The 279531-nt window shown below is 38.2% G+C and overlaps 6 protein-coding genes across 18 annotated transcripts in view; 3 read left to right on the top strand and 3 right to left on the bottom strand.

Annotated features, from left to right (window-relative positions):
* Positions 1-11212: 11212 nt before the first annotated feature.
* Positions 11213-62259, top strand: RUNDC3B (RUN domain containing 3B). 4 transcript variants are annotated; one of them, XM_088061965.1, is made up of 11 exons: positions 11213-11527; positions 18319-18434; positions 25955-26088; positions 28141-28226; positions 31286-31375; positions 34488-34568; positions 36323-36491; positions 41251-41408; positions 58010-58156; positions 58518-58633; positions 59647-62259. In XM_088061965.1, the coding sequence occupies exons 1-11, from the start codon at positions 11424-11426 to the stop codon at positions 59790-59792; spliced, it is 1347 nt and encodes a 448-aa protein (XP_087918091.1). In that variant the 5' UTR covers positions 11213-11423; the 3' UTR covers positions 59793-62259. The 4 variants fall into 4 exon arrangements, with proteins under 4 accessions (XP_087918091.1, XP_087918100.1, XP_014104272.1 ...); XM_014248797.2 differs by lacking the exon at positions 11213-11527 and adding an exon at positions 11587-11617; XM_088061983.1 differs by lacking the exon at positions 11213-11527 and adding an exon at positions 12250-12331.
* A 377-nt stretch (positions 62260-62636) lies between these two features.
* On the bottom strand, positions 62637-79181 carry SLC25A40 (solute carrier family 25 member 40). The gene is made up of 11 exons (XM_005519119.3): positions 79070-79181; positions 76899-76958; positions 75645-75751; positions 73824-73891; positions 72104-72228; positions 70723-70896; positions 67357-67466; positions 66969-67050; positions 65191-65271; positions 63402-63632; positions 62637-63280 (listed from the first exon to the last, which is right to left on the bottom strand). The coding sequence occupies exons 1-10, from the start codon at positions 79161-79163 to the stop codon at positions 63517-63519; spliced, it is 1017 nt and encodes a 338-aa protein (XP_005519176.2). The 5' UTR covers positions 79164-79181; the 3' UTR covers positions 62637-63280; positions 63402-63516.
* Positions 79182-80262: 1081 nt separating this feature from the next.
* On the top strand, positions 80263-94270 carry DBF4 (DBF4-CDC7 kinase regulatory subunit). 9 transcript variants are annotated; one of them, XM_014248417.2, is made up of 13 exons: positions 80263-80455; positions 81081-81311; positions 81548-81726; positions 83508-83702; positions 84834-84884; positions 85414-85483; positions 85622-85698; positions 87120-87150; positions 87423-87468; positions 88850-88981; positions 91354-91465; positions 91775-91902; positions 93034-94270. In XM_014248417.2, exons 1-13 carry the CDS (start codon positions 80410-80412, stop codon positions 94097-94099), a joined length of 2364 nt encoding a protein of 787 aa, XP_014103892.2. In that variant the 5' UTR covers positions 80263-80409; the 3' UTR covers positions 94100-94270. The 9 variants fall into 9 exon arrangements, with proteins under 9 accessions (XP_014103892.2, XP_005518836.2, XP_087922091.1 ...); XM_088065945.1 differs by lacking the exon at positions 80263-80455 and adding an exon at positions 80644-80927 and having other exon boundaries at positions 81551-81726; XM_088065935.1 differs by lacking the exon at positions 80263-80455 and adding an exon at positions 80644-80927.
* A 7279-nt stretch (positions 94271-101549) lies between these two features.
* Positions 101550-233053, top strand: ADAM22 (ADAM metallopeptidase domain 22). Its single transcript, XM_088054527.1, has 31 exons — positions 101550-101792; positions 117598-117674; positions 159581-159647; positions 173169-173251; positions 176830-176893; positions 177318-177387; positions 182434-182504; positions 183002-183076; positions 185154-185225; positions 186260-186426; positions 188348-188432; positions 188876-188966; positions 190817-190868; positions 192722-192821; positions 195521-195592; positions 196029-196121; positions 198422-198502; positions 198721-198771; positions 199042-199105; positions 199635-199740; positions 200811-200927; positions 201605-201773; positions 202748-202856; positions 203699-203789; positions 205128-205145; positions 207983-208090; positions 210980-211080; positions 211634-211700; positions 216674-216760; positions 224185-224308; positions 225553-233053. The coding sequence occupies exons 1-31, from the start codon at positions 101550-101552 to the stop codon at positions 225571-225573; spliced, it is 2796 nt and encodes a 931-aa protein (XP_087910653.1). The 3' UTR covers positions 225574-233053.
* A 2265-nt stretch (positions 233054-235318) lies between these two features.
* SRI (sorcin) lies at positions 235319-243543 on the bottom strand. Its single transcript, XM_005518780.3, has 8 exons — positions 243353-243543; positions 242578-242661; positions 239458-239527; positions 238714-238757; positions 237524-237671; positions 237258-237371; positions 236751-236809; positions 235319-236067 (listed from the first exon to the last, which is right to left on the bottom strand). Exons 1-8 carry the CDS (start codon positions 243398-243400, stop codon positions 236041-236043), a joined length of 594 nt encoding a protein of 197 aa, XP_005518837.1. The 5' UTR covers positions 243401-243543; the 3' UTR covers positions 235319-236040.
* A 16285-nt stretch (positions 243544-259828) lies between these two features.
* Positions 259829-279531, bottom strand: part of STEAP4 (STEAP4 metalloreductase) — a 19813-nt gene continuing 110 nt past the window's right edge. Inside the window, exons 2-6 of one of the 2 annotated variants that reach the window (XM_014248436.2) lie at positions 277742-277794; positions 264589-265044; positions 262719-263246; positions 262000-262164; positions 259829-261008 (exon numbers count right to left, since the gene is read on the bottom strand). In XM_014248436.2, the coding sequence (XP_014103911.1) occupies positions 260739-261008; positions 262000-262164; positions 262719-263246; positions 264589-265044 (1419 nt within the window). In that variant the 5' untranslated portion in view covers positions 277742-277794 and the 3' untranslated portion in view covers positions 259829-260738. The remainder of the gene's footprint in view (positions 261009-261999; positions 262165-262718; positions 263247-264588; positions 265045-277741; positions 277795-279531) is intronic. The other variant, XM_005518781.3, reaches the window with a different exon arrangement.

Genomic DNA, 279531 nt, shown 5'->3' with positions numbered 1-279531 from the left:
CTTTGGCCATCTCAGGTCAGCTGTCCTGACTGTCCTCCTCCTGCCCCAAGCTTCTCATGCAGCTTTTCACTGGCAGAACATGAGACACTAAGAAGTCCTTGAATTAGGGTAAGCACTACTTAGCAACAGCCAAAATATCAGTGAGAAACATCAGAAACAAATGAGCTCTATCCTAGCCAAATTCAGGACTACAACCTAGGATACAAGGACTAGGATACAAATGCCAGAATTGGTGCAGTCCCATCTTAGTCCCACATACCATGCAAGGTGGAAGTAAGCATGGTTTCCTAATTCTAGACTATCTGACAAAGTTATTTCAGTAAAGAAAGCTATAACCAAGTGTACCACCAAGCAGACATTTTTCATTGTATTTTCCAGATACAATTTAAACCAATAAATTTATTTGAGACAAGGAACATATTTTCCAGGAAAATCATCAAGGAATTACGTGGAAGTCTGTGAAGAAAAGAAAGGCTCCATGTAGCTGTGAATTTGCCATTCTAGGTAAATTGAATGGCCCAATGGGGCTATAAAAATAGCACTAAGCCAAAAGGTGAAAAATTACAGAAAGGTTTGGGATACTGCATCTTCTGGTCATTGCAATGACCTGTGAGTCACAGCTTCTCCCAATTTCATGTGATTTAGAGCTATGTCTGGGAGAAAAAAAGTCTGCCTCATGTTTTAACTGAAGAAGGGCTACTGACCCTATCTAAACACATAGAAAGAGATTAATGTTGCTATAGCAACTCAGATGGGAAAGAATGCTCAATGCACAAATAAACACACAAGAATGAACCACTACTGTGCAGAATGGCAAGGAGGATGGAAAGTAATGCTGCATATTTTCCACACAAGTTTACAGTCTAAACTGTAAATGGGATGAACTAGCTTCAATTATAAACAAAGCAGAACCTTATGTACATCAAGATAAACTCATAAATGGAAAACAGCCTAAATAGTTCCAGTTTTGATTTTAATCAAAGGTAAATAAGCTAACAAAAGCAAGAATGTTATGTTATAAATGTTGCTATTAAAATTTAAGAGTACATAAAGGAAGCCTCACCAGAATTATTGACAGCGGCTTTTAAAACAAGCAGCATAAATTAATAATTAAGTTTTGTCTGAGTAAAGTTTGCCTGTTTCTATTTTTATTATTAACTATGTTAGGTTCAAAATTGTGAATATTTGCTTACATAACAAGGGAAGTAGTAAGCACCCTTCACTTTATTGATAATAGACCTTACCTGTAGTGACAGTGGAAAACTCTTTTGTACCAAAGACAATGAAAACATTAGATACTTGTCTCCACTACTTTAAAACTGTGGGAGACAAATGTGAGGGCTAAATAACAGCATCTATGTTCCACGATGCCAAAAATAATCTTGTGATTTTAACAAATACCTCTGATTTTAAGGGAATGTATTATGGGTGCTTGAAGCAGCATACAAATTTAACTTGTGTATTTTATTTCTATTTACTTGGATAAAAATCAAATTAATGCACAACAATTGTGATGGAACCTGAACAACCTCAGCAACTGAAAGGCAAGTGGAAATCACAAGAGACAGTTAAACTAAGAAAAACCGAAGTGAACAGACTGTGAAAACCAAAAGTGAAACCAAAAATTAAAAAAAAAAAAAAAAAAGAGATTAAATATTTATTTCACAGCATTTTGTTCTTGGTGTGGTTAACTTTTTTAAACAGCTCCAATTGAGAAAAAATGAAAAAATTCAAAATTTTATGTGTACAAATACTATCCAGTAGCAACAAAACAATTAGAATGCATATTACTATGAACAAAGCACCTACTCTGACTTTTCTAAGGAAGAAGAGACATACTGCTTTTATTAAAGGGTCATTGCAACACTGATCCATAAATGGATTTCATGTGACTGAGTACAACCAAGAGTTTTTATGGATACCATTTTAGAGGGAGTAGAAATTGTGACTGGAATTTTGAACACTATTATGTAGAAACTTTGACTTCTGAGTTATCATAACTGGAATGTATTATAAGCAACATTCAAACCCCATGAAGTAAAAATACATATAAATAAATAATTGCATATTATTTGCCTGAGATGTAACAATGTCACAAGGGAATAAAAACATGGATAGAAGTAGCAAAAATATCAGTTTTAGAGAAAAAAAGGCACTGGAAGTAGAGAATGCTATTAACATTGTTAACCTACTAGTATCAGTAGAATCTTCAAGCCTTTAAGCAGTAATCACCAACACACACACATGGGACAATCAGAGTGTAGGATGGCTGAAGTGTCAACTATTGAAATGAAACAGAGCTGTAATTCTAGGAGAAATGAAGGCCAAGATCATATACTGAAGAAGGCATAGAGATGATTGTAAAACAGCACATGCACAACCCACATTGCTATTGCCTGAAAAGATGTATCAATCGGTGAAGGAAGGTAAGGGGCATTACTGATGGGCTTTTAACTGATTCAGAAAGGCATGTAAGAAACAGGGTTATAGTCACTGAGACCTGTCCCACAGACATGCAGTCTGAAGAAGGTTCCACAATGGAAACAGAGTACTGCCCCTACAACAGCAGTAGCTACTTCAGTGTGGACCTAAACAGCTAATGATTTGCGGTGGTTTCACATTGATTGACATTTGGGACAAAAGTAAGAAAACACCCACGGAACTGATTTCTTTGAGAGAAGCTGCTGGGAGCTTCCTCTGTGCATGGCAAAGGCCAATAGCTGGCTAGTTCTGAGAACTGACAACATTTTGCACCATTTAGAAATCAGATCCACCTCTGTGAGATCCACATTTTAAAAACCACAAGCCTGGGAACTTTCTCTTGGCTTCTGTCCTCAGAAGGTAGTGGAGCTCTGGTGAGGCTGGCTCTGCTCCTCCATGGCCTGTGCGGCCTGGGGGAGGCGAGGCCGGACCCCAGCGGCTCCCCAGCGGGGGATGGAGGCTGCAGGTGCCCCAGTGGCTCCCCAGCGGGGGATGGAGGCTGCAGGAGCCTGGCCCCAGTCTGGGCCAGCCCATGGCTGCTGACATCTTACTGACACTAAACCCACCCTGGCCCTCACCAACAGCTCCAGACTGAGCCAGGACCATCTGCCCCTCCCAGCGGCTGCCAGGCAGAGAAAGGCACCCAGTGCAGCCCGAAATACAGCACTGTGAGTACTGTGGCTGCTGGGCAAGATATTAACCCTTTCACTACACAGATGAGACCTGCAGACCTTGTTCCTCTCTCCAGGGAGAGAAAAAGAATGATGACACAGAGAAAGACAACATGAAAACACCAAGGTCAGTAAAGAAAGAGTCAAACCTCAGATGGAAGGAAAATGAGGACATGCTGAATGGGGCTGAAATATTCTTTTGGTAGGGCTGTGGAGATGGACAATGATATACTGAAATATCTCCTTTAATTCATGAGAGAGTATGGGGGGATGAAGTGTTCAAACTGTAGATGTGAGCAAAGGCATCCATTGATAAAGCCAAGCAGATGTTGAAGTATCTATAATCTCAGGAGAAGCTTAAACAGAGAGATGGGAGTGATGAAGATCCTTCGCCCCCAGGGAGAGAAGAAGAAAAACCGTTCCCAGAGATGATCACAGAGACATGAAGAGAACCTTTGCCTTTGAACAACTCATCCTTAAAATAATACCCCATGAGTTCATGTCCCATGGACACATCTCTAGGAGGGCTGTGAAAATGGGAGGAATTTCATGATGCAGAGCTTTTTTCCTGGGCAGCTGCTATTCATGGAAATGAAAAGGCACAGTAGAACTGTTTCTTGTGGAAAAGTCTCCATGGCATGGCAAGAAAAAACTCCTCTCCCTATGAGAACTGATGAAAGGCTATTGTATAGTTGGTATTGCTTTAACATCCCAGGTTTTGTCTCTATATTGTCAGTTGGGAAAGGAAAACGTTTGGCACAGGGAGGAAAGGTGTTCTGGAGGTTTTATTCTGATGCTTATTCTTGCAGTCCTGTTAATAAAGTTTCTTTATACCTTTTAAGTTTAAAGCCTGTTTTGCCCTTCTCCTGATATATATCTCACAGCAAGAAATGAGTAAGAGCACTAGTGATATTAGCCAATGCTAAACCCACCACATTATTTGGTGTGTTGGCTGGGAAATTCAAATTGGCAAATGTAAACCACTACATAATTCCAGGATCTATAACACCAGATACATACATGTAATTGTTTCTTTGTATTTCAGCAGACATTGTCAGAAGATTGTGCTCTGTGTAGAGAAATAAGTATGCAATGTTTCTCATCTATATAATTTTGGGTAAACACTTACAATGTTTACTTACACTAGCAGAATTATAATATCCAGAACATCAGCAGCCTGGGGCTAGCTGGAATCTTTATAATATGTACATTAAGGAATCCCAGAAAACTGAGCAAGTAGCTAAAAAAAAAAAAAAAATCATGAGTAGGCACCAAGCAGTGAAAGGATATATTACTTCAGACAACCAACAACCACTAAGGCCAGGAAAGAATGAAGAAACTTTGAATCTACTAAGGTAATTTTAGAGGACAGTCAAGCACTGTTACAAGAATCCAATATTTTAGCCATAAATCATTACCTGTGTATTAACTAGATGTCTTTTTGTTACAGCTTGCAATATGTCTTGTAGTGTGTGACAGAAGACCTGGGGCTATCTGGAGCTATTCAATTGCAAAAGACCTACATGGATTTTGTAAAAAAATTACAAGGGAAGACTGAAGCTGGGTGACAGTGCACTTTCTTGCTCTCAGGCAGTACCTAGTCTTGAGCAAGCAGAGTGTGAGACTGTGGGTTCAGAATCACAGGATCACAGAATGGTTAAAGCTGGAAGGTTGTTTGGTCCAACCTCTCTGCTCACACACAGTCCCCTGGAGTCCATTACTCAGTATTGCACCCAGATGGCTTCTGAAGAGGTGGTTTCTTTTCCAGGGAAGGAGATTCCACAGCCATTCTGGGAAAGCTGTTTCAATGCTCAGTCACCATCACAGTAAAGTTCTTCCCTCCATATTCAAGGTGCAATTTCCTGTGTATCAGTTTCTCCCGGTTACCTCTTGCCCTATTGCTTGTCCTATCACTGAGAAGAGCCTGGTCCATTCTCTTGACCCCCTCCCTTCAGATACTCATAAACACTGGTGAGGTCCCCTATCAGCTGCCTCTTTTCAAGGTTGAACAGACTCAGTTCTCCCAGGCTTTCCTTATAAGAGAGATGCTCTTGTCCCCCAGTCATCTTCGTTCTCCTCTGCTGGACCCACCCCAGGAGCTCCATTTCTTCCTCATTCTGATGAGTCCAGAACTGGACACAGCACTCCAGATGTGGCCTCACAAGGGCTGAGTAGAGGGGCAGGATCACCTCCCTGGAAATGTTGGAACTGCTCTTCTTAGTGCACCCCAGGATACCATTGGTCTGCAAGGTTACAAGGGCTGATTCATGACAGCTCATCGTCCACCAGGACCCCCAGGTCCTTCTCCTCAGAGCTACCTCCCAGCAGGTGAGTTCTTGCCCTGTAGTGGTGTGTGGGGTTATTCTTCCCCCCACAGGACCCTGCATTTGTCTTTGTTGAATTTCAAAAGGTTCTGTTCTTCCAATCCCTCCAGCCTGTCAAGGTCCCTCTGAAGGGCTGCACAGCACTCCAGAGTATTGGCCACTCCTCTCAGCTTTGTGTCATCAGTGAACTTGCTGAGGAGGCATCTGCCCCTTCATCCAAGTAAGCAATGAACAAGTTAAACAACTCCAAGATTGAACCTTGGGGGACATCACTAGTGACAGTCCAACTAGACCCTGTGCCACTGCTCAAAACCCTCTGAGACCTGGCCATTCAGCCAGTTCTCAATCCACCTCACCATCTACTCAACCAGCCTGCTATTATTGAGTTTGCAAGGCATGGGGAATTGACAAGAAGCTTACAAGGCAGAAGATTTTTATGAGTACATGTCCCAAGCACGATATAATAAATATTTGCTTGCCTTGAACCCAGATAGAAGTACACTAAACCAGCAAACCCAGCAACAACAAACTAGCATTTTGTAACACAGCTAATCATATAAATAATATGAAACCACAGAGACTTGGGGTATAGTTTCACAAAAGTGATACAGAAAAACATTTTCAAGTAATAAAATCTGAAAAATAAGAACTAAGGATGCAGAACAAGCAGGAAAGAAGCCTGGCAAAATCAGAACAAATTCCTGTACTAAAATAAAAAAAAAAGAGAAGTTAAATTATTGGTAGCAGACAAGATCCTCTGCTTGTTTTGATTGAGAAGGGGTGTGGAACATTAAAACTTCAAGGATGGGAGAGGAAGAATGGGGAAAAAATCATTCACTTCAGTTCTACCCTTACTGAGGAGCTCTTAAGTGTGACCACCCCAGCATCAGTGATTCAGTTGAGAACTACAACAGCAATCACCACAGCATTCACATATTCATTGCAAAAAGGGGTATATTGCTCCTGGATGTGTAGGAAAATCATGTTAAGGTTTGAATTGCACACCTGTGAAGAAAAAGGATCTTAACTTACATTTTTATCTTCTATTACTGATCAAATGAGGCCACCAAGTGGCAATGTAAATATTCTAAGTCACAAAGGAAAAGTGTAATAACTTTTAATAACACAACTTTAGAACATGTAAAAAGAATAATCAAGAGAAATGAACACAGATCAAATTTTATGTGCCATGCCATAAAGCAGTAACCTCGTTTATCTTGCAAGTAATCTCGCAAGTGTAACTTCCAAAAGCTACAGTGTTTAAGTAATGTTTTCAAATACATCTTTCTTACTCATTCCAGGCAAGCAACCTTAAACCAACTTGCAACAAGTTTCAAAACTCATAGATTGAAATTTACGTCCTTCCAATCCTAAATCACAAACATGTTTCATGTTTCAGTGTTTCATATTGCTTTTCCTTGGCCAACTCTACTATGATGATGTAATTTTGTAAAATTTAGGTTTTGTTCTTATTCTCCTTCTGTTCATGCCACTCAAGTATGCTCTAAAAAGGCATATGGTACTCTTCTTTTCTCAATTCCTTTCACTCCTTCCACAGAATGAAGTATCAGCAGTATGCCAAAAAAAGAAGGTGGGCGAAATTCCATCTTCTAACATGCCCTTAAACCTTTCTTTTAAAGACTCCTGTAAAGATTTTCTAAGACATAATGATAAGCAAGAATGCCAAAGTGCAAGATCTACAAATAATCCAAAAACCTGACCCATTCTAGAATTCTCATAGGAAAGAGTAATCTGGAAAAGTGCAACTACAACCTCAAAATATACCTATCTTGTTTCAGTACAAAGATGTTGGTAAATCAGATGTGCTGACAAAAAACAAAACAAAACAAAAAAACCCTAGCAAAGCAAAAAATAAGCCCAAACTATTTCAAACTACAAATTAAAAAGAGCAAGCATGTATGCCTCCTACCTATACAGAATCACAGAACTGATAGTGTTGGAAAGGGCCTCTGGCGATCATCTTGTCCAAACCCCTGCCAAGACACGGTCACCTGGAGCAAGAGGCACAGGAACACGTCCAGGTGAGTTTTAAATGTCTCCAGAGAGGGACACTCCTTGACCTCCCTGGGCAGCCTGTGGCAGTGCTCTGCCACTCTCAACATAGAGAGAGTTCTTCCTTATGTTGAGATGAAACTTTTTGTGGTTTAGTTATGGTTCATATACAAAGCTAGCCAGCTGACTGGAACACATGAGATGCATTCTATACTATCAGTACACTCAAAATTACCCTAAAGTGCAATAGTAAAATACATCACATTTCACACCAATTTGTGTTTTACTCCCAACTGAGGGAGTCTTATGAGGCAGCTTGAGATCAACTTAATTTTCTCCTACTATAAATGACAATACAGTGCCAACTTGTGGATTAATCCTGGTCAGCAGCTAAGGTCCATATGGCCACTTATTCACTTCTGCTCAGTGGGATAGGAGAGAGAATTGTAGTGGAAAAGGATGAAAACCTGTGAGCCGAGTTAAAGACAGTTTAATAAGTGAAGCAAAGCAGTATATGCAAGCAAAGCGAAATAAGGAATACATTGACTGCTTCCCATTAACAGGCAAAACTTTAGCCATTTCCAGGAAACATTCTGTTCTTTGTTGCAGCTTCTGGAGATTGCCCCTTGTCTGTTTGCTCTGCACTCCTCAGAAAAGCCTCTTCCTCTCTCCTCCCATTGGCTAATTGAAAGCAGTATGATTTTCCCTTAGTCTATTTTTCATATAGAGAGGCTTTAAAAATTCAAGACTTACCAGACTAAATTTCCTGATAGAGTTATTGAGCTTTCCAAAGCAGCTGATGATATTCAAATTATTATTTTTTATTCTTTTGAAGTCTTCTAGAACCTTTTTACATTTTCTGTTTTGATAAGATGGCAGTGGAAGATAAACGATACTTGAAAGAAAGCAACAATTTTCAAGGAAATCCATTTACTTAAGGACTAAAACCTGTTAATATTGAAACCTAAGGCTTGGTCCAGCAGAAAAGTCTGATTTAATCTTAAATCTCTTTCAAAATAAAATTAAATAACTTATAAAATTTTATAAAATAAAAAACTTGCAGTTTCTGGGAAAAAGGTAGAGGAGAAGAATGAGAAGATACCTCTGATACACATAGAAAAGTTCTCATGGTTTTTGTTGGTTTCTTCTCTTTGGTGGTGGGGTTTTTTTTGGGTCTTTTTGTTTGTTTTGGGTTTTTGTTTAAATATTAGTAATTATCCAGTACGTTTATCATCAGTTCAAGAACAACAAACCTTTCACCTGAAATTGCTCATCTGCAGAGATTAAATCTACATCAACCTTAGCTTAAATTTAATTGAAAGTTTACTGAATTTGCAGAAATCTCTTAACAGAAGCTATAGAAACAGTGTGCCTTACAAAAGCCTCCGACAAGCAGAAAGATGCCTGAAGACAGGCTTTTAATTTTTGAGAGGCAACAAGTAACACATGCAACATTTCCCCTTGATATTCTGAAAGAACAAGTAAGGAACAACAGCTTGTTTCAGTCTTGTACTAGTAGAGCCATTTAAAATTAAAAAAATAAGTATTATTATTGATTCCAGTGTAGAAAGGATATCTTCCTTCAGATTTACCTGTGCCTCCACTTCTTTATGATGTTTCTGGAGCAGGGAGGAAGAGAGGCAGAAACAAAATTATGAACTACCTTATAGTGAATTTGAATGTAAGATGCTTGGGAAAAAAAATCCACTCAAGCAAAGAAGCTTTACTATAGAGAGGGCAGAACAGTTTACTTACCATGTCATATCAAGTTCAACGAAGACAAAGATAAGGTCAAATTTATTCAATTACATGTTGGGTGAGGTGAGAATACAACATATCAAGTAATAGATGATCGTGGAAATTTTGGTAAGTGGTAATACTTGAATCAAATTCTGAGAGCTTCTGATGAAAAAATGTTTATATACTACTACATTTGAAAAAATGTATTACCATCTATATGGTAATTTACTTTTCAGGCTTCTTATGTCAACATAATTCCTCTTCATGTAGAAAAATTGTGCTGGACACAGTTCTTGTTTGACAGGAACTGTCAGAAATAGCTTCATATCTACAAGGGATATTCTCCAAAGAAACCATAATCCAGTGGGGATTTGCATGTCAGTGTTATAGATACATATTATACTGCTGGCTTTTCACAAATATTGGAATGAATGTTATATGTATAAGGTTAGAAAACTTCGTTGTATTAGTGTGGTTCCTTCTACTTCTGTTGTTGATGAAGCTTAGAAATGCTAGTATAATATACATATGTGTTGAGCTATGGCATGGTATTGGAGTGGGGACTACTTTTGTTTGTATAACCCAGGGACTAGGGGAGATGGTTGGAGACCCCCCATTCTTAGATTATATTGTCCAGATGAGGACAGCAGTAACCAGAGCTCTGGGGGAGGAATATATTGCATTTCTGTTATCAGGGAATGTGGAACTCGGTGGAGCCAAGAAGATTGATTTATTGAGAAGGGGGTGAATCAAAAATTAAACAAAGAAACATCCAAAACTTAAGGAGAATGTTTGAATCATGTATGAGAATTTATGAATATGTAGTTGGATTCTGTTTTTAAGGGACAATCCTTTGTTAGTAAGGTGTGCTCTCTTGGCTGAATGCAGAGACACCTGGCTGTATCTGTATACTTTATTTTTATCTCCTAATTGTCTATTAAACCTTTAAATTCTATTAAAAAAATATGTGAACCTCGTTTTTCACATCAGTAAATAGAAATTCTTATGTTTCATTAAATGAATGGGTAGGTTGGAATTTAACAGACACATTTAGGAGTACTATGTACATAACTCAGTAGAATGAAGAGGTGTGCCAAAATCTATTTCACCATTCACCCTCACTGCAAACAAAGTTTGTAAATCAAACAAAATTATATTCTTAGGCTGAAAGGGAACTTCCTCCCATAAAGGAAGCAAATCAAACTAATTCATACAGTTTCACACCTCCCCAGCTATCCAGCCAAATCATCCTGTCTTCCAGAATTCATGCAATTCTGTGTCTTGCAGCCAAGGCAAAGCTCTATAGCCAGAGCTCTTCCAAGCATGCCTTAGTTCAGAGCTGGGCCAGCTGTAGTTTGGAGGCAAAGTGTATTCTCACTTCATTCCCGAATTCCCACAAGCATGGCCTGTAAAGCTTGCCTATTTCACAAAGCATTGTCCAGCACTGCAACAGACCGCCCAGGGTGGCGATGGACTCTAGTCCTGGAGGAGTTCAAAAACCAACGTGGCACTTGGTGGCATCTAGTAGACATGGTGGTGTTCAGTCAAAGGTTGGACTCGATGATCTCAGAGGTTTTTTCCAACCTTAATGATTTTGTGACTCTATGATTCTAATTATTTCAAACTCCTCCAAACGCTACAGCCACGGAAGTTCTAACAAGCTAGACGCCAACGCGCTAAGAAGAGAAAGACCTGCTAACAATTAAAGGACAATTGTACAGACAGTCGTAGAGACGCTTGGAGAGCCGCGGGGCTCCCTCGAGGTTCCGCCGCCTCAGGCGCGGCCGCCTCAGGCGCGACTCCCCCCGCCCGCTTCCGCCGGGGCGCGCGCCCCCGGAGAGCGCCCCCCGCCCACGGGAGCGCCACCAGGCGGCGCCGGCGCCGCGCCCCGCGCGCGCTGATTGGCTGGCGGCGCCGGCGCTCTGCGGCGCTGTGGCCGCCCGGCTGCCGGGAGGGGGGGGGCCGCCCCCCCCCCGCCGCGGGGTCCCCGCGCATCCCCGCCCGACCCGCCGCTGCCTCGGGCGCTCCGGGCCGGGGCAGCGGGAGGAGGAGCGGGGAAAGCACGGGGGCCTCCTCATCCGCTTCCTTCTCGTCCGCGTGCGGCGGCGGCAGGCGCAGCATCCTGGAGAGCGGGAGGCCTGGAACAAAGGCTCCGCGCCAGCCCCGGCGGCTCCACCTGCCCTGCCCAGCGGAGATGGCGTCCCTCGGCTTAGGGGGGCTCAACGTCTCCGCCCGGAGGAAGAGCGTCCCGTCCCGCAACGCCGCGGTGGAGAGGCGGAACTTGATCACGGTGTGCAGGTGAGCCCCGGGCCTGCCCCGCCCGAGGGGATCGTCCCCCCTCGCTCCCGCCGCAGCCCGCGGGGCCCGTCCCGCCCCCGCTCCGCACAGGTAGGTCGGGGCAGGAGCGCGGGGGGCGGCCCCGCCGCAGCCCTGTCCGGAGGAGGGACGCCGGTGCCGGCCCCCGCGGGGGTAGGGCAGCCTCCTCCATCCATCCTGACTCAGCTCCTGCGGGAGCGTTCGCGGGAAGGTGTCCGGGGCGGGCCCACCGAGGGGCAGGGGCTCACCGGGCAGTGCCGCTGCTGTGGAGCGTCGAATGGCCTCTTGTGAAGCGGGGGACTGAGAGGTTCCTTCTCGGCACCATGCTTGCGTTCTCGGGCGAAAGGCGGTGCGGGAGCAAGGCAGGGCAGGATGAGCGCTCGGCAGGGCTGGACTCGTGCGGGAACAACTGGTGTAGCTGCCCTTGCATTGACGCGGCCCGGCCGCGGGTCGGGTTCGGAGTTAATGTGATGAGGTTTAGAGTTCATGGGATGGGTCCGGGGAAAGAGGTTCGAGCCGCCCTGGAGGCCGCGGACCGTCTGCTTCTGCGAGCGCGCCGGTGCCGCAGGAGCATCCCGAAGAGGATGCGCTCCGGGATATTTTTATCTACGAAATCTAGATCAGGAGATCTGCAGTACTAAAGCTACTGTATTCAAATTTCTTTATTTCTTTCTTTTTTTTTTTAAGCATCTCAGTGCTGAGCTTATGCAAGCTTAATAACAGTTCCTATGACGTTCCATTTAAGCGTTTCCTCTGCTGTCACTGGAATTCATGCAGCATTTCCAGGTGTGCAGTAGTGATCTGTAACGTCATGGCAAACTTTTAAATATGTGGATATGCTGGTAGCAATGGCTCCATTCGGTCGTTTGTTTAAAATGCTTAATTTTGAAGTTATTTAAGTAGTTTGAATATTATCTGGGAAAGGTCTTCAACAGATTCATGAGGGTTATGATATAATTGTAGTTCTTGCAAATCTTACTAAAGTGCCAGGACAGCTATTAGATAATTTTGTACCATCACCACTTAATGCTGCAGCAGGATTTTTAAAAAACCCATAGAACCTCCTCTTTTCCACTCTCATTTTTTTTCTTTTATGGTGTACTGTTAGTAGGTTTTACAAAGTGCAACTGTATCATTCATCTCATGAATTTTCTTCCGTATTCCTTCAAGTCGTAGTATCTGTGTTTGAGTAGCATCATTTCTATTCTGTCTTTTCCTGGACTTCTATGCTTATCTCTGCTCCTACCTGTGAAAAAGATACACAACAACAACAAAAAAATTTAAAGTTTTTTTATCAAACCTGCTGAAGCAGCTTAAATAATAGAAATAGAAGTTTTCAATTTCACTGTTGTTACAGAGATGGAGATATTTCTAATCTCAGGATGGTGTGCTCAGGAAAACACCAGTTTTATCAAGTAATGACACAATTGTACAGGATTTAAACAGTTCTTTTGAAAGGAATATATTGTATTCTACAGAATTTGTTATGTTTTTCTGCCTCCCACTTGAGAAGAACTCTTCTGTACTCTGTGCTGTCACACTGTTTTTTTGCTTTATTTGATGCCCTTGTCCTGAAGTTGAAATAATGGTGTAATGTGTTTAAAAACACTTAGAAATCTGAGGGAACTCAGTTAAACACATAAAAATAAAAGAGCTACTGCAGAAACTGCTTAAGATTGTGTATTTTCATTATTTTCAGTAAAGTGACTTACTTTTGCTTTATCTTCACAAAACCTGAAGTTCTCAGTTTGTGAATACACATTAAAATTTGGAAAGGATGTTGAGGAAAAAGGATTTGTATTATTATGATGTATGTACATTTATATATATTTTTATTTTGCCAGTATAAGAGTAAATATTTAAAATATTTTTGTGTTTTACTGTAGTTACTATGCATTTTCTATTTTAGGAAAGTGTTATTTGTTAGTAATAGCCAACTTAGTGTTGAAAACAGTAAAATAATAGTCCTTTCCAATCAGAATTCTTTGAAAATAAGAAATTGTTCTGCTAAAAAATAGTTCAATTCAATCAAATTTGTATGGTATGGCCTGCTCCCCAGTGAAGGGGAAAGATCACTAGGAAGATACTCTTCTGGGTTACCATCTATTAACAGTCTCTGATAATTTAATGAATTGTTTTTGTCAAAGCTCCAGTTTAGCATATTTTTCCTTAATAGTTATACCAGCCTTTAGGGTTTTCATCTTTTCTTAGAGTGGTGATACCTAACTCCTCCTGCAGATGTGGATAGTTTCTTATATTTACAGTTTTGGAAGGAACTGGTTTTTCCCCTGAAATGTTGAGTGTTACTGTAGCCATGGAAAGTGACATGAGATACTTAAGTTCCATAAACCAATTGCATGTGAAAATGCATGGCTGTGTTTTTGTAACTGCACAGCCATGATTTAAATTGGAATAATTCTTAGGACTTTTTTTTTGTTTGAGTACATAATGTATGTTCTAAGCTTAGTCTCTCTCCTTACCTGTTTTCCCTTAAGTTTGGTCCCTTCCATTTTCCAGTAAGTGGCACTGAGATTTTTTACTAGTTATAGATTGTCCAACTTGTTTTAATCTAGTCTTCAATAGGATTCATAGATCAAAGATCCATATACAGAACAACTGAGACAGGCCTTGGAAGTGGTGTTTGTAGCTTAAATGCAGAATGTTAGCACAGAGTTCAACAACTATTAGGAAATATGTTTTTAAAACAGTGGTTTTGCTAATGCACGTAAAACCTGTTGCAGTGACATTGAGCCTTAGCTGAACTGTCTGGGCCATGTTTAGTATAAGACATATTGTATCATAATCTTAGGGATTTTTCTGTAGTAATAGTTTGAATTCTTTAAAATAGTATTTTAATGACACTTTCCAAATTGCAAGCTAAATAATCATGACAAAATCCTTTCATTCATTTGAAAACTTAAAAGGAAATGCAGAATCTGACAAGGCAAAGGGACAGATTCATACAGCAGTCTAATTTCCTGCTTTTTTCTTTTGGTTAGAGGCTTGTTGCCGTTTTGGGAATAAGCCTATAGATATGGAATGCATCCACAAAAGTTTTGGTTTTGGTTTGGAATTATTCAAGAAACTTGGGAGACCTTCTTACACATCTTGCAAAACAGCAGAAGAAGCTTCCCTAAAAAGATTGGTTTAAGTCTTTCTTATTCAAGAATGTCTCCATCTTACATAATTCAGAAGGTCTGTTTAAGGTTGGAGAATGCTGCTGTTTCTACATCTTCTTTCTGGCTCAAGCAAGAGTAGATTTGTGACAGACAAAAACGTGTAATAATCCAAAAACATCAGAGTTCATGAAGGTCATTTAGAAGCACTGATACTGGAATCTCTTCGATGGCAGTTACTGTATTAAAAAAACCAGCAAAAGTTGGAGAGTAAAAGTTGTTGCAGTAACACAATGGGAAATGTTGGATAAAATACATTTTTAAAAAAAAAAGTCTTGAAGCAACAGGTATTATAGCAACAGAAGCTACATTACTCAGCTGCTCTTACAGTCCACTTAGAAGTTAACCCCTGATGTGGAAGCAGATTGTTGCTCCGGAGTGCAGTGCTGCTGTGGCAGCCCAGTGGAGAAGAGATGGAGTGAGGTGGTGCTTGGGCTCTTTTCCCAAGTACCAAACGACAGGACAAGAGGAAAAAGCTTCAAGTTGCACCAGGGAGGTTTAGACTGGATATTCAGAGAAATTTCTCTGGGGAAGGGGTGGGTGGGTACTGGAACAGAATGCCCAGGGAAATGGTAGGATCACCATTCCCAGAAGTGTTCCAAAAAAGTGTGGATGTGGCACTTGAGGGCATGGTTTAGTGGTGGACTTGGCATCGTTAACGGCTGGACTGCATGAATCATCAAGGTGTTTTCCAGCTTCAGAGATTCTGTGAAGATGGGAGCAATACAGGGAACCAAGGAAGCAGCTCTAGCTTTTTTTTTTCTTCATAGCTCTTGTATACTTTAGACCTGACCTTTTTGTTTCTTGACTTTCAGTCTCCATGTGGCTCCACATAACTGTGCAAGGCCATGGACTTTCTGGTCTGGGGCCCATACACTGGAAACAACTTCAATGGCTGAGGAGAATTGCTTACTTCGTACTTACACTGTAACCGCTTTTCAAAGGCATAACTTCTTTATAACCTTAATAATTTTTCCAATATACATGGTAAACATGGTGAAGTGTGAATATCTAATATGCAAAATGTGCTCATGACTTTTAACTTGCACTTAAATATATGTTTGGCTCTTTGTAGTATTTGGAGAAAAAAAGATAACACACAAGTACTTGCCAAAGAGGTTTTTTTTTTTTTAATCTCAAAAAAATATTTCTAGTGAATCAAATTCTGCTTGGTAGTGCTGTTATCTTCCTGGTCTATGGAAGTAAGTACATCCTTGCCCTCCCTATAAATTCTCCTAAAAGCAAATTTAACCAAACTTGACTACAAAGGTTTAGGGTTTTGGTGAAAGGGAAGAATAGACAGATGAAGATTAATAGTTTTGATATTATGGCAGTAATATGAGCACTTAAAAAGAACACCATTTTGATGATGAGTTCTTAGACTGTCTTTTAAAACCAGACCCTAGGTATATTAAAAAAAAATTTGTTTCCTGAAATATTAGATATTTTTTTTCTTCAGTTGAGTTGCAGAATGCTTTAAAATTAAAAAAAAAACCAAAACTTATCTCTGATTTTTAGAAGTGTTTGTAAAATTGCTCTTAAGTGTTTCTTCTCAAATACAGCTCCATTTCTAATTAGGTATTCCATACAACGTTAATTAGTGCACTCTCAAGTATGACATTGAATACAGGAAAAATAGACATAGCTTTTTATTGTACTCTGCTTGATTTTGGAGTTTGTGGATGATCATATCTCTGAGTTTTAAGATGATATTCCTGTATTCAGGGCAGTACATCACACTGCTAACTCACTGTCTATCTTGTGTATGGATCTGTGAGTGATATGCTGCACCATATCTTTTTCAGACCTGCATGGTGTGGGAGGACTCGTCTTGTTACAGTTAATATTAGCTTAGTCATGGCATTGCTATAGGCATTTGTTTTTCAAAATGAAAGGTTTTTTTAAATCAAAAATTTCTCAGCTCTCACGTAGCTTTGAGGAAGCAATAAGTTCTGCCATTAGAGGAGTCAATAGCAGTTAACTGGTGGGCATGCATGTCTCTCACTCAAAATTGGTTAAAAATGTGGAGGAGTTCAAAACTGACTCATAATTTGGCACTGCAGGAGAAGCTTCCTCCTCCACCCTAATTCACTCCTAATTCCTGTTCTGCAAAAAAACACAACAATAGAAGCCTGCAGGAAAGGTAAAATAGGGAGTCTTTATTCAGAAGTTTACTGAGTAAAACAAAATTGATTGGATACTCTTGAGCTATGTGTCAATTCAGTTTGAGCATTTTAGTTTTGTTCATCAGAAGGCTGTGCTGACTCCACTAAGGAAGCAGTTACTTATGTACTACAGAACATTTCAAAATAGAGCCATTGTAAGGAGCTTCATTCCTGCCCATGCCTATAATGCTGTGCTGCTTCTTCAGCTGTGCAATAGAAGTACTGATGTTGAGATGCTGTGAAGCATATTTTTAATGAATGTATCCATATTTAAGAGTCACTTCTCCTCTCCTTTCCAGTACTAGAAAATCTAGAACAGTTCGTAGTGAGCACCATAAAAAGTAGAACTGGCAAAACTGAGGAAGCCAGTGCTCTCTCAAGTGTAGGATCTGGGAAGAGCAGGCAGTGAGAACATCCCAAGTTGACAGTGTTGACATTTGGGTGTTGTGAAAATTATCTTCTTGGGCTGTTGCATGGCTCTTTTAATACAAATAAGATTGTTGCAAAAAAACATAATCAGTACCTCAGATTTAATACTTTTGAGTTTGAGAATGTGTGAAATTTGTCTTGAAACTGAAAACTGGAAGAACAAGTTGCAGAAAGGAAAATAAAAATGGATGATGATTAAGATCAGGAAGGCTAAAGAAAAATAATTTTTTGTCACATTTGTTGGAATTTAAACTATCCTCTGAATAAGAAGTTTGTATAAATGTAGGTGTAACTAAGCACAGCAAACTGGACAGTTGGCTAGTTACATCTTACCTGCTTTGTACAGTGACTTGATTAAGCCTTTCCAATTTTAAGTGTTAGATCACTGAAATGGAAGGCTTTTCTAGCATAATAATGAAGTAATATAGTGCTGAATAAGGATTACCCCATTCACAGGGAAATCAGTCTAAGTGAATGCAGAGTTAAGAATGCATAAAAATTCATTGTTTTATAATAGGTCTAGATTATTTTTGCATTAAGATGAAATTAGAGTATTCTCATAATAGGATAAAGTTTATATTTCTGATTATTGAACATGGATTTTGGGAATAAAAGGAGCACTGACAAAATGTCAAGCAAAAAATGGTTATGTTTAGGATTACAAAGAGAAACTGATGTTGGATGCTTTTGAGTGCTTGTTTTTCTACAACATCATTATAATAGTTTAGAGAAGAGAAAAATAATTAGCTCATTTCTATGTGAAAGGAGTGGGGATTTTTGCTTTCTTTCTGTTTTTAAGGCTTTATGCCTAAGACCAACAATGACAATTGCGCTTTCACGGTATATCTGAATGTTTTGTGTGTTCCTGTTGCTCTGACTGAACTTGAAATCATCAAGGTGGATTCTGGTTCCGTGCTCTTTTGGTTTATACAATCTACTGCCATGCTATAGAGGACCACTAATAATTCATATAATTTATTATTGTCCTATATTTTTGCTCTAGGTTTTCAGTCAAGACTCTGATTGACCGTTCCTGTTTTGAAACTATTGATGATACTTCCCCTGAATTTAATAATTTTGCAGCTATTCTGGAACAGATTCTTAGTCATCGACTGAAAGGTATGTTAATTAACTTCCTTACTGGTGATGATTTTACCACGAGCATTTGTTTATACAAAACCAATGTGCATCTGTATGAACTCCTTGATGCTGAATGAAAGCATTTGCTTTCTTTGTGTGTCTGGCCTATTGCTGCTACCTTCCATATTTTCTGCATTACTATATAAAAGTGAAAGCAGCTATTACTGTGAAACGTGTTTCCAATGATCTTGTTGGAAGCCTTCTGGGCTGGTAATTAAGCAAGTGAATGTTGCCATGGTGCTGAGCTCTGTCTGCTTTTCTGCTTTATGATAAGACTGTGTTCTAGGAGCCTAAAAGACAATTATGTTATCTGCATCAGTAGGAGCTAAAGAGCGAATCTGGTGCTGCTCCCATGTCTTTCTCCCTTCCTTGGTTTTGTTGCCTTCTTTTCCAGATACTGTTTTTAGGTCCTTTCATTCTATTTCCCCACCCCTTTAGTGAAGCTGGTTTTTCTGCTGGAATGTCCTGGATTAGATTGCTTTTGAGAAAGGTCAGTTGTTGGTTTTCTTCTTGTATCAAGTCAGGTGTTCTAATTCCAGATAATGTCTGTTTGCATTTTTCAATTGTTCTAGAGGAAGCTGCTTTGCTCAGAGAACAGAGTGTGCTTTAGCGGTAACAGTTACTAGAAGAGAACTTTGGAAGCGTCTTCTAGTTTCTTAGTTCTGTGTACAGTTTCTGAAATGATTTGAGGATTATGAAGAACATCATAATCATCTAAATATAGATGTCTAATATGACAATCTACTCATTTTCATACTTTTTAATATTCATAACCAAGCTTTGTGAACAATACTGTGTGTAGGCTGACATTTGAGTAGCACAATTACTACCTGCTGTGGTTCTGTCAGAGAAGGAAAAAAATGGTGCACAGTATGGTAGAAAGAGAGTTTGTCACATTGTGACAAAGATTTTTGGAGTGATTATGGGTACTTAGCAGCTTGACTCTGCAGGGAAATTGTTCTCTTTTCTCCTTCTCTCTTCTTTGCTTCACAGTCTTTTATTCAGGACAGGTAGTACAGAGAAGAAGCCTTGACAGGCTGGCAAATGGAATTTGCAAGTGAAAAATAATTTCAAGCGAGAAATGGAAAAATTCAAATAGCTAAATTTTTGTTTCTGTCTACCCCTTGTAATTGCTAGTATGGTTTTCTAAGTTTGCAGAGTTAAAATTACAGAAAAGGCGGGAACTTGTGGATTGTGTTGCAAACAGAGAATGTTTTGGTAATAAGCTAGTTGACGGCATGTAATTAAAAAAAAAAAAAATAATGAAAGAGAAATTGAGATAAGAAATGTACCTTTGTACACTTCAAATTTTAAGAGGGTATGTATTCTACACCATGGGGCTTGAAAGAAATTGTATTTTATTGATGGAATTGCCTGGTATATTCTGAATGCTTACTTTGTGTCAGTAGGAGTAGACTAAAAGCAGACTGGTGATTGCAGTGGGTTGTATAGTGTTTTGAACCTGGCAGAACATATTTGATCTGTTTATCTGTGGTAAGATAAATAGCTTGATTGTATCAAAGTTGTCAGGATAATCGCATGGCAGTGTAGTTAAACGGATGATCCAGATTTGAGAGTCTGAGTATACAGAATTTTACTTTCTTAAGGCCATGGCAACAGTTCTTAATCTTCAGCTTCTTTTGGAAATACTGGGTGAGGAAGGAAGAATAAAAAAAAAGTACTTACTTTATGTTATAACGTATAAAGTTTACTTTTATTAGAAAACAGATTACTCATTACATTGTCCAGTTGTAATGAAAATCTCCATGATGTTTCTTAAACTCAGTGTAGTTTGCTACAGATTTTTATTCTCTCCCTACTGCCCAACTTTCACTCTGTGCTTACCTTTCCTGGCTGTGGCCTTCACAGGGTCCCTTAGTGAGCCAGACCAAGAAGTCAGAAAACTGATTATTTTCCCCATAAATGCACTTTTTTAGCCCAGTTGCTTATATTCTTAAGAATATTTTACATACGGGTATTTTCTTAGTAGTAAAATGAGATTGGCAGAAACAAGCCAGCTCACACAACAGAGGTCTATAAATGCTGCTTGAATATGTGCATCTGTTGATGTGATACAGAAGACCTGGCACATATGGCACCAAAATAGTTCCAAAAAAAGGTAACATAATATGCTATGGCACTACCTTACAGCTAGCTACATGTACTGGCAATAAGTATCAGTCTGGAATAGGCCACTGTTGACAGTAAAAGCAATCTGAATTGCCCTAAGGATGAGAGAGTTTGAGTAAGCCATATTAGCTGTTTAAGGGATTGCCTTAAGCTGTTCAAAGTGGAGAGCTATTTCCCTGTACTGTGTAACACTACATGGGCAGTATACCTGGTACTTCCCACAGGTGCTGAGTGCATTGAGAATGTGGAGTAGACCAAAGATAGTAATGAGGAGGATATAAGGCATGTGTCCTTCATGGCATTGAAGTAAACTGCAGCATCCCTGCTGGGAAGATATGATACTACTGGACAGGACAATTGAAAGTCTTGAAAAGGGAAGAGAGACGAAGTAACAGAAAAAAAGATGAGTGACTAATTACTCTTGTATTTCTTCTCAGGAATAAGCTTTTTCATGGTTTTACAATACAGCAGAGATTAAGTGTTACTTTGAGGGGGATACAGAGACAGTGTATTTGAAGGTCCAAATAAGACCTGTAGTCTTGAAAGGGATTTTACAAATTAGTGTACAAATGTATGTGTGTTTGATAATCTTTAAAGCAAGGTGAATCATTTCAGGAGCCATTTTTTTCTCATATAGTTGTTTGGAATTTTTCCATTCTTGACCATTCTGTGCTATGGAGATGAAGCAGTATCTTGCAGTCATCTGTGTGGTTTCTTGTTTTCATTTCTAGCCACATATTTTTCAGGTATATTTCCTGCAAGCGGCTTTTTTATCGGATCAGCTAAGTATGTATGCGTAGTGCAGAAATTGTAGGACATCAAAAGTGTTCAGCAACAGTACTTGGGATTTGATCTCAGGTATATCCAAGCTGATTTAAAACCTGAAGTAATTTCAAAGTGTTGTGTGCTTTGTCTTTACTATATAACTAGGTTGTGTTATTTTCTGCCTTTTCTATCACTTTACGATAGTGTTAAGTGAGTTAGTGAAAAACGTGAATGACTACTGTAGATTTCTATGGCCATCATCTCAAAGATATCTCTGAAAACTAGTCTGCTGGATGTATTTACTGACTTCTGTGTTTTCAGTGTAATAACCTCTGTGCAGCAAAAATGTTTAATATCCAAACCGCTAGCCAGTCTGTGTGTTTAGAAATAGTGCCTGGTGTCAGTGTGTAAATGTATCTAGTGCATCTTGCTTGTGACTTGTGTAATTTTTGCATATCATGGTTACTGTGAGCACACTTGTCATCTGTATACTTACTTGCATTTTCCACCATGAGGACACAAAAAATATGCTGTGCCATGCTATTTTGACACTTTCACAACTTTGCGTGCCTATTTTCCTCTATGTTTAGGAGGCACTATAAACATATCAAGAGCTTCTCCTGGGGTTGTTCATGGAAGCTGCTTTTGTCTATCCAATCTATGTGACTCCTAAATTTTGGGAATTCTTTGAGTAAGTAAAATGCAGCTTGTAGTGCTCTTTGTTCTGAGAGAAACGGAAGTCTGCTGGATTAAATAATTAAGATAATTAAGGAGTGAAAAATGTAGGCGAAGGATATAAGAACTAAAGGTACTACTGTCATGAAAAATACAAAATAAACATACAGATGTGGTAGCCCTTTATTTGGTACAATAATGTTGTTAGCAGGATAGCTTTTTTTACTAGATTTAGTATCTATACACGTATAGTGACCCATTATTCTTTTTGACTAAGAAGAAACAAAAGAGCTCTTGTGTCATTTATAGTTTAGTTTATTCTTCTTGTATACAGAAAAAGTGTAAATGAATTTATAATTGTCTTGGAGGACAGAGTTGATGAACTACTCTAAGTATTCAATAACCCATTTTGTAGGCTTGAAATAAGGGTAGGTATCAGAAGTTCCTCAAAGATCACACCAGTTAATTAGCAAAAAGTTGTACTAAAACTTTTTATTGAATAGAAAAATTCGTTTCAAACTAAATAGTATTTAGTTTAGGGAAATCTGGAGAAAACATGTCTGTACCTTGGAGCATCTTATCATTACTTCTTTGCAACTGTTGAGCTTTGTAAATTAAATTAGACTGTGATTGAATAGGTACCAAACTGTTTAATCTTATTTGTGAAAAATTTCTTGGGCATGAAGAAGATCTCTGATAACTGTGGATGTTTGTATCTAGTTGTCGGAACAGAAATGGTTGTTGATACAAGCAGGTGTGTAGCAGTATGCAAAAATGTGGTGAAAGCACAAAAAAAAAAATCACAATATTATTTCTATTTGCTTTGTAGTTCTGTAGACAGGAATGGAATTTATTTGAACGATGTTTAATATTACACATGCAGCTTCCATGCATACCTAACAATTTTGTTTGGCTGACAAAACCAGCATAATTTCTGTTAGAATAGCTGTCAGCTTCTACATCTTCAGATGACACATGAGCTTGACAGCAAAGACCACATGCTCTTTGTTCTGTGCACCTCCTGAGAAACTTCCTCTTTCCTTAAGAAGTACTTTGACAGAATGATAGTTCTATATTAAAACTAGCTCTCAATTTTATTAAGATCTTTAAAAATTTAGATATGATTTTGAAATCATAGAACAGCCCAGGTTGGAAGGGTCCTTGAAGAATCATCTGGCCCAATTTTTGGGGATGGGAGTCTAGATGAGAATATTTGGAACCCTGTCCAATCACATCTTGAAAACCTCCAGCAATGGAAACTTTGCCACATCACTGAGGATGTATTTGGTTCTTTCTGTAAAAAATTTTCTTTCTTGGGATGAAACTTCTCACAGTGCAACTTGTATGTGTTGCTTTTTGTCTTCTGTGTGGCTCCTTGTAAAGAGGGAGCCTTCACCCTTTTTAAGGACTGGAAAACTGTGATGAGTTCCCCCATTGAGCCTTCTCTGCCCTAGAGAAAAAAAAATCTAATACCTTCAGTCTTTCCTCATGGGATGGGTTCAACAGCACTTTGAACATTTTTGTGACCTTCCTTTGGTCTCTCCAATCTGATCCTGCCCTTGAATTGTAGAGACCAGGACTGGACACAGTACTGCAGGCAAAGCCTGACAAGCACTGAGCAGTTGGAGCTGTTTCATTTCTCATTCTTGACACTTTTCATGGCTGTGTGCACTGAGTGCTTTGATGGACAAATAAAATTTCACATGCTGAAAGCTTTTCAAATTTTAGTAAATCTATACTTTAATATCTTATTTAGTATTTCTTAAAATACATTCTCACTATTCTCAATTAGTTTTTTCCAGCATTTTTCTGTGAATAGATAGGTTGAGAAAGTTTTTCTTCAGATTATATTAATTATGAGAGTGTGGGCAAGGTTTGCAGTTGTAGGGACAGAATTGTGAAATATAGGAGACCTTGGTTCACAAAAGGTGCTGAGCTTGCTGTGAGTTTCAAGTGAAGAAAATTCCTGCTGAAGTCTGAAATCCGTTGTACCCTCTCACAGAGCTGGAATGAGATGGGAGCCCACTGTAATATCACTGTATGTTGAATTATGGCCAGCTGGCTTTCTTAATCAGTGTAAACCAAGTAAGTGCTGTGTGCTACTATGGATTTCTGTTGTAAAGTTATTTCCTGTGTTAAATGACCATGTCTTTTTCAGGTGTTCAATTGTAAAAGGAATTGCCTTGCATTAGCAGAGAAAACTGGTGTGAAACTGTTTTTTGCTAAATATATTCTGCCCTTAAGATAGTTTGAAAAAAGCCACAAAAGTTAATATATCATATTGCCTTTATTAGATGGAACTGGAATTGCTGATATGGAGTCATCTTTACACCCTAGCTGCATTTGGTTTTGTAGGTACAATTCCTAGGGCAGAAATGTTTTTGGTTTGGTGAAGAATTTAAAAAATATCTGTAGCTTTTGTGTTGTTAAAATGCTGTAGAATTTTTCTTGTGTTCCTCTAAACTTGGTATTTCAACAAAAATAGTGAGTTTGTAAAAGCACTTACCTTGTGAAATTTCTTTTATTTTAACCCTTAGAGCTGAGCAGATCTAAAGCTACCATTACTGCAGCATCTTGGTATGCTATTTTTCTTTGGCATATTGTGTATTATCTATTAATTCTTCCTGCTTGTGCATTTTTGTATTTTTAAAAGGCTTTTATCATGCTTTGTATTTAATAAATGTATCTGTGGTGAAGAAAGGAGATGGACCACAGAGTCAAGTGACATACACCCTCTAGGGGAAGAAGAACCTGCCACTTGAATTTATTCAGCTCATAGGGGACAGATATTTGACACTACTTTGGCTATGCTTGAAGCTAAGTCTAGTCATGTCAGATAAAAATGCATATTTTGGATTTTATTTTCAGTATGTGTGATTTGCAGTATCACTTTCATATATTCTTTTTCTTGAAAACTGAGCTTTCTGCAAGAAAAGAATTAGAAGTCTTTCTCATACATTAGTAAAACTTCCTAAGTGCAATTCAAGATTTGAGATAAGACAAATTTAGCTTAAAAATAAAATATCATTTTATATGCGGACAAGGTTTTGCATATAGCAATGGTAGCAGTCACCAGAGGGCAATATTAACCTTATGTGCTCCATACCTGTTTGCAGGTATGTCCAAAGTGAGAACAGTGTGCTGTTCACTCTGAAAAATAGGGTTGAACTGTTGTACTGCTGCTGAAATTTATGTGGAGATGTTGCAAGTGCTGTGTAGTTTTGCCTTTCATTTTCTAAGTGCAATACATTGCAAACTGGGAGAAATGTCAAGCATTTTGGTTGTAGTTCCAGAAGGGGTAATAATCTGCTCAATTATTTTTGTTCAGCTTCTGAGGGAATGTTCTGTGTATACTTAAAAGAAATTGCAACAGAAAAACTTTTTTGCTTATGCATCAGCTTCTCTTCAAATGAAAGTACATTTTGAAAAATTCCAGTCTGCTCTTAAAATAAAGATAACACTACCACAGCAAAGTGGTATTTTTGTATTTTTATTTATATATTTTTTTTAAGAACAAAACTCTCTATTTGAGTGTATTAGTGAAATGTATATACTCCCTATAGAAATAGCATAAATACTTCTTGCCTCATATTTTTAAGTCACAGCTTTGTGCTCAGTTGTGATTGAAGTGTTCTGTGAAGGACTTTTGAGTATTATTTTAGCACAACAAGAAGAAATAACCCAAGAAAATGCACATATATACACAAAGCCCTAAACTTCTCTTTGTGCATCGCTTCCAAACCAGGTTGAGCTGCATAATGCAACTTTTTTTACATCTGTGAGTCAGTTTTCAGTAAGAATTCACGGACTTGTATGTATGAAATCCTTTCAGTAAGCGCAGCATATTAGGGAATATTTAATTACATTTATCTCCAAAAAGCAGAGAGGGAGGTTCATAAATCTTTATGTATCTTGTATTTTGATTTAAGGTCAGATCACCTGGTTCGGCTATGAAAGTCCTCGTAGTTTCTGGGACTACATTCGCGTAGCTTGCCGAAAAGTCTCTCACAATTGCATCTGCAGTATTGAGAACATGGAGAATGTCGGTTCTTCTAGAGCTAAGGTAGGGAAGAGAAAGGCTAAAGTGACTTTTTTATTGCATTGCTGTGACATTTCTGTACCTGTAAAAAAAAAAAAAATAGTACTTAGCTTACTCTACACATTTTTTCATTGTTTGAATTTTTTTTTAATGTGCCTAGTAAATATTTGCTTTTAAAAAGCCCCACTTTTGAATTGGAATGTGTTTCCTTTAAGATTTCTTACTCAGTAGAAAAAATTCTCTATTCAATGATTGTGTTATATTATAAAATGATTGTCCTCATATTTTTTTACTTTACATAAGTTTTTGAAAACACAGCATTTTAAGGGAAATTGAGTTCTTGTGGACATGCCAAAGAAATATTAAAATTGTAGAAATTGAGTGATTTTTTTCTTTTCCCTTCTAATCATTTTGTTTCGTGTAGAATATATGCACTGATAGGATAGGTGTGATCAGCTCTTAAGATTTATTTTAAAGGTATTTCTGAATTCTGAGATTTTAATAGCTATGCATATTTAAATTCAGTAGATAATAAGATGCATGGCTATTTTCTGAAATATTCTTATAAATAAATTAAAACTTTCTATTACTCTGTGGACTACTTCATGCCCAATAGTAGACAGAGAACCTAATTTGTGCAGTGAGTGTGGAGAACAGTGTTTAATTTTTTAGGGGATTACTTTGATTATTACTTTGGATATGAAAAGATGGAGAGCATGTTGACACAAATACCGATCATGTGCATCAGTTTGACTGGTGGTCCAAATAAGTGTCCTTCTTAGCCTGAAAGCTGTCAGCAAGGGTTTGCCAGTGCTAGTTGTCTATGCTTTCACTGGAGGTGCATAGGCTTTGGTCCTCAGCTAAGCAGCATCATCACTTTCGTGGTTTCAGTCATGTGCTAAATAAATGTGATATAAAGGCAGCTATCAGGTGAATGTCCTTTTAATTTCAGTGCAATCTATGTTAATTTTTTTTGCTGTGCTGTTGGTGTTTATGAAAGCAATTTTATCCAGTATTTCATAGAATCTTGGAATGGTTTGCGTTGGAAAGGATCTTGAAGACCATCTAGTTCCAATTGCCCTGCTATGGGCAGGGACATCTTTCTACTTTCTTTTAGCTTGAACCTGCTCCCCCTTGTCCTGTCACTACATGCTCTTGTAAAAAGTCTCTCTCCTGCTTTCTTGTAGGCTCCCTAGAAGGCCACAGTTAGGTTATGCTGAAGTAGGATTATCATCTGCTACTGGTTCTGGTAGAATGTCTGTAGTGATGTTCAGCTAGATGTCAATAAGCACTGAATATATAAAGCATAAAGACATCTTACTATGTACATAAATGTTTCTATGTTTCTATGGTTTACAAGAAATGTTCCTAATGTTCTCAAAAACACAGTTATAACTGTGGCAGCCATTGAAATGTCTCCCTCTTGTAAGCTAGAATCCTGTGCACTAGACCTGCAAACACAGGACAATGTGCTGTCCTAAGGGTTATTTTTTAAAGCTATTCCTGTTGTTTATGGAACTGTTTGAGTGAAGTTTTGCTTTTGGACTCTACAAGATTTAGGCCTCAAGTCTGTACTTTATATGCACCTTCTCTAATAATGTTGTTACTGAGAGGAAAAAATATTGCACAACTCATTTTTTTATGTAAACTCCTCAAATATTTGAAAGAACAAAGAGAATCACTTTGAGGACAAGTTACTGCCACTTTACTGTGGAAACAACTGGATGCTTCCAATATTATTGATTTTAAAATGTAAAGCTTTCTGCCCTGATCTGCTGCCTCTTACATACATGAATTTTTCAAAAGGCTGGAGCTTATAATTAAAGAAAAAATCCCTCCACCCTCTCCTTAAAATTTTAGATAACTTTATTTCACAGTAAACTTTGCGTACTTGTAAGAATGCATTTTTTCTTTTCATTATTTCTATAATGAAGTACATCCTAGCAACTGCTTCTGTTTAATGCTAGTTTTGTTAATCAGTCATTTAGTCAGGTAAACCAGTGGTATTGGTATTCAGATTGTAAAACTGTTTCTTTCTGTAATGCTTAAATATTTGATACCTGTTTCATCTTGCAGGGTCGAGCGTGGATAAGAGTAGCACTTATGGAAAAACATTTGTCTGAATACATTTCCACAGCTCTGAGAGACTTCAAAACAACCAGGTCTACAAGAATTTGATTTTTGCAATATTTTAGTAAATGTTGTTGAAGTGAGGGATTTATGTTTGGAAATGAATGGTTCACTTGATTTGTATAGTAAAGAATGTCATTAATGAAAGACCTGTAACCTAATGAAAGATGTCTAGAGTTGGTATGGGTTTGGTTTTAGTATGGGTAAAACTGCAAAATCGAAAATCTTTTCATGACTTAAAAAATGTGGAAATAAGCCTGGAATTCTTGAAAAGTCAGAAGCAAAGAAAACCTCTAAAGTAGGAACTAAATCTGAAACAGTGGTGTAGTAAGGATAGATGTAGTATTCCTTTCAAAATTGGTAGAAAGACTAAGGACTCAGTAAAAAAAAAAAATAATAATAGTAACTTTTTCTGAAGAAAAAAGGAAAAGAATTCCAGGAACATCTTGAAAACTGTAGAGTAGCAGAATTAGTGATCGGGCATGGCTAGTATTTTTGCCATGATAAGAAAAATGTGTAACAGATTTTTGTTTTAACTTCTAATGATAAAAACAGGGACGAGAATATGCTCTATGATAAAGAATACTCTGGCAGTTTTGGACTGGTTTTAGATAATGTAATTATTAGATGATATTTAATCTCATAACAAGTATGTCTTACAGATTTTAGATGAAATCATCTGAATATAAGTGGATCTGTAACCATGTACTTTGTTGAGCTCTGAAACTTTAGACATAACAAATGGGCTATTAAAACAGTAAGAATTTTCTCTGTAAGGACTTCTGTTCATTTAGAGTATAGTTTGTTTTAATACTATTTGTCCAAAGATCTCCATATATTTTGCCAGCTGACTTTTAAAGCACAACTCGGTAAACATCCCATTTCATTGCAGTTTCAAAACCTGTTGTCTTATTTTACCCAGATTTGCTTGCATTTATAGTAGACAAGAAGCACATAAAACAAAGAAAATCTGGAAAAAAATTGCTCATGCTGCTTCAAACTGAAAATTCGCATGGATTTTTAAGGAGGAGATGAGGAAGAGTAGGGTCACAAATTATGTAGTTAAGTAGTACATTCTTTGTCCCTGTTTTGGTAGTGTAGTTTGTTAGTGGATAGCAATGGTCTTATTTGATTAGCAGTTTCAAATTCATTTATTTGAACATGTTAATGTTTAATATATTTGAATGTTCTTTCAGTGGTATAGCTTTTGGAAACAACTTCTCTTGCATTCCAAACATAGTAAGTGCAAAGTTTCTTTTGAAGTAATATTTTAAAATACATCTAATGGAAATAAAAATTACATTTTCAGGTTTTGGTTGTGTGGATTTCAAAGTCGCAAACAACAATATGGACATATTTTCTTTTCCCATGTGGGATTTCAGATAACTAATAACTGACTTGATTTTTTGGGTGATGCTTTTCATCATTTATTTAGCATTTTAAATAACATATTTTACTTTATGCATATTTAATAATTATTTGTATAAACTCTGAATTTCTTGTGTTACACATGTATGTAGCATACAAGATTATCTATCATGCTGATAGCTCTTTTTAAACCTCACTAGTGTGTTTAGGTGCCTGGAGTTAGTTCAATGAAGCATCACATTCTTAGTGCTGTATGTGCATATTACACTTGGAAGAGGGGTTTGATTAAGCATGGGCGCAGAATTATTTTTCTAATGAATTGGTCAGACTCTTAAATTATAGCAGACTGTTGTATTGTGAGATGTCACGTGTTTAGCACTGAATGAAGATTTGTGGGTTTTCCAAGTTGGTTTGGCTGGATTGCTGCAGCTGTCTTTAGCACTGGCGCTGCCAGGCTAACTTCTGCATCTCACCATTGAAGGTGTGCCCTGTCCTTTTTGTGTGATTTCTTCCTAGGCACTATTTTACAAGAACTCAGTGCAGATTGGTGCCTGGCAGTGATTTTAAAAATGCCAGTGAAATGGCTGGTAAGATCTGCATGTACTGGAGGCACTGCTGTTCACAAATAAGAGTCACTGTGCTGAATCACTCTGTGCAGTCCCTCTAGCTCAGTGCTCTGGCTCAACCAGCTTAGCATCCCAGTGCCCTTCCTGAAGTAAGAGTACAGAGATGAGTTTGTACTTCCTAGCCTTACTATCAGGACTATAATTTCTGTCTTCTGAGATGAAGTCTTACAGATTTCTTCCTTCTACTGGGAACATCTGAGATCTTAGACAGCTCATCTCCTTACAGCAAATGGAAGTCTGTTAGAAAGCTGCAAAAGTGGGACTTTTCACAGCATGCATTATAACACAATTCAGTTTCTGGAGCTGTGCCTCAAAACATGTCTTTTCTGGATGTTCACCATCTCTGAACCATCCAGAAGCTTTCATGCAATTCTTAAAACAGATGGAGTTTTGCTAGGGCAGTATTGCTGGTAGTTGTCTGAAATATAGGTTGTATTCAGTAATCTGGCACCTTCTTGCACTCATTTGCTGCTAGAATGTAAAGGTGAACTGTGCATCTCGGTTCTTAGTAAGTGACATTTCAACCTTGCCTTTGGTACTGAGCACCTCTTGGTTTTCCTCTTACCAGATGTAATTCTCTGGTGAATTCTGGTGACCTTCCAGCAAAAATCTCCCCAGTATGCAATATTTTAAGAAAAGTTAAACTACCTGAAAAATAGCTGATTTGTGAAAATTTTTTTTAAAGAAAAATCAGCTATTAATAATGAAAATTGAAAATTAAACTTTAAAAGAACCTGCAAGTACAATTGTGAGAGAGAACTTCTTTTCATGTAATGGAATAATTATTTCTTTATGTACATGACATAAATTCTTCCTTATAGAGGTAAAGTATACCATACTTTCATAATTTTTTTGCATTTTATGCATCCTGTTCTGCTAGTTCATAGGTCTAATACTGAAAATTCTTTTTGCTTATATCTAAATTCTTCTGTGCTATAAGATTGTGGTGTTTTGTGCTATGCAGTCTATTAGTTTGCTTTATTTGAAATGAAATATGAATGACTCTGGGGTTCATGAATTGTTTTTATTTAAACTGGATTTCTTGAGTTTTCTGTTAAATATGAAAAATAGCTGAATTAATTTCTTTTTTGTTGAAGGAGGTTTTATGACGATGGAGCAATTGTTCTTGGTGAAGAAGCAAATATGCTTGCTGGTATGCTGTTGGGACTCAATGCAATTGATTTCAGGTACTGTATATGCTTCATAACAAAATGCACAGGAAAAGTATTTATAAATCAATGTATTATGGAAAACATTCTTAAATTCCTGTGGTACTTTGAGAGACAAAACTTGAGGCAAAGAGGAGGGCAAGAGAGAGATCTTGAATGGGTCTTCTAGATAAGAACCGAGTTATGCTTTTATATAACTGCATGATTATGGGGTAGTTTTTTCAGGTATCAAAATCCTAAAAGGAATCAGAAATCTAATTGCAGAAGTTAATTCAAACCTATTAAATGAAGCTGATAGGCATGACATCTTTTAAAGTTATTTTTAAACTGTAAGGAAAGCTGTGATTAAATACTTGATTATGTCCTGGTACTTGAGGACAGCATTGTAACTACATATGTAGAAAGTAATCTTTAACTTTATCACTTCCAAATTTGAAAAATGTGACCTACAAATGACTGCTTAATATCAATTTGTGTTAAAATTACCTGCAGCTGAACTGCTTACATTAATTGACCTTTGCAATTTCTAGCCAGGTTTTTGTAGGCTTTTCTATATGATTAATTCTGTGTTTTTGAGGTAACAAAGGTGCAAGTACACTCTAGATAATAAAAAACCAACATGGTATGTCAATGTACGTATATCTATTTTAAAAAAAAAACATCAGCATGATAGTTATAGTACCTATAAGAAGACAGAAACTGTCTGGTGCAAGACCTTGTTAATATGCCTGGTTGGGTCAATTTAGCCTCAGGCAGAGCCACTGGCAGAGAGTTTCATAACCCAGCACAAGGCAAAGGAGTTCAATAATGCTGTTCCTCATTCTTCTGTCAGTTCACTATTAGTATTTACCTTGCAGTAGTATTAATGCTTGTCACAAACCAGTATAGGAGGTAAACTGCCAGAAAACAGAATAGTAGCCTTGCTGGATGCATTGAGTGATTGACCACTGCCAAAAGGCTCTTCAGAGATTTACTGCTGTTTATGTACCTATGTGCCAGGCTTGTTAGACCCATCTATGAGCCAGCTTAAATTGTTGCAGAATGAAAAAACATGCCCAGTAAGAGGACCAGATAGTTCTTTCGATGTTAGCTAGTTTGGTTCTCAGAAGCATCTTATTAGTGGCAGAGATTATGGGAGAATAATGCTTAGAGAAGGAGCAAATAAGGAATGAGCAGAACATTTCCAGTGGTAAAGAGTATTTAGTTCAGCTGGCTGTGGAACTGCAGCTGGTTGGGGAAAAGAAAAAAAAGAAAACAGCCTAAAAATGCAGGTCTTGATGGCTGCTGAACCATCAAGGAGTCAGGTAAGTGCCAATACCATTTTAAGAAGGAGAATGTTACGTTTGCATTAAAAAAAAAAAAAGAAAAAGGAAAAATGGGTTAGGGAGAGGTTGAAAGCTCAGGATAGCTTATTTTTCCAGCACTGTGTCATTAGATTGGCTTAACTACATCCACAAAATATGTTCTGGAAGAACAGAAGTATGCTGCAGGATGGTAAGAGTGCTAGCCTTGTGTACAGCAAAATTCAAATCTTACCATATTTTATTAATTTAATAATTTGAAATTTAACTGCTTCTGTGTTAGCCCTGTACTTGGAGGGACTACAGCTATATGTGAATAAGTATTGCAAGATTAGGTCTGCAGTATGTAAATCCTCTCATAAATAGTCAACATCAATTTACTGTGTTTTTCTCTCAAAAGCCTTAGTGGTACATACTAGGGTATGAGAGCTTAGTTGTATGGCTGTACTTGTTCTTTCTTTGTCCTCTGATTCCTAATATAAAGCAACCTGTTAATGGTATTCAGACTACTACTTGGCTCTTGAAGACACATTTTGTGCAGCTTTTAAGAGTCCTAAGAATTTTCTGTGCAAAATGGCAGCTTAGTACTACAGGAGCATTTTTATTGTGCTACATATCACAGAATGTTTCAGGCTGGGAGGGAGCACAGTGGATTGTCTGATCCAACCTCCCTGCTCAGGCAGGGTTATCCTAGAGCACATGGCACAGGATTGTGTCCAGATGGTTCTTGAATATCTCCAGTGAGGGACTCCACAACCTGTCTGGACAGTCTGTTCCAGTGCTTGGTCACCTGCACATAAAGAAGTTCTTCTTCATATTCAGGTGGAATTTTCTGTGCATCAGTTTCTGCACTTTGACTCTTGTCCTACTGCTTGGCACCACTGAGCAGAGCCTTCATAGTACTGTGATTTGAATGGCTGAGAAGCCATAGCCATTCCTTGCATGTTATATATGATTTTTTTTTTCAAGTCAGTGTCTCTTATAAATGTTGGCTAGCTTATCTATGTGGAACTGTAAATACGAGTTTGGGCTGGAGATGAGCTTGTGTGAGAACATAGTCTGATCTTTTTTTTCTCCCCTCAGCAGTATGGAATTAGGTAATTGTGATCTTGGAGGGGTGCTTTTTTGCTTTCTTTGTTCTCTTTTTTTTGGGGAGGAAACAACAACAACCCTTTAGATGTACTTCCCAAATACCACTTAAATTACTACATTGTCAGAAATGGCACTTTGCAATTCAGTTAGCAAAAGCTATGACTTACTAGAATCTGTTTATCAATAACAGAGGTAGGAGGAATGAGGAATATGAGCCTTGTGGAAGTATGATCATTTTGTCACTTCTGTGATAATTAAACATGAAATCAATCATTTATTTCTAGTAAAAAAAATAATACAGTGTAAATGAAAGCTTTATAAAACTACAGCCATTTAGGGACATTTTCCAAAAGTTAGGTTCAGTAATGTACCTCAGCTTCCTGAACCTGATTACCTCTAAGTGTCTGAAAGGAGAAAGACCCTGAAATATTTTTGAGAAAATTACTTTTTACTTAGTAGAGTGGTTATATAAGCACTCTGCAAACTCTTTAAATAATGTTGAATGCGGAAAATTCCAAGCTTGTCCCTAATTCTTCTGTTTCTGCTGTTTCAGTTAGCTTTCCTGTTATTCTCTTGCCATCTCTTTGTATTATTAAGAATAAAAGTGAATGTTTAAAAATTAGGGTTTATAGCACCAAAAAATTACAAAAAATGAAGTTTCAGGTTGGTAATATTCAACTGTCACTGTCATTTAATTTTCTTGTAATAAACTTACTATTTTTGCTCTGTTTTATCAGTTTTTGTCTGAAGGGCGAGGGGTTGGATGGAAGCTATCCAGCTGTCATAGATTATACACCGTACTTGAAGTTCACCCAAAGGTATTTTTTAGCTTTACTCTGCTTTTTAAAATTCTATTTCTTTGGCAAAATTTTACTTTTTATTTGGCCTCTTATTTTTCATTTCATATGCACAATGATAATTATCTCTAAGTACAAACCCGTACACTCAGCTACCTTGCTCTTTCAGACTGCTGGAATTGTTACATGACTCATGAAATGTGAGTCATGCTAATTTTGTTTCGTTGATTCAGAATAACAGTTCAGTAGGAAACAAATGCTGCATCTCCTTTGATGATCACCAGACCAAAATGTCCTTTTTCTTAGGCCTTTTCTATATAGCCATAAAATTAAGAAGTAGTTATTTTGTAAATAAAAATTATATATACCCTGATAAATGTAAGATACGACGTAGGCAGTATAAGTACATAAACATAACATTAGCACATAAAAGAAAGTCGTGACCAATGGCTATGTAAACTGACTTTTTAGCTCCATTTTCCTCCTCTGATCAGCCTTATGATTAATAATAAAAAGAATTCTCACTATCTAATAAATCAAGTAGCAATTTGACATCACCACAAAGCATGGAAATTAATGATATATTTTCTGTTATTAGGTTTACCAAAATGAGAGAAGCAGTTTGGCATAGTCTTGAAGATGTACAACTGAGCATGAAACATCCTATTTACAGTCCTGAAGTTCTTACTAGCTTACATGTTAGTGACACAAAAATTGTGATTCAGTTTATATCATGGCAGGATCGTGGGGTTATGGAAATCACTACTTTAAAAAAACCTAGCAAACTCTGTTAGTGTAGGGGGAAATACAGTTGTAAGGGAAGATTTTCAAATGGGTACTGGGATAAATCAGAATCACAGAATTGTTAGGGATGGAAGGCACTTTCGGAAATCATCCAGTCCAAGACCCTGCCAAGATAGGGTCACCTGGAGCAGGAATGTGTCCAGATGTGTTCTGAATGTCCCCAGAGAGGGACACTCCACAACCTCCCTGGGCAGCCTGTACCAGTGCCCTACCACCCTCAATGTAAAGAAGTTCAGTTCATGTTGAGGTGGAACTTCTTGTGTTTTACTTTATGGCCATTGCTCTTCCTCCTGTCACTGGGCACCAGTGAAAAGAGCTTGGCGGCATCCTCTTGACACCAGCCTTTGAGATATTTATATGCATTGGTGACATGCCCTCTGTCTTCTGTAGACCAAATAAATTCTTGTCTTTGAGGCAGATGTCTGCATTCTCTAGCATGCATTGATTCTGGAAGATATTTTAACAATGAGTCTACTTGCTATGTAGGGAGATACATTCTGTGAAGTAACAGGCACAGGATCTTTGCTATAAACATAGATACACATTCTGATTTAAGTTTATCTAGATTTAACATAATAACAACCACTTTTTAGGGTTCCTGCTTTTTTATTTTTAAGAAAAATCTGGTTTTAGATATTACACTTTGCCCTGAATTTGTGCAGAAAAGGTTAAATCATCACTTCCTTAGATAGCTTATTGTAATGCATTTACCCTTAGTACTTAGCAAAGTAGCCCACATACAGTTGTCTAACTTGATGAAGATCACAAGCAAATTTTGCCCGTTTTTTAGGTGGCTATAGAAACAAAAGCTTGAAATACAAGTTGTGTTTAGTAATCCATCATATTCCAACATTTCAGGGCTTTTTTTATGTTTGCAGAGCTTTTTTAGAAATGCAATGTTTCAATTTAGACCAGAATTTGCATTTTTATAAGCACAGTTTTTGACTTGGCTAATAAATATGATTCTTCAGTTCTGACAGTATCAGCAGTGATGAAGAAGAGCTAAGAACGCTGGGCAGTAGTGGCAGTGAAGGCAGTACTCCAGAGAACATTGGTCCTCCTTTCATCACAGATGAAAACAGTTGGTACAACAAATGCAAAAGGGTAGAACAGAAGTACCGGCTTGCATTGGAACAGAAGGTAAAAGATTAGTTTTGTGTGGGGGCTATGGAACCAAAGCTCATCACCAGCCAAATGGTGACATATCCGTCTAACTAAAGGCAGGAAAATGTATTGTTAGATATTGTTTAGCTTCATGTAAGTGGTCCTAAATTTTATGATTCTCAGAGTATCCAAACATCTTTACTCCCTGATTTGAGGGAAAAGAGGCTTGAGAAGTTGGGGAAGAGAATTGCAGTAATTCAGAGCTCAGATTTCACAATCTGATATAGAAGTTTCGGCTTCTTTATCCAATCTTGGAGTTACAGACACTGTATCTCTAATGCTGTTAGGTTGTGAGCTTGAAGTTCACATGAATTTTCTCTTCCTTAGAAGCCACAGATTTTTATTGTTGTAGGTAGACTGACAGTTGAAGGCTTTTATGATGATAGTGATGTTAAACTTTAACACTAAGTCTTAAACTAAACAAAAAGGATCAGCAAAGTAATCCATTTAGATGAGAGGCAAAACTGTCTTCTCAGTGATACTGAGATGGGTTTTAGAAAATAGTTTTACAACTTGATTGAAGGAGAATGGGAAAGGAAAACACGAAAGGATGTGTTTATGTTGGATTTTAATTTAGGCAGCATATTGAATGTAATTGTAGAAGCCAAAGGTAGGTTTTCCATCTACCATCTGACATACCTTAAAAGTGAAATGAAATATGTGTCCAAACCTTTTAGTAATTTAGCATTTTCATATTAGCATTTCATGTTTAATATTAGCATATTACAGCTACGGTAATTAAAATGCATATTAGCTAGTAGAGAGAGAAGAGGGCAGACTGTTCACACACACTGAAGAAATAGTGCACAGAGAAAGAAAGGAGGGGTCAGGAAAAATTGCAGGAAAAAAATTTAACACCTGGTTGAGTTTTTTAAAATAACTATTAGTATTTTTAGTATTCTATTTTCCTAGAGTAAGAATCCGATTTTTATGAAACTCTGAATAGAGTAAACCATATGAAATGCTGGGGCCACACAAGGGTGCTTGGAGGTGTAATTATTTCCCTGAATATGGAACAGGTAGAATCAAAATCGGTTTATTTTAATGCACTTGAAAGAACATAGCTAGTTTTTCTATGTAACAGTGGAAGAGTCATATCTACTATGGAATAATAGATATTTAATATATATTTATATATTTTTAATTATGCATACAATTATTGCTTTTGTATTTTGGGTCTCTTAGACTTCTTGTTTTTGAAATATGACCTGAGCTGTTGCATCCAAGTTGCTGGTCCAATCTTCTCAGCTGGTATTATATTACTTTCCATATGGAAAGAACTCATGTTCCTGGGGCCCTCTCTTTATAAAGCAAAATATGCTATTCTAAAGGAATCTCTTCAAATACGTAAATGAAAACTTTTCTCTTGAACCACTGGAAGGAATTCTCATCCTTGCCAGACAAAAACATAGGATCAGTTTGAATGCACGCTCTTCCCCACCATGAGGAGAGTGTTGTCGGTTCTGTAGAAGCATTGAAGAGAACAAAATAGGGGGATATGTATTTTTCTTGGTACCTCCAAATGGTTCATTTCCAAGGATACTCCATCAAAGTTGTGACATACATGTGTAGAAAAAGTACTGAAACATGTAGCCCACATCCACAGTCAGAATCACTAGGAACCTTTATGTCTGCATAAGCACAAGGGTTGTCAGTGGCTGTAACAGCAAATGGTGATTTTGGTTTATTCATGAGTCTAAGATTTGGAACCATTCCCATTCCATGGAAGTTATTTCTGGTAACAGTCTCTTAATGAATTGCTAACTTCTATAGGTAACTAATGTAGGGGTGAATTTAATTCAGTTTTGGGATAAATCTTTGGAAAGTTTGGTGCATTTAAACAGTTTTCAAAATGGTAGCTACTCTGACAGCTGTTGACACGTTCCTAGTTGTTCTCCTTTGGAATATCTACTTGGAATTGCAGCAGCAAAATAACTATTTTTTTCCTGCAGTCAGAAAATTTTCTATTGTTTTCATTTGGGATGTGCCTGTCAAGTTTTTATGATTCACTTCAACTATATTGCATCTGTTCTATTACAACTTGAACAAATTACCATTAAGATGGACTAGGTAATAGAGCTCCTTTCCCAAGTGTTTCTGTCCTTTCCCTTTTTTTACAGTAATATGTTGCACCAACAACTGAGTTGCACTCAGTGCAGTAGGTACCAGTTAATCAGAGACTTTTTATTTGAACAAAGGGGCTTTCTGACATTCTGTGTGTTGGAAAACTGGGTGTGTGTAACAAGAAGACCAAGTTAAAAATAATGTCTTTAGTAACTGATACAGTAGGTTCTGGTGGATCCTACTTTTGCTCTATTGTCATTCATCTTGCCCAAACAGTGATAAATTCCTTTTGTGCCTCCCAAGTAAGTATGTTTGCTGCAGTCATTAATAGCACCCAGTTACAGTGTGACAAGCAATTGGATTGCAGCTAAGATAAAGGTCTCTCTTCTGAGCCATTTGAGAGTTACCATAGGGTCAGGTATTACTTTAGCAAGCTAAATCCTAGCATTGCTTTATTGGATCAGCAGCACTCCTTCTGGTTTTGACCAAGACTCCTTGGTTATCCTACTATCCTATCTTGGATATTTGACCAAAGCAGATGTGCAGGGAAGAATAAACAAAAAGCACACCATTATGCACCACTTCTTCTAATGCACTCGTGGCCAGTGTATATTAGCCGAGGGGCTTCCTGAAGCTAAAAGGTTTGTCTGTGTGGTAATCTGTGATAGATGTCTCTTCCAAATACTTGTCAAATATCCCCTCAATCCCATATAAAATTTCACCATCCAAACAATTTTTTTTGGCAAAGCATTCTGTGAATTTACTGTCTGTTGTGTGAAAAACTGCCTCCTGTTCTGTCTTTTGAATCTGGCTCCTAGGAGCTTGATTTCATGCAACCTAGCTCTTGTTTTTTGAAAAGTTAGGAATTGTCTCTTCCTTTCTGCCCTGCCCAGGCCACTGGAAATACGATGACTTCGTCTTTTCCAAGTTGTCTCTTGTCCAGATCAATGAGTCATACTTTGCACATTTGTTATTTATATGGGAGTTATTCCTTCCCTGTCCTGGAATGGTTTAAGCTGTTCACTTTTGAGTAGTAAACTAGTGAATTATTTGCGTACTGTTTATACTGGAATTTTAAATGCTTTTACTGATGGGATGTGCATCTCTGTGTCATTATAGATAGAGGTATTTATGTACATAGGATTATGTTTCTGATACTGGTGCTTCAGGTCTGAAATGGTTCTGTAAAATGGTTTGATTTTTTTGTTTTGTTGTGGGTTTTTTTGTGTTTTTGAGAGGCAGGAAATTAAATTGTTGTAACACATCATTTGTTACTTTTGAAGTGCTAGTTAGAACTCCAAGGAATATTTTAGGAGTCAAAATAACAGTTGTATTTGATGAGGCAGAACTAGGCATACTGAAAAGCTCTCAAAATTCCTTGGAATTTGTACTGAAACTAAAAAGTCCCTATCAAACTTAAATCTATCCAATGACTAGAACTATATTTAACAATAGGATCACAGAATAGTTGTGGTCAGATGGCATCTCTGGAGATTGTCTTGTCCAACTCCCCTGCTCAGAATAAAGTAGACTAGAGCAGGTTTTTCAAGGCCTTTTTCAGTCAGGCTGTGAATATCTTGGGGATACACATTCCCCAGACTGTCTGGACAACCCATCCCAGTGTTCATTTAATGAGGGAAAAAGGAAAGAGGAAAGAGGAAAGAGAAGTTTTCCTATAATTTAACTAGTTTTCTATATACTTGTATTTCAGGTTGTGCCCATTGCCTCTTTTCACTGGCTATCACTTCTGAGAAGAGTCTGGTTCCATCATGCATACACCCTCCCATTAAACTCTGATTCACATTGATACAATTCTTTTTCCTTTTTCCTCTTCAGCCCTTACCTGAGCAATCCCAGCTCCTTCTGTTCCCTCTCATACCGGAGATGCTTCAAACCCTTAACGGTCTTTGTGGTGATGAATTACACTAGTAGCATTTTGTTACCAGCTAATGTGAACCTGTTTTCTTAACAGGAGTTGAGAACAGACACACCTATTCTGTGTTTCTGAAAGCTGCCTTGTTTTTAGTACCTTTTTTAAAATGTGGGCACTTACAAAACAGTTGCACATTTTTCCACAGGTTTCGAAGGAATGTGCACAATTTTATGTACTGTAGACTTGCTGTACCTGGTTTTAATTGACAATTTCTAAGAAGTTACTAACATCTGACATGCTGGAACCTTCTTTGTCATTTTAACGTGTGATTCAGAAGTTCAAAGAAACTTTAAAATAAGATTGGATATTTTATTCATGGTAATTCTGGATCACATTCATTAACTATAAAGAACCACGTAGATATATTCTCCTCTTACCCTTGTGTATTCACAATGTTCAGCTGTAGAATTCTGATCTTTTTCTTGTACTCGTGACAGTTGTTTTTTAAAGATGAATTAGTGTTTCATGCTGGTGGCTTTCCTGTCTTGTTTTTTCATCCATTTTTCTACTCTTGTGCAAGAATATAAATAAATAATGATTTTCCTGTTACCTATTAGGAAATCTCAAACTACTCTAAAGTCAATTTACTAGTCTTTTTAAAAATAAATAATTAACAAGACCTACAGCAAACCCAAAATAAAATCATATACATCATAAAGCAAAAAATATCAACATGCATAATTAAAAGTGGTTCTGATAGTGTGTTCTTTAAAGTTTTCTAATAACTTACATTTTCAGGGTTATCTTGAAGAATTGGTTCGACTCAGAGAAAACCAGCTGTCTGAATCTGTCTCACAGAATAAACTGCTGTTACAAAGAATTGAAGATATGGATCTAGCCCATAAAATGGAGAAGGAGCAGCTGGAATATATCATTGTGGAACTGCAAGACCAGTTGTAAGTTAGCATAATGGAGAAGCATTGCTAGAGCAGTATTACTTAAATTATTTAATTTATATAACTATATAATATGTAGTTTCTGAACCTATGGAAATGAGTCAACATCTTAAAGAAATTTACGTATTTTGTTTTTGTTTTTTTTTTTCTGACAAGCCTTAGATTTGGGAATGGTTCCCTGGAAACTGCAGTAGTGTAAAACAGAATAATTCTGAGATTAAATACTTAATCTTTGTTTTAGATCTGAAACAGCTTACAGTAAACTTGCTTAAATTTTTTACATGTTTTTATACAATGTTCTTTGTATTTTATTACTTTCAGTTTTAAGGCTACCCCTGAAAGCATTGAAAACAGATAACTTTTGAAGATGATTTTTTAAAAGTTAGGCAAGAGAGGGTAAAATATATATTTATTTTCTTTGGCTAGATGTTAATTTATTTGTGATGGCTCAGACACAATAGAAGTTCATCTGGTAGTCCTAAAACAATTCAAACTGGAAAAACAGTTCACTATCACCCTTTCTTCAATGCAAGTCAAAATTCTATAACAGAAGAAAGCTTATTTTTTATTAATAGCATCTGCAATTTCTGGTATGATAAATATTTGAGTACCTTATGATCATTACACAGTTTATCCTCTCTGCCCTGTCTGTTGGGTAGGGAGGTTCTCTCCTTTGCAGAGACATTCCCACCTTGGATGGGTCTCTGAGCAGCCTGGTCTAGTGGAAGGTGTCCCTGCCCATGGCAGGGTGTTGGAACAAGATGATCTTTAAGGTCCCTTCCAACCCAAGCCATTCTGTAATTCTGTGTTTGAAGACTCAGGCGGATGGAAGACTCACTGTCTGGTGATAGGTTGCCATGAAATTGCCATAGGGTGCACCTGCAGCAGTCGAATGTTCTGTTCATAACAAATATAAACCAAGTTATTTTGCCACAAATCTGGATTAATTTATAAATGTATGAGCCCTGGAGTAACATGGCAGCCATCTGAGATCTTTGAAACAATCCATGGTAAAGAGAGTAGATGAAGACACCATCCAAAAGGATCTTTTCTACATAGTACTTCAAGCCTGTAGGTAAAGCTTTTTTTTTTTTTTCCTGCTGCTCTCTTTCTCATGATAGATCATTTTATTGCCAGTGATTAAAATAGATTTTATGAAAATGTTCAGAAGTATGGAATTGGCATTTTATTTAGGCCAAATGCAGAATTGAGTAAGAAAAAAAAATGTTTTTCCAAGTTATTTTTCCCCCTCTGATAGACTGCAAGTTTTTGAGACATACCTGTTCTTGAATTCTTCTTTGAACTTACTGATATGCCTAATGATTCATGTTATACTGCTTTGGCATCCCTGGTTATTTGGAGGAGGTAAGGGAAGGTGTGAAGTCATTTAAACCAACTCTGATACTGGAAATTTTGAAAGTTCATACCTGCTGTTAAATTTTAGCTGAGATATATGTAGTCAGATTGCTCTGAAGATCTCGGTCTTTCAGGTTTGATTTTGTTTGATGGCTTTAATATGTAAAGGCTCAAATTGTGGAATAACCTCTGTTGTATCTTGACAGTGTTCTTGTATATCTGTTTGTGAGACACTGCAGTCAGGAAGTCTGAACTGTATAATTTTACATTTTTATTGTTGTGAGTGCAGCGTGCCTGTCAGATGAAGGAAGGGAAGAAATATTCCTAGCAGGTTTCTAATGGTCAACATCAGTCATAATTAACTTATTCTAATCATATTTGGTATTTGTGTTGGGGTTTTTTATTCCAACCAAAGGTGACCTGGCAACAGAATGTGTTGTATCAGTAATGTGTCTGTAATGAGGCATGAGTTTTGGCCAACTGCTTTTTATGGTCCAGCCATTTTAGAATGATGTTAAAGTAATACCAAAACTTAGTGTTTTGTTACGCTACCATTACTAGCATTTTGAAGTAGTGAATGTATGCTGTAAACTGACTTCTTCATCAGCAGATAAGAGCAAGTTTGGGACTGTAATTTGGCCCAAGGCATACTGCATTGCTGTTTGTAAAACACTTTGGGATCTGGTTTAGGATTGTTCGCTGTATAATTGAAACTATTATAAATAAACATTCTATGCTTTTGTTTTAGTGATGCTCTTCTATTCTACTGGCTGCTGTTCTTAAGTTAGCAAGGTCTGTGACTCAAAACTTCTGTTGAGTAAGGTTTCGTTGTGGTTTCCAAAATGGTATTTCACAGGCTTGCAAAGCAAAATGTTTTATGTGTCTTGTCAGTGGACTTGACAGAATCTGAGTCTATATCTATTTCTGCCTTCCCCCACCAAAATAAGAAATGTAAGGTAAGGAATAGAGACCTGGCTTTATTGACAGTACAGACTGTTCTTGTTGCTGACTTAGAAACCAGTTAATCCAGGATCTACAGATCAACAAGGCCTTCAGGTTAAAAATTAGATTTCTTACACAGAAACTTTTCTGTATGCATGTTTACTAACAGGGTTTGCTGCAAAGCATGAAATAAATATGGGAATAGGAGGTCAGAAAAATTTGGAAAGAATTTTTCATTTACAGCTGCTATGTCTCATATTCTACAGTTTTCGGTATTCTTTGTCTCACACACTTGAATATTCAAACTATAATGAACAACATAGTTTCCAATTTAGTTAAAAGCCATTTTACAGATCTCATGAATACCAATATCTGGAAAATGGTGAAGCTGGAAATTTATCAATTAGTTATTCACAAAAGAGTAATCTTTTTTTGTGTCTCTCAGCTTAATTGAATTTCTTAGCAATATGCTCAGCCATCTGGGGATTGGACTTCTTACTTTGTTGGCATGTCAAATCAAGTTAGAAAAGTGAATATGCAATAGACAACTTGATTATTAGTTCAGCACATTTACGCTAATACACAGCTCATCAGGAAGAATGTTCTCACTGGACATTGGGAAACATTTCTTTACCCAGAGAGAGGTCAAACACTGGAACAGGCTTTGAAGAGGTGGTCAATGCCCCCAGCCCGTCAGTGTTCAGAGGCATTTCAGTTGTGTGAATTGTAATAATGATGAGCCACTCAGGGCCTTCATGTGTTTCTTCAGATGTAATCACTGTGATGTGTTTTTTCCTAGGACTTGTTGTAGTTGAACACTACAGAACAGTGCATTTGGCTCCATTCTTCTCTAAGAATAGTGTATTTTTACAGTGAGGATGAGGCAGTTCTAAAGGCCTTAAAGTACATAAAAACAGCAGCTCTTAAGTGCTTGAAAATAACAGCTCACAGGAGGACAGCCAGGAGAAGCCTATGATCCATGGCATGCCTCGATGAAGAAAATAGTTTGAATTCTGTAACATTCAAATTGCAGAATTGTGATTTGGAGGGAGAGAGATCCCAGATCATCAAGGAACTGCATCCTGGAGTATTCAAAATGTACAGAGGCAGACATTCCTTCCTCCTCTATGTTTCTGCAAAGAAATGTTGAATGTCTCTTAAAGCACAGAGAGACATTTGATCACACACCCCATTAAGAGAAAAATTCTAAGCACCCCCACAATGTAGGTATAATTATTTATAAATTATATAAATATTCTATTGTGCTATTTATTTACATTCTTAAACATAAAAAATACAAATTGAAGAGTATACGATAAAGATGAAAGAAACAAAATGTTACATTTAAAAAAAAATTATAGCGGTACAAAAAGGATTTTTTTCCAGTAACTCAAGGGATTATCTTCTGCATCTCACTTTAAGACCATTGCCTTGAAGGACTAGTTAGCTCAAAGATGTGACTGGGCAAAATCTGGAATCCCTGGCCCACAATATCCTTGCATTGAAACTCTTTAGCTCAGCTTGAACAGGCTTTTTCCCCCCTTAGGGTGATTCTTAGTCTTTTTTTTGACTAACACACTGCCTGTGTTACAACAAACTCTGCTTTTATTACTTTAAAGTTCAGATTCTGCATCTGAAATTGATATTTGTATATGTTAAATATTGATGTATGATTACGAGAGAGATTCCATCAATTTCCTGATTGGCTCATTTCCTGCATATTGATCTCACTGATGTTATAAAAATTGATCTCACTGATGTTATAAAAGTTTATCACTTTAACATAGAACATCCTTTTAAACAAGGTGAAAGGAAAAAAGAAAGCATTGTATGCAAAGCAGAAAAACTCTCAAAATGCTTTAAAAGTTTTTTCTTCTCCTTTGATTTTTGCTGAAATGAAAACAGTGATTTGCATTATGTTTACCGCTACAGGTTTCCTCCTAAAGAATTTCTTCAGGTTTTCAGGTTGGGGTGCCTGGTGTAAGATGGTACAGCCCCTTTGTCCCAACTGGTGTATTATTTTTATCAATTTATCACATTTATGTGAAATTTATTTTGTAAATTGAATGACTATGCTGTATTTTATACCACTCTGTTCTTTATCTCCCTCTACTGTTTCTTCCTAGATCCTTATCTTGATATAGTGTTCTGTGGAGGGAAGAAAAATTAGGGGAGAAAAAAGTCAGTCTTCCATGTTTGGAATTCTGTTACTGGTTAAGGCACAGATAAGATAATTATAATTAATCAATATAAGATTATCACAGATAATCAAATTAAATTGGAGGGAGACACATACTGAATTAAGCTTGACTGCAACTAAGAAATTTTTTTTGTGTGTTGTTAAATCTTAAAGATAGGTTTAATTTGTCTGGCTGTTCCTTCAAAATTAATTCAAAATTAGTCTTTTCTAGGTCCAAACTGCTTTTCCTCCATTTTTTATGTCTTAATACAGCTTAACTTTTTATTATATTAATACTTAATATTTTAATATCCAGCAATACTGCATTTTCTATCTGAATAATACAGATGTCTTTGTAAAGACAGGAAATGACAGTGTGCCTGCAACCCTGAGCAGCTGGTTTTTTCTCAGTGATATTCTTTAATTGCAGTCAATGTGCTGTGTATGCCTTCACACCTGAGGTGTGCACAGCCTGTCACGCTTCCCTCTTTTCCAGGCATTGTCTGCTGGAGTACTCTGTCCATACTTTTTCCTCTATGTTAGCTCTGCATGGAGCTCAGGGTAATGCTCCTTGCCTTTCAGAAAGGTCCATCAGCTCATTTTCACTTGAATGTAGCACCTGAATGCAAGTTCTGTGAGCAGTGTGCAGAGTAAATTCAGATGTGTTTACCTCCAGGCAAAATTAGCTTTTCTGTTTCAAACACACCGTGTCCTACCAGATCTATTATGGACTGTGTAAAGGAAGGTACGCTATGTTCTCTGTAGCAAAGATGATTTCTTTTCAATGAATGGTCATGCCCCATTTGGTTAAAAAACTTGCTTATGAAAATATTATCTCTGCTTGTCCTCACTTTGTCAAGACGCGCTGGAGTCTGCAGCGTGCTGCCTGTGAGCAGGCAGGGGAGGGTCAGAGAGGAAGGCACAAAGCTCTAGAGGATGTAGGCTATAGCTGTGCTGTCAGGAACAAAGCAGAGAAAAACTTCTCCAAGAAAATGGAAGCAGGAGGGTGTGAGCAAAGGCTTTGAAGTCTAGCTTGTGTTTTGTGTCTCCTTATGAGTAAAACTTTAATGTGGGTTGCCTGGCTTTGTAATCCTAGCTCAAAACCTAAATTGTCTGGAGAAATAGGAAAGCTGGATCAATTTTTTAGCCCTTTTGCCTTCATTTCAGATAGTCCTCTTTTAAGGCTTCCTCTTTTTTCAAAGAAACTGAATTCCTCAACTGCTTAAGTACAGTAAATCCAATTTGTTGCAGCTGCTTTATTTCCTCACTGAAAGGAAGTTGAAGATTAAAATTTAATCTTCGATCTTGGCAAGTTTCTTTCCTAGAATGTGAAAACTGAGAATACTAATCCTTTCCTTTTAAAGCTCTCATGGATCCTGCTATCAAACCCTAGTTCACATTAGCCATGCTTTTACTTGTAATGCTTCCTGTCTGTCCTCTGCTTCTCCCTCAAATTTGAGCAGCAGTTTGAAATCCTTAGTATTGCAGTCTGGTTGATTTTCAGGTCCTTTTTTCAAATTGTCTGTGTGTGTTTGAGGTTTTTTTTACAGCATAGAAAAAATATTACATATTCTGAGAAATGTTAAAACTTGTTTAGGCAGTGTTTTGAAATTTGTTTTTGTGTAATTTTTTTCTTTTCAAGTTTGCTGCAGTATTGTAATCCCATTCTGTTTTACAAGGGTGTGAGTTGAGAAGCAAGAAGGGAAGTTCTGTTTTTAGTGAGGTGGAAAACCAAGAAGACATGGGTGTTTCCTTTTTTGCAAATATAACTAGGAAAAGTTCAGCTGGGCGTAGGACATAGACAGAGAGACTCCTGCAATTCAGAGAGGAACATACAGGGCAAGGTACAGAACTATGCACAATTAAACAATTTGCAATCAAGCCTCCAACATGATTATTCTATTCTTAGAATACTACCACAGAATCCACGTGGGTTTATTGTGCAAGGGGAAGCCAAGTTCCTGGGTTGACAACAACCTGAAGAAAAGTGCTTACTCTAAAAGATGCAGTAGATAGGGAAGCATTTATTTTTAAACCCTCACATTTTAATATCTCATTCTGAACTATTAAAAAGGAGGGTTAAAAGGTTTATTTTAAAATAAACCTGAACATTGTAAAAAAAGTTTAAAGCTTTTGAAGCTATTGGTGTCTTCAAGGATGTGTTGGAATTTTTACAGCAAAATGTTTTCTGACTCCAAAATGAAAAATACTCCCTTTTGTGAGGAGTCTGCCTTCTGCTTCCTTCTTCCCTGCACTCCCCTTGGTGTGCTAGAGACCCAAAGGGACTTTTCTTTCACTATTTTGTATACTTAATGACATTAGCATGGCAGTGTGTCCCCTTCTAGGAGTCTAATATGTAATACTAACATTTGTTTTTGTAGTGGCATCTTTTCTCCCATAGCTTCACTTCTATGGATAAAGGCATTGCATAGAAGTACCAAGCAAGAAACCTTTGAATGAGTTACTTGGACATCAGCACCTTATGCAAAAATTCCAAATTCCAGAATATTTGTCCAATGTAGAATTAAAAGATTGGGAAGAGAGAAAAGTGAGGCCTTTCAAAATAATAATAATGGCAAGTTTTGAGCCTCTGAAGGCCTCGGTACAATGCAGTTGCAAATGATGTGCATTCACAGTTGGAAAGCATATTGTGTAGCTTAAGAATTTCTTCCTCTGTTAATACACCTGAACTGTGGCAGAAAAAGAATACTTGCTTTGGCATAGCAAGACAGCAGACATCATGTCCTCCTCTTCTAATTTCATAAAGAGAATTATCTTGTGTCTGGAGCCTCAGGTGAACCTGAGGCTTTGTTTTCATGAAAGTTTGAATAACTTGATACTGCAAATGGAGGGATTAGAAAAAAACAGGTAAAAATGATGGTAAGTCAATCATGGTGCATAATCATTAACTGCTGGATTGCAATCACAGAGCCTGAATTTGATCTCTTTGTGCTTGATCTGTTTAGATAAATAACCTTGTATTTAACCATTTAACAATTTGCTTCTGAGAGTCACAGGGTTTTGTGATTAATTTCTTAACCTTCATACTCATCTACTGTACACTTATTTCTATATTCCAGAAGATACTGATGGGAAAAGCAAGTATTTCATATTGCTTATACATAAATGAGAAAAGTTGAGCAGAATTTAATTTTTCTAATATATTTAATGCAAGTTACATGAATTTCAATACCAAACTAAATGGGCTTTAAATGAAAAATAGTAAGAAAAAATCATCATTTTTTTGAGGGTGAAAGAACAGTGCCAAGTTAGAATGGGGAGGAGAGACTACTTCTGTATTTGCAGACATTACTTTATCATTGATTTACTGAAGGAATGAGTATCTCTGCAATTCATCAGACAAAAGGAATTTATATTTAAATATAATCCTAAATTTTGAATTTATTTTACTAGATTTATTGGTTTAAATAGATCAGGAATTAAGTTTCATCAAATAAAAAGTATTAGAAAATTATTTTTATACTTTCATAACAAAATTATAAATTTCTCTAAAATACAAATAGTTTGTTCAAAAGAAGGATGAGTTCCAGTTCAGTGTGCATAGACACAATTGAAAAAATGTTGGAGGTTTTTTTAATTATGGGTGATATTTGTAAATTCAGGTTACAGCTTGTTTTTCCAGTTTTAACTTTGTGTCTTGTGTTTCTTCGATATTTTGTTAAAGTAAAGCACAGTCTAAATGAGTTCTGGAAAGGCTTTAAATAGATAAAGTGAAATGCCTGAAGTTATAACCAAGAAAATACAACCAGTGTACTCCCTGATTTCCTGAGCAAGAAGCTTTTAATAGCTGCTGTCCTGTTTTGGCAAGTGGTTGAGATATAGACAGGTGTTTTTTCTGTTGGTCATTGAGATGCTCTTATGCAACCACTTAACATTGTAATTTTTCATTATGTTGTTATCCAAATTATAACTCAAGTTGCTTTGGCAAAGATTTTTATTTGCAACCATTTACCCCCTCCCATGTCCCCATTTCTACTTTTACTCTCTGATTGTGGATTTTTATTTGGAGCTTTTTTTTTACCCCTTTGCCCTTGGATCAGACTTTTGCCCTCCTCTTTTTTTATTCTGCAATTTCTAAGATTTTGAAGCTCTGCCTTACTGTTTGCATAGTCTGGCAGCTCTGTGAATTCACATTCAGCTTCCAAGAAGGACTTGTATTACTCAAGGCTTGCTGCTAATATTTTAATTTTTTGTTTGTAATTAAAACCACGGCATTATGAAACAGCCTATATGTGCTAGTTTTGGCAAATAATTGTGTGTATGTAGAAGATTAATCTTCTAATTACCATGTTGGATAGCTCTTCTGAAACTCTTGCTGGCTTAACATGATAGCAAAATTTTAAAGAAAAAATGGTCATTCAGTCAACCCAAAGTTACTTATCCATTTTGCGGCTGTTTATCCTGTTTTTATTGAATTCAAAGGAATCAATTTAAAATGACAGAAAAGTTATTGAGAATACCAGTTTTCCTGATCTGTTGAGAAAGATCTTGATTTTTTTTTTCTCACACCCTTGTAGAAATGTTTTTTAAAAGGAATTCAGCTATAAACAGATATGTTGTATTTACATCCCTGACATAAGGGAAAAATAATCCTTGTATGACAAACTGAGTTTAAGAGGATATTTACAGAAGGCAAATTAGACAATCCGTCAAAAGAAAGTTTGTTTGCTAAGAGTCCTCAATTTCCCAGCAGAGAGGAACTGATAGTTGAAGAACTGACTTTAAACCTGCTCTCTGCTTTTTCAGTAGTTTGGTTGCTCATCAAGTTCAGTACTCTTGTTTTCTGTCAAGACCTACTGTCTGGGAAAACTGGCTGTGTTGTGCCTGTTATCCTCTTCCAGAGAATCAGGCCTGGTTATTTGTCCACAGATGTGAAGAGTGTCAGTCACTTGCTGCAGTGCTATTTTAGTGAGCATATGCAAAGATAACTTATTATGGTATGTTTTGATCCATTCTGCATGTCTGTGTTCAGAAACAAAATCTCCAGTTAGACTAGAACTCAGGAGTCCAGCTCCTGGTATTTCTGACAGTATAAACTTCCTCAAGTTATCCAAAGGTCAAGGAAATCAAAGGCTGTATAAAATTGATAATTAATTTTGTTAGGATATAGTCCAAGATCTCTCTAAGAGACAATAAAGGAGGATTAAAAAAATGCTGAAGAAGCTGCAGGGATGTCTGTTCTGTGGCACAGGTAGTGCCATTGCTGTGACACACGAAGATCTGTTGGTCAGAGTAAGAAAATATGTTGCAGTAGGACATTACTGGTTTTTTTTCACTGCAGCAACTGCCTTTAGAAAGTCTGCTGGGATCTAACTGCTCTGGCATCTAGTTTGGGGAATAGTGTGTCAGTGTACAGGGCACAAATCTGAGAGAGATGCTGTATTGCAGCATCAAAATCTACTGGTAAGTAACTCGTTTTCATACCTGTGATCTAATTTCTCTAAGTCCAATGACATACCAGTCCAGACAGCTCACTGCTGTGCTACAGTACTGACAGCTTGGGAGTTCCCTTTTTATTTTGGAGTTGCTTTTACAGATTTTAGTTATATTCATGTATGCTATCAATTTGAGTTTGCATTCCACATCTCCTGTCCTAAATAAAGGTTTTTAAAGCTTGTTCTTTCTTATGCAAATGTTTTTATTTTTTTTAAGCTTTTATTTTCACTTTTACTTTTCACTGCTCAGGTAGTTCTTGAACTGGAACACTCATCTGATGTAATTCCCTTTCTTAGGGAATTAGTCTGTTTGGTTTATTTCCTGTCTTCATCTGCTGGTAGGAGGGCAAATTGCCAACTGGACTGGCATTTTCTGGATTTGGAGAAATTAAACTTGCAGGTAAGAAATTACTAGTTTTTCATAGGTATAATTGGAAACAGAACTGACTTTTGTTTTATTGAACAAAAAAATCTATGTAAATGAAACTTCTGGAGTAGGCTTCTAATGAATTGAAATTGGAAATCTGGTATAGCTGAAATGAGACCAGAAATTTTATGTGGTTATGCAGGAAAGGCTTTTCTATATTAGCTAGGGCTAAACTTGAGATTAAATTTTATTTACTTATTTATTTTTAAATTCACAGAGATAATATAGTTACAGTATCATAAGTGCCCAGCTATAATCACTTATATAATTTCTGTTGTGATTGCAAGAGCCCAACATGCAGGTTGTCTTCTGTCCCTCTCTCACACTGTTAATTCAGGTCACACTTTCAAGGAGCAGAAGTCTTAGATGCATTAATTCAAAGCAGTAATTTCTTAATCTATTGAAAGGCAGCTGAGCTGCCAGAAGCAATACTAGTGGGTTTATCTTAAGATAATCTTATCTTAATACTTTGAGGGTTTATCTTAAGAATTAAATTTTAAAAATGTAAACACAAACAAAACAACAACAACCAATAAAGCTTAGTAAAAAAGAAAATTAAAATAGCTATTTTTGATGCTTCATTTACACAGTGGCCTCTAACACGATTGTGCCAGAACTGAAAGGCAGCAGGGTAGAAATGGGCAGTAATTTGTCAATTGCATTTTACTGTTTTGTGTGTACCATACAAAAATATATCCTTTATGTGCTTAATACTCTCAAAATAATAAATCATTAAATAAACATCTCAAAATAATAGAAGTTGAGGAAATCTGCAAGTAGATATTCTGGAGAGTACCCAACAAACACAGGGCAAGTGAACAGTAGAGGAGAAGGATGTTTATTGGAAGAGTTCACTAATCTCAGATTTTCCAGCTTCTTAAATACACAATTAAAGAACTGAAAGTCAAGAGCATGCAGCGGTATTTCTGGGAATAGCTGTGTAAACCGGACGAATGCTCTGGCTGCTCCTGTTATTCTTGAATAAACATCTAAATTTACAGGCCTGGAGGGAGCATATGTATCTGCAGACACTTATTTCCACCCTGGTAGTATGTTAGTATTGATTAGTTAATGATTCATCAGTAATCTTTTGTAATAGGCAGGAATTCTTTAGCAGGATGTTTTTACTGAACAGGTGGGTTTTTTTGTTTTTGAAGAGGAGCCTAATTTTAATAGTAGTTCTTGGTATAGACAACAAAATATACAAATGTAAGGCAAATATTTATTAGTTTTTAATCATGTACTTTAGCAGTAAGATGTTCTCATCTCTTTTGCTGATTGTTTGGCTAAACAAATTATTACTTGCAGTAGTATTTTCAATTTGTGTGGAGTTTTTCTTTTTTCAGATATTAAAATACTCCCACTACAGTTTAATTGTCATAAATGTTATCCCAGGACAACATGGCAAGTGTATATTATACTTCCCTTATATATATGCATTGTGGAAAAATCTATGCTCTGAAGGAGTACAAAGGTTGTTTGGTAATTTTAAAAGAAATGCCCTGGTTTCAGCTGGGATACAATTATTTTTCTTCCTAGTAGCTGGTACAGTGCTGTTTTGGTTTTTGTTGAATATTCTTTCTCTGCCTATCTCTTCACTATTTCTTTATTTTTATAATGTTTGCAGAACTTGAAATCCTAAACAACGTTATCTTACAGAAGTGTTGGTTGGGATAAAGACTGCTAAGGGTATAACTGTTTTCTTTTTGCAGATTATGAAGCAACTACTGCTACCTTTTGCCAACAGGACTGTAAAGAGATGGAAATAATTGTAGACACAGAATATACCAGTTAGTTAGATGAGAGAGGGGAAGTTCACAGGCTCTCAGACAGTCAAGAATTTTTTCATGTCTAGATTTGAGAATAAACCCATTTATGGTACAATCTCCCTGCTCTCATGATAAGTTCTTACCTAATCTTCCTACACTGCACAAAACTTTCTGCACTCTGCAGTCCCACTGTGTTAGTCCAGGACGCCCTGTTCAGCCATATCTCACACACTGCCTTTCATTCAAAAAACAGCCACTTGCTTAAAATTAAAAGCAATCTCTTACTAAGATCCACTGTATTCTCCATGTACCAACTGCCAACTTCTCAATGTACCAACTTCCTGAGAGTATTACTTTTAGCCACTGTTTTTGTTTTGTTTTCCAGATGGAGGAAAAGGAGTTAACAGCTTGGTGTATGTGCTTGTTTTCACACAGATTTAATTGTATTTCCTTGTTTTTTAACTTCTTCCTTTAGTAAATTTTTTTGCCTCTCTTACTTACCCTCTTTTTTTTTTTTTTTTTTGGAGTGTCCTTGTTTTTACTCCTATATTAAGTGGCTTAACATACCATCTACAAACCTTATCTTGCATCATCCTTCAATCCTCACAGCTACAAAACCAATAGAACCATGTTTTATTGAACTTTTTTAAAAATAGAACTACATACTCATTGCAGTCCTGGTGCGAGGAGAAATCCTGCCTTAAACCTTGCAGTGCCTCTGCACAGAGCTGTCCTGCCTGGTTACAGTGTTTGCATTCTGGGGAACAACAGGACTACTGTAGAAATTAATTCAATATGCCTTGGATAAAATAAGTTGTTCTCCTTTGAGAGCTCTTAACCTCTAGAAAACATTTATTTTGTCTGAACAAGAGCAGGACAGCACTAGATAGTCTTGCACAGCTTTTTTTCACATTGAGTTTTGGAATTTATATTTGCTTTTTTCATTAAAACTTGATCATATTTTCTTCCCTTTTAACTTTTTCCTGTAGGAAATGCATTTGTTTCCACCTGTTTTCCTGTATTTGAATATCTGCAGGAGGATCATTTTTCCTTATGGTGATTAAGCGTGTGCGGATTCTGTATGCTGTGTTGACATGGCACTTAGGGACATGGTTTAGTGGTGGACTTGGCAGTAGTGGGCTTATGGTTGGACTTGTTGATCTTAAAAAGTGGATTTAGAACCACCACCAGCCTAAGTGGTTCTATGTTTCTGTGCAGTTTAATACTTTGACTCTTCAAATAAGTCTGGTTAAAGAAAGGCAGTACCCATTTTTGCATGCCTTTATAATGGCTTTCTGCTGCAGAGGAATCTTACGATACTTGAAAAATGTCTGCATAAGAGCAAAGAGCTCAACAATCTACAAAGCTGATGAATTAGGTGGTAACTAGTAGCATCTGGTGTGAATATTTCATCTAACTTTCTATTGTCTGTGCTACTATTTTATATATATTTGATACTGTGTTAGGACTGATTTTATAATTTCAAATCTATTTTTACATATTTTTAAAGATTCAAAATAAAAGTGTTAAGAGGAGAATATTTAGTTCTGTGTTCTACTTGATGCCTGGTTTTCTTGAGCATGGTGGAGTGGTTTAAGAAGTGATTAACTGAAACTATCTTTAAATGTTTTGTTAAAATTCCTGGAAAAGTTTGGTGAATTTCTTTGTTCACACAGAAAAGGTGAAATTTCAGGTTAGTAGGGTGTGAAGATTTGTGTAATATAGAAATAGAGATATATTCAGTATAGAAACTTATGTCAAATGCAAAATTTCCACTATTAGCAAATTGTAGATGTGTGTCTGTGATAATGTGTCTGTGATAGCGTACAGGGGTTGTCCAAATGGAAATTTGCATGTACGTGTTACATGTGTAAATTTGCATTTAGGCACTGTGGGCATAGTTGCTCATATAAACTGTGTCCTGTTATGAAACTTCTGTGAAAACATTCAAGTTGTCCTTCTGAATAAGGAGGTGATGTAATGTACCTGGCAAACCTCATAAGAACTTGTTATCTCACTGTTTCAGTTTCCTCAGATCAAGAAACTGTAACAGCCCTGTGTAATGCTTGATGTTCCCCAGGGAATTAGGGTTATTATTACATGGGGAAGTGAATACCATGCAAAGTATTTGAAATTATTGAGAGCTTTGGGTTAGGAAAGTGGTTATTCCTGTAGACCTCTTGGAGAAGAGGATGAGGGTGTTGACCTCTGGGTAGAAAAGCTGATTGTTTACTTTTATGAATGTTGAGGGAATTAGTCATTGTGAGAGAAGTTTCTTGAAACTAGTTTAATCAGTTTTAATCACAGGTGTGCTTCATCCCCTTTTCGTGCAATAAAACTGTGAATCTGTCTCCTCTGTCAAACTCAGCTGCTAAAAGTTTCATACTGAGCTTTCTACTGTCTTGCTTTGTTTTGTGGAAAATTTTGGCTCTTTGGGCACTGTTATTTTTATTTGCCCTTACAGAGTTTCCTGTCTAAACAGTTCAAAATACCACCTGAATAAAAACCGTACTGTAAAAATAGACCTGTTGACAATGTTATTGGAAAATTCACAGAAATGTATGTGTGCCATAAATAGTTATTTAATTTGCTGTGTAGTTTGACATTTTGGATAGCAACATGGCATTTGGCTTTGAACTTCTGAGTACATTTCATGTGGAGATGAGCAAGTTAGCTTTTTGCTTCAAGCCAGAGATAGTCAAACTCCTTGTAGAGCAACATTTTACTATTGTCTAGTATTTTGTGGCTTGGAGGACTTACAAAATCCAATTACAAAATGCTATTGCTTTTCTTTCTAGTTACTCTACAGCAGCATAAGGGCAGATTAAAGGTTGCCTTGCGCTATTGGAAAAAGGCTGGTCTTGTCTTGAGCTTAAAAAACTATGTACTTATTTCGTTGTGACTTTTGGCAGGTGATTTCCAATACTGGCATATTGGTTTCTTCATTTCTAGAATTTAAGAAAACTGATTTGCTTTACTGGGAATATGAGACAAAACTAATTTGAGCATTTAAGGTATTCAGTTTACACTTTTTATATCAGTTATAGACATAGTTGCTAGAAGCTAAGGTGGTGGAAAGCAGAATAACTATGTGTTATATTTTGCCTTGAAAGCATACAGTGGAATTAACGTCTGGTTTCTAGTTCATTCTGGAAAAGTATTGAAGTGGGGATGCAAGGGTGTTGAAACTGCAAAAAAAATTGGTGTCAAGGGAAGCACATCACATTCTCATAGTGGGCTTGCAAATAGCTAGCCTGTTAATTATCATTATGGTGGCAGAAAGAACCTTTTAAATGCAGTTGCCTTTCTTTATTGCTTTTGTAGAAGGATTCAAATGTCAATTTTTATTTTTTTTTGTTCCTAAATATGTCTCAATATGTTTCTAAGTTGCTTCCCCTGGGAAAAGCGAACAGCTTAAGATGCTTTGTGAAAATTGCAGTCTGTTGGTCACTTGAAGTAGAACATCTGGATGGTCACTAGTGGTGTTCCCCTAGGCTCAGTTTTGGGGTCAGTCCTGTTTAACATCTTCATTGATGATCTGGATGTGGAAATTGAGATCACCCTCAGTAAATTTGTAGATGACACTAAGTTGGGTGGGAGTGTTGATCTGCTGGAGGGTAGGAAGGCTCTGCAGAGATCTGGACAGGTTTGATCAATGGGTTGAAGACAACTGCCTGAGGTTCAAGAAGGTGAAGTGCCAGGTCCTGCCCTTAGGTCACAACAACCCCCTGCAGTGCTACGGGCTGGGCGAGGAGAGGCTTGAGGGCCGTTTGGCAGAAAGGGACTTGGGGATGCTGGTTGACAGGTGGCTAAACATGAGCCAACAGTGTGCCCAGGTGGCCAATCCCATCTTGGCCTGTATCAAGAATAGTGTTGATTGTCCTGTACTCAGCGCTGGTGAAGCTGCACCTCAAGTACTTTGTTCAGTTTTGAGCCCCTCACTCCAAAAAGGACATTGAAATACTGGAGTGTGTCCAGAGAAGGGCAGCAGGGCTCATGAAGGGTCTAGAAACCATAACCTGTAAGGAACATCTTGGGGAGCTTAGGGGTGTGTTCAGTCTGGTGAAGACTCAGCAGAGATCTCATCGCTCTGTACATGCACCTGAAAGGAGTTTGTAGTGAGTGGGGGTCGGTCTCTTCCACTGTGCCTGCAGTGACAGGACCCAAAGAAATGGCATTGAGACTTAAGAGAGGAGGTTTTATATTAGAATTTTTTTTTCACTGTTCAGGTGGTCAGGCTGGAATAGGTTGTTCAGGAAGGTGGTGGAGTCACCATTCCTGGAGGACTTAAAGAGACATGTGGGTCTGACAGTAGGTAATGTGGTTTAGGGGTTACAATGGCAATGCTGATGGTTTGACTGGATGATCTTCAAGGTCTTCTCCAACCACAATGACTCTATGATCTTCTGTGTCCTGGTTTTCCCTTCACCTTAACAAATTGCGTTTAATAGACAATTGTTTTGTGTTTACAGAACTGTGCTAAAGAATAATGACTTGAGATCAAGACAAGAATTAACTACTCACCTCACCAATCAGTGGCCTTCCCCAGGAGCTCTGGATGTCAATGCTGTTGCCTTGGACACTCTACTCTATAGAAAGCACAATCAACAGTGGGATGAGTAAGTTTCATCTTTATTTTGATTCCCCCTTAGAGGAAGAGGGAAACTGAAAATTACTATTTCCCTCAGCATACTTTGAAACATATCCTATTGGAGTCACTTGTTACAATGCGCAAAGATCACTAGTAACAAAAATTAGTTTCTCTTGCTTGTCATAAGTTTTCTTCCTTTGGATTAATTTTTTTAAAAAAGGCAAAAAACTAAATCATTACTTTAGGAAAGAACTGGCTTAGGAAATAAAAATAGTGTCTAAGAGAAGAAAGATTAACTGCATATTTTTTTTTAGAAAACTTTTAAGGAGAGTTGAATATCCTAGTTAGACCTTTAAATGTGTTGCTATCAAATATTGCTTGCTTTGCAGGAAAAGTTTTCAAAGTCTGGACCAACTTTCAGCAGAAGTTAGTCTTTCTCAATCCTCTCTGGATCCAGGTCACTCACAGGATGGGAAGCAAGATGGAATTAACTTGTTAAATGAAGGTACAGAGTCAGTCTGATGTCTTCCTTTAATTTTTTTCTTCATAGCTCTGAACTCCAGTCCCTGTGAGACAAATTTTCGGTGTGAAGAAAACACACATTGAAAAACATATTTTTCATTTTTATGTGGAGGGACTGTGCTTCAAATAAGTTTGGATTTATGAAGATACCCATCCCACTCCTCTGTATTTAAAGCTGAGCTTCAAATATGTTGTACATCTCTTCTTTCTCCATCACAGAACCAGTCAGCTTCACTACAAGGAGGGCCTGCTGACATCTTTCTGTTGTAACAATCTTCTTATGTTTCCTTTTTTTGGTTTTAAAAGAATGATTAAATGCACTGGATTTGCAACTACCACTGTCATTCTTACATCTTGCATTTAACATTTATCTGGAGATACAGCCTGACATTAAAATAGAGAGAGAGGAACATTATATGAAGTGTCTATATAAATGTAATATATGCATACACCTCCTTTCAAATCTGGATGCTCTTATCAAAGCTTAGCTGCTCCATCTTCTGGGCAATTCTGAAAAATCAGGAAAATGTTGGAAGATTAGAAAAATAGTAGTATTTTGGGTATAGAATATAAATTGTTATAAAAGAATCCTTTTTGTATCTCATAAATTCTAAGCTTTAAATAGATTTACCAATATAAAATCTTAGTGTTACGTAACTGCTAAAATTTCTTTTTTTTAAATATAAAGGATAAAAAATTTTGGAGGTTTTTTTTTTTTTTTACTTGTATGCAGTATTCAAATGTCATATAATTCAAGACTGATTTCAGCCCAGCCTGGAAGGCATGGGTAGGGTTCTCTGTACCACCTGGAGAGGGAACATGTGGTTAGTGTAAGTTTTCTTCCCAGTCGCATTTATGAAACATGCCTGAGCTGTAGCATACTATGGAATTCACAGTAGTGTAGATTAAACAGCTTTTTCTGTTTTCTCATTTTTTTATGGTCATTTAATCTTGTGCCTCAAAACATATTAGCTTAATTCTTATTTTTCTTAACAGGAAAGGAAGACACTCCGTCATTGCTTGGTCTTTGTGGCTCTCTTACATCAGTAGCAAGCTATAAGTCTCTCACAAGTCTGAAATCAAGTGAATACCTTGCAAGTCCCACAACAGAGATGACAAGTCCAGGCTTAACACCATCTTGAGATGCACACAAGAAGGAAGAGCTTTCTGTTGTATGCATTTGGTTTATGTTCCATCAGATGACTTGTAGTGAAGACTGCTAGTTCTGAGTTAAAAAATAAGCTACTTTATTTTTTCTTGTCATGGATACCTTTATAAATCACAATTTTGGTCAGTTTTCATTTGCTTTTTCTTTTCCCCCCGATGACTTTTCAGATATTCTGTTTTAGTCTGAAGTTATTTAAATCCCTTGGTCAGGTACAGAATGTATAATCTGATGTTTATGACTGTTTTTTAAAATGAAACAGTTGGAAATCAGACTCATACTTAAATGCCATCAGCTTTGTTTCTCCTTGCACTAGCCTGGACTGGCTCTAGCCACTGTACTCTGCAGTGCTTTAAATACTTAACAACTTCTGCAGAGCAGACGGAATCATGAACACCAGTCTTTGTAGGCAAATAAATACCTAAAAATCCAGCTTTTCATCTGTGTATGTTGTGTAGGACCTCAAATAGCATACTTAATCTATCAACAGCTTTTCTCAAGTTGACTCAGTGTTAGGTTTGGCATTCCTGTTAATGTCATGGCACTTAGGAAATGTCCCAGTCACACTGAAACACAAACTCGTGAAATTGCATGTGAATAACAAATGTAACTTGGTCATATAAATCAAGCATACATAGCGATTTGTAAATGGTGAGCAAATTCACTAAATGCTTTTAAGTGGCCTGGGTTATAGATAATCTAACATACAAAAAGTTTCTTGCTGAAAAGATGGGGGCTATGAATGATGAGGGTAAGCATCTTGTGAGGTTTGGATTCTGTGTTTATTGGCAAGATCCGAAGGAGAGTGAAAAAGGGGAAACAATGTAATGAATGTATTTGTGCGTTAAAAGACTTTTCTCATCCCTGTAGTAGTGCAGTAGGTATTTTTCTTGCTTAGGTAATACAGCAGAACGTCTTTAAGTCAGTTTTCTCAAATTACTTGCCATTGATTTAAATTACTGATAGGAGAAAAAAAAAGGTAGACATTTTTTTAAATGTAACTAACTTTCCAGATTACCCAGTTTCAAAGTTTGCAAAATAATTTTTGAATTGCAAACTATATTCTTAATTCTTTGTAAGATACAATGGATCCTTTATCTATGAATTTTGCTAATCAAGGTAATGCTTATCAGTATGATTAGTAACTTTTTCAACAAAAGTGAAATGCATGTAAGTATGTCGTATTTATAAGTGCTAGGGGAAATGCTTTTTTGTGCCAAAGAAGTTTCATAAATTGTTTACATGAGTAGCTGCAATACAAGACAGATTTTTAATTATTGCTTACTCCTAGGTGTTTACAGTATGTCACTACACTCTGTACAGGTTTAGTTGATTTGCCTCTTGTGATGATACCTTGGCACTACTACTTCAAACTGGTTGTCATAGTGTGGGCTTGAAAAAAAGAGAATTCATTCTTACCTTAACTGAAATATTTAGTCTTTTTAAGTACGAGGCTATGCATTTCTGGAACTCAAGGAGCTGCTGGATTTAGCTAGAGGATAAGAATCCATCTCCTCATCTCTCTAATCCATGCTGCTGGAGGTCACTATATCCATGGCAGGGTACACAACCACTGATGCTATTTTAATGCAAAATTTTAAAGCAGTTTAACAAAACCACCAGGTCTTTCAAGCCCTCATGTACCCACACAGGTAATTTCTCTGTACTAAAACCATTCTGACCATTAAATCCTTTCATACATGTTCAGAATGTCCATTACTTCATGGAACTTTTTTTTGTTATCACATTAAGCACCTGTTTCTTGAGTAACATTATTAAATATAAATTTGTAAACTAGAGATGCATTTTTACTACAAATAAAATGAGGGAACTCAGATTCCACAAGTTAACATTCTGCATCAATGTACAGTGATTTAATCGGTCTTGTTTGCTGTTAAACACTTCTCACACCACATCAGTGTTTTGGAGGGGGCAGTAATCATGATCTTCAGTCGTGTTCACTGATGGCTCTTTTCTTAGAGCTACATGTGTCGTTTAGCTGAAGTCTTTTATGTAGTCTGACACGTGTTTCTGGGTGTCATTTTGTGCATGGGCAATCAGTTATGTGCATCTTTCTCAGTTCTAAACATAAACCATTTTTTAAAAATAATTTTAAACCACCAAAACTGTATGTTTTTGTTGCCTTGATGTTCCATAAATGTTGCATGTAAATTAAAAATTTTGTATCATCACTACTTACAAGTTGTTGTCTCTGTTTTAATCACACAGGATAAAGTAAGACCATTCAGTAAATTACAGCATTACTGAATTTAAGGCAAATACTTTTCTTGCACAAGGGGGAAGACTTGTTCTTTCACTGTATCATTCAGTGTCATCCAATATCTGCTGCTGCTGTGTTCCCCTAGGCCTTATTTTGTAAATTTACACTCAAAAGTCACAGTGGAAGAACAGTGTTAAACATTTCCTCTGGCAGCACCTTTTGCCAGCACCATGCTATACCTCATGTGGAACCTCATGTCTTTACAAGTAGAGCATTTTTCAGTGTGTGATGAATTTTCACCAGGGACTGAACTCCATTTCTTGTGTAAAGCACACTCAAATGTCAGTGTCTTTAATAATCTGACTACTGAGTTGCTTTTGTATCAGTACCCCCCTCATTAAAATACACAAAAAATGGAATTCAACAACGGCATTAAAAATGCACGAAAGGAGGGAGGTAGTGAGGGTAGTTAAAAAGTAATTTAAATCATACAGAGGCAGCTCCGATTTAGTAATTTGAGTGCCTACAGCCAAGTGCAGTGCTGCAGCTGCTCCTACCCGGAGTGCAGCACACTGGGGCAGAGGGTGGCTACGGCAGCAACGCAAACATGCTCTTCCCTTCAGAAGGGCACAGAGCTGAGTCAAGCTGGCACAGAATCAGGTGACCCCCACACAAAGTGTGCATGGCCTGGCCCTGCCCTGGAGTGTGGTGACAGTGACAACGTGCACCTCCCAGAAACATGCAAGGAATGTTCCTGCAGAGCACCTTTGGCTTCAATGCAGAGGTAGGCTTTATTTTCTTTGAGTATTACTTTAAACAAAAAGCCCCTGCTGTCCCTATCAGTGTATGCACCGTGCTCTCTCAGTGTCTAATGAGCATAAGTATTTTTCCAGTTTGACAGAATTTTTCTTTTAAAATAAACCTGAGAAGCTTTTATAATATGCACTTACACAAAATACAGATCTGCAAATAACAAATGTACAGAATGAAACACATAACAAGCAGCAAGAATAAATATTGAATTTACTCTGTATCAACCTCCTTACTGAGAAATAAATATATCTTACCATTGGAAACTCAAAGCATTTTTAAACATAATTTAAAAACCCAACTAAGATATTTAATCAAGACTGAAAATTTAACACAGTGGAAGTCATTATTATTCATTGCTATGTCCAGCCTCAATTTTTCGTCTCTTCCTCCTTTTTTCTTTTGTTCTTCATTCCTTTCTTTTTTCTCTCCAGCTGCAAGAAAAGTAATAAAATCTTCAATGATAATTTAAGGGTAATGTGTATTTTCTTAGTTTTAATAGAAAGAGTGAATTAATCCTTTGTGAAAGTTGAAAATGAAGCTTTATTTAGTTACCAAATGTAATGGTAGAATTCTAAATTCTATGGAAGGGGAGTTCTAAAAAACATCTTCACAGATATAAATTGGCACAACTTCTATCATTGACTTCATACAATTGGGCAAAGAAGAATTAAGGACGTTGATTCTTTTTTTCATTTAAATGAGAAAAGAAAGACTTCCCATATTCATACGTGCTGATCATTATGGCACAAGCAGGAGCAACTTTAAACAGCCGTGGAGTAATACCTGCCCAAAAGAGAAAGGGAAGTGTTCACTATTATTAGTTTTCAGATGCAAGTGCTGCAGTACAATGTGTTGATCACAGATATCGATACCATAGTATATAAGTTTAGAGCTGGGATTCTACCTGCTCACATGCCTCAAAATACTGAATTTACTGGCCATAGGTATTACCAGTGTAATAACCTTATGCCCTCACCTCTGCCACCTTGTGTGGTCTGCCTGCCTCAAGTCCATTGTGTCTCTGCCCCTTCTGACTCCACGCAAGTGGAGCACCTGGACCTGCAGGACTCATGTGCTGGAGCACACAAGAAGTGGACTCTACTAAAATGAAGAATCCTGGTCACATGTATAAATGATGGAATTTAGGTGTTAAACATCTCCCATTACTGTCAACTGTGATCTTGCCAGCAGAGGTTAGAAAATGAATCAGTTTAAAGGAAGGGAAATAAGGCTGAATTCCCTTGTCCGCACACAGCCAGCCCTCAGAGACATCTGCAGAGAGCCAGCACAGATGACACACAACCCATTGAGAACTTGTGTTGCTTTGGAACAGCAGCAAGGAGCCAGGCAGAGTAACCCAGTCATCTCAGCTACATGTGGCCAACTGAACTGAACTGGTGTCTGATCAAGAGTATCTCTAAACCCTGCTACCCATGTGCCAGGACTTAAGTGTAAGTGTTTTAATCTGTTAACTGAATTTAATATCAATAATATTGACACTTTGTGGTGTCTTGCATTCTTTAGCATCAGTGCTCTGAAATATACAGACCCTGTTACCCAGCTATGCCATCACTGTAGAACAAGTAAAGCAGTTTAATCTCTTTCAGCAAACCTAAGTCTTGCAAGGCTTAACCAGCTGTGCAGCCATTCATACAAGGGCCCCCAGTGAACCAGTGCAGTGCGGTGAAGTCTGGTAAGTATCCTGGATTTGGAATGTTTCTAGCAGATGGTCATTTTAGTATGAACTACTACAGGATTTTATCTCTATATCATTTTAATCTCAATATCTTTTGTCACTTCTACCTCAGTCATGCAGGAGAGGGCCAGTGTTTTCCCATGTTTTACCTCTGATCACCAGCATACCTATAGAAGCTTTTCTTGTTGCCCTTGACATTCCTGGCCAGATTTATTTCCTAACCTGATCTCTGTGTGCTTGGACCATTTCTCTGTGACAGGTTACCCATCCTTGCTTCCACCACCCTCTGCTGGCTTCCTTATTGTGTCAGAGTTTGTCCAGGAGCTCCTTCTTCCTCCATACAGGCCTCCTGGAGTTTTCACCCACCTTTCCCTTTGCAAGGGTATATTGTTCCTGAGCCTGGAGGAGGTGATCCTTAAATATTAACCAGCTTTCTTGGGCTGGTTTTCAGGGCTTTATACCATGGTTCTCTGCCAGGAAGATCCCAGGAGAGGCCAAAGTCTGCATGTGTGTTGCTTTATAGATGCAAACTATTGCATAACTGACAGTGTCCACAGAAATGGAAATATATAATTTATTCATGTTAATATCTATAATTAAAAACTCTCTAGTCTGAATTTTTTTTAGAGATAGGAAAAAGTTTACCAGCAAATAATCCAGACATCCCATTTCTAGCGACAATTTTCCTCATAATTGCCCAGGTTGATTTACTGTCCCTCTGTGGAACTCAATACAGAAAAAGACAACAGTGAATTAGGCAATCCATACAATGCCACAGAATAATATTTTTAGAAATCAAAGACAGTCACAGATGTAATTGTTACCTTTAACTCCTTTTTAGTTAATTTTATCCATCTTATTTATACAGTATGTTAAATTAATACAGTATGCAAATACACAATTTGAAACAGCAAGACATGGAAAAGACCTGTAGTAACACCTAGAGTAAGATATATGAACAGCTATTATAGTCTTTACTGGATTGCTGATACAGTTGAAAAAAGCCAAAGCAGTTTCATAGAATACATTCATCAGGAATATCCCACAGCCCTTGGAAGCCTAAAAAAATTTTTACAGTCACAGAGAAACAAAACATAAATGCACAGAGAGTGTCCAACTCTAACAGTAACTGGATTTGGAAAGTATTAAACTGGTAATCAAATAATTTTGAATTCCATTCAAATTCAAAAATTTTGAAAAAAATTGAAAAAATCAAAAATTTCAATTTTTAAAGTATTAAACTGGTAATCTTTAATTAAAGATTACCATAATAGAATTTTAAAAATATAAAGTAAATAGGTTACTATGAACCTAATAAATATAAGGCAGACTGTTGTGTTGCATACATGTTTCAAAGTGGTGTTATGAAAGAACTCTTACATTTATCAGCACAGGAAAATAATTTAAAATGGTAACTATTTATATTTAAAACTTTTTTAATACTTGTTCTGCAATCAAATAATAATACATTTTATTTATAATACATTTATATAATAATACATTTTATTGCTCTAGGAAAAAAAAAAAATTACCTGAGAGAATGAAACCTCATACCAAAAAGTGAGCACTTATTTTCTAAGCAGAAACTATTTGGATACTCAGCCTTTTTAACAGTTTGTAATCTTAAAACCATGATATAATATTTATTTATGGTAATGAAAGTCCTCCTAGTCCACATCCCAAGCAATAGGAAAAAAAGATATATATATGACTTCAATTTGTATAAAACAGAGCAGTGCTCTACTGAACAGAAACTTCCTCTTTCATCCTTTAAAGATGTTGGGACATTCATTAATTGAGACATTCATGCCCTCAAAAATAATTTCTTGAAATCACATGAAAAGAAGGTAAAAAATACACAACTTGAGCACAATACTTTCTAGTTTAATACTTATCACAAGAATATTGTTATGTAGGAGCAAGTGGTAGTGAATGTTACTTAGAAGACTTTTTCAATAGATCACTGTTCACCTGAATGTTTGCTATTAAGTTCATTTTTTGCCTATTTAAATACAACTTACTTCAATCATAGTTTGGGTTCAAAAGAACCTTTACTGGTCATCTAGTCCAACCACCCTGCAAAATAAGCAGGGACATCTCAAATTTCCAATTGGTCTGCCTCAATGTAATAGCTTTGGATTCCTTTGTATCAATCTTATACCATCTTAATAGGCTAAATTGTACTGAGCTCACACCTTTTCCCTCTTACATGCCATTAATGAAGTATGGTATTCTCCTAGGAGATAAAAAATATCTTGTCTAGATACTACAATTAGGGGAAGAAAAAATGCCTGAGTGATAAAATACTTACATATACTTTAGAAGTGGCAAATATTTAAAATTCCTACCAAGAGCTATACCCAAACACTAAGTTTTATTTTTTGGAACACTATAGGGTTTTTCTATTCTTACCAACAACTTACTTTTTAAGGTCTCACTCTCCCAAAGTTGAGTCTGCCTATGTGTTTTCACTACATCAAATGGCTGAGTTGTGACAGCTGCAATCTATCAGGAAATCTAATGTTAGTGCACAAAAAAAATTAAAATTTAACCCTAAATTTTGAAATTAAAGTGCACAATTTGAAACTAGATTTGATATTCCAAGGACATGATGTTTTTAAGTCTTGTATGTCAGAACACTGTAGTTTATTCAGATTTATTTAGTCAGCTTGAATGCCACACCATGTGTTTAAAGTACAAATACCCCAAAATACACATTTCTGAGAGAATCATCTAAAATCATACCACTTTTAAATAGTTTATTAGTGCTAATAATAAAGAATAGCATCAGAAAATAAATTATATACTTACAGAGCCAGATGCTGCTCCTGAAGTAAAAGAAACAAAAAATGTAGGTTCACTTGCACCAACTTCCTTACACATCATCTTCTTGAAACGTTCATAATTATACCAATACATTGCTATGGTTACAAAAAAATAAAATTACATTACAACAGATTTGTATGTCAAGTACAAAAATTCTTAAGTCTAGATAGAAGAATTCTACTGTGGCAAAAGAAGCAAAGCGAAACAAGAGCTGAAAGCTTAAGTGTCCTATGTGATAAATCATGGACAGATTGCTTCATTCCCCTTGTTCTTCATATCCCAAATTTCTTCATATGATACAAATTAGCCAAAAAATTTTGTCATTCCCTTAGGAACCTTAGTAACCTCTATCTTCATACAATCTAACCCAAGCACTATAAAACTCACATTCAATTTAACATAAATCATAATGTAGGCTTCTAATTACTTGCTATGTTTTCAGGCATATTTCATGTTTCACAGATCTCATTAATTTTATAAAAACACATTTCATACAAAATGAAATGTTGCTCAGAACTGCCTCACACTTTTTTGAAGCACAGTATAAAATTTAATTCTGAGAGAACCAAAAAATATGATTTTGCTCCCTGGAATTAGTAACAAGGGAATGCCTCTGTAGGGACTGTCAAAGGAAAGTCCAGCAAACAACTTTTAGGAATAACATCTGTTTCTGTGACCATCTGCTGAACTAAACTGCACTGCACTTTTTCTGCTTTCTGACTAAAACTTCAAACTATATACTACTGGGCTGAATCAGAGAGTAATTTGTCATTGCAGTTGGTCAACTAAATACTGCAAATGACAGCTCCATATCCTGAAGGGTAACTACGCCTCATTCAGTACCAAGTTCTGGAGGCTGTGGCAGCAGAAAAATTTCACAGCGTTTTCTTGCCATAAAGACTACCAGCACACGTGCCTGGCCTCCAACATTTTGCAAAAGTAAAAGTAGGCAGTATGTCAGAAGTCATTCTGAGTATTTGAGGAGAGCCTACTATTGAAATGTACAAAATCCTAATTTAATATAAATTATCTAAATCCAAAATTTTCTTAAGCACCTACAGAACTCATTTCCCTGAATACCATTTACATTTATGTTGTCTGTGACGCTGCTTAAAGAAGGATTCAAATATTATTAAATCAGTTTCTGTGTTTATAAACATTCATAACTTAAGTTTTGTTCAGTCTAGCTAGCGTCCCAAGGAACATGCTTGAAACACTTAGGCTAGGAATAGAGTGGAATTCTAATTATCCTTTGCTTCCAGAGTCATACTGTTTTCAATAGGACCTGCTTTCTCAGCTCAATGTTACACTCATTTTAACTCTTGAGACAGCTGACTTGAACTCCCTGCAGCAAAGGTGAAAACTGACAGCACCAGAGATTCAGTTGCTGTTCATCATTCAAACTGAAGAGCTCAGACTGAAGGTACAAAGGGAGCACATCATAGCAGATAGAGAGCAGTTACAATGAAAAAAATATCAGGAAACACAGTTGGAAAAGGCATTAAACACCTTTAGCTGTACATAAGCAGAATTTTATGGCATTTGGGTTTTTTTTAAAATACATTTTCCTTTATTCAGGCTTCTACTTGCCTGCTCAGTATTGGTTGAGTAGTTCTCAACATACAGCTACTGCCTTATAGGTTAACTTGTGACTCTACCATCATACCCACAAAATACTGGGCACAGATGAATGAGTGCACACTGGCTGTCCAGGGAATGCCAGAGCAGTGCCGAACTGACTAAAAATCAATGAGCCTGGCTTGGATCAGTGGAGGAACAGTAGGCATGGACACAAGAATCTGAAAAGGGCTGAGAAGAATGCAAGCACATCACCTTAGTGCCCTCTTCTTTGTGTACTCCCTCCCAGTGCTCTGATCTTCCCACTCTGTTAAAATCAGCAGGGGGAAGGAAGCTCACTAGCTCCAGCCACACTGCTACAGACAAAAATCAATAAAAGAATGAGAGTTTCTACTTGAAGACAGACAGCAGGAATCAGATGAAGAATTGGAGAGTTCCCTCACAAACCTTAGAGAACAGCCTAAGAGAAAATTGCATTTGGCAGAGAAGAAAAATAAGTAAATTAAAAATAAATATTGAACAGGAGACACTTCAGATAAAGAATTCAGATGAATTCCGGCAGTTGTCTTTAACTTCAGCCTTAGTGAAACCATGTTTTCATAGTTCAGTTTCACAGTTCCCTGTCATTGAAGACTAAATTAAGTCCCATCAAGGAACTGGATCTTTAAGTGAAATGCATTCCAATCACAGTTTTCAAACACCTCCCAGTAGCTAAGTGAAATAGAACAGAGCATTATAAATTCTGAAGACAGCTGAAATAACTTGGTTCAGTTAACCCACTTAACTACCAACTGAAATTGTTAAGTAAATATCCTCATTGCACCCCATTTATGTCTCAGTTTGGTTCACAGACAATTTAAAATTTACACTGGGTACACATATCCTGTAACAGCCCAAACCAATGACTGGCCCACTAGATTGCTTGGAAACACAAATTAAATTAGATATCAGATCATCTTAATAATGAAGTAGGAAAACAGAAATAGCAGGTCAAATACTTCAAGGGTTCTCTGACTCTAAAACCAGGTTTGAATAAGAATCTTTCCAAAAATAGGTTTGAAGAATTTTTCTGGGCCAACATAAAGTGTTTAAAGATGTTTTTCTTGGTCCTACCTCAACGACAGAAACTGCTTCAATGACAACTGATGTCTGATGATCCAAAAGAGCTCTGACAAAAACAGGCCTTAAAGGGACAGGGGCTTTCTGGTCCTTTAGCAGTCTCCCCTGTAACATCTGACCCAGTTATCTTAAGGAATAACCTTAAACCCTGCTTTGAATCAGACTTTTCTTCTTCTAGGCTTTCAGCTTTGGAGTCTTGCTAAAGAGTTTTTTTGGAGCAGTTATACAAACAAATTCATCTTGATTTAAAAAAAAATAAAATCTTGAAGACACTATGGTGTCACTCTGTACATGTTTCCAAAATTATGTAACAGAACCCTTAGATACAGCATTTATCAGAAAATAGCCCCTATTTCTGTCACAGAAAAAATTTCCAACTGAAACTCTTCAAAAGCAGTCATTGCATAAGCTAAAGAGGAGAATAAAGCATCTAAATACAGAGAAAGGGAATGTAACAATAAATCCTATCTGATATCCACAAACAAAACAGGGGGAGGGGAAAATCATATCTTCAGAAAATTTATAAATAAAAATACTCAAAAGAGAAAAAGTAAATCTCAGTCATTCCTAAAGCCAACCATTAAAAAGATCTAAAAGCAGAGGAAAAAATATATAGAAACATAAACAAAAAACTGCATGGAAAATAAACCTTACCTGAGAAAGGTACATCTCTCAGAATAGTAGAAGTCCAGCCCCGCCACAGGCAGGACCACCCATCTACAGCCACTTTGGTGCTGATTAACAGGTACAGCTGCTTATAGGACAACCTGCGATACTGCATTTGAGTTCTGATCAGCTCCAGGGGACTCACCACAGTAGCAGAATTGACTGCAAAGGAAACATGGCTTTTTTTAGAAAAATCAATACCCAATTGTACAATTTCCTGAACATTCTAGTCATGTCTCACCTTACTTTTTCAACTCTCCCATTTTCCTTGAACTAATTCCCAAAATAAGTTTCCTTTCCAGAAAAGAAAACCATGCCTATTCACAGTAACTATGTTTCCAGTTTAGGGTTTTTTTTCAATCCTAGCATGTTGTAATCAATGTAACATGTTGAGAATCCTCATTTTCAGATTTAGAACATAAATAGGCTGAAAATTTCAAGTACTTACTCAATTATTTTCATTAGTTGCCATTTTAAACTGTAACTTGAAGAAAGTGATCTTGATGTTTAAGGCTTTTTTTTTTTTTTGTGTTAAGGACAGAATTGTGGTTACAGATTAAGCTTTTATTGACTTCTAAGCATCTTTGCCACTCAGTTTAAACTATCAAGAACAATTAGCAGGCAATCTGTATCTGATAAAGTAACTCTTGCATCTTGCACAAAGGTCAATGAGTCATCATTCAGTAACAAGCTACCATCACACATCTAACAGACATTAAAAATTTTACTAGATCCAAGAATTTTTCTTCTGTTGCTGGAATAAGGTTTTACGCATAAATTTAAAATCTGGAACAGCCTAACAAGAACAACAAGCTACACCACCACAAAATAGCAATCCTTTTTCTACTAGTCTGCCAGTGCCCATGGTTGTCACAGGCAGAACATGGAACTGCATCATCAGACCCTTCTAAGAAAGCCCTAAAATATATTATCTTAGTTAATTCTACAAAAATAGATGAGTAAAAGGAAAAACAAAAGTAAGAAAATATACAAATTCCATTTGCATCATACAGCAGTATAACCAGTACAAGTCCAATTTTCATCTTTGTTATAATTACCTATGTACCTTCCATTATAGCAAATAACAATGTTTATTATTAGATTGATGGCAGAACAGACTTAAATTAAATTGTCCTTGGTAGAAATCTAGAAATCTAAAATTTTGAACAAATTGCAAATGTAGTGAAAGTATTTCAGCAAAACCAAATCTCATTACTTCAAGTTAGAGATTTTGTTGCCCAAGAAATACTGGGTGATGACAGTATTTCTTCCTATACATCATTTAAACCCACAGCATATTTAAATAAAAGTCAGCAAAACAAACTCAAGAAAACAGCACAGTTTTCTCTTTAAACAGAGGGCAACCTACATCTGCTTAAGGAACCTGCAATAGCTGGAATGTGCTCATCATGCTTTCCTAGTCTATTTTTCAAAGCTTCACACAGCTGGTCATAGCAAGTAAAATAGATTACTGTGGTAGGAACTGCCATTATTCTAAAACAGAAGAGAGGAAATTTAAATTAATACAAGGAAAGCAAGAGAATAAACTCAACTATCTTGTATGGATATTTTACTTACATTAAAAAAAAAAGGTTAAATCTCCAGCTGTGTGTAATGCATTAATAAAAAAACTACAACATTAATCCCATAGCTTTGACTCACTATTTCTAGTTCAGAGTTTCAAATCCACACATTTCCCAGGTTTTTGTTTCATTAGGGAAAACCATAAGTAAAATTATGGTAATTATCTCAGTCAAAATCTATTCCATACCAGCTCCAGAACTATTTTGATAAAGAATGGGAAGTGAAAGATCTGAAAATGAAGAACCCGCATGAAACATGACAGAAGTACTACTAACCTTAACTTTTATTTTATGTAACAATTGGATATTACACTCTTGATCAACAGCCATGATACTCACTACTTGAGAGACAATGTAGTATGCATAAATATCAGCTTTTTCCATACCAGCATAGTACAGACTATAGTAACGACAGGTAGATTCAATAATCATTCAGTGTAAGGGTAAAGCACCACATCTTGCTATAAGATGGCAATTATACTTCTGTGTTATGTGTGTACCAATACAGCATGTACCACAATTACCAAAAAACACTGAGGACCGTCATGCTTGGAAAGCCAACATGGCTTAGTTTAGATCTTCTCTTCTACTTGTGTGACTTTCCCCAGTAAAGAAGTTAGTTCTTTGCTGGAGAAGAATTCAGACAGGTCCTAAGGTTTATATTTTGAAATTGTCACATACTGGAGGGCAAACAAAGCTGAGCTCCACCATGCTTTGTTTTTTTTGTACCTATACACTGGGCACTATCTGCAAATCAGAAGTGTACCAGTGCTTCCACTGGGCACTTCCCACTTTGCACATTACAAGATACAAGTTTAATACACATCTTAGATTCAAAAACTTTCTTGGTTTATGACAGAGAACATAATTATAGAGGTCTTAATTTCTATCTGTACCAGGTTAATACGAATAAAAAGATAAAACAATTTGGGACTGTTAAGCCTAAAGAGAAGACCAGGAGGAGATCTGATTGCAATGTTTAAGTATGTAAATGGCTCTTGTAGAGAGAAAATGAATTATCTGTTTATCCAGACAGAATAAAACCCTAAAGTTCTTTGAAATAAAGAAGATGATTACAAAAATTAAGTGAGGGCAATGAGATGCAACACCAGAGTGTCTGTAAACAACTGTGCTGCTGATAGTAAGTCATTAAATAGCAAGATACAAGAAGAATGTGCAGAAGACTGGCCCTTTCCAGTGACCAGGTCAAACCCTGTGATTCAATGATGCTATCAAAGGAGTGGTTACAGTAGGAAAAAAAAAAAAAAAGCAGAATGAGAAGTCTATTGATCCTGTTTAACTACTGAGAAGATATCAGGAAATTCTAAAATCTGGGGAAAATTATACTGTTCATAGACATTTCTGATCAAACTGATTAGTCCACAACTTCAGAATTGACCACATTTTAAAAATAACTTAGAAATAAGCATAATTGTCAAAAATAATTCAGTAATTTTTTAACAATAACTTAGGGCATGTTACCAAAAAAAAATCCATTCCACTTACAGTGTTGGGGAAAGTCCACTCCACAGCGACTTAATTCCCTCTATTCGAATTATTTTCACAAATGCATCCTAAAAATATAACCAAAGAGCCATAATTACCTACAAACTTTTACAGTTGGTAATATATTTTAGCTGGCAGAACACAAAAACTAATGTCTTTGAAAGTATGTTTCTAAAATGGCTTATCATTCTAAGATCCCCATTTTGTAACTGTTTACACAAGCTATCACACTTAATCATGCAAACAGTTCCACTGGACTGAACAGAATAATTTATGTGACTGAAATTAAGAATTTCCTTCCATCTTTTAAAAGCTAAAGTACTAAGTGTTTATCAGTGACTGACAGCCCTGTGAATACTATTTTCAGAACTAATACGGCATTGCAGCAACTTGTGGAAACTTCTTCAAAAAATCCACCAAAATAATTTTTTTCAATATGTAGCAGAGTTTCTAGGCATGAAATAGCAACTAATTCTCAAAGATTCTTCAATACTTGCTTCCTCTGACAACATGACCCCATATATGTAATGTATATACACTATACCATATACAAGTTTGCAATTATTATTGCAGCTGTCTTCTATATTTGCAGGAGACTGACAGCAGAGGAACACTAAGCCTTGAAGATCATTCAACTGAAATCACAAGCAAAACCACAAACTTTGTAATGTCAGGATATCTCATTTTCTTAAAACATTTGGGGAAAGAGGTTGAGATTCAATGGATTAGAATATGCCTAACACCAGACATTATCATGGCCTCAAAAGACAGAGAGTCTGCAGACCACAGAAAGGACTTAGAGGAAGAAAAAAGCAAATATCTTTAGAGGAGACAGCCTTGATGGACTAATCCTGTGAGGTAAAAAGTTGAATGGGAAAAACAAATAAATGGTCTATTACAAGAAACCTGACTAGCTTTGAAAGGAAGCCAGGAATCCCGAGAGGTCCTAACATGGTTTAACAAAAAAAGACACTTTTATACTAGATAGTTAATATGTTTATAACCCAGCTTCAACAAGTTTACAAAACAGGAAGGTATAGATAAAGGATAGGACTCATTTTTTTATAAAATGAAGATAAAGTTACATGATAGTCACTCTTCTTTGAGAATCACCTTGTTATGGCAAAAACAGGCATACATTCAGGTCAAATAGAAAACTAAGTAACTTCCTGAAATTACACAGTAAAGCTGATTGAAAAAATTACAGTTGTAAAGTTATTAATTAAAATCAACCCTGTAAAACTGCTGAAGACACCTTTTGCATTAACATCCCATTCACAAGATTTTAATTCTGAAAAATCCTTGATCATAGGTTTAATTTCATGGCAGAGTCCAAAAAAAATTTTGATTAATGAAGTAGCATGACAGTATTTGCCAGCAAGTTTGTTTCAAGTGTCTGGGAAAATGCTAGTTCTATAAGTCTCAATGGATAGAGAACTTGACACATGAATTTAACTTTAAACACCATCTATACCATTAGTTAGCTCAGGAGCATATTGTGAGATATGTGGGTACAAGGGCTGTAAACAAGTAAGAGAAAATTATTACCTGCAATCAGTAACTACTGCAAATATAGCTGAAGTGGGGAAAATAAAGTCATAAAGCCTGTAACCTGTGAGGAGAGCTGTGCAGCTGCCTCCTTGTTCATCTTAAGGAAGGAATATGTACTTTATTGCAGACAGTAGAAGGTATCATCAATCAACAGTGTAACCACATGAAGACCCTCTCAAATGATAACAAATTCCAGTATAACCCAAAAAACCTGAAAACTTTACAGTATGCTACTTAATGCATAGTCTCATAGACGTAAAATATTCTTACCAATGTCCCTTTGAAATGCCCAGGTTTTTTATACCTGGCTTTGCTGTCCCCATTTTCACAAACATATACATGATCCATAAGGCCATTGGAGGACACCAAACACTTCCCTAATAAAATGGTATATAAGAATATAGTTAATGCTTGTAAGATTGTTTTTACACAGCAGCAATTTCAAATTGGATATAATGGCAACACAGATTTATCTCTGGTTAGACACAGAGGGGCAAAATAATTTTGGTAAGTCAGTAATGACAGATTAGGTTAAAGGAAAGAGGGTACAAATGTACCACTCAGACTGCTCAACTAAATGGAACTTCACAAGGCCCCAAGAGACATATTTAGGTTATACTACCATCTGCTGAAAAGTAAATCTAACACAAGACCTGAATGTCACTATTGCATGTAACTGTGAAGATCTTTCAGATTTTTAAATCTTTTATTAAGTAGCCTCAGCATCCACTTCAAGTGGAGGTATTTATCTTATCTATATTATTATTAGTAGTATTATATCTTATCTTGGTCTATATTTATACTAGATCATGCCCTCCATTTGTTTTTCATTTCTTCCACATCATGTAGTTTCAACCTGTTTGATAAAATATTATTGCCATTACAAAAAAATAATTCAGACTTTACATTTGCAGATTTCTGAAGGCTTTAGAACTTACTCAAAATCAGGATAGAAGGCTCAAGTATTTTTCTTAATTTAATTTGCAAATACTTCCACATTCAACATGCAAAACCAGTCATCTTCTTTCCTTTTTAATCTCATTTACTAAGTACAAGTAATTAGTAGGCACCATTAGCACACCTTTGAGAGCACAGTATCTTTATCTATTTAAGAACCCAAGTGGAAAGTGACTTGTTAAGACTTCTCCATTCCAAAAATCTCTGGATTCTGGAGGAGATGAACTTTGATTTAACATCCTGATCACATAAGCCCTCTGATGAAATATTTATTAATTTAGTAACAGCTTTTTATTGTTTGACTCAACTCAGTATTAGTTGTACCTTCTGCCAAAATGAAAATATTAAGACAGGGGGAAAAAAAAAAAGCCTGTTTAAAATGGTATGGATGTATGGGATTTTTTTCTACTGTGTCTGTTTAATATATAGTGGTGTGTTGCTTTCCCCCCCCCATTATACTGGAGAAACAAATTCAAACATTCTGCAAGTATCAGTAACTACAACTATCAGCTAAATAGAAGAACAAAGAGCAAACTGTGTTCCCATTACACTACACATTTTGTTTACCTTTACGGAACGGATTGTTTTGGGTTTGCAGTCGAGTTTTGATAACATCAAGAGGAGTTACTAAAATGAAACAGAAGTCATTTAGAAACACCCAGGATGCCCTGAAAATGTAGAAGTTTACAGATACCTTATCATGAACTTCTACAAACTTTTTTTTTGTTTCCAGAGAGGGGGAGGGAAAAACCTAACCGTTTTTACAGTGTTATCAGGCAGACAGTAAAGGGCTGTTAGCAGACAATGTTATCAAGGACAAAGGAGAACTATGCACCCTGTATAGTTTGCAAGACATCAAATCTATCTTTTCTAATTTAGTAACAGTTGCATATGCAACTGTTAAATGAAATTGTTTGTTGAAATTAACTTTAATGCAATATTAGAGATACACAAAGCTCATTTAAAAACCACTGTCATGTTGTTGGAAATTGCTAAAACTTGTAATATTATGTTCTGCTGCTAATCTTTTATAAGTAGTATATCATAAGGCATACAAAATCAAATTTTGGCCTCCATCATATAAAATAGCACAGCATTCTTCATGTGTTTGTTCTTTTTCAATAAACTTACCATAATACAACTTTTTTTAAAAAAAGTTAAATTCATTATGTACTTTTCTTTTTTGCTGCATGTAGCCAATATGTAAAACATTGGGGCTCTTGGAAAGTAGAAGTGAAGGTTTAGTGAACATTTCACTGCTTCCACTGCAGCCCTTTGAACTATCACAGGCTGAGACATGCTGAACACTGCAGTGGCTGGGCAACTGGACCACCTTCTTCTGATTTTATCGGCTGAGGGCTCGATTCAGCTGCCTGCATATAAGCAGCTGGTCCCATCTGAGTCTCTAAGGTATCCAAAATACCTACAGAGTTGACAGAAATGACACAAGATCTACAATCTTACTTACCAAGTGTCAACTAAAGTCAAACGCTCTAGTCCATGTCTCGCTAAAAACACTCCTAAGCTCAGGCAATGCAGTCACACCTTAGTTCTCTGGAGCTGCCTCAGTTGACTAACAGGTAACCACTGTTAGCCAAACCAAATATTTGGCTCACATTTCAGTACCTAAATGTAGGGATCTAAATGTGACTCCTGCAGTTCAACTATATTGCTTAAAATTCGCCATCTAGTAGCATTTCAGCCACTTACACTATTCTAGCTTGTCTCAGACTGGCACTTCAGACAGGAGCCAGGCTCCTGTACCTCTCTTGATCACCAACACCTTACCCTGTACTGGAACGTACTAGAATGTATGTACACCCAATTGAAATCCATCTTGGGAATTCCGCAGGTCTGATGTACAGGACATGTAGTGAAACAGAACAAAAAGACTTTGAATTTGACAGGTTCCTGGTAAGATCCTATTTTGTAAACATTTGGAGATTTTGTGGGGGAAAATCATACTTAGAAAATTGCACATTTCCCTGCAGCTTAATCCACATTAACGCCTAAGTCACAACTAAAGGCTATCTTAAAACAAAAAGTAACAGCAGCACAAAGTATGAGCTAATGAGCTTGTAGAATTCCGAGAGACATGAAGTGCTGGATGTAACCAACCAATGCCTCCTTAGGTATGCATAGGGAAGGAGGTCTTGAGTGATATGACTGAACCTGAAGCAGAAGATGAATTTCATCTACTATCCAGAAGTTTAATAGAGTAAGAAAAATGTATCCTTAAAAGCAGTGTTTAGGGAAAAAGGAAAAAAACCAAACTAAATCCAACAATAAAAGTATTCGATGGGGTAAGATATCAGAGAAGAACTGTTATTACTATGCCTCACTGGGACCAGCCTTGCAGGATTTGTGTGTTGTACTGTAAAGCAGACTTTTATCTAAAATATTTTTGAAGCAGCAGGAAATATGGAAATTAGTTTTTATTGATAACTTTGTTTCTTCTCAACAGAAAGCAATTAATAACTACACCAAATGGAAAAAAGGAAACAAAGTCAAAATTAGTAAATATTATTCTTATTTTCAGAAATAGTTAGACATTATCAGGGACACAAAAGATTTCAATTAACCATGCTTTTTAAAAGACAAAAAAATAAAACTATCCAAAAATATATTTTTTGAACATATTAGTAGAAACATACATAAGCAGACATCATGCTGAGTCAAACTGAAGAGTAATCACTTTGTAAGATTCTCTCTGTGGCCAACTTCATAGCTTGCCTTACCAAATAATGATGTAATTATAGCTCCACAACATGAGGCTATTGCTTGCTGAACAATGGTAAGTTTTTGTATATTGATATTACTCATTTCAGCCATGGCTTTATCCCTGGAAAAGAAGAACCTGTTAAGGAACAGAAAAACATATTGTAAGGCTATACTCAAAATTTGCAGAAAAAAATCAAAGGATAAATATTTTCAATTTTCATTACTAACTTATGTAGAACCAGCAATATTGCTTTTCTACTTACATACAAGCATCTCAATAATTTTTGAAATTTGAGAGTATTTGAGCCATGTTTTGCAAGTGACTTTTCTAAAGACCATAGATCTTCAAAATCCTTCTTACAGAATTACTACATTTATGTTCTTGCAAACCACATTAAATGTTTAATACGCATTAACTGCAACAAAGTGTTTATGAACATGCAAATAATCCTTACAGGGATAAACTCCGAGCCTGTGGCCCATAAACTGGAGCACTGCAGAATAATTAAGCCAGCTCTTCTCTTGCTCCTATTTCTCCTGAGATCCCAGGAAGGTCTCCTGGCTGATCCAACAGCCACAGCCTGCTAGTGATGACTTCGCTCCCTGGCATGCTCCTCGTGTAACAGGCAGATGGCAGCTACTAATAATGCTACCATCAAATGTTAATTCCTTGAGCAAATCCTGATGTATGGCTGCATAGGTAGGGTCACAGCAATTTAGGAATGTTTTCACAATATCTGTAACTAGCCAGGATAGGAGAAGACAGTGAAATTACTTCAGAAAATAATATCCCCAAATAGAGGTGTCTTTCAAAATGTACCACTGTGCTTAAGCGCAGCCCTAACTTTATTAGGAACACTGATCTAAGCTTTTCATTGGCTGTACGAGAATGCTTTGTTCTTTTCACTACGCTTCAAGTTGGATAAAAAAGGTTAAGTTACACAAACCGTCTCTGGCCTCTCAGGTGCTAACAACTGCAACGGTGGGTGGGGATATTGTTAAATTTTCATGTATCTGTAACTCCGAAGGGGAGCGCTGCCCAGAACCGCGTACAAACCCGCTTATCGGCTGCGCCCGCCTGGGGCAAAGGTCCGCACCACTCAAGCAGAGTCTGGGCAGTGCCGAGGAGGAAAGAAGGCAGCCACTCCTCCCCTGCCTCCAGAGGCAGGGCGCCGAGCTCCGGCCCCACCGCCACCTTCCCCTCCTTCCGCCCGCCCTCGCCGGGCGGGGCCCAGCCCGCGCGGGCCGTTGGTGAGGGCGCAGCCGCCGCCGTGCCGGAGGCGGGAAGGCGGGCGTGCGGCGGCCGTGCCGATCGGGAGGGCCGGCAGGGCAGAGCACGATGTGACTCCGCGGGAAGATGAAGCCGAGCGCTGCCGAGGCCGCCGACAAAGGAGCGCGTCCCCGTAAGTAGCGGGGGGGACTGCGGGCAGCGCGGGGGAGCTGCCGCCGTTCAGGCCTTTCTTAGCCGCTGCCGCCATCCCGGCTGGGGCTGTGAGGCGCCGCAGCCCGCCCCGTGCCGGGTTTGGGCCCGAGCCGCCCGCGGGCTGGCGCTGCGAGCGGGGGGCAGCTGGAGGGCTTTTGCGTGGGGTGGGGATTTAAACGTAAAAACGAGTCCCACATGTGTGGGAAGCGGCCGGGCCGCTGCTGGGCGAGCTGCTCCCGCCAGGCAGGGCTTCGCTGGTATTTGTATGGAGGGCTCCTTAGGCCCAGGGTGTGAGAATGCAGCTGCTTTGCAAGAGAGACTCTTGATTGCTATTGTAGTCCAGTTAGAGTGCTCCAAAGTTTAGATTATCCCTGAGAGGTTTCGTATGCGTGCTCCAGTATTAATTCCAGTGTTTATAGTATTAATTTTTGAATGGCCCTGGCATGTGTGTGGTGAGTATAACACCGTATTTGGTCCATGATCGTCTACAGAATTTTCCTTGCAAGCTTGCTTATCATACATATTTTTTGTTTAGATTCTAGATCAGTTACACCAACCTGTCTCCTCGTTTTCTTATTTCTCTAGTTTTTTTTTTTCTCTTCCAGATCCTACAAAACTGACTGCTGTTCCTGCGTTTTTTAGTGTGCTCATAAAACTTAGAGGATTTTGCAGCATGAGCAGTGGTTCTGCTCCCTTTCCTAAGACTGTTTCAGAGAGGGAAGGAATACTTAACAGAGGAACTGTTTTGCATGTTGCCTTGTTGTCTCCAGAAGAGGCCTGCATACTTCCTGTGGCAGCTCTCATTGTCTTGAGCTCCAGAAAAGAAGCGACTAGGAGTAAGGCATTGAGGAAGAAAAACCAATGTAAAACCAATATGTGGCATTGTGCTTTGAGCAACGTGTTCTAGTAAAAGTGAAACTGGATGATCTCTAAGGTCCCTTCCAGCCCAAACCATTCTATGGAAGCTTGCTCCATCCATTATCATAATTTAGAAATTTTCTCTTTTGAAAATAAAACCAAAGGCCATTTCTGTTTAAATTGCCTTTTTTTTTTTTTTTTTTTTTTTTCCCAGCAGATGGAATACAAGGAAAAACAGAAAAGATAAAATCTTCCCTGAAAAATGTGAGAAAAGACACAGGAAAACCAGAGAAACTCAGATTTAAGCCACTCACTGGGAAGGTGTTTTACCTCGATATCCCATCAAATGTGATCTCTGAAAAGTTAGGAAAGGACCTCAAAGAGCTGGGAGGGGTAAGTTAATGTGCACATGTGGAATGTCTTTTTTGTGTTGTTTGTAACTACATTTTAATGTTATTTGCAGTTATCTGAGATGGGGTCTTATTTATCTATGTTTCTCTTAAACTTCAGTACAAACAGTGAGCTTACCAACATATTATTCTGTGGGTTTTCAGGACAAGCTGCTGTACTGATTGGAAAAGAAGTTCTTAGTAGATTTTGTTTTCAGTTGATTATTCACCTGGCTTAAAATTTTGTCCAAATTTATTAGGTTTCATTGTTTGAGGTGATTTTTCTTCTGCTGCTTCTGACTATATTAACATGCTTACATATTACAACTAACAGTGTTTAGCTGAACCCGAATGAGATTAAATGAAGAGTTTTGTATATGCTTTCTGCAAGACAGTAACTTCACTAACTACTTTTTGCAGAGTATCTTAGTTTTTGAATACTCTTGCTTAAATTATAAACTTCATAAGCGGCTTACTAATTTTTTTCCTAGTTGTCCTTAATGTATGGAAGGAATTCTTTGATATAAGCAAGTACAGTATATAATAATAATACTAATTGCATTGCACCTTTTAAGCACAGAGGCAGAAGGGAGCTGCTTAAATTGCTAGCTGTTCTGAATATCGCTTTGGTAATACTTCTTTGACCTCAGAGGGACACTTAGCAGCTTTATGAAATTGCTGCTTGTAAATCAAGGTGCTGTCTGAAATAGTGTCAGTAAGGAATAGCAATAACATGGTTTTGAGTTAAATGTGTTGTTTTACATTTAACATCAAATAAGTGCATGTTCTCATTTGTCTTTCTCTCTAAACCAGAATTTTAGGCATTTGTATGTGAAAAGTAAGGTCAAAACTCAGAGACTGAAAAGGAAGGTTTTTTGGCTTATTCTGGGGAGTAAATGCCTCAACCTGAGGTGCTCAACAGCATCATGATCAATTACCACATGTTCCTTTGTTACTTGTGTGGAGTGCACTTAGAAGTGCCTTGCTCTGTATATCCCGTTTTTCTAAAAGAGCAGAATTGAAAGGCACAGTTTCAAGCTGTGTGATTTGTACTTTCCACACTGATTAGTGGAAAAGAGGAAAATACCTCAAATTATACAATCTGACATTAAATAACAAGGCACATAGCTGATAATCACACTATAGTTGGCAATGAAAGAGACTGAAGCAGCAAAATGGAAGAGAGTAAATGCAGAATGACCACATTTTTATATAGCTGAGTATGAGAATTTGTATCTACTTAAGACTTTATTTTATTGAGAAGTGTTATGAAAACTGTAGGTGTGAAACATGGTAGCTATCCTGAAATTTTAGTTTTTCTGCTGGTTCTAAACTCAGTAAATTTATAGCTTCTTTCAGACTGTAAATTACGTTTGCAAACATCTGCCTTTAAGTTTAGCTGAACGCTACTGTGTAATTTCTGATACATAAAATTAGAGAGTTGTTTTCCTTGAATTAGTCTGTTATTCCTTAATGCAGTGTTTGCATTCTTGTAATTGGAAGATATTACAGGTAGATAGTAAAAAATTGGCATAATCAGAACAAAGCAAAGCTCTTTCAATAACGATTACAAAAATTAAGAAATTGAAATTAGAATTTGTGACTGGTAAGATGCTAGTACAACTTAATTGTCATCCAGATATTTAGAAAATATTTTCTTGTTAACTCAGTGTTTTTGAACTTAATAGTTTTAGAAGTTTTATCACTTTCCCTTACAATAGTCAGTGTAAAATTGAGTTAATGATCGTCCTGGAATAATTATTTATTTTATATTTTTATATTTAGCGAGTGGAGAGTTTTCTTAGTAAAGATATCAACTATCTGGTGACTAATAAAAAGGAGGCAAAATTTGCATCAGCTCTTGGTCAGATTTCTCCTGTTCCAAGTCCAGAATCTGCATCTAATGGAGGAAATGGTTCACCTCATCCTAGCAACCGAAAAGATCGACCTGATGGAAGTTCATTTAAGATAGTAGATACAGTAAGTTTCTTAGTAATAATACTGCAAATCAGCTGCAATCCATGGGATATGCTCTTAAAATTTTTTCTCCTATTTTGTTTCCTAAAGGTGGCAGCAGTTCCATGTGTGAATAAGGGTTTTTCTTTCAAACATAATTTTAAATTTATTCAGGCTAACTTATTAAATTTAACTGTAACTCAAAACTAATTCAGCAAATTTTTTGAAACTAATTTTAAAAATAATCCATTTTTGCAAATAAGCAGAGTACACTAAAATATGTTCTAATGTAGTATATCTGATTTACAATATTGATGTCATGTTTGACAGCTGGATCAGGCACATGATGACATCCAGTGATTCCTGTCTCTTTAGCAACACAGCCTATTAAAATCTGGCTGATTTGATGTTGTTAATGCTGATATCTGCAAAAACACTCTCTGATAGTAGTAGGAAATAATTAAAATTGAACATTATGAATATTGTTTTTCTGAGCTCTTTCTTAGGGGGATTGCATTATTTGCAACAGTATCTGAATTTATGCAGGTTTATATGAAGTTTCTTACATGGGCAAGTCTTGTGTCCCTTCAAAAATACAGTTGAAAATAATTAGCTCTACTATATATATGGTGTTTATTTAGAAACATGACCAGGCTTCAGGCTGGTCTTTATATTGTATAGGTGAGCTCACCTCATTTTGCAAACAACCTGGATAGGTAAAGGCAACTCATAATGAATAAACTGCAAAAAGTAGAAAAAGGAAATGCACTGGTGTTAGAAAAGCAGGGGATAAAACAGAGGCTATGATTATATTCATGACTATAATTTTCACAAGCCCAGGTGATGAAACCTCATCTTTTGGTGTGTGTCACTGGCTGCTTATTCCCACCATCTGCTTTGTTCCAGCGCCAAGATTGCAGTGGCCTTCTTTGGCTGAAAATTGATTACTTGTTTGGGTTGTTTGGTTTTTTTTGGGTTTTTTTTTGGGTTTTTTTTCACTTTGACTGTATCAGCTGTAACCCTGTGAGAAAGATGCATATTATTGAAAAATCAGCAGTAGAATGAGCAAAAGACCCTTGTAGCTAACATATGTATTCATTAAGAGCAATGTAAATTATCTCTCTTTGCTACAAACGTGTTTCTGTTTTAATGTAGGTACGTATGAGCAGAGGAAAATCCTTGGTTGAAAAAGCAATCAAAGAACAGGTAAGCCAAATAATCAACAAAATTGTGCTTCAGAACCTTGGTAGTTTGTTTTTTCTAGAAGACAAGCCATAGCAAAAGTGGTCTTAGTGGTTTTAGAGAGAGGTCAGTCACGGAATGCTCAGGCAGAAATTGAGGGATTGTCCGAAGTGAAGTGTCAGGTATGCTTTCTGGGTACTTCCTGAAGAATTGAAAGTCTTTGGAGTCTTAGGACAAGTAGTAAAATTTGTCAGGACTGCTAATATAACTAGCATTTGAGAGGTGCTCGTGAAGTTAATGTATAAATTCACTTTCTTCAAATCTTACTATAAAACGTGACCGTAAAGAACAGTTTTGGCTTTCTGAAGGTTAAATGTATTTTGATGGTGAGGTGCAGTAATACAGAGAGACAGAAGAGGAGTCTAGAGGAGTATTCTTTTGGCTAGAAGCAAAGCATCTGCATTTTAGTCTCAGCTTTCGTATTACATGTTATATTTTTAATTATTTTAAGTAATTAAAAATTACAATAATTAATATAATTTATTGCTTGCAGGACTTAATCCCCTCTGGTAGTATACTATCCAATGCTTTGAGCTGGGGAGTGAAGATACTTCATATTGATGGTAAATATTTTTGTTAAATGAAGCCTGACTTGAACACATAATGTTCATTTAACTGTTCTTTTGTTGAATTTGAAATAAAAAGTTGCCAAACATAGAAAAATTGGGTTAACTGAATATAATTCTCCCACTTTTTGCTAGATGTTAAGAATTGTATTGAACAAAAGAAAAGGGAGCTCTATCTAATCAAAAGAGCAGGCAGTTCTTCTAAAGATGTGGTAAGTGCCTCTCTGCCATTTATAAAAATGCCATCTGTTTCATTAACTAAGAAAACATTAAGTACTAAAGTATTAAGTACAGCCTACTGTGAAGCTTGTAGATTTTACTTTAATAAAGGTATTGATCATTTTCACTTTTTCAGACTCATATGTCTTATGAATTGATTTAAAAACCATCTTTGAAAATACAAAGTATTTGCTGTATATTTCAACATTATTTAAAAATAACTGTATTAGTAGCATTGATTCCATAGTGTGTGGAGTTGTGCTCTTGCTAAGGATGTCTAAGAGTCAGAAGTGCTGAACTGTCTGAAATTTCCGTTCTGCCTGCCTCAAAAGTAATGTATTGTTGTTTCAGTATGATGTAGATGGTGGCTATGTTACCTTGTATAATTTTCCCTGTGACACAGTAATTATAAATTCTTTAATTTTGATGGCCATTTTGAAAAATCATAGTTACGTTTCCTGGAGAAGCTGTCTCTATAAGGAATCTGCAGCTCTTTCTTCTTAGTGAACAAGCATAAACCATCTTGAAGCTATTTTTGCCAAGTATGTGGAGTTGGCAAGTGAAAATTCCCTTTTCTCAAGTTTTTAGTGTATGATATAGTGAGGCATTAAAGCTTGTAGCTCTTCTGTGCGCCATCTGCAGTTGCTCTGTAATTTGCACAATTGTCTAGTTTAGCCATGGGGCCTGGTAAGTTAATGGAACCAAACTATTTATTTTATTTTTTGAGGCCACATAAAATCCTCTGCCAAATCATCACTGTGTTCGTGGCTAACTTGTGAGGTTTTTTTACATAGGATGAAATGAGTTTGTACTTTTACCAGAATCAATTACATTTAACAGCTGATGCTTGAATGTAGACATCACTTTTTTCTGAAAACAAAATATTCCTCTAAATGTTAGTCTTCATTGCTAAAAGTAATAAAAGACTCAGCCTGTGTCAATCCATTCACATTAAAAGAATTGTTTTAATTGGACATACTTGCTGTCCTACAGGTTCTGGTGGCATTTTGCAGCTTGCAGTTAATTAGGATTTACAAAATGTTGTAAAAATGTTATCTGTATTAAAGACTGAACTTTCAACTATGCCAGGGTATTTTCAGGGTGGAGAGAGTAAGTGTATATATTTACCTTTCTGGATTTCTTTGTTTAGATTTGTCTTAGAAAAAATAAATTGAGGCATATGAAGGAGAACACTTCTTTTTTTCAGTGTAGAAAGAAATATTTCTTTGGGAAACATGTTACCTTGTTTCAAAGTACTGATGAGCTTTGTTGCCTGAAAAATTCATCTTGACTGTATGAAGTCATGATTAACACAGTGATTAACACACTAATCTCATAAATTATCTGCAGGTTAATCTTTTAAGTACAATACAGAAAATACAGTGATTTTACACCATCTCTCTTTTTTCAATAGGGAAAACACATTACTGCTCAAAAGTCAAAAAGTAAGTACTTCAATAATTGTAGAAGTTTTTGGCTTGACTTATTTTCTGAATGCTTATAAATGTGCTACAGTTCTCCTGTGGTCAGATGTGCCATACTCCAATTTGTATGTCTGAAAGAAGCATGTAGAGAAACTTTGTGTAAATCAAGAGTTTGTCAAAACGTGTACATAATGAGTTCTAAAATAAAGTCTGCTTATTTATTAAGCTACTGGAGCAACTTGATAAATGATAAAAAGTAATTCTATATTAATTTCCTTTTCTCCCCTTCTGAGCAGGTAGATTGAAAATTCCATTTATCAGGGTGGAAGATAGGAGTCGGTAAGTGCTCTCTTCATGCATTTAGTAATATGATTCTCAAACTGAGTAATTGAGAGTTACTTCACGAAGTGTGCCCTTAAATTTCAGATCCTTTCAACTTCCAGACTTCAGATGTCAAGTGTACTGTACTCTTAAAATGCCATACAAATGTCTTTAGCCACCAAATGAGATTGAGCAAGTAGTAGTAGAGTAGGAAATATTTGCAGTAAGTGATGGAAGTGGCAAGTTAACAGGTAACTCCAGTTTGTGGATCATGAGAGAGGGTTCTTTGGATTACTTCCTACCAAGAAATGAAAGGGAATCCTGAGCCTTTACATCTTTCCTTAGTTCCAAATCCTGCACAAAAGACCAATAAAACTTTGCATACTGAATTCCACTCCTGTAGTTTGAACTCAATTACATTTATCTCCTGCTTTAGATGTCAGGAAAGAAAAGTTGTTAGTTAAAATAATTCATCGAAATTAGGTTTAATTTTCTGTTCAATCATTTCTTTTTAAAGGGAAAAATTGCAAGCTATTAATCTGATTTCAGTATCCACAGTAGCATGAGATTTGATACTTTCAGCCTTGAAAAATTGCACATATTTCTGGTCCTGTAACCAGTTAGTCTTCATTGTGTAACAAAACACCAGTTAGTCAGAAGTTGAGAGAATAATGAATTGTACAAAAAGTTTGCACAGCATAGTTTGCACCTTTAAATCGCTAACTAACTTCTGACTTACAGTGTTGTTTATAAGTGCTAAATTCTTTGACCTGATTTCTCTGACACTTCCCTGAATTGAAAAAAAAACTAAACCTGGTTGTGCACTGTGAGTTGGTGCAACAGGTATGAGGGACATGGGAATAGTGGGGAGAATTGGACCAACAGAGTTAGTTGTAAGGATAAGAAATTAATACATTTATATTCACCATATGTGAATTTAACAATATGTGAAATTCATAATGTAGTGGAGTACTAAACACTTCAAAATATTTATGTAACATAATGGTTTTTAATGTTTATACAACATGAGTAAAAGTTCAGTATCAGAAGGTGATGCTTTGCTGTAATTTTGCCTGGGTAGCTTATAATAGTAATATGGGGAAAAAATCAGACTGAACTCTGCCATCAGCATTTCAGTCAACTGATTATTCAGTATATGAAAAGTAGCTACAGCAGTTCCCAACAGCCAATGCTTTTTTTAAAATTTTTTATAAAGACAACTAAGGAAACTGAAGGAATGAATGACCTATTCTAAGATATTTATCTGCTTAGCATTCTGTGTATGTCATATATAAAAGAGAAACACTTTCTCAAGATTTTTGACCTGGAGCAATGTATGCAATGAAGCCTTTTTTTCCATTTTTGATGATTATCATGCATTTATTTTGTGTTTATACAGCCAGTACCGACCATTTTATCTGCAGTTACTGAGTTTTCCATTTCTGAACTATTGTGTTCCAAAGCCATATAGTCCATTTGAGGTGGATAAGAAGTATCCTTCTGGTCAAAAGCAAACTCAGACTAAGGAAAGGTTTGTTGAAAATTTTATTTTATTGAGGTGTGGGTAGTGGAGAGAGTTGTTCTCTGAATTATTCCATAACTAATTGTTTTCTAAAATAATTGCTTTTCTTCTAATTTTCTGTGCTATTTAATACTATTTGCCCCGTCTCATCTGATGCATTTAGTGTACTGTTGTTGTCTGTCCCTTTATCTGTTCCCTCTTTATCCTGTCTTTAGTCCTTTTTTTGGGTATACAGATACATACATCCAAAAATGTGGCCTTCTCCTTTCACTATGGGTCACCATAAGATATTTTTTTCCTTTCTGACACTGGTTTCTTCTTTGTCCTCATCTTGGATGCTGTTCAGTAAGTATTTCACAAGAAGTGGGTTTCTTAAGATTTCTTTTGTATTTGTCCATATAGTGCTGAAATAAGTAGTTAAATTTATAAAGCAGTGATATTCAATCACAGTACCTAACCATTGTTGATACAGAGTGTATATTGTTGATAATTATAGAAATTAGTCTGCTAATACTGCTTCAACTCTTCAAAGATGAAAAGTAGAAGCCAGCTGCCCAGTAGAATTGCAGCTGGCTTTACAGCAAGTGTTTATGTGATACGTTTTGGCATTCAGACTCTATTTGAGCACTACAGATGCAGTTAGAACTTCAGCAAATACATTTTATTATTTGAAACTATTTAAGAGTCTTAATTAACTGTTTTCTGTGAATCAGTGTGGGTTTTAAATTTTTTTTCTACCTAGCTTTTTTCATTGACTTCTAAAATTGATTTATGGGAGAGACTAAATAGGTGAAGGATAGCTTTGCTATATGTGGAACTTTGTGTATTTAGTAAGTTGCTGCTTTTTGGTCCTTGGGGCTGAATACTTACTAGCTGTGATACCTATTTTCTTTATGAAGTGGCTTCTCCACAGTTCTGTCCAGTCTTGACCATAATACAGAGCTGGAGGTTTCAGTTGATGTTGCCATTATGCTTTTTTTTTTATGGCCTTATTTTATTTTTTTTTTTTAAATTGCAAGGAAGGCAGCAGTATGAAAAGGCAAAAAACAGGTATTGCAGGGGTTACTGCTGTATAAATAAGGCAATTTCTGATTGTGTCTCTTCAGAGGATGCTGGAAAGGCCCATTCTTTTTAAAGCATTACAAAAACAAAAAGGCAGGTTTTGTTTAGATGGATTATGGAATACAATATATTAAAAAATTCAGGATTTGTATTTGAGTAAAAATTCCTAAATAATATTTCAGGTGGGCACATACCAAAGAGGTGTTTAAGTGGGAAAAGGTTTCATACTCAGCAGGTCAATGTGACCAATGTCAGTTTTGGGAGAGAGAAGGGAATGTTCACTTCTTTTATCGTTACTTGAGAGGAGAACTTGTTGTAGAGAAGTTGTTAGTTCTGCTTGCTTCGGCATTGGGCAAGACATGCAGACTTAATCAGTCTTCAGATGATGCATTCTATTGCTTCTGTCCTGCTTTACTGGTTCTCTGCGAGTTTTACTGTTAAAGCACAGACGAGAGTTCCCTGTCCGGGGGAACCCAAGAAATGCTGGGGTAGGGTGTTAACAATACATTGCTAAGCTTTGTAAGCTAGAGATCTTTCAAGGCTGATTTTTAGATGTAAAGTCCTGAGCTTACATCTCTGCAGATACTTGGTAAAATCTGGCTAAGCAGGGAGATGGAATTAATCCTTCATAATAAAAAGGAAGTAGAGATTGATGAGTTTGCTTTACTGCTGGCATATCGACATTAGGTGGTTTAGTAGTGGATTGCATCAAGTAGTAGCTTTTCACAGATGAGGATTTTGAAGATCATGGATCAGCTGTTGAAAACCTCTTCATATTTTAATGTCCAGGAAGAACTTTAGGTTCATTTTTTTGCATTCCCACTTATCCTTTACCTAGAAAAACAGGACAAAATGGCATTTGGTCAGCATCAACATATTCAAAATTATGTTTAACCAACAGTGGGTGTTAAAATAATTTTTTTTTTCTTTTTCTAGTTTGAGTTTTATCAGCTGTGCACAGAGACTTCCAAATGTCCTTTGATTTTCATTTGTTTAGCAATTTTGTATTATTTATTCTGAGTCAGTTATAGTAGTATGTCTATACTAACCTGGATGTTCTATGCTTACATATTATTTCACTGGATCTGCCTGTCTTCTTACAGTTTCTGGGTTTTGTTTGTTTGATTTTAAATCTATGCATAGCTCTTTGGGATTTTTTAAGCATTGACTAAAATAATGTAAATAGTTTTAAGGGGAAATAAAAGTTTGGTTTGGGGTTTTTTTTAATTTTTTTTTAAGTGAGTAAGAATGAACATACTGTGAGGGGCAAGTTGAGCACTCAGTTCCATGTTTAAGACTCATTAATATTCTCTTAACAGAAACAAAATAAACAGTGACAAGGATTGTGGAATGCCTGCTCAGTTTCCTCAGGACAAAAGAAAGAGAGGATATTGTGAATGTTGTGGGAAGAAATATGAAGATCTGCAAACAGTATGTGAAATGTCAAGTATATATGCTTTGATATGATCATATCTCTTTAATGTGGTATCACCAGAAGTTTCTCTATAATTTTTTATGTTAAAATATTTTTCTGAATAACCAGAAAATTAGTATTTTTTTCCCATGTTAGAAGCAGCAATTAAGATTTAAACCTATTTCTGATAGCTGAAGGCACTAGTAATTCATGTCTTAGAGATGCTGGTAGTAAATTATGATATTTGCTTGCTCCTTGTTGTACTGTTGACTTGCATATTCCTATCTGTAATATTAGATTTATTTCATATTTTTTCTTTATTGCAGCATCTTGAAAGTGAGCGTCACCAAAATTTTGCACAAAGCACACAGTATAAAGTTGTTGATGATATAATCTCAAAGTTAGTTTATGAGTTTGTTGCATACAAAGATGATGATACAGGAAAAATAAAAGGGTGAGTATTTACATTTTGTGAATTCTAAAGACTCTGGGAGTCAGGACATTGAATATAAAGATAGTTCTGAAATTCATGATCTGAATAGAACAGGATAAATTCATGTTTTTAAGGCTGAAATAAATAATGGAAATTTTCAATAAGGTTGTATGTGGCAAATCGGTTCTGTAAAGCAGAATCTAAAAAGAAATCAGGAGTGCAGATGATATCAGAGAAAGATGAGACTGAAAGTTGCCAGAAGTTGTCCTACTTATCTTCAGCTCCTGTAACACAAAATCTACTGTACTGAAATATTGCTATCAGACAATGTCTTGACATCTTGCTCCAAATGTTTTCTGTCATATTTAGTAGTTTAAGGACAGCAAATTAGTCAGTCTGGTCTCCTTACCTGTGGAAAAACTTCCTGCCTGTACTCTAAATCTCTTAGCTGCTGTGCTGCCTGTGCAGGACAGAGAAAGCAGATGTTCCTTTCTTTGTAGCTCAAGAGCTTGAAAGGGTGAGAAAGGCTTGTTTGGTGTCTTGGACTGAAGGCACCAGGGTCTTTGTTACATGAAACAGTAACACTATTCAAGGTTGCTCTGATTTTTTAAAGTGAGCCAGGAGATAAGGAATAACTTTTTTATTTATAAAAAAAAAGGCAAATAATGAAGAAAGAAATCAAAGGAAATGCGAATATAATCAAATAACTGATAGTCTAATGAAAAGAAGCCATTCTTTCTTTTGTGATTTCAAAATACTCAGATTTGTTATGCTTGAAGTCCTGTCAAGAAAATCATGTTAATTTTGTGTGTATATATATATCATAGAATATTTGTAATTATATTGTATTTATAGTCAATGCATTATATTCATTAATTTCTTTTATTCTTAATGCCACTGTAATTTGAGATGTACTGAAATACTAGACTACTTTGTGTGTTTTTAAAACATCTTCATGAGCTGTCAAAATCAGTAAGAAAACATCAAAACTATAAGGCACTCTGCTCCTGTAGAAATAGTGTGTTACTACTCTAAAAATATCTTTCCTTGAGGAGTAAAGACAAAAGCTCCTTTGTCAGATCAGTTGTATATGGAGTTAGGTTGCATGGTGTTTTTTATGTTTGTTAATATTCTTAAACCCTTTCATTGTAGGACAAAATGTAGCACAGGATATTTTTCTCCTATTATTGGAAAGATAACCAGACCAGATGAATTAAAAGAGCGACTGAAAAAGCAACGCATTTCTTTGAAAACTTACTCCTGGAAGGATACTGCAATGCAGGCACTCAAACTGGATCGCCAGCCTGCAGAAGTACAACCAAATTCTGTGCCAATACCTGCCCCTGTTTCTGCATCTGTCTGTTCAGTTCTTTATTGTCACCCACCACAACCTTTGGAACTAAAAAGTAAGTTCAGAATTAATAATGAAAGTATTAAGACTGATTGCTCCTGTGCTGTGAAGTTAAGAGAGACTGTTATATCATCAAATTCCATACAACCACCCCTTCAGAAAACTGACAGAGTGTACACCGAGAACTCGTCTAGAGCTTCTAAGCCATTCAGCAAGGAAATACCGGAACCAGATGTAAGTAAAAAGAATGTACAGTGTTTTCAGGAAGGAATGGATACTTTATATTCTCATAGCAAAGTTACAAATTTCAGTGAAAAAGACAAAAACTTATTGCAGCAAAAAAGAAAATTAAATAATTCAGTAGTTCTTCCAGCAAAGTGTTTGAAAAAAACAGATGCCAATCCTACATATGTCAAGAAACGTCACGATTTATGTGATAATCATCAACAAATGCAGCACAATGTCGTTCTGGAGGCTGAAGTATCTGATACTACTGTGAACAAAGAACTTAATACATCAGCTGCCAGCACTGCCCACAGTTCAACGTCTGGAAAGCTGCACAGAAAAGTGAAGCTTAACTTAAAAAGGAATAAGAGAGAAACCCAGAAACAGAATATGGAGTTATGTGTAAAGAATTCAGATGGACTGTCTGTTCCTGAAGAGAAGAGAAGCACTTGTAGCTCACCACTGCAGTCCCTGTTGGAGTTATTTCAGACAAGTGAAAGAAATTCAGAATTTGGAGGTTTTTCAAGTTACACTGAGAACATATGTTCAATGAGCATAAATGATACATGTGAAGGGCAGAATGCAAATGTTGTGTGGTCATTATTTTCCACGTCATCCTCATCTCAGTTTTTTGGATTTTAATACTGGTTTATTTAATATAATGATTTTTAAATTGACTTGAAAAATAAAGATTCTATTCATGAAGACTTAAATTGCTGTATTATATGTACAGATTATTTGGTTTTCAAGTTTTTAATGCAAAAACTTCTGTATATGTAAATATGAAAAATAAAACTTGAGTTTGGCTTTGGTCATGTGTTTTGGGTTTTTTTTAAAGGTACTGTTTTATTGTGTCTGGTAAAAGGCTCTGACCTGACATTTGTACTAAATGAATTGCTAGGCAAAGCATGATGCAGCTGCATTTAGAGCAATTTTCTAAAATCATTGACTGTGATATGTTCCAAGTAACCACATTAAAAATAACTGGATGTTCCACTGTAAATAAGGTAGTCCATTACTCACGGATTACTGATGTTTGCGGGTGTTTGGTTGTCTCCCTTTTCTGTTTCTTCTGCTGCTTTAATAGAGAACACAGTAACAAAGATGTATTACATTCTTTGACTACTCTGATGTATTATTAAATTAAAATAGCTCTATTGTATATTTCAGCTAATAAGAAAGCAGTTAGATGTATATTTTTTCATTGGGGGAAAACAAACAAGAAACCAACAGGACAGGTAGGCTTCTGGTTGACTTAGGTAATTTGTTTGATTTTTCTTTCAGAGTAGGCAGCCTGTTGGATTGGTTTTACTCAGAAGCTAAGTGAAAGGCATGAGAGTTGGGAAGAGTTTTTTTTTAATCATGCAGATCTTTACCAGAGCTGATTTATTTCAGAATTTCTGTATCTGTAAATCATGAGAGGGCACAAGTATGAAATTACAAGAGGCAAAGCTTTATTAATAAATGTACAGTGCCTTAAGGTCATATAGGAGATCTCAACCACAGAAATTACTTTCATTAATTTTTGCATAAATTACTTGTTTGCATTTTCATCTCGCGCATTTAATATTCTGAAACTTAGTGCTCCTATGGTCAAAGTGCTTTAATGTTGCAGGCTATGCTCTGTCCTTTATAGGCTGTTTTCTGTGAGCGTAGGTAAACGGCTTGGAGTGCAGGAATGTGTGAGGACAATTATATAAAATTACTTTTCTTCACAGAGGGTATGAATTGGAAGCTTAATGATGAAAGTAGCTGCTTAGGGAGTTCCTGTCACCCTAAAGGTGATATTCCTTATTCCTCTGTTAATGTAATTGCATGTACAGTCTGGTGAGGGCTGCCTTTGGCTTTGCCACCTTGCTGGTCACTTCTACCTTGATTTGTAATTAATTCTGATCTGGATTCACATCCAAAAAATATAGTAAGCCATTACAGAAATGAGCAAAACGAACATTTTTAAGGAGGAGTTGATCTTGGATGGGTCTATCTGTATTTATTTTTTATTTTTGCCTGTAAATTACCAGTATATATGTAGGACTATATATACTAGGACTGAGACTTTAAAGTAGAAGATTGAAGCAATTACTTTGTTCTTCATTTTGAATGACACTTTAATGATTGCTCTCTCATTCAGTGAGTTCAATATATTTTAGGAACAAGTTCTTTGATTGTTTTTCTTCTATTGAGATAATTTTGTTTGGTTGGAGGTTTTGTTGGAGTTTCTGGGTGTGAGTTTTTTCTAGGTTTTGGTTCAGTCTTAAAAGTAAAATTAAAAAAAAAATAATTTGCATTTCCCCCTAGAGGATTGCTTCCACTCCGGGGGCACACCTTTAGCTGCCCTGGTGGGCTCCACCTGGGATGTGTGCGCTTGGCTATTGATACTCAAGGACTGCTGCAACCTTAAGGGTGAACGGTAGAAGGAGTCACTGTTAGTAAACCTACTTATCAGATAAACTGTGTATGTTTTGTATATGATTAAATGCTGTCCTAGAACATGCTAACAGGCACTGCAAAGGGAAGTTTTGAATGCATTGGAATCCGGCTTTAGAATCTTGAAGGGCAAAAAAAGATCTGAGGTTTGCCATTAAAATATGAAGACTTCATTGTAATCCAGAACAAGACAGGAGAGTCACTGCTAGTGGTTGCAAAAGCAGTTCTAGTCATGAAGATTTTGTTTACTGGTCACTGGTGTGTTAAGAGAATCCCCTTTGTCATATGTTCAGTTGGCATCACAAGCCACAGTAAGCCTATTAACTATTTCCAAAGCAGATTTACTCAGCTTATTTAATTATTTTAATGTATTTATTATCTTTTAAGCTTGTTAAAAAAACCCAAAAAACCACAATTTTTACAAAAGTTTGAATGTATTTATGTTACAATTTGAAAAAATAAATATGGAAGGGTAGTTAATAGAACATCTCTGATTTCCTCTTAGAGATTGAGTATTTTCAAAATATGTGGCAGTGATTGTGAGAAACTGTCAAACAGTTCAGACAAAGACTACCTCTCTGGTCACTAAAACGGTACTTCTAGTGGTAAACCTTTATTTATGTATTTGTGATAATTAGATATTATATAGTTACAGTTTGAACTCTTCATAAGGATTTCTTCTAATGTACTTCATTTTTGGATTGTCTTGCATTCTGTGACTTTGAGGAGCAGAAATGTGTCTGTTCAGGTAAATTACAGTGCAGCTGAGAGGAAATGGTTCCCAATCCATATGTGTGCGCATGGGGGTGTACGTACAGACACTCCTGTGGGGTTTAGCGATGCCAACACCACGCACACGTAAGGAAGTTCTGCAGTAACTTCTGAGATCCATGCACTCAGGTCAGCCCTGTGCTCTGCAGCAGTATCTGTGTGGGCAGCTCTTGCCCAACGTCCAGCTGCAGAACCCTTGACACAAAGCAAGAGGTCACTAGAGCTGGCTTTCCCATTAGCATTGCAGGGAAGTTGGTTACAACCTGAGGTTAGCATTTAGATGTACCTGTGAGGGTGTGTGCAGCTTCATCCCACATCTGAAGAGGCTCAGCTCTGACACACTCAGCTAACGTAGCTGGTGACGGTGTCTGTGAAGCTCTCGTGGCAGCCTCTGAGTGAGGGAATGTTAGAAAAATGGTAGCTGCTCTAACTGGTGTAATTACAGTGGGGCATGTGGACATGGGACAAAAATAATGAACCCCTCCATGCTCTCTAGCTGGAGAATCTTTGTCATATATGTGGTCCACGTGGCCTCTGGGCCATTGGCTGATAAACACCAGGAGTTGATAAAGGCTGATCATTCTGGGCTTTTTGATCATGTTGACAGTTTACATGACCACAGAAGCATCAAATCTCAGTCTGCCTTGGTCTTACACTGAGTACTCAAAGGTGGAAAGCACTTCCTTGCCCTAGTTTCATTCTGTAGATGCTCAGAATCTTAAGAATTTTAAGACATGCAATTAGAATGTGGAAAGAATTATGGGAAATTCCTGAAATACTGAAGTGTAAGATAAAATTGCAATTAAATGTGATTGAGTGTTCATATCATTTTTGGATGACTAGTTTGGATATTACTTGCATCACAGCAGGAAATGGACTCCCCTTTATTCCTCTTATTTTTTCAATTATGCTTTGTCTCATGTAAATATTCTGGAAAAAAGCTATTTTCTTTCAAGTGCTTACTGCCACTCAGATTTAGCTGTAACCTCTATATGCATCTAATCACCACTCTTGAAGAAAAATTAGGGAAAATTTTAGCAACCAATTGATCTAGAGCAATTGTACAACTTACGCAGAATATATGTAGGTGGACTAGAAAACAAATACCAAAATTTATTTCTTAGCATTACTAGTCTTCTGGACCCTGTAAGGAGATTATTTATGCTTGCACTTCATAGCAAAAACAAAAGTAAATCCTGTTGATAACACCACAGTCACCACTGATAATCTGTAGCAAGTGAAGAGAAATGTGAGTGAAGTCTATTAACCATTTACCATCAACCATCATTTGAAGGTGATATGATAATAATATAAAAACCCCAATAATTTGGGGTTTTTTACCATGAATTCTGCAAATGTTGCTTTTTGGTTCTTTGCTTTAGATAGTGCAGCTATTCACAATAAATGCAGACCACCCTAGATATAGCACTATAAAAAGATTTGGGATGGAAAGTAGGTGTTCGGGTATAGTCCAATTTAAGTTAGGATAAAGAAGTTATAGATTCAGGTGGCTCTCTATAATATTTTTTCTTTAATATTTTTATTTGTTTGTTTGGGGTTTGTCTTGTTTTTTGTGTGATTTTTTGTTTGTTTTGTTTTTGGTTGGTTGTTGTTGTTTTTGGGTTTTTGTTGAGTGGAGATCTCACTTCAAGATTCAGTGTTGAATATCTGTTGGGTGTGTGGATGGCTGGCCACAAACCCCAGACTTTCTCTGTGCCCTTCAGTACTGCAGGCAGTGGAGGGGCAGGTGCTGGTCTCCTCTCTCCAGGGACTAGAGATAGGGCACAAGGAAATGGCAGGAAGCTGCAACTGCTAATATTCAGACTGGACATCAGGACAAGCTTCTTCACTGAGAGCGTGGTTGGTCACCAGAACATACTCCTCAGGGAAGCAGTCCCCAAGTCAGGAGTTAAAAGATTGGATGACACCATGATATGGTGTATTTTTAGCTAGTTCCACAAAGAGAAGGAAGTTGGACTTTATGATTCTTACAGATCTCTTCCAACATGAGATATTCTATGAGTTGCTAGAAGAAGAAAAAATCTGTCCCCTGATGTGAAAGAGCTCGTTATGCAGAGGTGTATAGTCTGCCACAGTCTTCAGCAATGTTGAGGAACTCCCAGAAAGTAAAACTAGGAGATGAATCTCGATGTTCTCTGCCTGATTTCCCAAATGAATGTGAAATCACCATCAATGAAATTTAAATATTTCTCTGAAGGATTAAGTCTGTTAAATCATCCATTTCTAGTCAATGTGTACAATAAGAAGGGACTTCAGACATACAGATCAGGATTTACTTCCTTGTGATTTAGATCCTTCAACATAATATAGAAATTTTCTGCAATTTAAGTCTTCTCTTTAGAATTAATTAATCACAGAAGAGACAAATAAATAAGCCAAAGAGTAGAAGATATAAACTAGAGAGGTTTGCAAGGAAAGGAATGTAAAACCTTTTTCATCTCCGTTTTGTCTAATTGCTTCAAGCACACACATATTTTAAATGCCTTTATCTTTGTATTAGTTGGCTGCATTTCTAAAAAAAAAGAAAAAAAGTTATAAATATTATTCTTAAAATTAGTAAAGGATTTGACCAAAATAGAATTGGCGTACTAAAAAAAGGACTGCGTTTCTGAAACCTATGTATCACCATATGCACTGAGCACAGAGACTGGATAAAACTCTGCTTTCATAGTTAGTTTAGAGCAGCCAAGCTTTGGCTGGCACTGGGTTAGTGAACTTTCCATGTGTAACAGCTACACTAAATCTGAACACTGGTGAGCAAGAGAAAAAAGAAATCCATGATGTACTGATCCAGGAAACGAGTGTATAAGTGTACTGTGTATCTGCTGCTGAACATATACCCAATGTCATGAATTCTCACAGAAATACTGGCAGAAGCAGATGTGAAATAGTGTGCTATTGGCGAAAGTTTGGTCTAACTGAAATAACTGTAGGGGTTGGGTGCAGCCTGAAATGTAAGGATTTATGACTTTTGTAAGAAAATTGAAGCATCATATTATAATACTGATTTTTTTTTTCTATAAATAGCACTTTCTCCTTTTCTTTACCCAACCCTCCCATGACACCCCACATCAGAATTTTATAAGCTAATTTTGCACTATTTCAGCAGCTGCTTCAGGATTTAATGGATGCTTTGATCTAATATTGCATCTTGCCTGTAGTTGACAGCAGCGTTAGCAGGACAGCATAAAACTTACCAGCCTCTTTCTCCTCAAAGTTACTATGTATTTCCAAATGCAGTACTCTGCTGTTATCTTCAGCCTGTTGGACTGTCGTGTTGTCTGTTTTCTTATCACAGAAACTCTGATAACCTGAATTACTTTCATCTCTGCTCCAATTGGTTCCTTTAATGAGACGGTATGTGTAAGTGAGGTAAGCCCTACGGAGAAATGGGGCCAGGAGCGCCGGCGTTCCCTGGCGGGTGGCTCCGGGGAGCGGCTGTGCCCGGAGCACGGCCCTTCCCGTGGGGAGCCGTGGAAGGCAGAAGGCAGCCCGGCGGGTGGAAACCTCTTCTAAGAGCAGAAATGGAGATGCCGGATGTCCTGGCTGTTGTCGGTACAAGCAGTGCAATTAAAATTGACCTACATAATGATTTTAAAGGTATTTTGTTTGTTTGTTCTTTTAATATTTGAGACTACAACGAGCAGCGGCTTTCAGTGGCATTATCTGTGATGCCACCTCCTCCTTTATTACGTGTTTACAACTGGTACAAGCCTTGGAGTGGGTAGTCAGACTTCGTATTTTCTTGCCTGGATCGGGAGCGAGCTGCATCTGCCGCTGCCCGGACATCCCTCCTCCTCTCTCCGCTCACCTCAGCTGCGTGCCATGGCCTCCTTACGATCGCCCCTTTTGAAAACGGCGGGGAAAGAGGTGCCTCGGGCGACCGCCACTCTTGTCCCATTTTCATACAGAAATGTAGTTAAGGAAGGTGAGACACGCCGTGCTGAGAGGCAGCACTGCTGCTCCCGGCTTCCCGGTAGGTGGGAGTGTAGAATTGGGTTGCAGATGCAGCCATCCCTCCGCTGAGGGAGAATTATTATCGCGTTTCAGGGAACGGACATCGTGGGGACTCCTTGACACTTCTGCCTCTTGCTTAGTCCAGGAGAGCGTGTTGTAACGTGAAAGGAATGATTCTCCGTTGTAATCCATTCCTACTCTCTTTGTTAAAAAAGCAGAGAAGGAGTAGAAATTTAAGAAAGGAAGAAAAAAAAATGTCATAGAGGAGGGAATGAAGGTTTTCTCAGAAAATGAACACGTAAAGGAGGGAAAGGCTGACGGCGGTGTGGGCAGGGAGGAAGGGAGAACGCCCCGGCTGCCTCCCCAGAGAGCCCCCGCCCTCACCCGCAGCTGTCAGTGAAGGCAAGTTTTGCGGCGGGGGTTCCCTCAGCCCCGGAGCGGTGCGGTACCGGGGCGGCCCCACGGGGCGGGAGCGACTGCGGAATCCCTGCGGCGCTGCCGGCCTCCGGGGCTTCCCCTCCGCTCTCGCCCCGCTCCTTCGCGCCCTGGCAAACGACTACATTTCCCAGCACTTCCCTCTTCCGAGCGGGCTCTGCGGGGAGCCTCGCCGGCTCTCGCCATCTCCTTCGCTGGCAGGGGGCTCGGCGCGGCGGCGGGGCGGAGCTCGGCAGCCCCGGCCCCGCGGCAGCCGAGGCCCCGCAGCCCCCCCTGCCCGTGCAGGCGCGGAGCCGGCGGCGCTCGGCGGCGAGCGGGGCGGCGGGCAGCGCCATGCGGGCTGCCTCCTGCCTCCTCTGCCTGGCGCTCGGCGCCCTGACAGCGGCCCCAGGTGAGTCGCGGTGGCGGGGCAGCGCCGCCGCGCTTGGGGCGAGGGCGGCGGGGAGGGGGGGACGCTGCGCCGAGGCTGCTGCGGAGCCCCATGGAAACGGAGCCCCCGCTCCAGCCTGCGCGCCGGGGGCGAGGGCGCAGCCGGGTGACAGTGCCTCTCCCCTGCGCAGGAGGCGCCGGGCCGGCGACAGCGGCAGCGGGGCGGCGGGGCGAGAGCCCCTTCGCGGAGCGAGAGAGCATCAGGCCCCTGCGGCTGGTCTCCGGCGAGGGCGGCGGCGGGGCGCGGTGGCCGGCGCTGAGCACACGGGTGCGGAGCGAGGCGGCGCGGGCACAGGTAAGCGCCGGGCGGGGGGAGAGGGGCCCGCAGAGCAGGGCCGGCGGCGCGGAGCCTCGCCGCACCCTCCGCCGAGGGTGTTTGCACCGCCGGAGAATAATGCTCGGCGCTAAGCGATGCTCGGCCGGACGCGCGGCTCGGTTTCCCGCAGGAGCGCGGGCAGTGCCAGCCCTGTGCAAGGGCGCCCGAATTAGTTAAGATGGTCCCCGCGCTGTCAATGCCCTCCCCGGCCGGCAGCGGGGCCCGGGCGGGCACAGCCCGCTGCCTGCGGCGGCCGGGGCACCCAAAATGAAAGTTGCGGTGCCTTTGCGACAGCGGGGCTTGAAACGCTGCGGCTTAATTTCGGCTTCTGGCTGAAGCGTGGGCAGGGTGGGTTTATGTTCTGTGGACTCGGATGTGATTTTAAAAATAGAAATTATATATCGGAAGGGAATTGCTTGAAATGTAACGTGTGAACTAAACACGGGATTTAATGTACGTATTGCCTGCTACCCAACCCGGGGTATATTTTCAAATTCCATAGAATCATAGAATCGTTAAGGTTGGGAGAGACCTCTAAGATTAACCTCGTTATGTTAAAAAACACATATCTGTTACATGAAGACTAATCCCTGTAACTTTTAGCAACCTCGTTTTGTATTAAAATACAGTGATTTTCTTCTTGACTGCTTTTGTTTGAGGTGGTACATGGCTGTTACATCTAAAGGAAAAAAAACATCGAGTCCATGTTGTTATAGATGAAGAACATAAAATCTGAGCATTTGAGGTAACTGCTGACATGCAAGATGAGTGGCAGGCCTCTGTTTCCTCCTTTTCTAATTGGCTACTGTGTGTTTAAGAAACAAAATAGGTGAAAAAATAGTCTCATATTTGTTTTTTTATAATCCATGAAGTGTAAGAACTGACAACTTGCATTCTCTTTGTGTAGTTAAATAATAATCAAGCTCCTCGTAGCATATGTATTTAGCTCTGAATGTAACTTTATGTAAAGATTTTTCAGATATGAAGACCATATTTACAGTGCAATGCTCTCAAAGTTCACAGTGCTTTTCTCAAAGAAGAAAAAAAAAATCCTCTAGGCATTTCAGGATTCTTTGAAGACCCCCAGAAAGTCAAGTTCAAACACTTTGTGACATGTCTGTTTTAAACTTAGTAATGGTTGGCTTTAGTTTTAGGATTAAAATACTGGTCTTACAGAACAAACTGCTAATTAATGCATTTTGTTTTTCTGAATGTCTCAGCTTTCATTCACCAAATCTTATACTCGTAAGATTTTCAAGTCATCCTCATCTAGTTAAGTTGTAAGTATGAATATTGGTCTGAACAGAAAAAAAACTAATACAGGTGCTTTGAAAAGGGTTAAATACATTTATTTCACAACAGCCTCCACAGTAAAACAATCTTAATGTACAAAAGCTCTGACGTAAATGTGAAAGCAACTACAACTTTTCTTCCTGATCAAGAAGTTTCCCCCTGCTGCTTAAAATATTCCCTGTCTTTTCCATGGCCTCTGATGGTTGTTACTCCTGGAAGGATACAGTAGCTGACAGTGCTTTGGACAACAAAAAATTGCCAAGCAGGCCAAAACGAACGAAGCAGTACAGACTTTCTGTGATTCTGGCACAGAGCATGGTTACAGAGCATCCTAAGTGCAGGATATTGCATCCCTTGCCCAGGGATCTGAGTCAGCTTAGCGGTAATGGACCAGCAGCGTGGCTGAGTGTGCTTAACTGAAGATGTGTAGGAGCTGCATTTAGGAGGGTACTCACCAAAGTTATGGACTAACTTGACAGAGTTAACTTTTATAGTGCTTTTGGGTGTCTGGTGCATGTCACATGAAGTATAAAGATTCTGGGTTCTGCTCATGCATGAAGAGACACCCATGCCTGCCCTGAGGCATGTAAAGAGTTGGGGACAGAGGTGTCCTCTATATCAATAACATTTCCATATGTATTTATGTATTTTATTATATTTATGTATTTATTTTATTATTAAATACACTCTGTCTCCATGTTCTATCTACTGCTAATACTCTTTGAATAACTGTATTTGAGAGTTAAAAAAGCTGGTCCTGAACAGAGATTTCAAACCAAAGCTAATGGCCTTCTGGATTAGTTAAGGGAGCAAGCTTCTTTGAGGAGGTAAAAGCATTCAAGAAGAATCCCTGGTGAGTGAGTGAGTGAGCAACCATGCCTAGAAAAACAAAGATACCTGAATGGGAAGGTGCATTCGGAGGACTAGCCAACAAGGCTGTAGTTGAATTAATGTAAAACAATATAGTTGTGTTTTGAATCGGATAAGGATAAAAGGAGGAGGGAGAGAGGGATAAGCTGGAGAGAAGGAAGTTGCATTAAATCGGATTGGATTCCTTTAATTCCTGGATGAAAGCTTTAGCTGCAGAAAGGGCAGAAGTTGAACAAGAAGGATGCAAGCCTGAGTTAAGAACTGCACAAAGGGAATGAAGATAATCATACAGAGGAATGCAGAAGAAAAGCATGGCCTTTGCAGATCAGGAGTTTTAGAACAGGTTCATGATGGAGTTGAACCAGAGGAGTGTAACACCAGAAAAGGGGGTGAAAAGAGGTAATTGAAGGCAGAAGTGATTGGGAAGTGATGGATGGCAGATTTCTAAAAAATATTGGTTGGTTTTCAGCATTTGTTGATGTTTTTCTCCAGCAATTTCCTTTGTTATATTTGTTTTGGGGTTTTTGGGCCATTGCCGTCAAAATTGAGTGACTTCTCTACGTGCATGCTTTACTATTAAATGGTAAAGGAAATATTCTATATACTCATCTTAGAAACCCAGAATGTAATTCCCTAGAAAACATAATTAATGTGTTCACAATTTTAATTGTCCAAGACTGCTGGACCTCAGAACACAGCACAAGGCAAATGTTGTAGACTATTACACGTTCATGTCATTAATGTTTTAATGTACAATATATAGTGGGCACTGGAGAATTCATGTGACTTTGGGTTTCTGCTTTTAGTTCCATTGCAGAGTCATTACTAGTATCTGTGACACTCCTGTATTTCAGTTTCTCTGTTCCTCAAAGGGTACTTAGTGTATAGAATAATCAAGATAAGATATAGCTAAAAAGACATTAATATTATATTATCATTAATGCAACCCAGGATCTTAGCAATGGACACCTAATTTGCTGTTGCATAAATAAGTGTACCAGAAGATGAGAGTCCTCTATGTCAGGGACATTGAGTGAAGGCTAATCTTGTGTTTTTGTATTTAAAGAAGGAATGTTCCCACTTTGGACGTTTTTGAAGAACCTTTTTTACTCCTCTGTGCCTTAAGCCATATTTTGGTATTGTAAGAAGCACATGGGAAACCACAAGTGATATTTTCCTTTAGTCAATACTGTGCAGGCATGTTCTTTGTTAAAATGCGGGAACATGTAAGCATCCCTCCCCAATGCCTGTATTATCATTATCCATTTTTGATACATCTAAGTGTTACATGGAAATTTGTGAGATTTGCTATGATTTTTCAGTGGGAGCAAGGTTCTGACCTGTTTATGGACAGAGATTCACTCATCTCTGCTGGTTGTGCAGGACATTAATGATATAGCAATTTCTCTTTCTCAGGCTGTTTTTCACTCGCTCGTTGCCTGTTATCATGAAGGTACACTGGATTCCTTCCAAGAGACTAAAAGGGATGGCCTGGTTGTAGGGAGCCTGGCCTGAAGGGGCTCCGGGACTGAGCTGCATTTGGAACAGAAGTGCATGTTGTTTGTAGTCCAGAGTGAGTCAGTAGTTTTCAGAAGAGAAGTTACCTTTCTTCTGCAGCCTGCATTGTTTGTGACCAAGTGATGCAATTGCATCACCTATTTGGAATCATGGCTCGCAGATTTCTTAAATGATTTCTTATTTCTAATAATTGTTTGCAGGGAAGCTTTGCTCTGTCATGCTGAGTTTGCATGGCTCTGCTTGCTCTTGGATTTGAAGTCTTCATTAGTTATTCAGGTGTTGCCTAGTCTTTGCTATTGGATTCTCTGATTTCTCGTTGTCATACTCTAGTCTTCAAACAGGATATCCTTGTTCTTTGCAGGTGCTTCTGAACTTGTTGACTTTTGCTTTCTGTTCTGATGCTGTCAATTTCTTTTGGTATTGTACATTACTGTGTTGGGTAGCTCCAACGAATAGTAATTTTTTTTCTTTGAAAAAAGAGCTCTGACTATTGAGTGGCTTATAAAATATCTGTAGAGTTTGGGACTGATGGATGGTGACTGTTGGAAAGAGAAGTGTCATGAGAAATTGCTTGATTTAAAAAATTCTTTTCTGCCCACTTAATCAAATGACTTCTGTCTCTCGAAGAAAGTTAGGCACAATTTTTTGATCATCCTAACACAAAACAAAAGGAAAGGAGATTAAACTGGGAACGGGGCTATAATGAGTAATAACATGCATTTGGTTTATTGCTGAATTTGGTTTTCTTCCTGCCTTGTTGCCTCTTAAGGTTTGTAAGGCATTAGCCAAAATGTGTGTGATATTTTACTGTATGTTCAGTGTATGGAGTTCTGCAATATGATAAGATACTTCACCAATGTAAGCAATATTTTATGAATATGTGAATGGTTATTAAAATATTAATACTCTTGATGCAGGTCCTGCCTTCCTGAAGAGGAAAAAAACTGCTGAAAGCTAAACTTTGCTAGTGTTTCAGCTTTAGCTGAAAGCTAGTCATTATGTGTTGAATGATGTAATGGCATTGAGAGTGTCCTTTGATTTCTGATGTAGGAGTTACTTTCAGGTACACCTTATTATAAAGTATTCAAAGTGTGTTTTGGTAGGCAAAGAATATTTCAAATTCCTCATTTATCCTTCTTTGCAAGCTCATATCAGGAAAAGTCTTTCCCTGCTTGATAATGAGATTTGTTATGACAGTAAATGTTTAAGTCCAAAAAATCATCCAGCAAAAAATTTCTGGTAGCTGCTGCTTCAGAGTTCATGTTGTTTTGTGTCATCTTCTCATGCTTGTGCCACAGCAGACTGGAAAAGAGAGATATCCGTAAAGCCATGGCTTAGCCTCATAAAACGGGCTTATATACAGCCAAAAAGGATCTTGAAGCCTCAAATGCAACAATTTGTATAGAAAATATTTCCCCAACATTTACTCCTTGACATGATTAGCGTAGTAACTGCAAAGACAGAGGAGTGCTTTCCAGCTCTGGTGATGAATGTATCTGCATTCACTCCTGCTCTCTGTTGGTGCCCCTGAGTGCAGGATCGTACTAAGTATTCTTTCTGCCACAGTTTCACTGTGTACCTGTGTTGGGACCCCTAAATTGGCTAATCAGCTATATCAGCTGTAACACATGCATGGTGTACAAGTGTGTTGTGTCCTGAGCAGTGTCATGATAAACTCTGATGAGATTTAGCCATAGTTTAGCCATATTTTCTGGAGAAACTACATGTGAAGTTAAGATTCACTCTGAAATGTTTGCCACAAGAGCATTATGGACATACATGTTAAAAGGTCATGGTAGATATATTATCCTTCTGGTAGTCCAGGTCCCTTCTGTAGTTTTCCCAATAATCATACCAGTCTTTAAGTGACTCAAAACTAACAACTTTTTTAGGGCTCTGCGTGTGAAAACATTATCAGAGTTATCCTGTCAAACACTGCTTAAAGGTCAACCAAACTGTATAAAACCTTCAAAAGCCTTATAAGGTTCAGGTCTATAAATTGTGGGTCCTTCTAGCTAGCACTGGCTCAGTGCTTTTCCCTTTCCAATTAGCTCTGCTGAGGTTTGTGGTCCTTCCACTTGTTGCTGCCCCTGCCAGGTTTCTCCCCTGGAGAGGATGGAAGACAAAGATCCTTGTCTTCCACTCCCATGGGTTTAAGCCAAAGCTGCCTCTCCTCCTGAGCAGACTGCTCTTCTGCTTCATGGCAAGTAGCTCAGATGTCAGAAGATTTAATTTCCAGCCCAGGCCCATGTGTCTTCTCAGTCTGGATAACTGTGGATGTAGAGGTTCAAGTCCAATACTGTCAGAGGATCAAGACTGGGCTTTGGTGCCTTTTTTTTTTTTTTTGGTGTCTTCCTATGCAATCTATCTGTCTCTTCACCCACTGATATGGTTCAGTATTTTCATCACTAGATAATATTTTTTCAGTATTGTTTTTTTCTAGAAATAGTATAATTTTGCTTCTTGCATGTTAACCAATAGTGCTGTATTCAACACTTCCAGAAATTACTGAGACTCCCATGCCTTCCTTTTCTCTAGTTTTGACTTATGTAATTTATTTTAAACAATGCCAAATTTGCTATGATTGTCTGTGGAAAACTTTCAGATAGGACAGCCTTCAGTGCCCCTCTAGTTACCTTCTTTCCTTTGGCTTGCCAGTGGTCCCCTAGATGGTGTGTGGTTACGCTGTTCTGTGGGGATGTCTTTTGGAGCACATACAGGATCACAGAGGTCTGTCGCATGAAATTCAGCTTTTCATAGCTGCAGATGCTCCGTGATAGTGCTCTTCTGAAGCCACTGCAATAGTTGCATTAAGCTGCAGAGGAGAAATCATTGCTGCAGGGCTGAACTGTGCAGTGGCAGCTGTGCTGAGCCACAGCCAAGCGTGGATGTGGAACAACATCACTCTCCTTAGATGGAAGCACGTTCAGTGCAGATGAGAGCTTTGGACACTGAAGATTACATCTGTGCAAGCTTTTAATACTTTAGTGGGAGGACTGTGTGAGGGAAGGATTATGTTTTTTCCCGAGAAACTTTATTGTTAAGCATTGAGCGGCAAAAGTGGCTGAAGTGCACGTACATGTGGTCAGATGTGCTCTGCCAGGCTGTGGCATGCACTGCCATGATGGGGCTTGGCTGGTTGGGTAAATCCAAATGGAAAGTCAGTGTCACCTGAAATTAAAGAATTATGAAGAAATCACAAAAAGTGGCAAATGACATAGAGCTGTTTTAACCACTGAGTCACGAGGAGTCCAGCTTCAAAACTGGATTCATTTAAAGTAAGTTAACTTTGGCACTGTTGCTGTGCATTTGCCCCCAGACAATGAAATTTGGTGATTCGTCTGGTAATTTGACCAGCTCAGGTTTGTCTACCTATGCTAAATTCACTCTTAAGTCTCTCTTTCTTCCTTGTTTTTAAGTGAAATGGGTGTTACCAGACTAGAAAATTGTAGCAAAGGATATGCTTTTTCTAAAGCATACTCTAGAATATGGTATTAATACAAAGTTTAGAAAAGTCTGTGTGGGTAAATGCCTTCTAATGAAAGTGTGATGTATAGGAATATGGAGGCTAGAGCCCTGACTTCTAGCTCAAAAATTACCCAGAAGAATTGCAGTATGTAGGAATACACTCTGTTCCAGAAATATCTCCTTAGAGTATTTCAACTCCTGAAATTCTGTGGGAATGAAAAAAAATCCATCCATCAGTTGTTTCAGAAAATATATACAGTGAAAATGTTGATTCATTTTGATCTTCTTGGCTGTATCAAGGGAAAAAGGAGTTTTGAGATTTGCTTTTCTTGCACTTTTCAACTTGAAGCGGGACTTTGATACTTGAATGTAGAGGGTGAGTCATATTTAAAAAGTATTATCTGTGGAATTGATTGAGCAATGTATTGGCATGCCTAAGAGTCTGCAAGTTTTGTCAAGCTTTTGTTAGCCTCTAATGCTAACAGGATGTTGGTAAACATTCTGTTGGTGCCCAGGGTCCATTCCTGGGAGAAGTTAACCATGTTGGTAGGCTTTAGGTGTCAAGGAGTGCTTGTTACTTCCAGTGGGCAGAGCTAATCTTTTGGTAGTAAGCTTTCATTTGTATGTAAACTGAATGTAAGACCAATTGAAAATTTTTGGAATATGTCATTGTGTTGCTGAAAAAAGGTTTGGTCACTGATACTGGTATAAAAGAGCAAAGTTAGCGTGGACTCTTTTTACTGCATTTGAATGCTTTATTTGTAATGTAAAGGCAGCTTAATGGTGGGTTTTTGTAGGTTTTGCTCATAGAGGAACTCTTTACCTTCATTTCTGAAGACTACAAGAGATGCTGAAAAGGGGGCCTTTAAATGTTATTGGTTCCCTTCAGAGCTTGGAAAACATGTAGCTAAAAATGACCATCTGCTTCAGCAAGGAAATGACTTCACTTCTCCCAACTGTTGGACCCCTTGAGTTTTCTTCTTGCCTAAATGGTGTTCTTGGACAATAGTTCTTTCTCCAGAGAGATGACACAGATAAAGATGGGTTCATGCTCAGGGGCTGTCCTTGTTTTGTGTTCTGTCCTCCTGCAGATGGGTGGTGTGTTGGTTGTTTGCCTCTCACGCTGCAGCTGTGCACGAGTAGCGTTCCCTTTGGGTTCTGCCCACTTGAAACTGCCAGGGAGAGGGGTATTTTACTGAGGACAGATTGTCCTTGTTTGAGTCCTTTCTCTTTGATCTCATGTTTCTTCTTCAAGGTGGCTGTCCCCTCTGATTGCAGCAAGGTCCTGGGCTGCTGAGTGATAGAGTAGTATTTTTTCTGACTCCTAGACATGCCAGTACACTGCTTTTCCTGTTAGATCTGGCTTTCTGAAAACTACAGTCTCTGTGGGGAGCAGTGGAAACTGGTGTTTCTGGGTCACAGGGTGAATCTTTGTTTGGCCTGCTCCCTGTCTTAGTTTTAGAAGTGTAATCTTCAATGGTCATCAAAGTTTTGTATAAATTATAGCAGGAAGATTCTGAACTTTTGAAATTTTCATTCATGACTTTTCTTAGTTTTCTATATGTAACCCTGTACTTGATTAATCACACTCATAACAACCTATTTGATCATAATTTCCCTAGCCATTAGTATTTGGTGAAGAACGTTTTTGAGTGCATTTTAAAAACCTGAGCTAGAGCAGTCACCTTTTGTCTGGTTTTGCCCCAGAAATCATATATTAAAGACCTCTGGCATCACAGTTGTATGTAACCTTTTATACATGAGTCCTTGCTGCTTCCCTTTCAGAAAAAGGGAAAAAAATAAATATGACTTCCCAAAAGTTCTTGCAGTTCTTCCTTTCAGAGTGATTTGAAGACTTGCAGTAATTAGTCTCATAGGAAATCAAAACTTTTAAACAAAATTTCAGAATTTTCAGATTAACATCATCCTCTACACTTAAAAGCACAACGAGCATGAGATCTGCTGCCACAGGGCTTTACTGGTGCTGGAAACAAGTGTTAGATTGCCTCTTGAGAAGCAGCATCTTGCCCACTCAGTTACTGAAATTTGTCCTATTAGATGTGTGAGATCAAATGGGAGCTTGTGCTAAATTTGCTAGCAGTGAGAGCCCAAAAGTTCTCATGTCTTCATGTTCCACTTAGCAGTTAACCTTGGGTGAATTTTTGAGAAGGATGAAGTGGAGGTGAGGAAGGAGAGCAGGAAGAGAAGCTTTCAGGGGTCCTCAGAAGGATCCACACTGCTACCCAGGCACTGACTCTGTAGCAGCGACACCTGTGTAACATCTTGCATCAGTTTGTGCTCGGGACTTTTTCCCCTTGTGCTCTTCCCCTATATATATATTGAGTAAATTCAAACAGTCTCTGTGTTCAAACACACAAATAAATAAAATAGGGGAGGCTGTTGTGATTATTTTGTGGTTTTTTTTTAGTTTTCTTCCCTTTTTTTTTTTTCCCGCTGGGAAGACTAATTACTGGATTTTAGAGGTACAAATGGTTCTTGCTTCTGGGTTTGACTTCATTGATACTATGATGTTTATATGGAGAAAAGCTATTTTAGGTCATATTTATGACCACAAGGAACTGGGCCTTGGCACCACACTCTAGCTGATGTTGTTTAGCTCTTCCTGTGCTCCACCCTCACTTGGCATGGAGAACAGATGGACTAAAAATGAGCATGCATCTGTTAAAATATTTTCTTATTTCTAGCTTTTCCTCAGAATAAACAACTGATTTACTAAATGTGCCCCAAAGAGGTAGGTGTAAAAGTGTTTTCATCCAACCATGATCCTGTTCTGCAGTTTTTTTCATTAAATAAACTCCGCCCTGCCAAATGCCCCAAAGATATTTAGATTTATGCATTGGATAAAAAGAGAGAGCTTGCACGAACAATGTCAAATAATGATGATTAATACAGTAAATGAGTGCCTATAAATATTATGAGAATGCTAGGGAAAGTAAAAAAAGAGATTTTGCAGTTGTTTAATATGGATATGTGGATCCAGTTCAGTGATACTGAACTTTTGATTAAAATTAGGTATTTTCAAATGGTAATAGAGAAGGCCTGAGGAAATAATGTCGCAGTTATATTTTATTGTGTATTTTTGAAAGAAGATTCTTTCACCTGGGATACTTATTTTTAATATTAGACCTAGGCTTATTTCTGAATTTTTTCTCTTAGCAAAATTTTGATTTTTTTTTCTTCCCAGTACCCATGAAAAAGTAATTTTTGAACAGATTTAATATTTTACATAAAACAGCAATATACTGTGTAGCTCTGGATTTACTGCAACAAAATCAAGGCTGAAGATTGTGTTTTTAAAGTGTGTATGTTTTATGTCTCCTTTTACAGAGTGCTAATTGGCACTGTATTTCTCTAACATAAATTTATTTGCAATGATTATTTTCAAAGCAGCAAATGTAGGTAAATCTGCATAAAATTTTTAGTGTATTTTTCATTTAATTTCATGAATATATTTATTTTGATTTCCCACTGGCTTATCTGTGTCCTTAATGAACTTAAGATAACTTATTTCATACACACTTAAGGGATTTTCAACAAGCTGAAGTTTCTGTTCTATGAGATGGGGGGGGGGAATTAAATTATTATCTAAGGAATGTATTATTTTGTAAATGTGACTGACTCACCAAATGTCTGCTACAAAATCTCATAGTTATTACAAGCTCAGAAGAACACTTTTAAAGTTTTTACTTCCTGTACGTCCTGTATTATTTTATCTCCTGATTCTCTTGATGCTTTTTTTTCAAGACTACAAATTTGATCAGAATCTTTTAATTAGAAACTACAATGCTATATATAGTAGTAAATAGAAATTTTTTTTACATCAAAGGGTAAACATATAAATAGGATTTTCTCCTCAATTTTTTTATGAGACTTTGTTCTTTTTTGACAGAAATTTTTGTGATCTCTTCCAGCAAAGCTTATTAAAAAGTATCTAAGTGCTTTATTATGGATACTTTTCAAGGAAGAAACATGTTATGAGGAATTGCACATTGCATCACAACATGTTTTTAATTATTTTTCCTTATTTTTTGAGGAAAAATACAAGTCATCATGTTACTGTGCTGCTTTCAATACTCATCTAATTATATACAATGTGAGGAAAATGCCTAAATTTTTCCATTTAAAATTCTTGTTAGTTTGATCATTCAAGAAAGTGCATAGCTTGTAAATGTTTCACTGGTGGTTAAGATATTTGCCTGATTTGAAATAAAAATCCTTGAAATATATTTAAGGTTACCTCTGGAGCAGTGCACTGATGTTGACCTGCAGTGATGTGCGTTGGTTGTAGTCGATGTACATTTGTATTCTTTGCAGATGCTCATTCTTTGGGGCCAGTTTCTGGAGAAAGCTGATCCCCAGCAGGGGTACTGAAGGGACATCATTATTCTGTTGTGTTTCTTTGTAGTAATAAATAGTCATATTTGGTACTGATTGTCCATCTCCTCTATTACTGCAGTGATCCCTGAGGCATGGAGCGGTGATTTAAAATAATTGGAATCCCATTGCTCTTGGTTTGGCAGGAAGGTTTGCATACCACTTTTGTTTTTGTAGAATTCAAGCTTTTAATCTTTGGATAAAATGTCTTTGTGCTTAGTGATTTGAAATAATCTTTTCCACTCCATTTACTCTTGATTCCCTTCAGACATTCACTGACATGCTTAAACTTCACAATCTTTAAGAAGTTAGCGCTGCACAGTTGCATTAGGTGCATGGGATGCTTAGTATTTTCTGTAGCTGGCCATGCAGGTCAGTGCAATTTATGCACCACTAGAAATTGCCCCTGCAGTACTGCAGCTAATTTCAGAGCTGTTATAGGTATTTTTCTTCTTCAGTTGCATGACATAAAAGTTTCAGAACTTTTTGGTTGTGTCAGAGGCATTGCATTGCGCTCTTCCATTAAGTTGTTCGATTCTCCTTTCCTGGCTCTTGTTCATGTTCTGCATTGAGTGCGTCTTCTGGTCTCCAGGAACTCCCCTTTTATGACTCAGTTGTCAGCCACTGGTGTGTCAAGCTGATGGTTGTTGCAAAAGCCTCATGTTTTCTAAGAGAGTTCTGGGTTTGAGAACTGAATGACGTAATTGATTGTCTTGCTTCAGTGGTCTAGAGAAGCCTTTGCAGGTGTTTTTCTTGTTACTTCTGTTTGACTGAGGTGGTATAGATGGAAAAGTACTTATTTCCTCTCTTTAGGTTCTTTTATTGACATGTCTATGACTGTAAACTCCTTTGCAGATGGCCATTTTACCTATTCACTGAGTGAACAGGTAGGTGTGCTTAAAGATAACGCAGGGCCAGGACTTTTTAAAATCCATTTCTTAATTTTGTGGCTCTTAACCAGACCTGTTACCCTAAAAATGCATTGTCTGGAATTTTTAAGGTTCTGTATTTTGTTATGGTGGATGAGATTTTTAGCTAAAAGGGGGAGCCTGTCTTCTTCTTCATTCTCTCTTGGGTGTCCCCTCCGACTTCTTTCTATTGCATCTACCTTGTGATTTATTTAGATCAGTTTATTTGTCTGACAGAAAACAGGCCCACTCCAAGTGGTGGTTAATTTTCTGCTGCTGATCTGACTTTCTGGCTAGCCACATGAGCCGACAAGGGAGAGTTGGGGGGAACACATGTCCAGCATGGGGCAGAACTGTTCATTTTTTGGCAGCAGCCCACAGCGTGCTGTGTGAAGGTGCTTTACAAACGCGTATCAGGAAGGGATGCAACTTCTGGAAGGGGATGGGTTTTTCAGGCTATCCTGAATGTCTTGGTAGGTTTGAAATACCCTTGAGATACTTTTGATTGCACTTGAGCTTGAGCTTAATGGTAAGTTTCTGGGTTTGCATCATGTGTCTTGGGGAGTGGTTACATCTGTGTAATATTTTTCATATTAATTTATTCATACATATTTTCTCCCTTAAATCCACATTAACAATTTCTGTCAGGGAATAACTCTGGTCCAGGGTCACCTTAGATATATATTAGTTGTAGTTGTTTATCTTAGAGATGTGTTCAAGAGAGGAAATCTCCCAGACCAAATCGATATGGTGCAATATACCATAGAAGTTAAAAGCCAAACCAAATCGAAACAACAGTCATTTTTTCTCTTATGGTTTATGAAGTGGATATATTTTAATGACAAATGTTACATTTAATATATGTACATTTAGAAGTCCAAATTAGGCTTTTTATATTCCTTCTTACTCACTAATTCTCTTCTGGTACCAGCATATGGTTGTACAAGAAACTTGGTTATACTCTGTATAGAGATCTGAATGATGGCATATGTAGCTATGCTGTTAACAAGCAGGAATAATAAATAAAATGCTGTAGAATGTTCTTTGCATTTAATAAAGTAATGATGAGAATCAAAAACCTGGGCTGTCATTACTCCTTTGATCAGAAAGTAGTTGTGGCAGTGCAGGTGGATGAGTGAAGGTTAGCTGAGGTTAGCAAATGGGCTGCAGTGGAATGGGGGAATGACAGAACTGCCATTGGTCCTTTGTACCTTACTTGATTCCTGGCCTGTCACATCCTGTTTGTGAACAGCAGCCTGAAAATTCATATCTACCAAGAGAAGATGAAATTTTAAAATCATTCAAAGCAGACTCTGCTGCCTGAGAGGTAGAAAAGAAACAACAATGGTAATGTGATGATTTGTTGATGATTGTTTTTGTTGTATTTGTGGTTGCACTAACTGCTGCAGGCCAGAAGCAGCTAAGGGATGGTCCTGCATGTGGGTGCCATATGTGCTGTGGGTGTCTGTACATTCTGTGGGTGTCCATCATTGCACATGCCAGCTGGAAGTCTATTTTTTTGTGTTTGTTTATTTGCTTTTTAATTTTTTTAATGCTTTTTTTTTTGGATAGAAAGTAGGCTTTTAATATTGATGGTAATTTACCACCTATTACCTGATAAGGTAAACTACATGTAATGCATATATATTCATTTGGTCAAAAACAATACATTTGTTCAAAAAATATGATAAATTATCCAGAAATTACAACAACCACTTAGCAAAGACGTGGTGGCCTGTGTTACAAAGCAGGTTAGACATAGTGGGGATGGACAAAAGGATATTTGATACTGAGTTATATCTATTGAGGTGCCTTCTAAGGAGCTTTTCAGTTTTACTGCATCCTTCTGAAGTGTCATGTAAATGTGTAGAGTTTCTTGTCATGCAATTTTGCATGCATCTCCACAGGAGTGACACAGCCAGGCATTTTTATAGAGGGTCCTCAGCCTGAGCATCCTCTAGTAAGAGAAACTGTACTGACTTCTGGGTTTTTTTAAAAGGATTCATCTGTTTGTGGATATGTATTCATGGTTGTCTTTTTTGTTTATAAATACTCATGCTTATATATGTAGACATAACAAGAAAATTTTGCTGTAGGGCAACTATAAGATATAATAAACAAAAAGTCATGATTCCCTCAACTTTCCTTTTCATTGTTGCTGTTCCAAGGAACCTGGTATTCTCAGATCTTCTGGATTCAATGCCTATTGAAAGCTTGCCAGTAGTTTTAGAAAGAGTGAATTTGATGATTCACGTTATCTGATCCTGTCCTGTGTGTCCCAGAGCTTTCAATAAATCATTTGTTGCAATTGTACTATCCTCTATTATATTCATTTGGAGAAGTGTACTTTAAGTGTAGTCGTAAGCGGTTCTTCAGCTTTTCCTCTTAGGTCCTCTGACTACATGCTCCAAATTTTAATGTGCACATTTCAATGGAAACAAAATAGGAACAAAGTTGATACAGTTCCAAAATGTCTCCAAGTAGCTTTCCTTATTAATTAGTCCAATAACATGGCTGTTCTGTTTCTTGTGTGTTTTCAGGCCTAGAAACAAGTGTTGCATGTCTATTGGATAGCTGAGTATTTTCTTCCACTAACTACTAGAATTAAACTCTGTTTCTGGCAGTTGGGAGTCATGAAGCTCTCCCGTGCTTGCCCACTATAGGACTGAATTAAAGGAACTGGTTCGGGGAGAATATATGGTAAAGAAATGAAGGAAGCAAGCAAGATGCTTCCCTACCACCCATTTTTCTTTGGTTTTATTAGCTGCTCAAGGGCTTGGAGTTTTGGGAACCTTTTAGAGGGCTGTGAATCAGAGCTTTACAGAAAATGTAGCTAATTATATTTTAGCCCATTTCTATCCCCTCGCTGTATGAGAGCCTGTCTGAATGAACGGTTTCTTTCAGGCAGTGTTGGTGAGATTTGTGAGAGTACAATTGTCTGCCCAAGCCAGTAATGTCTCAGCTGTCCTCTCTGGTCTGTGTCCAGAGCCAGTGTAAGGAACATGTGAGCCAGGGGAGGTCTTACTTCCCTTTGCTTTGTTTTGCCCAGGGTGGAGGTTTGAAGAGCTGTTTCCTATGGTGTAGATGGGTTAAGGTGGGGGGTTACTCTGAGTCACAGATTGTATTGCTGGGAATTCTTGAATAAGTCTCATAGATTCAGAAAACTTATTTTTTTATTCATTATCCTAGACTGCTTTGTCTGTTTCAATGCAATTTTATTCGGTTAATGACATATTTTTACTTGCTGTATATATATTGTTTCTGCATTCTCAAACCAGTACAAAAGGTCTTGCCATGACTTAATAATAATTCCAGTCTTTTCCATATTGCAGTCTACCCACATTGCTCGAGCCAGCTTCCAGGTTGATGCTTTTGGATCATCTTTCATCTTAGATGTGACACTAAACCAGTAAGTAATGACTGTATCTTACACTACATTTGTCCAAGACCTGGTGCCTGTGAAATGGAATTTTCCAGTGGAGTTTTTAGAGGCTGTATTATAGCAAAAATACTATTTTAGGTGTTGAGTTAATTTGTAGTGGTATGTTTTAGGTTCTTCTGTTACTTTCTTAAGTAGCACTGTAGGCTCTGGTATTCCCATTGTTACTATTTGGCAGCTATTCCAGTATAACTAAAATTTTGGTAGTATAATTTCACTTTGCAGACTCACAGAACGGCTCAGGTTGGAAGGGACCAGAGTGGGTCATCTGGTCCAACCTCCCTGCTCTAGCAAGGCTATTCTAGAGCATGTGGCACAGGAATATCTCCAGTGAGGGAGACTCCACGCCTCTCTGGACCACCTGTCCCAGTGCTTGGTCACCTGCACAGTTAAGAAGTTCTTCCTCATATTCGTGTGAAACTTCCTGTGCATTGGTTTCTGCCCTTTGCCTCTTGTCCTATTGCTTGGCAGCACCAAGAAGAACGTGGTCCATCCTTTGGGCACCCTTCCTTCTAATATTGACAGACACTGGTGAGGTCCCCTCTCAGCTGCCTCTTCTCAAGGCTGAACTGGCCCAGCTCCCCCAGGCTTTCCTCCTGAGAAAGATGTTTCTGTCCCTTAATCATCTTTGTTTCCTTCTGCTGGACTTGCTTCAGGAGATCCGTGTCTCCCTTGTTCTCGGGAGCCCAGAACTGTTCACAGCACTGCAGGTATGGCCTTGCTTCTGCCAGTTTACCATAAAGGCAAATGACAAACTTCACACACAGCCTCCTTGGGTATTAAAAGGTGGATTTACCAAAAACTGGTATCTCTGTGCATTTTAATAATCAAGCATTAAGTACTGAAGATACATTAATTGCACAAGAGCTAATCCTCAAAAAACAACGAGTACTGTGGAATGAAGTTTCTCCAGATGTGTTTATAGCTTTTTGGAACAGAGAAGCATTATAAGGCAGTAGCACTGTGAACTTCAGAGCAGAAGGAAAGATCGAATAATAGAAACTTAGTGAAATCTGGTGTGTGGCTTTCCCTAATGAGTTTTTGAAGTAGTCTTTTAGCACTGCTGTTTTAACAGAGGAGTTGCTTTGCTTTTCTGTCCTGAAGTGAAAAGAGAATAAATAATAGAGTAAATAGAAGTGTTTTGTTAAGTAATTCAGCTCCTAATAATTGAACACAATGTTTTGTGGTTTCGTTTAAGAGTTTGCATGCAATTGATGCAAGTTTTTCTGCTGTAAAGATGAACTGTTCAGGTTGCAATGACACCCACTCAAATTTCAGGTTTGTTTTTTCAATTGTAAATATACTTGAAACAGTGGCAATTTCTTTACATGCATTGACATTAGTTGAAGAGCAAGTGTGAATGCTGGTTACAGACAGTGGAGACACTGTGCTGCTGGAAGGAGAAGGGAAGAGGCTGGTCTAGAAGTAAGATTCTTAAACAACTGTATTTTAAAACAGTTATAGAGGAAGAATTTCCTGCTGAAAAGCACCAAATCCTCAACACTGAAATGTTTGTTTGAAGTAGTAGTTTTGTATACATATTTATACCTTACTGAGGGTAGGCTGCACAAACTTGCTTTAATTTGGCAGGTTAATGGTGTGGTCACAGTTTCTAAAAGATCAGTATTGCCCTTACAGTATAAATTTCAGATCATCTTAAAAAAAAGTAAACACATTAATAATGGTCTATGAAAACAGAAGTTAAGGCTTTGATTTTATGAGCTGCAGCTTTGTATGTATCAGAAACGTGTAGGTAGAATTTTTTGTTTATGCACATAGACACACAAACATATGTTTAACATTTTATTTGTTTTGAGCTGAGTGCCATTTTTATGTCATTCCTTTATTGTCTTGGATGATATTGCACAAGTATGTGTATGTAAGTCTGCCAAAATGCTTTCTTATTGTACTAAAGGTGCTGAAATCCAACTTAATATTAACTTTTCTTGAAGAGCTACACTTCTTTTAATATGAAAGAAGTTCTGTCACAAATTGTCACAAAAAGAAGGCTGCAAGGAAATCAAGATGTTTGGCTTCTATCATAATATTTAATCAACTTTGAAACTACCTCTAAAATATCATGTGAAGATCATCAAATAAAAAGAGGGCCAGGAATACCAGAGTAATATTTAAAATGTATTTTTTATTATAATTCCAGTGAAAAAATCTTTCATTCAGAAGGTTGTAAATATTTTTTTTTCTTTTGCAGTTCTTACTCTCCATATTATATTTTGTGTGTATATTTAGACCATAGTAGCTCTATAGTTGAAAAGTATTTAAATTCTTGTAAGCAGCAAGGTTCAAGATTTTAGTTATCCTCTGGAAAAAAAATCAGTTTAGTATTCATAACCGAACCTCTGCTAATATCTAAAGCATGCTGAAACCCTGAATTGAATTTTACCCTGTGGTAAACTTAGATCTTAAGTGTAATACACATTTGAGAAATGTTAAAGGAGGTATGGGGGACACAGGGGGAGAAATAATTTAAAATAGATAGGTTATAAGAAAGGAGGGACAGTCCTTGTCTATGTCAGTCTCCTTTCTTGCAGTCCTCATGTTGTTTAAAGCTTAGTGTACCTGAATATATCTGGGCATCATCTGTCGTTACAATATCAGTGGAGGTCAGTCGTAGTGAATGTATTCATTCTCCCATATGGTTCCCCAATTTATGGAGGAAAAAAAGTTCAAAATTAAAATGAGAGTAACATGAGTAAAATGAGAGTAAAAAGCAAACAAAAAAATCAAATTAAAATATGCTCCTGACTCCAGATGTTTGTCTGCAAGTATTTTTTCTTTTGGTGCTTTCCATGTGGGCATTATTTTTTCTATTCTTTTAAAATCCTTGTTTTTATCTGTCAGATTCTCTGTTCCCTCTGCTGCATTTGCCTGTGCTGTTTTATACATACTCTTGTTGTGTACCCTATTTTATTTTAGATTTTGTTGTGCTAGTGTATTTTCCATCTGTGTTTTTACTCAGTTCTCTAGAGTCACACATTCCTTTGTCATCTTTTCCATCAGGAATAGTTGTCCACTCAGCCACCACCATAGGTACTGCACAAATTTCTTATTTTTCTTTAACCATTTCCTTGTCAGCTTTCTGGACAATCACAGTCGAGGCTGGCAGAAATGTTCAAGGTGTCCTACTTTTCTCTCTTCCCCCATTGCCTGATACTTTCTGTTTTACCTCTTCACTTCACTTGCTACTATTGATTTGGGATGTTAGTTGAAGCAACTTTCCCTTCTTCTGCCACCTCCCACAACAGTGGCCTGCAACCAAAGGCTCACTGATTTCTGCAGTGAAACAAGAACAGATACAGGAACTGGGCAGGAAAATAAAGAAGTGGACCTTACACCAACGTTTCACACATCAGGGAAACTGGGGCCCAGGACAGGAGCATTCTGCAAGTCCTGGATGCAAGTGAGAGGAAGGAAATGAAAAAATTTCCAACTGGCATTAACGTGTGGCAGTTTAATTTAACACTGAAATCTGTGTGCTTTCTTCTTGCTTATTTTGGATCTCAACCAGTCGTGAATGCATATTTGTTCACATTAAATGCAGATATAAAATATGCTGGAGTATAACCTGTAATGATAATAAAAAGTAATAATAAGCTGTTAAAATCACTGTGTAGTTTCCTTCTATTTTCTTTCCCTAGTGATGGTGGCATTTGCTCCATATACATCACCATTCTTTCCCCCTCCTTTTTCCTCCAGAGTTTCCATAGTGTTTTCACAATGAGCTTTTTTCTAGGATACAGTGTTTCTTTTTAACTTTCCTTGCCTGTTCAACTGGCTGTAGCATTTACAAAGGAGCTTTCAGGTCAAATCAGCTGTATTTTTAAAAGGTTCAGTCCCTTAGGCAGAGGTTAGGGATGCGTTAGTGGCTCCGGTGTGTTTATGAGTCTGTTGCCTCGGTATCCTTATGCGTTCAGGGCTGCATCTAATGGAGCTGTTTTCTTTGGCCATCCTGATCAGTGCTGCCTCCAGCAGTGGCAGAGCAAGTGCTGCTCCAGCCTTCCCACCCTCCACAGGTGTCCAGCTCCAGCCAGTGACCCAGACCTGTGCAGGAGTCACACAGAAATGAAGTGTTCTTCCTCATTTCCTTATTTTAATTCCTTCCCCTTAAAGTTTTTAATGCTATGGTGGCATCTGTGGCTCAGCAAATGCCTGTTTCTTTTTTCATGCAGAATACTACTTCTTGGATGTGGTCACACAGCCATCTTTACACCCTCATCTCGTGCTGTAACTGTGATTAAGCAGCAGAACTCATCAGGACATGGGATGCAGTTCCAAAAGCTTCTTTGAATCCCTTTTGCTCCATGTATATCTGTCCTAGAATGCCTGAGCCAGGGCATGTTTGTTCATGGGTGAAGCAGCTGAGAGCTGATGTCATGATGGCCCAAAGCAAGCTGTGGTCATGGGCTGGGTTTGGAAGGAGCATGCTGCTGGATAGGTGTCTGGAAAAACTGGTGTTTGTGCTTGTCTGGAGGGTGGACAGGCTCTGGCATGGGGGGATCCCCCCAGGTTCACTTTGTGGAAGCAGTGATAGGCAAGAAAGATGATGCTGCAGCATCACCCTTCGTATAAAGGCTGAGGTGTCTCCCATCATGGAGACAAGCAGAGAGTGTTTCTTGAGTGTGAGTTTGAAATGTGGTCACTTCTGAGGTGCAGTGTGGACACTGAGGAGTTCCTTGGCCTTCAGAAAGCTCCCTGAAGCTTCTGGCCACCTGCAAGTGCCTTGGTTTTTCATGTTATAACAAAAAGAGCCCTTTCTGATCACATCCTTTTTTTTGTGAGAGTGAACACGTTGGTAGCCTGGCATCTTCAGCTTTGTGGTGATGGGGATGTGCTCTGAAGGGTCACAAGCATAAATAAGGATTTCTGGCTTATATTCAGTGCTTCAGGACTGCAGTGTCCTTCCTGGTGACAGTCAGTCACTAGGATGGAGCAAAACCATCACCTGCTTTCTCTTCCAACAACACAAATTTTATTAGTTCCTTTGGTTCATGTTTTAGTTAGTTAGTTTGGTTAGTTTCAGGAAGTTAATCTCTACAGAAGTAGTAGGCTGGGAAAGATGTGATCAGAAACTCTGCCACTTCAGGAAGCTCACACTTCATCTGTTCCAACTGAGCACCTGGCCATGTCCTGAAGGAGGACCAGCACACTGTATAAATTGATGGTTATTGTGATCAACTACTTTCAGAAGGCTGAAAAGAAGGCAATTTTAAAAACTCTTCACTAATTATATTCACTATGCGGAAAATAAACAAATGCCTTTTTCTCTTAGTTTTTTAAAAGGTAGGCCAAACAAAAAAAAACTCATTCAGAAAATATTGATAGATTTTTTGTATATGTCAATCTTAATTTAAATTATTTCTCGTTGGTGATATTGGAATGTTCCTGGCACCTCAGGAATTGAATTATTTTGCTTTGCCACTGAATATCCCAACTGCTGGGAAGGATACAGACATTCCTCATGCCTTGTGGGAAATGTTTATTAGGAATGTTTTTAAACTAGAGCTTTGCAAACCTTACAGGATCAGATTGTAAACTTCATAAAAATATTCCAAAAAGAGAAGCAAAATAAAAGGCAGCTTGACAGACAAGCGCTTTTTCATGAGACAAACTGCTGAAACTTTGCCTGTAATTTCTCTTGGCAAATGGTCTCCAACACTAATATCAATGTGTCATGTAAGCTGTAAATGAAAAACATATTCCTAAATTTGCTCTAAATTGTAAACATTTGGCTCCATGGAATTCAAATGGATTAATTTCCCCAAGTGGTTTAAAAAATGCAGTTGCACTGTTTGTAACTACTGTAGTTTTTGGTGAGTTGTTCTGCTGAGAGTCTCGTGCTTCTCCTGGTCACCCACAGGAGGGGACTGAGACAACCTGTCTGCCTTTCCTCCTCTAAAAGTGCTCTGTGCTTTCTGGTCTCTGTCTCTTCTGCAGGGATGCCTGCTTAGTGTTTGGGTAACTGTGTGTGGTAAGTGATGGTCAGATCAGACCTGAGGAGGAACAGCTCCTCCTCTGAGCCCTTTTGGGCCTCCCTGTGGTCCAACTCAATCCCTTACTAGTTACTTTAGTGAATGTCTTGGCTGCACACAGTCACAGTTTTTCTCACTAGTGGCTGCAATTTACTGGGATCAAAAGAATTCAAGCTCTGTTCACTTGCCTTGTTCTTGCTGTGTTCAGGCTGTGGAGCCCCACTTGGGTATGATCACATTTTAGTAATTGATTCTTACTTAAAATAATGGCCTTTTCACCATATGAGAGTGCTCTGAAACTTTAATTGAATTATTTATTATCAGTTTATGTGTAGCACAATATAGACTGGGTTCAGGCCTTCTGAATGGGGTACTAAATTTTGTTCTGCAATATCTTTGAATTATTTGTTAAGTAATGTTCATCATGTGCTTTGTGATCAGGACCCCAGCTGACCCAATAGGACTGTTCTTTCTCAGCCCTCGTTTGAAGTCATTCCCCATCCCACTCTGTGATGGAAAAGCTGCTATGGTCATAAATGCAAACGTATGCAGACTTGAGAAACACTTTCTTGCTGATACGGTTGCTTAATTTCAAATGTTGATTTTGTTCTCTGGGAGGCAATTACTCTTTTTGTACAAACTGGTTTTGAATGATTTACAGTTTTTTTTAAACTTAATGAAAAATATTGGTTCTGCTGAGATTCCTGATAACTGATTCTGTTTGGGCTGAAAGACAAAGAAGGGTAAGGAAAAATTCAGGGTTTTACTAGTGTCTCACTAAGCATCCTGAGACTGGGGAAGTTGCCTGGGATTATGCAGTTAGACCTGTTTGGAGCATCAGCATTCAAGGTTCCTGCCTTTGTGTTTGTTTGTTTGTTTTTTGTTTGCTGTTCATTTTTGTGTTTAAGAAGTATGGGACCTAAGGATTTGTCAAAACTTTAAGTAGCTTTGATTGCTACTTAACCTGATTGATAAACATTTGAAGCATAGTTTCAGTCTGAAAAGCTCTGTACCATTGAGTTTTCCTCCCACCTTGGTATATAGTGTATTAGTTCTTTTTGTTATATTCGAAAGTTTGACCTCCTGGATCTCTGATAAAATGGCACCTTTTAGGACCTTTAATAATTTCTTTGCCTTTTTGATGGCCTCCTCAGTGTATCAATATCCTTGCTGAATTGTACATTCACTACTGCCTTTTGTCAGTGTCATGTATAAAGCTAGCACAGCTTTTGCATTTCTCATTGAAATCCTTCTTTACATTGTTCCCAAAATTTGTCCAGGACTTAATTTTTTTTTTTTAAGCTTCCTTTTTTATACCTTAGAGTTGACTATTTAGTAAATATGAACAATGTTCTTTAATCTTATTATATGATCATTATTACTTTTGAATTTGTAATCCCATACAAAAAAATACCTGGCTAGTTTGGACAAGAAGAATTTTCAATAAATATCAATTATCTGTAAGTTTATTACTTTCCTTCAGTTTGTTTTGTACACAGTTCTATTGTGATTAAAACATCTCTTGAAAGGGTAAATTGCTTTTGATAACTCAATTGCATTTTTTTTATATTATAGTTTAGTTTTAGGTTAACAAATTTCTGTTACCCATTATTTCTCTATTATTGTCAATATATTTATTGATTTAGTACTAGCTACTGGTAAACAGCATTGAAATAAGCACAGGTTTGCTGCTGACTTCAGCTGGATATGAAAAGCTTAAGTGATGTCTGTGAAATTCCAGTGAGTGCTTTATTGGCATCCTGGTTAAAATGAGAACAAAAGGCAATTTGTTTAATTTACCTGTTATTTCCAAGTGTGGCACTGTGCATCCCCTCATAAGATACTTCCCTGACCCTAAAAAAACCTAAAAAGTTTCCAGAAAAGGCCATTCCTTTGTTTTCCCTTCAATGAACGTGATAAAGAGTATTTTACTGTGTTTAGGCAATTGCATTTACTGGAAGCAACATGTGTTGGTTTAGAGTGATTAAAACATACGAAATTATCTGCACTAAGTAAATTGCTTTTCCACAATAATTTTTCTGTGAATTTTTGTGACACAAAAATAATGATAGAGAATGTATTAGTGTATATTTGTGAGTGTGTGTTTGTGTAGGAAGAAAAAGTTTAATTATCTTGAAGAGATATTATCATTCTATTAGCATAATGTTTTTCTTTCATGTTGATACACCTTAGATTACCAGATCATTTAGGAGAATTATATTTTACACACACATGTACAGAGATTCCTCATATGTACAGATCAGTTGTGTATCAGTGCTGTATTTAGTGTGTTTTAAGTAAAATAGCTCAAACCAGGGAAAGAATCAAATGTTTCAGCACCTATAGATTTATCTTCTAAGTGTCATGTATCTCCATGTGACTGTAATTTTAATGGTCAAATAATTTATAGCCATTGTGAGAGATGTTACAAGAAAAATCGTATTTTTGATTTAGCCTGTAAAAGGGGCTTTGATAGTCAAAATGTAATTTCTGGATTTACTGTTCCTCTGAAATGGAATCATGCCTTTATATGCTAATATCAGTTTAAGCACCAGAGTTTCTACTTGAATGTTTGATTTGTATTTAGATAATGCCACATCCATAAATAATACAAAACAAACCCTTGACCTTTCCATTTATTTCTTTATTTGTTTATGGTTTAACAGCTAGAATAGGATTTGTGTTTAGAAAAGCAAGTGGCAGCCCTACAAGTTGGTCTAATAGGAGTAGTTATGTTTTCCTACTTGCTTAGATTCTCACAGCACCATGGCTACAGCACTACTATGGTCCTGTGGATTGGTACTGATAAAGAGTAGGCAGAGTAAAACACAGGAAGAGGGGAGTAAAGAGGAAAATGCATGAAGGGGAATGTGAATAACAGGTGTTTTCTCTACTATCATTTATAGGGCATATCTTCAGCCAGCAGCCTTCCTGCTGATACAGTTTCCTTCATAAGCCCCTACTAGTGTCATCCAGCCACTCTGCCCTGTTTTTTACCTCCTCCTTGAGAACTCCTTTAGCATCATAGCCTTCTGTAAAAATAGCACTTAGAGAAGCAGAGGGAGTGCTGGAGGACTTTTAGCTTGGGGCTTAAATACTTTCCTCAGCTAAGTGAAATAAATTGAAATTTACTTTTCTAAACAAGTAGTCAAGGGATGCATGGAGCTAGGAATGAAGCTATGAAGAACGAAAATAGTAAAAATTATTATGCTTTCTGGTGGGGAATTGGAGGAACTAATGGATGTCTGGAAAAATCATCACCATACCAACTCATGGTCTTTAATTCTGTAGGATTATATGAGGAAAAGGTTTTTCATGCCTTTTCTATTCAGGATAGTGGTTCTCCTTAAATGTGTTTTTAGTCCAGAAATGGAATCAACAGGTGGTATTAAAACAACGTGTTGTTAACATAAGGAACATCTTAGCTAGCAAATAACAGTGCTCAGCTTGCATACACAAACTCTGCTGTACCTAAGCATTGGACTTGTTTGCTTTCTTTGCTGTATCTATTACAGATGTAAGGTGCATCTTTGAAGACCACAGCTATTTCTTTCTGTGGTTGTGTGAAATCTATATAGCATTTTTTTGATGTCTTTTGCTGGTATGACTCAAGGTGGGTGTGATCATGTTTCCTCACTCAGTGGCTAGAAACAGGCTTCCTCTGGCAGATGTTCTGTATGGTGTGGTCTTTAATGTAATTGTTTGGTTGGGACCTGCTAGTGGGTAAAACTGCATTTGCAGACAATTGTGTCACCTTAGTGCGGAATGAGTTTCCTTGAAGAAAACCACAAACAAATCAAATTCTTCACTTTGGTTTGAAAGGCTTCACACACAGTGCTCCAATTTTCTCCCTGGCTGCATTAGCATGAGAAGCATGAGAAGGTACTAACCCCAGTGTAATAACCCCTCCATGTGAGTAGACTTCTTTCCTCTTCCAAGACATGGCCAAAATCAGGTTTTCAACTCCCAAAGCACCAATTATCAAAAGCAAATCTGTCAGGAAATACTGATCCTGCTCATCGCCCTGTTTCCCAGGGGGGCTGTGGCCAAGGAAGCCAGAAGATCCTCTCACCTTATCAAAATAACTCCATTTTAGCTTTTCTCTTTCTTTTCAAGTGTTTTAATGAAGAATTATGGAATCTGATTGTATTACTATAAAATAAAAATAAAATCATATTAGCCAAAAAACAATCCCTTTATCAATTGACAGAATCACTGGTTGTATGATAATATAGCTCTATTTCTTTAAAAAAAAAAAAAGACAAAACAATGTTAAAAGTGTATTTATCTTTTTTCCTTATTCTGTTCCATTTACTTTATTTCTAGCATCCCAAAGGAAATAAAATGCTGTCATCTAGTGTGATATACAATAAGATGATGAAGAAAAATCATCTTGTGTTTTTATTAAAGATGACCTACAAAGACATATTTCTTCTAAATTGGGCTTCTGCCCTTTTTTGATATGTAAAAGGTCATTTGAAAAGAAAAAAACATTTTTTTCTCTTGGTCGTCTTCCCTTCTTTCTCCAGAGGGGAAAAAACCCACATAAAATCTAGCTTTTTAATAGCTGAATTTATTTTTACCCCATTTTGTTTACCTCATATCAAATCTCCTTGTTCTTGCTGAAGGATCTATTGGGGAGTGTAAAAATGTACAGAAGGAATTGCAAACATATGGGTTGTACCCATCTCCCAAAGTAAAACCACTCCTGATGACATATTTTAGGCTCTTGGTTGCATGTTATCCAATATACCACAGTGTGAGTTCTGAGACTAAATCATGGTACAGATAACTAAATACCTCATCTTAAAGATTTTCTCTCTACAGAACATTCCAGTTAGAGCAAAACTGCCCTTTCTGACTGTAAATGTGGTAACTCCTTGTGGCAGCCATTCAGCCTTCCTTTCACAGGGATAGCCTTGGTGGCAACAGTAAAGTTACATCACAGCTTATTATTGCTCTTGTAATGAATCATGCTTTCTGCTTGGTCTGTCAAATTTAGATAGTATTCAATGAGGTTTTGATGCAGGAAAGAAGAAATAAAGATCTTGATGAAATATTTCTGTAATAGAATCACACATGTTTTCAAAGCAAGGAAGTGTGGAACTGACAGTGGTCGAATAAGAGATTTTCAGGCTTCAGGCACTAGCTTGAGCCTGTGGGAAAGTCAAGTACACAGCTTTCTCACTCTGGCCTGGGAAATCAAAAGGAGGAATCCAAACAATCTTTGGAAGGTGAAAAACCATTAGCAGGTGGGGTTTTTCTAACTTGTTGTTTACTTGGAAATAACGGTCAAGGGATGTTGTTCTACGTGACCATCCACATCCCTTGTACCGAAGCGTGGTGTAAAAAGGGTGTGTGTCTAATAAACCTTCGCGATATGCCCTCTGCTGAAGGCTCAGAATCTCGTATTGAATCGTAATGATAAGGAAGTAAGGAAATTCTGATGTAGCTCTGCTTCCTAAAGGGACAGCTATTTCTACACATCACTGGAGGGACAAAAAGCTTTTTGTTTTGTAGCCATATGTTTTAGCATCACCTCTGTTTTCACTTAATTATAAAAGCAAGGGAATTATCTCAGTGACTTGAGACATGATAATCCATCCAAAGGCATCAGATTATTTCTGTCTGTGTCAGGTGGCAAATTTGATTACAGAGGAAACTTCCTAGAAATTAACCAAGGAAAAAATTTAGTATACTGTACTTCACTCCAGAAAGCTGCTCATCAGTAAGTGGCAATAATGAAATGTGGAGCTATAGAGAAACAGCAAGATCAAGCTGAATATGATACTGTAACCAAGCTGCCAAGTCCAGCTAAAGAGATTAATATAAATACATTTCCAGTGTTAATGAAAAATGATGGCTGGAACTTTTAAATTATGTGTGCACAGCCTTTGCTTTGGTACAGGGTTAGATGGTTTCTTTTGTCTTTCTCTTTTTGGGAGAGTAGTTAAATCTTGCATTACAATGTATTTTCTGAGCTCACTCGCTGATCTTTAGCCTCTACTTATCCATAATCATTCCTTGATCTTCATTTCTTTTTTGCTATAAGAGGATGTATTTCTCTTTGGTGGTTTGCCAGAACATCACTGCTAATGGATTTCTGGTGTGCTAGAATTTTTACAGTAGCCAGATAGAATTATATTCCAATGGCCTGTAAATATATAATGCACTGCCACTTGAATTAGGCAGTTATGCTGTAGTCATAATTTGCTTTCCCCTTTGCCTGTTTCTTAGCTAGACTGTGGAAATTTAAGAGATGCAATTCATCACTTCTTATGGAATGTGTTTGTTTTCCACATTTGGTGGTACGATTGATGCAACTTTGCAGCTGGGAATCTGAAAGGCTAGGAGCTGATACTTCTGAATTTCTGCCTTTCACTGGAGGACCAGGTTCTTGCATGTGTTTTTAGGGCTCTTGAGTTCTTGAAGCTCATCTAATTCCTCCTTAATTTCTGTCCTGCTGTCTGGATGGTAGAAATGCAGCACTTTAGGCCCAAGCATACAGATTTCCTGTCTGATGCCACTTCTGCCCTTTAAATACAGATTTCACTGACATCCTGTTGTGTTTCTTCCCAAATGGCTTGTTAAATTTTAATTTTTTTTTTTTTTTGCAAACTTACTCTTATTCCTGGATGAACACATTGTTGAAATATATTAATAAGTGTTTGACAGTAAATGCTTGAAAAGTTTCTTTTCTTTTCCTCCTTCCTCTATCTTTTTAGGGGATATATATCTACTAAATATCCACTAAAACATGGTTTTCATGTAAGTACAAATAATGGAGAAAACTTCACTGAGTGTTCCCTTAAGCTTCTGTCTAAGTTAAATTTCAGGGATACAGGGCACTTGCTGCTTCTCTTGACTTTTTTGACTTTGTACAGAAAATTATTTTCAATCAAAGGAAAAAACCCCAAAATTTAGATAGTGTATTTATATATATATATATACATCTTGGAATTGTGATAGCCTTCATGTTGGTGCATGGTGTAATGCCCATGGATTACACCAGTACAGCTCCACTATTAGCTAATTGTATAATTCAGTTGGAATGGGTAGAAGCTATCAGAAAGCCCATAGAAACATTTATTATTTGACAGTTCCTTACAAAGAGCAGAGTGAACTGTATCAGTATCTGTAGTAACTTCCTCTATGCTTTGTTTTTAATAAATCTCTGTACATACACATGCACAGGTACATATGCACACACACATAAACACAGAGAGGTATTTCTGCCTTCCCTCTCTCCACAGGCAGGAATGCATTTAAGACTTTAAGTAAGTCATGAGTGGCTCTTGTTCCTAATAGCAGCATAGAAAAGCTGATACTTACAATAGAACTGTACAACAGAATTGTCTAGACATTGTCCGAGTGTGCAGACAGAAGAGCAAGGCAGGTAATGCAAATTCCAGGCTTGGCTTCTCATATTGGAACTGAACTTGAACACCTACCTCCTAATGGGATTCTTTCAAATTTTCTTCTTTCCATTTCTATCCCACTCCCCACCCCAAATGAGCAGATTGAACAAGTGGCACTTTGGCATTTCTGAGGAGTAAGATTTTTACAACTTTTATTATTTTTGCAGATAAATTCTAAAGGGAAATTTTTATATTAAATACTCTGCTTTTATTTTGGCTTCAGTTTTTGCACCTTGCTAATAATGCAGATAATTCCTGAGAGCAAATCTCATTTCTCACTAAATGAACACAAGAAAAACAAAGCTATTATTGCTTGGTCCTTGCAAAGTCTGTCATAAGAAAGGGTTTGACCTTGCCTTTAAGTACAATAGTTTAGCACAGTATTGAGATTTTTTTTATTTCTCTCTGCACCTCTTTCTGTTATGGAGAAATCAAGGCAGCAACATGCTGATGCTTTACTGTGCCAGCAAGAAAAAGAAAAGTATTCAAGACATTCAACAAAGAAAAGATGTGGACATTTCCAATATTTTTGCTATATGGAAATCAGCTTCAAACTGTTTTCAGAATTGTTTGTAGGTCAGTGTAAATCACTGAGGACATAATCCTTTCACCCCATGATGCTGACAGCATCAGCTCCTTCCTACATGTGCTGGCAGAAGGAATACCTCCATGGTGCTATCTAATTGACAAGTGTGGGTCTTGGGGGAATGGCTGGGGAATGAGAAAATCATGAGTTGTTCTCTGTACTGTTGGCCCACTACTCCTTCAATGTTTCTAGGCAGAAATCTCTGTGTTATGCACACAAAAATACACCAAAAGATGTTTTAATACTCTTGTTTCAACTGTGTCACCCGTTAGAAAAAGAGAATGGTAATGGAATTGTACAAGGGCTATGGCAGTCATGCTCCTGCACTTGAACAACTGCTGCCTTTCAGTTTTGCTTTATCCAAATCCAGTAGCTGGTTTTCAGTTTTGCATTTCATATTATCTCTATTTAGATTTGTGTATAGCACAAAATAATATGTCAAATTTTGCCCTTGAGTGAGCATTAGTAGTTCTGGTTGACTTCAGCAGGACCTGCAAGCAAACATCCTAATAAAAGAATTTTGCTTTAGACCTAAAACATCTTTTGGTGCATTGCATATTCCAGGAATGTGCATCTCCCTGCTTTTGAAGTGCAGAAGTTACAGGAATTATTAACAAGTCTCTTTCACTTGACCTTGGAAAGCCAAACAGAAGGAGCTAAATACTGTGTGGGAATAAGAGGCCAATGTCTGAGCACGTTTGAGATCCCAAGCCCAGATCTGCTGCCACCTTACCAAGGCATTTAGAATTTTTTGAGTCTGTGTGGACAATTACCACCCTAACCAGAACACAGCAGTCTTAAACACCAGCTGTCGGTAGAAACTGCTATAGATGCAATTACTGGGATACTATAAGTGTTTGTATAATTTTTAAGCTGTATTTTTATTGTTACTGTGTTGTAACTGTGCGGTCAAGTTTTCCCTGGCGTTTCTGAATGTAGCTGACAACCTCTGTCCTGGCTTATTGTTGTTACTTAAGGGAAGAGGCAGAAGACCAATCTGTGGGAGGCACCTCACCGCTGTCAGCAGTGGAGCTGGCAGAGGAGCATTTTAGAAATCAAGAACCCTTTCCCCTCCACTTAGACCATATGGCAAACAAAATCCTCCAGTACATTACAAAGGAGCCATAAGATAAAGAAATTTAAATTGCCAGTGAAAGACTAAGCCAGAGCTAGGAATAATCAATATACAGAGAAACCACCTGAAGAAGTTAAAAAGCTGAAGCTGTATTAGGTATTTCGCAGCAGATTCTGATGCTGTTTTAAATGGGGAAAGCGGGATTGCCTGCTTGCTTTTAAACTGGGAACACAGCTATCAGTAAACTGGAGCTGGAGTAGGAAATGTTCCTGTGTTTCTACAGGTTTCTTCATTAGTGGGAAAGAGAATTCCCAGTGCCTGATGTAAAACTTGGACCAAGTCTGCCATCCTGACTGGGGGACCGGTGTTGTTGGCTGCAGAATGGCAGCTGAGCGTGTACAGCAAATCAAAAGATTTTCAACTGCCCAGTCTTTAGACCGTCTGCCTGGGGTGTGAGAAACCTGATTTGAGGGTTTTTTTCAGCAAATCAGACTAAGTAGGGATTTTTACAATAGGTCTGCTAGCTGTCTTGTTTCTTTAGTGTGAGAATTGACACTGGACAGATGCTGAACTGGGATAGAGAAATGCTTCAGTAATCTGTGATAGCTGTTTAATGATTAGGTTGGTGTTAGCATCAGTCTGAAGAACAACAAGAATTCGCTGCTTTAGTGACTAACAAAAGTTGCATTGAATTAGAGGGTGCGAACAGGTAAACTCCTGTTTATGTTTATGTTTTTTTTTCTTGCTTTGCTTTTCCTTAGTGATACAACAGCTATGCCAATTGTTTTTATTAAAACTGTGACCCTGTGTAGTAACTTGCAAATGAATGGTCATATTCCAAATTTTTATAGTAAATGACTAATGAGATTATATTAATATAATTCCAGGGCTGGGTTTAGTGGTATGCATGAAGTGCAAGATTGAGAAGTCCTGTCTAGTCCCCTCTGTAGTTTTCTAAAGGTAGTTTTCTACCTTAGAACAAACTTAATGTCTTCAGAGTTACTGGAGTTTTTAACAGCAATGTATTTGTAAAAAGCTTTTCTACAATTATTTTCTTTTTTTAATATAAAAGAGACGTTAAACACAAAATACAGATATGAAAAAACATCATTAAAATAGTATCAATACCCCCAGAGTCTCAAGCTGAATGTCTGGTAAGAATCTGGGAGAGGTTTAACAACTTTTATAAAATGTCATCATTGTTTTTCATCTGGTGTCCAGTTCTGAATGAACAGGATCTTAGAATTTTCAGTTGACCCTTCCATTGTCTTTTAAGGAGGCTTTGTTGCCAAAATATCACTGTTTTGGATCTCTTTCAGCATCAATGCACCTGTACTACAGAGGAAGCAGCTGATGCTGCCTTGTTGATACTGTCATCTACTTTCTCACTCTGGTGTTGCTAGATCTCAAAAAGTTTAGAAAATGGATGGTTGCTTTTTCTGTCCTTGCTGTAACTTGGTGCAAGCATTCACCTGTCACCAATATTGCATTTTCCATTGCATCCTTTCTATACCTGTGTTGCTCCCATTGATTGAACTTGTCATTTGGTATGATTTTATTTTTTTTTTTAGAGAGAGACAATGCATACATATTGCTCTCCTGGTATCACACTGAGCTTGGCTGTTTTTGTTAACTCAGGCACTGTTTTCTGCTCATCAGTAGTCACATGCAACACTTTGAACTGTATAGCTGGAAAAGCATTAATTTTCAGTGTCACACAGGTGCACCCTGTGATAAATTTTTCTTCAGCTCCATGATACTGAATGTGAAGGGTCTGTGGAATTAGACACTTTCCAACTGTTGTGAGAATACTTGATTCAGGAAAGGATACTCTTTATCAAATGTCCCTTTGAACTCTTTCAGTGTGAGTGCTGCAGCTACTTGGCTTGACATCAAGAGCAGCATGACATTGCTCTTGCAGTCCCACAAGTGGCTTTTTTGCAGCAATGCCTTCCCTCCTCCTTCCCTTGGGACTTTGCCTGTCTTCTTAGCTTGCGTGCTGGATTGTCTCTTCTCACATATGGTTATTTTTGCTAAGGACATCAGGTCCAGGACATTTGTGTCCCTTAATTTTATTGCACATTAATTTCAAATTGAGTTTGACCTTTGAAGGAAGGAACTGTCTCCATGCTGGAGACATAAGAATTTAAGTATTCAAAAGAGTTTTTGTCTTGCCCTCAATATTTGCTTAAAGTTTTAATGTAGTTCTCTTAATTTTTAAATTTTCAGATACCATGTGGTATCTGCTGAACTATGGGGCTACTGTGTGGATCTTAGTCCTGTACCAATTCTGCCAAAATACTGCAGAGCTTATTTCTGGGTTCAAAAAAGGGAGATTTCAAGGTGACAATACAGGCATATTTATACACAAACATTGTTTTTTCTGTTCTGTTTTGTCCTTGTATTACTGTTACGTTTAGAAGCCTCATGCTGTTTTCACTGTGTGCTCAGTCCTTCTGCTGTCCCTCATAACTTGGGGGGGTTGGCTCTATAACAAGGGCTGACTTATAAAACAAATCACCTATTACTTCAAGTCAACAGTCTCCATGCTTGCCAACTTGTGTAAGGAAAGGGTTCTCTAAGGCTCTCCTCAGTCCATAAATTTCAAGTCATTTTCTCAGCAGCAGTCCCAGTGCTTTAATCCTCACCACCTCTCTTGAGTTTTCCCAAGATGTGTATCATGAACTTGATGGTGATGGTGGGGTTTTTTCCTCAGAGGTCTTGGGTTCATTTGGAGTAGTTTTCATGTGCTTTCAAACTGTTAGAACACTTGCTGTTAACCATGGCCTTTTTTGTACAGAGATAGCTTTGTTTTCTTGTACCTTTGTCATATAGGAAACCACTGAAACCATACAGGTTTCCAACTATTACACTTAACAGAAAGAATACCTATCACATGATGAATTTTGAGATATGCGAACAACCTGCTATATTTCAAACAGGGTAGCCCTTTCCTACCTTCCCCCCTCTCTTATTTTCTCATTTTTCTCCTTTCTTTGGGAGTAAAGGTTCACAGACACCATTTAATGCAGTGTATAAGATTGGAATGCAGCTAAACTCCAGAGAAATGTTTTGGACTAAAATCAGCATATGTGTTTCTCCTGCGGTGTGGAGCAGTCTTCTAGTTCTGACGTGTACATAGCTTTTACATGAAGATTGCTCTTTTCCTGTTGTGGAGCTTAGTGCTGCTACTTTTATAAACAGAAGATTATTAAGTACTTCCAGGCCTGTATTATTCTGGATTTCAATTTACATGTGAAATAGGGAGTCAGGATCATTGTTGATTTTAGATTGGTCTCAGATGCTTCTGATTGCTTCCTGATGCCCTAGGATGTTCATATTCTGGTCCCACTTATGTTTTTTGTCTCAAGTGCCTGAGGAAGGATTGGTGCTTGCCCCAGCTAGCTGTTTGCATAGTGTGTGCAAGAGCTTCTTCTGTTTTTGAGGGGCCTTGCTAGTCCACCCATCCTGCATGTCCAGTGGTTGTTTGCAGTTGAAGGGAGAGCAAGGGTGATCCAGCAGCCAGAAGCACCCCTGGGGGTGGACAGTCCTCAGATCTACCATTTCTTCACCCACAGTCTTGGGAAATCATTTCACCCCACTGTGACTTGGCCCATGACCGTCCAGCAGGGTAGTAGACAATCTGTAACTTGAAAGGGTGTTGTGGGAGTGTAAGCTGCTCACCTTACAGGTGGACTCAAAACATGGGGGTTGAATGCAGAACTTCACACAGGAAGGCTTTAACTGAAATACGCACACACACACACACACACACACACATACATATCTATAATACATCCCAGGACCTAGTGTGGTAGTAATTTCTGTCTGAATGGTGCGCAGATCCTGTCTGAGTGGTGCACAGAGACTTGTAATATGCACCCTCAGGAATGAGCTATCCTCTGATGCTTTGATGGTGAAAATGGGTGGGCATATGTCAAAGACAGCTACTAAATTGAAATGAAAATGGGAGAAAGCTGTGATGCCTTGCATGCTGAAATGATCGACAAGAAACACTGTGGCTTTCAGCTCACTGCTTTTTACATTTTCCCTTGGTGGGTTAGAGCTATTTTTAAACACAGTATCTTTTAAATAATGCATAAGTTAACAATAGAGACTTATAGTACTGGAAAAAACCACACGAGTGAGCTTAAGAAACCCCAGAAAATCCTACCCAGACTGCTTCCAGGAGGGTCTCTGGGAGGAACAGAGCACACTTGTGTCTTCAGTTTCCAGACGTCTTCTGCAAAATTCTTTTTTTAGAGAAAATCTCCTGTCTTTGAACTGAGATTTTTCATTTGCAAAGTGCCTTCCCAGTTCAAACAACTGAATAAACCCTCTGCTGAGAGAGGTACACCACTTTGTGGGCCTTATATTTTGGCATAGCAGAGCCCAGTCTGGCTGTGAAAGTACCTTGGCACCTTTGTGCCAGGGGGAGCGCAGGGAAAAGCCTTTTCCTCTAGGAGCAGTATGCTTGGATGGTTCAGCTGACATGTGCAGCTGCAGCTACTCTTGTTTTTCCACGCAACACCAGATCTGTGCTCCATGTGCTCCATGGCTATCCCATGCACAGGCAGTCAAACCACCACATGGTTTGTATATCCATGAACGTGAAGCACTAAATGGCTGCCTGTGGAAAAGCAAAGCCCAGGAAAGACGGCCAGCTGGGGTGGTTATGTCTGCATGGCTTTTGCAGCCTGTTTCCAGTGGTCACTCTTGGGTTTCCGTAGCTGGCACGCATCCATGGAGAAGGATCAAGGGAAAGTGGTGGCTGGGAACATTGTCACCACCAGACCAATTTGTCTGGCCCTGATGGCTCAGAGAAAAAAGGGGTTGCAGGGCCTGAGCTGCTGGGCAGATTAATTATCCTGGCAGCCGAGAGATTTGTGACCTCTGCGGTCAGGAGCACGGCGGAAGCCGCAGGAGCCTGCGTGTGAGCCCTGCCAGCAGGCAGAGACTGCACAGCTCCTTCTGGTCCCTCTTGCCTGAAACCTCCAAGAGCTGCTGGGGCTGAGCTGGAGGGTGGCAGCTGCTCTGCTCTGCCCAGCAGGGGCTCAAGCAGTGAAGTTAGAGGTGGAGCAGGACTGTGAAATTAAGAGCGCTCCCAGGGGATTTGGGTCTGCTGCATTTTTCGTGTCATCCAGATCTAGTTTTGCTAATGAGACCTTCAACTGATGGAAAGGGAAAGTGTCAGTTTCCAGTAATCCTTGTTTACCTTTTTTTTCTAAAAAGTGAACTCTAATGATCTTAAGGGGAAAAGAGGGAGAAGTAGAGTATTTAGGGATCTAGTATCAATCATGTAATTTTTTTCCCTTTCACTTTTGTCAAATGCTTTTATATTATCTTGTAGACAGTGATAAATATTCATGTGGGTGGAAAGATAGCACTTCTTTTTTTTTTCCCCGAGTACATTTGGAAATAATTTGCACTCTGGTCGTCTGAAAAATTACAGTTCTGTGCTGGTTTTCAAATACATTATTTTAATGCTTTGTGAGATATTTTGGGTGAAATGGTTAGTGATTTGAAACTGTTTCAATGTAAGAATTCTTTTTTATCTCTCTCCTTAAATTTCTAAGAAGCTGTATATATAAGATTTTACTATTGATTGTGTTTGGTAGAGAAGGCTTACTAATAAATGTCTCTTTCTTAAGACACTAATGAATTAATATTAAAGAAATAAAAGTAGTACCAGTATGTTATTCATAGTCCAGTAAGTGACATAAAAGATAAAAATAATCATCAACCTTGTACCAGCACAGCAAATTCTTTTAAGAACATTCGTAATTCCTTTTTTGTGTCACTGACAGGGGTGACAATTTGTGATATCTGTTTAATTTAGAAAAATTAAGCATCAAGTGGTGGGTGTAACACATGTAGTTTTTCAGGCCATTGCTCATGGTTTAGTGTCAAGGGGAGAACTCTAAGTGTTTCAGGATGAATCTCAGTGGACACTTGGAGAACATATTCTTTTATTTACATGGTAAGGAATGAGGGCTCTAGTTAAAAAGCCATGTGTCAATTAGAAAGCATTTTGTAGAGGTTGTAAAGAAGGGATCGATTTGACTCTATCTTGAAAAATACGTTGTACTGTTTCTGTAGCATTGCAAGTATGTGTCCCTCTGATTATTTACCCAGATACTCAACTGGGCTCTTCAAACAGTAGGCATAGTTGGGTTTTACCTTTTACAGTCTCACAGGCTGCATGTGTTCCCCATCTTTCCTAAAGGCCTAAAAAAGCTGGTGAGTGCTCCCTGCTGTGACTCATCCAGCTTTGGCTGTATTTTAGGATGCCCAGCTGGTCTGCAGCTGTTCCCAGAACCTCTACTTTTCCTCCCCCTTTTCCTGCCCCTTTTTTTCTCATGTTGGATTCTTTCAGAGAAAGAGCACTCACTTTCAGAGAAAGAGCATTGTTGTTTCCTCTCTCTTCAAGCTTGTTGCTACAGGTGAAGTGACACACAACAGTCTTTTGGCCCCTGCTTTGTGGCCCATATAAAGAATTCACAATCCACTTTGGCTTTTTCAGGTTGCCTGGCTTCAAGTGGAACATAAAGGTTGTTCAGGTGAACTATGTCTCCAGGTTGTAAGTTATTTGTAATATTTTAATAATTTTCAGACCTAGAAAGATGCTTTAGACCAAAGTCCAAGTTTACATTGAGGAGAAATCCTTGCCCTCAGTCTCTAGTCCCAGGACTATACACAAAAGCTAGAAGAACATGAATGCCTTCATGCTCAGAGAGGTCTTTATCTCTGAAGATGTTCCCGAGAAAGGAACTATCTGCAGCATCTTTGTGAAGGCTATCTTCACTCTGCTCTCACTTTCTAGGCTTTAAAACTTTGCAGCCTCATGGCAGCAATTTTCAGCAGTTTTTGGGAAGCTTCTCTCTCAGGGCATGGTAGATAGAACACCACCACCACCACAGGGAATGTGGTGGATGATTGTATGCCCATGCCTGAGCCTGTGCCCCTGCCCTGGTTATTCTCCTAGGAGAGATTTGATGTGGCACCTCACACCTTGTGCTTCTGGCACCTTCAGTGATGCTGCCCTGCCATGACTCTGTGGGCTGGGGGGGATTTCTCTCCCACATCCTTTCTATATACACATAGATTGTCACACATCGCCATTTTTTTATGACAGATGGATTGAAAAGTTTATTATTCTTATTTAGACTAAAAATAAAACCTACTGTTGGTGTGTTTATTTTTTTTTTTTAATGGAAAGCCTTCTGGCCCTTGAAGATCTTAGAGGTACAAATCCACCTCACAGTTCTGGCCAGCACTGAACTTGTCATGGTAGAAATCTTCCATCTCTAAGGTAAATGTTTAAAAGTCTCAGCAATTTCAATTGAAATTCTGTCTAATTAGTTTTTGGAGTTGTGTGAACTCTGCTGTGAAGTTCTATAGTAGGCTTGCCACTGATAACCTGTGTTCTTATCAAAACTAAAATAAATAATTGCTGTAAAGAGAGGATGATTTTCTATTAGAAAAACAATGTGTATGTTTGCCAAAATACCATATAATTTATAATTTTTGCTGACAAAACCAACAACAATAATGGAATTTGGGCTTTTTTCAGGCAATAGTTTCTTTTTCTTTGTGATGGGTGAGAAACAGCAACAGTGGGAGGAAAGGCAAACAAAAACATTCTTTAAAAATACTGCAAAAGCTTTTCAAGTCTTGACTTACACCAAAAAAATATACATTTTAGCACTTTCACCTACTTTGACTTAATGATCTAGTTTACTTTTGTGTTTATTATTGTTTTGGTTGTATTCTATTTCTGCAAGCTTTCTTTTTTTCTCCCTGGATGAAATATTGCATTCTGTGTTTCATTCACTGATTAGTATGTTGTTGTTATCCAGTCACTGACTTCTCTTCAGTTGTAGTGTAGGGTTCTATGCTGCACAACTCTGAAAAAATTGAGTTTAAGACAAGAGTGCTATTGTGCTTTTGGAAATGATACTGTGCAACTCTGGGATAGTAACTAATGATTTTTTTCCATGTCCTTTTATAAACCCGTATCAATAGTACTGCTAAAATATGTGTTTGTATCCTGAATAAATTGCTGGGGCTCAAGTGGCCAAGTAGCAAAGAATAATTGCTTATTTTGAATTGTTTTCCAATTCATTACAACAAGTTGCTCATTTAGAAAAGATGAATAAGATCCTATTTTGGTGTTTTTCTCTTATTTAAGAATCTTTGAAGATTAAAAAAGGAATTTCTTGGGGGGACAAAATGGATTTGGAAAAAATGTTCATACATTAGACAAAGGGTGTGGTATTTGTATGTTGAATTACCAAGAGAGAACGGAAACTCCTGTTTAAACTGATAAAAGTGTACAGCTTCTGTGCCACTTGTGGTCCATTTAGGGTATGGAAAGGATGGTAACAAAGTCGAAATTTCTGAGCTTTTAATGTATGGTACTTTTTGTGTTTTGATTTTTTTTTAATTTTTTTTTTTTCCTTTTTGGAAAATGAAATGAAAGGTTTTTGGGTACAAACTTATGATACTGCACAGAACTATATCAACATGCTGTGGGCAAAGGCCTTTAAATACTTGGGCTGTGTTTAGATAGTGGGGAGGGAGAATGTTGGTCAGACAGCTTAGGAGGCTTCCTTAGGCTTCAGGAATGGGGTCACCCCTGGGACCCTGAGTGGGTTTGCTCTCTGCTCCTGTCTTTTGCATTTTAGTTTATTTGCAGTTCTACACATCTTGTCACCTTTCTGAGGTGATTGTGTGATAGGTTAAATAATACTACTTTATTATAGTACAATTGGATCATAAATAATATATAAACATGAATAAATATAGATAATAGCTGTACAGTATAAACAACCATTCTTTCAGCTGTGCAGTATAAATAATCATTCTTTCACTGTCATTTCTGCTGAGTGTGAGGCTGGGGTTCTGCCTGGCTGCAAGGAGCAATTCCTGTGCTCCACTGCACACCAGTGCTTTTGAGTAGCACATCTAATTCTGAATTTTCTGAATGTGTCACCTTCTATTTCACTTCCTGCGAATGAAGCTAAAGCACATACATGGATTCAGGCAGGCATACCGAAGCATGCTTGGCAGAGCCAGTCACGGTGTCTGAAGTTAAGATGCCATGAGTGTTGCCTCATCTCAGAGGGCTTAGGTCTTTCAGGGGCTGAGTGCCCTTGGCTCCCACTCATTTAAGTGGGAATTGGGCAGCTTCACCTTGTGCATGCTCAGATTAAATGGACTGAAAAACAGAACAATATCATCATCCTGTGTATTAAGAAAATTTCTCAAACAGCTTGCAATACCTTGAATAGCACTACTTCATCTCCTGTTTCTCAGTTACCTCATTCTAAGATGAAAATGTTTTCTCTCTTCACCTTGTCCTTAATGTGTGCTTCCTGCTGATATTATATATTAATTCTGCAAATGCATTATTGAACATCAAAGAGCATTTTAAGCTGCAAACTGTTAAACAGTGAAATGGATGTTTGAGTTAAGGGAGAACACATCTACTGTACTTCTGATTTGTTTAAAAAAAGTTAATTTGTTACTATTTGGCTTAACACTTAGTAGAGAATATATCTTTGCATTTCAGGAGTTTAGTTGTGTTTCTGGTGTTAAATTGAGTTTTATTTGTGGAGATTTTAAGTTCAATACAAAAATCAAACCCATATATATTTGGATATAAAGTGTTATTTTTCATGTCTTCCACAATGAAAATCTGTAGGGTTTATTGTACCAAAATTAAATAAGCTGTGGAAATGCTGGAATTCTCTATGAGAAATTTGTCTATGCTCCAGAGAGTGTGAACCTCAATGAAGAGAAAGCCTCTTGTATTTAGAAAAGGGTTCTGCTCTGTTAAGATTTGTCTCCCTTAAAAATATTTCATAAGAAAATGTAATGTCAGTTGATTTCAGTGTTGAGAAGCACTTTTTGTAATGCAGGAGGTGTCTGCAGGTCTTTGCTCTGCTTTCTAACCAAAATACGAAACTGGTGTGTAAAGTCTGAACTCAGTAAGGTGATGATACAGATGTTGGAAGAGCTAGAATCTTCCTGTTCTGCAGTGCATCACTCATCTGCCACTGGTTTAACCATGTTTTCCCACAAAATAACTTTCCTTTAGACTTGTGTGTATCTTTAGGGTTCCCTTACACATTTGTATTCTCATTTTGAGTGTTTTAACACTTAAATATTGGACAAAAATACCAATCTGAAATGCACAACGCTTATTCAGGATAATGAATTGATTTTCAAAAGTGCTGTGTTTTCAAAAGTGCTTCGTTAATGGATTTAATGAATGCTCAGTAGCTCAAAATATCTCATGTGTAAGTTCTTAAGAGAAAATGTCAATTTGGGAATGAAGAGGGAAGAGAACTGACAGTAAGTCCAGGGGACTTAAAGCAAAGGCTGTTTTATCTCAGACATGCCAACAGTTTCCAGTTAGTCCTATTTTTGCTTCCTTTGGGCCAATGCACCACTTGTATGGCACAGAGTAGAAATGATGGAGTTGATTACAATCCAAGTGTAGTCTGAAAAGCAATGATTAGGTTACACATCTTTTTAGAGATATTCCAGTTATACTCCTTGATCTGAGTCAAGCAAATCAGGGGTTTGGGGGTTTGAATGTGAGTGCACAGAGTTAGTTCTCTGGCTATATGGAGGTACTTTCTGGGAAAAAAAAAAAAAAAGAAAAAAAGAAAGAAAAAAATTGTTTTAACTGTTACATTTTGGATTAAGGTTTCACTCTGGAAAAGTTGGAGGAACTTTTTTGTTGTAAAACAATTTTTTGGAAATTTCTGGCTAGCACTTATTAAAAGGTACGTTTTCAGGGAATCAGAGGTGTCTCAGAATCTTGCTATCTGTCCTTAACTCTAAGTCTCTACCTGCTATACGACACAGTTGATTCCACCTTCAAACATTGCTGGTCCATAAGGAAAACAAATGTAAAGGGAAAATGCATTTATTCCTGTGAAAGCATTGCTTAAACTTAGTCACTTTACTTCTCAATTACCTTTTTTGTAAGTTTCTGATTATGGCAATCATTGTTTGAGATTACATCACCCCTCCCTAAACACTGATAGTTATATGCAGAGTCAATAAGCTTGGAAGAAAATATTCATCAATGCAAATGTCTTTTTTGATTTAAAAAACAGCTATATTTATTATTCTGAATTGCAGTTTAATTCTCATCTCCAGATATTAAGATAGAGTGCTGCAGATTTCAGTTGTACTAGCAGTGTTACCAGATGTACTGAAAATATTCCCATGAGAAAGCATTACAGAACTGATCAATTGGTAATAGAACTAAATTCTACATGTATCTTGCTCTGTTTTATTTTTTCTTTTTTGTTTGTTTGTTTATTTTTTGTCTTTTTTAAGGGGGAAAAAAGTCTGGGTGTATAAAAATATGCATATATAACCCTGTATGTTTTCTAACTTAAAAGCCATTAGCATTCCTGGAGATTGGTTAGCTCTAATTTGTATTTTAGCTCAGAATTAAATTCTATAGTATGTGGAGCTTTTGGAAGGCTTTTTCTTGTTCTGCAAGCCACATTAGTGTCCCTGATGATTGCTTATCAAATTCACTACACTCTAGAACTTGAGTCTTAAATCCAGCTTTTATTATAAGCAACACATGACATGTTAGGAGAATTATTTTTAGAAACATAAATAATTTAAAGTACTGAGCAAAATTCTATAAATACGTACTAAAGATGAAAATAAGGATATCCTTATTCATTTTTGTACTGAGAAGGAGAATACAGTCTTGAACATGTGCATATCAGTGTGAGCTGTAGGTATGACCTGTGGTGCCCTTTATCTAAATTACTGTTGTCAAAACCACACGTGATGTTCCCTAAGAACTGATGTGAGAGGCTCTTGGACTTTCTGCTGAGGTGCTGCCTTGTATTCCCAGAGTATTCCCCTGCCTGATTTTCAGAGGTGCCTAAATTAGGAAGAGAATCTCCCAGGATATTTGTAGCCAGCAGGGAGAGCGTGGGCTCCTGCAGAGGGTGGTCAGGGCTTGTGAGAGGGCAATGTCTTGCCTTTGTGAACAACTCCTCTCTCTCTCTCTCTCTCTGCTGATTGTGGAATAGGGCATCTCATGGGGACCAACCTCCCAGCTGGTTGCCCTGTTTCCCCATGGCTCAGCCAAGCGAAAAAAGGGGAGGATGGTTTCCTTGTCTCTTTTAAAAAGTCCTTCTATATCTTTGTTCTGCTGCAGAGGTTCCTTTAGGACACTGGGTTACCTCAGGATGAGGACAAGTGCGGAGCTGGAGCAGTTCTTTTGTGAGAACAGTGTGAGCACATCACTGAGACTGCCAAGCAAAGATGACAGGAGTTTTTAAAGTAGGTTTCTTGTAAAAATGCTTGGTCAAGTTCAGGCTTGTCATTCACTGAATTAAAATTTTAATTAGAGGCCTCTCTATGTTCAGGGCTGATCATAGCTAGAGCCATGGGCTTGTTACCTTGTCCCCAGCTGAGGGGGTGGCTCTGCAGGTGCCAGGTGTGCTGCCAGCTGCAGACCCCATCAGCCAGCTGTGTTTCACATCCCCTTCTGCATTTGTGAGTGGGCCCTTGGGTGGGCAAAAGGACATGACTGCAAAGAGGAGTGGTGGCTTTCACTGAGGTCTCTGTCCTGTGTCTCTTCACTGAGGAGGCTGTTAGAGGCCTTGTGATGAGGTGTTCTATGGAAGGAGTCATTCAGGATTAGAGTCTATGGCTCTGGGAGGGATACTTTATTCTGTGCTCTTCAGGGAAATTCTTTTGTTCTTTCAAGGCTTTCTAACACACCACTATGTAGCATTTAAAAGGGTCTGCAGCTATTCTGCACCTTTAGACATTTGTTGTTTATTTTTAATGGACAAGCTGGCTATGCAGTTGCTTTGTGAAAATTAACTCTTTCTAAACAAACTTAGGTTTTCATCTTGTTTTTATTCAGCTGTTTGGAAAGTCATTAACTTGGAGCCCTTTGAAGGAATAAAATACATATGCCAGAATGGCAGAATTTGTTCCTTCTGCATCTGCTGGAATTGATTGCACACTTCATCTGCTCCTGCAGGATGCACTTTGCACCATCACTGTAGTGCTTTGCTGTACCACGTTCAAAATGGAACTGTTTGATGCCAGATAGTGGCCAGATTGCAAAGAATGCCCAGGTCTGAAAAGCCAGGTGCACAGCCTGACCTACAGAAAATATGACAGTCCTGGAAAAGAAAAAGGAATAGGTAAGTAACCTCTAAGTGAAGAGGTTATTTCTTTGAAAAGTTGTGATTGGAACTGGCACACTCAAGTATGAAGATCCCTTTTCATTCTGAAGAGAATACTTTATGATAAAAATAGATAAGATTAATAGATAATAATAATAAATAAGATATTGCTTAGAAATCTATTCTTATTATAAATGGGTGTATAATGTTTCTGTCTATAGTCATACCATGGCTGGAACATGAGAGGGTACAGGAAAAGATAAAATAGTCATAAGGATTAGATTATCACAAAAAGGAAAATTTTGAGTCTCTGCTGGAATCATAAGCCTGCTTCATTGTGGCAAGCATTCTGGAGATGTAAGGAGGTGGTGATTCAGATTTAAAACTCAGGAAGAGAGAAGAATTCAATATACTTGGATCTGCTTTGACCCTGCCAGGTTTTCCATCCTGGGATATGGACCTTCTGAAATTTAAACCATGGCTTAGGTAGCAGCATGAGAAGTTACAGGTGGTCTATTTTTGAGCATGACTGAATAAATCATGTCAAATGCTGAAAATGTCTGCTAGCACATTAGACACGGTGGTGGGTATGCAGGATAAAACAATGTGGTTTGTGTTTGGGTCAAGAAAGAGAACATGTACTCTGCTATTTTCTAATAATTCAAATTTGAGCTAGAGTTCTCCCAACAGACAGATCTGCAAGCAAAGCTATGGACTGGTCCTGATTTAAGAGAGGATGACAAGAAAGATTAGAATAAAGGGATAGGAAGAAGGTGTGATGAAGGAGCAGGAGAAAACAAGCACATTGGATGTCTCATGCATAGTGTATTGTTGACAGATGCCCCCTAGGCATGCAAATTCTATCCTATATGAATTTATATGGATATATAGCATATAGAGGAGCTCTGTATGTTTATATATATATATATGTAGGAGATACATATATACATGTATATACACACACATGCATGTGTGTGTAGAAGAAATGGATGGTAGCAGCAGAATATCAGTCAAATGTGAACTTCTACCAATTCTGTGTGACTGAACTAGCTACAAACTTTAGAATTTTATTTTTAACTTCTTTTACCATCCGATGCACCAGTTTAGGTGGATATATGATCACCAGTAGTGATGCCAAGGATTTCATCCTGTTCCCTTTCTTACTGCTTGGAAATCAGCCAAGTTATGCCACCTACCAGCATAACTGGTCTTAATACAGAGTTTTGTTGTCTTTAGGGGTGTGAACATGAGGAATTTTGTATATAGAGGTATAAAGCTTGTCTTAAGGTATGAAGGATGTGAGATCTATGATAAGAAAAGGGAGAGATATCTGCAGGAGTTTTGCTGTAGGATTACCAGTGTGAATTTAATTGTAGCATGAAGCAGCAGATGGAGAACTGTCATAGCTGCATTTACAGAAATGTATCTCCAGTTACAGATGTGGAGCAGTCTCAGCAATGGATGCAGCCAGCAGGGTGATGTTGCTATGTACACCTATTACAGGTTACATGATGTGTATGTGAACCATGTGTTTAAAAGCAATCCTGTGCTGATAGGTGGAAAAATAATTTGCCTCCTGTAAGGATAACTGTATTTTCTCTCACTTTCAGAAGACGACTTGGGATAGGAAATTAAATTTAAAACACAAAATTACTGTATTCATTTCACCCTAAGAAACAGTGACTAAGAAACAGTGATTAAACACAAAAGAAATAGAGCTGTGTCATACCAGTGGTCCATCTGTCCTGGCATTGGGAATGGGAAATGCTGTGAAAGAGTGTTGGGCCATTTTCAAGTTCCACTCCAGTCACTCTCATAACATCCATGACTGGTTGGAGATGCCAGAAGGCACATCCCTCTGTGTGCCTTTTATAAAGTACCTGTTTATGAGGTCGTTGTCCATGATTTCAGTCCCTTTCAGGTATCTTCTGATCCTGTTTGCCTGTGCAGCCTCCTGTGCAGAGATTCACAACTTGTTGTGTGACATAGTGCTTTCTTTGATCTGTTTTAAATTGGTCTTCTAATTTCTTCAAGTACTTCTGTGTTTTACTGATGTGGAATTAGGAGAATAACAGCTTTGCATTAATTCTGTCTATGGCTCACATGCTATTGTAAACCTCTGTCATATTCCCCCATCCTTACCCCTTCCTCTCTTCAAATTGAAGAGCCTTTTGAGTTTAGAGAGGATGATTTACTGGTAGGCAGCACACAGGGAGGCAAAGTAACCTGCTGGGTCATCAGCAATGCCACAGCCATCTGGCAAGCCAGACAAATTTGACTTGGAACAGCATTAGGAAATGGATATTTTGCCTCTCTGAAGCTAGCTGTACTCTGGTAGCTGTGCATGCTAAATGAAGATTGATGATTGTAAGTTTGAGGGAGCTGTGATAATTTCTTGGACTGGGGTTAAGTGATTAGTGTTGTCTCAGAATCCGGCTCCTGAGGATTCAGTGGTTAAGGGATTCTTGTCTACCCAATCTTCACTCATTTTTAACATGTGCCTTGAATTTTATTTCACAAGCTTTTGTGTCATTTGTCATGTGTGGATATTTTGAGATATTTTCCCAGTAATGCAGCCTGCTTCTTCAAGAGACTTCTCTTTGTCTCTCTTAACTGTGTGATTGAATTTTTTTGCTTAGTTTCAGGCTAAAATCCTGGTTCACCCACAACTGAAGTGTGAGACCTTTGACTTCTCATCTACACAATGATCCATGCTATTAAAATTGACCTTCTTTATCAAAATAGAGACATTATAGTGCTACAGGATGGAATTTCAGCTTCTTGCTCTTTAAATTGCCTCTCACTGAAGATGTTCTTCATGTCATGACTCATTTTTTCTTAGCCCCTCTACCAAGAAGAGGCTTTTTCAGTATCTTAGAGTTTCAAGCCCATTTCTATATTTTTGAAATTCTAACATATTTTCTTCAGAATAGTTTCTGGAAACTAATCTATATATAGTTCCTATATTTAAGGTTTACAATGTTTTCAACTGAAACTATTTTCAGGTATACTCTTTTCTATAGTTAACATCTTTTGTGAACGAAGATAAAAGTAGTGGAAACCTTTTTTTCTGGTCTTTTTTCACTGAAACATCTCAACAGTTGATGCAATCACTAGATTAAAAATAACCCCAAACTTCTCTATAAGTTTTCAATTTATTTATGTGAATACTCCATATATAAAAACCACACTGTTATAAGAATTTTTTCTTGGTGAGTACTGCATAAAAGATTATTGGAGCACGCAACCTTTCAAATATTCAAGATAAAATGCAAAGTTCAAGCAGCAGGTAACCATGAGTATTAAGGGGGTGATCATCCTAAGTGGTTATAAAAGAAAAGACAGCACAGCAGGGGAAAGCTTTGCTGTCATTTAAGGTGCACATTTTAAGAGGGTATGTTCAATGTTAGTGCCAAACTCTATCTCTCTTGAAGAGATACTGACTCCTTTTCTGGTCTTCCTTGGCATCATGCAGACAGAGGAAGCAGTGGCATGGAAATGCTAGTTGGTAGGAAGGGGTGATGGGCTGGGGAGTAATGGGGGTGTTGGTATGTGACCAGGGAGAGGGAGGTTGGTATGGTGAGGGAGAGTTTGGAAGAAGGTGGTGAAAGGCAGAAACTGAGGCAGAGCATAATTTGGCCCCTTCGTTTTCCTGTATGTTTATTTTTAAATTTTATTTCTGTAATTATACACTGTTTGTTGGCAATGTAAAGTAGCCTGGGAGTGAAGCAAGGCTGTGCTGGCAATGAGTTTGCCCGTTACTGGGCTGTTAATTGTGTATGTGCAAAGCCTGCCTGGTCACTTTGACAGGGGTTTTCTGCTTGGCTCTGGACAAACATCCCCCAGATTGAAGCCTTCACCCTTTGCTGTAGTGACAATTCCTTGTTCTTCAGGTACCATAAGAAGGATACTTGGGATCAGCTTTGAAGAGCTTCAGAAGCTCCAGAGCTGACCAGACTGCAGCACAGAGCAGGACACATCTGGAATGTGTTAAGATGAAAAAGACACTGTATTTGTGCAGTATGTGTGTCTGTCAACTTTCAGACTGGGCACCCAAACCAAAGAGATACTTTACAGCATTTTAGTATTGAGGGAAGTGCTAACTCTCCTGAGGACTCAGTATTTGTGTTGTGCAAATACTTTGAGAGAGCATCATGGAAATGTTCATGAGTGCAGGAATGATTTGGATATTTGCTCCAGTGCAAGACCATGTATACAGTAACTAGAATTTGAGGGCAAATCTTGAAGTAAGCTACCAAATAAAAATATATAATAAAAATAAAGTCCATTCACCAGATGGTAACAGGTGTCCTGTACAAAATGTGTGTACTGGTTTTTAATAGCATGAAGCTGGGGCCATGTGTAATACTAACGTATTCACTTTTTCAGTTTTTCTTTTTCAAGATAGCATTTATGGACAATACACAGAGGGTTGGATTGAAATGTGGGTGAAATCACAAGTAACTTTACTTGGGAAATGATTTTTATGTGGTATAAACAGCTTAGCTGTATGAAGAGGGATGTTAAAAAACATGATTAGACCACACTAGTACCTTTGTGCAGGGAAATGTGTAGCCTGTACTTCTCATGTACATTCCTCTTCCCTTTCTTATTAATTTACCATCCTCTCAAATACTAAAATTAATTGTTTTTATCCTGACTTTTAAGTAACAAGTGTATAAGCAAAATATACTGAAATATAATGAAATTGCATTCAGGAAACTCCTTTGTAGTAAGGGTACAAACATGGTCTAAAAGTACCTGCTCATTTTAATAGGATTTCTGAAATTTCTGTACGAGAAAAAGAAGTAATTGCTTGAAGAAACACTGGTATAAATTATTCATCAACAAAAATAAGAGTGAGGTTTTATTGACAATTGCATTGCCATCATGACTGTCAGGAAAGCTCCTGGATAAGTAGCAAAGTGAACCTTGCCCAGGCTGCTTTCAACTCTGCCTGTGAAAACAGAAGTTTAGAGCTAGAAAAATCCCATTTCACCTTTCTGCCTGACAAGAATCTTGCAAACACCTGCTGTCTGCTCTTTCTGCTTGTTAAAGTCTCTACTTTAGCACTATGGTATCTTGAGTAGCAGTGTCTTCCTGTGGATACTGGGAAGGCTGTGTGTGTATGCAGCTTCCTTGCTAGGATACTAGATTAAATCTCTCTCTGTTGTCTGAAAGAGAAGACTGTAATCACCATCCCTCCATCACCAGCAGCATGAATTAACTGCCATATTGAATTTGTGCCCTTTGCAGCAACATGTAATAATTTTAAAATGCCTTATTGCAAAAAAAACACTGTTCATTATATATCATAGCAGATGCTATTTGCCAGTTTCAATATTTGTGTTAGGAAATATTAATATTGGTGCAAGAAATATAATAAAAATATTGTTAATATTCAAGTTCCCACAAAAAATAAATCTGAAATTATGGTTTCAGAGCTACTTTAGGTATGTTTTGCTACTAGTTTGTTGGGGTACAGAGCATTATTCAGATTTCCTCAAAACATAGTGGTAAGTAACTTGTTATGAGTAAATGGTTAGTTTGTAAGTGGCTCTTCCTAGCTGCAGAAATTAAATACAAGCTTCTAAATTTTTTTCCCTTGGAAAATGCAAGCAGTATCTGTTCACCATTACATTCTCATAAAATTGCCCATGTGGTCATTTAGATAGTGGAGTTCAAACTGAATTGCAAAGATTGTAAAGGACAGGCCAAAAAGTCCATGGTGTGGTAAATACAGGTTGAGAGTGGCACTGTAGAATGGCACTGGATGCACTTCAGGTGCAGTTCATGTGCACAAGGCAGGTCCAGCAGGATATGGTCACACCAGCCTGAGCCTTCCATCTACTGCTGTTGCTTCACAGCAAATTGCAGCTATTGTTGTGTACTCTCCTTTTTAATGCAGTAATAGGAACCATGTGTGTAATAGAAATTCGGTGAAACTAAGGAAGAATGTCTTCAACCTGCTTAAACCTTTTCCCATCAAGAAACGAAGCCAATTCAGAAATGAAACACATGCTGTTCGTAAGCCAGAGCTGCGAGAGTTCTTCTCTAAAGCCAGAGGTGGAGGCCCTGCAGGGCTGCAGAGCAGTCTGCACTAGAGTGCAGGGCATTAAGGAATAAAGGACTAAGTGTGTTTTTAAGTCAGAGCATTTGGGATCAAAGTGAGAAGTCCTGGAAAGGAAAAAAGTGAGCAAATGTTAGTATTTGGAAGAAACATCATCAGAGATTCAAGTTGTGTAATTTTGTGAAATGTGAAATTAAACTCCAGGAAAGGACTTAGAGCGGGTAGTACTCAGCATCTGAGAACCCAAGGCATTCTTAAGTCCCTAATTTCTTTTGGAAGAAAGCCTTAAATAATTAACAGGAGTAGAAAAAAATCAAGATATTTCTTACTCCATTCTCTCTTTCATATTAGCTGCAACAAGGACAGAAAAGTATGATAAGAATATATTTAAAAGGGATAAAATTTCAATTTGTGTAGACAAGAACTGGTTCTGTTTTTCTCAGTTGTTTTTTTCCTTCCTCTCAGTAGACACCGAAAATTGCTGCTGTATCTACTAGAAGCTATCTAATTCTGGTTGATTAGTCCAGTTGGCTAAGTTAACAGACACAGCCATTAATTAAATTAGCCATCCACATAAAAAGAAATTCATCAATTCTTTTGATGGGAAGGAGGAGATGAAGTTTCAGAGCTGTGGCTATTAAAGCAGATTGGTTCCTTGAGGATGGAGATAGTTAATCCCCCCTGAAGTGAAAAGAAAGATCATGTATGAGCAGAGAGGCGGTTTCTGGGTAGGCATGAGGATAAAGGAGAATTAAAATGTCCCATGTAGTGAGATACAGAAATCTGCCAGCTAAGTGGCTTTTTTTGAGTTTATCTTGCTGTATGATTCAGTTAGCTCATGGCTGATACTGAAAATGTAACAGGACTAGAGTGTAATGCAAGATAATGCAAATTGTCCTCTGTATTCTTACCGACAGATAGAAGATAGAAACATCCATTCTGTTCTCTCTCATCCAGTTTTCCACTTTCTTGCTTTTGAGATGCCCCCTGCCTAGGGAGGCAAAGATTTAGTTTCAGATAAGCATTATTAAAATGAGAGGTGTGGCTTTAAAGCCCAGGAAGAGTAAATTCCATCTCTCTGCCTCAGGGGATGGGCCCTGTGAGCCTGGGAAGAGTTGCCCCACCCCAGACCCTCATGGGGTGGCAGCCCAGGGAGTTCTGATTGGGTTTGAGACCCTGGGGTTTCTCCCTTACTCTGTCCCTATTAGACCCTGACCTTAAATTCCACCCTGGTTCTGTCCCACAAAACCCAGCACCTGGCTTCGTTCAGAGCTCTCTGTCTCTGGGTCTAAGCTGAGTTTGTTCCTGTGCTGAATGAATGGTTTCCTGAGCAGAAAACTGTCTCATTGGAGTCCCATGCTGGTCACTGGTAACTGCAGCCTCCCTGGACATGATCCTGCAGCCCTGGAATGCAACACTTGCCTTTTGTTTTATGACAGTCAACTTACCTTATCTTCCTTGGTGTACAAGATGGGCTGTACTAAAAATGTCCTCTGATACCCACTCCTTCCATAGCTATTGTTTCTGTTAATACTTGTTAGAGGATGTACACCACTGGGGTAAAATATTTCATTTTATGGGAAGCTTTCTCATCTTCATGTGCCTGGTACCCTGACAGTGCCCATTCCTCTTACTGCAGCCCTCTCAAGATGATGTTGCAGCCCTCTCACAGTTGGCTCTGCCCCATGGGCTAGCATTAATTGTGCAGTTGATATGGCATCTATCTCTTATCAGTGTCTCCATCATTTCCCTGAACCTGTTATTTTCTCTCTAAGGTCTCCATATGCCTGTTGGTAATTTCCTGCTGGCATTCGGCCCATCCAGACCTTTCTGCTGATTTCAACTAAAACCTTGTCTTCCTTTTCAGTAATGCATCTTCCCTCAGATCTCTCATTTGATGTTCTTGTCTGGCACCATATTTAACCTGAAATTTCAGGTGTACGTCATGGAGAGTTGTGGAGACAAATGAGGGTGAATAAATGATATAGAATTTCTACAGTATTCAAGGAGACACAGAAATTATATCAGTTTATCATTAAGCCAGTCATTTATTTTATTTGTAACGCTGATGCTGACAAAGATACACTTTAGGACTATGTTTATGAATTCTCTTTATTTCTACCTTTCTTAACTTTCTATTTCTTTCTATGGTCTCTAAAAAGCAACCTATAATTTCTGCTCTTATTCTTCTATAACTGCTTTTCAGTCTCTTAAATCTGGAGAGTTAATTTTTTGTTCAGAAGCTGGTGATAGGCATTTCCTTCTCTGTTTGAAAGTTTCTGTTAAATTTACTGGGATATTTCCCAGCTTTTTTTTTTTTTTCCATATTCAAATGCAAACCTCTTTCTTTTTTAAAAAATTCCTCTTTTTTCCTTTTTTTTCACTTGAAAGGCTTTGTAATCTCTTGGTTTTTTTCTTTCTGTTTCTTTAAACACTTGACCTGTTCTGTCCTCTTTTCTTTTGCCACCACATTTTTTTAAACTGTTTTTCTTCCTGAAACAGCCTCTTTCTGCTGGGGAACCCATCTATATCCAAAGGTGATCTGTTTTCCTGGGTTCCGAATCCCAAGCTTGTTTTGGTAAACCTCATGTATAACTGCTACAGCTGATTCAAGGTAGAATTTAAGTGTGTGTATATGCATGATCCTGGATAAGGATAATTTCCTTAGTTGGGGGCCTATGCTGTAATAAAATTCCCCCAGCTTCTGCCTCTTGTGTGACTGGGAAGGTTGGAAGAGCAGAAAGGAGCTTGCACATTTTTTTTGTTCTGGCCCTTGTGCTATTGAGTCCATATGGGATAGGCTCATATGGACTTTAGATAATGCTTCAAAAATGCTGCTGCTATAAACAAAATGATTCTTAATTTGTGTACACTGAAATAACAGACCTCTGACAAGAGAATTGCCATTATTAGCATAGCAGTGTTTTTCCTTGTAAAAGCAAGAGATCACATGTGCTTTTTTTTTCCTGTGAAATGTTTTATTTTTAAGTCTTAACATATGCATGGTTTTTGCCATGCCTTTTCAAAAAATTTGTACCAATGCCTCAGCAAATATTTCTGAAAATCTCATTCTGCAGTGTTGTCAGTTAGAGTGTTGGTGTTTTTTTTCTCTGCAATTTTCTCCATCCCTTGTGTTTCTAAGATTTTTTTCACCATTTTTTTTTTTAAATGCCAGCTTTATTTATAATTAATACTAAAACTGCCACTTAAACTGACAAAGGTGATTTCTAGGATAGATCAGCAGGCAAGCTAAATTATTTCCGTTTTATTTCTACCATAGGAAAGTTGTTTTTTATTTATTTATATTGAAATACATATTATTTTAATGATTATTGTATTATTTTGCTTAAATAATTTTAATCATGTCTCACAAGTATTTTAATCTAGATTTTTGTTTGTTTTAAAGGAAGGTCTTCCATTAAAATTTAGCAGTTTTATGCCTGTACTGTTACTGCAGACAAAACATGACTCCACCTAGGAGGTGATGCCTTTTGGCCTGAGTTTTTAAGATTATGTATAATGGTGAGTTTGTAGCTTAGTTTTTAATAGCATTGGTTGTGTTATTGGATCTACAAGAGTGTTGTGTTTTTAATATTTTCAGTGCTGTGAATCATGATAATAAAGCATAACATCACTTCATTTATGGGGTTTTCTACTGATAAAATATTCTTAGATGTATCCTGCCATGTTACTTAAGATAGGCTTTAGAATTGTCTCTACATTTCAGATCTGTGGTCTGTCTGCAAGCTGTGGGCTCAGTCCCCAGGAGCTGTGCAGGCAGGTGACCTCGTGGTGTTTCCCTTCCAGACAGGCTCAGTTCGGGAATCAAGGCACTTGTGACAGTCCTTGAGAGGGGTGGGAATGCCAGCAGCTCCCCAGCTGTTTCCAGCCCTTTTGTCCTCAAAGTGAGGACTGAGCAGGAAGACAAAATGGATGGACATGTTCAGGAATTTTTCTTTTGGTCTACTTTGAAAGCAAATACAACTTGAACAGCTGGGTATGTCCATCCCTGGGGTGGTGGGTGGGAGAAGAGCAGCTGTCCGGTCATCAGCAGCCCTGGAGCTGGATGCCACAGGACACTGTTCAATCCTGAGGAGAAACAGGACCCTTGCAAGGTGCAGGCAGAGAACCCAGGCCAGGTCAGAGGGGCACTTGGCCACTCCCAGTAGCCCAGGGCCCACGGTGTGAGGGAAAAGGGGAAGAGCTGAGAAAACGTGTATGAGACTTCTCCAGAGCTCTTTTCCAGGACTCCAACACTTGGAGTTAGGTACACTGTCTGTGTGTTTGGCAGCTCCCAGCCACATCCACTAACTTGTCTATTCCCAGCTTGAACCAGTACAGACCTCTAGCATTCATGCTTTCCTGCAATATGTTGAACACTGTAATCAGCAGCTATGCCAGAAAAGTTTCTTTTTAATTAGTTTTGAGCTTACTGACCTCTTTTGTTACCTTCTAATTCTTGTGTTGTACAAGGCAGAGAATGATCAATGTTTTTGTTTTCCCATGCCAGACACGATTTCCAGATTTTTGAGAACATATGATCTTCCAGAACATTAAAACATTAACAGCAGTATCCTTTAAAAAGCAGTAATTTTGTTAGACCCCCATGAAAAGAACCTGTGTTTCTCCTTGTCATCCCTCCAAATACAACTGTAAAGCCTCCCCAAGTTAAGCCATTCTGTTTGATCTCCATGTTTGTACTATATACTTACTTTACTATCTTACATTTTATAATCTATTGCATCTTTCTTGGCACAAAAACCTTTGTGTCCACCCGATAAGGAGGATGACATTAGTTTAACTGAGTCCCCCTGAAAATAATGAAGAGTAAAAGTAGAGCCCGAAGCTATAAATGAGTCTTTATTAAAGTTATGGAAGCATAAACTTTTGCTGAAAGAGTGTGGTGAGTGCTGGGAAACAATCTAACTAACTTCAGCAAGCTAAACTGAGTATATCTTCAGAGAACATCTGTCTAAATTACTAAATCTGGAAAATGCATACAAGACCCCATAGAAGTCTTTGAGCTTCTCTCAGGGCATGAATATCCTAAATATTTAATATTAATTTCTAAGAGGAATCAGAGTGTTATAATCAATAACTCAACAGCATCTCTTTTAGGTGCTCCTCAATAATGGCTCATGTGCAGGCAGCTGTGCAAAGCTTCAATGTAGATATTGGGCCTGACCAGAATTAAAGGGGTTCATGCTGGTTCTGCCGTGGCCAAGGGAGTCACTCGCTCTTTCATCCTTATTGAGAGATGCTCATTCCCTCCTTTGCATCAGCTCTGGAGCTGATTGCAGCTCTTCTCAAGGGATTTCAGTTACCCAGTGCAGCAAAACCACGGTTTTGTTGAACCCTCCCAAGTGTACCTTGATGAATGCCAGTGCTGACACCAAGGGTCTTTTGATGAGTGTTAGCTCTGACACGGAGAGTGTTTTGGTGAGTGTTTGTGCTGACACAAGGTAGGTTCAGAGCTTGCTCCTGAGGGGGCATTGAGAATTCCTGCTTCCAGCAGCAACCAGCTGTCAACTCACTGAGTCAGAGGAAACCCCACCTCCATGATTGTCCCAGGGATGCTCCCATTCAGAAATTTGTTAGCATCCCTAATTTTGTTGCCTGCGTCCCTTACACTTAGATACAAAGTATTATCTTTTTAACATCCAGTTTCCACTGGCTCATTGACAGTCCTTACACCTTTGAGGTTCTGCCAGTATCTCCTATGGCCTAATTAGTTGCCTTTGTATCTTGGTGTGTAGACAGTGGTGTATTCACATTCACCCGCAACTCAATTTTTGGCTAGACTTCAGGAGCCTCTCTGTGTTCCCAGGTAATGGAACTTAGTAAGTAAAACTGTCCAGTACCTGTCTGCAGTATTTGAAAAAAGATCTCCTTTGGGCAGTGATATTAATCATACCTCAGTTTGACTGGAAATACATCTTTGATGTATTCTGAGATGACAGTTGTGTTTTCCAGGAAGACATTCTATTGATCTGCCAAATCACGTTGCCAGAAACTAGTGTGGTCATGTCTCTCTTCCTTATAAACCAGGCCCTCCAAAAAATGTAATAGAAATTCCCTACAGCCCTTAAGTGCATAAATTTGCTGTTTGTGCATTTGAATTTGATCCTATTTCAAATATCTAGACCTGAAGATCATCCAGGTCTTTCCTATGGGGGTTTTTTCAATCTTTTTTATTCTCCATGCTTTCCAATTTAATATTATCAGCATATTTCATCGGAATGCTCCTGGGTTTTGTGCCTGAGTAATTAATACAGATATCAGGCTGGTAATTTTTAGGGATGATATTGAAGGACCCATATTTCCATCTTTGCCCTGCTTAAGGCTCACTCAGGGGGAGTCACCAATGTCTCTGTGAGCAAAAACATCCATGGTCCTGTTGCCTGTTTGGCCAGGGAGAAGCTCTGGAAAGCTGAGCAGCCACTGCCCTCGGTGCTGCTCTGCTGCTCCTGCCCTCTCTCATCAGGTCAGTTCATGTCTAAGCTCAGGTATTTTGCTGTTTGGAGGAGAAATACTACATTTTTGCCTCTTATGCTGAGCAGGTGTATGCTCACTGCCTCCTGCCCTGGTGGCCAACCTGCCTTTTGTCAGGTTTCCTTTACCAATTTGTTATCTTTTCCAGTTTAATTGTCACTGAGGTGGAACAATAGCAAGACTTTATGCTGATTTAATCTCAGTAAAATTTTGTAGTCTTTGAACATGCTTAGTGAAATTTATGATGTAGATAATGTGGTCTCTTCCAATCTTACCAATTCTGTGATTCTCTGATTTGCCTGACTAGAAAATAACTATGAGGAAGATAATTTGACTGATTTAGCATTTGAATGGCTTGGTAAATACAGTCTGCATTTAATTTATATATATTTGCCTCAGGTCTGATTGTTCTTTCTCCTTGGTGTTTGTTCCAAGTCCCTGTGTACTTGGGAGGCTGGGATTGCCCAGAGCCTTTTCCTCTGGCGTTGCTAAAGCTTCAGGGCTCCCAGGGAGTGTGTACACCTGTGCTGTGAGCCTGCCTGGGCTGCAGCTCCTGGGGCCCACAGCTTTGCCTGCTCGTGCTCTGTGGACCTGAGCTCACCATGTTGGCCCCACCAGGTCATGTCACGGTTGTGCCATTGTGTCCTTTGAAGCCTGCCAACACAGCTGCTGTTTTCCTTCAGATTCCAACTGGTTTCCCATACTTCTGGTTTTTTGCATTTTTTGAAGTTCACCTAACTTCTATGTTGTTTGCTTTTAGCAGCAGATAGAAAAGTCTCTTGAATTACAATCAGTGTCAGTGGTTGGTTCTGAACTTTCCATGGAGAAACTCCCCTCAGTTTTCCTTATCCCACCTTTTGCTGTTAAAAATCAGTGTATTTCATGTACTGTGTAACTCCATTGGAGATGGTTGTTTCAGTGAATTTTATGAACATTTTAGGAAAAGTATCCTGCAGCTTTTGCCCTTTTCAAATGTAAATGTTTAATCAGTTCTTGCTGAGAGGGAGTGCAAGAACACATGCGCAAGGCTTACGGTTCTTTTTTTCTTCTTCCTGCAGTGACCTGCTGTCTTCTGAATATCTTGAGAGGCATATCGAGCAAGGTGGGAAGACAGTGGAAGTTAAAGTAAGAATTTCCTTTTTCTGCTTTTCTTTTTTAATTTGCTTGGCTTTTGATGTTCATGCAAACACATATTTTTGTGAAAGGAGAGATAACTGATTTTTCAAGTGATTTGTTTTACTATTCTGAGGCAAGCATGTTTCATGTTTTCTAACTTCCAGCTTTAAAACAGGCAAATACACTCCATTGTCAAATTTAGTACATTAATGTTTATATCAAAATGATAGCTGTGAAAAATGTCTACATAGTAGTTCTCTTTGCTAGTAAATATACTTTACTTTTGATGCCTATTGAAGAAAATATTTTTGTTTTGGTAGATAGCCTTTTCTCATTGTACTAGTTTGTTGGTTTGTTATGAGCTTCTTTGTAAATTTGAGAATAGCAATATTTATTGTATAATATTTCCAAGTATCTGGTCACCAGTTGTGGGTTTCTTTCTCTGTGTGTTTGTTGGCATGGTGACAACAAGACGTGTGAAATGTCCCACAGACTTTGCAGAAGTGTTTTGTTGTTTGCATACAACATGGGAGATTTTTCTTGGGGATCCTCTATTTGTTAGGACTTATTTTGTAGATCTCAACTATAATTTTTATATCAATTACTGTAGATTATATAGAGTGTTCAGAAATGTATTATGTGCAAAATGGAAACTCTAAATTTGCCTATCAAATAAATACTAGGTAAAATTTTGTTCAAAGTTTACATTTTGTTAAAAGAAATCCCCCAAACTGTTTTACTAAATCTGAGGTCATCTAAATACTTCAAAACCAATGCATTAATTTCTGCAATGTGAAAGTGGAAATGGAAAGGGGCAAAGCAGTCCTTTATCCACTGGATGATGCAAGTTTCTCTTGGTTTATCCCCTTCTGTCATTTGGAAATAGGAAAGCTGTTCTTCCACTATTACCAAGATAATAGTCTGCATACATTATCAGACTGAGGCAAACACATACGTGTTCCATTAAATTGTAAAGACTAATTTCTCAGTCATCTTTGCTCTGCAGTCAAGAAATCTTGCTTGACTGAAGTTCAGAATATGAGTCAAAGCAGAAATAAAGATAATAGCTGGTATTAATAAGAACAAAACAACCCATTTGTCTGCATTAAGATATATATGCAAGTTAGCTAAGTTAATCCATCCAAGCCCCGTCACTGAATTGTTCCTGATGAGCAAGCCATAATCAAGCAAGGAAATGTTTGAAATCAGCACCTCTTCATATCAAAGTACTGTTTAATTGAATGGGAAAGTGATGGGAGGACCAGGCCTTTCAGAGAAAGGGTCAGAAAATGTTCTGGGCAAAACAGCTCCCAGCCTCAAGGTGGGCTCCTCTGCCCCTACTATTCCAGTGCTCCAGGAGTTCTGCAGGGAGAAGTCATATGGAAGCATGCTAGGAAAAGGGATATAAGGTTTTTGCTTGTTTTGTTGCATCTGAGGGAGGGAAGCAGCTGCTGTAACAAAATGTCAGAAGAGCCTGGTGGCCACAGTCATGGGAACATTTTCATAAAAGTTCAGATACCAAAAGATTTTTGGAAATTGCAGGCTACTGAGTACACTTTAATACCAGACACTGAATGAAGCTGATTTCAGTACTCAATAGCTGTTTAAAAATAAATCTGGTTCCCTCTGACCAGTCAGTATTTTTCAGAGCACATCTAAGTTCATTCAACAGCTTTGTTTGTCTGTTGAAAAATTTCTAAAAAGACTGGCAGTATCTGTTTGCATTTGAGAAACTAGGCTTTGGTTTTACATCAAATGTTTTGAAAATCTTATTGCAATGACAAGAAATATCCATGATGGTGATCTATTACCTTTGATTACTGTGGGAATTGCTTACCATAATGGTAACATAATAATTATACTAGATTTTAGGGATTGTGCAGAGTGCTTAGATACATATTTAAAAATAGCTAGTAAAAGGGTGCAACTTATGAATAAATCAAAAAATATGTACTCTACTATGCAGCATATTCCTAAGTAGAAGCTGAAGAGGTATTTCAGAAAGGAGACAGGTTGCTCTCAGTTGCTTCAACATGCTGCTCTTCACCCACCTCTGTGCAATTTATCTTGGGCTGTAGGCAGAGACAGAGGCGTCCTGGCAACCTCTCTCTAGCTGCTTTGGTGGGAGAAGCAGTGACAGAAAGAAAACGTCCATCTGCCATCCACTGCCAGCTGCAGGCTTTGAGCAGGCCTGTTTATACAGTGAAATGGCCTCCTCTGTTCTTGGCCTTCTTACTGAAAAGGAGCTTTCTAAAGCACATACATGTTCCCCCTTGCATTTCTCTGTGCAAGCAAGACTGCTCAGACACGCAAATCACTGCTGCTGCTGTTGTGCTATCGGCAATATGGGAGAAGAAGGAGCTTTGAGCCACTGTGTGAAGGCAGCAGTACGTACATGCAGCAGTTTGGGAATGTGTCTGGAAAGTGGATCCTGCCTTGGCTCATGTGATGTGGACTTTTGTCACTCCTCCCCCTCTCCTTCCCTCCTAGTAAAACTTCCTGTGCTGTAAAATACATACAAATCTTCTGCCATTACTGAGGATGCTTCAAAGAGGAGAGGGGGCAGAGGAAGGGACAAATGTTTATACCATAAAAAATACCACTTTTTAGTAGCAAAGGGATTTTTACTGTGACAAAGTCCTCAGTTTAACATGCCTTTTTATAATAAGAAGTTAACATTACATTTTATTTCTGCATAATTATTAATACATTAGACCACTGTGAAGGTGGAACATATTACACATTTTTTTGCAGCCATTTATGTTCTGCCAGCATTTAGCTGCTGCAGAGGAGAGTCTTGTTAATTTGGCACAATTAGGCAGCGTGTAAGACATTAAACCAACGGCAGTGTGCAATGCCTAAGTAAAACAAAAGGAGGTAGATGTTTGAATTGTTTCAGTGTTTCCCCCCACATCCTCCTTTACTGTACATCATGTCTCTAAAAGGAAAGCAGCAGTGTTGGCCTAAATTCCCTCTGGTAGCAAAGAGAATAATCAATTAATAAGAAGGAGAAAAGCCCTTCTTGGCATTGCCTTTTCCTGATTGTGTCATTCCAGATCATCCTATGCTCATAGCACATCAATATTCAACCTGTGTATACCTAATGTTGTTGCAATACATCTCTGTGTCCTTTTATCTCTCTTTCTCCCTCTTTTTTTGGTTGTCATTCTGTCACTGATGCTGTCAGTGAGATGAAATACAAAAAACAGCTATAGTGCTGAGTAATTCACATTGCTGGATTTTTCACCCTCAGAAGGAACAACTGGTATCTATTCAGTGATATTTTCTCAATAAAATGCTTCAGTTTTCCTCTTCAGAGTGTATAGAAATAAATGTTTCTGCTTGTATTCCCCCAGAACGTTGGACACTTTTACAAGTTCTTAGAAAATTGCTTTCTGAAAAAAATTAAGCCGTGAAAATAATTCAGTCAGAAAACTTGCACAGGTAGAGATGTGGTAGATAAATACCAGAAAATTTTGATGACATGTTCAAATATGACTAGAAAGAAATCTATTTCATAGGCAGTCCTTAGAGTCTGAAATTCTGTAGTGTGGTGGTGTAAACACAGCATGTGTATTATGGACACAAAATTACAGCAAGAGTGCTTACAGCATAAACCACTGCTTTTTGCTTCAGCCTCACAGTATGTTCATATGATAGCATTGAACAACATGAATGGAGACCTGTCAAATGCTACGTACTGTTTTTCTCTGTTGTGGCATTAACAGGGGAGCTTTGTCCAGGCTTGTCCTGCTGGTTGGGAATGCTGTGTGGCTGTGTGTCCCAAGCTGTGCTGAGCCGCACTGCTGGGCCCCGCGGCGCTCAGACTGTGCCCGCTGGGCTTTCTTCAAAGCACCTGCAGCCGTCCTGTCCAGCTGGGGTGCCCCAGCACGGCCTCCTGCTCTGTGGGGACCCCAGCAGAGTCATTGTAGCTTGGCCACTGGGGGTGGTTGCGGCAAGTGCGTTTTAATGCTGCACAGCAAAGCAGAGCTGTTAGCTTGCAAAAACAGTCATTATGTTGTGTGCATTGTTTGACTAGTAGCATGTGCAAGATGACCAGTATTGTAGCTTACAGCTGTTTTAATGATTCTGCACAAGAGAGGAAAATTACTGTTCTTCATTGCCTTGCTGTGCTTAAAGCCTTGGCTAGTGTGTGCCATGATGTGCATTTGAAGGGCCCTTTAAATGCCCTTTTAAAGGAAAAATTATATATAAGGGAGAAAAATATTAAAATCTTGAAGGACCAGAGGAATCTGGGTACCCTTCATATGGTAGATACTGCTTTTTCTGTAAAACTTTCTCCTTCAAATCTGGTCTGCTTGAGCACTTGTTAAAATACAGTCCCTTGACTGGGAGGGCAGTGTGTGTCTGTGCACACCTGGGCCTGTGTTTGAGACCTCATCCCAAGTGGCATTCCAATAATTCATTGTTATCTCCACAAGTACAAACTCATCATAAGTCTACAATAATTTGTGGGGCAGCCAGATGAAACACTTAACCAGTGAGCAGGTAATTTAAATATTTGACTGCTATGTTTCCAGTCTTATAGCAAGGTGCTTCTAACCATCATTTTCCAGTTAGGGCACTCACTGTCTGAGAAGAATCTCTTATTATTCTTCAGGCTTTGGTAACTCACTGTCGTGGTGTGTGCCACACTGAATCCCTAAACGCGACCTCGCCTTCAGGGCCCGGAGCACACCACCAATAGAACTAACTGGCAACAAAGGAGCAAGGGATGGATCCTTGTTTGGATATCCCAAAGGGTTTAATCTCTGAATGGGTCCAGGGACAAAGACAAAAATGAGCTAAGGGCACAGGATTAAATACAGGGTGACAGGGGCGGAGCTGAGGGTCAGGGTCCAACCAGAACAAGGGAAAATGGTGCAAAGGCATTGCTTAGGGACTGGGGAAACCAATAGGGTAGTGGGGGTGGAGCAATGCAGCAAACTGGGGCCAATAGAAATCTGGGGAAGGGAGAACATTCTGGGGATTAACCATAAATGGCAAATGGGGGCAGAACAGAGATTACATTAATTTGGTGAACCAATAGAACATTGAGAACTGTTTGCATGTGTCTGCAAAGGTCCATGGGAAGGAGAGCTTTTCTCTCTCTATACTAGAGGGGTGTTCTCCCTGTTTACCTTTGCCCCTCCAGGGCTGACACACAACCACTCTAAGGGCAGGACCCTGGCCTTCCCCAGCTCACCATTTTATAACCAAAGAAGAAGGTGTTTCAGTTGTCAGGGAAGCCTGTATGCTAAACAGGCTTTTCTGTAAGGGGTTGCACTTTCTCCTGAAAAGTGGAGTGCCAGTTGGGCTGGCAGAGGATGGGAGGGGAGTGCAGGAAGATTCAGTCCTGGGAGGCTGGAGCCTGGGGCTGGTGGGGATCTCTGCGTGAGTGTACCTGAAATTTGTACAACCTGCTGATGAAAACCGGAAAGGAACAAATCATAAATAATGCAGGAATTATATATGCCTGTTTCTGGCAGAGCTTTTTTGGCTGTGTACAGAGACTAGAGAAGCCATTATTATCAGAAAAATCACTCTTTATCTTGTTTGAGAGAAGACTTTGAATAAGGGTTCCTGTAATGTTGCCAGATCTCCTCTCTCCTATGCCCTCAACAGAGCTCTGTTGGCCTCATGGCAAATTACTAACAAATCTAGGCCATAATCTACTTTTTAGTGATAGCAGTAAACTAACTAAAGAAGAGCTGACAGGGAGTCTGTGAGTCTGACACAGTTTAGCAGGGGGTTCCTGCAAGGTTGATCTTCAGAGTACTCCCATCAAATGTTTTCATTAATGACTTATGTAAAAAAAAGTATGTGTATATTAATGAAATTTGCCAATGGTGCAAAACTGAGAAGCATTACAGTGCGCAGAAGGATCAGCTGGAGAACTCATTATCTTTTGACCAATGGAGTAAATAAAAACCAAATAGAACAAATGGCAACTTCTCACGCTTAGGGACTAATTATAGGTGTTTTTGCTGTACAATGGAAGTTTATAAATTGCAAGTTCCACAAGAAGGGGAAGATTAGAGTGCAGTAGTAGAACAGAATGGCAGGATGGAAGCAAACTGTGGTCCAGAGTATACCTGCCAAATTACTTTCTCTAGGTTTTGACAGGAATTAATGTTACCGTATGTGTCTTGACAAAATTTTTTAATTTCTGTGTATTTTCTGTTACTCTGGACATCTTTCTTTTTCAGTAGTATCATGCTGTCACACTAAGTTGATGGGCATTGAGAAATATCTCACTTTCCTGTTGTAGCATTGTTTGAATTCTGGAAGCAAGCCCTTTGGGGCTTATAAAACCTAGTATCCTCTATGGGAAACCAGGGGAAGATAATCAGTCCTCATATATAGTGCATTTGCTTGACATAATGATCCTGCAGGCTGGCACTTTAAATGCACATTTGCAGTAGCTTTTTAAAACATCTGATTATCTCCCTGTTATTACTAGCTTACTTTTTATATACATCCTACTATTGAGGAGAAGAAAACCGAAAGTAACAGCTTTCCATATTAGGAGTTATTCCCAGGTCATGGTTTTGAATATACTACACTGGAATGAATCCCAGATCATGATTCACGTAGGATTTTGCAGGTTTAATTATCTTGTCTTCCTTTTCTTTGTGACATAAAAAAAATAAAAAATCCTGTGGGTTTAACTAGTCCTGCAGGGGAAGATGTCAGAAAATGATTCCAGAGATTAAAAAGTGCATTTCACTGTGGATGTGGACCCCAGTGATGGTAGGTGCTGGTTCTGCTGAAGTGACAAGTCAAGCCACTGTGTGACCATCAGGAGTCACCTCCTGAGTACTCTTGCCACAGTTTTCTCTTTCTCCAGAAGGAGGACAGCTTGAACTTGCAGAAAAATCTTGCCTGACTTTGTGCACCTCATGAGTTATTTTCCATGAGCTGCAACAACATACAGCATATATAGCCAGAGAGTGGTAGCAACCAAGTAATCTCAGACCATACGAGGACTGAGTATGGCTAAGAGAAATTAATTACTGCTATAACACTAAAGAACATAAAATCACTTTGTAGATGCCCTTATTAAAAAATAAAAGTATTTTTGGATTTAACTTAATCCCTTTGAGGGGGAATTAAGCTAAGCAAACAGAAGCTGCTGTACTTCTGAAGGAGTGCTTCCATGCAAGGCTTCAGTGTGCTTTAGCTTGACATCTTTACTTTCTTCATCTTGACTTCTGTAAGTAGCTTTGCCTAGACATGTCTGTTGTGGATACCAAACTGGCGCTGTATTATAAACAGTAGGTTAATGTTTCTAGACACAGCCTCAAGCTCTGTGAATTTTCTGTTAAAGAGAAAGTTCTGTCATTCAGAAATAATAGGCCAATAAGGATATCAGAGTTGTATTGTTTTCTATTTTCCTCAGAACTTTATGTCCTGCTGACTGATTGGTATCCAGGTAGATGTTGTGTTTATAGTAATCTTGTAAATCACATTCTTACACCTTGGCTTCAGATTCAGGGTAGGCTGATGAGCTGATGTGGCTGATCAGAATGTGTAGATTATAAGGAATTTCCATACTGACCCTTAAAATGTTTGCTTCCATTTCCCTGGAATAGGCATGCAGGAGTGGAACAAAATGACTGTCATTTAAATGTATGTATGCATGCCACGACTAGGAGACACTTGCCACTGCTACAAGAGCTATCTTAAACACAGAAACAGAATAGGCAGAAGAGGTAACATTTTCTCCTCTGCCTCATCTTTTCCTGGCAGCTGATGATAAAAAATAATTTTCCCTAACACTAAGGTAAGTCAAGGCAAGTCAAGAATCTGTTTCTCAAGCAGATGCCAAGGCAGCTTCCACAGCAGATGGTGTTGCGTTGGCATGAGCTCTCTGTCCACACCCTGCAGTGTTTTGTGGAGCATCTTCTCTCATAGCTACTGGGCAGTAAACACAACCCTCGTTTGGCCTCTGAACTGGGAAGCTGGGCTGATATCTTGTGCCATCTGCTGAAGGCTCCTGCTGTGAGTCACTGATGGCAGTTGGAGCGAGTCGCCTGCGTGCAGGATTCTGTCACATACACATGTGTCTGTTTTTTAAGAGTGCTGCCAACAGGCTTTAAACATGGGCTTTTTGTGGAGAAGGCTTAGAAGCATCTGTGCCTTATCCTAATTTTGGAATCCATATCTCTGATTTCAGAATCTGAAACAGCGTTATAATCTAATGTCACTACAGCGTGTCAACTCTGAGTTATATGAGCACATGTGATAGCCATCCTCCTACAAAGGGACGGCTCCGTTCACAATTTCAGAACATTTGGCTTTCAGGCGTCTGCAGTCCAGAAACTACTCTGCAAAGAGGTGGTGCCCGGTCCCTGGCATCGTTACTGAGCTGAGTAAGAGCTGAACTCAGGGCTCAGCACAGTTCCACAGCAGGCCCCCTGCCAATTGCCCTAGTACATGTCAATTAAAAGATGTTTTGTCTCATTGCAGTTACACAGGTCAAAGTGCCATTTTGACTTTTCTATTTACTAATACAAACCTATTCATAACAAGTTGCTTTCTGCCACAGAAGTCAGCCAGTGAGGGTGCATTTTCTTTTCCTTTTGCCATTGACCTTGCAGCCTTAGTTATGCATTTTTGTAACTAGTGGCCCCGTAATGGGTAGCTCTTTAAACAGCTAATCGTTATCTGGCAGCTAATCATTATCTAGCATTCACAGAATGGTGACTTGAGCCTTAGCTGGCCTTTTGGGAGCTTTCTGCTGCAAGGAAAGAAGGAGATAACTTACTAGGATTTGAATTAAACCAGCAATCTCATTTCCTTTGGATTAAAGAGTGTTAAAATAGGAATATGTAGGAGAAGGAAGGTATTAATTTTAAGGTCAGTGCCTTGCTGTCACACGAGTTTTACTGGTGAGTGCCTCTCTTAATTGCAGAAAATGGCTTACTTAGATATCCGATGTAGAAAGCAGATGAATGTGCATCCTTATTTTCCTCCCCTGGGAAGGTCATAGTGTCTCTGAGGCGAATAACAAGCCCTGCCAGTGTATGGTCAGCAGATGCTTTCTGCACTGTGACTGCAGAGAGGAGTGAACTGCCACCATTAATGACTGTCGGGGCTGTTCTTTTGCTTTACTTATTTCACCTTTTATTATGAGTATTAGTTAATGTGTTTTTCAGGTCTTTCATGTCTGCTCAGCAGCTGGTGCCTCTCAAAGCAGGGACAAACTATCTTAAAGGATAAAAATGGGAACAGATTTTATTTGCATTGCTGACATCTGTGTCTTACCATTTTTTAGCATCTTTGCCACACTATGTACCCGACAGGTTGCAAGAAGACTTGTACTGACATGGGCAAAAAGGTTGCATCTGGTTAGAGATGAACTGTAGCAGTTCACAGGGTAAACAGCCCTAATTCAGGATTTTGCTACAATTATCCAACTTAAGCATCAAGATGAAGGCAATCTTATGAACTGACAACTATTTTAATGATTAACTTGTTTTAATTGACCCTGGAGTCATTCTGGTTTTTATTTTTTTTTATTATTTGTAGAATGTTATTACATTTTTATCTCTCCAAATCCATAAACTTCTTTTTAAAAATCTGTATTTTCTGTTCTGTCCTTGGACATCACTAGTAGGTTGTCCCTCATGTTGAGAAGGTTCATGCAGGAAGGATAACTTACTGATCCAAGGAAATTGTCAACAGAGTGCTATGGGCATTGGCAGAAATTTTGCCTTGCATGGTGCAAACCACAGCATGAACAGTGGCTGTGTGCCTCGTGGAGGCAAAAATGTTGAACTTCTCTCTGCTGTTGCATTAGCATGCCTTTAGATATGGCATAAGGTCTGCCTGTGTGTGTTGCAGGTTTGTGTCACAGCCCTTGTCACCAGGCTGACCTTGTCTCATAGGAGATGGCATTTACCCTAATTTTCTCCTAGACTCTAGAGTGACCAGGTTCATTTTTAGAGCAGAAGTGGGTCAGTGTGCTGCTCTGACTTATGGCTGGCATGTGTTCGAAGAGTGGTCTGGTTTCCTCTCATCTTGCACTGAACCATTCCCCAGTACTGGCAAAGGCCAGTGTGGAGGTTTGATTTGCTGAAATGGGCAGTTACTGCTTTTGAGAGAACAGAGAGAGGCTCTATTAGCTACAGGAAGCCAATAGCTCTTCACAAAAAACCCTTGATGTTCTGGACTGAGCTGTAGTTGGTGCTAATTTCAGCTCTTAAGGGAAGTCTTAATTATCATATGAGGCCAGAATATTTTTAAGAAAAAAATGAAGACTTTTTTTTTTCTGCTGCTTTTGTCTCACTGCTAAAGATGCCAGAAGAGAGACCATCCCAGTCCTTCAGGGAGTGTTTTCCTAGAGCAGAGTAAAAGAAGATAGGTATGATAATTATATTTAGTGTTTTGTGGTCTTAGCCCTCTCACATACTGTGATTTCTCCTCTAATACAGTGTATTTTATAGCAGCATCTGCTATGAAACAGCTTTAGTACATGGCAATCCCAGCACAATTTCAGCTTCAGCTCTATAGTGAAGCAACAACAGTAAACTTCTTGGCCAAAATTACATGTGCTTGAAGAAACCTGCCCTGTAGAGTCCCTTCATGTGTCCTGACTCAGTACAGAACCTTTGACTCATAGACTCATTAAGGTTGGAAATCACTTCCAAGTTCATTAAGTCCAGCCTTTGACCAAACACCACCATACCAACTAAACCATGACACTGAGTGCCACATCCAGTGGTTTCCTAAATGCTTCTATCCTCAGAATTTGTAGCTTTAAGTACCCTTACAGGGGTCAAACCCAGAGCCTTGCTATTATTAGCACCATGCTGTAACCACTTCAGATAATCTCATGCATCAAATACTTGGGAAAAAACTATCTTTATTTAAAGAAGTTAAAATAAATTTTTTTAGCTTAAGTTCATTTTAACTGTTTTGAAGTGACTTATGTTATAATGACAGGAACGTAAGTACATACATAAAAAATATCTCCCGGATGTTAACATATAGAAAGGAATGTTTTGTAGTGAGAAGAACTGGTCCCTGAGACTGAGATCAGAGTTGTGTTTCTATGTCCACCAGAATTACCATGAACTCTAGTAGATTGTTGAGTTGAATTGATTTGACTAAATACAGTAGAGTTTGTGTTTCTCAATTGTACTTTTCCCAGACAAGAATTTAGACCTATTTTTCTTATATTTTACTTTTCTAGATCTGTATGCATATTTTTTCCCCTTGGATTTTTTACAGAATAAATTAATTTAGAGGTACTGTCATGGGACATTTATTTGATGCTCATTCAAAAGATCAAAACACACTTTTGAGCCAGAGACTGGATTCTTTGTATGAAAAAATGTTCCTCCTGGTTGAAAAGACATGGTTTGCAAACTAATGGAGCCTGAGATTCTATTTCTGGTACATATTAACTACATTTTCTGAGAACAAACCAATTTGTGTAATTACTCCAAATTCCTTCCACAGCTAGAAGTCTGTACAACTCCCTACTGATGGTCTTTTCAGTATTATTCCCATATCCATGCACTTATTCCAGTTAGATCTTTTACAGAAATACTACTTCAAGAATTCTCTTTAGAGAGTATGCTTTATAAAGTTTTAGATCATCCATATGGTTTGATTGTTAGTTTTGTTATTTGCTTACTGGAGTCTCTCTTTGTTTACTTCTTATTCATATATTCCAAAGGGACCTGAAAGCCTTAAGCAGTTCCATGATCCTGTAGTGGGGGACACCCTACTGACTGAAAGAAAGAAAATCTCAAGTGAAGAGAGCTTAAAGTCGCTAAGAGATAGGAAGTAAATAGGTGTAGAAAAGGAGGATAAAATGAGCCAAGGTTTCAGGAAAAACAAAGAAGGATGTAGTCTCTCTGAAATCAAATTAAATGAGGATATTGGTGGTTAAAATGTATGTGAGTGCAAAGCAGAAGTTAAAACACTCTCCTTTTCGATGATTCTTGATCTGTGTCCCAAGGTCTTGATAGTCAGGAGAGATGCTGGTCCAGAGTGATGGGTCATGCACCTGCTGCCAGACACACTTTGTTTTAGCCTGGTATGGGGCAGCCCCAGAGCTTCTTACCAACGTGAGACAAGGCATCAAACATTACCTGTGTGGCACCAGTTTCCCTTCAGACTTCTGAGCAGAGAGGTGCCCATGGTGAGCAGTGAGGTGCTCACTCTGCTGGTCAGTGTGGTGTAGGACTTCCTTTGACCAGGCTGAGATCAAGTCAGTTTCCCTGTGAGCAGCTGTGCTCTAACAAACAGGCTCCTACATTCTCTTAAGGAGTGCACCTCAAACCAGAGGCACCCATACATTGTAGCTGCTTTCAACAATAGATTCCACATGTTGTAGAAAACAGAACAGGATTTTCTGATCAAAACACAAAACTAGCAATATAGCATACATATTTTCTTGCCTTTAGCCTGATCTTGATTTAATTTTTTTTCGTATTTGAAAAATAAAGACCAAAAGCATTTGATGTCAGATGTCTAAAATGACTGTGCTATACATCATGCAAGTGACTGCTGGCTTTTGAAAAAGCTGTAATTGTAATGCCTTTCCCTCCCTCTAGTAAATGGACATAAATATTCACAGGGCTGGGTACATTAGGCTAGGTAGATTATTCATTCATTTGCTGGAAGAAGTATTTGCAAATAAATGCTATTAAAAAAAACAAACACTGAAAATCTGAAAATCTCCTTCATAGTCCTTTAACCAATGCATTACAGCATAGCTGATTTTGGCAAGACACTAATAGGTAAGTTCTTCTGAAGAGTAAGTCAGTGAAAAAAATTAATGGACGTTTGAATTGTTTTTCTAATTTTGCATACAAATATTGATATTGTTCGATACTGAATAAATTTATTGCATATGCAGTAGGGCTTACATCCCTAACAGTGAAACCAGGGGGGATTTTTTCAGTGGATTCTGCTGGATTTTATTTGAGAGGTATACATTTCATTGGCAGAAGAGAGGAGGCAAATACTCATTTTCATTGTATTCCTTTACTACTTAGTTATTCTTAGAGTTTCCATTAGTTTTGGAGCTCTAGTGACTACTTCTGAGTTGGTCTTCTTTTTTCAATCAAGCATTATTATTATTATTTTGTTAGCATACCTTTCTCCTCAGAAGAAGGAAATTGCCTTACCCTCAGAGCAGAGTTCATCAGAGTCATGTGCTGAGCAGATGTTGAGTCTAAGGCCTCTACTTCCAACTCTTTTTCTAGTCAATGAAGAAAGATGAGCACTTCTGGAGTAATTTGTCTCTGAAATCCATCTCAGGATGTCAGGGATTTCACACTGAAATTGTGAAATACGCCATTTGGTGTACAGTGTTGAGATGATGGTGTTTGTCTAAATACCAAACCAAGGCTCAAAGAAGATGGGGTGAACACCCCTATGAGTGACAGTCAGTTCCTGGTGCCATGTCAATGGCTTGGCAATGTGTTTATGGAAAAGTAGTCTTCGACAGGATGGAGTGTGATGCTGTGGAATGTCCTATGGATTTACAGTCTCAATTTCCAATTTCAGGGAGGAGAACATTGCTATTATCAGGGAAAAATTCGAGGAAATCCTGTATCATTTGTTGCCTTGTCAACATGCCATGGATTACAGTAAGTCTGCTGTTTTGTTTTTAATGACCTTTGTTTATTACTCTTTTAAGCAAAATCAAGTTGTTTATAGTAAAATAATACATGTATATTGTAAAATAAGTGCTATTTATTTTCCTATTAGTTTGTCACCAATATTAAATAATCAACAATCTTCAGAATTTCCTTTTTTTCTAAACTGAGGACTTATGGCAGTGGCCAGGTAGTGTTTTAGGATAATTTATTATAGAGATAGCAGATTATAAGTAGCTGAAAACACCCTATTCTAGAATAAAAACAATGCCAATGAATTATTTGGAAGTTGTGTTCTTTTCTTGTTGCTATAATGATGTATACTTTATTTCTTTTCTAGTCTCTTTACAAAGAAAATGTCAGTTTAGAATTTATCTTGCACTATCCACTTTTGTTAACAGAATTTCTGGCCTTAAGCTGTGTGTATGGGGTAATACCTTGCATATAGTAAAATCTTGAAAAATCTAGAAGAAAAGGTATAAGAGGGTGCAATAATTTCTATTTGAAGTACATAATTTTACTTATAATTAAAGCATCTGTCAACTGAAGATTACATGAAGCTGTGTATGGATTGTATAGCTTTTGGACCTGTCTACTTTTGGCACTATTGAATGATGCTAGTCAGATTTTCAGATCAACCAAGTGCCTGTCACTTTTGGGAATTACAGGATCTCAGCACTTCTAATACTGACATCAGCTTAAAAAATCATGGCACCAAGTAAGCCTTTGTGGGATTACCTGAGCTTTACCCTTTGCTGTGGAAGAAAGGTTTAGCTGATGGAAATCTTCCCCAGCCTATTGTCTATCTGCAGCTATTCTGTAGTTCTGGTATCAGTCATATAAATACTTCCATTTGAGTAGCGTCTTTCTTTTATAGTTGTGTATTTGTTATGAAGGGGAGAATGCATGCAGAAGACTTGTCATCCTTGCACTTGTCTGATTTACAGCTGTGTAGCTCAAGAAACTTGAGCCCAGTTTAAAGAATAGACAGTGAGCCTAAAAATAGTAGCTTCCTAATGCATTCTGAGCCACTGTGTGCCTTCCATTAGCAGTGATCCATTAGGTCTTGGCCCCTGCTAACTCCTAGGAGAAAAAGCAGAAACCAAGGAGAGCCTGCATATGTCTTTCCCTGCCTTCTTTTTGTGAGTTTATGCTAAAAACTGACTGTTATGCTGCTCTGTATTCTTAAATGGCCTAATATCCAAATTGGTCCCTTCTAAAGATACATGATGGATGATGCATTTTTTTCATTGTATGATTCAGCTATCTCTTGAGAGGTATCTCCCCATCTCCTAAACACCTCCTTTTCCCCCCCGATATAAAAAAGTTTCAGCCGAGTTCTTTCATACAAGCTTACTCTAATAAGGCTGGTATTTCAAGCATCCAGTATGAGAAAGTAATGTTTCCTGAGCTGTATTAAACTCACATTCTCTGACACTGCATTTCCATCATTGCAACTAGCTCCTATACAGTTGATTTTAAATGACAAGGAATTACTAGAAACTTACACTTGCAATCAGAGTATCTTGCTGGAATAAAGGTAGCTGGGGAGAGTTGTCCTCTGTAAGGTCTGTGGGGCAGGAGCTTTACTTTCATGAATTTTAGGGAGTACATAAGACAGAACAGACGCCTTTAGGAGAATAACAAGCTTCATATTTCTAAAGGTCATGTCAGTCTCCTCTTTTGCGTATTTGTACCTCTAGATCTCAGCCAGTAACAGCAGAATTTTTCATACATGAGAAAAAAATGTCGGGGTTTTTAATCACAAGTTATGAGTTCTTCTTTTAGTAATGTCTGTTTTGCATCCTTCCTTTTATTAGTTAAATCGATCGCATGACTGGCTGACAGAATACCTGAAATTATAGATGTCTTCTTAACGACTTGGCAAATGACACAGTGACAAATGGCTAATGACAAATGTACCTCTGCAGCCTTAACTTCGAGCAAGCCATTTTTGCTTGGATTTTTGTTTTGTTTGTTTTCTGTGGGCTGTGCAGCAGCCACGGTTTCCTATGAGTTAACACAAGGAAGACTTTGGATGCAAAGGCCAGCGGATGCTGGGATATAAATGAGCTATAGCGGGCTCCCGGTCTGGGAGGCGAGGGCACAGCCAGCAGGCACGGCTGGGATCTTGCTGCCGGCTGCTGGTGAATGTAAAAACTGCCGTCCCTGCCGTGAATTGGACCGTCACGGCTACAAATGTGGTTGTCTGAAGAATACACATCATCAAAATGCAGGCTTTTGAAATGCTTTGCTTTCTCTCTAACAGCCACGTGCGTGTGGTTTATTCAGAGCGCACTAGGTCTGTGGTAGGTGGTTGGAGAAGAGCCATGAATGCTTTGAGTGTGCAGGTCAGGTGTGTAGGTCAGCTGTGACTATTATTCTTGTCACTGCTGAGTGACTCGATCAGAGGTCAGTGCTACTGGGAGCAGCAGTCTCATGAGAAGCTCTTCTCCCACAGCGCTTCAACTTGCAGACCGTGCTAAACTAAAGTTCCAATTAGAGGGAAGTTTTTCCTGATAAAGAGCTACAGGATGTTCCCCAACCTCATTGTATTTCCAAGCAAAAAAGCTTCAGCAGATGTTAGAATATTTTGCTTAAACTGTATAGACAGTATTTATTTTTGAAAGAATAGGCACCTGTAATTTGAAAGGAGAAGCAGCTTTACATTGTAGTTATACTTGATATATGTTATACAGTCAGTAACCCAGGTTACTTCTGTGAATGACAGTTTTGCTGATTAAAAAAATGCTGCATAAGAAAAAAGAAAAGTATCTGCTTTTGTTGCCTGTTATTCCTGTTTGTTTTGGGTGTTTTTAACAATAACGTAAGTAAATAAAAAATCTCACTTTCATGCCGTTGTTGTGTGCTATGTTCAAGTATAGGCATGTTGTACTCATATTTAGGGCCAAGTTTAAACACCTTGGCAGTGGCCTTTTGAAAAGAACATGCTGATACAGCCTAATCCCAGCCATGTGTGTATGCCACTGCAGTAAAGGCAAAATTACTTAAAAAATATTCTGGTTTGGTTGAAGATCAGAATGTATTGATACAAGAAATAACCTTTGTTTTTCTGCTCTTACAGAGTAATATTTGTACCAACACTTTCTTTAAATGAAATGCTAAGGGAAGAGTTAATTAAAAAACCATTAAAACCTAAGGATGATTCAATTCAGTACCATTTTTATTTGGTGAAAGCTATGCATATGTTCTAAATATGTGTTCCTAAAGAAAGGTCCCTTATTTATCTGTTGCAGGTAGATATTTCCTGCATTGGAGCAGGGGCTTTGAACTGGACTTTCAGTCGGTTAAATTAGTCCATTTTGTGTTTATATGTATTGTAGAGAAGGTTTCTGGAAGAAAGAAGAGCTTCACCGCAGAAGAAAATCTTTTTTGAAATGAAGAAACAAAAGATTGATCCAGAATTGCATTCAGTTCTGGAAACCATTTTAAACCCTTTCTTTCCCAAATATTTAAATTTTTAAAGTATATTAACTGTAAGAAGTTACTTCCATGTTGCACTAGTGTTTGTTTACTAAATCTGTATTTATATTTCCTGCTCTTGACAGTGGGATGTTCTATGATGGAAATCATACTTACCTTATTGAACCTGATGAAAACTACACTTCAGATGTAAGTAGAACTTACAGTAGTCCTGCTGTGTTTTTTGAGTGCAGTGATCCATGGGTACAGTGTAGGCATAAGGACATGGGACCACAGGGTCATCCCCTCATTCCCAACTCATTTACCTCATATCCTCCAGATGTGAAACTCCCTCTTCACAGACAAAAGCAGACCTCCAAAAATTAGACATTGGTGTGTCTGTATGTGTGTGCTCTGTAGCATTTGGCTATAGAGCACTGCAGCACTAGAGGAGGGTCCCTTGGAGCCAGCAACAGAAGCCTGTGAGTGCCCAGTGCCCTTCTCTGGCCCTTGCAACTCGCATGTTCACTGGTGTATGTGTTGGGTAACAAGAACCTTTGGAATTGTCTGTTTAATGCTCATGAGATGGATTAATCTTTCCTGATGTAATATGGGTAATTACTTTCTATTTCAGGATGACTTCCATTTCCACTCTGTTTACAAATCCAAGTTGTTTGAATTTCCTTCAGTCGACCTGCCGTCTGGTATGATTTTTTATATATTCATGACTTACTGAGTGTTTTAGTCTAAGGCCAGATTTGTTGATTATACTTGATTGATCATCTTCTGAGAGTATATTGTTTTGTTAGATTTACCTTTTTTCACCCAATGAAGTTAAAAAAATACTGAAAAAAACCCCATTTTGAAATAGTGAAAGAGCAGGAAAATAATCTGAAGTGATGAAAAAACCCTGAATACAATGCATGAAACCTCTCCTAGACCTTCATGCTGTGATACATTTTTCTCTTAACAGGTCATGTGGTCTGTGGGCTGGATTATGTGCTAGTAGTTGTAGAGAGGAAAGGAAAACCTAGAGGTGATGAAAATAAACACCACATTGATGGTGGTTGATAACTCTTCATGGGTTTTTCCTGTTTAGAGATACAGGGTGAGTACATGGAGTGAGCATAAGCCTGGGAGACAAGAAGTTACCAAATGTCATTGCTGTTCAGTGACTTTCATCTCCAGTCTGGTCAGCATCTCTCACAGTACTGGCTATGATGAGGGCTGAGCATTTCAGTGCAAATGAATTTGGAGGCAGAAGTGGCTTCAAGTGCTTGTAGTGATGAATGCCTATATTGTGTGTGTGAAGGGAGAAAGTTTTTTGTAAAAAATGGGTTTTCATCTGAGAGGTTGGCTTGTTAATTGAAGCTAAAATTGCAGTATTTATGACATATCCCCATTCTGTCAAGCATTTGCCAGTTTTACAGATGTGTTTTCCTGCTCTACAACATATATCCAAGATAAATATAACTGTTCTTTTTAGACACTGACATTTTGGTAGAAACCATCTCCAGACTAATTTCTTCAGGAGAATTAGGGATGTTTGGTCATCTTGCTACAAACTATTTGTCCTATGGTAACATTTGGATCTGAGATCTTGCCTTAGAGCACAGTTTGTGCAGTTTTTCCAGTTGTTAAGCACAGCAGAATCATTCAGGGAGCTAATGAGAAAAGAAAAAAAAAAAGAAAAAAAATAGCTTAAATTGCTTGAGGTTGCCTTAATTTCAGTTCTGAAGAAGGAATCTGTCTGAATCTAAACAAAAACAGTGTCCCAGCTTGGTGCCTCCTGTCCTATGATGATGGTTGCCCAGGTGAGGTAGAGGCAATGCTGGGATGGAGGGACACAAGCACAAAAGGCTCATGACTTTTGTGCAGGGCCTTGATCTCTGTGTCAAAAACTTCCTATGTACCTGCACCTTACACATGTACCGTGCTTATTACCTGTGCTTGCAGAGATGGTAGTGTATTGAGAGCAATTTATTGTACATAAAGTCAAATAGTAAAGTGAATAATTTATCTCATTTTCTTGAGGACATAATTCAAAAGAATGGAAATAATGCAACAAATGCTGAGTTTAAAATAAACCTTCTCTCTCAGGTTGTTAAACTAAGACACTGCTAGTGTTGGTACTTATTTTCTATAAGCTGTTTTATAAGATTTCCTAATTAGTGAAATTTTATGTTTTCAAGATTTTGGAATAAAATTGTTTTCTGCTTTTAAAATTATGAAAAGGGATTAATTGCAGGTAAATGCCCCAGTTTCACCTCCACTAAAGCTTCTTGATTTTCAAAAAACTGTCAAACTAGGGCTTCACATCTTGTTTTGTTTATTTGTTTTCCCACAAAAATCTAGACATGCTTGTACAGTTTTGATTTTACTATAGATAACAAAGAAATCGTTGCTGGCTTTGCTGTACAAAGCCCAGTATGTGACATAATGGAACACGTTGCCATCTAGATAGAACCAGAATCACAGGATTGTGGAAGAGGTTAAAAAGGAAATTCAGCTGCAGAGTGCTAGTCTTCTCAGTTATGCAAGTATTTGTAGTGTGGATAAGAGGTACAGGGTGCTAAACTTTATGTTTAGGGTCCCATGTATGGAGAAATAGACTTTAATTCACAGTCTACTGTCCCACGTGCCCACACTTGTTTTTGTAAAATTGTTTGAAAAGGTATTTCTAATGTTTGTAGTGAAAATTACATGTGCATGTATAACATTCCTCATTAGGAAACCCACCATTTTTTCTTTGGCTGTGATTATTCAATTTATCTCTGTCTGTAATTCATGTTCCATGCATAGCTCCTGAGGATAAGAGCTCCACCAGTACTTCTGCTTCTTCCCTGCCAGTGTGGAGAGGTCTGACTGCTATCTTGACTTGACTTCTTTCTCTTTAAATAATATTTGCAATTAATTACTAATGGTATTGTTGTGATTGATTTTTTGAAAGTACTACAACAAAATTGTTATTAGCAGTAGCAAGCACTGTGCTGGCGTATGTCATCATAACTACTCTCATAATTTATCTATTTGACTGGCCTAAGGAGATTTTCCATGAAGCCAAGATTTTTCTCTTATCTTTAGAAGAGCGTGTGTGTAAAGTAAGATTTCCACTCAGCCTTTCCAGTGCATTAGGAATGAACTGGATAGATCACCAGCTTCAATACTGGTGTTAGAAAGGGAAAAAAAATAATGTGATAGGGATTATTCAGTATCAGTGATAGTAGAGGCACACACTATTATATCACAGTTCAATAGCAATGTACTTTATACATTTGTTTGCTCCTTGGGTATTAAAAAACCCCCACAAACTGTTGCAGAAAAGAATTTATTGTACCGTGCTTTGCAATGGTCTGAGGAATAATGAGGATTTTAAATAAGGAAGCTTGGACAGATGACTTGGCATGCTTAGAGCATTTGACTTTGTATTTACTAGACTGTGTTTTTTCTCACAATCTCTGTTGAGATCTACAATGTGCTGGCACGATTTTAAATAACAATATGTTATCAAAGGTGCTGTTTTTCAAATAATACATATCAGATGTCCTTTTCTTTTGGGATCACATTAAAAATACGTAGATGCAACACTTAGGAATATGGTTTAGTGGGACTCGGCAGTATTAGGTTTAAGTTGGACTCGATTTTAGCAATCTTTTCCAAGATGATCCTATGATTTTGTGAATCTTCATGACATTTTTTCAAGGTAATATATTCCCATCAAAATATCTGCTAGGCTCTCTCAACTATCAACATTCCCTGTGATTTTGCTGGTCATGTTCTTTTGCCTGAGGGTCCTTGGCAGGAAATGCAACCTGTATGCATTTATCCATCTTGTGAGTCATAAGGCAGTGTTAATATGTGTTAATGTGTTAATGGTAATGGCTGCATCATTTCCCTTAGAGATGACTGACTTCCAGTTGAGGGTAAAATAATCACATTTGCTGGTAAAGTTATCTGAGACCCATACATACATACTGTAAATTATGATTTTATTGATTGAAAAGTGTTATTTTTACCAGTTTCATTATGCATGTTATAAAACCAAAAATGACAGGTTGAGATCCAGTTGTGTGGCACTAGAACAGTCTAAACTAATTAACATACATAAAGCATAATCAAAAACATTGTAAAAGTTTTTCAATATTTGGTTTCTCATTGCTGCAAGTTCAAGAGTCTGCAGGTCTTTAAGCAATAAATAAGGAGCTTGGGTGTGATTTAATTTATCTTTGGTCTTTTTTCTAAAGAAAGTCCTCAAGTGCGTTGGTGTAACCATGAAAACATTTTTAAGCAGAGAGCCTATGGTTGTCCAGGTTGCTCCATGGAAAGGTATCTGCAAACCTCACATACCAAAATGACACTATAGTCCCTAATTTACCCAAGACAATAACAGTTAGTCATGCTTCGTTTTCCTGGTTTGTCTTATTAGTAATTTGCTGCTCCTGGTTAAGATTTTCACTTAGGCCTGGCAATATCTTGTCAGATGGGCAATTCAATTTCGTGTTTTCAGATTTTGGTGATATGGCAGCCCTGTCATATTCCTATCATCATGGTTTTAATCCTATTTTTGACTTTCCTGCAGAAATTGTACCATTAATATACAGCAGGAAGTGAAACTCTGAGAATCTTTCCTGTCTCACCAGCAAAAGTGAACCCGTCAGGAATTTGTAAAACAAGAAGAAGTTGTGTACAAAAGATATGTGAAGTGGAAGTCCCTTAATTTACACAGCTCCAGCAATCCTATAGTGCTATAGGGGTGTTCTATGAACTTCTCTGCAGGACTGGTAAAATCACTGGAGCACTGAAAGAAGTTTTCAGTTCCTTGAAACTCAAAGGATGTCCAAAGCTGCAGAAGGCACAAAAGAGGGAAAGCAGTAAAAGGAGAAAAACATTATTACTAACAAAGCAACTGCAAACATTTAATTTGCATGAATCAGAGAAAGATCTTGGGGTTATGTGAATAGCAAATGCATTTATACAAGATAAGGAAAGAGCTTTATTTCATATAGGGAAAAGAGAGGCAGGGGCTTTGAATCTAAAATTAAAGAAGGAAAATGACTTCTTGGACATTTGAAAGGGTGAGAGCAAGTGCTGTCTTCTGCTTAGTTTATAATGTGTCCTTTTCCATGAGGGGCTAGTAATAGATTTGGTGAAAAGGATTTGGCAAAAGAATAAACTACTTGATGCTTATGATTAGAGGTTTAAGAAGTTAAAGACACAGAGGGATTAGCAGGGAGGAATATTGTATTGGTAGGAGAGCATTGCCAAAGTCTCATAAGGTTTCTCCCAACTCTGACATATTTTGCTTTGTGAATATAATCGTCTTAAAGCATTAATTCTGCCTTCCATGCTCTTCTTATTAATTTAGGTAGCTATTGCAAGAGCTCTGTGAATGTCTGCTGAATTCCCGAAAATGTAATTCACTCCATGGAAGCACTATGCTAATAATATTTCATGCCCAGTATTGGTGAAGTTTTGGCACAGAACATCTGCTGTGCTTTCTGAAGCGTGACACCCACAGATCATCTGTTTCAACAAACCCAGATTATCACTAGTAGTTTTTAATAAGAGCCCTGTTACTGGGAAGCATCTGTAGGCTTGCCCCCTTCTAGCTGGAAACTTGAGGAAATGAGTTGTTGCTGCATCGGAAGCGCTGAAGAATGCCATACTACTGTCATGTTGCATCAGGGACACTAATTGCTAGGTTATATTTTTGTAAATATTCAATGTATTTGTCTGTGTTTTCTGCTTAGAGTTCTGGCAGATGAATACTACATCACAGAATTTTGTTGTAAGGCCAAGACACAAAAGAAGGAAAAGGCAGGTAAGTGCCAATATGCTTGTTTATAAGGAATGTGCCATCAAGTTTGTTTCATGTCTGCTGAGTTGGTTTGTCTAGATGGAGTCCTGCTGCTCCTGCTGTTTTGGCATGAGATCTCTGCATCAATACAGCTAATACAAAATGAGTTATCTAATGTGAGCTAAACATTGATGGGTTCTCTTGGACAATGCCTACCTGAAGAGTTAGGAAATTTTAAAATACTGCTACATTGCAAATTCAAAAGTAGGCAAAATATTTTTGCTCATTTTGAGTATAGTTTTATCAGAAACTCCCATAATAAAACCTGCTTATTTTTTTATGTTGAAATAGTGACAAGTAGCTAGTTTATCTTACTTTATTTTGTTTCAAAATAAATATTCTAAACAGAGACTTCATTCCCTTTACTATTAAAGTGGGGAAGCCACTAAGTGCAGATGTTTGTTACCAGTTACACTCTCTCTGTATTGTTAGACTCTCTTAGAATTACATTCTCTCCATAGGTTCGTCAGATTCCACGTAAAGTTGAAGAGGAAACAAAATACATTGAGTTGATGATTGTAAATGATCATCTAATGGTAAGACTGACACTTTTCAACATCTTGCAATTAGCATCAAATTGTCTGAATTTATCCAGACAGCATAACAATAAAGGACACTATAAGGCCAGAATAAATTCAGTATGTCCTTAATAGAAGAGATTATGGTCTCATTAGCCATTGAGGATGAAGATCAAACCATTGGTCATTGGTTTTGAATTTTGGCAAGTTAACTTCACCAAGAATGCAACTTGGCCTGAGATATATCAGATGAAAGAAGGGTCAGAAAGTAACTAATGACAGTGTGACTTACGCTGATGATTTTCTTTCTGGCTGTCCTGAGCGTTTCTCTTAGTTACAGGCACTCAGCAATCCACAGTGCAGTTTCAATTGTGCAGCAGCTGTTGAGAATGGGGATATTAACAGTGACTAGATTTTTTTGATATGTCCCAATCAATGTAGAGAAAATTATTTTGTTAAACTTATATGCTTTGTCTGGGAGAATACTGTGAATTTTTTTAACATAGTGGAAAAAGACATAATAAAAGTGTATTGAAGAAAAGCCAGACTCATTCAAGTGGGAAAAAGCAGTTTTATGTCAGTGAAAATGATTTATTAATCATCTAATGAAGGAAATATCAAAGGAAACAACAAATTCTTCATCACTTGCAGTGTTCAAAGGTAGCTTCAAGCACAAACAATGGATTTGCTTGTGGAAATAACTGGATAAAGTTCAGCCTTGTAGTGCCTGTCCTGACTGGTGATGTTAGATGACTTTATGGTCCACTGTGGCTTTAAAATCAAAATATTTCTATGAATCTTGTCTGCTTCTTCTGTAATCTGCAGTAATTCTCTCCAGCAATATTGGCAAAAATAGACATGAGAGTGTACAAGTGTACAAGAAGTGTGCTGCTGTCCTTAATCAGTGTACTCCTCCACCAGCTCACTTTGGAGATACAGGAATAAATTCTTGGATTAAAACTAATAATACTGATGAAAATAATATTGATGAAAATTCCTTAAATCAGTGTAACTGTGTAATCAGTGTTTGATCCTAAAGACCTGAAGTCACAACTTTTCCCTTGGGATCCTATCTGTTCAGGCAGATTTTCTTCAAGGACAGTGTTTCCTAATTTTGTGTAATCACAGCTACTGCAAGAGTAGTCCAGTTAGGAGTTTATTCTCTTAAGTGCCAGTGATCAAAGAAGCCAAATAATTTTCTCCTGTGAGCAGGAAATATCATTTGCTCTGGGCTTAACTTCGTTGTTTTTGGTGGTTTTCCCCCCATTCTTGCTTGAAAGGATGCCTTTCCTACACCATAGTTGTGGGGAACTTCTTGCCTGCTAAAAGATTCTAACTTCTAGAAATACGGACAATTTTCATTCCAAAATCAAGCATCATGGGGCACAAGATGGCAAAACATTTCTGAAAATCTTATACACTTTATCTTAAATTCTTCTGAGATACCTGTGACTTTCATGTCCACAATGCTCATTCATAACTGTTTTTTATTCTGCAAATAGGAGGAGGACAGCTGTTTGCAGTGCCATTTTTGTAACACTGCACTACAAATTTCAGTAAAGGTGCCATTGGAGTCTGATTGCTGAAGTGGTTTGAATCAGTTACTATGGCATTATGAGAGTGTCAAAGTAGACAAGAAGAAAACCAGAAAACAGCTTAAGAGAGAAAATTGAGAAAAAAGGGAGTCTGATAGATTAAGACATGGATGCAGGCACTTCTGGATAATATATCTTAAGGAATCTCAGCTATGGAAGTTTTTGTTGCTAATTTCTACATTGGTATTTGTGATTAATATTAAAATTGACAGCAATAATGATGAGAGTAACAGAATGTTCCTGCTCTTGTATAATTTTCTGGTAAAGATCCTAGCGTACTTTCTAAAGAGGAATTGACATCCTCACAACAGCTGTTGTAAAGTATATCAGTAATGTGCATTTCTGAACAATTTTCTACTATTGGTTATAAACAACAAGAGACAAAACCTTGTGCAGGGGCTTTATTGTTGATACAATTGCTCTTTACTTCACGGTGTTTTGGAAATGGACCTTGTTTTTCCGAAATCTGTACCAGTTACTGGTCTGTGCTTGTTTCACAGTGTAAAAAGCACCGTTTGTCAGTCGGCCATACCAACAGCTATGCTAAATCAGTTGTGAACATGGCAGATTTAGTAAGTATCACTCAACTATATGTTCTTTTACGTGTGAGATGAGTCATAAGATTCTCCTGACGAAAGATGCAGGAGTTGTCAGTTCATGGTATAACAATAATACGTTAATACAGTAATGTATATGAAGATTACAAATTTTTATCTAGAACCACGATCATTCATGGTACAAAGGCTTTGCCTAACATAAAGCATCAGAGGGGTTTAATTTTGTGGCTTTAAGCATTTAGGTATCCAGCTGGATTAGTCCCTTGAGTCTGAGTTTTAAAGAGCACCTTAGACACTACAATTTCTAGCACAGGATCCCTGTTTTGGCAATTTCAAACCCAAAGGACAATCTGAAATTCTAATGCATTAAAATTTCTCCAGAAAAAGTGCACTTGAGTAAATGAGTTAGAATAGGGACATACACGTGAACTATGTGGATTATATTTGTGATGTTAAATTGGTTGATTTAACATTGGTGCTGGCTCTTGCACCTCACCACAGGAAAGTATTAGAAAAAGAAAAGTATTACTAGAAGAAGAAAATGCTTGAAAGTACATAGTGTAGAGTGTTAAGGCAGCATTGAAAGGATGTCCCTTTCTTGTGATTCAGCCAGCATGAGCTGAAATACTCCTGTAGACATATATAACAATGAAAAATATGGCTTTATAGATCATTATTCCACATAAGAGGGCCCTTGTGTGTCACTGGGTGAGCTGGCTCTTATAAAAGACCCATTAATTTCAAATCTTTGAACTATTTGGAATGTAGTAATTTTTCAAAAATCACTTTTTTCTTTTATGTACCTCTGCCTGTGTAGGCTCAGAGAAGGCTAAGAGAACTGATTGAAGAATTAAGCCTAAAATTTTGGTTTTATTTGGTTTTCATGTTCGTTGGTTTTAAGGGAGATAAAATCACCTACAAGAATGTAAAGTGTGCTAGAATAAGCTAAATATTTAGTTATGTAAAAAGGCAAGCTATAGCAAAAAGGGGTAAACCTCACCTTTGTTCTATTTGACGTAATGTATTTGTTCATTCTCTTAATGTACTAGATATATAAAGAACAACTTAACACCAGGATAGTATTGGTTGCCATGGAAACCTGGGCTACTGATAACAAGTTCACCATATCTGAAAACCCCTTGGTGACTCTACGTGAGTTTATGAAATATAGGAGGGATTTTATCAGAGAGAAAAGTGACGCAGTTCACCTTTTTTCGTACGTAACCTTGTGTGATGTTTTATTACTGGGTTTTTTCCTTTCCTTGGGGGTTGCTTCTCACAAGGGGCTGATGCATCTCCTTTCTATTGTGTGTGTAATCCACAATAATTCAGAAAATAATGTTTTGGATGGGGAGGTGGGAAAAATTAGTGCACAAACTGCCTGCCTGTGCAACTAGAGGTTTGACTCATATTTTAGTTTTAACATACTAAGCCTGAGCTGCATGCGCTGTAATCCTTTGTTATTCTGTGCAATCACCTACTCCACAAGTGCAGCTATCTGAAGGGTCAAGCATGGTTCCACCTCAGAGGCTGGCTTCTTCAGCAGTAGAGCACGGATTATTTAAAGACAGAACATTGGTTTTGAAACCAATGAGGTTTTCTGCTTAAGTGCACTATGGCGTGCTTCACTTTGTTGAATGACCTGCATGCTGCAGGGTTACTGAAGTGTTTCAGATCCTCAAAACAGTTTGTTCTCACAAGACATTTGAGCTATAAGAATACTAAACTGAGAGGAATGTAATTTTCTCTAAATATCTTGTTTTGAAAATAAGATTGATATAATAAAATATGCTTACAAAAATACAGGAGAGATACATGGCTGAGATTTTTGATCCACACAAGACATGACAAACAAATATCTCTGTTGGAGTCTTTTTTCTCTCTGCTGACTGTTTTAGGAGCCTGTAAGAATAAACTTAACTTAAACACCTCACTTCACATGACTTCAGTAGGGTTCCAGGATATACAAGCCCAGTATCCACCCTCAGAATTTTTGCACGTGCTTAGTTACTGCCTTGAAAAAAGCTAGTAAGATCTGCAAGAAGTGCTTGCAGATTTTGGTTTCTCTGTGTCTCAGATCTTCATATCTTATATGGGAATCAGCTTTTTTCATATCCTTCGTGTATCTTCTCTGGTGACATTGTAAAGTCTTTGAGGGAAAAGTCTGGCTCTTGTGAATGTGTGTGGATTGACTAGGACAAAAGAGAGCCCTATTTGGCCTGTAGCTGGGACTCTGGATACCACTGTAATGCTAATTCCAGTGCTATCCATAGCACCACCACCAATGGTGTTTGTGGTATTACATTCAAAGATTGTTTAGAAACAGCAGTTTCTGAAATTGTGTCTGTGAGTGATACACAGCTAAGTTGAGAGGTGGGGGTAGCTGGTGTGAGGGTACAATGGTTAAAAATGAGCTTCCACCTTTAGCACAGTTATCCTATTGTGATCCTTCTTGATGTTTTTCTCTTCTCACCTGAGAAAAATAATTTGCCAGATGGATCAGTACTCTCAGGTGGAGCAGAGTATATTTTGTCTCCAGTAACTGGCAGTTATTCATGCTGATGTGGTCAGCACCAAAGAGGTGATTAGATTTAGGCTCAGAGGCTCGTATCTGTTCCTCGGATAAGATTGGCTGTAGTTCCAGGGAGTTTTCACCTACCTTTGCATCTTGTGCTAATGCATCTCCCCTTGAGTTTTACCACATCAGTACTGCTCAATTAGAGATGTGCTGTTTCACTAGACCTGTGCACTGGGAGAATGGTGTCCTCTCCTGAACTCTGCCTGGAGCATGTGCCAGCAGAAGGCACTCGCTGCAGTAGAATGTCAAGAAACATTCTTGTTTCTGGGCAGATTTGGGTGGTTTGGAAAAATAGTCCCCTTCTTATATTAGGTAGTCTGAAAAGTAAGAAGGAAGATGGTATAAGTTTTCTGGAGATAACTGGTCCTGTGAGATTCGGGAGTGATTATATGTTTTTCCCATTTGTTTTTTGCATAGTTTGCAGCATAGTGGTGGCATCCAGCATTTGCACATGCCAGCTTCTCATCTGGAAATCAGAAGGGTAGATACTGGAACAGGCAGGTGCAAAACTCATGGACAGAGCAGGGTAAACTTCCTTTTCTTTTCATTTTGTTCAAAGGGGGAGTCGATTTCAGAGCAGTCGAAGTGGTGTAGCCCACACTGGTGGAATCTGCTCCTTGCTTAAAGGCGGAGGTGTGAATGAGGTAGGTGGGGATACTGGCATGAGCAAAAAGTGGTGAAAATTTATCTGCATGGAATTTATCAGTGCAGACATGTTCCTCAAAATATTTTTCTTTTTTTTTTGCTGTAGATGATGTAGAATCTTAGTGCAGCTCTTTAGAAGGGACACTTCAATGAAGAGCGATGACTGAATAAAGTCAATACACTTCAAATACACTTTTAAGCAAATTCTGCAATATCCTGTCATTCATATTTCCAGCCACAATGCCAAGAGAGAGACAAACTTTCTCTTACTTAGCTTGTCTATAAGCCAGTGTTTAGTTTTCATCTCTCTACCCTGAATAAGAGTTACAACACTGTGTATCTGATTTTGCCTTTTTTTGCCTTGATATGAGAACAGCTTCGCTTGAATCTGAGATACCTGTGTGTTACTGATTACCTTTCCTACCTTGCTTGTTTCTTTCAGTTTGGAAAGCCAGACTTAATGGCAGTTACCCTGGCACAGACCTTGGCCCAAAACATTGGCATTTTCTCTGACAGAAGAAAACTTCTAAGTGGTAATTTTATTTGCTTTTTCACTCTGTCTCAAGAGAAAAGTCTTAAAAAGTGGAGGATCTTATCAGTGTCTTTCTGATATGTACTTTTTCCTTCTGTTTCTCACAATGTTGAAGTATTTTTATTTCCTGCAGTAACATGAGAAGGGTCTGACATATTAATTTTCCTCTAATTGAATGCTCTAGTATCTCCCTGCTCGTAATTCCTGACAGCACTGGTGTCACCATTTCATCCAAAATAGACCATAAAGGTGCCTCCCACTTCCATTCATTTCAGGGAGACTGGTGTCCCACCCACAGACCAAATGGCTGCCATCTTATGACACAAGGATGGGAATATACATTATTTGATGTGGGAATAATGAGGAGCTTCCTCAGTACTGTTACATAGAACAGTTTTACCAATACAACTTTTTATCTGTTTTGCTTGATTCACTTCCTCTTGTAGTTTACCCAAAGCCCCTGTTTCTCTGGTAGTTTACCTAAATCTCCAGTATTTGCTACCAGACTGCTACCATTTCTTTTCTGTAACCATGGTATTCAGTTACTTAGTTATCCTTGTCTACTTGCAATGCTTTAATCTCCACCACCCTGCCAGCAACAAGCACCTCGCCTTCCCGCTTCCATGTTATGTGAAGTCTCATCCTGATAAGATTAAAATGAAAATATTGTTTTGAAACAATTTAGATAATGAACTGGAGTGCAGACTTACTGGATTGTGCATGCTTATGTGGCCTATGTTTAAAAAGATAAATTACTCTATTGATTAATGGATTTTTTTTTCAGGCATTATAAAGACAATATATAATGCAGAGATACCTCTGCATTTAAAGGATTTTTTTTTCAGATTATGTAATAGTATTTTAAAAAATACTCAGAAATGTGTAAGTTGCTCTATCCTACAGACGTGTTCAGTATTCCTTTTCCAGCCACATATTTTTGAGTGGATGTAAGGGCAGGGTAAAAGTGAAAATTATTGTAATGGTGATTCCCTTTCTTTATGGCTGAGAGAGGCAGGATGCTGTTTTGGTAGGGTGAGAGTGCAATTGTCAGACAGAGCTTTGTTTCCTTTCTAATTGTGCTTTTAAAATGGAAGCAATAAACTGATGTTCATGTGTACGGTAAGAGAAGTTATGGAACGTGCAAGTGGAAAGCATTTCTACTGAAATTTAAGTGAGACACAGCTTTGAAAGAGGAGGATTGAGACCAGAGCAAAGTGATCCCAGCTGGCAGGGCAGAAAGGAATTGCATGGGAAAGGGAGGCAGGCAGGGGAGGGAAGAAGGAAGGGAGGGAAGAAGGAAGGGAGGGAGGGAGGGAGAGCAGAGGAAGAAGCTGATAGATTCTCCTGTACTACCTTGTGTTTATTGATCACCATGTTTTTTTTGGTCTGAATTATTGTTTGGGGTTTTTCAAGGGAAGATTTTCAAAATCACATTATCATAGTCGAAGAAGAGAACTAAAAAAATAAAAAAATAAAATTATTATTTTTTTTTTTAACTCTGAAAATTTGGGAAGTGGGTATCATCACACAGAAGACAAGAAAGCTGACTCATGATTTGCAGGTGCTGAAGACTAATACTGCAGCTTCTTTTAAGAGAAGGAAAGGAAAACAAGACATATTTTCAAATCTCAGGATTGCATATAGAATCATGTGGAGTTTTTAAATTTTGGCATGGTGCACAGATACACTTAAATTAAGGTGTGCAATAAGCCAGCAAATTATTGTTTTCAACTTGTCTGGAAACATGAAATGGAATTAAGTGCAGTGTTCTTTTTATGGTAAAAATTGTATTATTTTGGACTCACAAGACTTGAGATGTAACTTTTTTTATCTTTTTATTTTTTTTGTCAGGTGAGTGTAAGTGTGAGGACATGTGGTCTGGATGCATAATGGGAGATATGGGGTAAGATGTCACTAGAGAAAAGTCATGTTCTTCATACAGTGACATAAATGAAAAGTGTGAAAAGTTTTCTCTTTTGCAGTTTAGCAGAATATTTTTGATGATGAAATTTTCAGAAAGTAAAGTATTAGGTATATACCATATATATAATATAAACACCTTCAAAGAAATGTGTGAATAAATGAGTTCATGAGAAGGGAATGTGAAGATTTTTGGTGAATGCTGATTTCACTTGGAAAGCACAAGGCTCAACAGTCAAGCCAGGTCATTGCAGAAAAGCAAACCAGGCGTAACTTCTTTTCTCATGCAAGTTTGCTATTAAATTGTGGAAACAATGATACACCCTAATTCTTAAAATCCTATAATGAAATTTCTGAGGCATGTCTTTTTTTCAGTGTTTTTGTTGGAATCTTTCATCTGTCTCTATCATTTTTAATGCCCAGTTTTTCTGATATGGTTAGAAAAACTGCCCTCATTTTAGGCTGAGTATGTTCATACCCATGTATAGTGTCACTGGAGAGATTTTAACATAGTGACTATTGAATCAGCAAATTTTTGCTGCTGGATGTAATTTGATGCTTTCTGAAGTATATTCAGTCCCTAACACTTTTTATTACAGGCCTGTCTATTATCATGCATATGAATTACATTATAGTCTAGTTTTAGATACGAATTACATTGTATTCTAGTTTTTGATATATACAGGGCTCAGTTTTTAATTAATTTCTAATAGATCCACAAATTTTTACAATAGCTTTGTGATCAGAAAAATTTTGAGCAAAGTATGTCTCATTCAAACCTCTTTGAAAATGTGAATGTATGCCCTTTTCACCTTAGTATACCTGAAAACATACCTGGTAGGATTTTTCTGATTTTTAGTAACTTAAAAAGCCAGTCTGAGAGGCATTTTTGATTCTTGTAAAAATTAAAAATTCCCTTATTAGGGCCTTTAGATTCTTTATCTGAAATTCAAACCTTTCAAACTATTTGGGACATGAATAAGATTTGTATTTACCTAGCTTATTGCTGAACTTTGGTGAAATCCACAGCCTTTTAGTGTTTAGACCTAATTCATTACAGATGGAAAAAGCCAATTATGTTTTGGAAGCTGCCTCTCCCCAGCAGTGCAGGATAGCACTTTGGCTAATATTTTTATATCCAGCGATAGAGGAAAGCCCTTGAGACTTCAAAATATCCTTGGAGCATAAGTACGTTCATGACTATGGACCTGAATATAAAGATCACTGCAGTTGCCTTGGGAAAAGTTATTTCCCTGTGGAAAGGATCCATGCAAAGATTCTCTGCATCACATTGTTTTTAGGTGGGGCACTCAGGGGCACTCAGTTGTTACTGAGTAGGACACATGACAGAGGGAAGCTGAAATGTTAGGTGGTGTTTGTTAGAAGCATGTCTAAAATGACATAACTCTACTATATAAAAATTCTGTGGTCAAGGGATCCATTTCCTCTAAGAGAGAAACAAACTATAAGTTGTCTTTGTCTCCTGCAGTATTTATGGGAGGAAATAAATATATTTCTGAGATCAGACCTTTTAGTGGAGCAAGTCATGCTTCTGCAAACAACACACTAATCAGATTTGTGCTGTTTGGCCTGTAAAAACGTAGTGAAATGTTCTAGACCTCTCACATTCCTTGAGCTCTGTCATTGTTGAAATTTCCTTATTATTTACTGGAAGGATTTTCAAATTAGATAGACTTACAAACAGATACTCACTCTGATTCTGAACATGTTTTCATTCTTTTTCTAAAGTGTAACATTATATTTCCTCTTTTTCAAAAAAGGAAAATACAGTGTAAAAGCACCAGAGAAAGTAATCCTTCTACCTTATTCTGTTAGGTACTATCTTCCAAGCAAGTTCTCCGAGTGTGATATTGAAGAGTATCATGAATTTTTAAACAATGGAGGTGGAGCTTGCCTTTTCAATAAACCAACCAAAGTAAGCATTACATTAATGTTGAATATTATTTCTATTCTATTGCTAATTTTGATGAAACCAAGAAAAATGAAAATTATGTTGGAAAAAACACCTGTAGTTTGATAGTTCTGGTTCTTTCTAACTGTTCAGGTAACACATGGGTGTAAGTAGATTATTTTAGTTCATACTAGTTTAGAAATTACTTTAAAATAAATTTCTAATAGAGTGATTTCATGTTCAGTAGAGTATCCACAGCCTCTGATGAAGAATCATCCCTCACACAATTTGTTCTGAATATTGTAAATGCAATACAATTTTGTATTTACAACAGGTCTGCAGTGGAGGATTTGCAGCAGTGTTTCAGTATATTCCTGCTCCATTTATTGAGGCATGTGTTAAATGTAGAGCAAGCAGGATAATGATCTTGACTCTTTTCTATATATAATTTATGTTAACCTGTATTTAATGGCTGTCTTTCAACAAGCAAAAGAAAAAGGTTAAGACAGAAAGACAGTCCAATGTGGAAAAAAGACTTATCTCGTAAACAAAATGGTCACAGATGTAAAAGAGAAGAAAGTCAATTCAGGAGTGATGCATGTTCCTTCTGGTGAACCTGAGAAAAAGTGCATGTTCTGACAACCACAGGATTTCAATAAAAGTTAAAGAAGGGAAAACATCAAATCGGGACAAGCTGAGCCTGCTTATCTCTTTAAAGTCTCTTTTGATGAAGGAGTATATTGCTAGAAGTGGAGAGAAAGCACTGTAATTCATTAATAAGATGTAAAATTTCTTATTTAAAATGTACCTTTTAGAAGTTTGCTTTTTTTCCATCTCATTAAAGGTGGAGAGAAATACTGGTAGATTTATTTACTTGCCGAGTGAATTGTTTATATAGTATAATGTGTCTTGGTTTTATTTTAGTGATTGTGCCCATTTACACATCTGTCAGTTGGAAAAAAACCCAATTACTTTCCTTTCAATTTAGTTTAGCAGCACTTTAGGGGGTTTTTTGATGGCATGCAGAAATGTGAGTTTGATGAGGAAGCCAGGGTGATTTAGTCTCTTTTATGCATTGTGGTTTGGGATGGTTTAAAGGTTTTGTCAATGGATATCTGTCTAATTAACAACGCTGTCAAACATGTGTTTCCTAACAAGGGTGGTGAGACACAAACTTGTTTTTATTTTTTAAGCATTATGAGATAAAGGAAAGCTGATGTGACAAGGTGCAGTGTTTGGCAGTGCTCCACTCTTAGATCAGCTGTAATCCCAAAAATTACATCAATGGCTGCTGGAGCAGATTGAACATATGCTCTTTTCAAACGAATGGATGAATGATATGACTCTGGGGAAAGGTTATTCAATTTGCTCTTAATGTTTGTGTTTTTTTCTCTTCAATTTCGTTTTTAGCTGTCCCTATGTACTGCAGCAAATTGGCCCAATAGTGCAAGGCAGAATGCTCTGTTACTGCAGTGTTTTTGTCTCTGTTGTGCAACGTACTGAGAGATACTGAAGAAGTTAAGATGTCTGGAAAAATACACAGGAAACAAGCAGTTTTAACAACTCTTTAATAATTCCAAGGGCTTGCATACATTTTATGTTAAATTCTACATGTGCATTGCATGCTGCAGTCAAATTTCCATTTCAATAGGGGACCTAATAATAGCTCATCAGCCTGTGCCAGGCTGTGGTTTGTGGCACAGTGAAGTACGTGGGGTGATGCTCCATCCTGTGGGCTCCTGACAGAAAGGCAGCAGCCGGTGAGAAATGCTCTACACCATGTATGATGTACTTGTGCAGATGGCTCAGGAGCAGAGTGATTTTTGGAGTGGTCCTAGTTTAATTGGAGAACTCAAAGGATTATCTGCAAAATTTTAGTCTGGTGACACACTTAAATGACTTCTCATTTATGTAATAAAAGCTACTATTATGTTTTCTTATGTCCAAAGGAAAAAAATTATTTTCTTTTAGAAGAACTACCTTTTAAAGTTTTAGGAAGACAGAAAAAATTAAACCGGAAAGAACAGAATGTAAGTGTCCCTTAGAAGAGGTTATTGCATACAAATATACAGATTTTGATTTTTAAGTTACAGTCCAGTGGGAAGGCTGAAAGGGAGGATCATCAGCAATACTTCCTGTGCACATCTGCCTGTCATACATACTCATAGAAAACTGCAGAAAGTTTCCTTGTGGTAGAGGAAAATGGAAAGAAAAATCCATCTGCAACAAAAACTGACAAAGAAACCGAGCCTCTCTCCTTCCCAAGTGTTTCTGAGCCACATAAAAGGACTAATTTTTATGGCTATTACTTCTGAACTTAGAGTGCAGGCTTTAACCTTTCAGCCCTTGTCACTTGAACTCCAGAACAACAGCAAGTGCTGTGAAGATAATGAAATTGTCATATCTTTAAAATGTTTTTTTCCTTTATCGTCACACCTTTTGTTTTTTTTGTTTGTAACTTCTACTCAAACTGAATTTACTGTAAAGCTGAGACCTATGCACAGAAGATACCATGTGACTCTGCAGCGTTCCTGTATTAATTTTCAGGAGTATTGATTCTCTGTATGCTTCACTGGTGTCAGTCTGTGTCTCCCTGAGTTGTGGGTACTGTTTTTCAGTTAATGCATTTGGAGTGCTAACTCAAAAACCATGTTGCACAAAGCAAATATGACAATGAGTCCCTTAACAGAGACATGCCCTTTGATTTCTGAATTTCCATGCAGCTTCTGGATCCTCCAGAATGTGGCAATGGCTTTGTGGAAGATGGAGAGGAATGTGACTGTGGGACAATAGCGGTAAGTGCAATGTACTTTAAATTACCAACTAGATTTTTCCAAGAGTTGGTACTGCACATTGCTGCTGTTAATGGTAAGTGGAGGAAGACAAGCAAGGTGAAGGTTGTATGCCCAGGGGTTCATAGTAATAGCTGCCTATACAGAAGCAGACCTTCAGAGACATAAAAGAAAGCATTTTCCTTGATGGACCTAGACTGGTCAGTGCTAAAATGTTAGTATTTAATGGTTGACAATATGAAGTTAGAAAAATTATTTTTTATCTTGCACAGGAAGCAGCAGTCTCATGCCCCACAAGTACATGCCTTTTTCTGCCTCTAGGTGCCTAAAAGAATGAATGAAAATCCATTCAGGTAGCATGCTAAGATGAGAAGTGGTGGGAGCTTGGGCTTCATGTGCTTTTCCCATGTATTCTGTTGTGTGTGTGTGTGTTCCTCAGGAGTGTGCCAACGAAGGAGGAGAGTGCTGCAATACCTGCACCCTGACCGCGGGCTCCCAGTGCAGCAACGGGCTCTGCTGTCGCAAGTGCCGGGTAAGGGCAGTGACCTTCACTGCAGCAGCCTGCTGGGAATGCATCCAGGTGGCTGCAGGCACTACAGCACATGTGTTTTCCCTTGCAGACCTTGTGATTACTCTTCCGAAAGCTTACCTTTTAAAACTGGCTGAAATCTGATTTTTCTGAGGGTGTACTCTGCCTTTTAGGCTTGGCTTTCTGGGGCAGGGACTGCCATCAAATGCAGAAGTAAATTGAATCCTTCCAGTTTCAGACAAGTTTGAATCGGGTTGAAGTTCTATGAGATCTCATTAGACGTCCTTGCTTAAAGGATAAATTAACCATAAAGGTTTCATTAAATGTCCTTGTTTTTTCATTATGAGAATGAGGAGGCACTGGAACAAGTTGACTAGAGAAGTTTGGGATGCCACATCCCTGGAAGTGATCAAGGCCAGGCTGGATGGGTCTTTGAGCAAATGGAAGGTGTTCCTGCCCATGGCAGTGGCGTTGGAGCTAGGTGATCTTTAAGGTCCCTCCACTCCCAATGCCATGTGTGTTGCTCTGGATTTTCCCCATGATACTGAATGGGAAAATCATACCACAGAGTGTCTGAGGGAAGGATATAGTAAAAAACACAAAAGCGCAGCCAAAAGAATTACTCAGAAGGATTCATCTAAAAGACACCTGACTTGAGTTTCAGTTTGGTCTGCCTGTGTCTCATGTTTGGACTGATTGAAATACCATTGAGTGAAGGGAATCAAGCCTTATGTAAACAGTAAGGTATTCTTCTTGATATATCAGTAAATAGTAAAAGGAGGTTTAACCAGATCATGCCTTAAGGGCATGATGTACTAATTTAGTAAAAAACATAATTAGTATTAATGTAGTTGAAACGGTGGTGTACTATGCGTGATATTTTTATCTTTGTCTGTGCACATTTGAGGGTTTCACTTCATTAGGAAGATCATTAATAATAACTGTGGGCCACATTCTTGACTTTGTGCTCATCGTAATGTTAAAAAAAGAAAAAGCACAGATCATGCTGGAACAGATCACATTTCCTTAAGCACATTCCTTTTTTAAATGTAATAATAAAAATAAATCTGCAGATTGCCAGTGTGGGTGAATTTTGCTCAAGACTCCAAGTCACATAGGCACCATATTAAAGACTTTCAGAACAAAACAAAGCTTTTGTATACCTATCTTATTTTTTTGCAAGTGAGAAAAGGGTTTATCTACTTAGTGGCAAGGATGAGTGAATGAACAGAAAAGTAGAATTTTACAGAACATATATCTCTAGGAGGTATTTATCAGGACAACTCAAAATACTGTATATAATAGTTCCCAAACTTGGGGTTACCTTCCCCTGTAATATCCTGAAAGCAGGAGTGAAGGAGGGGTTACAAGCAATACGTGGTGATTATACATCTCAGAATCCTGCAGTGTCTCTGACATTTGTGTCTGCCTGCATTTTTCCAGTGACTAGTAGAAAAAAGAAGCTGAGGGCTGAGAAAATACCATAGTCTAGCTCTTCCACTGCTCACACCACTCAGGTGTGGAGTTAGCAGCTGTCCCCCCAAAAATATATGTTCATGCAGATCCAAAATAAAAAATCACAGGCCTACAAAATGAACTGGGTATCACAGTCTTAAGAAAACTTTGAGGAAAAATAAGGAGTCTGTAATATGTCCATGACCAGAAACACTAAAATTGCCTCAAATGAGATGTCTTCCTTCTTTTCCAGGTCTTGAGACTTAGCAAATAATTCTTTAGCCAAAATGTCTGTATTAGGTCACTGGTACACTTTTAATTGTTAAATATCCAGTCCCTTAGAAAATGGTGTCAAACTGTACAGAATTCAGTACATTTATTAATAGCTCCTGGTCTGCAACAACAGTGGGGTATTAAAATAACCAAAGTGTTTATACATAGAGCTCTGCAGCGTTCTTCATCCCCAGAGAGAAGATCAGGATGACTCCTTCTGTTCTATAAAGAGTAAAATAGTCACAAAAAGGCACAGTGACCTGGTAGGATAATTTTGCCAGCCACTGCAGTATTGGCTTGGACACCTCCAGGGGTCCCCTGTCCCAGGAGAGATTTCTCCTGCTCAGCCCCACAATCCATGCCCTTGGGAGGGTGTGCCTCAGAGTGGTACCACTCACACCAGTAAATGGCTTGAGTGGTGCAGCGTACACACCAGGGAAAGGAGAGTCCTCTCACGTCAGTCAGCATGTGAATGTTTCCTTTTTTTTATTTTAGATAAAACTGTAAGGAAGCATTGCATATAAGGCAAGATACGGAGAAACCAAGACAATAATTTTCTGTGCTTTTATTTCCAGTTTGAACCTAAAGGAGTTTTGTGTCGAGAAGCAGTGAATGATTGTGATATTGCAGAGAACTGCACAGGAAATTCCAGCCAGGTGATTTTTGTGTCTTCTATTCATGAGACAAAAAACCCCACCTATAATCTTGAAATTACTATGTTTTGTATAGTATGGTGTGTTAAAATTGCGTTAAATCTGTTGATGCTGAACAAAACAGAATAATATTGAAATTATTTTTCATATGACTTTTGTTGTGTACTTTGCTTTCATGATTGTCTAATCTATGATCTATTACCTATTTTCTCTTTCTATAGTGTTCTCCTAATATCCATAAAATGGATGGATATTCATGTGATAACAGACAGGTAATTAGGACTTCAGTTTGTTATACATTCTTTCTGATGTTTAGATTGCTTTTTATAGATTTTTTTTTTAAGATCTTTGGAAGTCACCTTGGGGCAGTTTTGCTAACATTCATGAGTTTTGGGTGCTAGTCATATTTTGGATGAAAAGACAGAATCACATATTTATTGCCTCAATATAAAGTGTGTGACTAATCTTTATGTTAAAGAAATACATATTTCAGAAAATCAAGTAATTAAAAATATTTTCTGCATTTTTTTCTTTCTTTCTAGGGTATTTGCTTTGGAGGAAGATGTAAAACCAGGGACCGGCAGTGTAAATATATATGGGGTGAAAGTAAGTGAATGTTTCTAAGTTGTTTGTAATACATGTGGCTTGAAAGACTATCTTAGCTAAGAAAAATTATGGAAGAGACATATTCAGAACCTTGAAAACATCTAGAACGGTATGTCTCTCCCTTTCTTCCCCCGTCACTTTGTCTTTCCATCCTCTTTTCCAGCTCTTTCTCTAGTGTTGGTTAGTTTACTGGTGTTTGTTCTGAAATCTGAAACTTTAGTTCTCATTAATAACCATCTAGTGAGCCTATACTCATGTTCATTAGTTTATTGCAGTGGCTTCTGGACACTTTTGACCAATAAACTTTCATCAATCTAAACAAAATTTCCAAATTTAAAAATAGTCCTGTGGTGCCATCATAAAGATTTTAACCAAGAAGAGCACTGTGCAGAGTTTCATGGGCCACCTGCAGATCATGGTGTTTCACTTCACCAACTGGAAAGCTCTGCTTGTTTTGATTGTATCCCCATTTCTCATGACGTGGCTTTTCAAAGTCATCATCTTAGAAGAGATTTGTTTCTGTTTTTAGAAGTGACAGCAGCTGACAGGTACTGCTATGAGAAACTGAATATTGAGGGGACTGAGAAAGGAAACTGTGGAAGAGACAAGGACTCTTGGATACAGTGCAATAAGCAGTAAGTTGATCCATTTGGAAAGCTCTAGAATGAAGTTCTTACCCCTGATTCAGTTCTTTAGCTGGCATGAAGAGACTCAGAAATTCCCTTTGTGGATCAGACTTCTGGCCTTCTCCTGCAGACCTTTGTGCAAGAAATCCTGGATGGAGCAGGGCGTCAAGAAGAGATGATCCCTGACAAGAGAGCATCATCTGAGCTTGGGAGAGCTTGGACCAAAGTGGCTCTAGTACTCAGTGTGGGTTAGCAGTGCAGAGGAGAACAGCCTTTGGTTTCACATCTTGGTGTGGTGTTCACTTTTTATGCTGTGCCATTTCATTGCTAAGTTGTGTTCACTTTTCATGATATTGTAACTTTTCAAGTATACCTGCCAAGTTGCTGCCAAAAGCATTTTTTCACATTCTGCATATATGCAGTTGATTATTTCTGACAATTTCTCGACCTTTCACCTGTCCTTATCAAACTGTTTTTTCAGATTTCTCCATTCTGTCCATGACATTTGATTTCTATTTCTACCTACAGGTGAACTAATGTTCTTTCCCACTTTTTTAGCGCAGATTTGGTAACCTTACTTCTGTTCCATTAAATATTCATAAGTAAAAAATATTCAATAGTATGGGAAATGTCAGACCCTACTATTCTGCCAGTGCAAAAGTCTCCACACATGAATAGTGAAATCCCTTCAGCAGTTGAATGAAACATGGTGTCTATAATTCCCTTACGTATATGTCCTATGAGAGTGTATTTAGAACCAGTGTCTACTGTTGCTCCTTTATGGACCAGTTACTGTATCTTAGTAGTTCATTAAATCAATTTGATGTGGTTTGTTCTTGCCAGCTCCCTGCTTGTTATTACTTAGGGTATTTTTGATAATGCATTCTAAAAACAGTTTTCCCAATCTAACTTCCAAGGAGAAGAATTTTCTCCAGAAACAGCATCATTTATGGGAGTTATTGTCAGTGGGAGAAAAGCAAGGAATAATAAGTAGGTTATCAAGCAAGTGGTCGTATTTTTGATTGTCCATTTTAATTGACTTTTATTTTTATGAGTATCTGTTTATTCTTTCAATGCAGGGATGTGCTTTGTGGATACCTTCTGTGCTCCAACATATCCAGTGTACCCAGACTCGGAGAACTTGATGGTGAAATCACAACATCAATCTTGCACTATGGAAAAGTCTATAATTGCAGGTAAATCCTGAAAACAGAACAATCAATATCCATCTTACATAGAAAAGCAGCTTTCTCATTCCTAAGTGGAGAAAAACTGTTTCCATTAATTTTTTTTCCTATTAACACATAATCATTATTTCAGTTCAACCTTTGTTAAGCTTCAGAAAATTAACTGCCTGTGGGGCAGTTTCACAGTCCCCTCAATAGATAATTTTGCCTGTAGAGGCATAATGCTCTTCTCAGGCCCTGTGATTTTACATTCTTTAATTTTTGCAAAGTACTTCAGGTACCCAAAATACTTAGACATATGCCTGCACTGCCAAAGTTAACTGACAGCCTAATTCATTGCTATATTGTAGCTGAATTCTAATTATAGTTGTGGTATGTTTTCATAGCTTTATACAACTGTAAGGTGAAATGACGTCCTAAACAAGTAAACTGAGTTTTATCAAACTCTAGCTGTTTTACAAGAAAAACGGTCCTTGTTTTCATGATTTACATTTGTTTGATGTAGAGACACTGTTTTGGTTTGTTTCATGTTAGGCCCTGTGAGATCACTAAGCCAATACTTATTCTTGCCTGGTCCTGGGCCTTGTGTAGCACAGAAGTACAGGCAGCAGCCCAGGGCCCAGTTTCTCAAGCAGAGCCATCAAATCCCAGCACAAGTCTCCAAGGTCCTCTTGTCTGTCTTGCAGTGGTGGCCATGTGAAGCTGGATGAGGACACGGACCTGGGCTATGTGGAGAACGGGACGCCGTGTGGGCCGGACATGGTGTGCCTCGACCATCGCTGCCTCCCCACCGAGGCCTTCAACTTCAGCACCTGCCCAGGCACTACCGACGACCAGATTTGTTCAGGACACGGTGTATGTTCTTTAATGCTTTTTGCTATTTTTGCTGAGTACCTGGCCTTGTGTAGTCTACTGGCTGGACCTTTCAGGAAGCCAGCAGTGTGACTCTAGAAGTCATAAAACTGGAGTTTTTGAAGAGGAAAAGGGAAGGAGGCACATAAGTAAATATAATGCATTCCAGTCAAGGCATCTTAAACGAGTCATAGTTAGTATGTATTAGTTTTACAGAAGTTTTATATCAATAGATGTTTTTGCTATCACTTTTGCTAACTTGATTGGTATTTCCTCAGGCAATGTGCTGGAGGATAAATACAAAGGTTTTATGAACTGAGAAACTTGGGTCTCTGTTCTTCCAGAGACCTGCTCTTTTTAATTCCCTCTTTATTACATAAATAGCCAAGAAGATTCACAAAGTTGTTGATGGTGTTGGATTTTGTGAGCTGAGAGTTCATTTACTCTGGAAAAGAGGGAAATGAGCTGGATCTTGACTAGTTTCTCTGCTTGGTGTGTAGAGAGTCTGTGGCTTTGCTGTGGCCCTGGCGAGTCCCCTTGTCCCTAACACATTTTGACCTAATGTCCAGGGCCCTATGACTGAGCTGAGATCGAAGGAGTTGTTCTCTCATAATGTCTTTTGTTTTGTTCACTGCATTAAAACTTGCCTATTCATCTGAAATCATGCACTTCATCATATTTTCAAAAAAAAGTGATTAAGGTCAGTCTCCCAAAGCAATTATAAATGATTCTATTAAATATAGATTATACTAAAGTATGTACTGAATAAACATTACAACTATTTATATAAAATATAATAGCACATTGAATGCATTTATATCTAACATATAAATTAAAAATTGCTATATATTAAAAATTATTTTGCAATACTTTGTGAGCAGCAAAATCGTGGCTATCACTGCATCTATACTTGAGGTATTAATAATGAGAATGGATTAATAATCTTGTTTTTTTCTAAGCTACACTTTTCACTGCAGGTTTGTAGCAATGAAATAAAGTGCGTCTGTGACCGATTCTGGGGAGGAGATGACTGCAGTTCTCACATCAAAGATGATTTATTTTTTGATAAAGATGCCATCAATAAAGGTATGTTGTTATAATTTTTACCAACAGCTGAAAATGCTTGGATTTAACAAAAGTTCGTTAAGCAAAACCAGGTCTCCTACTCTTTCAGTTAGTACACAGTATGCTACAGTATCAGGAGCCTTGTTCCCCTCTCTGCCTCCCACAGCAGAAGCACTTAGTGTCTGTAAATGAAGACTCAGCCAGTGCATCTTTGGGAACTGGTATCTGTGGGTCCATTTCTACCATGTTTGTTCCAATAATCTGAGTGGTCTTATTAGGCATATTGATAAATTAGGACAAGCAAAGGTTACTGTGACATTCCATATCTAGGTGGAAAGGTGATGCTTGACTTCTACATTTTTTGAGTGGAAGTTTTTATTCAGCTTTAGTCTTGCATACAAAAGAAAGATATATTGTGGAAAAATGAGCTTGAAATGTTGGTCATTTGAAATCCTTGTGGGGGGACATCTTCCAGAATCCTTCATTTGATTAATTTATTCAGCTATGGAAGGGACCTGAGCAAAACCAAACAGTAGTCACTTTTATTCCATGGTAAGCATGTATTTGGTAGGGAGGGTTGTAAGGATGTAATCTACAGCAGTTTAATATTGATAATACTGTTTTGGCATACCTGGCACAGGTCCCCCATGTAACAAGCATTCAGTTAATGGACACAGAGGTCAAAGTTTGATTTACAAGTGATCTTTTTATGCCCCTGCTATACTTCAGGAGTGTATCATGGTTACAATTAATCAGCCTAGTGAAAGTTGTTCAGTCTAGTTTTTGAAAGACGGTGCATTTACTGGTGTTGTGTATTTTTCTCCTAAAACCATGTATATTTTTCATCTTTCTTGTGTTTCCAGGTGTGGTTAGCACAAATATAATAATAGGGGCTATTGCTGGCACCATTTTAGTGTTGGCTCTCGTTTTAGGAATAACTGGTTGGGGTTACAAGTAAGTACATTTTGATTTTCTTTATAGAGTTAAAAAATACGTGTATTTCATCTGATAGTTTGTTATGTTATGAAAAGTTAAAAAAATCTAAAAAATCCAAATTCCACAATATCTATACAGTAACATTTTTATTGTATTAACATTTTTCAAGCAATTCTTACATTTGTGTGTGCTTTTAGAGAGCTTGATCCAAATTTGACGTTTATTTCTCATTTAGTAATTTCTTTTTTTAGATTATCAGATTATGATTTTATATGTATGATTTATTTGTGTGTGACAAAGGAAATACAAGAATACTATATGATTAAATTATAAATGTTTCCTCATGATGAAGCAAACATAACAAGATTAGCTCTCAGTCAGTCAGCAAAGCATTTAACCATAGGCTTCTTTAAATAGATGATTATATTTAGTCAGCTTAACCTGAAATTAATTCAAGCACATTTTTTGGTAGGAAAGATCTGCAATTTGCAAGTAAGGCTCAAGTTGTCTCCTGGTGAAGAGCTGTCAGTGCTCACTGAGAGGCAAAATGGATTATATTAGCCTGATTGGTCTTTCACAATTTTAATTCTTTTGTGAATTTCTTATAAAAACAGAGGGATTTATGTTTTTTGCTTGTAGTAAAAAAAGATTCAAGGTACTGACTTTATCATCAGTGTTTGGATGAGACTATCTCTTGAAGTTGTTTGACCCTAGGTCCTTATTGTACTTGGAGGGCAGGGCAGGCTCTGCTGCAGGCAGTGCTGTGGCTGGGGGACAGCCCCAGTGGTTTTGCATAAAGAAGTGGCACAGCCCCTGCTGGTTTGCCAGACTGAGGTAGGCTGAGGGCAGCTCAGAAATACATAAGGAAGGAAGCATTTGGAATAAAAACCATGAAGATAAGGGTGGTAGAAAAGTAGGTTATACTGTCTTGGTATATCATACTCAGCTTCTGGTAGTATCTGAAAATCTGGACTTTTATTTCCAGTAAAACTAAAAGTTAAGGGCTCATTTTGAGATCATGTCTAGCCAGTGAGATTAATTTTTGGAGGTTCAGGACAAGAGTGCACCTATTACTAGCGGCTTCACAGTGAACAAGCTTTAAGCCATCATAAACTGCTCCTTACACTCAGTGCTGATGAGCCATCAACATGAATGTATTTTTCTTGTTTATTCTGATGTAGTATATTTGTAAATATGCTTATTTCAGAAATGATTTTTCAAAGTGAAATACTTTGAGCAAAAATTTCATTCTGTATACAGTGCTTTTATTGTTACATTTTTTTGGTCTTACTGACCATGTGTACCTGCATACTAAAAACTTCTTCTTCTTCCTTTATCTTCTGTTTATATGGAAAGAAACTACAGAAGACAGAGGTATGTGATAAAAGTAGTAGAATGTATCCTAGAAGTCTCTGAAAATAGCTTTTAATATCTTTTCCTCATTTACATGCTACAAAGAAAATATTGGGATGGGTTATCATATTTTAAATAATATATGAAATCAATATTCTATAATGCACTGCTTGAAATCCTGATTTCACTGGAGTCAGTAGCAAAAATAATGTTTTTTATACTTCTGCAATAGACTGTTTTATTTAGGAAAACAGGAGAATATTTCCAATAAGAGAGACTGAAAATCGGCTATTAGTGATGAAAGTGTTCTTGGGAGGCTAAGAACTGAATAATTAATATTAACATGATGTTCAGGAGCCTTTTGAGACAAATTAATTCCTGGAGCTTCTTTGCAGTTAAAGATACAATGCAATTAAATTGCTGTGTGGACAAAGAGCCCGTTCTTTCCCGTCACCCTGTTTGATTGATTCATAGCTAAAGCACAGTACTGGCTTCAGCACAGGGCTGAGCTTTCACCATTTCAAGCTTGTGGCCAAAAAGAAACTGCTTTCCTAGTGACTTTAGTTTGGCTCCTGGAAGACCACCTCCCTTTGATCAGGCATCTGCCTGGCAGATGTCTTGTGGGAAGGAGTTGGCTCCTTCCTCTCCCAGTCCCCAACAGAGAAGAGGATTTCTCAAATTCCCCTGTTTTCTGCCTGTATCATTGCCTTCTGGTCCAAGCTGCTGCTTTGTTTGTTGCTGCTACCTGTTGTGCTTGTTCTCCATTTCCCTTTGTGTAGCGCTTTCTCTGCCAGGCTCAAAATATTTGTAAAAAGTGGAAAAGCACAGTCAAGTTCTGGTTGTGTGCTACAGGGTCAGGTAGGCCACAGGTGCAGTAACATGTAAAAGGCAATGCTATTGAAGCCTTATGCAGAGGCTGGTGGGTAGGGAATGCCACCCAGCACAAGGAAGGCAGAATTTAAGGGTTTGGGGCTGCTTAGTGGAAACTGATGTATCTATGCATGGAGACTAACATGGCCATCAAGTCATTCTACTGTGGAGGTTTCAGTATTGGCTGAGGACAGTGCAGAAAAAACCTCGAAACAGAGTCCATCCCATGTATGTTTGCACTGGAATATTAGAGAATATGACTTCTTCAGATATCTTCATCTCCAGAAATTGGTTTATGGCCAGAGAGCTTTGAGTGTGCAGCCAGTCTGCAGCTGTGTCTGAGAGCACAGGCAGAGTGGAAACCAGTGTAAACTGAGGCTTCTGCAAGTAATGGAGGACTCCCTCATTTTAAAGATGAGGAAGATATTTATTGTGTAAATCTCCTTCATGCATGAAATGAAGTTGTCTAGGCTGACTTCTAAATAGAATAATTTTGGATTAGTACAAGGAGTGCTCCATAAATGGAAAAACAGATACCCACCAGACTGTCCAGACTGTCCCTTTTTTTAAAGGAAAATATGGTTGCTCCTTAAATAACAATAACAAGCCATTATAGTATTTTTAAGTGTGACATAAGGATGATACTTGGTACTGAATCAAGTAAACTGAAAGTGGTAAGAAGAGCCAATTAGCAAGGATTCTGCCAGCTGGGATAGTTGGCTTTAAAGGGCACAGCTACATGGGAGAAGTTATTTCTGATGAAGTAGCAAGAGAGCAGTTTGCTAGAGGAACCCTGGGGAGCAGAGCTGCCCACACTGAGGCAACTCTGAACACACACATGTGGCAGCTGAGGAATGGGACAAGAACTGAGACTTGGGAGGTGTTAGAAGATGAAATGTGGAAGTACTGCACTGCACTAATGATTTATGTGCTATATAGTTGTATACTTTACATACTTCAGAAGCATTAGAAATACAGATATGGAATGGAGAGGTCCCAGTTTAGGTCTGTAGTTGGACACAATCTGAATGTGAATCAGCCTGATAAATGTGCATCTTAATAGGGGCAGACTGTGGAAAAACATCTTGGAAAGTATGAGGCTGAATAAATACTGATGCTGATATTCTGAAACAGTCAACTGTCAAAGGAACTACATGTACTTGGGAGCATTTTTAAACCTGGTGGAACTATAACTGGAATGTTTGCGTGGCAGGTATCCTCTGCTGGTGATGAATTCACCATCTGCAAAAGCTTTGCATAATGTGATTAGAACTTTCTAATGCACAGATAGTTTTATGCACCGTAACTGAGCTTCTAGTTCTGGAAGAGGATAAACTGTTACATCACTTTTGTGTGTCTTGGCAGACTGAGTCTACTACTACGGTAATCAGGAGTAGCTGAGAATCTCTGACAATGGTGTTAGTTCCCTTACACAAGAAATCAGTTAAAAAACTGTAGGTTTTGTCCTCCAGAGATTTAAACAACTCAACAGGTTGCTACCCTTGAATACAATCATGATCACAAAAGTTAAATGGGAAACATCTACCTCAGAAGAAAAAGAGCATTCACTTTTCCTCAGCTCCTCTTTGATGCAGGCATGTATACAGCTTAGGCTCAGTACTGGTGCTGCATCCGAGGGTGCTATTTGTGACCAGCGTGATGAGGTATTTGAAATGTCTGGACTGGTTATCCAGTGTCTCAAGAATCACCAACTGTTCACTTTGAAAATTGTCATCAGAGTTAACCAGTGAAATGTTCCTTGTTCTCCCTTTACAAAACCACATAATCTACTTTTCTGCACATAACAGAAGTGTGTGGGAGTTTTCTCTCAGATGGTTGAATTATTTATTAATAATTGTGTGTGGTTAACAGGTTTTCTCAAGGATTGCTATCCTTACCTCTTTCTTCTAAACTAATGTTCGTGCATGTTTGTGTGCGTTCTAGTTCCTGTCATGTTTTCTGACTCTACAATGTTTATTACACTTCAGACAAATACCCCAGGGAGATTATGTTAAAAAGCCTGGAGAGGCCGACTCTTTTTATAGCGACATGCCTCCTGGAGTCAGCACAAACTCTGCATCTAGTTCTAAGAAGAGGTCTGCTTTTCTGTCGCATTTTCAGATTTCTACCTGTTCCATCACCCATTATTCCATTAGTCAGAACATTTCATTGTTTTGCAGCAGGTTTGACTCTTTCTTCTTTCTTTGTGGAATGTTTGAAATAGTATCCTTTTTGCTTTGATTACTGATTTTTCTCCTGTGTCCTAGTTGCTAATTAGTATGATTAGGCCAGAATAAAAACATTTTTCATTGCAAACCAATTTTTGTTTAATAAAATTTTCATAATATCCCTGCTTGAGAGTTGATTTCAAGTAGACTGTAATAATAATTGCTGGCTGAAAAAAATTTAAATAAAACACCAACAACTTTTTTTAATCATGGTCATGTAATCAAAGAAAAGGAACATTGTCTTGCTTCAATAATAGTTATAAACATAAAATGTTCAATATAAATGTTATTTTTATATCTTTATTTGTCAGTGTCATTAATCCAGTGTATTGACTTAGACTTCTGCTCTCTCATCTTAAAGATGATAGTGATTGCATTTTATTCCACTTACTAGACTAGTATACTAAATGGTTGCCAAGTGTTATCTTAGAAAATAATTCTACAAAGACTTTCTGACATTTTCTGCTTGCTGTCATTAGATTAGAAAGAATTAGATTTTGCCCTTGATCAAATTTCACTAACTCTGTTATTGGTTCCAGTTGCCTAAAATATCCAACATTTTAAAAGGGAAGATTAATTTAAAAGCATTGAGAGCCATTTGTAATTGCTAAGATCATGATGCTCACTGTTCCTCTGCATTTAAAGATTCATTATATGAAAATCTCCAGCTAGAACTGTAAAACAATTTATGAGAAGCACTGTGACTGTGTAGGGGAATTGACAGTCATGAACTGCTTCACAGGAAATTGCAATTCTCAATTCTTGTTTCACTAAGCAGCCTACAACTGTGCAGTTGATGAAGCCATTTTCTTTGTGATTGTTTCAATGAAAGTAAAGAGAAATGTTTGCAAGGGACACATATGTAGTGACATTTGCTATTTTGGTGTAGCAGCTTGATCTTATATACAACTTCATTCAGTTTGTTCTAATGACTAAGTTATTAGGAAAACTCCAGGATCGATTACTTCATTATCTCTAACTTTTAAATTCAGCTGTTTAGATATGTGGGTTCTTTTTTTCAGGAAGCAAGCATTAATCTTAAATGATGCACTGTTTGTGTTGGAGAATCTTTTTTAATTTAGTTAAAATTTTGAAAAAAAGTCTTGGGAAGGCAAGTTTTCACAGCTTTGTCTATCAGGTTTAAATACCAATTTTAAAAAGTTTTTTTAAAAATTACTGTAATTTAATGTGTTTCTTCTTTCACACAGTATCTGTGTTTCTTTTCATACTTCATTTATTTCATATGTCTCTCTTTATTATTTGTTCCAAAAAGCTAATGGTTTCTAAGGTCTGTCTGTACTAGAGAGTTTTGTTGTTCCCACCACCAGTTCAGGTATGTTGTGCCACTGTCAAGTCTGAAAAAGTAAGTCTGACAAATACTCCATTAACATTGTGATACAGCTGACATAGTCCTTCCATTTGAATTCCCAGAGTGCTACCTCCTACCTTCTGAGCTGGTTTTGATTTCCTCTCTGTGCCGGTATGGATGGCATCTCTTGGGAGATGTTAGAGTGACTGGGCTGCCTGGGCTTCTCCATGCTGGAAAGCACTATGAAATATTAGTTGGTATTCAGAGGATGTTCAAGGATTAATACATAACTTAATGATAACTCTTGCTATTATGAAATAGCAAAGACAAAAAGCATTATGTAGCAAGATATTCCTGAACCCGAAAGGGACCTTTAGGAGGAGGAAATGTTTGAAAATCTGTCAGTGGATCTGTTGTTTCTCAGACCTTTCTGTGATTAAGGTTGTGATTAAGGTTGAATTAATGAAACCCTGGGCTTACTTCAGTGTTGCTGTGATTAGCCTGAGCTTCTAGAAACTGAAGAGCATCTCTCAGATGCCTCCAAGGAAAGCAGAGACTGAAAAATGCAAGTATCCAGACTTAAAAACTACAAAAATAGTTTCTTTAAGCAAGACTTTGTAATAAGTAAGCCATCTATTATGAATTTTTCAACTTCCTCTTCTCTTTTGGAAATAATTGTAGATCACATGGCAAACAGCTGAGCAGCAGCTCTCGTTCAACAGGAGGCAGCCTGTTGCAAAACCCCAAGTTGGACATCGCCATATACATCTCTGGCTCTTAGAGGCAATACAAGAGAAAAGAAAAAACAGTTTGCACCAAGCATGTAGATAAAAAGACTATTTTTGGCTTTGAGTTTAGCATTAGAAGTATATACTGCAGCAACTGGCTGATAAAATATAAATGTTCAAAATTAGAAAAAAATGAGGCAGAGTTACCTCTCTCCTGGGACTACCAGCTCTGTGTGGAAGGATGCTTGTCACACACTCCTGAGCCCCTGAGTCTGGTAGCAGTGGGGTGAGGGAAGCTGTCCTGGCTTTTCTGCCGCAGCATAAGGAGGGAGTGGGCAGCCTGCAGGCGGGATGTGCTTGACTGTGAGATGAAAAAGCCTTGAAATGACCACAGTTGTAAGAGCATCTTCCATTTAGGAACTGAGGCAGAGCTGCAAATCCAAAGGAAATCTGGTGTGCGCCACTGTTCATGCATTCCACAGTAGACAAGAAAGCAGTACTGATGCCTAGGTCTTGAACGTGGGCACATGGAACCACTGCAGGGACAGCTGCAAGGTGTAACTGCAGGGTTTAATCAGAAATCCTGGATGCTCTGCTAGTGCAGACAGACCTTAGGCTATGTTTTGTCACTGGCCTCGGGAATGTGACCGAACCACTGAGCTAACATTGATGTGAGACAATACCCTTAACAATAACCACATCTGAGCCCTCCTATTCCAGGTCAAATGGATTATCTCATTCCTGGAGTGAAAGGATTCCAGACACAAAACATATTTCAGACATTTGTGAAAATGGGAGGCCTAGGAGTAATTCTTGGCAAGGTAAGTGTGAACCACTGTGCTGGCCACAGTGGAAACCAGCCTCTGGACCATTGCTGCTCTGCTGAAACTTTAGCTGATTTTAGGACAGCAGCATGACTCCTTAAAATTGTGCTAATTGTTATTAACTTGGAATTAGGATTTAGCAGCACCCTGCATAAGTGCCTTTTTTGCACTGTACTTTGTCACAAAGAAATTACATTTAATTTTTCCCTCCAGTGTGAGCTAACATAAAAAACAAGAAATAAATCTATTCACTATTGCCAGCTTCTGTGATTTTATCAGGCAGTGTTTAGTGTTCTTCTTGAAGTGTAGTGATTTTGCCAAATAACAGTTGAAATAAAGGAGTTTTTTGCTCTGCACAGTTGCAGCAGAAAGTAGAGGAAGATAACCTAAGTGTGTGAGGTAAATCAAGAGGAACAGACTTGTCAGATTTAAATGGTTAAAGTTAAAGGTAGCAACTCTTTTGCTATGGATGCAAAAAGAATATACAGTTTGGCATGGGGCAGGTGAGTTTCAAGTTGTTTTACTGTCTTTGTCCTTTGATTTCTTTCAGGTAATATAGGAGGAAACAGAAAGAAAGTCAGAGGCAAAAGATTTAGGCCACGGTCTAATTCAACTGAGTAAGTCTGAATTTAAAAAAGCAAAGCCAAAAAGTAGAGTTTTCATATTTGTGTTTTGTAGATGGAAATTAAGAGTACTGAAAAGTAGACAGCTGCATTTTTGCTCTGTGGCCCATTCTGGTTGCTGACTGATAATCTTGTAAATGGTTTGGATAATGTATTTCAACCTCTTTTTATGTATTCTTTAAAAATTAACTATTAATTTTCTTTTTTTATGTAGGCTTCCTCACAGTCGTTCCCATAGCAATTCCCAGTGATGGTGGCAGCCTGCACCATCACTGCAGGCTTTTGTCTACAGTAAACTGCCATTGCTGAGTGTATCCTGGTTCAATACTGAGTTTCTGATAACCTGACTGTTTCCTACCCTTGTCTTCACCTTGGGTTGGGCCATTGCAGAGTTAGAGATTTGTGTCTCTGCATACCTTCCTGGAGATCTTAGGAGAGGCATCTGCTTTGAGAGTACCTTGAAGTTTGCCATTGTAAGCCTGAAAAAGCCAGTCTTGAGTAAGCCCTTCGATAAATGGGTAATTAAAGTCTCTACCAAGTGACTGATCCCCAGACTTTTCCACTACAGTTTTGAGTTGCTGGCTTATTGATTTATTGGTTACATTTCCCAAAGAACCCATGTGTGCAGTGCTCCCCACACTGAAAGAGCCTTTCTTATGCACTTAAGCCTCTTGGTTCAGGCCCCTCTTGTAAATGGGCGGTGAATGGCTGGAAACCTCTGGGCTTGTCAAAATCACTAGCCTGCTGTTGTACCCCACATGAATGGCCCCTTCTTTGACCATGATGGCAGTGACAGTGTCCTTCCCCATATCATGACTACTAACTTTGCACCTTGATGGGCAAATGGCCTTGGTATCAACCCTGCTGGAAGCTAATAATGCTAACTGCTCTCTGGGCCCCATTTTCTTTGATTTGGGGATTTTGAGTTTGTACTGAAACTTTTCTTTCACCTACAGTGCACTGTCTTGAGGTGAGTAGGGTTCATAGAGAAACCCCTGTGTTAAAAATTACAGAAATAATACTTTGATGCACATTGCAATTATAACATTGCATGGTCAAAATGGCATCATGGAATCAGAAATTTTAGCCCTTGGAGGAGTTTATCTCAAGAGTCTCTGTGCTCTTTGTGCTGATAAACTCTTACTGAAACGTTATTTTGCTCATTTTCTTTCCTCCTTGCATAAAATAACCATTTTATTATAAAATCAAAATTTATTATTTATATAATCAAAATTAGTCTGGCCAAAATGCCAAATACAAATGAGATTTGCTCTAAGAACTTTGGAGCACTAAATAAGTAGACAGACAGAGATACTGTGAGTTGGAAACCTTTTTCCCCTGTATATTTGTTTCTCTTTTAAAGGTGCCCCTGAATTTCCGTCTAATTCTCTGCTTTCCTTCTTGCTGCTTGTTACGGTGGTCTCTCAACCCAGCAGCAGTCCTGATGCTACAGGGAGGAGGCTGGTACTTCCCAAGGGCCATCCAGCAACCTTTCACGATGAAGCACAGTGTGTGTGTTCCTGGGAGAGGCCTGCCAGGCAGGAAAATACTCTTTTTCCTGATCGGGTCTGAAAGGCTTGTCCCAGTCTCCTTGGAAGTCCTGTCACCAGCTGGAGAGAGAGCTCCCGCTGAATGATCCACATGCTGTGTCAGTTCAGAGGGGAATGGAGAGAATTGCCAGGGCTATTAGAGGGCAATTATCTCTCTGGTTAGAGGGAGAGCTTGTTTTGCAAGGAGAGAAAATGAACTGAGAATGATCTAACTGTGACCAGCATTTAGTCATTTAGGGGAAAAAAAATAAAAAAAAAGCAACACCAGCTGTTTTGAGGATGCTGCAGAATATGTGGAGGCTTTTCCCAGACCAATTTACCTTTTTACCTTGTCTGGGATATACAGAATAATACTGAAATCTGTTCCGAAGCAGTATTTACAAAGTCCACCTGTGTGGCCCTTAGGAGTCCAATAAAGCATACTTGTTGAGATGGAAGAAAAAGGATAACAGTGTTGGTCTCCTGTAATTAGTAGACTGTAGTTAGCCATTCTAAAATTTGATTTATTAATGCCATACCTTGTGCAGAATTCATTTTTTTTTTTAACAGAAGCACACTGGTGTGGTTGCCTACAAAGATACTTGCATGCATGAGTCTGCAGTAACTGCACGCATTATGCACATACTTTTTTGTATACAGCCAAGCATCAAATAATCATTTAAATAAAATTTCTTAAGGACTGAGCAAGGTTTGAAGTCTGCAGGCCTCATGAGCATCACTGACAGAGTTGCAAACACTTTGGGCAGCTCCTGGAAAATGTCCTGCTCGCACCTTAGCGTGACCCTTGGACTTAACATACATGAACAAGGCTTATGCTAAGCATGGAGCTCTGAGGAGACTGCTAAAGATATTTTGGGACATTTTTAATTGTTTTTGGATGTTTTATAACAAAATAATTATTCTTTACTAAAGGCAGATGGTTCATTACATGTGGAAGGAATGCCAGCAGGCCAAATGCTTTTTCAGAAACATGGCTGATGAAATGGCCTGATAAATAGTTCTCTATTAAAATCAGTTAGAGTTATCCAGGAATGATGAGAGTTTTCTGAATAAGTTGACAGTTTAATTGGGAGCTTGCGTTAAAACGGGTCCCAGGAACAGATAGCAATTCAGACCTTTGTTAATTTGCACTGATTTTCCTATAAGCATTTGTCTTCCTCGTTGTTGTAACTGATACGAACATCTTTGGTTTAGACTTTCTATTATATATTGTCTTTTTGCAGCCGGGTAACCCATGCATCTGAGCCTGGGCTTTCTCTCGCCCACCAAATCCCTGCCCAAGGCATAAGCCCAGGGGGTTCCGACCACCCCCAAACAGGGAGTCGGGATCACAGGTCAGTCTCACCTGCCCCTGCATTCTGGGCTGCCATTTTATCCTGTGAAAAGTCCCTTCCCTAGTATACGATAGTTTCACTGTGGCAAAACACCGTGACTGCTTGGAGGTGCTCCTGCTGATGCAGCGCTAGCTACCCTTCCTCCTCGCCAGCCTGAGGAGTACGAGTACTCTTGAGCCCAGGTCTTTTGCCTTGTTGCATGTTGCGCTACGAGCCAAGTCGAGCTGTCCGTCTAGCTCTAGGCTTATACGTAAGGACACCCTGTTTCAAAGCAGAATTTCTCACTCAAAGGAAATGTGGATTCTGGCCATTACTAATGAACATGTGGCCAGAAAGATTAGCCTGAGGGCTTTCCAATGGTTTAATGTAGTGGTCTGCGGTAACTTGAGTTTAACCTTTTTGTAACAGATGGATTGAGGTGGTGAATGATGGTCTGTAATACACCCAGATCCAGGAAACCCTGCAACATGGTTGTGCAACAATTGCATGCTTTGATAGCATCTTACAGTTTTCTAATCCAGGAAGCCAGATTGGGAGTGTTTCATGGTTACCAAAAGACACTTTCAAATGAAAAAATGCAAGTTTGAAGAATTGCAGCGAGTACAAGAAAACGTACAATTAAAGCTAAAGCAGAAGTTTATTGGCTCCTGGTGACGCTGGCATCAGCCTGTTGCTTCACTTGTGGTTCCTCTGTTTTGCTGCGCTACTGCTTTTGACCTTTTTTTTCTCTAAGACCCCAAGATGGAAAGCATAAAGCACTCCCGATTCCTGATAAATAAGCGAGCTGAGGAAGCTACTTAGAAGCACTTATGGCTGAGGGCGAGTACTTTCTGAGAGCTGTGGCTGTGCTTGCGCGGGGCGGGGAAGAGACGTTCCAGAACAAAAAAGGAGCAAAAGAAGTTGAAAAAGTGCTGCTGCTTTTGTTGTCATCATTGTTTGAAATATGGAGGGGGTTGAATGACAGAAATGATTTGGCCCAACTTTTATTCATCTGAGCAATCCCTTGCAAGGCCTGTTCCCATGTGTGAGGTCATTGCTGTCACTCCCATAAATAAGGGTGGCAAGAATTGTACCAGAAGTATCAAAAATAATTTAAAGAGGAATTTTCTTTACCATTTTCCTTGGTTAAAATTTGTTTCCTATTTCATTGTGCTAGTTTCTGTTTTATAAAGATGGTGATCACAAATAATCATTTGATTGTTGCCATTCATATGTAACAAGAACAAACTTTAAATTGGTTCAGGCAGACTCCTATTTTCTGCATCGCCCTTTTTTGTTAATGTGACAGAGGGGGAGGAATTTGCTTATCTTGTTGGTGGGAAAAAATTATTGCAAAAAAGTTTCCTTCTTCCCGGGTAATCTGTTGTCAGATAATTAAACATCATATTTATTTCATAATTTTAATGTAACTAATATGAGTATACAACTCAGAGTTTTTTTCCTAAAAAGTGTGGTTTTGGTGTCAGTATTGCTTCTGTAAAATGTGAGATAACTCTGCAGCCCACCTCCATTAAAGCCAAACTAAATGAACATTGAAAAATCAGAGGGTTGTTTGCCTGTAAGTGTAAAAATTGTCACTATAGTGGCAAAGAATTCAAACCATTTAACGCAATGAGGCTGAAATTCATTCCTGTAAAAATGGTCGAGTCCAAGATTCTGTGCTTCTTTAGCTATTATCTTGCAATTTATCTAGATGGGTGTAAAAGTATTTCTTTGGCAAGCAAACTTCATGATTCAAGCCAAAATGCCCCTTCATCCTTGTTTTGACATCATGAGGGAGTTCAAACCATGAGCTTAATGCTGGCCCTCTGCACAGGAGTGAATTTTACCCTTAAGGCATTAAATGAATGATGTATCCCAAAGAGTTTCCAGATTAATCAAACATATGAGTCTTGTTGTAGGTCAGATTTTCTCATGCAGTTGTACACGTTGCCTAGTCCTCACCCAAATCCATACTGATTTATTTGCCATATTCACTTGCATTTTGGGGATGAAGACATCCTTGCTAAGCTTGTGCTGTGTGTTCTCAGATTTTCTATTCTTGTTCTTCTGCTTTCTCTGTTCCTTCCATTGCTTTCTGCAGGTATTTAAACCCATGGTTCAAAAGAGAATATAATGTAGCTAAGTGGGTAGAAGATGTGAATAAAAACACAGAAGGACCATACTTTAGGTATTTTGTAAATTAATTCTATAATTCTCATTTTTTAGAGCCGTTCCAGCATATACAAATATCTTGGGACTCCTACCTTGTATAAATCAATACAAGTTACTTAGGTGCAAAGGGCCCCTCTTCTTTTGCTGCATTTTGATGTCTGTTTTTGGCTTCATGTGCAATTTACAATTATTTTTTCTGAATGTTTTAATGAAGCCATTGAAAAGGGTGTGTGTAGTGCATGCGTTCCCACCATCATCTATAGCTTGTAGTAGCTTTCTCATCATTTTATGCCAAATAGTGTTATATGGGCATGAGACATATTTATCACTAATAAAGTAGTATTAATTTAAATAGAATGTTAATTTACTGAAGCAAGTGGTTTCATAACACATTGACTCTACCTACTGTCTTATATAGTGCATACTAAAGTTCAAATGAAAAAAGTATAAAAAGTAGTGATATTTTACCCTCAGCCTGCAATGAAATCATTTATGTATTGGAATTGGAAAACTAAATGTATGAGAATATACTCTGTGCTCTAATTTTCAAACTGCTAATTAATCTGTTACAAGTGAGGTAGGGTTCAACCAGCAACATCACTTGTTTTTGAAAGGGAAAAGTGTACATTATCTGATACATTCCAAGTTACAGAGAAAAAGCACGCATGAGGCTGGGCCCCTGCTGGACGAGTCAAGAGACTGAGAATGTTGCAGTAGATTCCCAAAAGACACAGTCCCACAGCTGAGACAGCTATCTGCATCAGCTGAAAAAAATGAGCCAGCATAGGAGAGAATGGAAGATAATTTATGACAAATAATGTGTGAACAAAATCCATGAAGCTGTATGCTGACATATCAAAAATGAAGATAGTTACAGAAACACAAATCAAAATAATAAGCAAAATCTTCAGCCAAAACAGTGAAGGATGGTAAGAACAAGTAAATAGAATCTTAATTTTTCTACACAAGTAGACCTAATAATAGTGCAACAGGCAGACATTAAATGGCAGGGTAGGAATTTAGTCATTTTTAGAACTAAAAATGTCCCAAAGTCTTAAAACACCATGAAATTGTTACTTTATAAAACCATTTGTGTTTGTTTTCAACACCTCATAAATCACAGACAGAGTAAGCTGCAGTAAAGTTTTCCTATAAACAAATACGAAAAATGAGTAAACTTCAGATTGTCAGTCCTGATCTCGGTCCTGAAAAGCAAGAATAGATCCCCAGTGCAAGAATCCAAGGCTTACAGGAGGTTGTTGTGATTGTGCCAGTTGGTATCAGACAGGTCTCTTGGTTCTTGGACGTTCTGTCAGGGAGAATTGTGAGTCTGGTTGTTTCAGCACCAGGATACAGGGTCCAGGTCTGGTGTCTGCAGTTCAGCAGGTGCCTTCCAGAACTGGGGAGATTTAAGCCCAGAAAAAATACAGAAAGGACTGCAGAGCCTCAAGCTATTCAGTTTAATGGAGCAGCTGAACATTTACCTGATCATGAAGACCACATCACTGCATATAGAGCAAAATCTCTGAGTGTGGGAGGTCCTCTAGATTAGTAAACTAAGACAGATAATGACGAAAGGTCACTGGAAGCTGAAATTAGGCAAACTCACATAAGAAGTGAGGTGTGTTTTGTTACCAAAACTGTTTCTAAAAATAGCTTTTTGACCTTTATTGTTCAGGGAAGGTCAAGAGTTGCCCACCATAACATAATCCCATGGCTGTCTTTCAGGGTTTTTATATCAGAAGCTTCTGGTAGCCATAAACAAAGACATTGATGGAATATGAAGATAGCACTATTTTAAAATAGGTTACTTTAAATGGTTTAGTTAAATATGTTTAAAAATCTGTTTGCATACTCATAATTTGGTTTTCATTTTTTAGTATCAGTATATTTTTAGTAACTAGATTAAATTGATGGGAGTGTACCCTGCCCCTGAGGGTATTCAGCTGTTACACTGAATGAGTCACATTTCTAATTGTATTTGAGATAAACCAAGCATTTTTGGCATGTAGATGAGGATTAAGCTGACCCATGTGAGTTTTAAAGGCATTTATCAGCAGAGATGAAACATAAATCAAATTTTTTGCACCATAGAAGTTTACTAATCACTGCCTCCAGCAGTTACCTTTGGAAATCAGAGAGCAACTAGAATAAATTTAGAAATCTGTATTGTCCTAATTAAATCAGGTAATCATGGGGAAGTATTCTGCAGACACATTATGGAAGATCAGGTCTTCTGAGATGAGTTGCTGTGGGTTTACAAGAGGTTGAACTAACAGTTTCTCCACAAAAAGCAGATGCAATTTTGCTTAATGATAGCATGGACAGGAAAAGACTATTCTTTAGAATGGTGTGTTAGAACAGTTTCTGGTTGGGTTTGAGCCTGGGCCTGTGAAGTGATTCACAAACAAAACAAAACAGATCTTACTTGATAAAACAGGCTGAAGTCAGAATGTCCAGCTGGTACTATATTTTATGGGTCAGAGTCCCAGGAAAAGACATTTACACCAAATATTTAGCTGAGTAATATTCATGTCACTAATCATCTTTGATTTCTATGTTCTTTTAAATGTGTCCTGAAAGTAATACTGCTGTTTAGCTTGTTTCCCTATGTAGTTTTAGGAATAATATGGTAATGACTGGTGCTGTTGTAGGAAGAGTTGAAATAGAATGATGAAAAATAGCAAAAACATTTGCTAAGAATATTTCAGATTTTCAAAAAATAGAGATATTAGTTATCACCAAGATTTTCTCCATCTACTTAAAAAACCCTGTACAAATCATAATTTGTCTCTCTAACACCAATTTCCTAGTAAATTCTTTTCTAATCTACAAATCTGATGGGTATTCTATATAATTACTTTTTATTAATGATAATAATAATAGTAGCTGGTATCTCTGGCTCCAGAAAACTCCCAGGTGTGGGAGTCCTGTCTGTGAGAAAATAAGATCTGTGAAGAAATCTCTCATTTTCCTGCTCAAAGACTAGTCTAGATTTTGATGTTGAATGCCAGGCTATAATCACATAACCTCAGCAACAAAATCAGGCAGGAAGCCTCTCCCTGATTTTAGTTTTGCCGTAAGGGACGTTATTTTATGAATGTGCTTCATAAAGACTGTGTGAAGACTGCTTATTCTGGTTGCTGCCAATTACAAAGTCTACCGCACAGGCTAGCCTTGTGAAATATGGGTAAGGATTACTCAGAATTCTCACTGAATCTGAAAGACTTGATGGAGCCATGATGGAATCAGGAAACAAACTGCCAAAAGCCCCAAACATGGCATTTCTATAGATAATTATAAACAAAAAAGACTAGAAGGCACCTTATTGAACTGCCTACATTTGATTTAATGCAAGTATTTACAATAAGTTATATTTTATGAGTTCTGTTTAAATACAAAAGTAGTTTACAAACAAAGGATTTTTTTTAGATGGAGACTCAGAGCACATAAGCAGAAGGAAAACAGCTGTGCCGTATCAGATGGGCATCGAGAAGGGGCATGGAAGGAGGAGACAGTAGGCTGTCATTTCCCTCCTATTTCTAATGTGCTTTTATATCCTTGATTTTTTTCTCAGTTCCTCTTCAGCTGACCACCTCTATTACCTTCCTTTGTGAGCATCCAGCAGAGACCAGAATCATCACCAGCCCTTGGCAAGTTGCTCTTCCTGAGGCAGCTCTAGACTGTGCTTAAAGTAAAAAACAAACAAACAAGCCTCTTCCATATTACAGCCAAAGCAAAATACTGTTATTGATGGCAGGCAATGAAAAAATGCCTAATGATATCAGTAGGATCAGGATTTTGTTTCAAGAGTTAGGGAGAGGAGCTCATTGAAGCATGTGAGTGCCTGCTTCTGAGGCATAGTTCACTGCTCCAAGTGCCAGCTCAAGCCATAACCATTGTCTCTTCTGCAGCTCCTCCATGATCCTCCTCTCCCCTCTGCTGCTGCTCTTTCTGAGGACATGTGTGCACATTGTAGTTTTTAAAAGGAACTTACTTTAAAATATTTAGCCACACCCATGTTTTTAGAAGATCCTAACTTCATAATATAGGATCTAGGCTGATGATGTCATACAAATTGCTGAATCCACAGCAGCAAAGGTCAAGATTCAGCCTAAAAGATTAGACTGATAGGGTCTATATTTGGGTTTGAAATGCTTTCGTCAGGTTAAATGTTAATTGAATTTCACTACATTATTTCTAAGTCTGCAAAAGAGAATCACTCACAGATCATGAACAGTTCATATCTGTAAAGACCACCTGCTTTGAGTTCAGCTAAAATGACACTCAAAATTGCAAGATGTTTAGTTGTGTGACCAAGTGACACATTTTGCATTGTTTCTTGTGGGCCAACATTTGCTGTTTAGGGACAGGAGGCTGAGCAGGAAGCCCAAGTCTGCAGGGACTGCTTCCAGATGTCTTCCTGGTGCTACAGTGTTTGTTGTGAATCACAGAATGGTCTCCACACACTCTTAGTTTTAGCTTTCAGGAAAGAAAGACACAAAGTGGCCACTCTGTCTTGCTTTCTGGTCAAAAATTAGAATTTTTGCAGGTGATGTGCATGGCTTCATTTGGGATTGGCAGTAAAACCTCTGAATCTCCCTTGTGGCGTGTACTGGTTTCTTGTGTAAGTTTCAGCTGGAAGCAACATTTGGCATGAAAGCCAATGGATTTGATTGCAGGAGAACTGAAACCCTAGTGAAAGCTGAGTGGATCCCATCCTTGACCAAAACTGCCAAGTTTTCCTACCTTTAACCCCAGCATTACCTGCAAGTGTCCCTGAATGCTGTCTCTCCATCCTATAAATGAGAAAGAGCCAGGCATGACCTTTCTCATTTAAAGTATATGTAAATCTGGGATACACAGCACATACACAATTGCAGGGCACAACCTAAAAGGTGACCAAACCACCTCAAACAATGTTTATGACAGAAGACACACTGTAAGATCTGTGAGCATATGCTGAGTCATGTATGTTCACAGTCTCAGTAGCTGGCACTAAAGATGACAAAAACCAGCACGTAACTCAGTAGCAAAAATAAGTGGTGAGGCCCTACGAGGGGAGGGCAAGGTCATTTCTGTAAGTGTGCAACTGCATTCTTGATGTAATGGCTGCAGTGTTGCAGCTGCAGCTGAGCAGCAAAGCTCACCTCAGATGTGCAAACTGCAGGTGAGCAGGCAATGCAAAGGGGGATTGAGAAGGATATGTAGGCAGCTACACTGGAGGCTTGGCCTTCAAAATCTTTGGAAAAGGCAGCATTGTGTTTGAGTTAGGGTGAAAAGTTTCCTGGATAAAAAGACTCCATTAGGGATCCTGGTCATAGGACCTGCTTGTGCAGGGAAAATACTCAAGATGCCCCATCCTTTGGGGCATTATTACTCCTTCCAGGATCACCTGCTCAGATGGATGGACAGGAAGATTGGCTGTGGCTTTTCCTCTCACTGTGGCCTTCTCTTAAGAATATCTAAAATGTGAAGAGCCTGTGGTGTGTTAGGAGTGTTGTGCCTGGTGTGGTGAAAGAGATGTGAGATGCCTTCATTCTGAGCCACTCCCTGGCTGTGCTACCTTATAAATGGCTTTCTGATAGGACTTGCCAAGTCAGATTCCAGTAGCCCAGCTCCTTGTTTCTGATCTCCAAATGTGTTGTTATAAATTTTAAAACTAAAATTCAAAATTCTACTGCAGCAATGGGGCAAAATTTATGAAGAATTGGATTACTATTAATATATAAAATCTGCTTTTCTTATTTGTCCCCTTTTCCTTCTTCTCCCTCTTCTCCTTATATTCTTCATTCTAGATCCACAAATAGTTTATTAGTGATCCATACTAGTCCAAGTGGGGGCAGAGATGAGAGGACTTGTATGGATAGTGAGCAGCAGGGCACTGTTGACAACCTTTCACTGGAATTTTTTTTTTTTAAATTACCCTGTTTTCTTGCATGCACAGTTTGGTGCCTAGATCCATGATGTCGGACATACGGAAACTTTGTTTTATACAGCAGTAACTGTTTCAGGGTTTTTTCCCTGAAAACATTGGTGTATGTCCAGTTCATCTCAATGGGTGATCAGTGTGCAGGTACTGAAGATGTATGCTTCCAAGTTTGGGTAATTGTACCAATGTAAATCTTTTACGTGCTGTTGAACTTAGAGGCTACCACATGAGGCATTAGAGGATCATGAGCCAGACTAGAGAGCTCTCATCATATAATTTCCATTGACACCTTGTTGCTTGTGGCTACCATCAGTCATTGTCTGTATGGGAGGCAAGAGAATGTGCTGTTGTAGGGAGCTACAGACACAACAAAATGATACAATAGTCCAAAATAAAAGTACAGTTATTTAAAGGTAAATAAATTCCACTTATTATTATGGAATCTTTCCATCTTCAGGGACACATTAACTCAGAAGATACTAGACAGCAGTGCTCAGGGAGGGCCGAGTGATGTGCCTGCAGTATTAAGAGGCCTCCTGTGGTAAATGCTCTTGGTCAGTGCAAGAGGACAAGGTGGCCAGGATAGCTCAATTTTTCTACTTTGAGGCCTTTTTTTTCCATTTTACTCTGCCCAGATTTAGAGCCTGATAGGAACCTCTCAAGTGGGAAAAGTGCAGAATCTCAAAACAGAAGCATAAGAGTTTTTCTTGGGTATAAAATTTCAGTCAATAATGTGCTGTTGCCTTATTGACATGAAAAGAATGCCTTTCATGTGATACAAACATTTACTTGCTCCTGCTTACTCTACTCACCTTGTACAGAAATGCTGATTGCCATTGACTAATCAGTCCATTTTTGTATATTCTCATCAGACTCTTTCTTTGGCTGGAACAATATGCACTGTATGATGCTTGCATGTATAACAATTTGTTATTAGCACTTTGTATATGCCTTTGTTACTTCACAACTAACAGTTTGGCCTCTAAATGCATGCATTTGTGTAAATTAATGTTACAAAATTAATACATTTATTTGCTATGTAATTTAGGAGATGTGTAAGATATGCATAAAGACACATAATTGCCATTTAGTCACTGGGAGAAGACATTTGTTCAGCTTGTATTTATACAATTACTGTTTCTATTTAGGCTTTATAATGCCATGTTTATCTTTTAGTTCTGTATTTATTCAATTGCAGATTTGGTTTTTAATAATTTTATAATGATTAATTACAGTACCATATAAAACAGTTTAAGAAATAATTTTTGTTATACGATTCTAATAAGAAGTAGCATTTTTTTTCTTCCAGTGTTCCTGAAATCTCTAAATACCTTTATTCATATAATGAAATTATAAGACTAATGATCAAGCAATTTTATCCCCCTGATATTGAGCTAATAATAAGCTATATACATGGCTCTGAACCAAGCTTCAGAGTAATGGCAGTTGCTGTTGCAGTGCTAGAATGCAAAGACATCACATTTATTTTGTGTGTTTCAACATCTCAGGACACTGTCTCCTGCAAAGTCTCCATCTTCATCCACTGGATCTATTGCTTCCAGCAGAAAATACCCTTACCCGATGCCACCACTTCCTGATGAAGAGAAAAAAGTCAACAGGCAAAGTGCCAGGGTATGTGTCCCTCTTCTCTCTGCATTTCACTAGGGGCTTGATTTATTGGTAGTTTTTCAAAAGGAAACTGTGGCAGATTAACACCTTAGACCAACAAGGAAAGCTGGAGTGGCACTTCCTTTGCACCCTGAACTTCTGAAGCTGCTGAGCCTCTGGCAGCAATAAAGGCTCAACAACTGTGTTTATAGGCAGCTTTTCAGGTTGCTCTTAAAGCTGCCCTGGAGCCCAGATTTCACTACTCTTCTCATTTCAAGCTAAAAATGTGCCCTGGACAGCCTTTGGGCTTCAGAGTACAGGCAGCCCTGGAGCAAGTGTTGTGTTTGCCTCTCCTTTCTTATCCCTTCTCCCAGCAGCTCTCATTCAGCCTGTAGGGATAGCTGCTTTCCAGCTTTATGGAAATGTAAAAAGTTCCAGTTATGGAGCATGTGGAGGGCTCGCATGCCTGGAGGAACTTCACTGCTGTGTGACCTGGTCCCCCTAGAGTGACCAGGAGCTGCTGGAATGTGTGGTGGATAGTAATGCTCCATACGGAGAGATTTCCAGCTGTTCCAAAAGGATTTTGTTTCCTTTGTATCAATTCAAACATAGCAGGTATTTGAATAAGAAAAAAAGTCCTGAAATTTAGGAGCTTTACTTGCAATACCCTTGGTTCATGTTGCTGATGCTGATGAGATTCTCATCGCTGTTTTCTGTCCTTTTCTTTTGAAGAAAAAAGGAAGGGGGTGCTGCTCAGGGAACCTGAAAGCTGCTCCCCCAGTGCTGCTCGGGGCAGAAGATTGTGTGAGGTGCGGCACAAGGTCTCTCAAGGCAGCTTGGAGCCTGGGCTGTACTGATGTGTCTCAGACCTGGAGCTGCTTTGGCAGCAGCTCAAATCCACTGTAGGAAGTCATGCTGCTCTGAGCAGAGTTAGGCAGATGAAAATGGGAAGTTATCACTACACTAATATTAGCTTAACTCTAAGGTAAAAGCTGTCTAGTTCAAGTTTGATGCTTTATTGAAATTTCTCCTTCAAAAAGAAAACTGAACTCCCAGCCATGGACATTTACTATGCCAACTGCAAGTTGTGCTGACATGCTTCAGTCTGCTCACTTGGTGAAGAGATACCCACCAGAGGCTGGGAGGAGATCTGGTGACCCAAGTAGTGTAGATGCAGTTCCCCAAACAAGCTCCTTGCACTGTTTGGGTGACAACCTGTTTTATCTTGGTGTTCAACGTGTGTTTGTGTTCATTTCCCCCCTCTCCAGCTATGGGAGACATCCATCTAGCTGCACTGTGTTCCTGGGGTCACATCAGAACTGTTTACTTTGGATTTTATAGAAACTCAGCATCACTGAGTCACTGCACATTCATCCTCTCTTCAGACAATTCGAAAGATCAACAGAGATGCCCATGATATCGCAGTGATAACCTCCTCATGTGGAAAGGAAAAAACAGTCTTTTTTTTTTTTTCTTTCTATTTTTTGTTGACTTGTATTTTATGGATTTGATGAACCACCAAAACCATAACATTTGACAGAGAATAATTAGCCCAGATGTGACAAGGCTGTTCCGCACGGTGACATAGAATCCCAGCTGCAGTCCATTTGCCAGTTCTGTGTAAGAGAGGTTTTTCTCTGGTTTACTGCAATCCTGAGTCAGACCATAGTGGAACTGGGAACATGCCTCACGGAGAGCCCAGCTGATGTAAACTTGTACGCTGTATGCATGAACCTTGTGTTCTTTACTTTCTACATGTAAGGGAAAAACAACATACTGTAGTAGAGACTAGCATGCAGGAGTAAGAAATATAGGATTTTTTTTTGTGACAGGATTTCAAGCTTTGAAAGGTACCTATTTGACACAAACAGCAAACAAACAAAGATTATATCTTTTTTTTACCTTACATGTTTATAATCTCAGTATACAGATTGTATATATGTATACAATGTCAAAAATAGCTGTTATACGTATGTGTATTTTGCCAAATGCCTAAAGAAACAGTCATGACTAACATCATCACACTTCAGATTTTCTAATATTATGAGCAGATATCCTTGGAATTACAGAAAGTACACTACTGTAAAACTGTGTCTCTCAGAAACTGGTGTTTGACCAAAATCTATACAACCTTTTCAGCATCTTATACTGTCTTGACAATCTCAGTTGTACAGTAGACTGCAGAAACCAGTACAGCAGCACTTTGTCTTAAATCATCATAAGAGGAACCAGCCAAAATCCCATGTTTAGCAAGATAACCATTGTATCCTCTCACAGGTGTAATCAAGAATGATTTGGCAGACAACGGTCTTTAAGTCATGTGCAGCCCAAACTTACCGAACATTTGGGAATACTTCTAAGTGGTCAATTCAGGATGTGGTGATGTGAAGTCTGTCTGTGAGAGTTGCTGTGTCTTTTTGATAGAGCATTTCAAACACTGTTTTAGATGGCAAGGCATAGGTTTATGAGAAGCATAACAATTTCGCTGCACTAGATAATAACAGTGCTGGGCAAGTGGCCAGTTTCATTGCTGTCTTTCAATTTTAAGTTGTTACTGGAATTGCTTTTACCATGTGCTTGAATGCTATGCTTGTTGCCCCTGAAGCCCCCTTGACAATTTTTTGGGGCATTAAACTGAGCACAAGTGAATTTAGCTTAAAAAGAATGGGTTGGGGGGGATCAACTCTTTACCATGTTAATCTTGTGTATAAGTTGATGGTTATATTTTAAACACCTGAGACTTCTAAGGGTTGTTGTAAAGCAAATGCCTTCTGATTGGGAATTTTCAGTTATTAAGAAACTGGACCATATTAAATCAGTTTATAATTCTCTAGTTTTCCAAAACTGACTACTTCTTAGCTTCAGGTAGTTTCGCAGAATAGCAGAATAAAACACCCAGCCGTGTGGTGCAGTTGAATACCCTACCCAACAGCTGTATGATTAATTAGATATTATTGTAATGGGAACATCTATGGTGTTTCTGAATCTTCTACCTCTTTCATGTATTTCCTTTAGTAAGTGAACCCAACACTTGCAGCCTTTTAATGTATTTTTTTAACTTTTACGTCTCTCAATAGTCAGATATATGTAAGATTAAATTAAGAAATGTTTAAAGACGTCGGCAGCTGTAAAATATGTAAGATTTTTAGAAGCATTATATTTTATGATTAGGCTGTATGTTGGATTACGAAATATTGGCCTTGGGATTCAAATGATTTTCCTGCACAGTCAACAGGTTCTGGTAAGTATTTGGAAAAAGACAAATATAAGTGAGCATAAGTGGGTGCAGACTGACCATCTGGAAGGAGACAGTCACTTGTAACTGGTTTAGGGTAAGATTCAGCATTTTTGTGAAAGGTAAATATATCAATCTGCACTGAAGAATATCTTCTGCAAAGATTTACTTTGAGGGTATCTATCTGGATTAAAGCAAGTCGATAGCATGAAATTAAGAAATTAAGGTCTGAGCCATAACTTGAAATCAATATGTCTTTGTTGATTTCACTGGACTTTGAGCAGGACCCTCAAGAGGTTCACCCACGTTAGGATATTATGATAACCTGATCGTCGATGTATTACTCTGTTGCCTGGAAGCCGGTTTTCCCTCCATATTCATATCTTGTCTTTAGTAACTGGACTGTTCATCTTGTGCCTTTTATGGTATTTCTTTGGATACAAACTGGCATATTGTTTTGAATAATCTCATTAGATTTCTGTGCATATCTTACATTTACCACTGTTTTCTTTTCCCTTTCTATTTTGCCTTACCAAGAAGCAGCAAGATTTGGCAGACAGAACTGGATATAACATACTGGCTCTTTCTGCTATGTTCATGGCTTCATGTTTTGCAAACAAATGGCCCTCCTGACTGTATTTTCAATGTAGTATGAACTTCCAGCTTCTTTTGTTTTGCTATAATTCATTTGTAGCATATGATGATACACTTATGTGTGTAGTGTACCTTTAACGGTCACCTTTACATTTGGAGATACGTAGTGACTGGAAGTCCAGTTCTGAGCACAAAGTTTAAGTTAAATAAACGTTGATTTTCACTTTGGTGGTCTAGAGTGAGAATATCACAGGATTTGTGTTTTTGCAAAGTTCTTCTGCAGAGAACTTTGCATCAGATTGGTAACTTGGGAGACCTGAACTGGCAGGGCTGTGTGAGCATCCCAAACCAGTAGAGGTTGGACAGAGAAGTTGTTTGCTTACAAGCTGTCATTTCCTACTTTAAAATGTAGTGTGTTGGAAAGCTGACAGATTAATAACCTTGAAGATTGCAAATATTTTTATCCACTGTAGGTAGTTACACTGGCAATAGCAATATAAACTGCTGCATAATACCTCATCCAGACTAAAACAGAGTACTTGTCACTAATATAGCTCAGTCATTTTGACTCATTGAGACTCATGCAATTATTTTGGTTTTATTTTAATAAATGAACTAGTTATTGCCAACTATGCTGTAGATGCCTGTTGAAGAGAGGAAGCTATCAATTCTCAACTAGAAGTAATTGTTTATATGAACATAGGACAGGCAGGATGAGATATACTTAAGTTACCTTTATGTATTTCAATGTGGGAGAAGAATCCTGTGTAATTTATAATAAAATTAATATGACTAACTGATGGAGACTGGAAAATTGAGATTGTATCTAAAAATAATGCTGCACAATGATGCCACAGTTTAACAAGTAAAGATTTACCTACTAATTCTGGATTTGTTGGCTTAAGAAATTTAATAATCTCAGGCAATATACCAGAGATGGTAGTGACTGATAATTTACATATAGTTTTGTTATATTTAAGTAAGTAGATTCAAGAAGATTGATCATTTTATACAGCCTATCTTTGCTTAAAGTGTGAACTGAAGTCACAACTTGCCAGTCACCTGAAGTGTGACTTGAGTTTGAAGATGGCTTCTTCCAAATGATTTATGAGGTATTGAACTTGTTGAGTTCATGTGCCCATGAAATAATTTTGATTGTGCTATTGAACAAGTAGACCTTTGAGGTATAGCCTGAACTAAAATCAGAAAGAAATTGTGTCAGTAGTTAATGTACTGAAATCTCTTACTCAAATCCCTATTGCTGGTTTGGACTGATTGGTCTTGTCAATACAACTCTTTTCAAAACCAGAGCTAAGAATGGGTACGCACACTCTTATAGACATGCATATCCTGCAACTTCTGCCCAAATTTTCTGTAACTTTGTAAATGAATTGATTCATGGATATAATGTAATGTGAAAGAAGGATGAGACTCCATAACCCTACAGGATATGCTCTTCAGTTGGCCCTTAGGACTTGCTCTGTCATCAAATCCCTTACCTAGTTGTAAGCAAAATTATCACATTCCAGTGTAAAACTCAGTGAGCTCCTGTTCTCTTCCATCCCCTCTTCACTCTTACTGAAAAGCATTTTCATGAATGCTTTCATCATTTTCATGAATGTTTCAATGGAAACATTTATCCACTAACAGCTTCTGTGAGTTGGCTGACATCAGAAAACTGCTAAGTTGGTCACCTTTTCCTACTATGGATAGGATCTTTTCAATGCAGTTAATAATAGTAGGTTTAGAAGAGATATCAGTAAGAAATTCTTTACTCTGAGGGTGGTGGGACACTTGCACAGGTTGACCAGAGAAGCTGTGGATGCTCTATCCCTGGAAAAATTCAAGGCCAGGCTGGATGGGGCTCTGAACAACCTGGACTAGTGGAAAGTCCTGCCCATGGCAGGGGCGTTGAAACAAGATGATCTTTATGGTCCTTTCCAACCCAGACCATTTAATGATTCTGTGACCTTTTGCTTATGCTATAATCAGGTGATGATGTCTCATATCTCATGGATTTTCTACTGGTTTTGCCTGGGGATGAGTTAATTTCCTTTACAGTAGCTGGTATGAGGCTGTGGTTAGGATTTGTGCTGAAAACAGTGTTGATAATGCAGGGAATTTTTTAGTTATTGCTGAGCAGTGCTTTCAATGAGCCTCTTCTGTGCCTCACATGCCCCGCCAGCAATTGGGCTTGGGGTGCATAAGGAGTTGGACAGCAGACCCAAGGGATATTCTAAACAATATGATGCCATGCTCAGAACCAGTCCAGGGGGAAGGTTGGCAGTGAAGAACTGCAGCTCAGGGACTGGCTGAGCACTGGTCTATTGATGGTGAGCAATTATTTTAATTTGCATCACTTGTCTTTTTGGGTTTTATTTCTCTCTCTGTTAATTCCCTTTTCATTATTTTTTTTATTATTACTACAATTGTTTAATTTTAATTATTGAATTGTTCTTATGTCAACCCATGAGTTTTCTCACTTTTACCTTTCCAATTCTTTTGGCCCATCCCACTGGGGGTGAGGAGCAAGCAGCTGTTTTGGGGCTTAGTTACTTGTGGTTAAACCAGAATGCTACTGCAAAAGTTACTGCAAAAAGCACTTGGTGACTCAGCTGTACTGTGTCTCTCCCACCTTGTAGCATTGTTGAAGGCTAAGCCTCTTTAATCACCAAGTTTGGGAACCTAACAGTTGAGCTGTTTCCTGTTTCTCTTGCTCCAAATCTGAAGATCATCTGTTTCTTTCTCTAAATTCAGTATCAGTGTCATGGGATAACAGTGGACTGTTTGAACCACTGTTTTCAACCAGAATATGATGTTATTTGCCTCATTTTTAAAAAGCTTGTGTATTTCAGTCTCCATGGAATACCTAGAATGGATGAGCTGATGACCCACTATTTGCATGGCTTCCAAATCATACGACATTATCAGCAACATGGGATTTGACTTTGATCACATTTGATGTGCTCAGTTGGTTGGAGCACAGTGTTAAATAACACCAGCATCAAGGGTTCAATCCCCATATGGGCCATTCACTTAAGAGTTGGGCTTGATCATCCTTGTGGGTCCCCTCCCCAGAATATTCTGTGATTCCTAAAAACAAATTTGAATAAACTGCAAAAATATGTGCAGGTTGTGGCCCCATGTCTGCACAGGGGAGTGAGGTTCCTGTGTGCACGTATCTATTATCCTAATAAGGCAAAAAAAAAAATGAAACAGTGAAATTAATTGTGTAAACATAGCTGCAATAGAGATAGGACTCTCTTAAGTGTGATTTTGTCAGAAACAGGAAAGGAAGTAATAGTTTCTGTCATCTGTGCTAAAAATCTGCTCTGACTTATTTTCTAAGTCAGCTTATGAAAACGATTTCTGGTGTCTCAAGTATGGATGCTGATGTTAACTGCAGCTTTGGAAACAGCATCTTGTGCACCTGGCACATGGTATCTTGTCATTCCACAACAGTTTTCTGCAAGTATTTGGAGAAAAGCACTACAACAGTCAACATTCCTAAGTTATCTCAGCCAAGTAAGAAAAACAAGCAGTAAAAATAAATTCAGAACACAGATATTACTCACACTTGACACACTGTACCTGGCTTCCAAATTGTCTCACCTAGCCAGGTCTGGCAGGTCTAGCTCTTTATAATCCAGTCTATACCAGTTTCAAAATCTCTTCAGCTAAACCAGCTTTAAACTGTTTAAAAACTTCTGCTACTTAAGATGGGCCATAGTTGACATATAACTCAGAATGAGATGAGGAAAATTTGGGAAAATAAGCACAGAGCAGTTAAAAAGAAATGTTCTCTAAGGGAGAAGTAAATGGTGTCAACACAATTTTTAATTGCTAGAGCATAGAATGTCAAAGCAACAAGCTTATAGTTTTCTGTTTCTGTATTCCTCTGAATAAAAAAATAAAGCTTTTGTTTTAAAAAAATCAACATGAGGCCTTAAGACCTTATATATTCTAACTTTAGCATGGAGAGTCTATTTTTACAACCATGTTAGAAATTCTGTATATAGGCCTGACTGACCTTGTAAGTAGAGTGGTGCGAGCAGCTAATCATGCAATATTGTAAGACTCTGTAGAACAGCAAATGCTGATTTAGTCTGATTATTGGTACAAGAACTCCTGCTCACTGTCTGTGTAGACTCTGCATACTATACACTTGGAAATACAGTCCAGAACATACTCAAACTGTGAATATATAATCTGATTTTTCTTTTCTTAAGGATAAAAATATATTACAATAGGTAATGTTTTATATAGAATACAGTAATTATTTTTATTGTTGCATAAATGCAAAATATTTTTTTCAGAATAGCAAAGCATTACAGAATTTTTAATCTGCTGGAGAAAACACTATTTACTGTATGACCAGTTCTTTCAGCAAAGCTTTTGGGGTGGTATATACCAACTGGCTCTGCCACCTTCATTTTGTGCTGATGCTTAACTTGGGCATTGCTGTAAAAAAAAAAGCTATTTTTTCACTCATACTAGCCATTATTGAGAGAGGCAAGTAGAATTGTGTTTCACCACTGTGGCTGGGCTAGTATTGGCAAAAATAATGATTTGCATCATATCATTGTCTTTGCTAGTTAAAATCCTTTAAAAATCACACCTGATGTAATAAAAGCGTAAGATTTTGACAAACATCAAAATGAAGCATTGCAGTTTAAGACTTTCTAGCTTTGAGTGTGATATTTTTGTCATAAACATTACAGGCATTGGGCTGTTGAATGAATCTGGCTTTCATGTAGCGAAACAAAAGGTTGCTTTTTATAAAATCAAATCATTGTAATTTGGGGTTCTAAATTCCTGCTCACTTTTAATAATAACAGCGTCACAGTATTCACTTCTACAAGAGTATTTAATACAAATGCCTGTGGTTTTCAATGTTACTAACATGTTGTAACATCAGTAAAGTGACTTTCAATGACAAAGACTGTTGTGTGTATTTTGTTCTTCTAAGTTGTATTTAGCACCTTCTTTTTTATAGATCTCTATAAAATAAAGATGTTGTTTGCATGGGAAAAGGCTAATAGTATAATATAAATATTATTTTTCAAATTCCAAGGTTGAAAATGATCCAGTGAGTTCCTCAATTCTTTGTCTTAGGGGCCTAACTGTTCTCAAAGCAAATCTAAAATTACTATTCCTTAGTTTGCATGCTTGAGGGCAACCTAGGAAAAAAACCTATTTGAAACTATGCCCGGTGGTTGGCTCAAAGGTCGAGAGCAATCACCTCACTTGGTGTCACGTAAGTTTCCTTCTCAGCCTTGTGGGAAAGAGAAACCATTAATTCTGAAAATAACTGTTTCTCTAAAGCAGGTGACTTGCATATTCAATCTGTCCACTGAATCTACTCTTAATGGGGAAGCAAATTTCACAAAGGTGTCAGAGGGTTTTTTTTTAGCTATGACAGCAAATTCTGTAGTAACTCCTCAGCATCTTTATGTGTTAGCTTAGTTTCTCTCTAAACTTGAAAGATGATGTATCTCATCAGTCCATGTGAATACACTGGATTTTTGAAATGCTGATGTAAAACAAAAAGCTATTTTTTCTTAAGGAAGCCAGAATTTTCTCCTGGCTTTGGAACTAATTTTTTGCCCAGTTTTCTCTGGTTTGTGTTTATAAGATCTCTGAAGAAAACCATATTGGTTCACACTGTTTTCCTGAAGCATTTCACTGTCCAGTAGCTGGCTGGTGCCAAAATTCAGCCTGGGGAAATAAACTGAGCAAGACTTGAGTTTTGGGTCCTTGGGTCTTGAGTCCTTTGGCCCACTTGAGTCAGCTGTCCTCACTGAATTCCTTCCCAGCCTCTTGCCCACACTCAGCCTACTCACTATGATTGCAGAGTGAGAACTGAGAAGACCCTGATGCTGTGCAAGCACTGCCCAGCAACAGCTGAAACACTGCTGTGTTATTGATGCTGATTAGTTAAAAATCTGAACCTTTGGGCTGCTAAAAAGAAAATTAATTCTATCCCAGCAAAGCCACTACGAAACCAGAAACACACTAAGCCGAAGTAAAGACGTGTGGGTAATGAACATTTTCATAAAGATCTCTTACTATTTTTAGGGTGAAATTAAGTGTAAGGATGAGCATTATATTTATACAAAATAGTCTATTCAACCCCTGTAGGAAGAACAGCCTTTTTTTCATACTCTTACTAACCTCCTCAGCTGTCAAAGTTTTGAACTGCAGCAGAACTGATGTTGGCTGCTACACTCAGACAAACCTGTATGGATTTTGGTCATTCCATTAGAAATAATTCTGGTAGTATTCCATCTGTTTCCCAACTTTACGTGCAATGGAACAATGTATTATCAGAATGTGGATGTATAATGCTGTCCATGCCTTTGAAATTCATTATGAGGGTAGAAAGAGAACTAGCTTCTGAAATGAAACTATAAGCAATATCCAAAGGATTCTAAATTTAAGCAGTAAGTACAAGTTGGTTCTTTAGGGAAAACCAGCCCGCTTTGAATTTACAGCCTAAAAACTAAAGACTTGGATTTAATAGACATCTCCTAAGCAAAGCAGGGTATAATACAGTAGCTTTGAGTGAGATTCCTGCTCTGAGGAGCTCTTGTTTGTCCAATGATGTATATGCATGTGTGTCTATATATATGCACATATGTATAGTTTTGCTTTCATTCCTTAATGCAAAGGTTCCTCCCCAAAATTGCCCTAATCTACTTATTTAAGAGATACATTTCTTTTAGTATTCTTCTGGCATTATATTCACAAGCAGCAAAACAACATATATCATTCCTCTGTAGTATGCAGAAGTGATCAAAATTAACAAAAATTTCATTAACTTACTTCATTGGAAAAAAGTTTGTACTTCCTATGTATAGTTGTGCTGCTCCCTCTTTCCATACAATGTTCATCTTCCCCTCAAAAATCCCTACAGCAAAAGCAACAAGAAAACTCCCACCAAACAAAAATCCCATTTTTTCCCCTGAAGAGCCTCAGGCAAGTAAACCTTGCTTGTTTCTATCTTCATTGGTAACTACTGCTGTGATCTGAAAGAGTAACCTGGCAAGAATTTTCTCCAAGTGGGTTTTGGCCCTTATGTGTTAGTTGAAGGCCACTTGCTAGGTGTTAAAGTGGAGGAGATAAAAACATTCATTTACATGTAACTGAAGTCTGTCTGTCTGCCTGTGAAGGGACAGTTGATGCAAAAACCGACACAGAACAGCTTTTGTATGTTTAAAAGCATTTTATGTAGTGACACAAACAAAACAAGAATATTACAGGAACAAAGCCCCCTGTACCAAAGCACAAGGCTTGAAGAGTTCTCTGCTATGTTTTGTTGCATCCCTGCTTACAAGAAGTTCTAAAACTTCTTACACTCAGTGCATGGTGTTGCAGGCTTCATCTCCAAAAAAGCTGACAAAGTAAGTAACCAAAACTTACTGATATTCAAACAGACCAGTGCAGAATGACCATGCCAAAAACCCTTTCAGTTTGTACATCTGTCTTACGTTGTCAAAGACAAGAAAATATGTATCCTCTGAAGTCATACACATGTTACTGTTTAAGTCAGAAAAAGGTAAGTTGCACTCCAGAAACTGATTTTAGTGAATCATGGGAAAAAAGTAGACACGACTGAAAATCTTACCATTTGAGAGATCTAAGTTATAGATAGTGAATTGCAAGTTTATGAAAATAAAAGTATCTTTAATAATCACAGATTGGAAGTTAAAAACAACAGTATATAAGTAGTTTATATTAACTATCAAGACTAAAAAATGTGTGTAAAGCGATACCTTCATGAAATATGCAATTTCCAATATTGAGATACACAATCATTGGAGGACTTGGCAAAGCAAAACACATACTGGAATGTTAAATCATGATCATCCACAGCTTGTTTCCTTTTGATTAAATCATGATCATCCACAGCTTGCTTCCTTTTGATTTAGATGCTCATAACACACTGTATGAACTGAAAAGAGAATAACCACTTATTAGATGTATGGCAGAGAACGAGATTTTACTTTTTCTCCTGCAATACTCATTGTCACTACACTTTTGTGTAAAGAAATTCAGTCCATGAATAGTAAAGCTTTAAAATACATATGAAAATAAGCAAATACTTAATTAAGGCAAAGCATCTCCTTAATGAAAACAACAAAAATAAAAATTATCACAACAGTCCTCCTCACTCCCTGCTCCAAAAAAACCCCCAAACTCCAGAACACCCAAATCCAGGATGACTTGATTCTAGTGTTCTCTTTTGCTGCACAGATGTTGCTAGAAAGCCAAGACCCACAAGTCTGACAGTGTGATTCATGTCTGTTCCCACCAGAACTCTGCCAACCTTTCCCAGGAAAAATGCCTACCAAGCTTTAGAACAGAAAATGAAAGAAAAAAACCAAAACTAGCAAGTGATGTAGCTTCCTGGATCTTCTTGAACCATGCTGGTTAGAAGCTCAGAGAAAAGTAAACATTTTATAGAACTCTGTAAAATACACTAAAGATTTTAGAGACAATACTCAATAAGCCCCAGAACTTCTGGGTTCTCACTGTATGTGTAGGAAAGACAGACACAAAATCAAATCATTACTGATTGTTGTTTTTCTTTTATTTTACCCTGGAATTTTAATAGATTCCTTAAAATTTACTTACATCATCATAGTGGAAGTTAACAAAACCCTGCTGAGTTGCATCCCTTCTTCTAAAGCACTCTGCAAGAATTCATTAAGAAAACAGAAACCAGGTAAGAAGAACTACAAATAAACAATTTTTTTAAAGTGTATAGTACTTTACTAAAATTCCCCAAATCCCATGAAGGAGAACATGATGGAGAATACTGCAATTCATTCCAAGACTTAATTTCCCATTCAAAAGTTTTGTTATTTATCATATACAATCCTTTATGTTCTATTAATAAACAAAGTTTCCCCAGTTTTGGTAACACAACTCTTCCAGTCTCTCAAGTAAACCCTGCATTAGTATAAAGTCCTTTTTTTCATGGGAATTTAAATAATACTGATCTATAGTTGTCTGTAGACTATTGATAGAAACCTCTTTTGTAGTACACCAAAGCTGAACTTGAGATAAGTGAACAATCAGGTTTCATTAAATAAAAATAAATTATGGGGATGACAGTAACAAGGCTATAATCCAGCATACCAGTGAGAGCTCTGAGTTTCACACAGCAGGCAATGTAATCATCAAATGCAATCTTTCCTTGAGTGCTGTATCGCTTTGTGATTGCAGTCACAGCCTGTGGGCTCAGTCTAAATCCTGTTTGAAATTAAAAAGTCTTATATTGAAAAGGCAGGTAAGTTAACAATTCAAAATGTTTTCACTGGAAATATCATGTGTTAGTTATTGCAGGATGATAACTGGGAAATGGTTTAAGTCAGTGTCAGAGGCAAGAACACTTTACAACTTACCCATAGCCATCAAGGCTTTCTCCAGTTCCTGACGATCCACTGCACCACTTCCATCACTGTCAAAACTTACAAAGTGTTGCTTCCAGCCATTGATCACGGCCCAGAGTTCTTTAAACTCGTTAAATCCCAGTGTGCCAGACATATCTCTCTGATTTCAAAGCTAAGAAAAACATTTCTTAACTAAACAAAACCAACAAAAAGTGACAAACAAAAAAACAAAAAGGCATCTCTCTGTAGTTAAAAACTCTTACTTGAAGGCCAACATTAGTACAATTTTACTATTATTAATTTATCATGTAGAAAACTAACTAAAGCATGCCCCAGCACAGATGGAGGTAATCCTACCCAAAACCTAAGGTCAGAGGACCTCAGAGAACCTGCTCTCCCCACTTCTTCCCAGTGAAACCTGCTAAAGCCATTTTCTCTTTGTGAATTCTACTTTAGTTGACACACTACTGTTTTACCTGCTGCTACATAATTGTAACCAATTAAATACATAGCTGAAATAAAAATAGATGCCAAAGAATAAATTGTTGTAATATCAGTTCTCTCGTATTCTAAGTGGTTTGTTCAAGATGAGCTAAGAGCCCTTCCAGTTTAATTTCTGCTTTTTTCTTTTTAAGCAGGACAGCTTTCAATTTAAGCTTTGGCTTAAAAAAACTCCAAAGATTCCAACCTTACACAGTATATCTAAGTCTTCCACAGATCCCACTGCTGAAGGCCACACACAGTTCCATTAGACACTCAAACATGATTCATTCATGGAACAGGATTTAGGGGGACTTAGGTTGTATTCAGGCTGTCTACTACAAGTGCTTTAAATTCATTAGGAAGGATGAGAAATTGGAAAGTTGTCCTATTTGAAAAGCACAATAAATGATTTGCACAATATTTTATTCTGGGCCACCAGACCTGACTCTTCATACATTCTATAAAGAAACAGTTCCCCAGGGTTAGAGGGATACCACTTGCTGTAAAATGATTGGTCACCAAGAGCCTCATTTATTTATTATTTCTTAATTTGTTAAAATTAGTGAGAATGGAGTTTTGTAGCTTCCCAATCACAATGATCACAAAACTGATCAAGTGAAGGCCGAATGGAAACTACAAAGCATTTCCCAAATGTTTTGGCACTGTCTCATCTTTGCTTACATAACGCAAAAATGTTTACATTTCATACAAAAGGATACATCCAGCATTGAGATCATAAGTCTGCAAGTCTCTAAGTTAAAAGCTGTTAAAATTAGAAAAAGGGAAAATAAATTATGTTAATAGCATAATCTTCAGTTTTATCTAAACATACAATTTCAGATTTATTATAAATTTAAATTATATGCTGATTATATATTATAATACATAAACTATTATGTAATTGGTTCCCCCCATATACAGCCATACCATATTTCCAAGTAAGAGCCATTATTTGTTAGAAAAACTGACAGTAGACAATTTAGAGGCAATTCAAGTTATATTTAAAATTAACTTGCTCTTAATCCACAACAGTTTTGGGTTTCAAAGTAATCTTTTACATTCCCCCCAGTAGACACCACTTGAACAAGCCAGTTTCACTCACAGAAGCTGTAAACAGGAGGTATCCCAGCAGAGGAGTCCTGCCACAGATTTTGGTCAATATCAAAGTTCAGTTCAAACCAAAGCAAAGCACCTTTTTAAGAACTGTCTGTCCATTACAAAACAAACCACTTCAACTCCACAGCCCAGCAAAGTGGGGAACTAAGGAGGCTGAGAAGGCAGGTCCTTGGCACACAGAACTGAATACAGAGAATTTACATGTCCAAGATATGGAAAGGAAACCCATTTGCCATGCAAAAGAAAACCCCAGCTCTGCAGAAGGCACAACTACAAGTGCTTTCTAGTAATGGGAAGAAGAATTAGTGTGCTTTAGATGTGCTTGTTTATTTAAATCATTAACTTACGTTTATATGCTCCTGCAATCCCTGACTGGGTGAGACATCTCTGTAGCTCATCAGCATCTATTTGTCCATCCTTTCGATAACAGAAGATGTATCAGCTATTAATACCCTCTCCCAGGCTGCTTATTCCCCGTACCCACTCCCTTTCCAGTGGTATTCAATTAGTTATCCTTCTCAAGACATCCTCGTAACTCACACATATAAAACTTCCTGCGTTTTTTTTAACATTAAGTTGCTAGCAGAACAAGCAAATGTAGAAAGCAAATAACTTTGAAAGAAAAACAAAACAAACTCAGAAAATATACCAATCCACATGGCTTGGAAAATGCCTCATTTCCAACAAATCCTGCTCAAAGCCAAATGGTGAAAACAACTGCCAATTCATGGAAAGCAAAGAGCTGCCAGAAGTGGAGGTGGAATTCTAAGTTTTATTCCTCACATACCCAACATGAAGTTTGGTTCACACAGAGTTCAATTTAATCTCATTCAGGAATGGAACATTATGTCTGTAGACATAAAAAATGATGACACTTCTGTAAAGCATTAGAAGATGAAAAGTCAAGTCATGGGAGTCTAGGCTGGATATAAGGAAAAGGATTTTTGCCCATAGAGTGGCTGAACCAGTGAAGTGATCACAGCACCAATCCTGACAGAGTTCAAGAACACACTTGGGTGTTTGGTGTGACTCTTGGGGTATCTTTAGTGGGGCTGGAGTTGGACTCAATGATCCTTGAGGGTTCCTTCCAACTCAGCATGTTCTGTGATTCTGTTTGTTACAGCATTGCCCTAATGCATTTAAACCCACTTTTGAAAGCTTTTTTTCAAGAACGGAAATATGCTACTGAATGATAAGGTGTGAACAGCACAGCCTGATAACTTTCAGATACTAAGTATCATTGTTTATAAGACAAATAGTACTTCTATGTTAAATAATACTTGACAAGATCTGAAAAAAAGAGCAACAATGTTTTGATTCTAGGTAAAGTTAATGACAGCTAAACCCAAATTTGCTTCCAATCTACTCCATCACTCTAGTAATATAGATGTATTTAATACTTTATATTCACATGGGGGAAAAAGAAAGAGCTTTGAAATAGCCATTCATATTAAGTAACTAATCTCTTCAATAGCTCTGTACCTTCTGAAATAAAGATAGGAACTGCATAACTTTAAAATAGAGAAGATAGAGAAGAACAACTGTAATCAAGATTAACATTACCAAAAAGATGCTTGTCTTTGTTGTTTCTTTTTTTAGTAGAACATAAGCAGGTTAAACTAGACAACGCATATAGGCTTTGCAAACAGGCTAAAAAATAAACTACTTCCTACACAGAGACTCAATTGAATATAGATTTGAAACAATACTTTTGACTTTCTTCTGTAAACAAAGGAAACTAATTCATCAAGTCAAAGACAAGATCCCTGTTGTAAACTCCTTCAAAGAAAGCTCAGAGAGAACATTATATATTATATAGGCATAAAAACAACACAGAGAGCAGCAAACCATAACCAAAACGTACTAATTTTACAGTAAGTACATATGGATAACTGAGATGCAGCCTTTTACAGAGTTGCATGGATGGCCATAAAAGCAACTGATAATTTATCTGTTATATTTCACTGTTTCCTTACAGGGTTTTGGCTTCTGCACAGCCACTGGTACCAGAAACAGACACCTCAGATTCTAAGGATAACTGCAAAAGCTACTGAGTTCATTTCAGTAAGGAATGATTTCTACAAGCAGAAAGCATTTTAGTATAACTTAAGTATTAGCATAACTTAAGTATTCTTAAGTGCTAACTTGATCATACCCATCAATCCACTGGTTCCCCGGCTTCCAGTACCCATGCCTCACTTGAGAAACCTGGGCATGGTCTACTTTTAGCTGAGATACAGCTCCTGCCACCTCTTCTCCACAGCACCATATCCTGTTTGCTGATACCTCCCTTTCTCTTTACAATAGGAGCTTATTCATTTTTCCAGCATCAGTTACTGGCTCCGCCGCTGATTCCTGGCGCACATCCAGGTGGCACCTGCACACAGAGCCATTTCAGCTGGCAGACAAATTGTCAGTACATTCAGCAGAACTCAGCTCTGGGCTCCACCTTCTCTGAAGGCCTCACTACACAGAGGTCATTCCAGTGTTCTCCTTTACTAGAAAAACACACAGTCTAAATATTTTCATAAGCAGTTAGAAGGAAGTAAGATACAGACTGCAAGATGCATTATTGATTCAAGAGTAACAAAGAGAACAAAACTAATCCAAGTTATGGTGGGAATCTGAACATCTGCTAATATTGATGAATTCAAATTTTCATGTTATGGTTGTATCTACCTGAGGATAACAGATCCAAGAGCAGAATTTTAGATCTGCACACACCCTACAAGTGTGCAATAAATAGCTGTAATATGGCCAACAAACATGGACCTTCAACTCAATAAACCTAACCTCACTGCTCCTAAACTCTAATACAGTTCAAACAGCACTAACTTCTAACAACCGATCATACAAAAACAATATATACCACCAAATTACAGGAAGAAATTAAAAATGCAGTGCAGAATGACAGGGAAGAAAAAAAAAAAGCTGTGAATGCCTTTCCTCTAGAAGAATAATTACTCTCTGTTACCAGTAAACCCAGATGCTGGCACAACTCATAACTGCTTTTCCATCTTTGAGTCTATTAAGATCACGTAATGACCTCTTTCCTATTAGCATTTCCTGCTCTTAGCCAGGCCATTTCCACAGCCCATGCTTTCTACAGTTTCTCTTTTCCTTCTCCTAAACCTGGCAGCATTCACCAGCCCAGAGCTGAGTCACAATTCCATTACAAAACTTCATGTATTCCCTGTATATACCTATACAGGAAATTGAGGCATACATGCCTATGTTTGTATATGTATGTATTCACACATACAGAAACTAACAGCATTATTCAAATTGTATAGCTCTTGTATGTATGCAACTATAACACAGACCAATACAGCTATATATAGCAAATGAGCTAAGTAAACATCAGTTTTCCTCACTGCAAATACTAGGCATTCCTCCTTCCAAAAGTAGAGCATATTCCCCAGGAAAAAAAAAGAATCCAAGAAGTAAATAACATTTTATAAGTTTACCTGCCCTCCTACTGCAGCAAAATAACCATACAAAGGATCCTGAGCTTGTCCAGGGAATGCTGGTCCTCCTGGAGCCCCTCCATACTTTGGAAATCAAAAAGAAAATGAATTTAAAATGAATGATTCAGTTAAGGATCTATACGTATTGACTTAGGTTTTTATGTACACACCGCGCCAAAAAATAAATTTAAAAAATTAAATCAACCAAAACTAAAACTCCTCATGGAAAAAAAACCCCAAACCAATTCTAAATTTCAGTACCGATATACTAATGTATTGTAATGTAAGCAGATCAGTGCAAAATCTTGCACAGGAGCAATCGACTGTTCTAGATATAGCCTGTCTATCTCACCACGCTTTCATTTTATTCTACCCCTAGCAGGAAACCGCACGCTGAAGAAATACCAAGGCACTGCAAATTGTTTTTTCCACTTCAGAAAAGTTGAGCGAAACAGATGTCTAGGGCAAATACATGGAAGAATATTCATCAAGTGTGAAAATCCTTAAATAAAACTGATTCTTAAGTGAAAGTCACTTAATGATAGCCTGACTTTCACCCCCCACCAGCAGCTGCGGAGGATTTGCCTCTTCCCTCCCTTCTCCCGTCGGCGCGGCTCCGAGCCTGCGGCCCCTCCCGGCGGGAGCGGTGCCGGAGACCGGACAGGCTCCGCCTCACTCGGATCCACCGCTGCCCCCGGCCACATCCATCGCTGCCCCCGGCCACATCCACCTCTGCCCCCGGCCACGTCACCCCGCGGGCCCCAGCCCCGCTCACCACGCCCTGGTAGAACCCGCCGGTCGCCGGCTGCCCGGGATACGCCATTCTCGCCTGGCACCGGCCCCGGCGGTCCGGCTGCGCCCGGGAGCAACCACTCGGATACGGAGGGAGGGCGGCGACTTCCAGCCCCGGCGCTTCCCGGAGCCCGCGTCCCACCAGCGCCCGGGCGGGGCAAGCGGCGACCTTCCGTCACCAGGCAGCGGGCGGTGCCGGGCGGTGCCGTCGGGAGCTGAGGGACCACCCCCTCCCATCTCCTGCCCTCCGAGTTCCCCCTCCGGCGCGGTGGTATAGGCCCGTGGCCCCGCGGCGGCATTTCCCGGCACAGGCCTCGGGCCCGCCCGCACCGCGGGGCGGGACTGGGTCTGTCAGTGCGGGCTGCGGGCGGGGAGCGCTGAGGGCGGTGAGGTGGCCGGCGGCTCCCGGCCAGCAGCTGTCAGACACCCGCGGGAGGCAGCGCCCGTGAACGGAACCGCTCCGCTGAGGAGAAGGAAGAGGAGGAGAAGGAGGAGGCTGCTCCCCGGAGCCAGCGGCCAAGGGGAGCCGAGGTGGAGGCCGAGGTGGAGTCGGTCCTCGGCGCATCCTGGGACTGCCGCTCTTGGGAAAGCGCTGTTTTTACTGGGACTGTGACCCACTAAGGCGACAGGAAAGTTCTCGACGTGTTCATCGGTTTATCGGCTGAGTTGATGTCTGATTATTTCAGAATCACCGACTCGTGATTTACCAAAAGGCCGCAAAGCTCACAGACTCAGCAGTTCGTGTATCTGTATCGTGTATCCCAGAACGCATCCTTACGTGTTCTCTCTTGGTAGCGTTGCTTTTGCCTCACAATCTGACCACCCGTCCCTGTTCCCAAAGACAGAGAACAGGCTGTATGATTTCTTTTGGGTCTGTAGGTCCGAATTCTGGAGTAGGAGCTGGAGGAATGCCCGTGTCCCACTAAAGCGAGGGAGCCCTTTTGTGTTCAGTCGGGGGCCGCTGTGGGTTTCGGGATTCTCTGGAAGAGCACCAGCTTTGATCCAACAGCCTCCTCCTGGCTGGTGGCACTCACTGGTACGGCCCGTGGTTTACTCCCGCTGAGTAAACCCAATACCCCAATACCCAATGCCCCAGGGCGCAGCATCGGCCGGAATCGCCACGGCTTGGTCTGAGCTGGTCTTGCAACTTTGCAAAACATAGAACTCCCTCTATCTCCTAGTGAGAGCTATTTAATTCGGTTGCAGGATGATGAGAAATCAGTTGATGGAGTCTGTATGACTGAAACAAATCTCCTAATGGAGACCTTGCAGGGTAAATGGCCAGCTGTCAGGAATCTGAAGCATAACATTTTATTCTTCTGTTTATTAGCATAATTTCTGAAGAACATTGTAAATTTGAGTAGGACCTCAATTAAAGTATGCTAATTTATCGTAAACTTTCCATTAAAAGTGAGTCACCCTTCTCAGCTTCCAAGTCATCCAGGAAAGAGGGCTTTCAGACATAATCTACATAGCATATATTGTATTATTTCAGCACTAATTGCACCTTATAACTGCTAACAATTGCCAATGACATCCAAACAAAACTGATGTTCTGTGTAATTTAATAGAGTTGCCAAATAAGACAAATCATTGTTTAATACCTTTATCACACAGAACAGCATATCTGAAGCTATGAAACAGCTGAGAAACAAAGGAGTGACCCTGTCTAGTTTCTTGGCTTAAGAAATACCTATCACAAGGGTATTTAACTAAGTGCGTTGATATGAAGCTGTGCGGTGGTCAAATAGTTTTATTGACCAGACATAATCACGTGCAGGCTCTGAGCTGAACTTTGTTAGAGTACATGTATTAATGTCTGGGCAAAAAGCCCTCCTAATTAAAATAAGACCTTATATTTAAAAATAGTTAAAAATATTAAACACTGGAAAGTTTGAAAATAAGTGGCAAAGAATATAAGTTATAAGATTTGAAGAGTTACACATTGATAAAAAAAATGTCAAATGGTATATATGTATTGTCAATAATAGGAAAGAACTTTTGATTGCTTCAGTGAGAAGAAACCAGATATGATTCATACCAGTTGGTAGATAAAAACACTAAACTGTACAGCTGTAGCTGTGTACAAAAGGAAGATGTGTTTCAAATTTTGGGTAGGGTTTTTCTGTACTTTAACTCAGCATGAATATCTGGCCATCCTCCATTTTCAGTACTTCTGCTGAGACTCCTGGAACTCATCAAATCATAGAGTTTAGGCTGGAAAAGATCTCAGAACATTGAGACCCCCTGTTAATCCAGCACCATCAGGCCCACCACTAAACCATGTCCCTCAGTGCCATATCTACATGTCCTTTAAAACTCCCAGGCGTGGTGATTCAGCCACTTCCTTGCGCAGCCTGTTCCAAAGCTCAACAATGCTTTCAATAAAGACATTTCTCCAAATATCCAAAAACCTCCCATGGCACAACTTGAGTCCATTTCCTCTTTTGTTACCTGGGAGTAGAGACTGACTCCCACCTCACTACAACCTTTTTTCAAGCAGTTGTAGAGTGACACTGTCACCTTTCAGGCTCCTTTTCTCCAGGCTAATGACCCCAGGTCCCTCAGCTGCTCTTCATCAGACTTGTGTCTAGACCCTTTATCATCTCTTCCAGATGATGATGTTCCACACCATCTGTTGCCCTTCCCTGATCTCACTCCAGCACCTCATTGACCTTGTAGAGAGGGCCCCAAATTCACTGCACTCAGTTGTTAGCATTTGCAAGATTTTTTATATTTAAACATACACGAGCAAAAGAGCTAGGAGACAGATGTAATGAAGGGATGTGTTTTAAATGGATTGTTGGGTAGGCATTTTATTTCCACTGATGCATTTGCTTATTCCTTATCTGAGGAAAATGAAGGCTGCAAAGGAAGGCTGTTCAAGGAGATTAATGAGTACACATCTGCCTTCTGAAGGGCTGCTGAGCTGTGGTAACCTTTTAAGTTTTGATAAGTTCATCATATTACAAACACTCCAGTAAGAAATCTGTGTAGGATAGTTTCTGTTTTTGCAGATCTCAAAGAGTGTGTGATCCCTCTAGTGGGAAAACTGAAGTCAGCAACACAGGACGCTAGTACTATTGCTGTTTTTTGGGGTTTTTTTTGGTTTTTTTTTTTGGATAATTCAATGTATTTTCCTAAGAAAAGGCCCAGATAAAATAATTTTGTTTAGAAAGGGAAAATTATGTGCACAGTTTTCATTTCATAGCTTTTTCTGGATTCTTTGTAGTAGGATTTTAAGAAAGAATTCATAATGGAGCTACAGTAATAGTGTTATTGCCTTAAACTCTGGTCACAAGCCATATTCATTATGTGTGCCATGCTTCCTCAGGGTGACCCAAGGCTAGCATTAACCCATGACAAGTCAAAGACTTTCTGCTTGCCCATCTGCTTTGCTTCTGTTCCTTCTAAGTCTGGGTGCATTTAACCCTGATATGAGCTCACACATGATGTGGGAATTCGGTCGCCCTGGACTGAAAGCCTTGAGCTGGATCATGCTGCCAGTTACATTCCCATCTGGTGTAGTGGCTGGGAGCTTGGTGCTGGTGTGCTCAGGCATCACACTTGCCTGACAACTGCAATAAAGCTAGGGAGGAGACAGGGAATTAAAGTGTAAAGTTCCATTTTCTTGAAGTGTTTACTTAGCACAGCGGAGGGGATAAAAATTTTGGAATACTTAAAGAAGGAAGACCAAGAAATAATCTCCTCATCCTTTTAACTGCAGTACTTGAGAAGAGGCATAATTTTGAACAGTGCAAAAATAAATGTAGTACAGACCACATGTCTCTCATATAATGCCTGAATTTGTGACCAAAGGAATGATGTTTCTGTGTTCTGCTGCTTTTTTTTTTCTCTTTGATGCCACCCTTTCATATTTTATTTACTACACATTATGCTCAGTTCTGCAGCCAACTACTTTGTACAGGATTTCCTTTAATAACCAAGTTTTTTGCTGGATTCATCATATAATGTAGTTGAAAGGATAGGGGACAAGGGGAAGACATTTCTGTCACTTTATAGATACAGAGAATATGGAGAACAAATTTTTCTGCAGATTTTAGTCACCTAGTTTGAGATACCTCAGTTTTTCTGCAACTTTATCCACCTTCCAGACCTTTCCCTCCAAACTGTAACTTCTTTAATAGATGGTTCAGAGGTGACCAACTCTCTTGCTCCACACTCACTCCCTTCTTTGTTTCTTCTGTGTTCAGAGTTGTGGAAATTGTTCATCACTCCCTGGGCATCAGCAAGAGTATCACTGAAGGCCTAAGACAAGATAACCTTAATTGTGGATGGTACAGTTAGTGAGGTTTTTATATTGAGATTTTTGGAGGCTGTCAGCTTTTATTCAGTGCAGTATAATAACACAATTTATACAATAACACAATTTACCACATCCATTTAATTATAAATACAACAGTTTGTACATTCCCCAGGCATGAGTTCTTTACAGAACAAAAGCTGAAATGCAGTTTTTCAGTAATGACATTGATTTCTTAGATCTGGTACGTTGCAGTCAGATGGCTCCTAAGATGGTCTTTAACTAAAGATATAGTTACAATATAAAGATATCTGATGATAACTGTGATATGTGCCTGTGGCTTGAAAAAGACATTTACAATACTGCTTACTTTGCATATCACTTTTCAACTGATTTTATTCCTTTACTGTCCACTTACCTTATTTCAAAACCTTCAATACCAAGAGCTTGGATAATTTCAAACAGATTGATAACAACCAAAGCAAGTCACACGAGCTCTTCTAATTATTTTGTTGAATAACATGGGGTCGGGATTCAGGTCTCTGTTTTTGCTGGACAGAAGCCAGAATGTGTAAATGAGCTGTGTATGAAGGATTGAAGCAGAGAGCAAGTTCAGCAATAAGGCATCTGATTCTTTCTGTACAATACTTTTTGCAATCCTGTGTGTCAGCATATATGTTCTAATATAAATCAGAATATATATTATGCTGCTTTACCTTCTGAAAGGCTAAGATTCCACTGTATGGGCTGGATGGTAAGCAAAGGCTTGTAAACCTCCCGGGTGCAGATGGTGAAGAATTGCTTTGAAGCCTTATTCTTCCAAAGGAGTGTCATGGGTATCCAGATACAAAAGGGACATTCCTGATGATTTAGGCATTGTGCTGTGCACCACCACCACTGGTGATAGGTGAGAAATTAGCTCATAGCTGGTTAGTTAGCTGTCCTAGTTAGCGGTGAGACAGGGACAGTACTTCTGGGAACAAAAACAGCATACAGAGCATAGAAATTATGCTTCAGGTGTCTGAATTCTATGGTTGTCACCCATTTAGGTGCCTGATGTCCATCTGAGCTCCCATTCTTAGCTCCAAAATTTGTTGAGAATTTAGGCAGATAGTGTTTATTCTCTCCATGTTTAGTACTTGAACTGAGTTGACACCAGTGTGGTACTACCAGATTGATTTTTGTTTGCTGATCTGTAATTTCCATAATCAATGAGACTGGCCAAATTACTGGGGAAATGTCTTGGGCTGATTTGCATGTGACTCATGTAGAAGGGACATGGAAATGAACAACTCCAGGAAAATAAAGTTTAGGTTTTATTTACTTGTTTTTAAGTGCCCCACTGCCTGATGCAATAATGCAATTTTTATTATTTGGGGGAATCCCAAGTTTCAGCATACTGGAAGTGAAAGAGGTGTGTTGCACTCTGTGGAGAAAAGTCACTTTCTTAATCATGATGTCTCCTCTTGGTGCTTGTTTTGGTTAATACTTCTGTTGCAGCATGGGATGTATGTTGAAAATGCCTCAAATATTGCAACACACATCCCCAAGTGTCCAACATGAGATGTTTTCAATTCCTGTCAGTCATACTTGAATACATTCTAAAAGCAATACCAGCGAACACAAAACTTATTTCTCCACCTCTGGCTTTTGTAAATATTTTTGCCCCACCTGTATAGTCTGTGGGTGTCTTTGTTGCTTGTATTAGTTTCTTTTTTCCTTTTGTTCAATTTCTTGAAACCTATTATCTCAGTTGGTACAACTAATGGTGCTAATAATACCAGAGTCATGAATTCAATCCCTGTACAGGCCATTCACTTAAGAGTTGCAATTGATGATGTTTGTGTGTCCCTTCCAACTCAGAATGTTCTGTGATCTGTGAGTTGCTAAAAAGGAATAAGCCTATTGCTGTCCCAGAAAGAGCCCACTAGATGTCACACTGCTACTTCTAATTCAGGCACATCAGCTTTTGCTTGTTGGCTATCTAACCTATACCTATTTTTCACAATGACCAAATATAACTTCTACCAAAGGTAGAACCAGAACTCACCTAGACAGGCCTCTGGTACCAGCTCCTTTGGTCCCAGCACTCATCTCTAATAGGAGCCATAGTATTCCCAAGCCTAAAGATTAAATTATTTGTGCCAAAAGTCCCTTTTAAAGGGTCTAACAGTGGTTTAGGAGTTTATATGTAGGTTTTTCTATTGGAAAAAATTAAACACATATTCATGCATATATTTTTGGGAATCCATTCTGAAGATTTTGGGTAATACGTAAATGTTTGAGTATGACAGTTCTAAATAACTAGATTGGTTGAGAAGTGTAACTTCTAAAATTAGCCACAAGTCTGCTACTTAAAATATTCCAGTTTGCCACATTTTATGTGAACTGTATCACAGACAACATTTCTTCTCCCTTTGTTGAGTGTAACAATCTTTTTGTCCACCTAGGAAGAGTGAGCATGATGTACAAATGAGGTCATAATTAGTCAAGTAAAGTCAGAAATCATTAGCCAGTTATGCATAATAATGTATCAAAACACAGTAATATTTAATTCAGAACATGGTACCATGACTTTTAGGAGAGCTGATGATGTACAGTTTGTTCATACTTCATGTTTCCAGGATGTCTGATACAGTTTTTTTTTGTTGTTGTCATATTGATGCTTCTTTCTTGCTCAGTCCTTTTGCAGCTGAATCCTTTCATACATTGTTAATATGTACATTAAAGCTGATTATTCCTTATTCTTTCAGTAAAATTATTAGAATTTTCATGAAGAAAAAAGAAGTTCTGCATCATCTCTAAGAACATCCACATATGTTTATAAAATCATTCCCATCCTCTTCTCTTTCTGCTTTCATCCACAGGTTTTGTGCCTTTGTGTCTTTGTTCATTTGTGAGGTGGTTTTCATCACCTTCTGTATTGGCTAATATGTAATAATGACTTTCTGATAGTTTAGCTTTAAGCACAGTACCTCCACATCTAACACTTTAAAGCATTGCCAGACTTTCACACATGTATTTCAAACACACACTTAAAAAATTTGTCAGAACTAGTGTTCTCATCATGTTTTGGCATGGAGGCTAACAAAACATTGAAGACTGGGAAAAAAGCCCTAAAAGATATGGTCTGAAAAAGCCACAAATATACTCAGGGCAGAGCCACAGTAGTTCTGACATATAAAATGGTTTTGTGATAGCTAATGACCACCATTGTCTTGGACTTAAGGGGCCCCAGTTATTCACTGGTAGTGGGCACAGTGAATTATACTTGCAGAGTCCTGTTTTGCACAGAAATCAGACTTGTGAAGGTCTCTTCTGAAAGCCTAGCTGGGACCAGAGGTCACAGGTATCTATCTTCATGCTTGTTGAATTGGCCAGGCTTGTTTTATCTGAGCAGTAAATAAGTCTGCTTGCTCTGGAGGTTTGTGAGTGCAAGGAGAGAAGGATGGAAAATAAGTATGGATTAAGTGCTTTATTTTGTTTCCCTTATGGACTCTATTAATAAAAGCAGTCAGAAAGAAATTATCTGCAAATACTGCCCTTTCCTCTCTGGAATATAACATGGAGGCATGTTAAGGGGTGTCATTATCCTGGCTGAAAGATCTGGTTTTAAAAGTTGTCTTCACTGTAGATATACATTAGGTAAAAGTATTTTGCACCCAAAGAGAGGTGTTTGATTTTCTTCTGCTGCAGTAGTTGGAGCTGAGGGTGTCAGGAGTGGGCAGACGCTTGTAGTTCTGTCTGCCTTTGAACAATATCTCTTTACCTCCTTGTAGACAAGGCTGATTTTTTTTTTTTTTCCTGTGAGTCTTTCCATTTATTTAATTTGTAAATTCTTTAGGTAGTACTTCTATAATTTAACTAGTTACAGCATGAATTTTCAGCAGAAGTAATCTTATTTAAGCCTTAATTAAGTCCAAGGTTGGGATTTATGACACATTCCCAGAGTACATTAGCACTGCACCTAGTTCTAGCACTGTGATCCTTTCTTAGCTTGCTCCTTCAGATGTTTGTAAAAGATTGAATGTAATTAGTCTGTTTTATTACTATGTGTTTTCTAAAAACTTAACAATGCTACTTCAGAAGTTGTTGCTGTTGTATTTTCTGCTAAATTTATTTTTACTGTTTTTCCTGGCACATCTCTGACAAAACAGTGTTTGAACTGATCACTGAAATTTCTCTCCAGATAGCTAAGGGGAAAATCCATGGCTCTTTATTTGCACATATTCTGTGCTTGAGTGACCTACTTAAGAAACTCTTCACTTTTTTCTCTCATAACTGTGTTGAGAAAGAAAGATGAAACAACATGATTGGTTTTTCAATTGTCTGTTCTTAGAAAAATCTCAGAAAAATAAACAAAAGGTACGCAGGTGATAGCATTCACACACTCCTTCCCCTGCTTTGAAGAGTTAGCAAGGATTATGCAATGCAGCATAACCTTCTGCATTACACAGGCAATTAACATTTAATCTAATGCTGCTGTCTCTATGCTGTTGGTGATTTGAGATTGACTGCAGCATCCATGCTTGACCTTTGCAAGAGTGTTTGCAAGAGTGAATCCACCCATACTAAAAAATAGTCACCTGACCAATGAGGATGATTATTTTCACTGGTTTTGTCTTCAAGACATATCCAGAAGGTTTTTAATCTCATTTGTAAAGTTTTAACTCTAAGCTTTTTTGTTGTCTCATTCTCATGTTGGGATAATGATATTTGATATTGTTGTTTCATCTCTCAAATGGTTCTATTACTTCTCCTAACCCAAGCATTTCCAGCTTATTAGTCTTTATGTCCTTTTCTTTAGAAAGAGAAGTGGTCATTAAGCCATGTATTTCCTTATGCATGTTCATTGGAAGTAAGTGCAACAACACCAAATGCCAGAAACCTAAACTTGAAAAGAAATTAACAAATTTCTTTACTCTCAGCCTCTGGGTAGAGTGATTTAAGTAGAGTTTCACCTTTAAACCTAGCCAAAGCTGCCTAAGTACACTTGTGGTTTTATCTGAAGCTTATGTGATACTCTATGCTTCTCTCACACCTGGTGCTCTGTTAAATAATCCCAGAGTTGCATATATTTGTATTGATTATATTTTTTTTTCTGCTGTCTTATAGAAGAGACAAGCTGCTTTTTCTCACTTTTACAGTTTTACTGGATTATGACTTTTTATCAGTGGAGTAGTGACCTGGGTACTTTTTATTGCATTGAATTCTAACTTTTTTTTTTTTTTTTAATAACTCAATTAAATGACTATAATCTGTGTATGTAAGAAATTTTTCCACATTCTTACAACAACATTTTTACTCCAACATTTTTGATATTAATGGAGATCGTTCCAGAGACTTCACTGTCTATTTCACAGTGTGAAACAGTATGCAGCCACTGCTCCCTACAGCAGTGGAATTCTTTTCTCTGCGCATCTGAAAATCACAAAACCATGACAGATCTTTCTCTTGTCCTCTTTTTCCTACCCCCTTAGCATTTTTGAACAAGCTTCATAACCCTTTCTAGCAGGCCCTCTGTGAATGGTTTACAGCCAGTGCTTTCTAGGCTACATCTGCCTGGGCTGGAAGTGTGACAAGTCTTTGTTCCTCTACGATCACCTTCTGGAGAGCTGGGTGCAACGGGGCTGTGGCTGAAAATGCACCATCCAATGAATCCCTTCCATCTGTTCCTGTCCTCATTGTGCATTTCCAGGGTACCATAGTTTGCACATTTCTCCAGCAGTGATTTTATGTTTGTTGAGATTTGTTATGTGTAACGGTGGGTCTGCAACTAATTCCTGAGACACTCCCTAGAAACCTGCTTATGTGGTAGTTGTTCTTTCTGAAAATTTAACAGCCTAAGTTACAAAAACTGTAAACCTTCAGGTAATATCCTTTCTGTTTTCACACTGTTATTAACAAATATTTATTAGGATCTGGGAAATTTTTTTTGGTGAAATTATGGTTAAGTTTGAGATTATCCACATTGATGGTTAATATTTTATTTTTTTACTTTACTAGGTGTAAAATTTATTTTGGATTGGAAATACATTGAAGCTTTCATCACCAACAAGTTTCAGTGTATGTTTGAATCTCCACATACACAGTAGGAGCACTAGAATTTATATTTCTTCATGTATGTATATATATATATATATATATATATATATATATATATATGTACCTGCATAAATCACATTTTTTCTTCTTATATCTGGGCTTCTTCTCTGGAGTAATATATGTGGCCTATATATAGTCACCATTCTGGACACTTCAAGTAAGTAGTGGAAATAATAAATTATGTTTACTGAGTACTAAAGTTAAAAAAATAAATCCAGGCTATGTATTGAAGTGAGGGTAATCAGCTGTCAAAATAATTTGCCAGAAGTTGTGGTGAGCTCTCTAACATTTAAATCAAGTTCAGCGGTTCCTTCAGAATATCTTTAATGCAGCCTGTTTTAATGGATTACCTGCCAGCAATAACAAATGGTAGCTAGGATAAAACTACATGTTGTCAGGAAACTTAAACTTTACAGCAATCTGTATTACTGTTGGAAAATTTGTAGCAGGTCTGTGAACCAAAAAATATGACAACTCCTGATAATACAGAAAGGAATTAATTTAGGCAGTGTCTACAGCGTGTGATCGGCAGGAAGAGAGAATAGCTAATCACAAGGTTGCTTTCTGGCTTTCTGATCTGTAAACTCCTCATAATTAGAGGACTATCCTTAGCTTCAGGAAACCCTCATCCAGTTCCTCTCCTCGCCTCTGTCTTCCTGCATGGTGTTGTATGAGTCACTGACATAGGGATTGTTAAAGAAACTTGGGATATGTCTGTGAAGACAGTAAGTGTGAATCCAAGTGTCAGATTCTTTGTAAAAGACAGGGAAGACAGCTTTGCCAGGAAACATGGGTGTTTGAAAAATAGATGCTAGAAGTTATATAGTAGTATTCAGTGCTACTTGGGTATTTGGTATTGTTCCAAGCCCCTTTATCCTTCCCAGACTTCTGTACCTGGACAGGAGGCATCCCTCAGGCAGGATGGGTATCCTAAGTTCTTGGGTTTATTTGTCTCAACAATGCTCGGCTTCGCCAAGCAAACAAGGCTTGCTAGTAAGACCAGACTGGAGTTTCTGAAGTGTGACTTGAGGTTTAACCTTCAGACCAACCCAATTAAAGATGGGATTTGGTTTCCAGTTTTTACTTATGGGACTGGAAAACAGAGGCAATAAAAACAAACTATAATCCTATATGTATTTAACATAATTCCCTGCAATTACCTCTGCATCCATTGCCTCTGATTGCCTGTGCTGGTTCTAAATGACAGCATTTAACCACTGCATGTGTCCTATTCCAGTGCTCCTGAAGCTCTGGTTCATTGCTAGGCAAGTGGGAAGGGGGAAGGACTACCCTTCCAGTCACCTCTTCAGGTTCTGCTCACCCTGCCCAGCTCTCACTTGTCTTTTTCACCAAGTACTGTAGGATTTCTTTAAGTTCCAGTTTTCAAGCCGTGTAAATGATTTACTCTTTCTTCAGCAAGATTCTGTGTTTGATTTTGCTTCTTTAACTATAAAATGAAGATGATGGTGTCTTGCATTGAAACAGAGCAGTCCATTAAGCAAGCTGTCTTCAGCCTGTGCAGTTGGGCTATGGCATCTTTTCTGTTTTTTTCACCCCAATAAAAGAGTTCTTCCAATTATATTTAATACCAAGACATGCAAAGCCCTGTGCCTGATGCAGAACTGGATTTGCTATTGCTGCTGCTTAACCATGAGTGGTGTGGTGTGGAGTGGCAGCTACCTGGAATGGTTGTAAAAAATGAGAAAATATGCATATTTCTACCAGTTTGGACTCGGGAAAAAAGGCTATGGTGGAGTCCTAAAGGGTAGTTTGAACTCCAGGTCTGCCAAGATCAAAATCTTCATTTAATTATTTACAAGATACTGAAATAATTGGTAATTCAATTTATAATTACAATCAAGAAGTGTGATGTTTTCTGTCATGGAGCTAGTAGGAAAGAAGAAAAACAGCTTTTTCTTCCTCCTTTCCTGCTCACTCTCTCATTCACTCAAATAGCTTTTTAATTTTTTTCCATATACTTTTTCTCCAGAATGTTTCTTTAAAAATACCTTCCCTTTTGAAGATAATTGCCTGTCATAGATAACATGTCCCAAACATGCCTTTTTTGGGACATTCTATTTCGGACTAGTGGTATTCAAAGACTTGTGTCTTGTAATGGTTAGCATATTAAAATAACTTATTTTTTTTTTCAATTTTCATTTATCTCTTTTCTGAAGGCTCTAAAAGAGAGGTTTATAAAGACTACAATTTCCCATCTTCCATAAAACTGGGGCAAAAATTTTGATGGATAACTAGAAAACTAGGAAAGGCCTCTGCACTATTACTACTACTGCTTCTATCTTGAGGTTACTGGCTGCACTTAAGGTATTTCTGGTTTAAATCTGAGCACATGTGAAGAGAAGCACAGTGAAGGGATTGTATCTCGAATAACAAGAAAATCTGGATGGAGAAGCAAAAAGAGAGACAGGAATAAAGCATGTTTGTGAAGACATACAAACAAAATTTACCACTTCTGGCTTGCAGCATTTGGAGATGTTAGCTAAGTTTAATGCAGTTCTCTGAGGTCTGTGCATGTTGTGTCAAGATTCTGTACTGTATTTTTCTTGTAGCACAGAGGTTGCTTATAAGAAAGTTATATTTAGGGGTCTAGTCTTGTCAGAGCCAATATTTATGCCAGTTCTGTGTTCCCAGAGTCAAGAACATTAAGGCAATGTGCAAGAATAAGAGATGTGTAGTTTTCCGTGGTGATAGATAAAAACTATATCTTGAGGAATGTCAGCTTCCTCAAGGGAGAAAATAATTCATGTTAAGGTCAGGAATTAGTGATACAAATGGAGATCCACAACAAAAATCTGTATAATGCAAATGAAAAAATAGTCTCTGTAGGAGAGAAAAGCTTCCAAATTGTGTGGGAGAGAAACCATATTTAGGCTATTATTTGTACACTGAATGCTTATTAAATATGCTGGTCACTATAAGGAAGAACAGGCAAACATGGGTTACATAGCTACTGTGAGTACTCATAATATTCACTAGTTCTCTGTTTGGGCTAGTGAATCCAACATGCTCAACAGAGTTGGAAACAAAAGATGCTCTTGTAAAATCTCGTGTCTGGTAGGAGCTTACAAGAGTGAAGCTGCAAAAGCCTGACATACAGGAATAAAGAGGCTTTGTAGAGTGGGTCACAAAGTGTCAGGTCTTGGAGTGAAAGGTGACTGTTAGATAAAGCAGTGAAGCCTGACAGAAGGCTGTGGTGCAGAGCAAAATTAAGTTGAAGATCTCAGGACTTCAGTACGCAGTTTGGTGGAACTGAAGGGAATTGCTCAGATCTCCATGGTTCAGGATCCAGCAGAATCTGTAGTGTCAGCTGCATTCCCTGGGGCTAGTGTGTGTCTGAAATTCCATTCTGTTTCAAGGAAATCGAATAAATTAAATTACTTTTTTTTTCACTAATAAATGCATGTTTTGGTTAAAATAGATATTCCCCAGGCATAACAAAAAGGCAAAGAGTTAAATTAACCCGATCATGAAGGTTGTAGAGGTCTACCCACACTATGCTATAATGCATCAGAATAAAACTTTCTTATGTAATGGAATCCAAACTTTGTTGTTACTGTGACAATATCCATGTGACCATTTATTTAAAATTCTGTAATTTTTATTATTTTCTAAGTATTGACTCTGATTTAGAAGTAGATCTAAGAATCAATGCTTTATTCCTGCAGGAGTTCTTAGAATGACATTATGTATATATACATATAAAAGCTTTTTTTTGGCTTCTGGGAACCATATGGAAAACACCCTTTCCAAAATTCCTTTCATGATCCTTCTGATCTCCTTTTTCACCAGGCTTTGTCAGTACATAAAAGGAAAAAAAAATAGAATACTGAGATCTGAGCCATGAGTAATGAGTACAAGCTACCAACAGGTTTCCTGGCACTGGCTATTGTTTTCAAAATACTGCCACTGAATACTTCCACTACCAGTATGATTACTGAATTTGTTTTCTCTACTATGTTCAGGAAGTAAATCTGTAAATCTGTAAATCTGTAAAGCAAATCCTCCTCAGCTGCCCAAGTACAAGAGGATATGAAGAGGACATGAAATCCCTCACTCACATCTGAGTGATGAAGATCTGACCTATTACCTACTGAAGTCAACAAAGCACCTGCTGCTGAGTTCAGATGCAGGGGCTCTGGATCTGCTCCTGAGAGCAGCTGTACACCTCCCCTGCAAGCAAACAACATTGCCTCCTCAGTTTGTACACAGCCAATATTGACACTTTATCCTTGGAGTAAACAGCAAATTGCAAATTGTACCCAGCTGCTTTGCATTTCCAGTACATCTTGGTCTGTTTTCACTTGAAAAACAACGTGATATCCATGCCCAAAGAAGTTCCTTTGTCTTGCCTGCAGAAGGACAGTCCTGTGGGTATTTGAGACTATGGATTAGCTGTGAGTGTACAGTGCAGCATTCAGTCAGGCCACGGTTACTCTGTGCTACTTCCCAGGGAGGGTAAAGGAGACTTGGTTTGGCCTCTTTCAACACAAGGCACCCAGAAAACACAAAGGAGCCTGTTCACTGGGAGGAAAAGTTGCAGAGCACTTGCACTGTTTGTATTTCATAAAGCACAGCTTTTAAATGGGACTTGCTATGGCTGTCAGAGTTTAAACTCCAACCCACCGGCTCAGCTGTGAGAGAGGAAGGGCAGGTTTTAAATCTGTATTGGGAGAGAGGCAGAAACCCCGGGAATAAATCCTTTATAAAGTAATATCAAAACCCAATATGTGTCAGTGCTTTGGCTGGTAATAACATAAATCTGGAGTAACTGTCACTGAGACTAGGATCTACCACCAAAATGGCAAATCTAGAGGATATTCACTCAGACTGCTGCTACTTATTTTCTTCTCTTTTCTGTCCCTTTGTACTCATGCAAACACAATCTCTCTCTCTCTCTCGTTCTGTCTTGTTTTCTTCCTCTCATTCTGCTACTTCCATCTCTCCTCCAGGGAGCTGTAAAGAGGTGTTACAGGCATCCTCACAACAGTGTTGTTGCTTGGGCCTGTTGGGCCTATACCCGATCCCTTCTGCAATAAATGATTCTGTGGAAAATCCTTGAAGGAAGCTTGAAGTGTAGTACTACTCCCTCATGGCACAGGTCATGAAAAACTTCTGTAAAGAATTACCTCAACATATGCATATCAGTTTAGGACGAGTATAACTTATGCGCCAGTGCCGGTTAGTAAGGGTTCTTGGTGCCAGAATTCTTTCTAAGAAATCTGGCTCTATCAATTGCTGATATCCCAGACTACTTTGCCATTCTTTTGGGCATAAAGAACAGACTCTGGGACAGAGGATGACATGAAGAGGGGGTGGAAGCCCAGAATTAAAAAAGATTCCGTTGTTGAGAAATGTTTTCAGAAGTATTGTTCAGATGGTTGTCTTTTTTTTTAAAAAAAATTATTTTATTTTATTTTATTTTATTTTATTTTATTTTATTTTATTTTATTTTATTTTATTTTATTTTATTTTATTTTATTTTATTTTATTTTATTTTTTAAAGCTGCTTGATAATGCTAGTTTGAAAGCACAGTTAGCTATACTAGATAGCATGTTTATACTTTCATGTATGTGAGTGTTCTTTGTATGGACAGGGAGAACAGCAGAGAGGTCAAAAAGTAGGCAATTCTCTTCCTGTAAAACCAGCGCATTTTGTCTTGCCTTTATTCTCCAGTCCAAAGGAGACTATTGGATCTTCTGTTTGCAGTAACAGGAAGTCACCATTCCAGCTGGAACCTGTTTTTCCCCAAAATCCTCAGCCTGCATGGATGACTAAGCAAAGATCTGCTTATGTGAAAGTCCAAGAAACAAAGAAAGGTGCGGGAAGACAAGTCCAGGCAACTGGCTGAAGGCAGGATCCCATTTTGTTATTTGTTCCAAGGCCTCCCAACAACTTTGTGCAACTGAGCACACCAGCAGCTGCATCTTAGCAGAAGAGGTTCCCAAAATGATAACAGAGCTCAACAGTGTAAAAAAAATAAATCTTTATTGTCTTTAAAATATGTGTATTTTCATAGAATATCTGAAATATTACATCCAATTATTTATTTTTTTAAAAATCAACAGTATTGTCTTCATGAGATATGACTATGACATATAATATAACCCCTCAAATAAAAGGATTTTCATTCAGCTTATTTTCTTACAACTCACTGCTTACACAAAAAACCACAGATAATTTTTTGCCTATACTTGGAAAGCTGAGGCTTGTAAGCACTTCTCACATCTCTGCCATTTTGATCCCTACTCTTTCCCCTTGTCCCTGAATTTCTGGTGGAGCAGTACAAGCAAAGATTCAGCAGTCCTTGACCCACACACTTTGAACATCAGGGTTCCTGTTCACAAACCAAACAAGTCTTACTCAACTATCTCTAAGGCATCAACATAGCTTTCCTTGGATATCAGATATTAACGGAGGATAAACAATGCTAGGAGGTTCTTTGGCTAGCATCCATCATGCACCTCTTGGTGCTGGTGGCTTCTGGGGGTTAGAAAAAACAGGGAAATGTGTGGAAACTTGTGCAGGTGTGCATATGGATCTCTGTGAATGTGTGTAGGTGCACGTTGAGCTGAGTCCTGATGGGCAGGATAAGAAAGGAGCAAGCACTGTCTAACACCAAAGGTTTCTGTGGTTCTTCCTAGCTCTGGAGGAGTTTGGAACAATAGAGGAGTGACATGGAACACCACCTACATCTCACATACCCCTCATAGGATGGAGGTTAAATAGGCAAGGGAAAATAAACAAAGCAAAAGAGGGGGTCTGCACCTCTGTGAAAACATGCCAGGGGTGCAGAACCTCCATGGCCTCACTTGTGTTTAAAGCTTATCATCGAGGTGGTTTTGTTTTATACAGAGCTGGGCCAAGTTTACACTTTCTCTCTCCCTCTCCAAATAAGGCTTAAGGCCTTAAGGCTAGGCTTAAGGCCTCCTTTCGATATGCCCTTATAATATTTTTTTTTAATAATACAGTTTAGTCTAATTATACAGCAGACTTGTTGATAACGTAATTTGACTGTTCTGAGTATTTGGGTTTTCTCTCCCAGCCCTGCCGAATTTGTGTGAGAGGTTTGTCTACACAAGGAAATATCAGCACAAATTTGACAACCAGTACAGCACATGGAACAACGAGGGAGAGCATATAGATGTTTGGAAGATACCATTTGTATGCTGATGGGCTCAGGAACCATTTTCCACCATAAACCAGAGTGTGTGCAGTGCACAAAATCAGTGCTAGATATCCCAGTTTGGACTAAAGGAGAAGGAAGAAAAAAAGAGAAGGAAAGAAATGGAGGTTAAAACAGTAAATTAAACCAGAACAAATGCAAATTTAAGGACACAGTAAAATTTGTGGCATGTGCCAACTTGGGGACTGGAGAAAATAAACTGTTTTATATAACATAAAGGCTCTTATTATTGAAAAAAAATCAATTAAAATGGATATAGATTAAATTGTTTGTTTTTTTCTCCATCCATAACCCTTATAATTTTTTCTAGCTTACACATGCCTAGTAGCTGTCATATTTGTGAAAAAGCAGAGAAAATGCTGACATTCAGTGGAGAGATACAAGTTTTTTTTATGCTCTAGTGCTAATCCATCCAGAAGTATCATACTGTGCAAGTGTTTTGCCTTGATAAAACATTCATTGATAGTAATTTCCCCTTCTCTTGCTTCCCCTCCCCTCCGGCCCAGCTCCTGCAGAGGCACGGCAGCTTGCACCAAACTCCCTCCAAATGGAGAGCTGAGATTATAGTGTTACCAAGGGCAGCCTGTTTATAGTCACAGCAGTTTTTACAGTCTGCAGAAATTGCAGATTCTCTTTAGACACTTGGCATTGAGGAGATTTGAGTTATAAAGTAATTTTCAGGTCCATTTTAACTGAATTAACTTGTGAACCAAACAAAGTAGCCCAATAAAATGGCTAAATTATTTTATGACTTAGTAAAATTGTGGAATTTGATGTCAAAGTCAGCTTTCTGTTTTTCATTTAGGAGGTCACATCTTCCCAGCTTTCTCTTGCTAATGCGGTTATCTCAGTTGTACCACAAGCAGCCATCAGAGCATGTGTGGGTTTTTACAGCTGTATGGCCATGTAGGTGCTTTTTTTCACTGTATGATGGTGGATAATGCACAGATCACTTTTGGAGATACTAATGGAGGAAAGCCAAAAGTCTCTAGTAAACCTGTTGATAAGGGAAGGAGGTTTTTTCTGAAGACTTTTTTTTAGAAATGGTCTTCTTACCTGAACGAATCTAAATTCTCGCCAGTTGACATTGTTGCTGACTGAAGGCAAGGAAGTTATTCCCAGAAGAACAAATAAAAAATATCCTAAAATTCCCAAAGCCAAATAAGAGTCACTAAGCCAGGCATTAGTGTTGTTGAGTGGTTCTGTTTTATTGTTCAGTGCCTGAAGAAAAGAAGACCAGGTGTATTTTAGTGATAGCAGTTTTAGCAGCAATAAGTAGAAAAAGTTTCCTTACAGGTAAGTAGGAGATGAATGTTATACATTAACTCTCTTATCATCAGAGATTTACTTTGAATGCCTGCACAAAAAGCAGGAGAGGAATTATATTACATATAGGTTCCATGTAACAGTAATTGAGTTACGTATTTTACTCCTCTGTAGACCTGTTGAAGAGAGATATGTGATCATTTGTTAAGTAAGATCAGAAAGTCATAATATATAAGGTATATGAAGAAATAGTGTTTACATTTTAACTGATTATTTTATTAATATTCCAACTATCTAGGAAGAAGACTGAGGCCATAAATCCCCTCAGCTCACCATAATATCATCAAAATGTGGATACATCAATGTCTAAAAGAAACACAAGCTAGGAATATTACTCTATTTTAAATGAAATGCTTTATGTCCACATGGATTTCTGAAGCTCAAGATAGATGGTAGTATTTTAACAGGGCCAGAAGAAAGGAAGACTGAGAGCAGGGAACAAAACTTACCTGGGAGATGATTCCTTTGCTGGTTCTCCAACTTGCGAAGGCGCGCATCGGAGTAACAAGAGTGAACACAACATGCAGGGAAGCAAATGCCAAGGCTATTAGTCCAAGTTGTTTCCTGCACAGCATCCATTTGTCCAGCCAGTCTGGAAAACGGCGGTATTTGGTACCTCTGTATAACTGAATAATTGCAGCAAATATACCAGGTAGATAAACCAAGGCAAGAAGGATGAGTGCCATTACAGGACAGACCCGATTTGGAATTGTAATTGCAATAAAAAATGAAAAGTTATTTTTTTCATAAATATAAGTGTAAATTATATCAAGAGCCACACAGTAGAGGAAAAAAAATGCAGTTAGGCCTAGGGACAAGAAGAGGGGAAACTTCCACATTGGAAAGAGTTGCAGAGGATAATTTTCTATTTCCTGAGCAGCCAAGAGGGATCCCTTATCTACTGGAGTGAGACCCAGAGCGCGAACAATATTCATGACCTTTTGTTTGGCTTCCACATCATCTCCACAGACAAATACCTGCAGACAAAGAGAAACAGGAGTTTATTTTTTACAGATTTTTGTGACTTTCTCTACTGCCATCCTTCCTGGATATGGACAGTAAGCACAAGCTTCCTAGGCTGCTTTGCTTACTGGGCTTACTGCTGACCTTAATTAATATAGGCAAAAAAGTAGACTATGCATACTTTTGGCAAACAAGGCAAAGAACTTTGAATATGACTCTTTAAAGAAGAAGATTTTTTCAAGGGGCAAAATTTTATATCTGGATAGAACAGTGTATAACAGGATTAGTGTATGTCCTTGAGTAGAAGACTTGACACAATTTTCTGAAGATCTGCAAGTAAGCACAAGACGTTATGGGACTAAATTGAAGCAAAATTTTCAATAGAAGTAAGAGCAAAATTTTCAGTTGCTTCTATAGTGGTCCATAAATACTCCAGGGAAGTGAGGACAGATCTTTAAAACATGATTTCCCTGTCACAAAAGTAAATATTAGTTCTTTCCAGGTGTGGTAAAATAGTGATGGAATCATCTTTTCTGTGAGTGTGTAAGACAATAGTCCTTTTGAAACTGGGAGAAAGGGGGCAATTTCTGCTCTTGTTGAGATGATGAAGGTTTATAGAGCCTAGGCTTGGAAGCCCTTGGGTCTCTAGCCAAAACCATTTCTCTGGCAGTGGAGAGCAAAGTTAGCAATGGCTTGAGTAGCTGGATGATTTAATGTGTTGTACAAGAGCACTGTCCTTTGAAGTGGCAGAAAACAGGGCCATAATAAATTGTCTTCAAGTAATCTGCTGCATTGCTTCCTGTGGTCAGCTCTGTGCTTGCTGGCCTGTGGTTGAGGAGCTGGTTAAAACAGCTTGCACACACTGATGTTGTGTTAAACTTAGGTGACAATGATTTAAAAAACATTAGTTTAACAACATTAAAACAGTAATTTATTCACATTTCAGCATACTTCTTTTGCCCATACTCATTGCCCTATCTTATACCTTGCCTCCCTTGTTTTGCTTTTTTAATTTTATTCTTGCTTTGAAAATTCCTCCTATCTCATTTCTGTTTAATTTTACAACTCTGATGAACAGTTGATGTAACCCTTCTGATTTGTTGTCTCTCTGCTATCTTGCTTCTCTTGCTTCTCTAGTGTTTCTAAACACCTCTCTGAGTTCAGAGGCAAGCTACTTATATTCCTTGTCATGCCATATTAAAAACCCAAAGTAAACTTTAGGTCACATTTAGTTTGAAATGGGAGATTATAGTGAAAATACCATCTCCGATGTCCCAGGTGTGTTTTGTGTAGCTGATAAGAAGCCATGTGATGTGTAGCTCTGGGACAGAGGCAATCCCCATTGCTCAGCCTTACCTGCCGGCTTGCATCCAGCGTGCCCGATTGCAAGGCCCAGGCTGAGACAGTGTTAAAGCCTTTCACGACCTTGCTGCCAGGCAGCAGCTGAGCCAGGTACTCTGCGTTGGATTCAGGATACTGGTTTAATTTCAAGTTGTTACTTATGTCCACCAAGACTTTTCCACGGAGAACTTCTGCTAGTGGTATAAGAAAGTTGTAGTGCTGCCTCTGGACTGCTATAATGATGATGGCAGCTTTCTGCGCTGCCTCTGCATGGCCCAACACCTCTGCATCCTTCGGAATCAGGTTGGATATCTGGGTGCTTCGGCTTCCATACACCACAGGGTAGCCAGACTGAATCATCTTATGCCCCAGAGCTCGTCCAAAATCTCCAGTTCCAAATATGCACACTGTCTCTCTTTTGTTAGAAGTGTTAGGAGTCAAAGCCATTATGTTGGAAGAATTTTTAGTCATCTGTTGAAAAAAACCAGCAAGTAATTGGAACAAACTAAGCAAAACATCAATCTCTTGAAAATACACTCTGGGTGTACAAAATAGACATCTTAGCCTCTTCTTGTCATTTAATATGAATCCTGCAAACTCTTCTGAATACACAATCTCAGAAGATTTATGTACAGTTTTTAAAAAAACCATTCTGAATATTCAGTCCTCCATCTCTTATGGCACTCTCTTTCTCATCCATTTTATGGATTTTAACATCCGGCTGAACTGTTTCAGTTTTCCTCTCTCAAAGCAAAAATAGGAAAAGACACAGGAACATAGAGAGCAATGGTAGCACACTTTTCAGAGTAATTGCTGCTTACTTATGCTATAGAAAAACATTGAGGAGGAGTCTGCTTCTAATCAGATTAGAACTTGGAAGGTCTTTTTCAAAATACTTTATGAAGGCTTATTGTAAAAGGTAACTATAAACCTATCTGTTGTTCTCAGTATTTCCTTAATGCAAGTAGTCAGTGCCAGTTTGTTTTATTATTGTTCTTCAATTTCCTGAAGAATGTTCCATGAAGCATTTGGACAGTGGGCTTGAATATTTCATGTTGAAAATAGATTTTAGATATTTATATATTACTCATAGTAAAATTCTCTTTGAGGTTTTATCTCTCTTCCTTTATCACTGTACCTGGCAACTTCAAAGTCTCTAATGTATTATCCATGCAATCGCAGTGTTTGCTCTGTACTTGCAGAGTGAGACCCATGATACAAATACAGAATCAAAAAGGTCTGTTCCATAGGTCTTGAAGTAGGTCCACACACTGTTCTGCCTTAACAAAAGGTGAACTCAGAGCAGAAAAGCTAAGACATCCAACAGGAGACCCTGGTCTCAGGGTCTGTCCATCAAACAGACCTGTCTGACCCATCTTTTGGACTGTCCATCAATTTGGCACTTAGAGCAACAATTTAATTTGCAGGAGCCACAATTCAAGTCTTTTACTGCCTCATAGTTAACTGTCCTAATTAGAGCTGTGGGAATAACAGGTTTTACAATTTGAAGGCAAGAAATTCATGAAATGTTTAGCTAGGACTAAAGCATCATCTTTGCTTCTGTCTTTCATGAACCTTTTGCTTACATTCTTCTGTGAAACACCATTCAGAATGCTGCAATTTATACATACTGCCTTTTAAAAACAACAAGAGGATGTTCTTCACTTTCTTTTGTACTTTTTTCTAGCCAGAACAGTTTTTGCTTTTTGAAAATCTGACATGATTTTAAATTATTTGACCCAAAACTTGCATTTGTTTGGTGAACGAAAAAATATCAAGCCTCAGCTTCCCCCTACCTGCCATGACTTAGGGATAAGAGCTGTGAGTCAAGGATGCAAACAGCTGTGGCCTATGCTGTAGGGTGCAACCTTTGCTAGCAAGATATACACATAAATTCTTATTCTGAGAATCACATGTGAAGATTTTCTCTTGGACTACTTCTGTATGTAGCTACGAAGCCCTCAGCTGGCATCAGTGCCTGCCCAGCTGCAGTCTTGCACTGAGCTGTGGGAGCACTGGTTTAGAGAGGTGCCAAGGCAGTTGCTTCTGGTCATTAGGGAAGGTGAGGATTCCGGCAGAGAAGGGCTGAGCACCCCTGTGCTGAAGGATCTGTGTGGCTCAGACAGGTCCCACGGGAGTTAACCCTGCCTTTCTGCAGCTGGACTCCATGTACTTTGACAAGTAGTACACTGAGCATGAAAACAGATCCTCAAAGGAACCCATCTGAATGCATCTTGTGTATTTGTGTGACACTTGCATAAAATTGCAAAGTCCTTTGACATATTTGAAAATCATTCTCTGAGGGCTTTATTAATGTCCCACAAGGCTCTAATATGACTCAAGCGATGAAATTCCATTCTGAGTATAGTCTATATTTCAAAAAGAACAGAAGGGTTGCTTATGTAATATTAATAAATGGTCCAACTCGGTACCTAATAAGACTCAACTCTCTTTCCTTAATTTTACTTTCTAAGCAAGTATTCTCCTATCTAAAATAAAAAGTAAAACTTATTTGTAACATGCAATCATCCAGTTGAAAACATCTGTATTTGTCCTCAAGAAATCCTCACTTTATTGCTGAGTGAACTGTGCAATTAATTCTCCTCTCCAAACTAAGGCTGGAAAAAACCAAAACTCAGATGGATGATATCAGGTATTTGGTAGATCAGTCGAGTTATGTTTTGATTTGGCTTATAAACTTGTTTAACATAGAAATGGATCCACCAGCAAGAAATAAATCTATAAAGTACTTCCACTGTTCACTTATACTGAACTCATTTACTAGTGAACGCTGAACTTGTTTTGCCAGTGAAGAAAAAGAGAGAGAGATGAAAAGAAAAAATAATGGGAAAAATGTTTTCTTTTTTCAAAATATGCTTTCTTGAGGTGCTATCTAAGATGTAAAGGGAATGTACAACACATAGAAAGCTGGAGAGAGTTAAGGTTTTCTTTAGCACATTTGGTCTAATATAGCTTAATACCATTTTTAACAAGAGAGACAATTTGCTTGAATAAATTGAGCAGAATTCACCTTTTCTTTTTAAGAGATAATAAGGATGCCTATAGCTTTTATGAAAGCACACATTATATTAGAAATAAACTATTCACCAATGGGCTTTTTAACAAATGAATCATATTGTAAAACTGATAGTGCATCTGTTATTTCTGAAAATTTCATGTAAGACAAGGCAAGTTTAGTTTTAAATGCCATGTCTTCTGGACCATGCCTTCTTCTAAAAAATACATTAATTAAGTTAATTTTCTCCATAGAATCCTTCTTTTTCTTCCTTTTGACATGTCTTTGTGTCAGCTGGCTCTAACTGAACTAAAAGAAGGCTGTAGGCTTGGCAGTGAATGTCTGGAGATTAATTCAGGCAGTAAGATACGAGCATGTAGGGAGTGTATAGACACATCCTGGCACTGCTGCGTGTGTTAGAAGAAAATGCAGCATCTCATGGCAACTGTGTGGCTGTAAAGTCAAAAGAAGAAAATTGGACTCCCTGATTCATGACAGCAGTAGCTAGAATCTAAGAAGAGAGTAATTTTCTATAGAATGAGGTGTTTTATTGTGGTTTATCAGCATGAAAGATGGGAAGCAGAAATGTATCACAAGGGACACAAAGGTGTTTTGGTAACTGGGAGCTCAGCCCAAAGGCTGACACTGGGCTGTCACTCAGCAGCCAGTGGCAGTGGAGCTGTGCTCCATGCCCATGGGTTATGCTGGGTGCACTCAAAGCACCTGAGGAAAGCAGAAATACCAGCAAAGAAACATGCAGTAATCATTATCTGTTCTTTTACATATATAGCTGTATATTATCTGAGAAAAAGCCATAGAGATTTGTATGCATACATAATATTTTTCTTTATATCCATTCCCCTAACATTTGAGCACTAATAATACCTTTTGTTATTTGAAAGATAATATATGTAAACTTCTGCAGTGATTAACTGTGTCCTTTCTCCTCTGCATTGTTGTTGTATTCTTCTACACTGAGTTATCCTGTTTTAAGGGAAATGGTGGTAATCTCTGAGTTTTCTTGGTCAGTAAAGATAAAAGGAGATGCTGAAAGAAAAAAAAAGAAGTCACCTGCAACACTGCCATTTTTCCTCACTGCATAAACACTAAGGGGAAGTGAACAATGGGGAAGGTACAATGTTTAGTTAAGCAGTTATATGCAAATTCTTGATTATGTAGAAAATGGAATTAATACAGTCACATTGTTTTGCAGATGGGAAAAAGGAGAGATATCCTAGTAGAAGCAATACCACAGATGAAGTATAATGCCAAAAGTGGAAAGGTGGAGATGGGATGGATAATGGAAATATCAGAAAGATGTAACATGAAATGCAGATGGAAGATCAGTGGAATGATTCAAAAGTTAGAAAGACAAGACGAAAGGAGAATGAAATAGTAATTTTACTATTTACATTTAAAAAAGGAACAAAACAAATTGTTCTGGTTGTGGTCTCAAGAGGTCCTTTTTAAGGCAGAATGAACTGTTTTTAAACCAAGTCTGACAGATGCTTGTCTAGCCTGTTTATGAGACCTGTGCTGTGGATGCTGAAGCTCCTTGCTTACTGCTTTCTTTGCCATTTTATTAGGCAAATTTTTGTATGAGCAATCTGTATTGCTTCCCCCACAGTAGACACAGCTGTCAAAGCTGTCAATTTATCCCCTTCTCTTTGCAGCAGCCTTTGTTGGACATGAAAGCTGTTACCATTTCACCCTTTTCTTCCAGAGATAAAACAGTCCCACATCTTTCCTGCAACTTGTGTTTCTGGGAGTGATGATCTTTCTCAAGGCTTTCTTCTGATCTTTCTAGGCTAAACTGCTCCAACTGTTAATTAAAAGTGTGGGGCTGACTGCAGTATTCTCACAGAGACTTTACCAGATAGAAAAGGTTTGTTTCAGCTGCCTCACAATCCACATGTAATCCTGCTGTCACATTTCTCTCATTCACAGCACAGCCCATTCAATAGTCAGCTTGTGATGCATTAAGGCAATGAGTGCTTTAACAAGGGGTGTGTGGCAACAGGGACCAAGATGTGGAGTGCAACACTTGGTGCTGAGCTCAGGATTTGCACATCATCCACTTGTCAGATTTCCACCTTGGACTAACTTCAGTCTAGCACTGCAGCCTGCATGCCCACGAGCAGCTGCCTGCATCTGGGTCCACCTAAAACACATCTTCTGGCTCATCTTTTGTGGTAAGGAATATAGTTTCATATGTTCCAGGACAACTCTGCAGTGTAAAGCAAAGCTTGAAAAGTGATGATCTGCTTCTACATCTGGGAGAGCTGAAATACCAATGCAAATGCATTCTCTTACGGGAATCTTTAATTGGACTTCTCCCATGCCGCTTGCTCCATCCTTGATTTCTGTAGTGTTTTCTGACTCAGAGCTCTATTGTGCACTTGTCCCTGTTGAATACTACCATATTTTTTCAAACTGTAGTTTCAATTTGTCAAGATCATTCTGGTTTCCAGGCTGTCCTCTAACTTGCTTGCAGCCCTTTTCAACTTTGTCAGATTGTCAGCTTTAATGAGTAGAGTGTCTATTCTGGCATCTATGCCATTTAATGAAAGGAACAGGAGTTTTGCCAGGAGAAACCCCCTGTATATCTGCAGTCTTCTATCTTGACAATGGTTAACTGAAAGACTGAAAAATGTTTCTTTTGCTAGTTCCACAGAACCCTACCTTGTATTAGTTTAATCTAAACTCCATTTTTGTAGTTTGCTTTTGGAATTTTTTTCTAACATTTACCATACTAAAAAATTTGCTCATGTCAAGTTGTATCACTTCTGTGATTCACAAGGCCTGTTATCCTTTTATAAGAAATAATGGGCTTGGTTTGGAATGACTCTTGATTAATCCATGTGCCTATCATCTATTTCTTTATTATTTTCTATTTACTTCCTCTATTTGAGAATTGTATTTAAATGGATTATTTTAAAGGGCCATAGTTCTCCTCTTGCACCTCCTCTTTCTTCTTACATTTAAAGATAGCTGTTATTATCTTTCCAGTCTTTCAAAATTTTACCTCTTCCACACAATTCTTGAAGATAGTTATTTACAACCATGGAAATACTTCAGTTATCACCTGAATGATGCGAGATTAATTTCATCAGCTTCGCTGATCTCGGGTCATTTAACTCACATAAGCATGGCCTAATTTCATTCTTCTGTCATTTAGCAAGTATTTCCAGCTCTTTGCTACTGATGTAAACCCTTCTGTCATGGTTGACCCTTCCAGTGAACAAAAGCAAAATAGCCATCACAGAGTTGGCTTTCTTGGAGTCATTAGTCAAAAGTTTCCCTCAGTTGAGTGGTGGATCAATTCCCATCTTGATTTTTCTGTAACAGTTTATGTTTTTAAAAGATTTTTTTTTATTCTATATGTACCTTACTAATTATATTTCTTTTTGTGCTGTGGCTTTTCAAATCATATCAATATATTGACACAATTCTGTGCTTGTCCATAGATTTTGGTTGATGTGTGTTATTTGAATTTGAAGTTTTGAAGAACTGACAGCTCCAGCTACATGGCTCTCTTATGGTAGTCCTTGCTCCGCATTGCAATCTTTATGTCTCTGCTTTTAGCAGAGGTTCTTTAAGCAGCTGCCAATCTCCTGACCTCATTTTCTTCTCAAATTGTGCTTCTCATGTAACATCACCTTCCCACCTTCAGAATCTAGTTAGTATACTGTGCTTGTTATTCTGCTAGGGGAAAAAAATCAATTTTTGAGCACTTGATGTTTCTTGGTTGCCGTGGTGGCTCCAAGCTGTGATAGAACCTCTGTATTTCCCCTTCTTTTTCCACAGTCTTCTGCTGGGATTATATTCTTTTATCTCTTGATTCAGGGCAAAAGTTTAGAAGACAAAGCGGGATATAAGGACTATGAGAACAGAAAAGGCCAAAGAAGTTTGACCTGTTGTCAAGTAAAAGAAAGGTTTATAAGTAGGTTATGGTAGGTCATGGTGTTGTCTACTGTAGGAACTAGTGCCAGGATATACAACACTGGTCCATTTATGCTTCTCCTTTTTACCTTTTTTTTTTTTTTTAAACTCACTGTAAGCATCTTAATCTCAAAAGTGGACATAAGGATTATACACACAACAAATATTATGGTATTTTAACTTAAAAATTGATGGGTCAAAGGCCTTATTTTTATGTAAAATAATTATTTTTACTTCTATTTCCATGTAAATAACAGCAAGGATTCATATTTACTCTATGCAAATAACAGAGAGTGGTGGGGGTGGGAATGGTCTTTCTTGGGCAGCTTGCCATTGCTCTAGTACAGCATTCTGGAGGCAAATAAAAGTCCTGACATAATACATCTTGCTCATTATATAGCATGCTGAGTGCAGATTCTTATGTGTGGATTCATATATGGTTATACAGAAGTCATGACAGCAGTACTGACTGCATAGTCCAGCGATTCTTTGCAGTAGAATATGGGTATGAAATCTGTTTTCTAGGTTCACCTTGTTTTTCCATATTTCAAAAGGGTTATTCTTCTATAATGATGGAGAGACACTTGGATTTACAGTTGGGAGTTTATTAAATTGAGTCCATTGCACAGATGAACTCTAGTAGCACCTTGCTACATGGAGAAGGTAATTCTTCGCTTGAGTTCACCAACCTGTGATATTTAACTCTCTTGTGCAGTAGTGAACCTGGGGCATCTGGGACAAGCAGTTTGGGTTCAGACTATGCCCTCATTTTGCTGGGCTACTGTGAGCTGATCTTGCATTGGCATTTAATGTTGAAATGGTGAAAATAAACCCTTTTCTCCTGTCCTGCAGACCTTCCTCATACCTTTTTGAACAGACCAAGCAGGCTCAGTCAGGTTTGCTCTCCCACTGTGTCTGTGCACACCTGATCCCTCCCTACCTGATAAACAAGCACCCTGCTCAAGCATGGTTGAGCACTCCTGGCAGCCACGGTGTTTTGACACCATCCCAATGACATGTACTTATGCTGGTGGCAATAAAGGGCACTGCCTATGACCAAAGGTGCCAAAGGCAGTGGACATGGCCAGGATTATTTTTTTATTTACTTTACTTTTTTTTTTAATATCAGGCCTCTCTTTCTCATTGTTTTCTTTAAATTCTATGTACCTGTGGGCGGGCATGGTGAACTTGAACCAAATAAGTAAAGGGGTACATATGTGTTTATTTGGATTTATACTTTCTTGGGTAATTCTTAGTTTGCCATACTGTCAAGTTCTCCAAAGTTAAACACTTTGTTTCTCAAATAGAATTAATTCTCATTATTGTCTTAAACGTTTACTGCATGTACTAGCAAGCAGAAGTCATCCCCAGCTGCAGGGTTTTTTTGGTAAATAAGACTCCTGCTTTGTCATGTAATCTATGACCCATAGCTGTATACTAGATACAGTAAAATTACACATAGTAGCCCATTAAATATAGTACAAAAAGAGAGAAATTATTACTCTTTTCCTTGCATAAGTAGTACTGCATCTTTGGAATACTTTATGAAGTATTCCACACATGCTTAATATACAGCAATCCTGTTGTAACGTGGAAAACAGGTGAAATGAAATTTAGAAGTTCTCCTCAGAAAGACAGGCACACTACTCTGAGGAAGTTCCATTTACTTAAAATTTATTTTTACTATTCCCACATAGAGAAAGAACACACTCTATTAAAATACTCTTTCTTATAAGCTGACAACTGTGGAACCAAATCTGTCCTAAATTACAAATTGTGTTTTCTGTTTCTTGATACACCTAAAACTAAAAGGCATGTGGCTAAACTACTGTCCCATGATTAATCCAGTATTTAAACACATAAAGAAAATAGTAGAATAGCTCCAAAAAACCTATCACAACAAATTATGCATGCGTTTTCATTTTCAAGAAAATGAATATCTGCTGTTCTTCTCAGCAGAAAATCCTGGGCTCCAAGTTTTGACAAAGCTGATAAAAAATAATTTTTTGAGACAATAAATCCTCCTATGGAGGACATTGCATTTCCCGCATCTTCACTTTTTATCAGGAGTACACTAAAACTGCCTAGAGGCTCTTCAAATAGATGAAATATAGTCCTAAATAGATGTGCTTAATGTTGTCTAAATCATAGCAAAATACTGAGAGGGCTGGAAATCTCACCGCCTCCAGCTGCTCCCATAAACATGTAATACACAGCTATAACTTGAGTAATTTCCTCAGTCTCTTCAGGGCTGTTGTTCTAATTTGAGGTTTGTAGGTATTCAGCTTTCATCCGGCCTATTCAACTGCAAGAAGAATGAAAATATTTCCTAAAATACGTGAAGGTGAGCAAGTGTGAGGGAGAGAGAGAGACCTGCCTACAGTGCAGGACACAGGCTTTATCCCAGCTGGCCCAGGAGATGTTCTGATGCCTTGAAAGCCATGGTTACATATCCACCAGGCATGGAGAGGCACCTCTTGGATCCCTGCCTGAGTCGTTCCCTCACTGTGAAGCTATTCTCTTGAGCATCTTTTATCTGCCATTTAGACACAGTAACAAGTAGCTGTATCTCACAGAGAAACAACACTAGAAATAATGAAGCCTGGCTTCCTAGTGGTTTGTGTTTCTTGGCTGATTACAGGCGCTGATTGAAACTGTTTCTAATCACAGATGACTCCTATAACATTTCTTGTAGTGGATTTTAGGTTATTTCAGATGTATATAGTCACATTATAGTCTTTCATTTTTCAGGACTCTTCTGTGGGGTCTTCAGCTGCCCCCTTTCATGCAACATAAGAAGAAGTGAGCACTATGGCCTCCTGGCATATTTGTTTGAGATCATCGATAAAAAAATGATTGAGGAACACACATAAATATGAGACACTCACATGCATCTGCATGACTGAGAGGATTTTACTTCCTACAGGAATCAAGCTAAAGTAATGGACACCCTAAAAATTAGTGAAGTACACACAGCCAAATACCTGTCTGTAGCACCAAAAGAGAAGGAAGTGAGTGTAGCAGTTATGACTCAGCCTCATTGTGGTCTCTTGAAAGTAATGGAGAATGAGGCAGAGGATGTTATTTGGGAGACTTTTACTGACAGCCATCAGTGCCTTGCAGTGAGACTGGAATTAGCTGAAATTACACCAGCAACCTACCAAAACCAGGCCTTCCAAACACTAAAAATGTAAGAGTTTGTGCCAAATATTTATTATGAGCTCTAGGAGAGCATGAAAAGCCTGACTCTCTTCCCATTTACACTGATGAATTCTTGGTTTGCAGTTCTCTTGCTTTTGAACCGGGTTGCACAAGTGGGGAAACGAAGCCCAGTTGTTTTGTTGCACCTTTCACAAAAGAAGGGGCAGGGTGGCTGCAGTGGTGCAGTGACAATGTTCTTGACTGCCTTATGCTCTTAGAAATCCGAGAAGTGAGAATGTGATGAAAGATTTAAGAAAACAGATCACACATATGAAGTTTTCTTGCCAAAACAAATAAATGTGGATTTGCAACATTTCTAGAATGGGGCCAAGCAGATTTTACAGAAAGTTCATTAATCTATGTTTAAAGACATATGATTGGACAATCCAGCAGTGGACAACTTCATCAGTTCCCTCTCTCACTTGATGCATACTAATTGTATTTACTTGCTCCCTTTGGTTTCCTTTCTTTATTTTATGCGGACTTGAACACTTTCCTCTCTTGCTTGACTGAATTTGAGTGGCATCTTTAGAGACATGCCTGCCTCAAGGTCAAAATGAGCACTGATATTTTTCAGAAGAAATTATTTCTCAAAAAACCCCAACAAAACCAAACCCAAAAAACACCCCACCCAAAAAAAGAAAACAAAACCACCCCCAAACAAAAAAGGAAAAAATTAAAAAAGAGAGTGAGATAGGTATTTTTATATGCTGCTGCATTTTTCAACAAGGAAAAATTCTTATCAGGCAATCTTTTAAATTCATCTCAAGATGGAAGAAGTTGCCCTTCTTACTGAGCCAATGATTTCAAAACTCTTTAAGCAATAACCTTGAGTTACAGTCTTTGAAAATTAATTGCTGAGAAGCCTAAATTTAGAAACATGCTTTTAAAATAGAAAAACAAACCCCAGTGATGGGATTAGTAAAAAATTGACTCAGGGCAGCATCTTATGCTGATAAAAGAAAAGATCTAGGGTTTGGGGGGTTTTTTTTGGTGTTTTTTTGGGCCAAAGTCTCCTTTGAGTTCAGCCCAGATTTTGCAGGTGCCCAAGCTGCTGCTGGTGATTCCTGCCTGGCAAGCAGGGATGGGTGTGAGTCATTAGCTCTCTCCCAGCCCAGTTGTTGGTACAAATGACACCTCTCTGCCAGAGTACTGCCTTGAGGCACTGCTCTTGGTGCTCAGCACTGCCACCAACTTGCTTACAGGGCAGCCAGAGTTACCCTGTGCCACTGCACGAGGGACAGGAAACCTTACAAAACATCTCTTACATCTCTTCCCTGCCACCTGTGCCCTCTTACAAAGGGGCTGTGGCCTTCATAGAGAGCTCACTCTGATTTCTGTCTTCTGCTTGCTCCTGGGTCTCAGTCAAGGTCACTGCTCCTAGCCCTGTGAAGCACATGGGGTCGAGGCAGAAGTGACTCTTGGTTCTCCATATCAAGACCATGCAATAAGCAAAAAAGGGGTGAAGGAAAAAGTGAATATTTTAAACAGAGACAAATGAAAATCTTTTTACTAAACTTAGCTGAAGAGCAAAGAAGAGGGTGCCAGGAGGTATGAAACAAAGTGACATGCTGCTTTTGTAATTGCCTAATTGGACAAAATAATTCCCTCCTGCAGGGTGACCCTCTCTTGCATCTCCAGCAAGGAAGTGCAAAACTGAGTTTTCTGAATAAACCCATTGTCTTTATTGAATTACCATTTGATGCTATTATGATTATTGCATAATTATCCACTTGTTGTGAGTACTCATGTCTTTTTACATATTTCCTGCTCTCACAGTCATCATAGCATGGGACCACCCCAGAGAAATCATTTGTCAAACTATCCTCTGCTTTAATGATGCCAGAAAGTGTTTTGCTCTTTGGCAATCAACTTATCCACTTAATATCTTAGCTCTTAAGGCTTGTTTATCTACAGGCCTCCAGAAACTTACATAGTTGGCATCACTAAAGGTGACAGGAACAGTAAAACATTTTGATCCCCGTCCTCAGGTGCTGTAACTTGTCTGAATTGGATGGCTAAGCCTTTTTGCCATTGATCAAGCAGTTTGTTGCAGATTATTATAATTAAGTACCTTTGAAGTGCCAAGTTATATGAAGCTCTGGACAAGTTCAGGTTTCAGAGTTCAAATAAAATTTATTAATATTCTCATTTTTTAGGGATATCATGCTGTTTATGGAAGTGGTTTTTCTGCACATTCTTATTTGTTCTGGTGGGGCTGATCCACTTGGGAAAAGCACATGTAGGGAAGTCATCCATAGCTAAGAACCTGTCCTCACTCCTGATTTAATCCTAACCTCATGTTTTCCAAAGACAGTCATGGGAACTGCACATCCCAGTGGAAGGTTAGACTCAGCCTTGCTGCTGAACCAGGCTGATCTGTGTCGCTCTGCCAGTGCCACAAACAAGGCAGCTCAGCCAAGCATCAGAAGAGCAGTCTCAAGCCAGGCAGCCTGAGCTTGTCTCCAGCATAGTGCCACCACCAAAGTTAGGGCATTTCCCTGGTAACCCCACCCAAGAGACAGCACCTCAACAGTTCAGTAAAGTGAAAAAAGATAGCTGAAAGTCACCTTTGTGATTGTGCGTCCAGGGCCGTGCTCAGGAGTCGCTATGAAGTTGGGAGGAAGCTTTGTCAGTCCTCTAAAGAATGCCTGTGCTGGCAGCTATTCCCTTTTTCCAAGAAGCACCAGTGCTTCCCCCAGCACCCTGCCCAGACCTCCACAGCTGGGGGGACACCAGGACATTTGGGACAGCGCCTATTTCTCACAGCCCTGCCTGCAAACATCAAGTAAGTGAATTAAATGAGTATTTTATTGACAGCAGTCTCACATAGGGGAGTACATGTTGGGGAAATTTTAAAAAAGAAGACAGTATCTGGTTCTAAACAGTGATGTCAAAAGAGGAAAAAAACCCAACAGTATTTTGTTTTAGAGCATGTAGGGACAAAAAGCTTCCCATATTTGAACTGCAATGAGCATGCAAATGTTACATTTAAATACCTGCCCCTACCTTTTCTTCCCAAAATCCAGCTCTTGAACACCAAAGTCAATATACATTAAAACCTGCATAGAATAAAAATAAAGTCAAAATGCCAATGCCTCTAAAATGTCCCACAGAAAATAAGATATTTGAAATGTTGTAGTTTCACTCTGCTAGTTTAGCAACCAAGATGAGAAAAGAATAAGTGTTAGCTCAAATCTTGAAGTTACCAAATAAAGGGGCTTAAATAAAAATAGACTGGGGAGCAGTGAAAGAGACTTTAAAATATGTAGATTTTAATTACCCTGCCTGAAAGTCTCAGTTGCTGTCTGTATTTTTGAGAGACTGGGTTTATAGGGAGCACCCAATACCCACACTGATGGGGTTTTTACTTTGGAGTAGCTCTGGTCTGGTCATGTGAGCTTAATTGCAATTAGCTGTGAGATTGTTTTGTTTCACCCATGAGCAGTCAAGATTGCATGTCCCCAGCTGCTCTGCAATGTGAGACACAGAATGATACATGGTGAAGGGCAGGAGATTCATTCCCAAGTGAGCTACTGCTCTGAAACCAACTGCTAGTGTAGGCTACAGACTTTGTTAATAATTTCTTAAGACAAAGTAGACCCTTCATCTGATTATTATTTCTGCCTGTAACTAGGAGAAGTAATTTAAAAACATACCATCTGCCTAAAAATGTACAAATATGAAAAGTGCTTAATATATTTTTATGAGAAAATTCCAATGTGGAGGAAGAAAACACAGCAATGCTTGATTTCTCAATGACTATTGCAATATTTTGGAATCTAGTTACAGTGCTACTTCATGCTAATCTAAATTACTGCTATTAAGAAATCTAGGAGCTTCAGAAAGGCCACATCTGAAAAAGAATTTTCATCTTCCACTAATTGCATCATTTTATGAAGTCTTAACAGACTTGAAAAATTGGCCTACAGTCTGAGTGACAGTTTGTGTTACAGATTTAGAGGGGATATGAAATTTTCCTATATCAAAGCTGAAGAACAGTTCTGACAGCTGCAAATGTTCTCTGAATTAATAATGTGGAGCTGGTATAAGACAATATTTAAGAAAAATCCATTTCTTTCTGCAGCATTGAGGACCCTTGCTTATAAAATATTAAACAGGATTAAAATTGGTATGCTGCTTGAATGGGAAGAGAAAACTTGAAATCCACATATAAATCCACATATAAATACAAATTTAAATATAAGAAACAAATATAAATTTAAATATAAGAAGTATAAAGAATCATTAGTTCCAACTTTTATTACTGATAACTTATAATTTGGGGTAAAACAACACCCTGGCCTTGCTGCTAAAATTCAAACCAATATTTTGGTTCTGGCATAGGAAAGAAAATCCACTTTCTAGCTTTGTTATTTAAACCCCACTGACCAGCCCTTATTTGCAGAAGCTTTCTTCACTTTAACAATAACAAACACCTCTGGAAGATTAAATAAGCTTGTTATCTGCTATGTAAGGTGTCTGAATATTAATTGAAAAATCTCTAGTTCTGGTTTGTCCTGACTTAACAGATAAAATTATTTTCCTATTTTTCAGTGCTTCCTGACATCAGCTCTTAGTTAAAAATTTGTTTTATAATGTCAATAAAAGCCCAGGAGACATGAGCTGGCTTTGTGTTTTTTTTGTCTAGCAGAGAGAAAGGCTGGGCTCAAATTTCATCAAGAGACTTAAAGTTTTAACCTCACACCCACCTAGACTTCTCAGGTTAACAGTTTAGCCATTTTGTTCCCCATTCTCACCTGCAGAAATGACAGAAACCTGTGACATCTGTGTAAAAC

The sequence above is a fragment of the Pseudopodoces humilis genome, chromosome 1 (assembly GCF_049639895.1).
Source record: "Pseudopodoces humilis isolate 2021_Gansu_Grassland_sample_001 chromosome 1, ASM4963989v1, whole genome shotgun sequence".
NCBI classification, from domain to species: Eukaryota; Metazoa; Chordata; class Aves; order Passeriformes; family Paridae; genus Pseudopodoces; species Pseudopodoces humilis.
The sequence above is the reverse complement of the archived record's forward strand: the minus strand, read 5'-3'. Positions and strand labels throughout refer to the sequence as shown.

What these genes read in the sequence shown, in the direction of transcription:
- ADAM22 (XM_088054527.1), top strand. Translation starts at nt 101,550, where the DNA reads ATGGAAACGGAGCCCCCGCTCCAGCCTGCGCGCCGGGGGCGAGGGCGC. An exon ending in TGCATAATGGGAGATATGGG is followed by an intron (nt 190,869 to 192,721) that starts GTAAGATGTCAC and finishes TTATTCTGTTAG; the next exon opens with GTACTATCTTCCAAGCAAGT. An exon ending in TCAACAGGCAAAGTGCCAGG is followed by an intron (nt 224,309 to 225,552) that starts GTATGTGTCCCT and finishes CCCCCTCTCCAG; the next exon opens with CTATGGGAGACATCCATCTA.
- SRI (XM_005518780.3), bottom strand. Translation starts at nt 243,400, where the DNA reads ATGGCGTATCCCGGGCAGCCGGCGACCGGCGGGTTCTACCAGGGCGTG. An exon ending in GATTGCAGGAGCATATAAAC is followed by an intron (nt 238,758 to 239,457) that starts GTAAGTTAATGA and finishes TAATTTTAACAG; the next exon opens with CTTTTAACTTAGAGACTTGC. An exon ending in GAAACTCAGAGCTCTCACTG is followed by an intron (nt 236,810 to 237,257) that starts GTATGCTGGATT and finishes GAATTCTTGCAG; the next exon opens with AGTGCTTTAGAAGAAGGGAT.
- SLC25A40 (XM_005519119.3), bottom strand. Translation starts at nt 79,163, where the DNA reads ATGGCTGAAATGAGTAATATCAATATACAAAAACTTACCATTGTTCAG. An exon ending in AAACAATCCGTTCCGTAAAG is followed by an intron (nt 75,752 to 76,898) that starts GTAAACAAAATG and finishes CCATTTTATTAG; the next exon opens with GGAAGTGTTTGGTGTCCTCC. An exon ending in TGCAGGTTCCTTAAGCAGAT is followed by an intron (nt 70,897 to 72,103) that starts GTAGGTTGCCCT and finishes TTTCCTTTGCAG; the next exon opens with TCAATTCTGCTACTGTGGTG.
- DBF4 (XM_088065935.1), top strand. Translation starts at nt 80,861, where the DNA reads ATGCGTGCTCCAGTATTAATTCCAGTGTTTATAGTATTAATTTTTGAA. An exon ending in AGGGTGGAAGATAGGAGTCG is followed by an intron (nt 87,469 to 88,849) that starts GTAAGTGCTCTC and finishes GTGTTTATACAG; the next exon opens with CCAGTACCGACCATTTTATC. An exon ending in CAAACTCAGACTAAGGAAAG is followed by an intron (nt 88,982 to 91,353) that starts GTTTGTTGAAAA and finishes TTCTCTTAACAG; the next exon opens with AAACAAAATAAACAGTGACA.
- RUNDC3B (XM_088061965.1), top strand. Translation starts at nt 11,424, where the DNA reads ATGGCGTCCCTCGGCTTAGGGGGGCTCAACGTCTCCGCCCGGAGGAAG. An exon ending in AACTTGATCACGGTGTGCAG is followed by an intron (nt 11,528 to 18,318) that starts GTGAGCCCCGGG and finishes TTTTTGCTCTAG; the next exon opens with GTTTTCAGTCAAGACTCTGA. An exon ending in TACTTGAAGTTCACCCAAAG is followed by an intron (nt 34,569 to 36,322) that starts GTATTTTTTAGC and finishes ATGATTCTTCAG; the next exon opens with TTCTGACAGTATCAGCAGTG.